At 37.7% G+C, this 288,358-nt stretch overlaps 1 protein-coding gene, 1 long non-coding RNA gene and 1 other non-coding gene across 3 annotated transcripts; 2 read left to right on the forward strand and 1 right to left on the reverse strand.

Annotated features, from left to right (window-relative positions):
• Window positions 1–37,222: 37,222 nt before the first annotated feature.
• Window positions 37,223–220,767, reverse strand: CPS1 (carbamoyl-phosphate synthase 1). Its single transcript, XM_036755918.1, has 39 exons — window positions 220,712–220,767; window positions 194,726–194,871; window positions 174,163–174,272; window positions 169,101–169,245; window positions 168,004–168,093; window positions 166,105–166,161; window positions 163,122–163,214; window positions 148,161–148,250; window positions 146,429–146,557; window positions 145,521–145,627; window positions 143,399–143,540; window positions 142,594–142,671; window positions 140,909–141,007; window positions 140,019–140,114; window positions 136,243–136,432; window positions 134,209–134,366; window positions 132,266–132,394; window positions 125,718–125,862; window positions 124,947–125,157; window positions 123,205–123,403; window positions 114,146–114,322; window positions 109,775–109,893; window positions 84,478–84,619; window positions 83,081–83,146; window positions 82,409–82,472; window positions 78,936–79,117; window positions 74,894–75,088; window positions 72,063–72,130; window positions 69,942–70,017; window positions 67,547–67,624; window positions 64,851–64,958; window positions 63,348–63,437; window positions 62,594–62,764; window positions 58,296–58,370; window positions 53,547–53,645; window positions 43,214–43,273; window positions 41,251–41,363; window positions 39,395–39,524; window positions 37,223–38,421 (listed from the first exon to the last, which is right to left on the reverse strand). The coding sequence occupies exons 2-39, from the start codon at window positions 194,843–194,845 to the stop codon at window positions 38,323–38,325; spliced, it is 4,500 nt and encodes a 1,499-aa protein (XP_036611813.1). The 5' UTR covers window positions 194,846–194,871; window positions 220,712–220,767; the 3' UTR covers window positions 37,223–38,322.
• Window positions 220,768–222,109: 1,342 nt separating this feature from the next.
• Window positions 222,110–228,451, forward strand: LOC118847443. The gene is made up of 5 exons (XR_005010216.1): window positions 222,110–222,138; window positions 222,679–222,904; window positions 222,989–223,165; window positions 227,111–227,272; window positions 228,038–228,451. It is a non-coding gene; the product is annotated as an uncharacterized LOC118847443 (long non-coding RNA).
• Window positions 228,452–269,336: 40,885 nt separating this feature from the next.
• On the forward strand, window positions 269,337–269,443 carry LOC118849246. The gene has a single exon (XR_005010299.1). It is a non-coding gene; the product is annotated as a U6 spliceosomal RNA (small nuclear RNA).
• Window positions 269,444–288,358: the final 18,915 nt, after the last annotated feature.

The following is a 288,358-nucleotide window of genomic DNA, read 5'->3' on the forward strand; positions in this document are numbered from 1 at the left end:
CTCTTTTGGCTTATTGTCTGCAGCTGTGTTATAACAACACCCAAAGCACCCATTAGAGTCAATTTTATTGGTAACTTCTGCTTACTTTAGGAAGGCCACCATCAATCAGCTTCTGCAAATCAAAGCCAACCTCATCCCCTAAGCTGGCATATACTTGTGATGCAAGAAGGCTAGAGCCATGAGGAAAGATTGGTAGAGTGTGTGTGTGTGTGTGTGTGTGTGTGTGTGTGTGTGTGTGTGTGTTAATTAAAAGGGATGAAGGAAGGGACAGCCTCAGGGATAAAATAGTTTTCTTGTATCAAGCTGATAAATCACTGATAGCCCTAAAAATTTTTTGTTGAAGCTACTACAAAGTGCAGAATGGAAGTCATTGTGTTGATCCTGAGTAATGCATTAGTTTGCAACTTTCTTGCCTGTTACTATTTTTTTTAGTGCGTGTTTCAACTTTCACTATTATCTGGGTTTCTAAATTAGTAAAAACCCAACATAATATGAAAGACTGAAAAATACCATCTGCTGCTACATTGGTTTACTGCTAAAATATAAGCAGGAATGTGAATACACCTCACCTTTCTCTTTCCCTCTTTTTAGTCTCAATCTCCCCTTTTTTATTTACACTTCTTTCTCTCCCCTCTATTCATTACCTTTCCTGACATCTTTCCAAGGCCTCCTAGATCCACCCCTGCTCCCTAATTTTTGAAAGTTGATTTGCCAAGTATTGATGGATTCATCCTGAGCTCCTTGGAGAAAAGGCACTACAGAAATGTAGAATGGAAATAGAAGATAAATAATCTATTTGGGAATTTCATCCTGTGATGTCTTCATCAAAGCAAACAAAGGTGGGCAGGGCCATGCCACAAGGGAAGACTGTCAGCATCAGCAAAATACTTGAGGAAGATATTCCACAGGTGGTGGTTTGCTTCACCACGAGTTATTGTTCAGCCAATAATTAAGTGCACTGTAATCCTGAGCTGAAAAAGAAAGGTAAACAAAACACTTGGGTATTATGTTCCATTCTGGATGCATTTTAGGAATGACATGAATAATCTGGGAGTGGACCAAAATTAAAAGTAACATGGTGAAGTGGATAGAATGTCATGCTTAGAGTCAGGAGGACCTAGGTTCAAATCCCACCAAGACACTTACTAGGTGTGGGACCACAGACAAGTCACTGAACTGCTCTGGGGCTCAGTTTCCTTAACATAGGGAGGAGGTTAGACTAAATGATCTCTAATGGTCTCTATTCCAACTCTATGACCCTATAAATGGTAGTTTACACTACATGAGCATTAGTTGAAGGAATGAAGGGTATTTAGTATAAGGAAGAGAAAACCTAATGGGGGCCAAATAGCAATCTTCAAGTATCTGAAGAACTATAATGTAGAAATTGGATTAAACCTTTTCTTCTTGGAAACAGAGAGCAGAATTGCATGGAAACTGCCCAGAGGCAGGTTTAAGTTTATATAAAGAGAAATTTTTTAAGAAACTGCATCGTCCAAAAGTGGAATGAGGTACTTCCCCCACCCACCCACCTTGCTTGAGGTCTTCTCTAGTTGGGTGTGGTCTCCCACCCAGGATCAAAAAGCATGTACCCCAGGGATTTGGGCAGTATCATCCATCAATAATGTCCTTCACTTCCATGTCCTAAACAAACTATAGGTTTCTGAAAAAAATCATGTTCCTAATTCAATAATTGGTTATTTATATGAGAGAAATAATCATTTTTCTCATGACGATGTAAGTCCACCTGTTCAAAAACCCTTAGTGGCTCCCTAATGCTTCCAGGACAGGTATCCTTAAACTTTTTGTGTGTGTCCTGGATGTCTTTGACAGTCTGGCAAAGTCTATGGACCCTATCTCAGAATAATTCTGTTAAATTCATGAAAATAAAATACTTAGCTGGCAAACTAAACTACTTTAATCAAAATATAGTTATTAAAAGATCTGTTAAAAAAAACAACAAGCTTAACAGACCCCACTCTAAGAATCTCAGGTCTAGTACAAAAGACAGACTCTTCAGCCCTTAATTGTATAGTTTAACTACCTTTCCAGTCTTATTTCATACTACTTCCCTTTATTCAACCCCCATTCCAGCCACACTAGAATACCAGCTATTCCGTGCTCTTGACATTTCATTTCCCTCATCTGTAAATTATAAAGGTTGCCCCCATGCCTAAAATGTATCATCTCAGATGCTACCTTTCTATGAAGCCTATTCTGATGACCAAGTATACTTTCTTTTATCTCTTTTTTCCCTTTTTTCCTCTTGTGGGAAACATGGTTTTGGGTGGTCACCAGACTTCCTGGTCAGGGATAAATCGCTGAGGAAGAACCAGGTGATGGTCCCTTAGTCTATGGGGATCATAGGACCTCCCTAGGCAGGGTCAGGAAGAACCACATGATAACCCCTAAGGAAGACTATACAGACCACAGGACTCCCAGAGGAAGACCAACTGGTAGCTTCCTTCTAACTGTGGGGATCACAGGGCTTCCTAGGGTTGGACCCTGAGAAAGACCCAAGTGATAACCCCTAAGGAAGGCTGTGTAAACCATAGAACTCCCAGAGGAAGACCAAGTGGTAGCCTCCTTCTAACTGTGGGGATCACAGGGCTTCCTAGGAATTAGACCCTGAGGAAGACCCAAGTGATAGCCCCTTGAAATGGTTATGGGGATCACAGGACTTCCTAGGGTTGGACCCTGAGAAAGACCCAAGTGATAACCCCTAAGGAAGGCTGTGTAGACCACAGAACTCCCAGAGGAAGACCAAGTGGTAGCCCCTCTTCTAACTATGGGGATCATAGGGCTTCCTAGGAATTAGACCCTGAGGAAGGCCCAAGTGATGGCCTGTTAGAATGGTGGTAAGATCACAAGGCTTCTGAGACAGGGCCAGAAGACCCAAGTGATGGCCCCTTAAGAAGGCTGTGCAGACCACAGGGTTCCCCAGGGAAGTCCCAAGTGGTAGCCCACTTAACACTGCTGTGGTGATCACAGGACTCCCCAAGGCAGGGTCAGGAAGTTAGCCCGAAACGTGTTTCTGCAGCTTATTGCTTTCCTGGTAGCATAACCTTAGGAAAATCCATGTGACTTGACCATTCTCACCCAAAGAACTCAGGACCAGAGTGGGCAGAGGAAGGCATTTATCACACTCCTCAAGAGAACCGGTACAGTGCTCACTAGGAACACTCACACCAACACGGAAGCAGGAGTGAGGGTTACCAGGTCCTCCATCGCTGTTCGAGTTATGGTTAGTTTATATTCTTTACTTTTTTACATATTTTTCTTAAGTTATACAGTTTACATAGGTAGGATAGTAAAGATACAGAAGCAAAAGTGAAGTTAATTAGTTTTATCTTTCTTGTCTAACTTAGGATTAGTCTATATTCTTTACTTCCCTACCTTCTCTCTTTAACATATGCTAATTAGGTAGATTAGTAGACCTGGACACTTGACCAGGACTTAACCCTTGAACTGACATGATAAGCTTCAACTGGGTTCAACCAGTTTAGCCTCTCTAGCTTCCCTGACCCCTGGATGGCCATTGTCTTGGTAAGTAAACTTTAACTCAGCTATATGGATAACTTCTGTGGGAGCAAAACCAGATACCATGCTATCTTTTCTTACACTCCCCTTAGTCTTCTTCTCTCCTCCTTTTTCTATTTCTTTTCCTCTGTTTTCCCTTTTCCCCTCCCCTTAGCTCACTCCTCAATTTATATCTATTTATCTGTGTACATTAGGTATTCATTACTCTTGGGCCAGAAACTGACCTAATGACTTTACCCCTTTCAACTCTGGCATTCCCTTTCTAGGGCTGGTAGGGCTTGTGTGGTCCTGATTGGTAAACCTAACATGGCCCAATATATGGAGCCAGAAAGAGTCATGTTTCACTCAACAACTCAGCCATCCATCTGCCCAACAACCAACCACCCTACCTCCACCCACACAAATACACCCCCTTTCCAATTTTTGGAACAATGATCAAATCAGTATAGCCAATATTGCCATGGAAAGGATGTCGGTATGAATTAAGTAGTTACTATGTGCCAGTCAAAGAAAGGCAAAAAACAGTCACTCACCTCAATAAGAGCTAACATTTATATGATGCTTTAATGTTTGCAAAGGGATGTGGTTCCCAGAGCCTACTTTATAATAGGAAGCATACATCAATCTACTTCCCATTTACTACCCTTTACTACCTCTAGTATTTGCCAAACCAAAACAATCCCCCTGGTTACTACTTCCTTATAAGTATTTCCCCTTATTAAAATGTAAACTCCTTGAAAGTAAAGACTGTATTGCTTTTATATTTGTATCTTCAGCCCTTAGCTCATATAAAATAGTTAATAAATGTCTTTCTTCATTCATTCTCCCCTAGGGAAGATCTTGGTTTTGGTGTGTTTTTTTTTTAATTTCCAGAACTTATCACTTCACCCTACACACTAAAGAAATCTTCTTAGATTTAACTGAACCATAGGTGCTTATTCTAGTGATAGTATGAGTTATACAACTCTAATAGTGGAAACCTAGCTCAGATTTAGCTAGTTTTCTTTTAAATACACAGTCTCAGAAGGATCCTTAAGGTTTATACCAAAGAGTACAATTTTTTTTAATAGAAAATGGCCTTTCTTTGTATGATAGTGACTAGAGCTGTGATTTCATTGGTATGGAAATTCATGACTGAGGAAATTCCCCATACCAATGCAGGTCAATAGTTCTCTGCAATTTGTAGTCTTAGAAGAGAGTTACCTGGGGCCCTAAGGGGTTAAGTGAACAGTTTGTGTCAGTGGTGAGACATGAACCCAAGTTTCCTTGGTTCCAGGGCAAACTCTCTGTCCACTATCGTACACTACCCTACCCTCTTCAGAGAAAGCACAGACGTGCTCTGACTACTTCCTGTCATCCATGAAGATTCAACTAATTGGCTCCTAAACAAATTCCATAGATATACTAAATGGGCAATTCTAGCCTTTCATGATTGCCTAGAAGTATGCGGATGATTTTCTGAGGTCCAGATTGTCCCAGCAAGCAACTAGCTGTGAGCTCTTGGCTTCCTAAGTGTACCTATCAAGAATTGGGCTACCATCTGCTTATGTCTTCTTCCCTTTGGCATAAGGCCTTTTTAGATCTTGAAAGGCAACTGGGGTTGATGCTGATGAATGGATAGTGGTCTTCCATAACCAACATGACCAGGATGAGCATATAATCAGGCCATTTGGTCTGTGCTCTACCACATCTTGAAATATAGTCTAAGGTTTTTCAAATCATAAGGCAAATATGTAATTACTCCACAGTACATCCAGACCAGTATAACCATTTTCAAGCAACACTATCTCTTCTTAATCTAGGAATCTTCTTATTTAATCTAGGAAATCTAGGGAACTTTTTATTTAAGAGCACTACTACTCTTGGTACGTCTGATAAAGCAGCAACGGAAAAACATGGATATGCAGAGAGTAGAAGCTATCCTGCAATGGGGAGCCAGTATCAAGTATCATCAAAAACATAGATGTTTGAGCTTTTCAGGGTCACAATATTAACTGATCTGTGCATCATTCAACATGACAGCATCATGACAATTGCCTAATGGTGGGCTCTGATGCCATTTCTAGCACCCTATTTAAATTTAATCCAGGAAATATTCTCCATAAGGCATGTCCTTAATGGTAGATACCTACTATGTGCAGGGGCACTAATACTGGGTGAGAGGAATCCATAAATGAAAAAAGTCCTCAGCCCTCACCACAACAAATTACAGTCTGATGGATTGTTATGGGAGGGGTTAGATAATATATCAGCACAGATAGGCAAGATAAAAGGTAGAATGTGATAAAGGCAAAGGAAAGATCCAGACAAATGACTATTTAAAAATACTGGAGGATATGGAGAGATCATGCCTAATGTGGGCCTTGAAGTCAGATATAAATTTCAGCAAATATAGACATAGAAGGAAGACATGGGGATGACCTAGAAGAATGTAGAACCAGAAGATGGAACAGATAATAGTTCTTTTTGCCTGGAACAGAGATTTTGTGAAAAAGATTAATGCATAATAAGACTTGAAAGGTATATGGGAGACAGAATGTAGAGGATCTTAATGACCAACTAAGGAATTTTAATTTTGTCCTTTGGCAGTAGGGTGACAATGTAAAATAGCAGAAAGAATGCTGGATTTTAAGTTAGAGGACCTGGACTCAAATTTCATATCCTTTGTTACTCATATGCCCTCAGGGTCATCATTGAATGTCTCTGGGCCTTAATTTCCTCATTTGTATAATGAGGGAATTGGAACAAATGTTTTCTTCCAGCACTCAATCTATGATTCAATGAACCCTCAAAGGTTTTGAGGTAAAGAGTAATATGATCAGATAGAGTTCTGAGCCTGGAGTCAGGAAGACCTGAGTTCAAATCCAGTCTCAGACACTGTGTGACCCTGGGCAAGTCACTTAACCCTGTTTGTCTCCATTTCCTCATTTGCAAAATGAGCTGGGAAAGGAAATGGCAAACTACTCCAATATCTTTGCCAAGAAAACATCAAACAGGGTCATGAAAAGTAGGACATGACTGCAACAACTGGACAAGAAGAAGCGTAATAGAGTGGATAAAGTACTGGATCCGGGTTGAAATCTTACCTCAGACACTTACTAGCTGTGTGGCCATGGTCAGGTCACTTAACTTCAATATGCTCATCTAAGAGATGAGGCAGCTAGGCAGCCCAGTGGACAGACCCCTGGAACTGGTGTCAAAGAGCCCTGTGTTCTAATCAAGTCTAGAGAGATTACTAGCTCTGGACCCTGAGGTGGTCATTAACCTCTGTTTGCTTAGTTTCCTCGACCCTAAAATAGGATAGTAGTTGCACCTTTCTCCCAGGGTTGTGGTGAGGCTCAAATGAGATGATATTTGTAAAGCACAAGGTAGGTGCCTGGCACATAGTAACTGTTTAATTAATGTTTGCTTCCTTCCTATAAAACTGAAAGGTTATAACACTTGTGTGATTAGCCTTCAGATTGTTTTGAGAAAAGTTCTTTGCAAACCTTAAAGTGATAACAAATGTGACTTGTTATTAGTAGGAAGATTATTTTAGCTCTTTCTGAAAGATGGATTAGAGAGCAAAAAACCTGCAGTCCAAGAGACCACTTAGGAGAGGATATCATAAAAGTAGAGAAAAGAGGTAAAGAGGGCCTTAATGAGAATAATGGTCCTTCCGTAGACAATCTGATTACCCTGCATTCTGGGAGGCTTACTGTACTGTCAGTGCTGGACTTAGCATGGATACATGATCAGTTTTAGCCCATGGCAGCTGAGAGCTCCCAAGGTAGGCAATCTGTCAGCCCTAGCCTCCCTAGGCAGCAACAGGTACAGGTCACCATACCTGGTCTCATTAAATTTTTTACAACCTTGGAAAATGCATTTTAAAGCCTATCTCTTGACCTAACTATTCTATAAATTGACTATACATTATAAACAGTGAAAAGGAAAATAGTTATGATTTGGAAAATAGCAAAAACCTGTCAAGTTAAATAATTGCCTGCAAAGTCATGGCCCAATTATTTTTTTCCTCACTCACTTTTTTAAAGAAAAATTTACTGCTGAGCTATTTAATTGATGAGGAGTATCTCATCTGATGATCCTACATGAGCTTCAGTCTCCTGTGATCCTTGGCTCTACAAATTGTAGAAATGAAGGAAAGTGTCATACATGAAAGGAAAGCATTGACCTAGAGCTCTTTTCTCAATTTCATCTATAGTAGATGTCAAACTGTGGTACCTTATTCAACCTCCTTTTCAACTTGATTAAACAGGGAGCAAATATGTTATTACTGTGTAATGGTGACACAGTCATTCATCACAATGCAATTTGCAATCATGAAGTACATTTGTTTATTTTAATAAAATAATAGCTGCCATGTGAGTTACTAACCTGTTAATTAATATTCTATTAAGAACTTTCAGCATTGCATTATTAATGTAATCTGCAAATACCATTTGGAAAGGTGGGAAATAGTGATTCTGTTCTGTAATAGATTACATTCTATCTTTGAGTGTTAAGAGACTGGAGTCAACTAAGAAAGGTCTTAACCTACCTAGGAATGAATGGATAAGAGCAACAGTAATATATAAAAGCATTTAAGAAGCAAATAATTAATAATAGACTAATAATGGATTTGTCAAAAATAACTGAAAGTGGTTTATCTCCAGATGGAGCACATGAAACAGAATTAAAACATGTATTGTGGATGATACCACATGAACTCAACTAACAAAATATTGACAAAGAAGTGTCAAACAAGTAACTGTCATACTGATTTGTTTACATAAATAGGGAGGCTTATGATACTGATTCAGGATCTGGCCTGACACTTGGACCACTGCAAGATCCTTCTGATTGCTCTTCCTACCTAGAGTCCCTTTCCACTCCAATCTGTCTTCCACACAGCTGTCAAAGTAATCTTTTTTTAATATTTAATTTATTTCTTTTCAGTTTTTAACATTCATTTCCATAAGTTTTAAATTTTCTCCCCCTCCTTCCCCAAGACAGCATGCAATCCAATATGGGCTCTACATATACATTCTTATTAAACACATTTTAACATTAGTTATGTTGCATAGAAGAATTATAACAAATGGGAGAAATCATGAGAAAGGAAACAAAAGAAAACAAAAGAGAAAAGAGTCTGCTTCATCTGCATTCTGACTGTAGTTCTCTCTCTGGATGTGAATGGCATTTTCCATCATGAGTCCTTTGGAAAAGTTTTAGGTCCTTGAATTGCTGAGAAAGGCTAAGTCTATCAAAATCAATGTGGCTGTTACTATGTACAATATTCTCCTAGTTCTGCTCACTTCATTCAGCATCAGTTCATATAAGTCTTTCCAGGTTTTCCCAAAGTCCACCTGCTCATCATTTATTATAGCAAAATCGTAGTAATCTTTCTAATATGTAAGTCAGACCAAGCCATAACCCACTCCCTACTCAATAAACTCCAGTTGTTCTCTATTACCTCCGTGATCAAATAGAAAATCCTCTGTTTAGCTTTTAAAGTCCTTCACAAACTAATTCCTTCTTACTTTTCCAGTCTTCTTATACCCTTCCATGTACTCCATGATCCAGTGGCCTCCTGGCTGCATCTCGAACACAATACTCCATCTCCCAACTCTGAACATTTTCACCAGTTGTCTGTCCCCCATGTCTAGAATTCTCTCTTTCCTCATCTCCTTCTCTTAGCTTCCTTCAAGACTAAGTGAAAAATCTCAACTTTTGGAAAAAGCCTTCCCCAGTTCCCCCTTAATCTTGATATCCTCCCTCTGAGGTTATCTCTGAAACTCACACCTCCTCAATAACCCCTAGTTCTGAGACTTCTTCCCTCTCCTAATTGGGAAAGTTGAAAGGTAGGCATTGGGAAGCTCCTCTCAAACCCTCCATTTAAGCAGGAGGCCTAGTGTAGCCACCTCATCTTTTCCAACCAGGCTACAGGTCTTTATCATGCCTCTGTACTAGGTACCTTCCCCCCGCCCCCCAGCTGCAGAAAATGAACTCCTCTTCAATTATTGTCATGAAGTTACAAAGAACAGTCCTTGTATTTACTTTTGTGTAATGATAAATAGTAAAGAAGAGGAGGATAGTGACTTGTCTTCAGTCTTTTCTATCTGGATCTCATAAGAAGTGGAGAAAAAAGAGATAGTAATGATAAGAGTAAGGTCACTAACATAATTCTTTTTAATAATATTTTATTTTTCCTCAATTACGTGTAAAACCAATTTTAACATTTTTTTTAAATTTTGATTTCTAAATTCTATTCTTCCCTCTCTCTTCTCCCCCCTCCCTGAGATGGTAAGCATTCTGATATAAGTCATGCCTGACTAACACGTAATTTTTTTTTAAGTTTTTTTTTGCAATTATATGTAAAGACAATTTTTAGCATTCATTTTTCAAAATTTTGAGTGCCCAATTTTTCTCCTCCTTCCCTTCCCTTCCCTCTTTCTAAAATGGTAAGCAATTTGATAGAGGTTATATATGTGTAATCATGTAAAACCATATTTCAATATTAATCACAATTGTGAAAGAAGAAATGTACCAAAAGGGAAAAAAAAACATAAAAAAGAAAGTGAAAATAGTATGCTTGAATCTGCATTGAGTCCATCAGTTTTTTATCTGTATATGTATAGTATTTCCCACCATGAGTCCTTTGTAATTGTTTTGAATCATCATATTGCTGAGAAGAGCTAAGTCTTTCATAGCTGATCATCACACAATGTTGCTCATACTGTTTACAGTGTTTTCCTGGTTCTGCTTATTTCACTTTACTTCAGTTCATACAAATCTTTTCAGGTTTTTCTGAAATCTGCCTGTTCATCATTTCTTATTACACAATAGTATTCCATTTCATTCATACACCAGAGCTTGTTCAGCCATTCCCCAACTGATGTGCATCCCCTCAATTTCCATTTTTTGCCACCACAAAAAGCTACTATAAACATTTTTGTACATATAGGCCCTTTTCCCTTTTTTATGATCTCTCTGGGGAACAGACCTGGTAGTGGTGTTGCTGGATCAAAGAGTAAATAGAGTTTGGTTGCCCTTTGGGTATAGCTAATACATAATTCTTAAAAGTTTTCAAAGGACCTTATGTATGTCATCCCATTTGAGCATCATAACAGCTCCATGAGGTGTCATAAGTATTAGTGTCCCCTTTTTTACATATGGGGAAACTGAAGGTCAGAAAAGTAAAATGCCTTACTTATGGCCAAATAACTTACAAGTGTCAGAGATAAGATTTGAACCCGGATATTCTTGATGCTAAGTTCAGCACTCTGTCATCCCAAGCCTTACTTTTAATCTTGTTTTTGGTTTTAATATTAAAAGTTATTATACAAAAGAAAAGTAATGACTGGAGAAGTCTATTTAGCAGTTGGGGCTATGAGTGATGTGATACCATCTGGCTGGTGTTACTATTGAATTGGGATTGAATCAGTCCATCAAAAACTCTTATGCCAAAGGCACAAAGGGTCCAGATGTCTCTGCAGGAATGTCAAAGCTCTCTTGGTTCCAGTCTCCGCCCAATGAAAAAAAAATCTATTCACTGAATCAGTGGGGTAGTTGCTATTTCCCCAGATAACAAGTACCTCAGCCATTGTATGTCCAAAGGAAGTTTTACTCAAAGAACATTAAAACCAACAATCATCAATCTATTCTGCAACAGGTTAATCTTAGCAACCTAAAATCTGGCAATATCACAGACATTCATTTTTCCCCAGATATGTTTACAACCCTAAGATAAAAACTTTTTTCATAGAAGAGCCTTCCATGAGTCATTCCCTATTGGACCACCTTTTATAGCCTTGGAAAGATGTCCTAGAAAGGGCATAAGAAGAGGTATGGGCCTTGGCAAGACAAATACCTCCTCTTCAGAGATGGGAACAAAGGAGGAGAGAATAGGGAGGAGTGTGATTTTAAGAAGCTTTGAGATAGAGAAGAGTGGAAAAAAAGGAAATTCATATGAATGGTCTCTTTTTTCTCAGAAGAGTAGGAAGTGAGTTCCTCTGATGAAATGGAGAAGGGAATGGTGAGGGGATGAAGCTTGAAGAGATAAGAGTTGGCAAATTTGGAGTGGCCTCTATGGGTTTTTCAATAAAAGATACATTTTGGTTTGGGTCCATACCTATGCTTCCACTGGTGTAGGGAATTCCCAGCAAGTAAACTCCCTCTGCCAATGAAGACTGGCACTAGGCTACCATCTTAGAGAGCTGCCTGAGACCCTGAGAACTTGGGGGATTTGTCCATGGTAAAACAAACAGAATGTGCCCGATGCAGGATTTAAATCCAATCGGGAAATAGAAATATTGTTATGTAGCTGTGGGGACTGAGTAAAATGACATAATATAAATATGTAGTCAGGTGGCAGAAACTCTCTCAGAATATATGATAGATGCAAAGCAGGTGCTGAATGGTTCCTGAAATCTCATACCTCCTGGGGGGGGGCGGGAATTACAGTTTATCTACTTGTTACATTAATATGACTTCTAGTCATGTTCCGTAGCAGGAGAATAGGAGCAGAGGAAGTGGTTGGTTGGGGTAAGAGAGGGTTGGGGCTTGGAAAGCTATAAGCAGAGACAGGAGAAGGGGGTGAAGGACTTGAGAGCATAGGACAAAGGTAAAGACAAACTGATTAAGTAAAGAGTCAAAATTATGATGGAAGGAAAATGAAACTAGAGCAGGATGATAGACTAGATACCAAAGAAAGCATGGAGTGACTAGATCTCATGAGATGTAGAGCCAGGAAGTTTACAGATATGGCTAAAGGGGTATTGGCATAAGATCTGCCGACAGAGGTACTGCAATGATTTGTCCGAGCAAAATGACCTTTCAGTAACTTCTTACAGGCAGATGAACAGCTTATGAGGGGATTGATCAGTGCCAATTAAAAATCATCACTGGTCACCCATTATGACAGGACTCATACAACTGGAAAGAAGCTTCTGCCATTGTTAATGTTCCAAAGTCACAGAGGAGCTCCATAATCATCCTTTGCGTCCATCACTACCCATTCCCTACATAGGGCTGCAGTCAGCCCAGATTCCTAACCCTCAAACCAGCAAATTGTTCGGAAGAATAAGATGAGAAGGTCTCTAGGGCACGTCGTGCAGTCTAACTGCCTGCAGAGCTTTAATGAGAGGAAAGACAGCTCTCTTTCTCGATGGTTTTAAGTACAGTATGATGAACTGGATGACCTCTGGGGGTCTCTTCCAGCCTTCAAAATCAGTGAAGTTCTGGAAGAATAATGTATGTCTCCATGAGTTTGATGTAGCCCTCCTGAATGACTTTATTATTCTTTCTTTAAATTATGCATGACTCTCTCTTCCAGTTGAATATCAATAGGAAAACAAATCCGAGCCTCCTTTTCCAGCATCTCTAGGACAGGGCCCTGTGCAGTGAATGAGGAGCTTAAAGGTTCTACAGGTTGGGACTGGGATTTCCCCACCCCCTCCTCACCTTCTTTTAATGGATACTCATAAAACCTGATTCCTATATATTGACTTTGACCTCTTCAATAAACTACATTTTTCCAGTCATACTCAACTTAAACTTTCGAATCTTCAAAGAAAACTTGTTTTATAGCTGAGGTTTCTCCACTCTTACTCCTTTCTTTTAAGGAATCCATTTGTTAGCCCTCCTTGAAGATATATTAGCTGTTGAAATGCATGATTAGCACCTTTTCCAAGCTGTGTGTGTGTGTGTGTGTAAAATTTATGGAATAAAACAAGTATTTCTATAACATAGTATAACAAAAATTATTTTTCCCATATTCTACAAGAAGCTTTCCTCAATCCCTCTTAATTCTAGTACCTTCCCTCTTAATTATCTCCTATTTTTCCTGTCTACAACTTATGTGTACATGTTTGTTTGCTTATTGCCCCCTGCCAATTAGACTGTAAGATCCTTGAGAGCAGGGACTGTCTTTTGCCTCTTCTTATATCCCCAGTGCTTAGCACAGTGCCTGGCACATACTAGGCACTTTAAAAAGATGATTGTACATGAAACTGCAAACCTATTATGTACAACTTGCTATTTCTTCTAAATATACAACAAAATTATCATGTAAATTTCCTTTTTTCCCTTCTCCCACTACTATAGAGATGGACACCACTAGACACAATATGCATATATATACACATATAAATACATATATATGTATTTATGTATGTGTATATATGTATGTATATGTGAATATGCATGTATGTATATGTACACATGTGTATATGCACATATATTATACATGCACATGTATAATTATATGTGTGTATGTATAATTACTCTATACATACTTCTATTTATCTTTCTTTTTATCTGTTATATTTATCTGTCCTTTATAGTTAATCTGGGTATTTATAATATATATAACATTCATTCAAAGTCATTCTTAAAATAACATTGCTGTTCCTGTATACAACGTTCTCTTGGCTCTGCTCATTTTACTTTTTATTATTTTGTGCAAGTCTTTCCATGTTTTTCTAATATCATTGAGCTCATCATTTCTTATAGCACAATAGTATTCCATCACAATCATATACTATAACTTGTTTAGCCATTCCCCAGTTGATGGGCATCCTCTCAATTTCCTGTTCTTTGCCACCACAAAGAGAGTTGCTGTAAACATTTTAGAACATATAAGTTGTTTTCCTTTTTCCCTACTCATCTTTGGAAATAGACCTCGTGGTGGCATTGCTGAGTCAAAGGGCATAGGTAGTTTAATAACTCTTTGGGCATAATTCCAGATTACTCTCCAAAAATGTTGGATCAGTTCACAATTCCTCCAAGAATGAATTAGTGTCTCAGTTTTCCCGCATCCCAGATTGAATCAAACTTAACCTTTTTGTCAAACTACTTTTGCCTTCGGTGGAGGCTACTCACATATGGTTGAAAACAATGATTGCACAAAAAGATTGGCAGTTTCCCTCCTTTGTGAGCATTGCTGAGCAGGTTACTGAGTCTGATAACAACAGATTTTATTTATAAACCTGTCTATGGGATTTGGCTACACAATCCTCAAACAGGAGTCAGGGGACCTGGTTCTTACTTGATGGACCTTGGACAAGTTCCTTTACCTTCCTTGGCCTCAACTTCCTCATCTGTGAAACAAGGAAGCTAAGACTGTTGTTATTCAGTCATGTCTGACTCTTGGTGGCCCCTGTTGGGGTTTTCTTAGCAACAATACTAGAATGGTTTGCCATTTCCTTCTCCAGTTCATATTACAGATGAGGAAACTGAGGCAAACAGGGTTAAGTGACTTACCCAGGTTCACACAGCTAGTAAGTGTCTGAGGCCAAATTTGAACTCAGGTCTTCCTGATTCCAGCCTGTGTGCTCTATCCACCGCACCACCTCTCTGCCTCCGATTAGACGATCACTGAGATCATTCCAATGCTAAATCCTCTTTAGATGTATAGGTTCCTGATAGAGAAAGGACAAAAAGACAAGTGGAAAGTTCCACTGATGAAGAGAAAAAAGAGGCTGTAGGGAAAAAGTTACTTGAACCTTTTTCCCATATTGTACAAGAAGCTTTCCTCAATCCCTCTTCATTCTAGTACCTTCCCTCTTAATTAACTCCTATTTTTCCTGTCTACAACTTATGTGTACATATTTGTTTGCTTATTGCCCCCTGCCAATTAGACTGTAAGCTCCTTGAGGGCAGGGACTGTCTTTTGCCTCTTCTTTTATCCCCAGTGCCTGGCACATACTAGGCACTTAACAAATGTTTATTGAATAATTAGCACAGGGCTTGCCACATAGCAGGCTCTTAATAGATGATTATTGACCAACTGATTCTTGTGTGCTGACCCCTTAACCAATGTTTTTCACAAATTTTCATAACCCAGATAGCTTACATTAAGTGTAGGCTTCTTTGATTTTAAAGGAGAAAATGTTGCAGGGATACCAACCAAAGCTAAACACCCACAGACCCAGAAGATACAATTCAATTTAAGTATTTATTAAGTGGCTACCATGTGCAGGTCTCTGCAGTAACATGCTCTGCTCCCATTACAGCAACAGTTTGTGAATCTGCCCCCTACTTCTTCTTTAGGACCGTGCATGCTTTTGACAGTGAAATTTGGATATGGAAAATCATGTTCTCCAGTGATTACATTTGATTGAGAATCTTATAACCTCATGATCTCAGAAGAAGAGATAATTATAATTAAAAGCAAAATTCCTATTAGCAACAGACAAGGGGAAACTACCTAGAGGGTGTCAGCAGACTGGATCATGTGTCAACAATGATCTGTGGCCTGAAGGACATCATTCACAAAAAACTAGTTATGGGGAGAGGATTGGAGGTTGCGACCTGCAGTGGAACTATGAGTGGTAGCACTGAGAACTGCCCGCTGCTGTTCAAAAGTTTGCTACCTCCACAGTCTGTCATTTGACATACCAATCACTGCCCCTACCCCCTATGAGGTCAACAGCATTTAAGAAATGCGTTTTAGTTTCTGTATATCTTTGCCTTTTCTCAGGAGGACCAGACATGGTTAGATTAAATCAATTGAACTATGTCTTTCCTGAAACACTTGGGTTCTTTCTCAGAACTGGCTAGGGGCTCTTTCTCACGCTGGCTGGGGCTTGCTGAGTCTAGGGAAAACTGTAGACATATAAACTGTGCATCAATTACATATTGTTTGCTCTTTTATTAATACTGTTAAAAAAGGTTAAATTGCTATAGAGTATTCAAGCATACTCCTTTGTGTTAAGGATTTACTCAAGTCACATGACAAATTCAGTGAAATACAGATTCAAAGATGAATCAGGGTTTCCAAAAGGTGAAGGTTCAAGAGATATTTCCAGTCATATGAATCTATACTAATAACCCCTCTGAGACTAAAGAGAGATATTACCATCTAAGGAGGGGCAGAGCAGAGGAGGAGAAGGCCACCCACTCTCTGAGAACCATTGAGAAGAAAGGAATCATTTCCTTAGCCTTCCCTTTAGATCCCCATGGAATGTGTAGTTGCCAGCATGAACATGGGACTTCCAGGGGCCTGGCCCTTTTCTGGTGAATAGAATTAGATTTATGCCTCACAATGTCACCAGCTGGTTAAAAAATCAAATATTTATGGAATTAAATGGAAAATATAAAGTGGGTTAAATTGAATGGATCGGCAGAGGATCAACCAAACAAAACACTTGCCAAATGCATTCAGATAGAAATCTTTCTGTCTCTCAGAAACTCAAATAGTAAATTCACTTTTCTAAAAACTTCTGTGGAGGCTTGATTTAAAGGTTCAGTCAGGATAAAGAGGCCATACTGAAAGGCTTTTTTGCAACAGACAACAAGGGACTAAGCTTAGAATCAGAAAACCTGATTTCAAGTACCAGCTCTGCCACTTCCCAGCTCTCTTCCCAGACTTGGGTGAGTCTCTTAACTACTCTGATCTTAAGTTTCCTCATTAGCAAAAAAAGGATGCTAATATACACTATCTACCACACAGTTCATTTGTGAGGACAAAATGTGTGAAAAAATCTAATCAATTATATATGTTATAGGGTTCAGGACTTATAGTCCTTCCTCCTTTTTTCCTGAATCTCTACCTCTACCTTCCCTCTAAATGTGGGTATACCCCAAATTTCCATCCCAGTCCTGTTCTTTTCTCTCTATACTCTCTGTTGGTGATCGGATCTTTTCCTGTGGGTATCATCTGTATTAACCCTATTGCTCTATCCTTAGTCTCTCTCCAGAGCTCCATCCCCACCTGACCAACTGCCTATTGGATATCTCAAACTCAGCAAGGTCCATCTCAATTTTATCTTCATAACCTCAATGCCTAGAACATAGGAGATATTTTAAAAATACTTGATTATTGATTATGGAATAGAAGGAGACAGAAAAATAGAGGAGTTCACAAACCCATAAATATACACTCATTAGCTCTGTGACCTTGAGCGTGTTGCAGGACATCACTGGGCTTGCTTCCTCAGCTGCAAAATGAGGGAACCATTCTAAGATCTCCAAGTTTACTTCTAGCTCTAAAATTTTAGTTCAAAATAACAAACATTTGTAAGCGTCTACTGTGTCAGAGCACTATGCTATATGATATACAAAGTTTAGATAAGACAGTATCCCTACCCGCATGAAGTTTACCATTTGTGATTTTAGAAAAGATTTCAAAACTGAGCTGTATCTTCTTATGGTCAGATACAGGAGTTGGAGGAGGAAAAGCCTTGACATGTAACATTCTCTTTCCCCACATGGATAATAATTTTATTTACACCATCAACTCAAGAAAGGGAGAATCAAGAAAGCTATGCCCAGATGCATCTGATTTTGTTCCTTGTTTTGGGTTAAGTTGTGCAAGATTTTTTTTAACCAGTTCATTACACTTTGTCAGAAGACACTTGGATGCTCTTCTTCACTGAACGATTCTGGCTGGGCTATGTAAATGAGCTTTCTTTTGATAAAATGTCCCTCCTAAAACCATTCCACCTTATTAAAGAAGACAGAGCATCCAAGCATTATAAGATGTGTCTCCAACTTTCTATAATTTCTCTCTTACACTCTTGCTATTGCTGATCATTGGGCCAAACTAATAATTTTTATGCCAGATTGATATTACATACTTCTTCGAATCACCTCAGAGAAACAATAATTATGACTCAAAGTTATATTACCATTTAGAGTCTACAAAAAACTCATACATATATTATTATATTTGATATGCAAAACAACTATTTGGAAAGTAATATTTTCCCCACTTTTTGGATAAGGACATACAACTAATAAATGCTGATCTGAGACCTTGACACAGGACTTCTAAAATACAAAGCTGGAATTATTTTTTAATATATCATACTACTCTCCTGCAACCCTGCAGAAGAGGGGGAAACGTGTCCACAGGCCATTGATTGTGTAGTCTAATTTAAGTTCCTTTTCCTCCATAAGTTTCCCTGAACCTGTCCTAACCACACTGTCCTCACTTTTTTTTATTCCTCTGGATACCTGTAACACAGATATAATGCCCAGTGCATGATTCAGACCCTGATCGTATGTAAAATCACAGAATCTTAAATGAAAAGGATCTCAGTGTCCACCCAATTCAGCTTATACCTGGACAGAAATCCTCACTACCATCCCCCAAAGACAGCATTCACACTTTGCTTGATGACTTCCAGTGTTGTTAAACTCATATGCCAAGTGCTTTGGATGTTGGATATTGTTGGAAAGTTATTCCTTACGTTAAGTCAACACGTTCCACTCTTTAATTTCTTCCCATAGATTTTCTCTCTGGGACCAAAAATAAAACAAAATGCAAAATAACAAAAAACAAGTTTAATCCCACTTCCACACAACTCCCCCAATCCGAAGACATCTATCGTGTCCCTTCCCAAGTCTCTTCCTCCAGTTCTGTAAGAAATCATTATAAGGCATGACTACCAGTTATACCATCACATCTCCAATATACGATGTCCTATCATGTGGAAGAAGAATTGTTCTTATTCATCTTGGCTCCAGAGGGAATGACAAAGAGCAATAGTTGTAGAAAGGATAATTAACCATTAGTATAAGGAAAAACTCCCCTACGGAGCAGAGTAGTCTATAAATGAATAGGATGCCACAGGAGCCATGAGTACCTTATTACTAGATATTTTCAAATGGAAGCTAAAGACCACTTTATTAAGGATATGGTAGAGAAGATTCCTATTTAGTTAAACAATAGGATGAGTCATCTCTGTTCATCCCCATCAGTCTCTTTAGGGAACCACTTCCAATTTCTCTTTCTCACAAATAGTGTCTTTATCATCAGAATTTCTTCTTTGTTAGTATGTCCTCCCATATGGGCCCACTTATCTTGTCTGGGATCCTACCTATTCTTTCACCTGAACCCATTAGCACGTGAGCTCCTTGAAGGCAGAGGCTGTTTTTGCCTTTTTTTGTATCCTTGGTATGTAGCACAGTGCCTGGAACACAGTAAACACTTAATATGCACTTGCTGGTTGATTGATTGATCTGAAATCTGTTCTTCCAAATCTAAGGTCTACATTAGACTAAGCCCAGATTTCCCCTCCTGATCTATGATGAATGTTTTCTTGCATGAGATTTTAAGGTCCTCAAGGGCAGGGACTACATTTCATATTTTTCTTTGTCTTCCTGTGGTATCTGACCCTGGAGTAGGCACGTTGTGAGAAATCAGTAAATGTTCATTTTGTTAATATGTCATTTACTTCTTTAAGGGGAGAAACATAAAGGAGCCTAAAATGCAGTAAGATAAAATCAAGTCCCCTGACACAGTAAACAAGTTGAAGATTAGAGCTCTCCCTGTCCAGTACAATTGCCGCAGGAGCAAGGACACCATTGGTGGGGTTCAGTTTCATAGACATTAAAATATATTCCATTTGGTCCTTCTGAGGGTGCGGCACTTAACAATACATGGATTTGTCAGCTGTAAGATGTTTTTGTATTGATTCCAAAGAGCTTCCTGGATGAACTTGAAAGCCATTTGCTGAATGTGGGATTTTTGTAGGCCTGCAGTTGTCAATAAATGTGTTTTGCTGTAATTAATAACTATATGTGCTTGCACCTGTGGGGAAGAGGAAGCATCTTTCTAATTTCATGTTCAGCAATAAACATGAGCAACTGTCTGCGTGATTCCTCCTTGATTCCAGATGCAAGCAGCATGGGAAGCTGTGATCCGCACTGCTCTGCATTCCCTCGTTGCCCTTGTCCCAATTTATTTCTCTGCCCAGATAGGTAGAGAAGTCATTTTGTTTAGTTAATTCTGAATTGTTGAGAAAGATATGTTGGATCAAGGCCTGTCACTTTTTCACAAATCCTGAGGAGAGCTGGGCTTTGGGGTGGATTTGCCTTGGCAGGAAGCATGATGTTAAGGGATTGTAGTAAATCGCTGAATTCTACGGACTGGGGAGATATCCTTACTTAAAGCGGGTAATGAGCACCAGAGCTATTGTGGAAGCAATTAATCCTAATCACTTATAAGACAATAAAATTTAATTATGGGTTCTTAGAAAACTAAAAACCTACCAATTATTGTTAATAGGCTTCTTTCTCGATCATAGATAGTGAGCCGAATTTGTTGAGGCTATTTTCCCAGCAGTTAATTTAAAAACTCTCACTTCATTTTTAGTTAAGGGTGCCTTGGTTGAACATTGCCTTGTAGTAACACAGGAGATAAGTCTTCTGCCCCAGCTTTAGATCCCTTAGGATAAGAATATAATCAGTTAAGAACAAAATTTGTGGACATACATTAGTATAATTGGTGTCCTTTGCCCATTTGAGGCCCTAGATCTTTATTAATAGTTCACAGAAATCTATCCCTCTCATCTCTTAACTGCAGGGTGCCTATCTCTACATGGATTGTAAGTATGTTGATGCATGTGAGTGCAAATACCACAGAACACCTCAACATGTATTCCGATTTTGTCAGAGATTCTGGAAAGTAAACCATGTGAGCTGGTGCTTACCCCCGAGGCAGTGGATTGGTCTTTCTGGGAACTTACAGATGATAAGTTTCCAGTGATCCCTCCTGTCCTCAGAAAGTTAAATGTTGCTCATTTATAGCTTTTTGGGTTGTTCACCATTGGCATATTAGAGAGATACGGTGGCCCTGATAAGCTTCATATGGCTATTGAATTCATTCTAGGTGTAAGCTAAGTAACATTGGAAGGTATTAGAGCTAATAGCACAATCAAAGCAGATACAGGATCTGAAGACACACTAATTTCCTCCCTTAAAAGGAAAACATCCTCCACCCATATAAGCACACACTTCTGTGCCCACAATCTTTCTCTGATTGTTACACCTCTTGGTTATCATGATGTCAAACTGTATGAATTGACAATTTGGGTATAAAATGCAACAAATAGCATTCAAAGAAACTACTCTGAGGGAGAAGAAGAAGGAGGAGGAGGGAGAAAGGAGGGAAAGAAAGACAAAGGAAGAGAGAGAGAAGAAGAAAGAGAGAGAGAAGGAAGGAAGGAAGGAAGAAAAAGAAAGAAGGAAGGAATTCTATGTGAAGTTAACATTCATTGTTTCATTGTGTAGGTCAGAATTTGGCAGAAAACTGTCCATTCCTATTCTGTAGGAGTGCTCTGCCCTGCCTTCCACAAGAAATTCTTCTGCTCCTTGAGAAAGGTATTAAATTAAGTCCAAATTCCAGAATCTAAGATTAAACGTCCCTTGTCCTGGGTCCAACCTATCTTTTCAGCTCTCTCTGCCTCTGTTGATGTACCTATCATGTCCCAGGATCTAATATTTTTTTAAAATCCTACCAATCCTTCAAGAATCAGTTCAAATATTTTCTCCCTCCTCTGAATTCTCCCTGTGTTTTGTTTGTGTTTCTCTTTGGCATATCACATTCTTACATGTATTATGGTATTCATGTACATCTCCCCAACTAGAAAATAAACTCATTTAGGCAATGGGCTAGATTTTATTCATCTTTGTGTTGCAACTACAATAGTTTATATAGGAAAGACCTAAGAAATTAGTTATTAAATCGTAAACTCCACTACTAGTTTAGAAACTCCTTGATGTAGTAACTATATATAAATATAGACTTTTTCTATATTTCTTCTAGTGCCTATGACAGTATTTTGTACATTGCTGTTGCTAAGTCATTTTTTTCAGTTTTGCTGGACTCCATTTGGACCCCATTTGGGGTTTTCTTGGCAAAGATGCTAGAGTAGTTTGCCGTTTCCTTCTCTAGCTCATTTAAGAGATGAGACAACTTGGGAAAATAGGGTTAAGTGACTTGCCCAGGGTCACACAGCTAATAAGTGTCTGAGGTCAGACTTGAACTCAGGAAGATGAGTCTCCCTGACTCAAGGCGTGGGACTCTATCCACTGGGCCACCTAGGTGCCCTTTGTACACAGTAGGTGTTTATCAAATGTTTTGTTGCAAGTAGATGTTACATTGGATAAAAGCTTCTGGACTTAGAGTCAAGAAGACCAATGTTCAAATTCAGCCTCACATACTTTCTAGCTGTGTGACAGTGGGCAAGTCACTTAACTTTTCCTAACCTCTGTTTCCTTATCTCTAATACATGGATAATAATGGTATCTACTGTGCAGGTTTGTTGTGAGATCAAATGAGATGGCCTATATGTAGTGCTTTGCAAACCTTAAAATGCTTTCTAAATGTTACCTGTTTTATTATTAGTATCATTGCTGCTGTTGTAAGAAGTATTGGATGAAATTATTGAATGAAGAAAAATTCCATATCAACCCAATCATCATCACTTTTAGATCTGTGAGTACAAAGAAGGGGATACACACAGAGACGTTGTAGACATAGAAATGACAAGATCTGGCAACTGATTAAATGAGAAAGAGTGAGGGATGAGAAACAATACCAAGATTGTGAACCGGGATGACTAGAAGGACGATGGGGCCATCAACAGAAATTAGAAGTTTGGAAGAGGTTTGTGGTTGGGGAGGCCGGTATGGATAAAGGTAATGAGCTCTGATTGGATGGGTTCCATTTGAGATGCCTAGGAGCCATCCAGTTTGAAATGTCCAAATCACAGTTGCCAGTGAAGGATTATAAATAAGCTCACTGAGGGCAGAGACTTTCTTTCTTCATATTCATTGTATCCCCAGATCTTAACAGTGCCTGGCATGTTGTAAGAACTTAGTAAATGTTGATTGGATTGGAGCACCCTTGGGAAAATCGTGTCACCTCTCTAGATCTCAGTTTGTTTGTTTTTTAGATGACTGCAGGACCCATAAGGACTCTTGCAGTCTCAATCTTTTCATCCTATAACCTGCATCATGTGTGTATGGTTGGGTTGTTTAGCCATAACTGACTGGCCCATCCTTGAAGAGAACATCCAGGGGTTATAGGTATCCTAGTGATAGAACCTTAACTTACTAGTGATCTCCAAGCACCTCCATCGCCATCCAGCTTTCCATGAAGCTTCTTAGCACCCCTCTCTAAGGGGCTTGAGGTAGTGTAGTGGCTTGAGGATCACACTTGACATCAGGAAGACCTGGGTCTGAATGTTGCCACAGACACTTACCAGCCATGTAATACTAAGTCACTGGTCTCCTAAAGCAGCAAGGTGGTACAGTAGATCCAATGCTAGACCTGAAGTCAAGAAGACTTGAGTTCAAACTCGACCCTAGATACTTACTGGCTGGAGACAACTAGGTGGCTTAGTGGATAGAGTGCCAGGCTTAGATTAATGGAGACTCATCTTCCTGAGTTCAAATCTGACCTCAGATACTTACTACCTCTGTGATAGTGGGCAAGTCATGTAGCCCTGTTTGCCTCAGTTTCCACATATGTAAAATGAGCTACAAAAGGAAATGGCAAACAACTCCAGAATTTTGCCAAGAAAACCCCAAAATGAGGTCAGGAAGAGTCAGACAATCGAAAAAACAACTAAACAACAATAACTTATTAGCTAGCTGTGTGTCCTAGGCAAGTCACTACTACTGTCTGCCTCAGTTTCCTCATCTGTAAAATTAGGATAATAATAGCACCTACCTCCCAGGATTATTGTGAGGATAAAAGAAGCTAACTTTTGTAAAGTGCTTCACAAACTTGAAAACACTATAAAAATGCTAGCTGTTGTTATTAATTATGCCTATAAAATGGAGGGAATTGTAGCCTCACCTGTTGTAAGGATCAAATGAGATAATTCATGTAAAGTTCTTTGCAAACCTTCAAAACTATATGAATGTGGGCTATTATTATCAGTGCCTGCAGTGGTCATCCAGGGGCTCATGGCAGCTTTGGTGGGCCCCAGGAGCCAGATCAGATTATCCTCATTCTGTAATCACAGCAGCAGCAGGAGCCATGACGTGGGTGAATTCACCCAGTGAAAAGTAACTTTTCCAGGGTCTTCCCCACTGTCATGAGGGGCAATTGACTTTTGGTTTGTTCTGGTCTATCAGGCAGAGGAACTTTGACCCTAGTTTGCACTCAAAGTTTTTAGGGGTCTTGGTTTTTAGTAACCTGAACAAACTCCTATGATGTGAAACTACATTATATTTCCCCTTCCAGCTCTCAATATATTTTAATTAGGTGTTGGAATTGGTTTGTTGAACCTAGAGAATGACACATTATATTCTCAGTTTAATTAGAAAACATTAAGAAGGGTTCGTAAGTAAAGCCTCCTGAATGGGAAGATTGAAACAAATCATATGATCTAAATTTTTCCATATAAATTGCATTAGGCAGTGTCCTAGGTCTAAATTGGTTAAGAGCTAAAAAGTATCAGTGGATAGCACCTGGCAGGCTAGTTGATTCACAGTGCAATCTTGGTGTCTACAGATGTTTTCTTCTGTCATATAACATTGCTCTCTCTGGTTTTGTACAGGAAGCCGAAGAGACTACAGAATCTCCACATAGTTGGATAGGATTGAATAACTCTTCTTCCATTTGTTCTTTCAAATGGAGGGATTAAAAGGAGATTTCATTCCAATTCCTGGAGGGTGAAATAAAGGTCCACACCAATCACCGTTAAGCACCTGCAATATACGAGGTCCTATTCTAGGTGCTAAGAAGATAAAGACAAAATAAAAATCAGGTCCCCAGCCTGGAGCGGCTGAGATTCTATTGAAGTAGGGGAATACAAGATGTAAACAGGTAAGTAAACACACAAGCAGAGGCAGCTATGGATAGAGCACTGGTCCTGGAGTCAGGAGGACCTAAGTTCAAATGTGACCTCAGACCAAACACTTGACACTTAACTGGCTGTGTGACCCTGGGCAAGTCACTTAACCCCAATTGCCTCATCCCCCCCAAAAAAAGTATATAATGATTTGAGGAGAAGAGAGAGGACAGTAAGAACTAGGAAGATGAAGAAAAAACATCTTATAGGAAGTGGAACCCGAGTTGAGCTTTAAAGGAAGTGAAGAATTCTAAGACGTGTGAGTGAGAAGGGGTGAGGCAAGAGATATAATTTCACTTTCCATTAACAAATAGCAAATAGATTAGTTTTGGTGGAACAAAAAGTTTCTTTTGCAGAATAATGTGAAATGTTTGAGAAAACCCATTGAAACCAGACTGTGAAGGGTTTGAAATGCACCCAGAGAGGTGGTTAGTGGTATCTTGTACTCTGCATCTGGTAATGCAGTCTTTTTCATAATGTTTCTGCATCTTTTTATCTTCCTTTAAGGCTGGCATATCTGTTATAATCATTCTTTCCTTGACTTTATGAAGTCATATTTCCATCCTAACTGTTTAGCATTTCTAGCTCTTTTACATGAAATGATCTCTTTGGGGGCAGCCCAGGTCTTGGACTTTTTCTCAGGGCTTCTACCTCTGTTTTCTTTGATGAACAAAGACTCTTTATGTGGTCCAGGTGCTTCTTTGGCACAGCACAACTAAAACAAAATAATTAGCGAGTGGACTTCCATCAGCTGCAGTCAATAACCAACAACCTTCTTTATTGAATCAAAGTTTTATGGATTGTCGTGGTTATTGCTGTTCGATGAAAGTTCAGAAATGGGGGAAGGGGGGAAGGGAACTAATCTCAAGGCAAACAGAGGCTCATAGAAAGAATACTAATTGTCACTTACTGAGAATTTCCCCCCACATCTGCATTGATCCCAACAGCTGCAGGTACTTAAACTCTGTTACTCAATTGCTGGAACTCTCCATTATGCACGATGGTGCCTGTAGGGACAATCAGCCTCAATTTTTCATAGTTCCCAGGGAGCCACTCCAGGGCAGGACACAGATTCTTCCCGAGACAATACCTGGGTTGTCCTCAGCAGGACGGGAACTGGCATCTCATAGCACGAGTATAGAATTTATCAAGGGAAATGATACTTTCCCCCCTCCTTTTCTTCTTCCTCTTTTAAAGCAAGAACAAAAAGGGGAAGAAATGGAAAAGGAATGAAAGGAGCGACATCGGGTTGAGCGCATTCTTTAAAGCTGAGGGTCTCTCAAATGACGCATAATGAAAGGTCTTCGAGGGTCTGATTATGTGTGTGTGAGCGTTTGTGGCACCTGTGTCTGTGGGTGTTTGGCACCAGCAACCAAATGGTAACGCTGGTGTATAATTATCAAGCATTTAGCTGCATTCAGCCCCAGTTTGTTGCGCTGATAATTTCTACTTTCATTGTTCGAGAGGCTACAGACATTGTAGAAGCTGAGGTTCAAGTACCTGCAGCTGTGGGGGATAAATGACTGTTGTGGCTTTCTGGGTCTGGGGATTATTTTTTTTTAAGTTTCCAGTAGAAGCATTGTTTAAGGAGAAAGTTGACAAATGTATAGTTAAAATGCCTTACTTACCTTTCTTTCTAAAGCTACAGAACCTCCCATTCCACAACCGGATCACTCCCTGTGTCCTCTTTCATCATATCGGTTAAGCATTTTTATTTGCTCCAGAAACTCTAATCTTTTCCTCCCATCTGCTAGGCTTGCTTGCTTGCTATTAAGTACTCCGCATGAAGAAGTTCCCCAGGCTTCTTTTTCACTTATTGTCTTTATTCCCCCTTCACTGATTCATAATGCACTCAGACACTTCCAAATGCTTTAACTTGTTTGTCTGAAAAAATTTTAATGTTCCAGATAGAGCAGAGCTATAACTAGGGTGGAGCAATGGGCCACTGTTGCAGGATACCGATTTTTTTTTGCAGTGAATCTGGGAATCCATTGGTATTGGGAACTCCTAGCAGGAAAATTTCCTCTATCATTATAGAGTCACATTTTTTCTGCAACTTTTAGTCTTGAGGCAGCATGGAGTAGTAGATAGGGTTCTGCACTCAGGAAAATCTGGGTCAAAATCCAGTTGTAAACACTTACTATCTGTATGAAATCATTCAATTTCTCTGGGCCTTGGTTTCCACATCTGTAAAAAGAGGTGGTTAGACTTGATGGTCTGTAAGGTCTCCTCCAACTCTAAATCTATGAGAATTGCCTAAGAACACTGAGACTTTAAGTGACTTGCTCAGGGTCACAAATAGAATGTATCTGAGGTGAGAGTAGAATCCAGGTCTTCCTGATCCTAGGACCAGTTTTTCAGGCTGCCGCCAAGCAGAAGTTAAACAAAATTACATCACATCAGAACTTTTAGACTACCCTTCCAGGGCCAAAATGCCCTGGAAAGCCTTTCCCTCCCCTACACATTCCTTGTTTTGGAATATCTTTTCCTTCACAATTGATTTGAAAGCACATTTCCTTCTTCTTGGCCCAGGTGTCAAAATTGCTAGTTATAGCTCTGGGACAGAGTTCCGACAAACAACATCCCCTCTCCCCACACCCTTATCATTTTCTTCAGCCTTGCTACTTCTTCATGGTCTCTGAGATTCCTTCTAATTCTACAAATATAATCCAGTGAAAGTTATTGTCTTTCTTCTACCCCAACTCTACTTTGAATGTAGGCCGCTAACCATCCTACATTCATCTGTTCAGTCTTTGACCATCTAACAGAGGGTAAAACCAATGCTTTGGTGTAGGTAAATCCCTTTCAATTACACTTGTTTATTCCAATGATGTGTTAGCTGTTATCAGCTTTTACCATTGCTCAGTGGAGTGATGACTGTACCACAAATATGTCTATATGTTTCTGATGTGTTTGTCATGTGTTCTGAAAATGTCTATCAATCTTCTTCCTCTTTTTTGGTAAGGAAGACTTAAGCTTTCAACAGCTGCCTTAGAATGACGAGATGTATATTTAATTAATGTTATATGAGTTTTGTTAAGATATTTTCCAAATCTATTAGGGTTCATTTTACAGTTCAGAAAGAGTGCTGTTGCATTATGTTAATTACATGATGTTAACTACTTTAAACATGTTCTTCCTATTTAGCTTTGATTTCAGGATGTTAGTATCTCTTAATATATCAGTCACAGCTTTATTTTTCATACATTTATATTCCCTATCTTGCCTGGTGACCACAGTCTTTTTAAGAATTGCCTTCATAGCAAGCAGTAGGAGGAAGAGGAGATGGGAGTGACCCCCAGAGCATCCTCTGCTCCTGCCCCTCCACCATCACCACCATGCCCAAGAGAAAGGCTGAAGGAGATGCTAAGGGAGACAAGACCAAGGTTAAGGATGAACCACAGAGGAGATCAGCACAGTTATCTTCTAAACCTGCTCCTCCGAAGCCAGAATCCAAACCCAAAAAGCCACCTGCAAAGAAGGGAGAGAAGTTACCCAAAGAGAAAAAGGGAAAGGCTGACTCTGTCACAGAAAGCTGAAGGTACAGGAGATGCCAAGTGAATTGTGTGAATTTTTGATAACTGTGTACTTCTGGTGACTGTACAGTTTGAAATACTATTTTTATCCAGTTTTATAAAAATGCAGAATTTTTTTTTTACTTTTTTAAAGCTATGTTGTTAGCACACAAAATGCTTTGCTATTGTTTTCAGGGGGTGGAACAAATGTTACAGATAGGATGTCTCAGAAGCTGGGTTGAAATGGGTAGGGGTTTCTTCCCCTCCTAGTTTTTGAGAGGACTTCTTTGGAATACCAAGAGGAGGTTCCCTGACACATACTCACACAAGATACATAGATATGAACACTGACACCCTCTGCCTGTCTGGTGGGGGTAGGAGTGGATAACTTTAAAAATTTGTACTTTTCCCCCATCCGTATTGGGAATCAAGATGGACTCAGCATTTATTCAACCAAGTGCCCTTGAAGAGTTTGGCCTTTGTTCCCTTGATTAAATTAGGAGTCTTTGATGACCTCCTTGCCTCAAGGGAAAGCCTAGTTTACATGGGTTTGAGTGACATGTTTGAGACATCAGAGGCTTTTAGACCACATGGGTTTAAGTTGCATTTTTGTGATGATTTTAGGTCACGTGGGTGAGTCGCATGCATGACTCACCTTTGTCCCTGAACAAGATATATAAAGCCAGGGGTTGGCTTTCTTTTTTTCAGAGTTCTGAGCTGCAGCAGTAGTGACGCATGACTCTGAGACAACCATTGTCGAGCTCCCGGCTGAACTCAGATGTTGGTAACTATGAATTGTATTTGGTCTGTTTATAAATGTATGTTTGTAATTTGTTTGTATTTGCTCTGAAGTTCAGGATGCTGGCTTTTTTTCCCTGAACTAAGTGAATGAGTTGCTTTCCTTAGTAAAACAGATCAAAAGGACTTGGGCTTGCAGTGTTCTGTGAGCTGGTTGTTGTTGGTTTTACACCCCCACGGCAGCTGCTAGCTGGATTGTTGAAACACTGCCATAAGCATCAACTTGACTCCTCCAAACCCAGGGGCCTATCAGGAGCTACCCCTATTTCCCTCCTTCCCCCATCCCCAAATCAGTTGTGTTGGATACCAGTCTTTCAGGTGATCTGGACTTGAATTATGGCCCTGAGGAGGCCTCCCCAAAAGACCTAAAGTTTCTTTCATATTGGAGATCTTTTCCAATTAAGAATTCTGCAGTTTTCATTTCATTTCCTCAAACTCAGAGTAGGCTCGTGAAAAGTTGTTAAACAACGTAAGCTCAATGTGAAAGAGTCCACCCTCACTCTAAACTTTCCCTGTTTTAAGTATAAAATAAAGACTTTTCATTGGGTTTTATAGTGACTTTATGTTTTTGGTAGTCCATGGAGGAGGGGATCTCGAAAGTTGTTGTTGTTGTCAATCGTAGCCCATGTCTCGCCTGAATTACCATGATTATTTATGAAAAGTATCTTCAATAAAACTAGATACAATTTGAAAAAAAAAAAGAATTGCCTTCATACATTTGTTCAATGTGATCTTCATATTCAAACTCAAAGTCTTCAGTCTCTCTCTTTCCTTGGCATACATTGAGAACTTCACAATCCTAAAAATTCCATTTTGACATCATTGGAAAAGGTTCCATAAGATAAAGAAGCTGTTAAATGTGTTTTTGGTGAAGCCATATAGCTGAATGTCATTCATGTATATCAAGTGATTGATAAGATGTTTTGGTTCCATATTCTCTTTTATTTGGAAGCCATACTTAGTAGGAGATTGCATTCTTCATAATGGTTATACAGCAACAGTAAGAGATTTTTTTAAAAAATATATTCTATTGTGGTATAATTGTTCTGTTAGTTGAATTCATGCCATCGAGCTTGAAAAGGACTTTTCAAAGTCCCAGTGAAAGTAAGTCTTTGTTGTTTTAAAAAGCATTTGAGACACTGGAATCATTTTTTGGTGTTATATCTGGAGTTTGCAATTAAGTGAAAAATGTTTGTGGCTCAGGTTTTTCAACTTTCCCTCTTCAATTTTGTTACAGCCTCAATAACAACACTTACTACTTCTAATATAAGCTTAGAGATGAAATGATTTATTAGATTACACTGCACTGATTGGCAATATATGTCGTAGAGCTTGGAGCTGAGGGTACTTGGCAGAAAACAATATGGAGCCCTTGTCTATCACTGGTAAGATTTTTTTCCTCTCAATTTTATTATGATCTGGTGCTGGCTCATGATGAAAATATTCATGTCATCAGTCCATTTCATACATATTCATGTTTTGTCCTCTTTAGTGGTCAGTGCCATCTGCACTGAAACATTTCCAGGCAGTGCAGTATTGATGTTTCTGATTTGCTCTGGGGCCTCTTGCCTTCTTTAGATCACCCTGACTGGGGTGCTGACTCAATTAGACCTTCCTAGCTGCTGTACATAAGAGAGTCCTTATTATAATCACCCAGACCACCATGACCTATTCCCTTCCCTGCACAGACTTTAAAGAATTTATAATCATCATCTCTATCATCATCATAATAATTATTATTAAATTGTCATTCTTAACATTTTGATTAAAACTCTAAAGTTTGTAATAAACTATAAATTCCATGGTAATAAGAGTAATAATAACTGTTATTATATTATCTCTATATATTATTGACATGAAATTAATGATATATTCTGTCTATACAATAGTAAATCTAAAAATACATATAATATATTATATATATTATATATTATTATAAATTATTATAGTAATATATGTAGCTATGTTATAAATAATATATTTATATGTCTTCATTTTTACTACTTTTTCATTATATATTACTATTAAATCAACAGTCTACCATAAACTTTTGGTGTTTCTATCATAAGATTAAGAATAACCATTTAAAATTTTTAGTAATATAAAAACAACTAAATTTTGAGTAAGAAAAATAAATTCAAGGTAAATCCTGCTTCACCATATACAATATATTTGATCCCATGTAAGTTACATAACTTTTAAAAACTTCAGGTTCTTCATCTATAAAACAAGTGATAACAATACTCATACTATTAACCTTGTGGATTGATAGGAGGATAAAACAGGAAATGTTTGAAAAGTCCTAAGGCAATATAGGAAATTCAACTTCATCTTGACAAAGAGTTATAGTATGGAAGGATGGAAGACTCAATTACTTTCATGGCCAAACAGGAGTTCTGGGAACATCTGTTCCTAACCCTGTGTCCAGGACCCATTGCTCACAGGTGCAGGGCATTATTGGAGGCACAGGCAAGAAGATGCCATCCTTCCATATGTGCATCACCCATAGGCTATGAAACTCTCTTCATGAAAAATTTTGTTATTGGTAAAGCTCTAACTAGGGCGGGGCAATCAGGACTTCATACAAGGATGCAAAAATTTAGAGAGCACTGAGAGTACTTTAATAGTTTAAAGCTATTAAGCTTAACATATCAGCAAGAAGAATTAGTTAAAATTGGAAGTTACCATATGGCCACTTCCTCCCCACAGGGGCCATAATACAAGTGATGAGTGAACTTTACCCCTGCTCCACCTTGGCACTCGCTATGCTAGAAGGAACTTGTATCTTAGTTTCTATCTTTTCCCAACCTCACCACTGAATTTGTCTTAAGCTGATTTCAGGATGGGTTTCCTGCTCCTTGCCTCCAAAAACATCCCAGGGACACACTGTGAAGGTTCCCCCCAGCATGAGAAAGGCTAGCTTCATTTCTACCTGTTATCTAGGCTAGAGAACCCTTATCCTGCTGTTATTCCTCTTTGATACTCTTGACCCCTTCATTCCAATTCCTGGTCTCATTCTCATTCTTGAATTGCCACCCATTGGACGCTGAGACTCCAGTCCCCTGTACCTACTCCCTACTGATCCCCTATTAGGGTACACTATCCAGAACCACAGAAGTCTCTTGATCTACTGATGTCCTCTGAGCTCCCCTTGCAGCGTCGTGGGTAGCCTGGCCACCATTGAACTGTAGCATATTAAATGTCCCTGAAGATTTTAATCCTTGTCATCTCAATTGCAAGAAAACTTTGAATGGAAGGCTTGAAGCTCTCTCCAAGGCAGTACCACTCCAAAGGGCAGAACTCCTAACAGATGCCACTAGCCTGTGTTCTCAACTGGCAGGTACTCAAGGAGAAAGAGACTCGCTCTTATGGCAGTTGGAACACATCCCCCAGCCTCAGGCCCAATAGTTCCAGCTGTCAGAAAGACATTTTGGCCAATTGGAGGTCCTGGACCAGATAAAATGTGGTTCTGACTCCAACAGCATCAATTCCCTAATGAGAGTGCCAAATTTTCTCTGGCCCTTCCTCTCTTAGTCAAGGCAGTACCTATAATGGGTAACACCATTAATAGTGGAAGAAAAAATAGAGAGCTCCCTAATGCGTGATAGTGAAACAGCACTGAGCTTCCAGATAAGGTTTTGTTTTGTTTTTTAATGGATGGACTACTGAAAGGGGAACCAACCCCATTCCTCAACCTTACACTCAATCTTATTGAGTTTAGTCTCCAAAATGAAACTTGCCCTCTGACCCTACCTTGCTAGTTCTTAGGCCAGTTGTTTAGCACCCCTGACCCTGACTAGCCCTCCATGGCTGACTTGGGGAACCCATGTAACTAAGACTAGCCTAGTATGCTCTGACCCCAATGAAACAGGCCAGGAAGTTGGGGAAAGGACAGCATATATACTTTAGGTAAGCAGATCACAACTGGCCCAGTTCCCCTAGCTAAGGGCAGGGAAGGCCTCAAGAATGAGAGTATAGACAGGGGCTGGAGTAATAGAGTCACTTTCCTTTGACTCCTTTCCCTTAAAAGTTTTACTGAATGGCATCTGTAATAACCAAGAAAATGAGCATATCAAAATCAAGGCTATCAAATATAGGCATTGTTGGACTCAAGATGCTAGCAATATATTAGACATAGGGTTGACCCATTTGGCAGGTCTCCCTATGCAATTCTACGTCACTCCTTTAATAATGGAAATAAGTCATGACAACTTTAGTGCAAACACCTACCATTGACCCAAAAACTCAATCAGAGACAGATCCAGACACAGACAGTCTTATTTTTAAAATAATCTTGACTTGTGGATCTGCTACATTCAAGAACACCAGAACTCATGCCTTCTTGTGTCTGGCATGCTTGAAAAAGCTCCATCTTCTTAGAAAATAAGAAGACTGAAGAAACGTGTAGCCAACCTGCCATAGGTAGAAATGATGATGTTCCTCTAGTAATACCAGCAGTAGTACCCCTCTACTCAACTCTGCCTGCCTTTCCAATGAAAAAACCAGATTCTCTCCATAGAAAGGGATCTATTTTGACAGAAATTTTTTATAAAACAGGTTCTAACTTTATGTTCCTCATAGGAAAGGGAGAATAGAAGTTCTGTAACACTATTATGTTTGCTAGAAGTTTTAGATTGGATGATGGCATGACAGCCACACATGTGAGGGAATAAGGATGACTCTCTATCCTATCACGTAGAATTTTTGGTAGCACCAGGCCTATCTAACATTACATATATTATTAAATCTACACTTAAATGGTCTATCTCACTCAAGGATTCTGGGAAAAGTTCTTACAGCTTGGAACTCTGAAGATCTACCACTATCTCCTATTCTGCAATTTGGGGTATACCAAGTTCTCCTTATGTTGTAAGTACTATCTCTAGTAGGCTTCCAACTAAAGTTTCCTGATACCATTTGGATCTGTCTGGTCTCCCGTTGCTCATTTCATCATGCCAAGTCTTCTCTCTGATCTCCAATCTCCCATAGGAAGAAGAGAAATGTCATTATATTACATACTAGTCTCTTGCTTTTGAGGTAAGGAAAGGAAACACCAGTCTATTGCACCAGTTCTCCTGCCTGGTCTCCAGCTTCCCTAGGGAAGAGGAGAAATGCCATTTCATCACAGCAGATCTCTCTGGCTTCAACCCACTTCTCTGTCCTCCATTGCCCAATCCCTTATTCCTATTCTCCTCAACTCAATTCCTCCCAAGTTCCATTCTAAAGCTACTCACTCCTTTTATTGTGCCCTCTGGATACCTGCTCCATAGGCAACAAAATTCTTTTCATCTTAAATCTTTTCCTTTCTCATATATATAGAGATAATTGTTGGAGCCCTTCTGGCTCTCACTGAGACTGGATTCCTTTAGACAACTTAAACTCAACATGTCAAAAACTGAACTCATTATCTTTCCCTCCAAGCCCTCCTCTATTAAAATATCCCATATTACTGTTAAAGTTACCACTATCCAAGTGAAGTTAACAGTGTTGGTGAGATTAGTTCCAATAACTTTAGACCTAGAAGGTTATGGGCTAGATAATTACATGCTCCATACATATCCCAAAACTGGTATGTGATTTCCACGTTCTCTTCTAACATAAGCCTTACATTCAAGACCCAAGGAGTGCTCTCCAGGATTGAGGACACTGCCTGGGCCCTATAGCCTTGTCCCTTGAATGAAAACACACAAGGCATATGTATAGATAGCTAATGGAAAATAAAGTGATTTGTAGAACTATAAATATTTTGTTACGTATGTGAACTGAATTTGGTGGTTAATATATTAATGCAACAATAGGTTTAGGACAAAACATCCGACAGCAAACCTCACTAATTAATTATAATAATGATGACAGCTAGTATTTATTTACTGCTTTAAGGTTGCAAAGTATTTTTAACAAATATTGTCTCATTTTATCCCCATAAAATCCTTGGGATGAAAGTACTTTTATTTTCTCCATTTTATAGCTAAAGCAACTGAGACAAAGGGTAAGTAACTTGTCCAGGGTCACACACAGCTAGCTGAGGCTGAATTTTGTCTTAGATCTTCCTAACTCCAGACCTAGTGTTCTATCTACAGCACCATCTAGCTTTCTCAGCTAAAGCACTGAGTCAAGGTATGGGTCTCTTCTGAGATATGAGGTGGTTGTTCATGGAAGCCTGGTAGAGTCATGGAATTCTAGACATAACCCCAGAAGTCATCTGCTTATAATCCATATAATCCATTTACAATATCCCACTTTCTGCAAGAAGTGTTTTCCTTTCCTTTTTATTCCCAGCACTTAGCACAGTGCCCAGAATTTAATAAATGCTCACTGACTGACTGATAGATGCATCTTTCTTCAGACAGAAAGTGGATGCCCACTTGTTAAATGTGTTAACAGGGATTCCTTTCAGGTTTGGAATGGACTACATGATTGTTCAAAGGTACTTCCAAACTCTAAAATTATATAATAGGGTTAAAATAGTCATTCAACCTCTACTTGAAGGATACCAGGTCTTCTCATCCTCTCTGAAATAGTATTTATTAGTGCAATAAGATTTCAACCCTTCTTCCCCCATTACCTTCCATGTCTGAAAAAGATTGAAAAGCAACACTTTTTAGTGGGTGGGGAGATGACTGAGAATTAGAATTACCAAAGCAATTGGGGACTTTGAAAGGTAGATTAACATAATCAAAGTATCAGGGTGTATTTTCTCTTACTCCTCTTCTAAGCTACCAATCAAGATTTCATGATGTTGGGTTTGGGAAATGTTGATCTGATGGACCAACTGGACTGGTCAAAGACAGTATTATTGCCTCCTGGTTGCTGGTTAGTTTAAGATCTTTATTTTCCCTTTGTTTAGCCTAGTGCCTCCTCCTCCTCCTCCTTCCTCACTCTGCTAAAAATGCTTCTAGTGCCATGGAATTAGAATACTAAGATCATATGGATAAAAGAAAGTGAAATAAAAAATAGAGAATTAAAACAACAACCTCAAAGGCTATCATAATATGAGTGTAATTTTAAAATTGTCCAAAGATCTGCTGTACTACGATGCAGAATGATGCTAAATACAAATTTGTTATAGTGTATTGTTATTGGTATATGTGGAAGGATTCTTTATGGCAATGGCTGGCCTAATGAGCGCTCAATCAGGCGGAAGTTGGGTTCTAATAATCTCTGTACCCTTGGTAAGTTTTTCTTTCTGGTTTCTAGTTTCTCTCTCTACAAAATGGTTATAAACAATACCTCTTCCACCTATTCCACAGGGCTATTAGGAAAAATATAAGTGAAGTTTAAATGATTATATTGTTTGATTTATATGTATGTATGTGTATGTATATATATATATATTATATATATGTATATTTTGGATTAATGTGGTGTAATCTTGTTTAAGTTCTAATGACTATCATATAATGCTAGTTGGTATAAACATTAGCCAGCACAATGCATCCTCTGATAGTGCTTTTTTTTGGTTCCTATTTTCCATATTTCATCTATACCTTTGAATTTACCTTTATAATATACTTGGGTAATTAGAAATAATAGCAGCAGCAAAGAGAACACTAGGGAAAATCAGGGTGCTATACAACCTCTCAGCACAACAATATTTTATCATAAAGATTACTACACACATGGGAAGTAAGTGAAAAATCATTTGGAATAGAGAACACAAATGTTCATGATTGTTATTAGGAACAACCTTTTGCTCCCACCATGTATTGATTAGTATAGAGAGTAAATAAGTGATTTGATCCTGGTTGAAGAAACCGATTTAGTATAAGATGGTAAAAAACGCAAAGACACTCCTCCAAACTTCTCTTCAATACCATTTTATTTCAATGTTAACAATCAAAGCAGTTTTAATAATACAAAACGTTTTAAACCCCAAAAGACTACAATGTGGGAAGGGTTTTTCTCTGCCCTTTCAGGTAAAGTAGGAGGAATGGAGGAAGACCTTAGGATTAAACTGTGTGCAAGTCATAACACAGCATGGGATTCACTAGGTACACAGAAAGTATAATCTCTAGGGACTGAACCGGAACTTCAGAGAGATTGCAAAGAGTCACCAAGGCCAGGGAGGCTGAGAGTAGAGGGAAAACCTATAAATCTGTCAATTGCAAAAGAATACACTAAGCCAAGGTTAAAAACAAATGAACAAAAAAACTCAGCTGCTTTATTTCTGCCATATACTGTCACAAAGGGGCTGAAAATCTGTGTCCTTTAAAGAAATCTATACTTTAAAGACCTCCTGTCACACTCATCAAACTCAATACCTTGAAAAGAGATTGTGATATCACTAGATGCACTAGATAGGTAGAGAATGATTACTGAAAGGAAGAAACATACCAATTTTGATATTCAAGAATGATGGAAGGGGACACAAAATAAAACTATATGACAGGGAAATGAGCTTTGGGTAGCACACTCAATTTAAAAGATAAAAGACACCTGAGTGTAGCAGAGGCTATTTAAAGATGATGATTCTCAGCAAGACTCTTCAAGTAGAAAAAAACAGAGTTAAAAAGATGGAGCTACCCATGAGAAGCATTAGTTTTTTCCAGCCATTATTCTACCAATGATTTGGGTTTGCCACATAGTGAATATCAGCTGCCAAGGAGGGCTATGGACTGGATTATGTGTATGCCCCAAATAAGGCATTACTCTTGGGGTAGGCTCTCATGAAAAGGAAGAAGGAATTGAGAATGGCTTACTGTCCAAGGACTTGACAGAGTGACTGACAATTATCTAACTAAAAAGATAAAGTTTTTTAAGGACACATCCAAGCAAACTGACATAACACAATTGGAACTAAAGAGAGTTCTCTGTCTGGGGATCAAAGTCTGGAATTCTGTGCATCCATCAGTGAATGGACACACAGCGCCGAGATTTCACGAGTGTCAGCTGCTCCTTTATGCAGTTTTGCTAGAACCGTATTGTCTGTAGTGGAAAAGACTCTTAGAGTCCACACTTCGAGATTTCTGCACAGCTTCAGCGAAGAGCTTGGTCACCTGGAAACAGGCACGGGTAGGCACTTTAGTAATCCCAATGACATGAGAATGGATGTTTAATCAAGTAAGACTGAAACTGTCAGTGTTACTGATCCCAGTTTTTAAAGGGCCATAGAATGAATGGCACTCAGATTTTTATTTAATTAAGATTTTCCCCTACAATCTAGAGTTCACCATGAATGTCTACTCCCCCCCCCACCCCCGCTTCTCCTTCACCCACCATAAGGATTCAAACTAAGTCAGAAGAAAAATACAATATTATGGGTACATGGTTTAACAAGTCTTGAAAAAAAAATCCCTTCTCTGTGATAAATTAGGAAGACTGTATCCAAGTGAAAAGGGACATACCTGACAAAATCATTTTCAGTAAATGGAACCTTGTAACTGGACTATGGTTTTGGCTCCAATTATGACTAACATGTAGCTTTTTAAATGGTACTTTGCATCTAAAGTTTGTCTATTTCAACACATGTCATGCTTTTGTATTTTATGAATTATTTAAAGTTTGAGAGGCAGACAGGCATAAGAAAAGGGATTGCTATATGGAACTCCCAGAAGAGGAAATTCCCTTCACTAATATAGATCAGTACCTACTCTGCAACTTATGGTCTTAGAGAGCTTCTTAAGTGTACTACTAAGAGATTAAATTAATTGCCCGGGGCCACAGGATTAGTATGTATTATCAGAGGTGGGGACTAGATCCTGGATTTGAGGCCTGTTCTAACCGGTAATCTACCTATCACCCAGTTTTGGCCAGAGCTCTTCATTGTTGGCATATTCACTTCAAAGTCATATTTTAAAATATCCTCACTGGCCTAAACATTGAGAAGAGAGGAAATATATTTTCATATATTTTGCGGTACATGTGGATAAAGCATTTTAAAATAATCATCATAATAAAATGAGCACTTGGTGAAAAAAAAAACATTGAGTGTTCTATATGCAATATATTTATCCGAACAGGAAAACATACCTGGAAGTTAGTGAGAAGAGCAATTCCACTGTCAACAGCCGTCCTGCGGATTATATAATTATCGTGGACAAACTTGGTGTTGTTGTTGGGGAGGTTAATGACCAGATCAATGCTTCCCTCTTTTATCAACCTAGACAGGAAGGGAGGGGGCAAGAAAAGTGGTAATCATAGAATGTCAGCACAGGAATGTTAGCACCTTAGAGCAAGATTACCTACTCATGGGATCATAGTATTTTAGGGCTGAAAGGGAACTTAGAAAGCATCTAGTCTAACCCCCTTGTTAGACAGGTGAGAAAACAAAGGCTTAGAAAGGTGAGATGATTTTCCCAGGGCCCCACAGCTAATAAGCAGGGCAACATTTCTCGTGTACCAGGCACAGAGAGTACTAAAGCCTAACATTCTAAATTCTAGTTCAATGTCACTTTTTTTTTTTCCCTGTTAGACACCTCGCTGAAGATACATGGGACCGTGTTTACTTTGAATTTAGTAATACATTTCCATGACTAGTTGATTGATCTTTTAAATTAATTTCATGGGGGCCCTACTTTCATCCAATTTCCTATATCCCTAACTAAAGGTTGGAATTATTTCTTTGAGAATGATAGCGAGTGATACTTTTATCCTTATGCTCCCAAAAGGCACTCAAATGCAAGTTTGACAGGAGTTGCTTTCTGTTTAATATGCTAATATTCTACAATCAGGCGATCGATAACTTGATAGACATTTCACTGTTTCCCAAGGATATTATTTCTCTCTGAGAAAAGGCCACTACTCCCCTTTTCGGCATTAGCTTTGCTTCATTGCTTGCTAGTCCAGTGGCTCTTAGCAGATGGCACGAAGAAGCAAGTAACCTGATTTTGAATTAAATTCTCTATTTGTCTGCTCCCTTGATGCCACAGACTGAGACATTTAAATGTCAAATCATATGAAGTTGTGCTAATTATCATTTGATAAAGTCCTAGCCAAGTGGCACATAGTATCCAGGGAAGAAAACTAAGGCGCAAATACAACGCCATCCTTTTCTGCTTTTATTTAACAATCACTTACAGGTTGACTTCTCCAGGGCCCTAACTCAAAGTAGATCACTCTGTATACAATATGACAACTCTTCAGTAGGCAGTAATAAAATTGTCCGACTGGATGTATATTCTTAGCTAAGTGTGCTGTATCTCTGCCACACAATTCCACTAACATGAATGGAAAAGGTACCTCTGAAGGCATGCACACTGAGCTGGAAATAATACATCTTATAAAAATCTTACCCTCCCCTAGGGAATACCAATCCTTGTAATCAAATAGCAAATACAAATCACAAATCCAGTGATATATATATGTGTATATATATATATATATATATATATATATCATTTGAATGTTTACAAGCATTTTATAGATATTAACTCATTTGACTCTTACCAAAACCCTGTGATGAAAATAATAGACATACTGTCATTTATTTATGAGGAAAGTGAGTCCCAAGGGGCTGACATGATTTGATCACAGAGCCCGTGTGTATCAGAAGCAGGATTCCAAACCAGGTCTTCTGACTCCTGCTCTAAGCTGCCACCATATTGTTGGACTCTACATCAGCATGCACACAATAAACCTGATTTGATTCATGGATGATCAAGTCCATAGTTGAGTAGGATGATTTACAATGAAACTTTATTTTACCATGAAATATATGCTATTTTTAAAAATATTTAATTAGTGAGTTTTCTTCATTCAAAAAGGATCAGAGTTAAGCTTCAAATCTTTATAATGAATCCCAAATACTAATTCCCAGGCCTGATCTCTTCTTGTTTAGGTCTCTAAGAAAACTGTCCCCAATAGCTCAAACTTGAGCCAATTCTTACTTTCTGATAGGAGAGAGGCTGGGGTTCTGTCCCTCTTGGGATGGCCATGCTACAGGGGTAGCTGGCACGTTGTTTGCATTGAGCCAGTCTGAAGTTGCTTCTGTGGCGTAGAGCTGCATTTGAAAATAAAGGAAACAGCTTAGAGTGGGCATTACAAGTGATCAATGGACGTATTAAGAGGCCCAGATACCAATGTGTTCTTAGTGATAAAATTCTTGCATTTTAATTATAAAAGGGAAATCCTGTGTAATTATTAAAAACTGGGGACAGAAGTGGTGACATACTAGGTGGACCCCTAATGATTATAGTCTTCTCCTGACAAACTCAGCCCTACTCTGATTTATGTGTGTAGAAATCATAGTTCTCTAAATCAAATCATAGGTTAAGTACATAGAGAGCTGACTCTAACAACAATAAGGAAAAATAGCTGACATCTGTAAAGTTCTTTAAAGTATGCAAAGTGCTTTCTATAAGTTATTTTATTTCACCCTTATAACATTCCTGAGGGTAATACTATTATGCCCACTTTATAGATGCGGAAACAGAGGTCAAGGGCATTGTATGTACAGCAGTTAGTAAGTGCTTGAGGTGGGTAGAAAATCCAGGTATTTTCTGATTTCAATTTCAGGGCTCTTTAAAGGAAAATCACAGTAAGCACTTATGTAAAGTAATTGATCCTTTAATGAAGGGGGGAAAAACCACCCCTTTCTGAGTCTGTTGGGCAAATTTGGACTTTTATAATTTGGGTTTCTTTAATGGAAGCCAGATGTACCGAACTCTCCAAGGGCTGTGAGACTTACATTAAGGAGGATAGAAATACCCTCTAAGTTCCTCATATGAGTTATCTCTTTGGCTGTATAATAATTTCCATAAATTAATTAATCTCTCAGAAACTAGAACTATTCCTCTGTGTCAATATTTTCAAGGAATGAAATAAGTGTCAGGATGTTCTAATACTAAAAAACAGGCTGTTTATAGTGTAGCTCAAGTCAGCTCATTATCCTGAGAGTTTATTGTAATAATCTTCATGGACCTTCCTAATTATTTTGTTGTAGTGAGATTTTGTTATAATGAATACACCATATAAAAAACCCACATTCTCCATCTGTTGAGCAGAAAATGAAAGAAACAGCTTATCTCTCTATGATGAAGTAACAAGTGAAATAAGTGTTCCTAGCAGAGTAAAGGAAGGTGATGGTGTTTTAGACTTTTTAGGGCTTTATAGGCCCAGGTGATTTTAATATTAGAGGAAGGTAAGGATAAATGGAACAGTCACTACTGGTACTGCACAGTCAGAACAATAAATAAAGCAATAAACAACTCAGATTCAGCTCTATTCAGTTCTGCAGTCCCTCTCTTCCCACCTGCTGAGAGCACATAATCAGATCCTTTCATAATAGAGGGTGTTTTGGATAAGGACCAGAGAAAGTGTTTGTTATTTGCTATGGAGAATTCACTATGTAATCCAATCAACAAAGCACAGTAGCTGTGAGCTAGCCTTTGCTCCAAAGAACCTCTTTTTTGTGATAGCATCCACTATAATGGGGCTTTGCTTGGACCTGTGACATCTAGCAACCATTATTCCCTATGTAACCAAGAAAAGAGTAAGTTAAAAAAATATGGAAATTCATTGGAGTTTTATTAGTACACAATGTTCACTTGTTTAAATGTACATTTCTGAAATTTTTCGAAGTTTTTAGTCTCCCAGCTCTCATTTAGTTAACGATAGCTGTTTTTAGAACTTAAAGGCTGCCCCTGCCATTTATTTGAATTTATTCGAGTTTGGAGCATACCAAGATGGTGATACCAAAGCCTTTCTTCTCTCAGCTTGAAAGGGAATGGCTTGGCCCTGTTGCTTTTCCCTGAGGTTCTCATTACAGGCAGAAGTCAATGTTCTGGTTCCTGGCCAGATTTTCAGCGTTGAAAGAAAGCAGCTTGGAAAAAATAAATTAAAATAATATACCTTGAAACCTTCATTATGTAGTTGTTCAGCAACACCAAGAAATTGGGGACGGAAGGAATGCTGAAAAGACATATTTTAAAAAATAAGTGACCTATGGCATATCTGAGCTCTCTAGTTCATCATCTACAATATAAAGTTTCTCCATAATATCACGAAAGGTGGAGTGGCATAGTAGATACAGAGCTAGCTTTGGAGTCAGAAAGACAGGGATTCAAATCATGTCTCTAACACATTACGGCTATGTGATATAAGGGCACTTTGTACCACTCAGTGATCTAGGCAATTCTCTATGATCTTAAGTTGCAGGAAAGGTACCCATCTATATCAGTAGAGGGAGTTAGTTTCTTTACTCAAGAGTTCCTTATATCTGTCATAAAAGTCAGTGGCATACAATCATTCATTATAATTTGTTGTGCTATCTTTTCATTCAATCATTCAACAAACATCTTTGTGCCAGACTGTATGTACTTTGTATACAGGGGCTAAAAAGACCAAAAACAAAATAGCCCCTACCCTACAAGGAATTTACCTTTTAGTTAGGGGAAATGATTTTAATGCATGTGTTTAAATTTTAAGGATATACAATATAAATACCACATCATTTTGGGAGGGGAAAGTGAGCCTTAACTTTAACAACTGGAGGTACAGGGAAAGGCCTCATGTAGGAAGTGGCGCTTGAAGGGAGCCTTCGAAGAATTTAGGAATGTCAAGAGACAGGAATGAGGAGACAGGGAATACCCAATCTTGAGACACAGCCTGTGCAAAGACATGGAAGGAAGAAACGGAATGCCATGGCCAAAAAATTACAGATAGGCCAGTTTAACTGAAATGTAAAGTGTATGAAGGGGAGTAAGGTTTAATAAGCCTAAGAAAGATGAACTGGAGCCAAGAGGTAAAGAGTTTTAAAGGCCAAAAAAAGCAGTTGGTATTTTATCCTAGAGGAAATTGGGAGCTTTCTATAGCTTCTTGAGTAACAGAGTGACAAGCTGAAGTATATGGTTTAGAAATCAAATTGGGCTTATTATCTAGGCTTCTATAACAAAATTCTTATACCTTTATAAATAGTTCACTATCTCTCCAATTAAAAATTGATGTCATTCACTTTTATAAATTAAAAAAATAACAACTCAGAACTAAAATAGAGGGATCATGGATATTCTAATGGTCTGCTTAAATCCTTGTCTTCACAGTACATTTCATATCTTCTCAGTGGAAGCCATTTAACTCCCGTAACTAAGTTCTTCCTTGGCCTACATTACTATCTTGACCCTAGTTAGAGAAGACCTTAAAAGACCTCAATCAACGGCTCTAAGATTCAGTTTCAACTCAGTCTTGCTCTACTCGGCTTATGGCAAGCCAACTCTTGCCTTCTTCTCCCTTGAACGAGCTCAGTTCAGGTAACTTGATGTCTGATGCCTGAGTCCTTACTGACAATTCTAGCTTTTCCCAGACTATGGTTCTACTTCTCACCTGCTTTCCTTACTGCTTCTGCCCTGGTTCTTTTTAACAGGGACTGGAGTCCTCCCCTGGAAGCTCAATTCGCATGGCTAGATTTCTGTTAATATATCCTCAGTTTCCAAGATATTTACTTATATGTATTCCTCCTATATTCTGACCACTCTTATTCTGTACTCCCTCTATCATCTGAGAAATCTACCTGTTGTCTATGACTAGACCCATGACACCTTCTGCCTGCCTGTATAACACCCTCCTACTGCCTACTTTTGGCATGTTTTTGTTACCTCCTCTCACCTTTGGAGTATGTCAGATTTCTGGGTCTTAGCCACCACTGGCCTGGCCCATCCTGCCTCAAATTGTACTCTCATTATGATAGATAAACTATCATGCTAGATTGAAAAGCTGGAAACCACATAACAATGATTCAAGCAAAATATTTCAATATTTTAGTAGTGTTTATTAATTTTACCCTAAAAATACCCCTCCTGATATTTCCTTGTAAAGCCTTTTGAGAACTAGAGAAAGAATCCCTATACCTCCTTCAGATGTACCTTGCTTACAAGCTCTGGGTCTATTTCAATCCTTAATATGCTTGTTTATGTGATGAAAGATTTGACAAATTGGGATTGGGAGGAAAGGTTAAAAGAGGTGGGCTTTCAGAAAATAAATTAATACTACAGAGGACAGTGATGAGATTGCTTTCCGTTTCCATTGAGGATACAGCAGAACAAAGGGGGATTGTACTGGATCAGGAGGGATTTAGGTTAGATGTAAGAAAAATTTCCTAAGAGAAAAAGTTGTCAGAGATACTGGAACAATTTAATGAAGGAGACAATAGACTAATATTCCCTAGAGAGATTTAAAGAATAGGGCAGAAGACTGTTTGGCAGCATGGGATGGGAGAAGTAGCATTAAATTCTGAAGATGTGAGGTCTACTCCTGGCTCTGCTATTATCTAGCTATGTGACCTTAGGGAAGTAACTTGGTCTTGGTTTTCTCACCTAGAAAATGAATGTCATGGCATAAGTGATCTCTGAAGTCTTTCCAGCTCTAAAGCTTTAGGTCAGATAAAAATGGGGTCTACAGACCCCCAAAGGAGTCTGTGAGCTTGGAATTTGTAATATTTTGATAACTATGTCAATATCATTGCTTTCCTTTTTAATCCTTTGTAAGTTTAAAAATATATTATTCTGATCTTACAGAAGTGAATATTGAAAACTAAAAATAAATTTAAAATATATATATATACATATATATATATATATTCATATTCTGAGAAGCAATGCATAGACTTCAACAGGCTGCTATATAGGTCCATGACACAAAAGTAGTTGATTATCCCTGATCTAAGTAGATGACATCTTGAGGATTCCTGAGACAAGGCAAGTATAAAAAAAACACTGCCTGAGGACTTCAGAATGTTGTTGAAGTCCTCCAGGAATTTGAAATCCCTTGGTTTACCTCTAGTAAACAAGCACTATACTGCTCTCTATACCCTCCATATCACCTAGAATACTGCTGAGTATGAAGCAGGTGCTTAGTATTTGTTGATTTGGCGTTTTTAATAGAATGCTAAGTTGATTCTCTTGGGAGTTCCTCTGCTCTAAAGATCCTGGACGCTGATCATCTTTTGTAACGTCTTGGTGACAGCGGTGCTGGCAGAATCTAGTCATCTACCACCTCATTGTTACACATCTCTTCTCTGAGGAAGAAGTTGACTGCCTACAATTCAAGCCAGATTCTAGTCACAGATGATGCTATACCCTTGGCAGAGGTCATCATGAAAACCCTCTAGAAGTAATGTTAGTATGGGGGCTTTCTTTCTCCTTCTCCTTCTCTATTTTGTAGTAACATGAGTGCATCTTCTAAGACCTCCAGCCAACAGCCAGAACCTCATTATGAAGCTGTTTCACTTCTGAACCCCAAGTGGAAAAGATAAATATCCAACATGACAGTATCGGCAGGTTCCCAGCCTGAGAATCACTCTGCCTTCTGGTCAGGGGTGTTGGCTTTCACAACTGTATTACGAACTTCTATCAAACATGTATTGAACACTTGTGTCACATAAAACAGCCTTTCCACAAAAAGAAATTACAGCTGTCAGCTTGCATCTGAGTAGCCTCAGATTTAAAAGCTGATTGAAAGTACCTGTGTAAAGAACCATTAGTTACTAAAGGTGAAAAGTACAAGCTGATTTATTTGCTGTGGGTTTTTCACTTTGGTTTGGTTTGGTTTTTTTTTTACACAAAGGAAAGGGAATAATTTCATTTCTTCAAATGAGATTGTTCACATTAATGTAATTGTTGGTAGCCAACAACTTTAAAAAAGCTAAGCAATCTTGCCCAAATAGTTGTGCAACAGTCATATAAGAGATTTCTAGACTGACAATCTGTGCTTGCCCTAATAATTCTGCATAGTGTACAAAAGGCTATTCACAACACACAATCACTTGGATTTGGGATTTTCAGATAAAATGCTTGCTTTGTGGTTCTGAGAAATGCAGCAGCACAGATGTCAGTATGATGCTATCCACTACACAGACATCACTGAATAGTGCAATGGTGGGGGGTGGGGTGGGTTAATATAGAGACCACTTGATCTACACTGGAGTAAATTATTTATTGTCAAATGGCACTGCAGAAAAGTTGATATTAAGAACAATTTTCCCACTTATAGCAATACAATTAAATTCAGTTGGGATGTAAAATATTCTGCTAAGGGGGCCAATGATATTGAAGGAAATACAGGGATAATTTTGTTGCCACATAAATTTGCAAAATACCCTATATGTTTAAAAAGACCTTTGCCTTAGTAGATAATAATTCATATGTCTCTAAAGGTGCTAGGTGGCAAATAAATAAGATACTTGATATGGAGTCAGGATGACCTACATGCAGGAATATGCTGGTGAATGTTTAACAACCATTATTCCAAAAAGAAAAAAAATGTACACACAACACATTCTTAAGTTTAATCTGCATTATTAAAATTTTTCTCCATCATTTTCTTAAGCTTGGCATCAGGAAGATCTGAGTCCAAATCCGACCTCAGATATACAGATCGTTGTGTGACCCTGGGCAAGTCACTTAACTTTGGTTCACCTGTTTCCTCAACTGTGAAATGGCAGTAATAATAGAACCTACCCACCTTGTGAGGATAAAAAATGAGATAATAATTATGACACAGCACAGTCTCTGGCACATAGTAGGCTTTCTAAATGCTATTATCATTATTATTATTATTATTATTATTGCTATTAAATTTAGACAATCCACAAAATAATATATCAAGACCTGATTTGTAGCAGCTGCTGATTTCCAAGGTATAAATGCTTATCCTGAAAATTTAACACTTAGCTCCTGCAAGGTAGGCTCCAGCACAACACTGTTCAGATACTTAGTAACTGCGTGACCCTGGGAAAGTCACTTAACTTTTGTGTGCCTCAGTTTCCTCATCTCTAAGAAGGAGTTAATAATAGTATCCACTCCACAGCATTGTTAGGGGGATCAAAGATGCACGTATGCATGTGTGCATGTATGTATGCATGTGTAAACATGTATGCATATATGTATCCACACATGTATACACATATATATGTACACGTGCATATAAACATGTAGGTAAAATTTTTATATACAGTGCTTTGTAAACTGTGAAGTGATATAGAAATATAATACATGCTGCTTCCACATTTACAAAGTCCTCGTCTTCCAACAAATTATGTGAGGGAGATAGTCTTAATGTCATTACCTCCATTTTAAACATGAGGAAGCTGGGGCTCAGGCAGCTAAGTGACTTCCCCAAGGTCTCGTGGCTAGAGAGCATTAGAGCTGGAATTCAAAATCTGTTCCTTTGACTTTGGGACTAGTGCTCTTTCCACCCATGCCTATCATTGTAGACATAGAATAGATCTTTCAAACGATTTAAGCTAACTTCCTCATCTTATCAAAGAAGAAACTGACACCTGGAAAGGTGAAGTATTTTGCCCAAGTCACAGGTCTAACAAGTGAAAGACCCAGAGTCACACCTCCTGACTCTCCATTCAGTGCTCTTCATGATACAAAGTCAAAAAATGCCTCCTATTAAATGTAATGAAAGCTGCAGTTCAGTGGGCAAGAACTCAGATTTCTTAAAGCTAAATGCTGCTGAGTGTATTTAGGACTCAGAAGCTTAAAGATTTCTTTCTTCTGCTTAGTTAATGGTAGGATTCTTTTGGTGTCCAGAGAAGGTAACCTATAACATTTCATCTTGTAGTAGAAGTTATAGGAATGAGGACAGCACCATAGCCACTCTTCACTAAAACAAATCCTAAAATAACTAATAAATAGTAAAAGGACAGTTGATAGTTATGTGGCTACATATTTATCGAGATTATAAATAAAAATATTCAGCACAGTCATATAATAATAGCTAACATTGTATAGTACTTTAAGTACCCTATCTCATATTCAACTCTTCCTTCCTCTTCCATTTTCTCTTTTTCCTACCCTCATCTCCAATCAATTAATCAACAAGCATGTAAGTGTTTTTAAGTGCTCTGTGCCAGGTACTCTGCTAGGCACTGGTGATCCAAATATAAAAATAAAAGTCTATGCCTTCAAGGAGGTTACACTATTCCTTATGCTACTGTTGTGATACAAATAAAATAATATAGAGCCAAGACAACCCCACTTATTTTTGGAAGGAAGGGAAGAAGGAAGGAAGGGAGGGAGGGAGCAAGGAAGGAAGGGAGGGAGGGAGGAAAAAGGAGGGAAGAAGAGAGAAAAGGAAGGAGGGAAGAAGGGACGAAGATAAGGAGAAAGAGATGAGGGTATGTTCTTTCTACCTCTTTATTATATGTTTAATCCTTAAATAGTTATCCTTAAAATAGTTACCTCCCCATCCTATGTCCTTTTAAACTCTTCCTTCATATGTTCATATGGCTTCATATGAAGTCAAGTAAGTAATATTAAACTAAGTGATAAAAATTATAAAGCAACCTGAAATATAAAATGCCAATCAATGACTTGACCTATAATTACTAAAAGCTTAGGAAAAATATTAAGATCGGTAGCTAATGATGTTATCACTGAGGCAGAAACCCGGTGATTTTACAGCTTATGCCTTCCAGACTAAGAACTGATCTAGGGAGCAGCTAGGTGGCACAGTGAGTAGAGCACCGGCCCTGGAGTCAGGAGGACCTGAGTTCAAATCCGGCCTCAGACACTTGACACACTTACTAGCTGTGTGACCCTGGGCAAGTCACTTAACCCTGAATTGCCTTGCCAAAAAAAAAAAGTAAATAAATAAATAATTGATCAAAATCACTGGAAATGAAAGATTCCTACATAATGTCAAACAGAGACCATCCCACTGCTATTAGTGATGACAGGATTCCAACATTGTGTATATTAGGTGGGGGAAATGGCTCTTGTACTTCTGTATTAGTTTATAGTTGTGTGGATCAATTCTGACATAAAACACAAGTGTCAACCTTTTGGTATTTCTTTATGTATTTTTTCAAATGCTGTGATTTAAAGATGAAACCCCTGCTAGCAAAGTATAATGAGGCATAAGGGGGCTTCTTTCAATAAATCTTGTTTCTGCTGGCACATTGATTTATTACTGGAAAGTAGGCCTTCCTTGGGAAGCCCCCTTTAAGCTTTAAGTTTAAGGAAACACAATCTTTTTTTTTTTCTTTCTACAAAGAAAAAATCTGCTCAGTCAAATGGGAACTGGTGTTTGAGTCACAAAAATACTTAGTATGGCTCAGTTTAGATATTGCCTCCCATTTCCCAGAAGCACTAGAACCATATGGGGAACAATTTTACACATTACTGCCTTTTTAAACTGTTGCTTTAAAATGCTAGTACTAAGATTATTAGTTGGGAAGAGCTGCTCTGGGGCTTTGTCTCCTTTGAAGGCTTATGGGCCTCACATTAAACTTTAAACCATAACTGGATATTGGGCAAATTTTCTCATACTTGAGACTGAATAATATTTAAAACCTACTTATAATGTGAAGTATCTAGCACAAGGTTTAAATTGTCTCTGAACTGCCATTAAAACTGGCAGTTACAAGTAACTTTTTTTTCCTCTGCTTCGGCAGCTCAGCCCCACCTTTTGGGTACTTTTAAAACTAAAATATGGGACAGCAGTTTAGAAGAAATTAGATTTCAACCAATGCTTCACACAGTATGCAAAGATAAGTAGCAAATGGATATATGACTTAGATATTAAAAATGACATAATAAACAAGTTAGAGAAATATAGAAAAATATTTCTCAGATCTATGGACAAAGGAAAGTTTATGACCAAGCAAGGGAAAGGATTAAAAGAAGATAAAATATTTAATTCTGATTACTTAAAATGAATTTTTTTTGCCCAAATAAATCCAATACTAAGATTAAAAGGGAAATAATTAACTGGGGAAAAATCTTTGCAGCAAACTGATAAAGGTTTCACTTCCAATATATACAAGTAATTAATTCAAGTAAGAGTAAAAGGCATTCCCCAATTAGTAGTCTAAGAATATGAATAGGTGGTTCTAAGGGAAGAGACTAAGGTAAATGAAAATTAGAACAATTCTGAGATGCTACCTTACTCAAAGTTGGCCTAAAATGGCCTAAGTTGACCAAAAAACAAAAGAGAAAATGATAAGTGTTGGAGGAGCTATGGGAAAACAGGCATATTGGTGCACTGTTAGTGGGCTTGTGAATAGATGGGACCATTCTGAAAAGGAATTTGGAATTATTCAAAAAGAGTTACTAGGGGGAAGCTAGGTGGTACAGTGAGTAGAGCACCAGCCCTGGAGTCAGGAGGACCTGAGTTCAAATCTGGCCTCAGACACTTGACACACTTACTAGCCGTGTGACCTTGGGCAAGTCACTTAACCCCAATTGCCCTGCTTTCCCCCCTCCAAGAAAAAAGTTACTAAATAGTGCATGTCCTTTGACCCAGCTATACCATAGTGGCCTATACCCAAAAGATATCAAAGAAATAGTTGGTCCTATAGGTACAAAAACATTAATAACAGTTTTTCTTTCATGGTGTCAAAACAACAATAACTAGAAATTAAAAGGATGCTCATCAAATGAGGCTTGGCTGAATAAATTATGATATGTGAATATGATGAAATACTACTGTGCTAAAAGACATGAAGAAATAAACGGTGTCATAGAGACATGGAAAAACTTATATGAACTGATGCAGAGTGAAGGAAGCAGAACTACAGTGATTTATGCTATAACATCAATATTATAAAAATTATCATAAACTGATGCAAATGAGAACCAGAAGAACAATTTACATGACAACAGCCATTTGTAAAGGCAAACAACTCTGAAAGCTGTAAGCTATGATCAATGAAACAACTCTCCATGAATACAGAGAATTGATGATGAAACATACTACTTACTTCCCAACTGACAGGTGATGGACCTAAGGCGCAGAACAAGACATGTATGTTTTTACATGTAGCCAATAAAGGAATTTGTTTTGCTTGACTAAGCATGTTTGTTACAAGGAATTTGTTTTTTTTTTTTTTTCTCAATGGAGTGGGGCGTGTGTGAGGAAAAAAGAGATTTCTGTTCATTGTTTAAAAATCTTTAAAAATAGAGAGGTAGAGGGATTGATGAACAACAGCTAAGGCTCTTGTTATATTATTAGTTTTGCATTTGTCATTAGTACTCTCATGGGTTGGTATAATCTGATAAGGTTTGCAATGTAAAAAAAAAAGGTCTATAAAACTTTCTTTTTTTTAAAGAAGAGCTCTCCTAAGGCGTTCTCTTCTGAAACTTCTCCCAAAGACTCCATTACTCTAGTCAGCCCCCTAAGTCTAGTTTGCTTATACAAAGACACCCTAATGAGACAATTTCTGTAATAATCACCTACTAGCTGGAGAATATCTGGTACTGTTTTAATTATGTTTTTATTGATTTTTATGTAACAATGCAGGGTATCATCTTATTAAAAGCACAGTGGGGCTATCATGTCAATTGTTTTTACAGGACCCTAGAATTATCCAATCACAAAATAAAGTAATTGACAGTTGGGAAATATATAGCACCCTTCAAAATATTTATAAGCAAAACAGACTAATGTATTGTATCTCTAAACATAAGCAATTATCTTTACATTAGAGGATCTTAACCTTTTGTATTCAGACCTTTTGGTAGTCAAATGATGTCTATTAACACCTTTTTAGAACAATATTTTTAAACATAAACAAAATACAGATAAAGGAAATCAATTATACTGAAATTAAGATGTAATTTTTTCCCATCCAAGTTCACAGACCTCTTGAAACCTACTCACAACTCCCTTGGGGGCAAGTAGACCACAAATTAAGAACCCATATTAGACGTATTGATTACCTTGACCAAAGAAATACATTTGGATTCAAAATTACAAACCAAGAGAAGCCTTTTTCATTTTATAAGGCTCTCCATTTATATTATTTTTCCAGATGTTTAATGCCATTGTTTTAGGAGGAAAAATTAATATTCCTGTCCAGTTAAATTTACCAGCAAGTAGAAATGTGGGATATATAAAGAGACACCTAGCCTCAAGTACCTCTAGTCCTGGGACGCACTACTTTGGGGGTAAATACCCTTTGTTAGATATTTTCTTTCCCAAGATTTTTTCTGTGTTCTCTGATTCTACTGAAGTAAAAAAACAAAACAAACAAACAAAAAAAAAACCTCCATACTTTTACTTAAAAGTAACCAAAATTGGACAGATAATCCACTAAAAGCAAACATTTCCTTTTGTAATTTCTCATTTTCTAAATCAAATTCTAAACCTTTTGGTTTTTCCTTCTCCAATCAATGGAGTTCCTTTGTGCCAGTTGCCACTCCTCTTACATGTATGCAGATGGCCCCAAGGGCACACTTACCTGGATCCCAATCAGAATGCCTTTTTGTGGTATCTTAAATCCCGTGGAAAGCATGGCCTTCAGGAAGGCTGTATGAATACTTTCACCAAAGCAAGCAACCTGTTTGGGGATAAGATGATTAACTTAACAATCTAAGATAATTAGCAACAGCAGCAACAGAAGAGGAAGGATCCCCTGGGGACTTGATCTGGGAATCCCAACTAATCTTCCAGTGGACCTGTGACTTCATCAGTGTAGACAAGTTCTGGTAAACCGGTAAACAAATCCTGGAAAACTATTTTACCAATGCAGATCAACAATTTTTTCTGCAACTTGCAGTATTAGAGAGTTGTATGAGGCATAAGAAGTTAAGCGAAAGGGTCAGCAAAACATGTCCAAAACAGGACATGAACCGGGGTTTTCTTGATTCTAATGTCTTTTTGATATATTCGATGCCATGCTGCCTATGATATGAAGCACTATAATATAAAGTAAAACAATATATGGAAAACCTCCCATCTCCTATGTCTCAAAAGGAATAATCAATGAAAAGGAATAAGATTTGGATTAACCATATGTCTCTTTTATCTATTTAACTTAGGTTGCCTATGACTTCAGAAGCATAAGATTCAAATCCAGACACAATCAGGACAAACATATCTTATATTTTTTTAATTAAGCAATAATAAATGAATAATCATTTATTTCTCTACTCAACAGTACACTAGAAGTAAAAACTACATTGTATATAAAGTAGCAATATAATTTCTGGTAAACAACATTAAATACTCCTTACGGAAAATTCCTCAGATAAAGTCAATTACAGAATATTCCACTGAAGTAGAAAAGGAATTTGAGTTTTGTTTTTATTTTTAGGGGAATACAAGTCAAAATATCCTATTGCCAGTCCTGAATAACACAGAATTTTCTAAAACTAAACCCAAACTAGCATAAAATTATATACTAGCAATGGATACATAAAGCTCTTCTAAGGTAACATTCCATACATGCTGCTTCCAAGGTATACTACATTGTAATTAAAAGCAAAAGGGACATTGTAAAGAACCAACATGATTCTGCACAAATGACAATTGGTCTACTGTGCCCTTTATCATTGTCAGTGGTTCATCAACATTACTAAAGAACCTTGGGACCTCAATTTGTATTTTAAGCAAAAGTTTCCTCAATACCAATGGGGCATTTTCTAAATAACTAAAACACTGTCTGCTACTAGTATATGCCAACTCCCACTCAGCAACAAGCATCTTAACTAAACAAATGCTTAGGGACTGTTAATATTTCTAAAGGGGTGATGCTTAGGTTTTTGTATAGGCCCAATTCCAGTGACTTCAACAAAATCAACAATTGAACAATTATTTGCAAATTGTCTACTATGTGCAAGGCATTTTGCTTGAGACAGGATATAAAGATTGAAAGCAACATAGTTCGTGCATTGGAGGACAGATGCCTGTGCATGTATAAGTATAACACAAAGTAGGATGAGATAACGTCAAAGAAGGAATCTAGAAAAGATGCTCTAAGTATAAGGAGGAAGGGATTGCATTGAAATTGGGAGATCAGTCCTAGGTTCCTAAAGAAGGTAGCACTGAATCCAGAGCTTGAAGGAAGAAGATTGTAATGGGAAGGGTTATAGAGGAAACTGGTTCCAGAATAACAGCCTACAGGAACACAGAGAGGTAAGAAAACCACTCAAAGCTTTTGAACAAGAAAGTGATGTGGTCAGACATACACATTAGGAAAATTATTTGATCAAGTGTGAAGAATGAATTGAAGAGAAGAGATACTGAAGGCAGGAAGATCTGTTAGGAATGTATTTCAATAGCTCAGGTCAGAGGAAGACTGAATGAGGGGGAATGACATTGCACGTAAAGTAGAGGATATGGATTAAAAAAAAAAGATACTGCCACAGTAGATTAGATGGGGGATTTCAGGAAAGTCAAAGATAATTGCAAGGCTTTGAACCTGACTGACTGGGAGAAGGGTGCTAACCCCAATAAAGATAGAGAATTGAGGAAGTCAGGAAAGTTTGCAAGGGACGATGATAAATTTAGTTTTGAACAGGGTGACTTTGATATGCTAGTATGACGTCTAGGTGGAGATATCCAACAGACACTTGAAAATGCAGAGCTAAAGTTCAGAAAAGAAATAAGCGCTAGATATGCAGATTTGGAAATAATATTATAGATGTAACAATCCTTCAATTAGGAGTGAATGGGATTATCAAAAAAGTGTAGCGAGAAAAGAGAAGATAGGACCCAGAGCAGTGAGAAGAAATTGAACTATCAAAGCAATCCGACATAAGGAAAGAGGGATTATCAAGAAGTAAATGGTCAACAGCAGCAAGTTCTGGAGAAAGAACAATTAGAATGGAGGACTGGAAAAGAAAAACCATTTGAATACGGCAGGTAAGAGGTGGTTGGTGACTTGGGAGAGGACAATTTTGGAGGAGTGATGGAGAAGGAATCCAAATCAGAGGTAACAGAGAAGTGAGCAGGTGGGGAGGATGTGGATGTGATACATGTAGACTATTCTTTTTTAAAGTCTAGTAATGCTGGGGAGGGGAGATGTGGAATATAAACTAAGGAAGTAGAAGACACAAGAAAAGGTTTTTATAAGATAGGGAAGGGCATTGAATACTCATAGGAGGGTGAGACACAGGGACATACACAGAGACAGAAATAGAGACGGCAATAGTAAGGAGAGTAAGAGGAGAGAAAGAGTAAGAAGAGAGAGGAAAGGAGAAAATAGGAGAGAGAAAATTTAAGAAAAGAAAGGAGCAAGAGAGGGGAAGGAATGATCAGTAAAACAAAGTCCTAGCAGAGATGAGAGAACACGTGGTCAAGGGCAAAAACGAGGAGTTTAACCTTGGCAAAGAGATCTCGTTTTCAGAGGCCAAAGGAAAGGATGGAAAGATGGTTGCAAATGTAGTAAAGTTTTGAAGTATAAAGAATAGATAAGGGAGCCCACAACATATGGTTTAAATGAGTGAGGTCATCTGTGCATTAGGAACTGAAGGTGGAGGCTTGAAGAGAGAAAAGATTCCAAACTGGAACATGCAAGGAACTTCATCAATAAAGCAGGAAGCCTAGATCAATGGTCAGATTTCCCACAGGGATTAGTACTGACATGCACCTTACCATTAAGGAAAGTAAAATACAGCTTCTTCACTGAGGGCAGAGGTTGATTCAATCCCAAACAAGACATGTGTGCACTGAAAATGTCTCTTTAAAGAATAATTGAGCTTTCACTAAGCAAGACTTATTCTTATTTTAGCTATGAGACAGACCTTCTGACATCTTACTTTATGATACTTGTGAATATAGATCTTTCTAACTCATAAGAATGATCTCTTTTATGAATAAAATATTCTCCACTTCCATCTGCAAAAATTGGCTCCGTTTCTAACCCTTTCATTTTCTCATCAGCTCCAGAAATGTATGTCTGGAGGCAGAAAAGACATGAGGGTATTTTCTTTGACCATTAAACGCTGAAAACAGATAGGCCACTCCACAGAAAACAACACTAATGGAAAACAGATCTTTCAACGCACTGAAAACTGGACTGATTGAACACAGACCTACTACTGTATTACCCCAACTACCAAGCTTAACCTGAAGAGCTCCTTCTTATACATAATGGAAACATGGAATGATATCATTAATTTTAAAGTTCAGTTTTCCCAGCCTATTAGTCTTCAGCAAAAATTAGATTACATTTGGGGAAATGATTATAAGATGCAGCAAGGGGGCTAAAGCAATGACCCTCAGTTCGACCTGACAACTAGACTAAGCCTCTGTCTTTTCCCTGCTGTCTCTAGTTCATTGATTTCCTGATTTATATCTTACTTGTAACTATGCAATCACAAACATATCATATAGCTGACACAATTATTATTTTTTCCCTTAGCAATGCTTCATTCACATAAAGGGTAAACATTCTGATGTTGCCACTTTGATGTGCAGTGATGAGAATTTGAAGTTTGCAGCTAGACTGTCTGTCAAAGGCTATGTGATTCATAAAATGTACTGACACTGACATGTAGAGAACTTTCCAGAATATGACAGGTTTTTCCAAAAAACAGATTTTACATTCACAAAAAACTCCCCCCCCCAAAAAAAAAAGAAAGAAAAAGAAAAACTCTTCAAAAGAGTCCCAATACAAGGGGGACATCCAGTGGCCAGTCCCATTACATTGTTTTTGCAGATAACTCCTCCTGGGACTTGTATGTGCATGGATTCTTCTAATCTGTTTTTAGGTTTTTGCATATATTAGCATACTACACTCAATTTATGTAGTTGAGTATCTCCATTGTCAGATTCCTATTATTCCTGTTAAATTCCTGTTAAGATTAATGTATTAGTACAAAGGTAGCAAAAATCTTCAGGACTTTATAATAAAGGTCCATGAGCTTTCCTGGATTGTTTATAATAAGTACTTAGAAAAATAAAATTTCATTGTGGTATCTAGGAGTGAATTAGAAATATTACATTATCACATTGAAAAATAAGAGGTAAGAGAAATAACTTGGCCAAGCAAGTATGGGTATTATCCTTAAGGGAGTTTAAGAGTTATTCTGACTACAAACAGCTTTTATGTTCTTTTATTTATTAAACACATTACCAGATCATAAGCTCATGTCTTTTAAATCTGGTTTATTGATAATTATGTTAATTATGATGATGATGGTGGTAGTGGTGGGGATGATAATAATAATGATAATCGCAAGTGTAAAGGTCATTGACTAAGTACCTCTCCAGTGGAAGCCATCTCACATCGCAGAATGGGGTCTGCATCTCTCAGTCGGGGCCAGGAGAACATTGGGGCCTAATGAAGAATAAGGAAAGAGAAAGAGAAGAAAGAAAGATAAAAGGAAAACAAGTCATCTCTCACAAAATTCATTTAGGATACAGTAGACATGTCGGCATCTCATTGATGAAGGCTACTGACTTTAAAGATTGCTATAAAATTCAGTTCCAAGAATTTCCCGCATTCTTAGCCAAAAAATTTGGGTTAAATGATCACAAATTCTTTCAGTAATAGGGCCCCTGTGACCAGTCCATGCCAAGGTTTCTAATCTAGCCTACACAGAAATTTCTCCCAAGCAGTGATTTAACACAAAATCTACTGGGCATCAAACTCCCAAGACAAAGAGTTCAAACACATTATTTTTTTTTCTTAGTAGGGCTTTTAAACATTCATCTCCATGTTTTGATGATTTGGACTTAGAACAGGCAACCTTGCCAGAAATGGCTGTCTGTGAGCTGACTTCTAAAACATTAAACAGTTGCTGACACCTCTTTAAAAGCTTTGGAAAACATTCTGTTTACAAATATTTCTGCCAAGAAGTTTCATGTGATATGAAGAGATAAGAGGTTCTTTTTTACTTTATCAGTGGAATTTACTTTGAAACCAAATACTTATTTCTCATTATATGCACATGTATATATTGCCTATTTGTATCCTAAACTTAGCATCTAACTCATCATGAGAAAGCACCAAATCCAAGAACAATTTATTTTATTAATTCCAATCCCAATTATAGATCACTGGATATACCCCAGGGGACTCATTTAATATTTCTTAAGCTCAGTTACCTCAACTTCAGAATGGAAATGCCACTGGCAAGCATCCACCCACCTCACTAGGTTGCTACTATAGTAACTGATAATGAGTAATTAGGAGATATTTTAAGTACATAATTGTAATAACAAAAACTTGCATTTCTAGAGCATTTCAAAGTTTACAAACTGCATTAATGTGTCATTAAAATACTAAATGATGACTATTTAATAAGTAAAAAGGAAAGGGAGGGCTCTTTTCCGAAGTACTGGCCATTTTTGTTAATGGTCAAATAAATGCAGAGATAGATGTTTACCAACATACACATGTATACATATAAGTATGTGTGTATTTGTCCAGATCTCTAATTGAATTAATATAGGAGAACTCCTAATGAGGATGCTCCCTGGACCAATATAGTACTTGTTCTGTAATTTACAATATTGGAGAGTCATGTAGGATAATGAAATATTAAATGGCTTTCCCAGGGTCATATAAACAGTAAGTATTAGAAGCAGGAGCTAAACCCTAGTTGTCCTCTCTCCAAGGCTCTCTACCCCTATATGTGTGTAGATGGAGTGTCCCAAAAGTGTTAATACAGTTTCAAATTTTAATAGCATACATGTTTATGCAAATATATGTATGGGTATATATACTTACAGATGTGTATACATGGATGTATATGGCGTATGCACATATATTGGGCCTAAATGATATTCATTTATTCATACATGCATGTGGGTATGGATATGCATATATATTTTTTTCTGATGGCATTCTTCATCTTGAGTTAAAAGATAAGATGATGCCATGATGATACCATTGTATGCCATTAATAAAGCAGTTTTGATCACATTTCCTTAACTTATTTATCTGTCATGAGCCACAGTCATCCTGTTTTGTCCATAACCCTTACACATCTAAGCACACATATACCCATATATACATGTACATATGAATGCATAGTACATACAGTAAGGATAATATAAATTTATAAATTTCATAAATCACATTCTCAAATAACAAAAGATATTTCAGGATTAAATTCTTGTTCCCTCGCCTAAGAAATTTCACAAATTATTACTCATTAACAGAACACAATAATTGAAGGACTCTATAACATAATTTATTAAGAAGAATATGCATCTTCCCTTAAAATATGAATACTAAAACAGTGATGGTCTTTCTCTACTTATTACTGAAAGATTTCAGTTGTCACTCTCAAATATTTTGTAATTTCTGTAGTTATTGTGAAAGGAATTTCTCCTTCTAGTTCTTCCTGCTAGGTTTTGTTAGTTTTAGTTATATACGCATGCTGATAATTTATATGAATTTATCCCATATCCTGAAAATTTCTTAAAGTTTTTAATGATTTCAATTAATTTTTGAGTTGACTCTGTAGGATTCTCTAAGTGCATCATTACATCATCTGCAACAACCAATGATTCTGTTTCCTCTTTGCTTATGTTTATTTCCTCAGTTTCTATTTCTGGTCTTATTGATATATGTGGCATTTCTAGCACTATGAACAGTAGTAGTGATAATGGACAGCATTACTTTACCCTAGATCTTAATGGAAAGGCCTCAAATTTTTCTTTGTTACATATAATATTTGCTCTTGGATTTAGAAAAATGTTATTTGCCATATTAAGGAATGGTTTCCAGAGTTTTTAATATAAATGAGCATAGGATTTTGTCAAAGGCTTTTTCAGCATGTATATTACGGTTTTTATCATGTATATTATTAACAAGATTTATTATATTAATATTCTTCATACTGAACCATTCCTTTATGCTTGGTACAAACACAATATGGTCATAGTGTATAATCTTCCTGATATGTAAGCATAGCCTACTTGCTAATGTTTTATTTAAAAATTTTACATCAATGTTTATTAGGGATATTTGATATTTTATTAGAAATAGTTTCCATTGTCTGTTTTGTCTCTCCTTGTTTTAGATATTAAGACCAACAATTATATTGTAGAAAGGTGCTTTCTCTTTCTCTCTCTCTCTCTCTCTCTCACACACACACACACACACGCACACACACACACACACATGCACATGCACACACACACACACATATAAAATATGTTAACTGGGTATGTTGCATTTTTGCAGCTATTCATCTATTTCTTCTGAGCTACCAGTTTTGTTAGCCCATAATTAGGTGAAATTGTTTAATAATTCCTTCATTTTCTCCTAAATTGTGGTGTTCTCCTTTTTCATTTTTTATGTGAAAATTTTGGTTCTCTTCTCTTTTTAAATCAATTTAATTAAATGTTTATTTTATTGTTTATTAAAAGCTCCTTGTTTCACTTATCCATTCAATGACATTTTGCTTTTGTTTTTATTAATTTCTTCTTTAATTTTCATAATTTCTACTTTGTTATTTAGCTAGAGATTTGTGGTTTGTTCAAGTTTCAATTGTATGCCTAATTAATTAATGTGTTCTTGCTCTATTTTATTGGTGAAAACATGGAGAGATATGTTTTCCCCTCAGAACTGCTTTAGTTGAATCCTACAATTCATTGTATTGGTATGTTGTCATTTGGTATATTGCCATTATGGTTGGGGGTTTTTTGGTGAAATTTTCCATTTTTTCCTATAATTATTTGATTCACCAGTTTTTAAAATTATGTTATTTAGCCTCCAGTTACATTTTAATTCTCCTTAATGGCCATTAATGATACTACATTAACAATTTCTTGGAGTCCAATTTACATACATACCTTCTACCATGAAAACACAAGTTTAAAAATCTTTGAATCTCTTATGTAAATTTTTGATTATAGGATGAGACATTGGACTAATAATTCCCAGCCTATATTTTAAATGACCAAGATCATCATCTAATTTTTTTTCTTGACAACTGGGTCACTGTGCGAATGTAGCGCTCTACCTATCTTACAGAAGGAGTAAATGGCTCAAATAACCCTATAATGAGAAGGGTCTAACACAGACTCTTAATCTGGAACCTTTATCTATTAGGTCCACATTGAGATCAACCTTATCTTCAGTGACAAATTTATTCCGTTCATTTGCCTGGTGCTACTAGTCAGTTGATTAGCATTTAGTAACTACCTACTACGTGCTAGGCACTATGTTAAATGCTAAGGCTACAAAGAAAGGCAAGAAATTGTCTCTATCCTTAAAGAGTTCGTAGACTAATGAGAGAAGCAATATGCAGACATCTATGTACAAACAAGATACAGACAGGATTAATTGGGGGTAGTTACAGTGGAAAGGCACTGAAATTAAGGAGGAATGGGGCAGACTTCTTGTAGAAGGTGGGACTTTAATAAATATGTGTGTGTACATATATACATACATACATATGCACACATGCACATAGTTATATATATACGGATATATATTTATGTGTGCATACATATATGAATATATTTATTTATATGTGTATATGAGTATATATTTATACGTATATACACAAATACATATGCATTATATATGCATTTTAAATTTACCTTAATAGCAACATAGTCAGCAGGGATTATGGGGTTATTTAACATAGGAAGATGTGTCTCATCAATGTTTTCTCCAATCATCACTTTCGTGGCCACATCAATGAAGTCCACTCCAAGAGTTTTGGACACAAAGGGGAATGATCTGGAAGCTCGCAAGTTACATTCTATCACCTGGAGATAAAGATTAAATTGAATGAGGTGATGAAAAGGGTAAGAACCACTCTCTATAGTAGTACATATCAATCATCACATAAGATATAATCTGAAATGCCTTGGGATCGTGAAGGATTGTAGAATATAATTTCCCCAAACTTTTAATATAGTCTAAATATAATGAAGGCTAACCTAGTTCCTATATCATATTTCTTTAAATGGCATTCAAACTAGTCCCTTTTTTTCCTCGTAATTCAGTAGCATACCAATATGTTTGCTGACAGACAGCAATTTTATAAGCCTGTTATACCCTCAAATTACCAGATTGTATGGACAGAGATCCTACTTTCCTTACAAGAAACTCAGAGTGCTTAACAAAAGCATGAATGACATATCAATGGCACAGAGCATATGGCATCAAACAAGGTGGGTATTATGTGCTCAGCACCATCCCACACACAGAGATAAATAACTGGAGTAGTCTTAGTGACTCTCTGGTTGGTATCCACAAAGAAATAGAATGTCTGCGGTACCTGAGCTGACCTGACCTAACACTGCAGTTATGAGTAGTATCTTCTCAAACAACAATAACAATTCTTACCAGGACATCATTTCCTCTCACAAGAAACTGCACATTGAACGGTCCAGAGATCGCAAAGGCTTTTGCAATTTTTCTGGTGGCATCCTTTACCTACGGTGAAGAGATAAGATAATGCCATAATGATATATTGTAAATAAGATATGACATTAACAAAGCAGGTTAAATAAAGCACATTTCCTTAGCCTTTTAATTTCTGCAACTGTTAAATTTCTGATAAGTCTTATCTATGATCCTTTTTGTTATTCATAAAAATTAGGCACTATGGCCAGTAGAAAGAATATGTAATTTATCCATTATTACCGTTCCTCAGTCACACAAGGAAGCTATTTTTTTTCTAGATTTACTCTTATGGCTAGCTGAGGACTTTTCAGACTAGTGATTCCCGTACCAGAAAATATAGACAAAACTCCTTCTCAAAAGCTAAAATTTCACCTGCTGAGAAGTGTAGGTCCTGAAATTACATAGTACTGAAAAGAGGCAGGACAGCTTTCTTTTATGTTGCATCCCCGAGACAGACAATTGCCCTGTCCCATGTAGGAGTTAAACTAAGATGGGAGGATTAGGGTGGGAGGAAGCTGCATTTCTCTGTAGGAAGGCCTGAAGAGTCACATACATGTTGTGTGAATCTAGCTAAAAATCAGAGGTAATCATGCCAGAAGAACAGACTGACGAAAGAAGTCATGGGCTCTTCCCATGTTACTTTTTTGAGAGCAGTGCACCAATTTAATGAGAAGATGAAAGAAACAGGAACCTGTGGATCACTTCCAGGGACTGAGCTCTGGGACATTTGGAAAATTAGTTAGAGTTCTTGGGATCATTATCCGGAAGCTGGGACATATTTGAAATAGGTGCCTTCTACGTACTGCCATTGTTGTTTTGAGCTATTTCCTCAATGTAATATTTCCAAGAGCCATATGACTTTCATTGCAGCAAAATGCTTTAGAATGGAAGGTAAAGCAGGATTCTCTGAAATATCTGATAAGCAAACTAGATATAACAATTGAAGGCTAATGCTAAATGGACTTCAGCTGTGAGAGATTCCTTATAAATCTAAATTATAGTTTGAAAATATTCATGTTTAATTGTATGTTATATATTAAATCGGAGTATTCATACTTGGGAGAAATTTTAAGACATTTAATAAAACTGAATTTATATTTGAAAGGGAAGGAAAAGAACTAGTTTTTTTTTCATTAAAATTCCTTAAATATCTTGAAAAATAAATTTGCTCCAATGCATTCTACAGTAGTATCCACAAGTTTTTTTTTAAAGAGGGAGTCCACCATTAATTATGTAGAACATCTAGAGTATTTATGAAAAACATGGGCAAGAATTTTCAAAGAATAAGAAGAGTAGAGGTTCTACAATCATCATCAGTAGATGGAATACCTACATTGATTAAAGCATAGTATCAATGTGTTACATCATCACACATTATGTAAAAATATATTGATATCTTTGTATCTAGTTTAAATCCTTGCATCATTATATAATAATTATAACCTTCTCAATGGCTCCTTGACTGATGGTTTGTGTTGGTAGCATCAGAGTGGCATCTCCGGAATGGACCCCAGCATCTTCCACATGTTCAGAGATGGCATGGGAAATAACCTAGAAAAAGAGAGAGGGAGATGGGAGAAAATTGGTTAATCACCAGTTCTAATAAGAATACCTGCCCCAAAGCAAAGAATCTATCCTTTTGGTCATTCCCCACTGAATGGCACAATGGTGGATATATACAGTCATGATTTGAGTAATTTGGAAGTATATTTTCTTACTAGAGTGTGTATGTTATACAGAACCATGAATCTTAATGGGTAGTACTCACTTCTAATTAATATGGAAATAAGTTACACTATGAAAAGAATTCTGAAATTTCTCTCTAGTGACACATTAGTCCCTTCTATCACTCTGCAATCAGGACATACTGGCCTACTTGTTACAGCTTACACACAATACTCCATCTTTGCCCTGGTCACTCCTTCCTCACTTCTACCTTTCAGAATCTCTGACTTCCACCAAGACTCAGTTCATAAGCTACTTCAAGGAAGCTTTTTCCTGTTGCCCTACCTGCTCATAGTGTCTTACCCTATAAAACAACCTTCCACCTACTCCAAATGTATTTGTGTATACCCATGGATGTGCTCTCCTTTATTTGAATGTAAACTCCTTTAGGGCAGAGACTATTTCCCCCTGTAACTGCAGCACATAAACAAGCACTTAATAAATATATGTTAGCTGATTGACTTTAAAGTTCTGGTTAATAAATTGAAAAACTTGAGGGACAGGTACTTTCAATCACTCTTTCAGTAAAGGTACCTCCTTCAAAAGAAAAAAGAGGAAAAGTAAGAAAAAGATGACTAGAAGGAAAGTTCTGAACAATTGGATTGGGTTTCATGGGTAGTGACTTTTTTTAACTGATAGGCAGTATGATGCAGTCACGGACAAAGTTGTCCTAAGAGTCAGGAAGACCTGAGATCAAGTCCTGCCCTTGAAACAATTACTGGCTATGCATTGGCAATATATTGGTAGAATCTGTGGGAATGAAAGTCATGATGAAAACATGAAATGCTATATTTTACACTCAAAAGAAAGAAATGTAAATCACATAGAAGAGTTACACTTTCTATTAGGAAAGCATACATATTGTCATCACAAATGTGAGGACAGAAATAAAGAGCATTTGGATGATAATGAAAGAGAAACAACAATATTGTGGAAACTTGACTAGCCAGATAGAGGACTGGAATGTTTTCCTAATACATAAAACTACTAAGGCACAAAAGCAAAAAAATAAAGTAACGAAGAGGGGATTTTCAATGATTTGGACATCTGATGGAAGTCTCATTCTGCTATCACTTTCAATGCAAGTTACCTCCTTCTCTGCAACTCATAGTCCTGAAAATCTGCCTAGAGTCCTTAGAGAATAAGTGACTTGCCTATAGTCACATAGCCAGTATGTATCAAAGGGTGAGGCTTAGTCGATGGCAGCATCAATGTAAGTCAGCAATAAAATAGGCCTTCCAATAAAGCTAAATTGATTTTGGAGTGCATTAGTGGTATTATAGTGGTATCCGGAGCAAGGGAGGTGACAGTCCTTATATTCCTTATATAGAATTTAGTAGGAGATTCTTTGTGATGAATTCTAAGACAATGATGATAAGCTAGAACAAATAAACAAGAGATTAGCAAAGATGCTGAAGGGCCTAGAAACCATGACATACAGGAAACAGATTAAGCAACTGGCCATGTTCAGCCTTAAAAAAAAAAAAGACAATGAGGATAGGGGGTATTTCATAGTAGTGTTCAAATATTTGAAAGGGTATCACATGGAAGCAATCTTTAATTTGTTCCATGTAGGACCAAAGAGCAGAACTGGAGCTAACGGGTAGAAGTAACAGGGGAAAATACTTCAGTTTAGTGCAGGAATGGCTTTTCAAATAATTATAGCTCTTCAAAATTTGAATGGGTATCCTATGAGACAGCAAATTCTTCATTACTGGAAATGTTTAAGCAAGGGTAGGATGGTTACCTGTTGAGGATACTATAAAAGGGATTCCTATATGGAATAAAATGGCCTTGCCACCAAATGTATTTTTGTTTTCTTTTTTAGAACTATAAAATTAATAAATGCATTCTTCAGAATTCACATTTTCCTCCAAAGGTTGCATATAACTAGCAACAAACTTGGGTAGACAAAGATCTAATACGGTGTGGTAATTTTTATGTCATTATCTTCAACCACCCTACCATACCCATTCTTTGCCTTTGCTAACCCAATCAAAGGAAGGATCAGAGAAAGCTGAAGAGGAAAAAAAAGTGGAGGCTTCAATTGTAAACATCAGAGCTGTTGGGTATATTTACAGCCTCCATTGAAATATGAAAGGAAAACTACAGGAAAGGAAATGAAGGAGAATATATTTTAAAAGAACTCTAACAACAGGATGATAATTAATTCTGAAAATTTTCAAAGGAATTTCTAACAAGTAAAAAATAGGAAATATGGCATCTGTGACATCAGCTGAAATGCCAATTAATTAGTATTTTTAATTGTACTAAACTACTTTCCCATTGAGTTTTAAAAATGTATTTTACTAAATTTATCCATGGATTCTAAACTTTGTTAGGTTTCAAAATTTTGAGATTAAAAAGTAGGAGGGTGAAGGCAGGAATGTAGGAGGGGAGGTTTGGGTTCTTACTCTTCCATCTTTGCCAACAGCATCCATTTCCACCTCTCGAGCTCCTTCAACAAATTTTGTCAACACGACTGGATGTTCCTGCCACAAAAAAAAAACAAAAAAGAAAATGAAATCCTGTAGCTGAAACTACCTAGACTACCAAATGAGTGATGTAGCTTATGTCAATGCCAGTGGTAAGATTCTCAGGTAATCCCTAATCCTAAATATTTCACAATAAATGTCTTCTGTAAGTATATGAACATTTGAGGGTATATAATTAGGCTAGGGACCACTCTCCAATTTCTAGTGATTGGTGAACTAAAGTTAAATTCTAAAATTGCATAAAATCTGAAAAAGGACATTTTTATATGGAAAACTTCCAGCTTCCATGTCCATCAACATCTCACTGCTTAATCTATTGTTCTTGGTTCAGGTTCTGTCTGTCTCCCAAACACAGAATCTTACAATGGGAAAGGACCATTGAAACCATCTAATCCAGCCTGAATAAAAATCTTTTTTTTTAACAATAACCTCAAAGATCTCTAGCAACGAGAAACTTTGCCCATTCTCCTTTCGGATATCTCTAATTCCTGAGCTATTTTTTTATAAAAGTAGCCTAAATCTTCTGTCTTTATAACTTCTACCCATTGGATCTTAGTGCCACCATCTGGGGTCAGAAAGAAGCCAAATCTCTTTTCTATACGACAACCCTTCAAATAATATAAGATAACTATCATGTTTCTCCTAAGTCTTCTCTGTTTTCAGGTTGAACATTTCTAATTTCTTCAACTCTGAATCTTTTTTTCTCAAATGAACTATTTAACTCTGTCTTGCACTTGTGAAATCAGTCTGGAAAAAAATAGGTTTTACTTTTGATGGCGGAGGCATTAAAAACCCACTTACCACTAGAATGAATATTTAAAATAGCCCCTAATGACTGGTATGAGGTCTGTTCTCACAGTAAGGTAAACTGAGGCGAGTATTATAGATCCTTCAATAATCTGAGTATAAGCCTGGAGCAAGGAGGGCTATGGCACATGGATTCTCAGTTATAGCAATGTGACTTACATTAGTCCCACAGAGAGCTCGTGTAGTTTAAGTGTATGGTAGAGAAAAGGTCACGAGTTTGGGTCCTTAGTACAGAGGTCCAGTAAAATATAATATTCTCAGAGACATGAAAGATATCTAAATATGAGGAGAGTTTGGAAATAAAAGGTTTATTTATACCATTCTCTTCTCTTGAAACATGGAACATTATAAAAACTTGGGGTGAAAATAACTTAAGGGGATAGAAAGAATGGGCCTTCTCTTCCTCAAACTTTGGATTTGCTAAAGCTGACCCTTGTAATCAATTCTACCTATCAGCGACCAGACTTCTAATCAGATCTGGACTGAAAACCCAGAGTGTTTATTTTATTTTATATTTCTTCCCTTTCCTCAAACACCTAAAATCTCCACTACCACAAAGTTCAATGAAGAAAATAACCACTGTACAAGAGAGGTGTCTGCCTTCATTTGTATGGAAACCGTTCACACTCTTCATTCGTCTTTGAAATGCCTCTGATTTCACTCTTCAGCTCCCTCCAAATTTCATTCACTTAACATCAAACTCTTCCCTGTGAATGTTTTTTACCCCAACTAGCTTTTGAAAGCATTTAAAAGGAAAACAGTACTTTCATCTTCTACAGTACAAGGTCTACAGATCAATAACCCCACTGGGTAAATCTTAAGCGGATAGCACCAAGGTAATACCAGTGGGAAAAAGAAAAACAAGCAGACTGCAGAGGAAAGCAGTCGAGTTACCAGAAAATGGTACAAAACTTTATTAATTTACAAATGGAGGAGGGCATCAAAAGAGAAAAAAATCGATAAACTGAGTGAGGGCATTTAGTATAAATCCACATTGCTGACAAAAGCAAAAGTGCCCAGCCAGGTTTAAATTAAATTAATAAATTAGTTACATTAAATTAAAAACCATAGAAGCTTTAATTTTTTATTGAGTATCATGATTGAGATAACTCAATGTAAGAAGCCCCAGTGCCAATATTATTTGGCATCTAATCCATAAGCAGGTCAAGAACTCTTAACCAGCCATATGCCTAGAGCTGCAAATTGGTAAATCTCTGTTTTGATTCTTTATGTGCTAAACTCCAGCCATTTACCTGAGAGGACTACAAAAATCTAACCATAATTGCCTGTGGCTGAATCATCCCATTTGTACACAGAGGAGACTAATGGCCAGAATAAACTTCCCTAACAATATTATACTGAGAAAAAGCAAAAACAAAAAAATAAGAAAAGAAAGGGAGAGAGAGAGAGAGAGAGAGAGAGAGAGAGAGAGAGAGAGAGAGAGAGAAAAGAAGAGAAAAATTGGATATAATTAGTGAGAGAGTGGGAAGGAGATAAAAGATGATACCTGTGAGACCCTAGTTGCCTCTGCTAGAAATTTCTTCATCTCATCCTCAGAGAATACTACATTCATGGCAGACCCACTGTGAAATACGGAAAAAAAGCAGGTCAGTTTCTTTTATGGCTTCAGAAGCAAAGCATGCAAGACAGGACCACTTTGATTCTCAGAACATTTCGAAGCAACCTCTGTAGTTCCAGTCTCTTGTTCCAGTCTGGGCTGCAAAAGAGGGTTCTTGTCTCTAAAGTGAGTCATTATTCTACTTACTCACTGAGACAATCAACCTCAGTAAAATACTAAGGGGAAAAAGAGACCCTACTGAAGAATAAAAAGACAAGCACCACAGCTCTATGGTATACCTACCCCAAGGCAATTCTTTCTGATTCAGTTCTTTAAAGGGCAGAGTTTGTCTACTTTATATGGCAGGAGTTTCTCATTTTTTTTTCAGCAGGATTCCAAGCAGGACTTAATTTACCCCTAACCTGGTTTCATCAGGGTTCACCACTGGCCTTGGATTTATTCCAAGGTTGCCTGGGTATGTTTGTCATCAGCACACTATCCAAAGGAGTAACTTTATTAGCTCTTTAGGCCCATCAGTCACTATAATAATGTGCATGGAGTGCTACTTCTAAGAAAAAAGTTGAACCTTTTGACAAAATTTGTAAATATACAGTATTTGACTGGGATTTGTTCAGCTATGTCATTTCTTCTGGGTATCTGAAAGAGTACTGTCTGAAAATGAGGAATTTAAAGTCAGATGGTTTTGTGAGGGTTTCTGCTTGTTTGTAATAAGAAAAAATGAATCTGAAGGAAAAATAAGGGAGAAAAGATGAGGAGAAGAGAGGATAGGAAAAATGGAGTACAAGTAAGAAGTCAGCTTTATCTGCTGCTTCTTTTAAAAAAACAGTAAAAAAGACTTTTGACTTTCAACTTTCTTTTCTTCAGCTACTTTCCCAGCTTATTCCAGATTTCTTCAGAAAGTGCTTCCAATTTCTTCTTATTCTCTGGATAAACCTTCAGGTGGTACGGGGGGCAGGGGTAGGTCAAAAAAGTAACACTATTAGCTCTGTAAGAAAGTGAAGCAAACAAAACTGTGTATGCTGGGAATAAACTGTGAACAGAAAGGCAGATAAGAAACCATCAGTCTTTGCTATGTCTAAGCACCACATTCCTAACAAGGCAGGTATATCAATGGAAATGATATTTATGTGCTATGATTGCAAAATAAAAGGTGAAGGGCACCTGCCCCACCTCTCCCCCAAAATAAGAGCAAAGATTCCTTTCCATTCTGTGTATTCCACTACCATAAGTTTTTTTAAAAGTCCTGAATTTACTTAAAATAATACCTCAAAGGGGTAGTAGTATGAAACTATAGTTTATAGAAAATCTCATTTAAATAAAAATACATTTTCTACCTCATTTGAAATTTTTCATTATTTTTAAAGGACCCTGTCTAAGATTCCATTTACACTTGCAAATTGTGCGCAGCAAATTGTGTTTCTCTTATCCAATGTTCACTGAAGTAGTTCCTTACAAGTGTTAACATCTGAGGAGAGCAAACGATAATTCACAACTTCTACATTAGTGAGCCAACCGACTTTCAAAGTTTAACTCTAAAAGATCTCCCTCCCCTCCTCCTTTACATTGCATCTTTTTTAAAAAAAAATCAGAGCTTTAAAAATTCATCATTTCAAACAAAAGGTACCCTAAGACCAGGGTGACAATAGTCAAAGATTTGTTGTCATGTCAGAAAACGGATGCTGGCAAGAGAAATTTCCTATATTGCTGGGTGTTTTTTTTCCTTTCCCTATTCCCTAGTGTAAAACTTTCCTCCCTTAGCATGGCAAGGAGAAATTCTCAGTAATAACATGAGATCCAGAAACCCTTTTCATGTTATCTTTTCCCAAGGTAAAAGTGTTCCACTGAATGACAGAATGTGGGCCCTCAACCTGCCTGAGATGATTTGAGAGGTGGCCTACAAATATACAATTAATTAAGCTACAGGGCTTTAGCATGGTTCATAGAGCACACAGCTTTCTCACTCTGTTTTCTATTCTCTGTAGCTGCTCTTTGTGACATTTCCTTTTTAAGGTGCACAACAAAACAAAATTCCCACTGATGATACATTACCTCAAGACATAGGAAGGTCTCAGCAAGCAGGGGTAACCCACAGACTTTGCAAATTCAACAGCTTCTTTCTAAAGGACAGAAATGGCAAAGATTTCTATTAATAGCTAAAAGGACATAGTATAGAACAGTGCTGATTGATCAGTCATAAACAAATTTATCTCATTCATTCATGCAAAAAGTACAATTAAAAACTAAAAAGAGCTCAACCCCACAGAACCCCTAGTTTGTACTCCTAAATTCCAAATCTAATTCAGTATGTGTTGGGCTTGGCATTGAGAGAGAACTTAGAATATTCAGTATAACCCTCTCTTTTTACAGATGAGAAAACTAAGGCCCAGAAATTTGCCTAAAGAAACATAGCCAATTTATTTGCACAGTTGGGACTCAGGTCACTCGTGTGAGGAACCATTCTTCACCACCCTTGGCAAAGTCTGCAAGTCAACAATTGACGCCATTTCTTTATAGCTGTTTGGAAAAAAGACAAAAGTAAAGAATATTCCACCTCTCCTCACTCAGCTACAACTGAACAACAGATCTCAGGAAAGAGCATTCCCAAGTGCGTAGGTCATGGATTGAGGAGGTGGGGCAGGATGCCCTCAATTTAAAACAGGCTTCTGTCCAGAATGATCTCTCTTGATCTTCAAAACTGACTGTGTTTAGAATGTAAGAAGCAATGATTTTGCTTCTACCCTTCCAGAGGATAGCGCTGAGCAGGCCTGTATTATAGCAAGAAGGAATATGACCCTAGCTCATTTAAGTAGAACTAGTAGGCCAAGATCAGTGTGTTCTGGGTTCCCTTCTCTTGACCTCATTCTTATTATCTCTGTTGAACAAGACAGCAGAACCTTGGCTCAACCTCAGATCATTCTCTTCTTTTCTTGGCAGGCCAGAAGAACACTTTGCTCTTCTACCCAAGGTTTGAAAAAAGCAAGTTCTGACTGTCTCTGATTCTGTCTTTTTCTTTCTCTGCCTCTCTCTGTCTCTTTATCTCTCCCTGCCTCCGTATGTTTCTCTGTCTCTGTCCCTCTATCTCTCTAAATCTCTGTCACTCTGTGTATGTGTGTGTGTCTGTCTGTCTCTCTGTCTCTCACAATGGTCCTTTCAGAGGCCACCTTATAATAGGCTCTTTTGGGCAAGGGGCAGACTTCAACTGATAAACTACCTTCTTATTCTTTTTTCAGAAATTGCTATTTTTTCTTAGCTTCTTCTATAGTTGTTATTGTTTCTTTTTTCATTAGTCATCACTTTTTATGTATTGGTGTGTTTGTGCTGAAGTAGGAATTTCCCTTGATAGCACATGCGGTTTAATGTCCCCATTAAATAGGTCTCATTCACAAGCAATATTGAGTTTTCTGGAAGTTCTTTTGGCGAGTCCATCAACAAGATCTTAAGAGTATTGTCCCTCAACAGATCGGGGTGTCTGCTTGACACTCATCCCTCCACCATTTTTTTTTGCTATCTATAAGAGTTACCCAGAATAGGAAAGAAGGGTATGTGCCTTTTTAATTTTTTCTTTTCAAGACACCTCTTGATCAGTTACTATAGAAGTATCAGGACAGGTAAACTAAGCTGTGAACAGAGGATTCACTTGAAAGTTGCCATATTTCCATTACTTCTGGAAAATGATGGTTACAAGTTGATATTTCTCCTTTTGGAACATAGACCTCAAACATAATACTTAAGAATTAATAATAATGTTTTCTTTTAATCTTTTAAGGACATGTGATTTCTTCAAAGAAAGCATACCTGACTCACTGTTTTAGAACTCCAATTTTATGTACCTTATTAAACAATTTCATGAGTTGCTATGGCCAAAATATACAAAATGAAACAAAACAAAAAAAAAAACCTGTCACCTGGTAACCAGTATTCATATGATAAGTCTCTTCTCATTCAGGAAGACTTGTCCTCCAGCAACAGACAGTCAGTCTATCACAGGATCAAGACTCAAAAGTTACAGGGTCTTGAAGGCTTTGCCAGAACTTGTGCTCACTGGGCATAGCCTTCAGGACCTCAGTGGTGCCTCCCCACTATGAAGAGGAATTGGAAAATTACTGTAGTTAAAGAGATATACATGTACATATACATGCATATGCATACATGTATGCATGTGTATACATAAATGTATATGTACATATATGTGTGCATATATGTATATACATGTATGTGTATATATGCATGTGTATATATACATATATGTATATGTGTATATATATGTATGTATATATATATATATATACACACACACACACACACACACACACATAGATATTCTTTTACATATTGTATTCCCTTTCCCCCAGAGATTTGTGGACAAATTTCAGGGGGATTGTGAACTTGAATGGAAAAAATAACCAACACATTACATCTTTATTTTCATTCATCTAAAACTGAAAATTATCATTTATTTAAATTATGTTTAAAAAACCACCTTTACATTAAAAAGGTTAATAAATTCTGACCTAGTAGAATGTAAGCTCATCAAGGGTGGAGACTATTTCTTTTACATATAGTTGGGGCTATATAAACATCCCTTGAATTGAATAATAATAACTTACTTTTATATAATGCTTTGTTACAAGCTACCTTGCATGCATCTTTTGATAATTTACAAATACTTTATAAACCAAAAAAATCACCTTACTGTTATTGTTTTGATACTATCATTCTAAAAAGAAAACTTGTCAACATATAATCATCTGACTTAAATGACGGAAATATGGCAACCATGAAATGAATATACTCTACAAAACTAAGCCCATCTGCCCCATGCTACACTCTCTTGAAAAAAGAAAGTTTAAAAGACATTTGCCATTGATTTTTCTTCTTACCAAAGTATTAACAGCTTTCCATGGTGCCTGAGCCACCTTCAGCTCATCCAGAACAGCTGAAAAGATGGAGCGATCCTCAGCCCTATCGATTTGTAGTGGGCTAGTGCCCATAATCTTGACCCCATTCTTGTAAAGTGGCACTGCCAAGTTATTTGGAATCTGCCCTCCAACAGAAATGATGCAGCCACTACATGCCTGAGGAAGAAGTTCACAAAACAAGTCATTAGTAGAACTTCATTATGAATGGGTAACTGTTCTCAATTTGTATTAATGTTGTTTAAATTTTCCTTGCTGGGAATGCCTAAATTAGTGATAATGATATTTATATTTATTCTATCATTGAATAATTGTGAGTACTCACATGTGCAGTGTTCTACAAAGTAAATTAAATATTTAGTGTCTGCTCTTCAAGAAACTATTTCCTAAAATATATACAATACTGACAATGCAATTTAATCATAAATATAATTTGTATCATTCACAGATGTGATAGAGCAATTCTGGGGGCAGAGATCATTGCTGTTGTTGTTGTTCAGTCATTTCAGTCTTATCCAACTCTTTGTGACTCCATTTGGTCAAAGATACTGGACTGGTTTATCATTTCCTTCTCCAGCTCATTTTCTAAATGAGGAAACTGAGGAAAACAGGATTAAGTGACTTGCCCACTGTCACACAACTAGTAAGTGCCTGAGACTGGAACTCAGAAAAATTGGTCTTCTTGACTCCAGGCCCAGCACTCCATCCACTGCACTACCTATCTGTCCCAGATGATCATGCCAATTTATATTTTATTTTACTCAGCCCAGTCTGCACCTCATACTTGGACTACTACTGTATTGCTCCTTGGTACCATGTTTCTTATCTCTCAAATCTCTACATTCTCCAAATCACATCCAAATTAATCTTCTTAAAAGACCAATATTGTTATGACATTCCAGTACTCAAAAGTCATTAATGACTCATTCTTACTTACAGCAGTGTTTTCTAATCTCTCAAAGTATAAAAACTTCTCTTTAACATTGAAAACTGTAGACACATCACATGTTAGTAAATAATACTATTAGTACCTATTTATTGAGAAAATAAATGCTAAGAAGCTGCATTGGGTGTGTTCGACACTTAAATGAATTTGTATTTTACTTAATTCAAAAACATCTAAATATATTTTCAAAAATAGTAATACATATACATATGTACATGATACATTTATTACAATAGTCATCAGAAGGATAGGTGCTTATTTATTATACTGCCATTCTGTATGTTTGGTTGTAGCTAAATAAAGCTAAAAATGACAATTTTTGGTGCAGATAAGGATTTATGAACCCTTTACAATAACCCTACAGAGACACAAAGGTCAATTGACAAGAGACTAGACCCTCAGGCTTATAGGATAAAGTAAAAAATTCTTAACCTGACATTCAAGGTCCACCACAATCTACCCACCAATCTTTTGATTCAGCCTTATCCCCTATTAAATCCTCCACACAAGCTCTCAACTTCAGCAAACTCATTGTTCCTTAATATATGCATTACTGTCTCCATGCTTTTCCTCATGTTCATGCCCCTTATAGGATCAACTTCCATTCCTAACTACTCGTCTATATCAACAGTCATCATCAAGATCAGGTCAAGTCCTAAAGCTACTACTCCTCTCAATTCCACAATGATCCCTCTCTCTTCTCTCTCTCTCTGTCTCTCTCTGTCTCTCTCTCTCTCTCTCTCTCTCTCTCTGTCTCTCTCTCTCCCTGTCTCTCTCTCTCTGTCTCTCTCTGTCTCTCTCTCTCTCTGTCTCTCTCTCTCTGTCTCTCTCTCTCTGTCTCTCTCTCTCTGTCTCTCTCTCTGTCTCTCTCTCTCTCTCTCTCTCTCTCTCTCTCTCTCTCTCTCTCTCTGTCTCTCTCTCTCCCTGTCTCTCTCTCTGTCTCTCTCTCTGTCTCTCTCTCTCTCTGTCTCTTCTCTCTCTCTGTCTCTCTCTGTCTCTCTCTCTCTCTCTCTCTCTCTCTCTCTCTCTCTCTCTCTCTCTTTCTCTCTCTCTCTCTCTCTCCCTCCCTCTCCCTCCCTACCCCTTTTGCTCTCCTTCTCCCTCTCTCTCTCTCTCCCTCCCCTTGCATGGCATTTTTGTTAGCACACATCAGAAATTTGTCAATTCCAATCAACAAATATTAACTAAGCATTTATTTCATGTAGAGCACCTTCCTGGTACTCAGATAATTTTGTACACATCTTAAGGCATAAAAAGAAATAGACCACTAAAAGCATTTGCAGAGTACTTTTTTTCATAGAAGCTGCTCAGATCAACTATACTTTATTCTAGAAAAATCCCTTGGGAAGCTTGGAAGTAAGCAGAACTTACAACAGCTGGAACAGTTCAGAAACCGCTACATTTAAAACCCCAATAAGTCCTTTGGTGGGTAAAGAGAGAGAGGACTGAGAGACTTGTTGAAAATATTTATTTGAAAATCATTTAATCCGTGAATAGAAAATGAAATCTGAAGTTTAGTGATAGTAGACTATATAAAATGTTATACAATTCAGCTCCAGATAATAGTGGTAATAAGAGAAGTGGAATTATTGAATGAATCTCATAAGCACATTATAAGCCTTTTAAAATTTTCACATTAGTGAATGAATTTGAAGGCACATTTTCCTTTAGGGGGCCAGCCCAAGATAAAATTGTGTATTAGAGCAGTATGTCTTTCGGTATATCCAAGCTGGACTTTTCCCAGCACATCTCTCTTATGACATATCTCTTCATCTAACACACATACAAATGCACACTCATGCACCCTTTGGATGCTGTGTACTAACATTCTCTTAATACACCCTCCAAAATCACATCTATTGTCAGGAAGAGATTTTACAATTCATACAGTTCATTCATGCTAAAGTATAAATGATTAGGAATTCAACATCCCTACTGACAATACAGATAACAATGAAGGTCCATTCAACATGTACTGAAAAAAAATGTCAGGCAATGGAAGCAAAAGCTAGAGTGATCTAAATCCTGAATCTGCACTATGGGATTTAAATTGTGGGTGAATGGTCTAGTCTAATGGCAAAAAGAATTAGCTGACCCTTTCTGATCACCATGCCATGTCTCAGCTGTGGGAGCTGTTCAGCACATCTGTTCTACACTAAACAGGAGCCTTCCAAGGGCAAGGTAGCCTGTTCAACAAATATCTAGATGAACAATTAAATCTTCCCAAAACATTTTGCATGATGCCGTCTTTGTACAATGGTTAACATTTATGTGACATATGCTACAAAGTAATTCTCAAAGTGTTGCTGCAATATTTAAAACATGAATATTCATGAATATTCATGAATATTCTTGGCAAGTACTTCTAGAATCGGGGTTCTTAACCTTTTCTTGTGTGTCATGGATCCCTATTCTGTCAATCTAGTGAAGACTATGGATTCATTCCCAGAATAATGGTTTTAAATCATAAAACAAAACAAATAGGATTATAAAAGAAATCAATTATGTTAAAATAAAAATGTAATTCTCTTCCCTTATAAATTTACAGTCTTGAATTACAAACCCTTATTCTTGACGGTCTGATGAGGGATTAATTTTTCATGGTTTTTATGGTATAAGGATTGGAATATTCAAAAGTATTCTTCTTAAGAGGTCATATGTTGTTATATAATGTGCATATGTGTACGTGTGTGGATATATGTTATTGTTCAGTTATTCAGTCATGTTCAACTCTTTGTGACTCTGTGGACCATAGCACATCAGTATTGCCCATGGGATTTTCTTGGCAAAAATACTAGAATTTTACCATTTCCTTCTCCAGTGGATTAAGGTTAAAACAGGTTAAGTGACTTGCCCAGGGTCACACAGCTAGTAAGTGTCTGAGATTGGACTTGAACTCAGGTCTTCCTGACTCCAGGTCCAGCACCACCTAACTGCTATAGATAGATAGATAGATAGATAGATAGATAGATAGATCAATAGATAGATGTAGATATTGATATATGAGAAAGAGTACACACTTCCCTCCTTCGTTTGTTTGTTTGTTTGGTTTTTTTTTACCTCTTGTTGGTAGATGTCTAGGATCCTCTCAAGAGAAAGCTCTTCAAAGTAGAGTCTGTCACATTCATCAAAGTCTGTGCTGACTGTCTCAGGATTGCAATTCACCACCACTGTCTTCTTGCCAAGCTGACGCAGGGTACGGATACTTGAAACAGCACACCAATCAAACTCCACACTGCTCCCTACAAAGACAAAGAGATTAACAAAAATGAGGGGTGGGGCATTGGAGGAAAAGATAATTGAAAAATCACAGTTAACGAAAAATGCATGATTCATCAGTCCAAGCTAAGCAATCTACTTGTCTTTACAAAGAAATTTTGAGACATCCAAAAGAGGGCGGCTCAAGCATATGTTCTATGTGATTTAAGAGTCTACACTGAAGTCCTAATGCACTGTCTCATCATGGCACAGAGGTGAGCAAGGTTTTAAAATGCTATGAGAGCAAGCTTAGCCTAAAGTAGGTAGCTATCAAACTCACAAGAATTGCTGAAACTACATGAAGAATATGATTATATAATTTTAGAGCTAAGATGACTCTTAGAGATAACCTAGATCCACATCCTCACATCGCTGCTGATGAAAGAGACCCAGAATTGTTCTGTGACTTCAAATATGCCCTGGAAAGAGATGTATTATATATTTTATCAATTTAGCATGAAGATACTTTCTGCTAAAAGATAATTATTGGTTTTGAACCTAAAGTCCAAGTTTTAAGAAAAAAAAGAGTTGATGCAATCTTGTGAAAAGTTTTTTCAATATCATCAGCAAATCAAGTTTATGATACACTGAAATGATTATTAAAATGCATGCAGGATTAAGTGAAATGATCATATGATTGTCAGTCCTGATCTATAATGCTTTCACTATCAATTTACAGTTTTCAAGCACAGATATGCTGAACATGAGGAAAATTAAAATGAAACATGGAACATGACAGCAGTCTTGGATATAACTGACAATAAATGTTCATTGAATGAATAATTGATTTAGGGACAGTCTTCTTTTTCTCTCTGAACAATTCCTTGACTTCACAAAATAGTCATTCATATCTCCTGAACCGCTCAGTTGCATTTGTCTCCTTAATGACTGTCTGTAGGAAACATTTGAAGGCTTGACTGAATTGCCACTCACGAGCAAAGAGCAGAGAGTTGTGTACAATTGCTTTCTCAGGGCCGAGTAGAATCTGCTGAGCACATTTAGGATGAATTGGCAGAGATACAGGAGAGTCTCACCACCCTTACTCAATCACCCCATTCCTACTTCCCTTTATATAGCATAACTATATTTTGCCCCAAGTAGGATATACACAGATGTTTATATGTGTAGGTTTTATCTATGAATTTCATAGCAGATATTCAAAATCATAATTTCATCATATTTCCCTTTGTAATTTGAAAATAATTTCTTCAATACTTGAAAAAACTTGTAGGTACTCCTTCTTCCTACTCAGATGGTAAGCAACCTCTGCACACTTAGGAGATGGTTCCATTTTTCTCTGCTATCAAATTAATTAAATTATTAATTAATTACTTAGTGGCCAACCTTCTGGATAAGAGCAGTACATTTAACTTCACCTTTCATTTTGTCTCTTAAACAATTGATAAGTATTTATTAAGTGCTATGATATGTCAGGTACTCTGCTAGGCTCTAGGGAAAACTGCACAATGAATGAAACAATCCTTACACACAGGAGATTACATCCTAGTAATCCTCCCATCCTCCTAGTGCAGGAGGCATGTACATTTACAAGCATATTCAGAGTAAATCAAGCTAATACAACTAAGGAGAAAATATTTAAGTACAAGATAGTTTGGTGCTTGATGTTAACAAGATCAGGAAAGGCTTAATGGTGCCACCATAGCTGTGTCTTAAAGGAAGTAAGGCAGAGGTGGGGATGGAATGTATTCCAGGTGGGAATGATGGACAGTGACATGTGTAAGAAACAGAGAGAAAGCCAGTTTGACTGGATTATTAAGTAAAAGAAAGATAAGTTGGGACAAGGTGATGAAGGGCTTTAAATCATGCTCAATACAATGCAACAAATATTTGTTCAATATCTTCTCAACAAAGAGGTGAAGTTAAAATAATTAATGTAAATATTTTCACAGCTTACCACCTAGTATAGTGTCTTGTGGTGTACGTAATAGATACTTGTTGAATTAATATCATTGTTTCTCATAAAATATCACTCTTGTGAGCAGCTAGGTGGCATAGTGGTGTAACAACAATGTTTCTTGCAGCTACCGTGGCTGTGTAAGACCAATAATACCAGCACGCAGGAGGGCTACTATCATGGGTTCTTTGATCTGCTTTTCTAAAGAAAGCAACTTTAAGGGGTTTATAATCTCACTTTAATTAAACATACATATATCATTCACTTAGTTCAGGGGGAAAAGTCAGCACCCAGAACTTCAGAGCAAATACAAATAGAAATTACCAGCAGAGAGGATAACAGAAACCAACAGACAGGCTTCTATCTGTCTGACCAAATCACAATACATAGTTACCAGAGAGAGAAGCACCAACATCTGGGTTTTCAAAGCTGGGGGGAGGGGAGGGGACTCTTAATGGCTACCCAGAGTCTCATCTGGCCAAACCACGCAACCACTCTTCCAATGAGTGAAACCCCCAAAACAAAATGCTAACCTCAGAGTATATATACACTTTTTCAGGGTCAGAGGGTATCATAACCATGCCACTCAAACCCATGTGACCTAAGCCTTCCTGTGAATTAAGCAGGTCACCAAAGGCTCTTGATTCAATCGAAGACTCTTGATTGAAATAAAGGCAAGACTCAATCAAAGGCACTTGATCGCCTTAGTGCTGAGAGGCACTCAAACAAAAAACAGCAGAAAGTCCCACCCTGCTTGGCATTACAAGTGGCTAGGACATTGGACTTGGAAGTGAGGTCCTGAGTTCAAAATCTGCCTCAGATACTTAATAGCAGTGATCATGTAGGAGAATGTAGTAGCAGCAGACTTCACCACTCTCAGTCCTATTTCCTCATATTCAAAACAGGAATATTAATAGCACCTACCTCACAAGGTTGTTGTGAGAATCAAATGAGATAATATATTTGAAGCATTATGCAAATCTGAAAGTGCTATATAAATGCTAGCTATAGATACAGATTCACTTTGGGGGAAAAAAGTTTATTTTTGTCTTATGGAGAAAAAATATACTTAATACTCAAAAAGTTTATTTTTTTATTAAATCATGTGAAATTTCAACTAAAAACACTAAGTAGGACCCTTTATTTTAAGGATAAAAGGTACTCACCATGCTAGGGTAAAGACTAGTTTGCACTTGTTCTTAGACCGTGCATAAAGCCCATATACTAATAAATATGGATCAAAGGACATTCTTAGGGAGGAAGAAAAAGTCTAATATATTGGCCAACCCCCCTGAATGGGGACTAGTTTCTAAATCAGTTCTATACTTTGTCATCATTATATGGAAAATATAAACTTTACCTATGTGATAGGGTCCACAGCCTAGCACCATCATTCCATGATCATCAAACTTTAAATCGTGTTCCTGAGGATAAAAAATCAAAGTCATAATCAATGTACTCAGCAGCTAACCCACATAATTAATTATGGCTATTTCTATGCACATATTAGTTTGAATTCATTCAATAAGGAAAATAATTTGGATTCTGAAAAACAACCACTCTAGTGGTTTATTTTTTCCCCTTTATTAGACTCCAATTAGCAGACATTTATTAAGCACCTGCTAAATGGTATGCCCTATGCTAGATGCTAGAGAATATAAATATAAAGAATTAAACAGTCCTACTCACATGGTGCTGACTCTGTACGAGGGGAGGCAATAAATATGTGTCTGCATATATATATATGCATATATATGTATATACACATACACACATATACATGTTTCCATTTTTCCTACCAGCATCAGTAGATACCCAAAGAGTGAAGAAACAGAGATCCATCGGTTCACAGGATTTAGAGATGTAAGGAAACACAAAGGTCATTTGGTCCAATTTTCTCATTATGCAGATGAGCAAACTAATGCCCAGAGAGATAAAGTACCTAAGGTTACACAGATGGTTTAAAAAAAAAGCCAGGACTCAAAACTAGAACCTAACATACTAGGTTAGGTATGAGGCTTATAAGGCTTACCTGACCGTTATACGTAACATAGAGGTAGTTTGTCACTGACGGATACTCAGCAGCCAGTGTGTCAATCTGCAAAAAAGAAAAGGAGACAATAAATATATTTGATAAATGTATCCTTACTCTAATAGTATTTATTTTTTAAAAATTATTTCCATTCATATTCCTTTATTTTCCTTTGCTACTAATTCCAAGGCTGGAAATGGCAACTGAAACTCAAATGTCCCCCATTAGAGGGTGGCAGAGAAAATTATTGATAATGCCCCCAAACATAGAGTACTGACTCATCAATAAATGCCCTGAGAATACAACAACCCCCCACATAAGCATGCTTGCATGTGCACACAGGCACATTCACACACACACACACACACACACACGCACACTGCTATTGTGAAATCACTACAATTGTCCATGTGATGTGTAGCAAGTGATGATCGTGTCAGTTGGTTACCAGCTAGACTTGTCCATCTAGCGACACGAACCAGCTAGTTCTACAATCTAAGCAAAAGCCCGCGGAAGATTAGAGCCCTGCTTGGGTATTGGCAGTCATAATAAAGCACCAAAAGCCAAGGGAGGAAAGAGTTTACGTCATGGACCTTGTTTGGTAAGGACAGATAAATTCTCTGCTCAAGAAGCAGGCACACACCCTCATGTAGAAAGGAATAGGAGACAGAACTTAGCAAGTTTGAAAGAGCCACGTAAAGAGGAAGAAAGATAATAAATGCTGAGTGAGAAATATTCAGCAGCTGGACTAGGGCCTAAGGGTGTATATATAGGCCCCCTGAGCCCACAATGGAACAGTCAATGATTTTTAAGGACAAAAACCAGCTGGTAGCACTTTAGTCAAAGTAGCCCTGAAACTAATGGCAAAAATTACAATGACATACCTATGAAAGTTCTTGCATGATCATCATGAATACCAGATGAACTCATTATGCTCAGCCCTATCACAATGAATACTAAATGAACCCATAATGATGGGACACTTAAAATAAAGTATTGCCCTGTAAAAAGTTACTATCAAGTGAGTTAACTATTTTTTTCATGGACTCTACACTACAGGTCAGTACCAACATCAGGGTTTTTCAGGCCCCTCTATTTCATCAAAGGTATAGCATTTAGAGACAGATCAGGAAGAAAAGATGAGAGCATTTTTGCTTTTTTTTCTTATTTTGGCTGAAGGAAATGGCTGCTTTTAACTATACCCTCTTTAAAGGTGGCATGAAATCAAATTTTATAAAACAAGACTAATGATCATGGGAGACTAATATATCAAGTATTTTCAGGCTTCAAGCAGGGTCACATCCTGAGCAGCCATTTCAAATGTTGACAAAGCCTCCTTTAAACAGGAGCCTGCATTCTACCAGAAGAACACTATGAGAGAAAATAGCATCCCTTACCTGTTTAACCCAAGGGTGTATGTTTTTCTTTACCCTCAGCTCCCGGGTCTGAGCCTCAGTCAATCCAAGGCATTTTGAAATTTGCTTATCTGAGAACCCTATCTCCTTTGCCTTTTTCAGAGTTTCTTCTGGAATGGAGTCACTAGGATTCAATGCAAAAGAAAGGTTCAAAATTAGACCAAGAATAACATACAATGTGAGTTTTTCAATTTCCCCCTTTTCAACGACTCTTCTTTTCCACCTTCAAATGTGTTCTAGAATATAATATATTAAATAATCTCTGATAGATTCTGTCTTACCTTGGGGCTACTGTTAAGTCTCTCACCTTTCTTTCATCACCAAGCCAGTAGTCCTCATCTGTCACTTTTACTTCCCTTCTCACCTTCTGAAAACTTACTTCAATTCCTCATTACTCAACTGAATCTATCTGCAAAATATCTCCTTTTTACCAAATCCAATGACATTTTTAAAGTTATCTCCTTCTTCTTGTCAGCATTTAACTCTACTCACCAGGTATTCTTATTTTAATTCAATTCATTTTAACAAGCATTTATTAAGTTTCAACTGCATATTACACACCATGCTTAGTAATGGAGATACGAAGAAGGGAAGAAAAGTAGTCTTTGCCTTTGCCTTCAAGGAACTTACATTCTGTTTTTAAAACTCCCCCTTTGACTTCTGTAATATTGACTGTCTTATTTTCCTACAACTTCTCGAACTGCTACTTTGTTGCATTCTTTGCCAATTCTTCTCCCTTCTTTTGTTGTCTCTTTCCCAAGATGCTTTCCTCAGATCGTTTCTTCCTATACCTATTCCTCCAGAAATCTTATCCACTCACATATTTTCAGCTATCACCATTATATTTGTAAGGCCCAAATGGCCTTGCGTTCTGACCTATTGCTCCAATTTCAAATTTGCAACTATCCAAAATATATCTTTACCTAGAAGTTCCACTATTACCTTGGACTCAGTATATTAAAAACTGAACTCATCCTTTTCCCCCCTCAGGAAACAAACTTCCTTTCTCAATTACCACTTTTCTATCAGCTTCCCAAAGAAGGAATAATAAAACCATTTTTGATTCATCCTTCTTCACCCTATCTATCCAATTATTAATTTTACTTTTATGGGTTATATAACAAAAAATCCAAGTCTTAATTTGTAGACTGCATTTTCAAAATTTTCAAGACAATTAAATTTAGTATAACAAAAAGTAGATACCTCTTTAAAGTCTGCTGTCATGAGATTAATAAAATCTTAAGATTTAGAACTTGAAGGTACCTTAGAGATCATATAATCCAGACCCCTACAGGTGAAAAAACTGAGGCCAAGAGAAGCTTTGTAATTTATCCAGGATCTCAAGGTAGTATGAGAACCAACATTTAAAGCCAGGTCCTTTGCCTTCAAACCCAGTGCTCTTTCGATTTATCATCATAATTCTATGAGCTTGAGTTTGTATGAACCAAGCCTATCTACCCTATTCTCTGATCTTCTTTATTTAATTAATTCATGTCTTGAATTTGGGGCTAAGATGGAAATTATGATTTTATGAGGGATTTATTTCTGCTTTTTTAGTGTGAATACTGGATTTATTTGTATAGTTATAACTCTTCTCTGTCAATACAGTCTCTATTATACTACAACACTCTAAATTTCCTGCTGCTTCTCTGATCAATGCTGTATGTTACCCCAGAGAATTTAATTTCTTCTTTCACTTTGCATGCTTAATATTCTCAAGAATTCTGGGCCTTTTCCCCTTTGTCCTTTTCCTAGTTGAATAAGAAAGTGGCCAATCAATCAACAAGTATATGGGGAAGATTTACTATGTGACTAGCCCTCTTTTATGTGCATTTGAAGATGCTAGAGAGATAAGGAGCATTGGGTCTTACTGGGGATTCGAGACATATCCAGAACACAATCTATGATGAGTCAGAAGGATATTTACTTTTAAATTAGCATAATAAATTAAAAAGGGAGAATTTTCATGGGTACCTCTGCTTCTACCTTCATTGCCAAGGATATATTTGTCTTTTCAATAAATCAATTTTTAATGTACAAGCAAGCATTAATCAAGAGAATGGGAATATTTAACAAACCCGGTATTATTCCAAATTGTAGGTTTTGAAAGTTTTTTTTGTATAAATACATTGAAGTTGGAGTTTTGCTGAGTGTCTCAAAAGTCCTATTAAATTTTAAATGTTTGAAAAAAGATATGTTTGCATTTATTCTTCAATTGCACTTAAACTAAAGCTCTCAGAAACAGACTAGTTGTTGAAATATACTACCACATGCCAGTAAAGCCCTGATATACTTCTGACTTGCTGTAGAATAATACCATCTGCTAGAACATACCCTGTGACTTAAAAGTGAGGGACCATCAGGTCTGAAAGGGTAACAAAAAATGCCTAGGAAAAGGACTACGGCTGGCATTTCTTAAACTCCAAAAGTGGAAGTCCAGTTTTATTTTGTCTGTTTTGGTTCCTTCTTCCATTGGCTCTTTCCTTTTGAAAGCTCCCTTTATTACTTGTTTAGAAGGCTTATTTTGTCCCAGGGTGCTGCGCTTACTCCACCTAACATCATTAATTCATCCTGTTAAAATAATACGTTAAATGCAACAACATTGCTGAAACAGCACTACCAGGTTGCGGGTTCAAGTTCCTGCTTTTCTACTTACTACATGACAGATATTAGACACGTCTGATGAAGAAAAAATTCATGGTGGTCATCATCACTGTCTTCAAGTATCTGATGGGCTACCATAAAGAATGGTAAATGTGCTTGGCACCAAAGAGCAGAAGTAAGAGCAATGAATGGACGTTGAAGATACAGAGATGTGAGGGTGTAAAGGAGTTTCCTAACAATTTTAGTCATACAGAAGTAGATTGAGCAGTACTGAGTTCCCTTTACAGGAAGTCTTCAATGGCAGGCTGAATCATTAGAGACGCTGTAGCAGAAATCCTTGTTCGGTTAACATTGGATTATGTGGTCTTTGAGAGCCCTCCCAAATACAAAGTTCTGTACCTCAGTTTACCCAACTGCAAAATAAAAAATAAATAGTATTCGGTGTTCCTTCCAGATCCTATAAAAATAACAGGATCAAGAGGATTCCAGTCTGCATATTTCCATAGTAGTACTACTATACCCAGAAGCTTCCTTGGAAATCCGAGGCATCAAGAGAGGAGATCAAAAGCGTCACAAGATAGAGGTCATTCAGAGCAGAGGAGGAAGCTGAGATTGCCTAAGCGTTAAGGGTTCTCAGATGTCCTATTCTCTACCAATTCACAGGGTGAGAGGATTTGCATCTTCAGAGGTTAGTCACCTGTGATTACTGAAAGGTTTTATTATTATATAGTGGAACTCATTTGTAATCTATCAACTATTATTGCAAACCAACATTGTTAGGGTTGATCTTAGCATATCAGTTGTGGTTAAAAATACTGAAATTGCAATTGGGCTGATAAATGTGTATTTGTCCTTCTCACATTTACCAATGCTATTTTACTCTCTTTTTGAGCATTCGTCCCTTTTTGTTAAATATCCCCAACCCAATAAACAAAGAAAAAATGTAAATACTATACATACTGTTAGCAAAGATGCTAATTTTCTTTCAAAACTTAACTTTTCACCATGTACAATGAAAAACAAAAATACAGAAAAGGTAGAGAGTCATAAAGAATAAAGGTTCTTGACTTTGGTTTTAAACACACATATTTAATATATGTACATGTATATTAGTATAATATAATTGATTATATATAATCAATATCTAATATGATAAAATAATATATTCAAAAATATGTATATATTGCATATGTATTTAAATATATTTAATTATATTTCAGTAAAATTAGTTTCCTTTGTAATCCTATATGCTTATTTTATGTAGTTAAAAACATAAGTCTGGTAAGGGGTCTATAGGCTTTACTAGACTGCCAAAAGGGTCCAAGCCACACAAAAAAGGTTAAGAAACCCTGCCCTAAATAAATATTGGGTTCAACAGTGCCACCATATATCCAAATCACATCCCCACCTCTACTTTCTCCACATCTGGAGATGTTCACTCCTAAATCCCAAAATACTCCCAGTATTCTTAACCTGTCCCGCCCTCTCCCCCTTTTCTTGTCAGGAAGGGGATCTGAAAAAAGTATTTTTTGTTGTTGTATTAGTGCACTCAGGCATAATACAAATAAAAGAGATGCCTCCAGAAGAAGGCAGTGCTCATAACCAAGAAGTTAATCACAAGTCGTGACGTTTTAAGTACTAATAGAGGATTTTTTGCCTAGAAGATTCCTCAAATCATAATTTGTAGTTGACTGTTCCCATCACCTCACTTTTTGCAGTAGCAAAGAACCAAAAACAAAGTAGATGCCCATAAACTGTGAAATCACTAAGCAAATCATGGCACATAAATGTAATGGAATATTACTGTACCTTAAGAAATTATGAAGAATGTAGGAAAACAGAAGAGAATTTATATGAACTGATATAAAGTAAAGTAAGTACAACCAGGAAAGTAATATACAAAATGACTTTAAGTGCAAATGGAAAGAACAACAAAACCATAAATATTATGTAATTATAATAGCCAAATTTGATCCCAAAGACAAGAATTGCAAATGCAACTCCCTCTCTTCTTTATAGATATGCGAGGTGATGGGTATTGACTGCTTCATATTAGAGGAAGAATTGTAGCCTTCTGATTGGTGTCCTTGCTTTAAAACTCTTGCTACTACCAAAAGTGCCAGAGTAAATTTCTTAAAGTGTAGGTCTGAGTATGCCATGCTCCTACTCAATAAATTCCAATGGTTCCCTATTACCTTTTGAATCAAAAACAAACTCTTCTATTTGGCATTTAAAGCTTTCACAGTCTGGAACTTTTCTATCTTTACAATTTCCTTACACATTACTCTCTTCCATTCACAGTAGACAATATGACCTAGTCATACTGTGCTACTCGCTATTCCTCCCATACAACAATCCATTCTCCCGTCTCTGTCTCTTAGTCCAGGCAAATGTACAGGACATGTTGTCCCCCATGCCTAGAATTTTCTTCCTCTTTACCTCTACCTCTTGGAATTTCTGGCTTCTTTCAAAATTTGGATCAAACACCACCTTTGTATGAAGCCATTCCCAGTCTCCCCACCCAACTGCCCAGCTTCTAGGCTATATGTATCTACTCTGTATGTATCTTGCCTATTTGTGTACTTGTTCTCTTACTAGAATGTAAGCTCCTTGAGGACAGGAACTACTTTTGCTTTTATCTTTTATCGGCTCTAAGCACAATGCCAGACACTTAGTAAGTACTTCAAGTACTTAATAAACTATAAAATCTTTTTTTATTAATTGAATTCTAACCTAAGGCATATTTTAAATGCTGCTATTATAGTTGTTTTCTTAAGTATAGAATGAGTTACCATGACACAAAAAATATGCAACCATGTTACTGGTTACCTTAGATGGCTTTGTAAATATTCCATCAGCAATATGAATATGAACACAAGTTCCAGGTGAAAAATATTTCTCAATATTTCATTTATGTACAATCCGCTGTTCTACGTTTTAACCTCTAAACTTTCATGAAATGAAGTAAAGCAATTGATGCCCATCCACCTGTCTCACAAAATAGATGCTGATGCTGACCCACAACAGCAATTAGTGAAGGCACAGCCAAGACAGATTTCTCCATTCCAATTCAACGCTGTCTAAGTATGAGTGAAGGGACTTAATCCCAAGAAAATGAATGAATTGTTTTTCTATATATTTCACTCTCTTTTATCTGCTACTGAAAAACAGAGGGCTGGCTGTCATTTCATTACTGACAGGGAAAGAAAATTGGCTTCATTTGCAGCTTGTTCTGATATAAAATTTTATTTTGTGTCCCATTATAATAAAATAAAAGAAGAGACAGTCTGAAGACATGATTCATTAGCCTTGGACCAGTGACTTAAAAAAGGTTAAGCCTCTTCATAGTCAGACATGGGATAAATCATCTTACACAGGTGTGAAGCTAATGTACCAATATGGAGAATCAAATGCCTTTTAATATTCTTCACCAGCCTGAATTGGAAAGCCCTCCACTTTGCCTGTTCTAAAAAGGATCTGATCTTTAAAATAGGCAAACAATGAATAGATTGATAGACAGATAGATAAAACAGCCTAGGTAAAAGCTGATTGGGGGACCATGAATTTAAGATGCTGTGATTTTTTTTCCAAGTTTATATGAAATGCTCATTTTAGAACAACACAAAGCATGAAACAACAGGAAAAAAACAAACTGAAATATAAGCCTTCAATTGTAAATGAATATTCTTAAGATGAATTGTGCTTTGAAGGCAAAACATAGTGTTGCATTTTTATCAGAATGCAAATTTTAGGACTATTGTTTCAAAGTGAAATGTGGTAAACCGATTGGAGTATACTCACCCAAGCACATACTGTATTAAGACACATAAAACATACTCACCTTCTTTTTGATACACATTTATCTATATTGCAATGTTTTCCTCTTGACCCTTAAATATAATCACATACACACGATACACATGTACATGTGTTTATTTCCTTCTTCCATAACCACCAATGTTGCTACATATTGATAATATATCTACTTTGATTTCCCCCCAGCAGCTTTCCTTACTTCATAGTTCAAGGGCAAAATCTTCAAAAATCTTCAAAGCTTACACTCTCACCATTCCATAGCTGGATTTAAACAATAAAATGATAGAAGAACAAGTGGCTATGATTCGAACCTCAAAAAATCTTCTTTTTCTCAATACATGCCAACACAAAATGACTGCCTGAATTTTTAGAAGGGAAAAATGTTTTCAAACCAGGCAATCAGACTTTTACACACTCTGCCATAATCATTTAATGGTTAGACAGTGTTGCTCAGCTCCTACAGAGCTCGATCTCTAGTGAGCTCTATGGTTTATAAACAATACAAGTCTCTCCCCTCTTTCTCTCTTCAGTTTCCAATGTCGATTTTGTTGTTGTTGTTTAAAATTCTACCCTGTCATCTTTGAAACTTCATCCACTCACACTTCTTCAATAATAAATGATAAAAGGAAATGGAATAAATTCCCCTTAATGAGGAAATTTTCACCTGGCATAGAGGAGCTGGGGAAATCTATTAACTGACTTGAGAAATGCCTGCAGCATCGCAATTACCAAGGGAGTTGGTGTACTTCACACAGGCCTCTCTTCCACTTGACTGGCTTTTATCTGATCCACCAACTCACAAGTAATACTAAACAAATTTCCCTCCAGATTGCACCAGCTCTAATGTGAAAATGAGCACTCCACTTGGCCTACAATTATTGGATGGGTTTACAATTTGATTGTTATACTATTTTTTTAAATCCCCCCGCAAAGCTAGAAGTTGAGGGAAACCCAGGGCCTGATGTTTAGTAGTGTTGTTAGCTTTAAAAAGGGAACTGAGTAAGATATGTGTGTGTATCCCACATAAGTGTATGTTAGTATAGATGTAGATATTCTACCTCACTACCTCTTCACCAGTTTCTTCCAAGAGATTTGCACTAGAATCACTGATTATTTCTGGCACTATACAAGCTTTAGAGTAAGTGGCAATTACAATGATGAGATCAGTGCAAAAGTTGTTTATCTCCTTGTCTTTTCTTTTAAGGAGGCAGATTGTTACTTGTTTCCCCAGAGAAATGCAAAAGATGACTGTCAAAAGCAGCAGTAACATTTAGAAAGGGAGGAGACAGAAAGCTAGTCGATTGTAGTAAATACCACCCTTTCCACCGTCCCATTTTTGACGATACCATGGTTGTAGCTCTACAGCAGCAAAACAGCCATGGACAGGGGGCAACATTCAGTCAATCATTTTCCTCTATCATGTATATGCCATACCACATCAAGATAGTTATAAAACATGGTAACTGAATTTTTCACTATCCATTTGGGGATATGATATCATATAGTTTATTTCAGTTGATCAATGTAGCTTGCTCATAGATCTAAATGTCTAAATGAACTATGGGAGGTGATTTTTTTTCTGAATCTATACAAATAGAATATCCACATTCCATTAATTCTGGGTTGAGGGAGGAGAAGGAATCAGAAAAGTCTCGAGGTCTAAACTCTAGGACCCATTACCTTTAAAATAGATCAAGTTGATTTCTAAACATTAGTCTTAGATACTTGAGTCATTTAAAAAAACCAGCACCGGTTCTGAAATGAGCAACACTCCTGTAGAGTTAAAAATTTCCTTTTGTACTTATTGTAGCCAGGTGCCTTGGACATAGTAGGCACTCAAGTGATTGTTGAATTAAATTAACCTCAGTTGCACTTTATCTCCTCACAAACGGAAGCTAAGTGCAAACATGAAAATGAAGAAACACAGAGTGACTCAAAAATAACTACATCTGTCCACTCTAAAGTTCTCAAAACATCACTGCCATTGACCAGGCATCTGGCATCCATTCGCCAGACTGAAAACTGAACTAAAGGGTAGACGAACACAAGATAAGTGAGTCACTCCGTGGAACACTGCACCTGTATTCATGGAGACGAAAATATGCTTATAGCTAATTTCTGCATCTTCTCACTCCAGAATGAATGTGCTTTCCACTCTTTTATAGAGTTTATAAGACTGCCCCAAAGGAGTCCATGACCCCAAAAAAGAACCTTTACGTAATAAATGCCATGCTTCCTCTCACTCACTATTTACAGAGGGTGATTGCATATTAGGGCTAATAGTTAAAGAGAGTCTCTTAATTGAAAGCAGCCAACAAACGTAATGGATAAGTCATGAAGGCCCATGTTAAAATTCTGCCTCTAACATATACTGACTCTGTGACCTCGGATAAGCCTCAGTGTCCCAGACCATTCTCTAAGAAAGACACGCCTTGGTGGAAGGGTTCCCCACACTAAAGAATGTAAGCTCATTTGGGAGGAAGGATTGCTTCATCCTTTGTATTTCTATCCCCATGTACATGGAAAGAATTTAATAAATGCCTGTTGATTGATTAAATAATTAATGATGTCACAAGGTCAGAAACAGAAAAATGTTTGGGCTGTTTTGTTTTTATTTTTTAATCTACATGGTTAATAAAATCCTCCAGGTCTTTTCCAATAGTCCAGGTCACCTAATGCATCAAGTCTGGACCCAGGAGACAAAGCAGAATGCTTTATTGCATTGTAATATAAAACTGTGATTAAATGAGGATTCTTTGATATTTTACATTCCATTGTTTCTACTTCAGAATATCAAAAATCAACTTTAATTTCAGCTTTATACTTTTCTGAAGCTTCACTACAGCATGATTTTAAATCAAGTCATGTTCCTACAAAGCTGTTTTCAAAATTTACCTTTTGTAGTCCCAAGGACATTAGCAAGAGAAGGAATTCTCCATAAATAACTTTCTGTTGACTTCTAGAGGCCATTACTCAGAATCTTATTAAATTGCTTAGCTGAGGCCAACCAGCTGCATAACTGGTCCATGGTATTTTTCTGCATCATGTAACCTCGTCAGGAGGTTACATAGACAAGGGGTCCCAATTTTCCTAGCCCTTGAATGAAAAAGGTGAACATAATATGTTGTGGGTCGCAGAGGACACACTTAGCTATTTCTAAGTGAGCCTAGAACATTCACTAGAACTGAATATTTGGCGACATGTCATGTTTGGTGTTTGTTGCTGGAAGGATGATAATCTGTATGGCAATCCAATTTTCTCAGTTGTTTGGAGTCTTCAAAGGAAAGGGGAGATCTAAGTAAGAATCAATAGCAATACTAGTAATTATTTCTGCTCTTTGACATCAATGATACTCAGTTCAAAGGACAATTTGTAAGAACCACTCCTTGGGCTTCCTAGAGTAAAAGGTTCATTTGTTGCTTCAGCAAACAAGTACCTACTAAGTGCCAGGTGTTGTTCTAGACCGGAGGTGGGGAATTTGCAGCCTCGAGCCCACATTTGGTCCTCTAGGTCCTCAAATACATCCTTTTGACTAAATCCAAACTTCAGAGAACAACTCCCCTTCATAAAAGGATTTGTTCTGTAAAACTTGGACTCAGTCAAAAGGACTCACCCAAGACCTAGAAGGCCACATGTGGCCTCAAGCCTTCAGATTGCCCTCCCCTGTTCTAGACTGTTGAAGTAAAGATGGTACAATTCAGTTGTTGCATAGACAAGGGGTACCAAGTACTGTGTCTCATAAATTAGTTAGTGAATTAATTGATTAATGAGTGAAAGGGGAAGTGTAGCATAGTGGCTTGGGTTTAAGTGTTATCTCCGATTCCTGTTGACTGTGTGACTTTGAACAAATGCCTTCACTTCTCAGTGTGCTGGACTAGACTACTCTCTAAGACTATAAGATGCAGAGAATGTATTGGTGTTTTTTATCTGTATTTTTGGCCAGTAATTGGAAACTAAACCACAATAATAAAATGCATGCTTTTCCAGGGAAAGTAATGTGGCACAAGTTTAAATATTCTCCTTCTCAATAAAATTTATATTTTCTCTCAAAAAATGTATTGGCTGAGGGAGTTTGCTTTTCCCCAAGAACCCCCAACCTGGACTGGACTTAGATCTTCAGCAGGCTCTTCACTCCTTCTCTGATCTGCCACTTAATTCCTCCCACCAGGTGGACCCAGGGCTGGAAGCAACTGCAGCTGTAGTTCTGTAGCTGCCCTACCTCCTCTGCCTCCGGGGCAGTGGCTGAACCAGGAACTCCTTTTTAAACTCTATCCCCAGCAGCTTTTCCCACTAACCTTCTCTGTTGTCTTTGGTGTTTGTGGGTTGAGAAGTCTGGTAACTGCTGCAGCTCACTGATTCAGGGTGCTAGGGCCCGCTCCGCCTGGCTCCTGGTCTGGTTGGTCTGCGCTGCCCACACTAGGCTCTGCTCTGCTCCCAGCTCCATGTGGGATAGGCCTCACCCAGAGACCATCCAGGCTGTCCTGGGCTGAAGCCCTGCTTCCCTCTGCTATTTTGTGGGCTCTGCAGTTCTAGAATTGATTCAGAGCCATTTCGTATACATTCATATGGATCATATGGTTTCGTCTATATCATCTTTAGACTCCTAGGCCTCTTTTATAGTGTTCTTGTTCATCATAAGGCCCTTAACATCCTTGTGGTCTTTGTACCTTCACTCTTTCTAGCCCTATTCTCAGGAAGGAAGCCAATATCAGTCATTTACACCATGCCGTGAATTTGTATGTGTTTTTTGCTCACTTATATCTATTTATTTTAAGTCCTTTCTCTAATTATGAAATAAAAGGCATTTTCTATTACTGAAACAACTTCCTGAATCCTTAAAGAAATAGAAAAAGTAATTTAGGGGGCAGAGCCAAGATGGCAGCTGGAAAGCAGGGACTAGCGTGAGCTCCCTGCCGAGCCCCTCCAAAAACCTATAAAAAATGGCGCAGACCAACCAGACCAGGAGCCAGGCGGAGCGGGCCCTAGCACCCTGAATCAGTGAGCTGCAGCAGTTACCAGACTTCTCAACCCACAAACACCAAAGACAACAGAGAAGGTTAGTGGGAAAAGCTGCTGGGGATAGAGTTTAAAAAGGAGTTCCTGGTTCAGCCACTGCCCCGGAGGCAGAGGAGGTAGGGCAGCTACAGAACTACAGCTGCAGTTGCTTCCAGCCCTGGGTCCACCTGGTGGGAGGAATTAAGTGGCAGATCAGAGAAGGAGTGAAGAGCCTGCTGAAGATCTAAGTCCAGTCCAGGTTGGGGGTTCTTGGGGAAGGAGGAGTGCTGGTGTGGCAGAGCTAGCGCATCCCCCCAGGCTTGGAACGTAGTTCTCTTAACTCTACAAGCAGTCATATCCTACTGAAAAACTCAAGGGTCAAGTTAGTTGGCTGGGAATATGGCCAGGCAGCGAAAACACACCCAGATTCAGTCTTAGACTCTGGAATCTTTCTTTGGTGACAAAGAAGACCAAAACATACAGACAGAAGAAGTCAACAAAGGCAAAGAGCCTACAACAAAAGCCTCCAAGAAAAACATGAACTGGTCTCAGGCCATGGAAGAGCTCAAAAAGGATTTGGAAAAGCAAGTTAGAGATGTAGAGGAAAAATTGGGAAGAGAAATGAGAAGGATGCGAGAAAACCATGAAAAACAAGTCAATGACTTTCTAAAGGAGACCCAAAAAAATACTGAAAAATATACTGAAGAAAACAACACCTTAAAACATAGACTAACTCAAATGGCAAAAGAGCTCCAAAAAGCCAATGAGGAGAAGAATGCCTTGAAAGGCAGAATTAGCCGAATAGAAAAGGAGGTCCAAAAGACCACTGAAGAAAATACTACCTTAAAAATTAGATTGGAGCAAGTGGAAGCTAGTGAGAAATCAAGATATTATAAAACAGAACCAAAGAATGAAAAATGGAAGACAATGTCAAATATCTCATTGGAAAAACCACTGACCTGGAAAATAGATCCAGGAGAGATAATTTAAAAATTATTGGACTACCTAAAAGCCACGATCAAAAAAAGAGCCTATATATCATCTTTCAAGAAATTATCAAGGAGAACTGCCCTGATATTCTAGAACCAGTAGATAAAACAGAAATTGAAAGAATCCACTGATTACCTCCTCAAATAGATCCCAAAAAGAAATCTCCTAGGAATATTGTTGCCAAATTCCAGAGCTCCCAGATCAAGGAGAAAATATTGCAAGCAGCCAGAAAGAAACAATTTGAGTATTGTGGAAACACAATCAGAATAACCCCAGATCTAGCAGCTTCTACATTAAGAGATTGAAGGGCTTGGAATACGATATTCCGGAGGTCAATGGAGCTAGGATTAAAACCAAGAATCACCTACCCAGCAAAACTGAGTATCATGCTCCAAGGCAAAATATGGATTTTTAATAAAATAGAGGACTTTCAAGCTTTCTCAGTGAAAAGACCAGAGCTGAATAGAAAATTTGACTTTCAAACACAAGATTTAAGAGAAGCATGAAAAGGTAATCAAGAAAAAGAACAAGAAAAAGAAATTGCAAGGGACTTACTAAAGTTGAACTGTTTTGTTTACATTCCTACATGGAAAGAGGATGTGCATGATTCATGAGACCTCAGTATTAGGGTAGCTGAAGGGAATATGCATATATATATGTTTATGTATATATATGTATAAGTGAATGTGTATGTTGGTGTGTATATATGTGTATATATATATATATATATATATATATACACATAGAGAGAGAGAGAGAGAGAGAGAGAGAGAGAGAGAGAGAGAGAGAGCACAGGGGGAGTTGAAGATGAAGGGAAGATATCTAAAAGAAATAAAATCAAATTAAGGGATGAGAGAGGAATATATTGAGAGAGGGAGATAGGAATAGATAGAATGGGGTAAATTATCTCCCATAAAAATGGCAAGAAAAAGCAGTTCTGTAGGAAGAGAAGAGAAGGCAGGTGAGGGGGAATGAGTGAATCTTGCTTTCATCAGATTTGGCCTGAGGAGGGAATACCATACATACTCAATTGGGTATCTTACCCCACAGGAAAGAAGAAAGAAGATAAAAAAGGGGGGATGATAGAAGGGAGGGCAGATGGGGGAGGAGGTAATCAAAAACAAACACTTTCGAAAGGGGACAGGGCCAAAGGAGAAAATTCAATAAAGGTGGATAGGTTAGGAAGGAGCAAAATATAGTTAGTCTTTCACAACATGAGTATTGTGGAAGGGTTATACATAAGCATACGCATGTGGCCTAGGTTGAATTGCTTGACTTCTTAGGGAGGGTGGGTGGGAAGGGAAGAGGGGAGAGAATTTGGAACTCAAAGTTTTAAAAACAGATGTTCAAAAACAAAAAAAAAAGTTTTTCCATGCAACTAGAAAATAAGATACACAGGCAATGGGGCGTAGAAATTTATCTTGCCCTACAAGAAAGGAAGGGAAAAGGGGATGGGAGGGGAGTGGGGTGACAGAAGGGAGGGCTGACTGGGGAACAGGGAAACCAGAATATACGTCATCTTGGAGTGGGGGGAAGGGTAGAAATGGGTAGAAAATTTGTAATTCAAACTCTTGTGAAAATCAATGCTGAAAACTAAATAAATTTAAAAAAGAAAATAAAAAGTAATTTAGGAGCCAAGTTCCCTTCCCAGGCTGCTGAAATTATATTGCCCACCCAACCTTTAAGTATGACCACTTCTGCTTCAGGAACTAAAATTACTCCTGGTTGTGTTAGCCGCTGTAGATAGAATATCTACTTTACTGAAAATTAGATAAGAGCCTTTTTGTGGCTGCTTGAACAAAGTCATTTTTACAAAGACATTGTTAAGTCGGTATCCATACCTTTAGGGAAGCTAGGTGGCATAGTGGACAGTGCTAGGCCTAGAGTCAAGAAGACTTGAGTTCAAATCCAGCCTCAGGAACTTACTAGCTGTGTGACCCTGAGGAAATCACTTAACCTCTCTCTGCCTTAGTTTCTTCAATTGAAAAATGAGAATAATAATAGAGCCTCTATCAAAGGGATGTCATGAAAATCAAATGAGATATTTGTAAAGTGCGTAGCCCCATGTCTGACACATAGTAGTTATTTAATAGATGCTTGTTCCCTTCCCCCTGAACATGTTAAATACTTATTTTAAAGGTAAATTGAAAGGACTTTCAATCAGCCAAGTCCTTGTGCTTCACCTACAAGAGTACTAGAAAAGAGTATATACAGTATTTTTTGCTGTTGCCGGGGTCAACAACTCATGCAGGAAAATAATGCTTGGGACTTAACAGCTAAGGAGTAACTAGTATTCAGCTTCTTGGTTTAACAATCATTTCTCAAAAAAAAAAGAAGCACTTTATGATGGTTAGAGAATAGAACTGAAGGAGAAAGCCCCAGGCTATACTCCCAGCTCTCCCTTGACTTATGACACATAAAGTGCGTCATTAAACCTCTGCATGACTCAGTTTTACCATTTGTAAAAATAGAATCATGGTATTTTTGCGATGTACATGAAGATCAGTGGGAAAAGAATAGAGCAATGAATCCATAAATATATTTTCTTGTATTACAGCATTATTTTTGTACAAGTTTTGATCTCTATTCTGCCAGCTTGTAAGGTCCTTGAGGTCAAAGACCTTATCTTATTTATCTTTGTAATACCTACAGTGACTGGCATAGTATCGCAAACTAAAATTAAAAATAAATTATTTGTTCAATTAATGAACAACAATTTTTGTATGCTGATAGCCCTCCACAAACAAAAACACCAGTTGAATAAACAAAATAATTAGTTTGGAAACAAAAGTATCAGCACAGGCATCATCTATTTATTACTTGTGAATATTAGGTGAGACATTTATATATATATATATATATATATATATATATATATATATATATATATATATATACAATAATGCATAGGTATAGCTTTGTATCTATTAAAGAGACTTCATACAGTAATATAAGGATGATATAAAGAAGCCCATGTTTTCAGTAGTATAGGAAATTTCAAGGTAAAGAAACTCCATCAACCAATTCAAACTTTCATCTCCTCTGCCACTTAATAGTCTTAGGAAGCCACCCACAACATTTAAAAGTCAGGTGACTGTCCCAAGGTCACCCAGTCAGAATGTGCCAGACTCAAGACAATGTCAGGTAGTCCTGACTCCCAAGCCAGCTCTTTGGTCAAACTGCCTATAATCAGAGATGTTATAATTAATGAATAAAAGCCACCCACTCTGAATTTCTTGTCTACCAAATAGCATGCTACTCATTTTATTTATGTTACAATTCTAAATACTCACCACACTCTTAAGGACATGATATTATGATCAGTATTATCAAAGTCATAAAAGAACCTTGATTTAAAAAATAAAAGGAAATAGTGATGTAGGAATGTTAATACTTTTGATATGCCATTTCTCATTTTTCCTGAGCCAATAAACCACTACTAAACAATTTAAAAATTAGAGCCATATAGGTTTACTTGGAAACATATCACAGCATCCAAAAACAATCTTAGTCATTATTACCTGGATGACAAAGCAAATTAAAAATAGAAATGTATTTTTTTTACATTAATCAGTTCATAGAAGCATGGAAAGCCCAAGAATAACACCCCTTTTTCACAGATTAGTAAAGAATGGATGCCTTGCATAAAATTCCAATCTAGAGCAATCTTTTAAAGTATTTATTGAGGAGGCAATGGGGCAGCACTTTATGGAAAAAGTGTTGAACTAGGTATCATGAAACCTCAGCTCTAGTCCTGGAACTACCACAAATTAGCTCATGTGACCATGGACCCGTTATTTATCTCTTCTAGGGCCCAGTTTCCTTAACTGTCAAGTAAAGGGGTTACACTGGATCAAGGATTCTTAGCCTAGGATCCATGGACCATTAAAAATATTTTGATAACTATATTTGAATACAATCAGTTTCCTTTGTAATTTGTATTTTATTTATTTTATACATTTAAAAACCTTATCCTGAGAAGAGGTCCACAGGCTTCACCAGATTGCCAAAGAGATCACATACACACACATACACACATACATACACACACACACACACACACACACACACAAACACATGTAAGAAAACCTTGAAAGATGATCTCTTAATCTCTTCCTGTTCTATGATTCTATAAAAAGAATGTGGGGATAAGAGAGTGTGAAAAAAGTGAGTTATAATAGACAATGATTTATAGCATTGTTTTCACCAAAGGAAAAAAAAATAATTTATCCATAGCATCTTGTATATTCCTTTTAGTCCCACAATACCCCAGTGAAATAAGAAAGGGACATTTTACAGGTACTGAGCGGGCTTCAGTGGTTAAATGATCTAAGTGCCTATACTATGGTCCTTCCAGAAACCCCTGTTCAAGCCAATGATCAATAATTTCCTACAGTGTGCTCCCCAGAGTGACCATGGTGTGCCCACTGCTTCCTGCTGTTAATCAGCAAACTAATTTGATAAGTCAGAACAAACAGGCTGTAGATGTAAAATTCTCCATACATGTCAATTATTGTAATCACACCAGCTTCTCTCTAAATCACATTCACATCAGATATTGTTGTTGTTTTGGTTTTGGGGTTTTTTCCCCTCAAGTAACAAACCAATTTCCTCAATCATAAGAGGCCGTCTCTCTGGCACTGGAAGGGTTACAAAGTTCCTTCATAGTACTCCTGTGAGTAAATAGTGTAAGCATTCATAGGATCTCAGGATCTAAAACTGAAAATCAATTATGTAATTGAGTGCCTCAGTTAACAGAGAAGGAAATTGAAACCTGGATAGAAAAAGCATTTTGCATAGGGTCACAGAGTCAATACATGCAAGAGTTGAGATTGAAGCCTGGTCCTCTCTGAGTCCAGATCCAATGCTCTTCCTATTTACTATGCCCTTTCTTCCTGTTTTAGAGCTGAACAAACAGTCTTCCAAAGGCTAAGTGACTTACCCAGGGTCATACATATCTGGTAAATATTCCTCTAGAGCAGAAAAAATATGTTTGCCTTTCTTTGTATTCCTAGCACTTAGCACAGTGCCTGAAACAACAACTAGACTTGTTGGAGCCCAAATTCAAACTTCTGCCTCTGGACTCCCAAGTCCAGTTCCCTGTATACTACAGCAATGTTGTCAAACTCAAATAGAAATAGATTCCTGCTGGTGCATACCGACTTAGAAAAACACAAATTAACATTATCTATGTTATGTTGTATCTGTAATTAGTTTGTTAAACGTTTCTCAATCACATTTTAAACTAGTCCAGTCACAACGCAGGAATTTTGGCTTGGAGTGGGCCACCAGCTTGACAACTCTGCACTACATCATATTATCTCCAAAAATAATCATTTTTTATTGTACTATGTTATCGAATTGCTTGCTTTATTCCATAAATTAAAATAAAATTAAAAAGAATAATTCCTTTCCTTTTCTGATATCAATTTTTATATCATCATTTAATCTAACTTTGCTTTTTAAAATTTTGCTTTTGTCAGGTGGGTACCTTTTCCCAGAGAGCTTTAATCAAATACAAGGCCCAGTATTTATAATAAGTAATCTTAAGAAATGAAAAGCCAATGAGAAATAACACACATCAGAAAAGCCAGAAGAAACAGACCTTTAATTCAAATGGGGTGGCCCTGGCTAAGGTGGTATTTACATTCTTTCTTCTGCTAGGGGTTTGAGGCCTTTAGAAAATGCCCTCTGTTTACTGAGCTCAATTTAGCACTTAAACACTCATGTGGAACCTCAAATTCATCTTCAATTTGTTTTTAAAGTGATGGTACTGCTTGTGATTGCTAGTACTCACCTACAGACTTCATCTACCACACTTCAAGCACAGATGCATAAAAAGGAGGGATGCTTGGAAAGGGTGTGCCCTTGCCTTACAGAATGGAACCTGCTTTTCCTATTTGCTAAGCAGGAAGCATTAGAAAGGAAGAAGCAGGCAGCTGTGCAATCTAGGGATTCAATAGCATCCTAGACATAGATATATGTTTGATGATTACTGCCTGTTAACACGTAAAGAAGCTACATACAGCTGCACCTTCGTACACTGTACCTGACCTCCCGTGCCCGGAAGGTTCTCCCTTTTCACTTCCGCCTCCTGAAACCACACCTCCCCACCCCCACCCCATGCCGTTCTTTCCAAGCCTCAGTTTAAATTCCATGTTCTACAAAGGTATTGGTGCCCTCACCTAACCTGAAATTACTTGGTTTCTATCTTGTCTATATTTTATATTTAATGATCAGAGTACATATTGTTTCTTTCCAGTAGAATATAAATTTCTGGATGTTAAGGACTGTTTATTTTTTACCTTTGCATCCAGAATATCCATCCCAAATGCCTGGCACATGGGCAGACTTAATAAAGGTTTGTTGAATTGAATTAAAATTTCTTATATTTGCGGAAACTAAAAGATAAAGTTTCAGACTTCTAATTCTTTTCATTTTTATAAAACATTCTAGCATTAAAAAATAAAAATTGTCTTCTTTTTACACCTGATTTTGAAGACAATTGTTTTCTTTCAAATTAGGTCTTCTACAACTTCATAAACACCAATAGCAACATGGCTCATCAAGAAGAGGTATTAAAGTGAAATATTCAGGACAAATTGCCCAAATTGAGTGAAATGCAATACACTCTTCAAAATACAAGCATTAATAAGTGACTGGACAAATTCTCCATCTGAGTAGTTTTCAGTGTTCTTCTATAGCCTGAGGCTTACGGTCTCCTTTGCAACTTTTCACTTGAATAGAGATTGCTAAACATAGCTAAACTTTGATTCATAATTAAACTTCGACAGGAAAATAACGGCCTGATTTTTGGTCTAAAATAAAAGAGCTGAGGAGCCAATCTTCTGAGTAAGAAAATAAGAACAATTGAAGGTTTTAAATAGCTGCTGCAGAGAGGGTAAACTAATTACCTTTGTATTAAACACCCATGTAGTTTGCTTAGTTGTTTAGACATTTCTTTCCTAGAAACACCAAATTGGCTTTTTAAGCTAGAATTGGCAGTTTTGAATTTGCTTATTATTAATGTTGGAAGTAATCCCCCTCCTCCTTGGGTTGCCTCTAGCACTTTATAACCTTCCATATGCTATGCTATATTATATTTATTTTTGTATATGTTTTAACTTGTGCTGCTCAATAAACGCCAATGATTACTTATTACCTCTAGAATCAAATATGTTGTTTTCAGTTGTGTTCGACTCCTTGTGACCCTGTTTGAGGTTTTTTTTGGCAGAGATCCTGGAGTGGTTTGCCATTTCCTTCTCCGGCTCATTTTACAGATAAGGAAACTGAAGCAAACAAGGTGAAGTGAGTTGCCCAGGGTCACACAACTAGTAAGTGTCTGAGGGCAGATTTGAACTCAAGAAGATGAGTCTTCCTGACTTCAGGCCTAGCACTCACTCTATCCACTACAGCGTCACCTAGCTCCCTGAGAATCAAATATATTGGTATTTAAAACCTTTTTGTTGCATGGCATCTACCTATACCTCTCCAAACTTATTCTATATTCATTACTCCCCTGCTTGTACTATTCAGTCCAGCCAAAATGGCCTTCTTGCTGTGCATGATAGAATAGTTTCCATCTCCCATCTACATCCCTTTGTACGTGTCTGGAATGAACGTATTTCTCACCTCTGCCTTTTAGCATCATTAATTGCCTTCAGTGAACAATTCTGATACTACCTCCAACTACTAGTGCCTCTCCTAAAAATTACTATATGTGTTCTTTGTGTTTTCTACATACTTCTACATCAACATATTATCTCTTCCAGTAGAATTTAAGTTCTTTGAGGACATTGAATATTTCATTTTTGTCTTTATATCTCCAGAGCCCATCAGAGTTGCTGGAATATAGTAGACCACAAATACTTCCTGATTGACTAATCCCCCTTCCTCCTTAAAGAGAATAAAAGTAGCAGCTAATATGTACATAGTGATTTAAAGTTTGCACATCGGTTCACTTATATTATCTCATTTGATGGTCAGAATGACTCCAGAAGATAAGCATTACAATCTTCATTTTACAGAAGAAGAAACCAAGAGGTTAAGTACCTATGGTCACACAGATAACCTATCAAAGGGTGGATTTGAACCAAAGTCTCTTCTAATTCCAATTCTAATTTCTTCTGCACCACATGGCCTCACATAGGACCACGGGATATAGAGCAGGAAGAGATCATAGAGATAACAATGTCCTCATTTTACAGATAAATAAACTGAACCCAGGTTCATGGACTCCAAATACAATGCTCATTTTACTACTGTATGCCATGCTTATTTTTCTTTGTATAATTAACACTAATAATGGCAGCATTTATGTAGCACTTTTCAGTATGTGACATGCTTTACACATCTTGTCTCAGTTGATCCTCACAATGACCCTGCAAGGTAGGTGCTATTATTATCTTGCTAGAGGCAACCCAAGGAAGAGGGGGATTACTTCCAACGTTAATAGCTATTATTTTCTCCTTTTACAGATAGAAGAAAGTGAAGTGAAGTGAAGTGAAGAGTCTTTCCCAGGGTCATGCAGTTAGAAAGTGTCAGAGGGAAAAATCTGAACTCAGGTCTTCCTGACTCCAAGTCTAGCACAGTTGTGCCATCTAGCTGCTTGTTTTCCTTATTTAATGCATACAGTACCCATTAAATAATTGGTTTTTTTAATTTAACTTTATTGAAATCGGTTCTGTATACACTTCATCCAAATTTGCTCTACTCACAAACTTCACTGCATTTCATTTGGTTTCCTGCCTGACTAGAACCCAGATATATGTCCACTGAAGAGTTCACTTACTGGGGTTTGACTTGAATTTCCCAAATATAGTTGAACTCTTTTGTATGTATATCCCAATATGATGGTACTGGGTGAATTACTCAGTTTATGAACTTGCCTCAAGTTCATTGTTGTAAGGGGGATAAGGGAGGGCATGATTAATGTAACCATTTATCCAATTCCATGTTCTACCAAGCTAAGTTATAACAAGGTTCTACTTCCATTTTAGAGGACAATGATTGATGAAAACATTTTGCATATTTTTTTCATTTTACCTACAGTAGAGCATGAAAAACATCACGTGCCCATAACTCGGTGGTCAGATGTTTTGTTTTATTTTTGTTTTTACCAGACCAGATAAGAATTTGTCCATGGGCCAAAAGGAAAAAGACGTAAGTGAGTGATGACGTTTTTTAAATTAAAAAAGAAATTCTAAATAATCTCATGAATACTTTATTTTGTGACCTAAAATTTTAAGAGATATCTATGAGAAAAGAAGCATTGCATGAAAGTGAGAGCCTGTATGACGTGTGAGCAGGTTGTGTGAATGGAATATTGGTGAATGTGGACCAAAGACAGGTAATCAATCAACAAGCATCTCTTAAGGGCTTACTAGGTGCAAGGCACTGTGCTAAGAGCTGGAATGGACCCGGCCTAACTGGAGATGTAGAGCAAAGGCATAGGCAGACCTTATACACATTTTGCAATCCTGCTACAAGTTCTGGCAGACCTATGCTCTCTCGATTTTTTGCATGACTGATATAGGCTAGTATTAATGTATGTTTGGTATCAAGTATATAAATTCCAGTGCATATGCATTCAACTAACAGTCCCTCATATCACTTGGCTGCAAATCAATAGCAACTCTTAAAAAGCTGAAGAGATTCAATCTGAAATAGTGGAAAAAAGCTATGCTCCTAGGAAAATTAGCTAGTGTTACACTGCCTTAAAAACTTGGGGAACTGCCAAGAAAGGTCAACTTCTCTAACATGCCCTTGGGCAACAATAAACAAGTTAAGAGGAAAAGAGGAAAGTCAAGGGTGTGAAGCGGGTAGAGATCTTTCTTCCTGAAGCTGCCTGAAGTTTTGGTAACAGCTAAGGCTACCAGGATAGATATTGTTCAAGAAGTGTGACCGGAAGAAAACGTTACTTCTATGCTCATTTTGTGACATGTATGCAAACAGAGATCTAATGGGAGCAAACACTGTCTAGCCTGAATGCTGATCTAGTCTGCTAACACCTGCCTGCCTTGCCTAGTTATTCTATAGAGAACTGTGATTCCATAGATCATCATGAGCATGATTCATGCATCTGTCCTTCAAGAAAAGGGATTTTTTTTAACCATTATTTCCACTACTTTCCACAGGCATGCAATACTCATCGGTTACTCTGTCACACTCAACATGTCTCAATATTTGTTTATTTCCCCATCCTATATCCAATGTGTGCCTTCTTGCAAATCCCAATGAAGCTTACTTTCTATTGGGGAGTAGAAATCTGGCTTCCTCTTTTGAGTGTCTGTTTATATTCATAAAATAAAAGGTTTTCTGCCATTATCATAGAGTCATATGAACATAGATGTGGAACTAGAATGGTACTGACACATCATAGGATTGTTGTGAGGATCAACTGAAATAATATACGTGGAAGAACTTGGAAATTCTTAAAGCACCGTATAAATGATAACTATTGTTTTATTTTCTCTATCACAAGCACTAAGGTGTACTCAGGACTTTTTGATTTGAAAAAAGATACAACAAGGGGCAGCTAGGTAGCACAGTAGATAGAGCATTGGCCTTGGAGTCAAGAGGACCTGAGTTCAAATTCGGCCTCAGATACCTACTAGCTGTGTGACCCTGGGCAAGTCACTGAAACCCCACTGCCTCAAGGGGAGAAAAGATATACCAGACTAGGAATCACCTTGATCATTAAGCTATTTTATGTCCTGAATCACTCAATGGTATTCAATTCAATTTAGCAAATATTTATTAAGTGCCTACTATGTGCAAAGCACTGAGTTTCACTCCGAAAACATAACCATCAGGGGTTTTATTTTGGGTTTACTTGTAACTTTTCTCCCTGAGCTTTAATAAACTCAGTAGCTAAACTGATTATTGAAGATGCAAATTTCATATTATTATACTCATCATTTTGAAGTACTAAGAAATGAACATATAAAAGATTTTAATGTACTATTTATGTATCCCATTATGAATATAGAAAACCATCTGTTTTTGCAAGAATGATTGTCCCTGAAGATGGAGACTGAAAAATCTAAATAGCCAGTGAACAAATGCAACACAGTATGGAGGTCAGAGGGAATTTATACAAGCTGTATAACAATGAATTTTCCTTTATTCCCCAAGGACCTTGCTCATTATCTTTAGACATTTATTTCTGCTTAGTTAGAATCTCTAGAATCTCAGTCTACCTTTTGACGATAATACAATCTACTCAATTAAAAATATGCAGTTTGCCCAAAAAGCAGAATTTGTATCAAATGAACGTTTATTTCGTAGCATAATCTATTATCTCTCCTTATCTAGTCTCATTCTGAATACTATAAGTTTCTAGCACCCTCATGTGGTTTAATTGCAGTAGTTTCTGAAACAATTCAAAATCTGGTACATGAAACTAAAAAGTGGTAGAATGGACTGACTATAAGTCAACATGGTGTTTCTGCTGGCATCATAAACCAAGAAAGGAAACCTCAAGTCAGCAAAACTCAGAGACGAATTTATAGCCTTGATGCTCAATTTATTGCTATCTATTGTTCATTTTATGTGATCACTAGAAAAAAATAATATATATATATATATATGCTACTAAAATTATAGCTATTCTAAATCTAGGTGAATAAGAAGCACAAATCTGCACAGCAAGACACAGACTTTTTAAATAGCTGCCCAGGTTAAAAAGGGGAGAAAGGAGCCAATGTTTTGTTCAAAAAGGGAATATTTTCATTGCCACACTTGTGCCTATCCTAACTAGGCAGATAAGGGTTCAAAACGCATGCTCTGTTTTCCAAATGGCTCAGTAATTTGTGCTCTGGAATCTTTCCAAGTCCCTTGACAACTTCTTAAGTAGACTTTCTATATTACCTCAAATCAGATAAGATCGACAAGAATAATTTATCCTGAAAGAATTATTTCCCTGTGTAAACATGCCACAAGGCTAGTAAAAGAGCTACTCTGTTGCACCAGATGAAACAGCAATTCAGGACAATGTCTGAGAGGAGAAGGTAAAGACACTAAGAAGAAACTGCACCTGTGACCAAAGGTAGCTATTTAAAACCTGTGTTTGAATTTTTGTCAGAGGTGCCTCCCAAAAATGTGTCTCTATGCAAAAGGGAGATTTAAAACAAACTTCATTATTTAAGTAGCAATTGGCATTGTCTGGGCATTCCAGAAGGGGCACAAGAAGGGTACTAATGGACGTCCCTGAACTGTAAATGGAATTTTAAAAATAATTGGCCTTGAAGTAGAGAAAAATGTTAATGAATTCTAAGAGCAAGTGGTAAAATGTCTGTTAATGGAAGTTGGAATGTGGCCCATTTGCAAGCTGAAGTGAGCGGTCATGACTCTCCAAAATATTAGCAAACACAAAAGGATGTATTTGTTCTATAAGATGTACAAGGCATGAGCTATCATTAAAAGAGTGCTGGGAGAAGGATTAATGTTGGGTAAGTCATTTTCTCCAAAGCAAGAAAATAATATACTCATTTGTAGAAAAGTAGAACCTAAAGATGCATAAACTGTAACAAGACCATTTTAATAGCATGTAAGTAAACAGATTAAAACTAGCTGGATTCTCGTCACCAGGTATACATATCTTATATATCATAAATAATACTTTTCATTAAAGCAAATGATGATGCTATAGAAGAGAGTCATCATCTATGTAGGGGTAAGGCTAAAAATTTACTAATATATGACAAACCATTTCTTCTATGCCGAGAACAATTTAAAGAAGAAAAAAAAACTTTTCAATTATTTTGTGGCCACAGCTGCTGTTCTGAGGACCCAACACCACTCAGCTCAGTGCTGTTGGGTAATGTGCCAAGACAAACTGGGAAGCATCTGTGGTAGCCAAGAACAGCCTTACCTGTTTAGTCCCTTTAGCTTCCTTTCCATGTTTATAATGTCACGCATCTTAAACAAGAACCATTTGTCAATGGATGTAAGTTTGACGATGTCATCCAGGGGCATGTTGTCATCTATGGCCTGCCAGAGAGAAAAGAAGGGTAGGCTTTGACAAACATTTCACAAAAGTCTACCAGTCATCCCTTGCCATGTTACCCTGGGGCTGTAACTTGAGATATGAACCATGAAACCGACATCACTGAAGTTCTCTTCCAATAAGCCCAGAGACTTTGTCAATTGCACCTGCAAGTAGGATACAGTAAGTTGGTTAAGTAACTCCCAGAAATGTATACCCTGGGAAAGTGCCATGAAAATGAGCTCTTTCTCTCTAGCCTTATCCTCCTAAGCCTAGCATAAAGGGTCTGGAGAAGTCACCTTTAAAAAAAGCCAAACGTATGCCATTCTCCTCACTAATTAGAAACTGTGGAATTAAAATAATATTCTTCTAGTTTATTCTTTGATGAGGTTTTCCTAGATTATTCCTTCAGAGAGATGTACCATTAATTGAAAAAAACTCTCATTTTATTTAAATGAATATGACCCCTGCATCAGGAAAGAGTAGTTTGTAAAATCCTGCGCTTAACAAAATAATGAAAATTAATAAGACATTAAAAAGAATGCTTCAAAATTTGATAATACACTTTCTCCTCAATAACCTTGTGAGGTAGGTACTTACAAGTATCACCATCTCCATTTTATCAATTTGGAAACTGAGACTGAGTAACTTGTTCAAGGTGATAAAACTACTAGGCATAATGGAAAGGATTTAAACCTAGATCTCCTAACTTCATAGCTCAGTTCAAATGCCACTTCCAACATGACACCTTTCCTGATTTCTCCCTACCACTATTGCTACTGCTTTCCTAATCACCTTTATTATTTTTCCTACATATAGTATATTTTATGTATTTGTGTATATGTCTCTTCTGCATAATGTAAGGTCTTTGAGGGCAGAGGCTGATTCATTTCTGTCTTTGTACCCTATGAAAGAAACTGGAATATTGTAGGCACTTAATAAATAGGTGTTGATTGATGAATTATGTGATATGAGCAAAATGAAAGAAGAGGGAAGTTGAAATTGAAATCCAAACTCTTCATATTTTTAAGCCTTCTTGATTAGATGCTGTCTTCAAACCTTTATAAAGATGTTTAGTTTCCATTTTTATTATTTTAAAACAAATCTCTCCATATTCAGTAGGGAAAAAACAATCCAATGTTATCCTCGATGCAATATATTGTACTTTGATACAAGGTTTTGCTAATCCCCCAAGGAAAATGAAATACACATACCACTATAAATTATGCAATTTTCTTTTCTATGCATGTATTTTGTTTCTTTAAAGCTGCTTTTCATGATCCAAATTTGTGATATATCCAATCATTCTCTATCTTCCTTCGCTTATTTCAACTATCAGAAATTACTATGGGGCAGCTAGGTGGCACAGTTGATAGAGCTCTGGAGTGAGGAGGCCCTGAGTTCAAATGTGACCTCAGACACTTACTAACTGTGTGACGGGGGGCAGGTCATTTAGTTCTGACTGCCTACACACACACACATACACACGCACACACACAGACTATGAAAGTGAGTATTAGAAGGCAGAATTTGACTAAAAGATCTATTTAATAAGAACATTCTATTCCAGTTCTGATTGTTATATCATTCTGCTAATATTCTATTTTTTGAATTTTGTCAATAATATTAGGTAAGTTCCTCAAAACTAAAACTTTTGAGTATCCTGACAACTAATTTGTCGATCAATAAACATTTAATAAGGAATTATACGAAGTACTGGGAATATAAATAAAAAAGGAAAATACTCTTTGCTCTCAGGGGGCCTATATTCTAAGGGGATATGGTAAAATCCTTTTCTTAAATGTTCAATCAGATACTGATTGTGACAGGGTATGGAAAATAGAACCTTGTGTTAGGGTAGCATTCTTGTAAATCTTATAGCAAACAACTGTGACACGTCAGTGATTTGTGAGTCATTACATCATAAGGAAGAATAGCCATTTGGTAAGTCCCAATCACTTTTATCTGATAGAAAGCCAAACACTAGCTAGGCCTCCCTGCTTTGTCTTCAGGCACCACTCTCTCTTGGCCCTGATGTACCACCGGCATGAAAATGATTATCACCCCCAAACAATTCTGAGACTGCATTACTGTTTTCAAAATCAGAAACAATGCCCTGCATGCCCCTAAATCAGGAGAGATGGTTGATCCAGTCATCTTGCAATATGACTGTAACAGACAACCAGCCTGTAAGCAAATTGCCCTTTCCTGAGACTCATGAAAGCCAGTGAAGATTTACGAACTCCCTTTACTCTTTTTTTTCCCTTTCAGTTTTTCTCTTCCCTTCAGCTTTCCTCAGGCCTTAAATTCTTTGTCAAAATCACCAAGTTCCTGGTAGCAGTAGAAATAAACAGTAATGATGACCTCTAACAAACAGAAATAAGTTCCTTCCTGTGGTGCTGCTGGCAGCCAATAATTTACACCATAGTCATATTCCCTCCTTGAGAGAATGGCAGGTACTTTGTTGGGGAGAAAGCCTCCACCCACCTACACAAATTCAGCTAAGGGAGAATCCTCAAGCTTTAGACAGCTCTAGGAGGAGGATTACGTTTGGCCTCTGACCCCAGCCCATGAGGCACCTTGGTAACTCCCTCTTTTTAGGGATCCTTACCCATTCTAGGATATCATCCTAACCTACTGTATTCCAGCCTAGGAGCAAGGCTGCTGAGAATAAGAAAAAACATCTTTCCTTCCCTTGTATGAAAGAGCGGGCATATAAATATGCCGGGTATTAACTGGGAGATGGTTTTGAGGGGATTGTTTTTAATAACCATTTGTTGTATGTGTTATAGTAGAGACTCCTTTCATATATGGTTTAGACTAGAGAGCTGTTTTGGTCCCTTCTAAATTTCAAATTTTGTAATCATGTGAGAGGAGGGCAGAAGGAAGAAAAAAATAAAGAAAATGAAATGAGAGCTTTGAGGAGTTACTTCTTATCCCAATGCCATTAATTATCTTAATTCTGTAAAACCTTGACACAAGATCAGCATAGTAAGTAACACATGGATCCATTTATTTAGTAAAAGATACCAACCCTTCTCAGTTTCATTTAAAAATCAAATGATTTTGCATTTAAGATACCTCAAGGATAATTGAGGGAGGAATACAACTTATATGTAATTTTAAAAAAAAAACCTTCCTATTTTTCTCCCTTTCTTCCCCTTCCCCGGGGCTTATAACTGACACAAAACTGCCCCTGGGTTCAAAACCACTTACAGTGTCTTTCAATTCTTACAAAGGTAAATTACAAAGGCTGACTCTCCCTTTAAAGAGGAAATTCATATTCTCATCACTTCAGCACTATGCACACATGGGTACATACAATGGTAAAGGGTGGCTTCAGAGCTCGAATATGGCTTGATACTCTTCGAGGATTAATGTTCACTCTCTCTTAAATGTCAAAAAGCCATTCTGGGATTTCTGACCAAACAGATCCCAGCTGCCTGAGTCACCTTTTACAGAATCAGATGAGCCGAATTTCCAAACTACAAGCACAGTAAACATGAAAGAAGATTAATATGGTACTTGATTTGCATGAAAAGGGACTACAGGGTGAAAAGGAGAAAAATTTAACTTTTTGTTTGTTTGCTTCACAGAATCAAAATTTTTAAAAAGAGACAGAATTCGCATTTGGCTAGGCAGACTCTTAAAGAGAATAAAATTCACCAATATGAAACTATCCAAGTAGGAGGAAATATATTCTAAAAAGGTGACAAAAACCGGAACTACACCAGAAACAAGGCAACGAGCAGAGCTTATTGGTACTGGATTTCTTTCTTTGCTTCATCTGCTACCTGTCAATGCTCCAAAGGCATTGGGATATAATATAAAAGGTCAGTTGGAGGGCAGCACCTTTTAAGTCGTGCCTTTAAATTGATCCTATTCTCTAAAATGCAACACTGATTATTTTCAATTTTAAGTAAAAGAATTGTCTGGAAACAAATGAATAGTCAATGAAGACATCTTTGCAAAACCACATACAGGTATCTATATATGCATGTTAACAAATTGGGATCTACTTACTGCAAAGGACATTCCTTCTACGCAACAGTAACATGTCATTAAGGCTAAGCAAAAAAAAGCGAATTTTCCTTTAAGTATAGAATTCTCTGATATTCATTCTCTCTCTCTCTCTCTCTCTCTCTCTCTCTCTCTCTCTCTCTCTCTCTCTCTCTCAGAATCCTTGCTTTAAAGTATCAATTTAAAAGAAAAACAGTGAAATAATTTTCAATTCCCACCCTCCTGTTCCTTCATTACCTTAGCAATGGCATAAATACGTGTGCTAGATGGTTCTGAAAGCTCTGTTCTGAGATCTAGATTAGATGGCCAATCCTTGTTCATTGGCAGACGGGAGGTAAAACCATCAACTGATGGGTGACACATTCTCAGAGCCTTCTGGAAACTCTCCTCAAAGGTACGACCAATAGCCATTACCTGTAACAAACACAAGTTTAAGGATTTCATGTTAATACAAATACCTAACACACTTTTCAGTTTTTGACTTAATCCCACAAGCATTCATTAAATACCCACTGCATTATAGCTGTTGAGCTTGACACTGAGCATAGAAGGATGAGAAAAAAGCCTCTGTCTTCAAGGAGCTTCCATTCTATTGTAATATGCAACATTTATTAGACCTTCTTTGCTAAGAGGGAACAGGGAGTGGTACAGGGGGCTTCAAAAGAAAGAGCTTTGGAACAGCCACTGTGAGAGCAAAAGTCAATCAGGGAGAAATATTTTGAAATTCCTCTACAGTAGTATAAGGACCTAGTTGATATGGGGTAAAAAATTTTGTAGTGAGTTCAACTGACAGGGTTTTATGATTTTTTTTTCAGTAGCATGCACTTTGGGGCAGAAAAGAGGTAAGGATAACCAGGTCTTAGGATTTAGCAAAGCCCGAGTGGCTATAGGAGAGGAAGGTAAGGGGTTTGTTTTGTACCTGATCAAGAAAAGGTGATCTCACTGAATGAATCAACTCTAAACCAATATGATTTTGAACAAAGAACAAAGGGTTCACTTTGGAGGGCTAGAAAAAAAAAATCAGTATGGGTGACTCAGCTCCATTATATGATTATGGCTGGTCAGGGTAGGGTTAGCTCCTAGCTACTATGACTCTATTATGAACTTTACTATGAAAAAGAGTGTATAATTTGTAAAACACAAGGAAGAGCAATCTTGGTTCTATTTTGAATGTATTTTCCTACATTTCTCTTCCCTGGCTATGTTTTTTGTGAGATATATGTGTAGGTGTGTATGTATGTATATATGTATGTATGTATATTCACATTGGAACAAAGCCTTTTATTGTTTAAAAATTTTGCTATGCTTGCTAAGGACTATGGTTTTAAAGTAAGTAGTGCCTGAAGCCTATGAGTCCCTACACAGTAAGATTACCAGTGTCATTCTGATGTCTTTTTCAATAGGAATAACTGAAGAGAAATGAAATATATGAGCAAAGAAGCAAAACTGTGTCTACACGATGATCTGCTAGTATATAAGAAAGACTGACTTTATGGGTTTTAATTCATATTAATGGAACCCTTAGAAACAATAATTATTGAAATATTCAGACACTATGTTCAGAGACTCTATTTCCCATGACAAAGTCAGTCTGGTAGCCTCAGTCCTGTTTACAATTAATTGAGGATTGCTCAGAACAATCGGAGGAGAGGGAGAGGAAGGATTCTGCTCTAGGCCATAGGAAGGCAAGAAATGACAGAGTGACCTTGTGGCAATCTAAATGTTTTGATCATAGACATATGGTCTTTGAATTTTTACATTAAAATAGAAAGCTGTTGATGAATATTTGGTCTACAACTTATAAAGAAATATTGGTTCCATTAAAGTTCCGTGCTTTCTTACACAGAACTAGCTTCCTGGTTTTTTTTTTCTTTGAGCAATGTGTAAATTGTTTAGAAAGGCTGGTGACTATGACAATATATAAGAAGGCTAGGTCTACTAAGAAAAGCAAAACAAAATAGCCTCTCAAAACAGTATGTTTTTCATGGATTCTTTATAGCTGCTAGGAATATTGGGGATTTATCATGGTGGAAAATGTGTTGGTCCAACATTTCTCTTGCTCCCACCTTTCCAAAGATAAACTAGCAGAGTTAGATCCTCTAGTTAGATGTAAAACATGCCAAGTGTTCTCTCTAGTATCTTTCCAGAAGGGAATTACAGTATTTGTTGATATCGGGCAGTTAATATTTAAGTATAGGAGGAGAGAAGTAACTAGAAATATGAGGAGTTATATTTCTGCTTAATCTAAGGAAATACTTCCTAACCACTAGAGTTGCCCTAAAATTGAATAGGCTGTCTCATGATATAGTTAAGCTCCCTTTCCCTGGAGGACATGAGGCGAAAGCCGGGCGGTACATTTTCAGAGATGTTTTAAAAGGGATTCCTGTACAGTTAGAGAGTGCCCTGGGTAGCCTCTGAGCTCTCTTCCAGTTTTAAGACTTGATGCTTCTATGAACCTATGATCTGTTGGGAGGGAAAATAATACAGTTTGAAAGATTGCTGGATGAAGAATCAGGAGCCATAGATTCTAGTTTCCACTCCATTCCTAATTAGCCAATGCCTTTGAGTCTCTGATTCCTCATATTACAACCATGTATATTTATACAGAGCATCTCAAAAATCTTAATGCAATTTGAAGCTACTTAAGCTATTAAAGGTAAAAACATCCATAAGACTTATGGGATACCTTGTAAATTTTGCAAAGCATATTAGAGACATTCTTATCTCCTTAAGAGCAACTAAGAAAAGTTAAGTGCTAAAGTTGTTATTATCCCCATTTTATGGGTGAGGAAAATGAGGCTGAGAAAGTCCAAGTCGAGAGTCAATGTAGCTATTAGGTAATGAAGTGGAATTTGAACCTACATCTTCCTGTCTACAAATACTCTATCTAATTATATTCCTCAATCTGTCAAAAAAAGAAAAAGTGTGGTATGGGGAAAAGAGCACTGAATTTGGAGTTAAGGCCCTTAGTTTGAATTCTGGCTACCTGTGTAGTAACCTTGGGCAAAACATTTACTTCTATGGAACTAAGTTTACTCTTCTGTAAAAGGAGGGGCTTGAACTAAATGATCTCTAAGGTTTCTTCCAGTTCCAACATTTTATATAATTCATTCAGACGCTTTTTAGGAACTCCTTAACTCAATTGTATGGCATCATACCAATTCAAATAACACTGATTTCCCCTGATAATGCTTTCAGACTGTTTGGTTTTAAAATTTAAAATAAGAGTAACACAGTAACAGTATAACTCAGAATGTCCCTTGACTTGTCACAGCGGTCGTGCATAAGATGAGACAATGTGTTCCCAGATTTTCCAGCTAATCAAAGAAAGGGCTTGCAGCAGTCTGCTTGAAATGAAACACTTCATACATTACTTATGTGTTGCTATAAAATAAAGACATTTTTATAACCTTTATTTAAAAATTTTACTAAGTTTTAATCTTCCATTGCTGAGGTGTGATTATAGAGCAAAGTAATGGTACAGGTTCTACAATCCACACACAAAATTGAGTCCAATTACTTTATCCTTGCTCTGTTTATGAGGGCCTAGAGGCCCCTTGTAACAGGGGTTATGTGTGTATAACACAACCACAAGCATACAATCATATGTGAACACACAATTTTGGATATTTTGCCAAGGTCTATGCTACCTAAGTTATTACTATTACAATACAAGTTTCACAAATAATACTCTACTTTCATAGCTGAGCTATTTTAAATGCCTGCATCAAAAATTCCATTGAAATGCATTTAGTTATTTGTCATCTATCATCTATCTATCTATATTACCTATCTAAAATGACATAATAGCATTGTAAATGGGGAAATAAAAAATAAAACCTAGGACTAAACAGAGATTAGAAATACTTTTAATTATAGCAAAAAGGCATTAATCTAAGCCTAGCTTTATTATAATCTTCCCAATCTTACTTCAAATGGCATTTTTGTGTAATGCTAATGTACACACATACAGAATTAGTGTTTAATCAATATTTATACTATCATTTTAATAAAAAGTTAGTCATTGTAGAAAAAGCAATATTGACAAAATCATCAACTTTATAGGCTTACGGAGTCAAAAGGGATCTTAGAGATTATCTAATCCAACATATCATTTAAAGATGAGGAACTTAAGCGCCAGTCAGAGAAGCGTCAAATCCAAAGTCATACCAGTTATGAGTAACAGAGCTTGGATTCCAACCCAAGTCCTCAGACTATAAATCCACTACTCCTGCTATCTCTCAGGCAACACAGGTCTTAGTTACTTAATGCTAGAGAGGAGCATGATTGGCAAATTTCTGAGTCTTAACTGCTGAAAATATGAGAATCATGGTAGCATACTGGAAAAAAAACATTGGACTAGGAGTCAGGAGACTATGGTACTAGGTAGGGCTCTGTCACTAATCTGTTTTCAAACTTTACAGTCATTATGCCCAAAGGGGTATAAAGCCATATATACCCTTTGACCTATAAGGAATACCACCACTAGGTCTGTATCCCAAAAGAGTTTTAAAAAAAAAGGAAAAGGGCCTATATGTACAAAAATATTTATAGCAGCTCTTTTCTAGTGGTAATTAGAAATTGAGGGGATGCCCATCAACTGGGGAATAGCTGAACAAATTGTGGTATGTAATTATGATGGAATACTATTGTACTGTAAGAAATGATGAGCAGGATTCTCTCAGAAAAACCTGGAAAGACTTGCATGGACTGATGCAAAGTGAAATGTACATTATACAAAGTAACAGTCATATTGTAAGATGATCACCTATGAATGATTTAGCTCTTCTCAGCATTACAATGATCCAAGACAACTCTGAAGGACTTATGACGAAAAATGTTATTCATCACCAGAGAAAGAACTTATGGTGTCTGAATACAGATTGAAGCATACTTTTTTTTTACTTCCTTTATTTTTCTTGAGTTTTTTTGTCTGTTTTCTTTCACAACATGCCTATTATGGATATGTTTTACATGACTACACATATATAACTATATCGAATTGCTTCCCTTCTCAATGAAGTGGGGTGGGGAGGGAGGAAGGGAGAGAATTTGGAACCCAAAGTTTTAAAAGCAAATGTTAAAAATTGTTTTTACTTGTAACTAGGGAAAACAAAATACTAAATTAAAAAATAAAAAACCTTAAAAAAGATTTTACAGTCATTTAAACTGTATTTTATTTAAATTTAAACTACTCCATTTTCTCAACTGTCAAAATAGGAGGTTTTAATTAAATTATCTATAAAATTTCTTCCACCTCTAAAACTCTATAGTTTTATAAAACTATTTTCTCTGTAAGATTTAAAATATGTTCTAATCATTTGTAAATAGTTATCACTAGGTTGTTCCTAAATGAATCAAAGCTAAGGACTTTAAATCTGTGGTCTCTGAAATTGTTTTTTTTAATTATATTTTGATGGCTGCATTTTAATATAATTGATTTCCTTTATAATTCTATGTATTTTATTTTATGCATTTAAAAACATTATTCTGAGAAGAGATTCATAAGTTTCACAAAATTGCTGAAGGGGTCTATTGCACAAAAAAAAGAATGGTGAAGAATCCCAGTCACAGACCAAATAGATCTTAGCTAGTCAATTTTTGCCTTGAAATTCCTTAGTAATTACATTAATTTAGTTTATTACAGGGGAGAGAGAGAATATAGTTAACAAAATATTCTCTATAGTTAATTATAATAGAGGAAGCTAGGTACTATGGTAGATAGAACGCTGGATCTGGAGTCAGAAAGGCACTCAGACACTGTCTGCCTCAGTTTCCTTAATTGTAAAGTGGGAATAATAATAGCACCTAGCTCCCAGGTAGTTGTGAGGATTAAATGAGATAATGTTTGTAAAGCACTATGCAAACCTTAAAGCACTATTTAAATGCTAGCTATATCATCAATTTTATATTTTGAAGAGACAAATGGCTAATTGACCAAATAATAAATTATTATTGCTTCATTTTTTCTACTTGAAAGTCAATTAGAGTTGTCAATATTAATTAGAGGTCTACAAATTTCCATTTTTGAGTCACATTTCTTCCCAAGTTCTGAATCCTGGGGAGAGACCCCACTGGGTCTGTGATAACTTTTGACTAAAGAACTCTTGCTTCACAGTAAGAACTAAATGTTCTCTTACTAATAGTGATGGATGCCTAAACCCTGTGGGTCTATGGACCTAGGCTTCTTCCCTTATTTCTTAGCTCTTTTGGCCAACAAAAATAACCCTATTTATCTGATTCTGCAAATGCCTTATGTAAAAACACACAAAATTTGAACTATATCGTTCTCCCCACCTTTAAAGCTTTCAATTGAATACATGTTAACTAAAGAAATTTATGCCTGGACTGAAATGATGATAGATAATGAATGCCAGCAAAAGTGAAAACCTCAGATAATGACCCAGAATTGAACATTGCCTAATTCCCCATGACCCTTCGATTTAAAAACCTTGATTTTGAGCTTTATGAGAAGATGTACTGTTCATCAAATTTATACAATCTCGGTGTTTCATTTCTATTTGAAAACATTTACCAGAAAAAGTCGTTTTTGATGGCATGGCAGTTGTGGTCTTTATTAGAGTCAGAGAATACAATCCCCTCCACATGAAAAAATTCAAGCAACCAAACAAAATGTACAACTCATAAGACATTTTAAATTCAAATTGTTCCTTGTCTGTCATTGCTTCAAAATGCTTCATTAGCATTATAAACACCAGGAAACCCCCAAAATATGTATAGAGTAACCAAGTTGTCTTTGCAAATAAAATTAACACTACTGGCCCAATGTTGGTGCAGTCTACGATTTTTCTCTTGCTCTTCAAGTGATGAAATGGCCTTACACTCATCCATCCACATTCTCTGTCATAATTCTTTCTGGAACCAATGGGATATGTTTGCATGGCATCTAACAGATTTTAAAGATAATTAGGTCTGACCATGGAAGAAATCAAAACCAACAGGTTTTCATGGAGATTCAACTCATGACCTAGATTTTATCTATTGTTTCTAACCAATAAATAATCATAAGAAAGATACTCTTACACCAAACTCCAAGAGCCTGTACTTACCAATATTATAATAAAGCTAAAACCTGTAACTGAATGGGAAAATTCTTTAGGAGCCTCAAAGGCAAGAGTCTGACTGAGTCTTCCCTTCCTCTAACCATAAATAAGAAACAGAAATGGCCAAAAGTCATGTTTGCTAATTTAGAATGTTTGAAAACATACATTCAACTCTCACTTCTGTGCAAATGATTCCCAAATCTCTATCACCAATGGGTTGACAGGATCAAAGCATTTAAATTGAAAAAGACACTAAAAATCATTTTACCTAATACCCTCATTTTAGAGGTAAGGAAACTGAGACCTGAGGAGATGAAACGGCTAAGGCCATCTAACTAATGAGCTGCAGAGATGGGCTTCAAATCCAATTTCTGACCTCTCTTCTTGAGATACGCATTTCTATCTCCAACTACCTGCAGGGCATTTCCTCCTGAACATTGCATGGGCACCTCCAACATAATATGATCAAGCTGAGTTTATTATTTCACCCTCCAAAAAAAATTGCTTCCCTCCAATATCGTTATTTCTTTCTAAGTCACCAATATTTGCCCAGACTCCCCTGTTTGGATCCTTGAGATTCTCTTTGATTCTTCCTTCCTCTCCCTTCCCCTCCCTTCCCAGATACAATCTCTTAAGTCCTGTCAATTCTACCTCCTTTTGCATCTTTCTATCTATATACACATGTGTATATATAGATATGTTGTCCATCTGGACTATTGTAATTACCTCCTAATAAGTTTTCCCACTTCCCTTCTCTCCTATTTCTACTCCATTCTTCATTCATATTTATGTCAAACTTATCTTCCTGTTGCAAAGATATAGTCCTATCACCCCTTTGCATAAAGATTTTCAGTGGTTCTCTATAGCCTACTGAATAAAGTTCATAGGATATTAGATTTAGAACTAAATGGGACCTTTCATTTTAGAGACAACATAGAGGTCATAGAGGCAATCAAGTATTGCTAGGAATAGCTCAGGTCTTCTAACTCCAAATTCAGTGTTCTTTCCATTATATTGTACTTACCCTATCAAACCCCGTTTTCCTAGAATTTAAGATCCTCTACCACTACCCTAATTTTCCAGCTTAATCTTCTCCTCGCACTATGATCTAGACAAACAAATGTGTTCTCTGTTCCCCATAAATACATATTATAATTTCTTACCCCCATGCCTTTGCTCATGCAGTGCCTCTGAAATGTTCTCCTTCTCCAGTTGTACCCATTGGAATGCCAGTGAAGTCAATTTAAATACCCCTTTCCCTAAAAAATCATCTCTCATTTCCTTTTTCCCCTCGAAGTTCACACAGAAATTTGTTTTGGATAACCTCTCCCCTATCTTTACACTATAGTTATGCTTTTCAATGTCTTATCTTTCTATTCCATGAAGGCAGGCACTGAGGATCTATAAGACCATATTAAATCTTTCTACCTTCCGAACACCTAACACAATACTCTTTGAAGCACTTACTTTTCATATTGAATTAAAAGTTATAAAATCTTTAAGTGATTCCAATGATATGGGAACCTGCTGGTAAAACTCTGTATTCTGTATTTCTTTTAGAGTATTTAGATCTAGAAGAAAACTTTAGAAATCTTCGACTCCAAATGCCTCATTTTATATGTGAAGAAACCTGGGCCAGAAAGCTGACTTGTGACAGAGCAGAGAGTTGATCTTTATTCTCCTGATTCCTAGACCATCCCTTGCTGTATCCCAGATTATCCTATTAGTTTTAGGATTATAGATCTCGAGATAGAAGGGACTTTGAAGATCATCTAGTCCAACTCTCTATTTTCACAGATGAGAAAATGAGGTTCAGGCAGGTTGTCACTTTTCCAAAATCATAGAGAGAGTAATCATCAGAGGCAGTATTTGAACCCAGGTTCACTGAGTTCAGGAAAATACTCTTTCCACTGGGCCACTATTATTTTTCACTCATTGAACATTATATATAAAAACAGTTTAAAAGAACTTTGAAATTCCTTGAGGATCAGAATTATTCCTGATATTTTCCTTTATATAGCAATCAGAAAAATGTTCAACACACACAAAATGCCTATGTAAGTTAACTTTTAAAAGGAATATGGTTATTAGAGGAATAACAAAAGAACCATTCTCCTTTATTCTCTCTCCAAAATATTTACTTGTCAAGCCATGTTAAAAGTCTGAATATTCTCCAGAGCTCCCTAAGTAAAACTGAGAACAAAGACTAAATGGAGGAAGCAAGACACTCACCTCTCCTACACTTTTCATAGAACTCCCAATTCTGCTGGAGGTTCCATGAAAGCGGTCAAGATCCCAACGAGGAATTTTGGTAACCATGTAGTCTAGGCTAGGCTCAAAACAGGCTGATGTCTTCCCAGATACAACATTCTTGATTTCTGGTAAGGGAATTCCTAGGGCAATTTTGGCAGCAATGAATGCCAGAGGGTACCTAGAGGAGAGAAGTCAGGCAACATTTTGCTAAACTTTTGTTTAACTACTATGTACTAATAAAGCAATCCAGAGTACAAGCCTGTATTTCATAGAATCATTGTGTTGATTCCATGTCAGAGTTACACATGATTCTGCGGACCGTACAGCATTTCAGTAGACACGTGTCTATAATAAAGTTATCAAGGAAGGGTTCACATAAAATATTTGCCCACTTAAACCAGGGTGCATTTTAACATTCTACATCTTTTCAACTCTATGCAAACAGGTGCTCTATTCCTCTGACAAACAAGGTGCTTCCTTAGGCATGTCTTAGTGACCTATTCTAAAGTTAAAATTTCCAAGGTGTTCTGAAAAATTGTAGAATTGACTACATTTAGAGAGACAGGATGGTAAGAAAGAGCTGTCAGATAAACAACAGGCTGGAAGTGTGAAGTATGTGAGGAGTGAGGCATATTCTGTCTCTAAATCAACATCTAAGATAATTCTGTCTAAGTATCAACCTAAGGCAATTTGCTAAGCCTAAACCAATAGAAATTTTAACCTCTTCGGCTATATCAAAAACTATCTTTCTTATGTGGCTGAGGAGTTGACAACAACCACAGGTAGAATCAAAAAATTTGAGAGTTGGAATGACCATTAGAGATCCTAGACCTTGGAGCCCAATGGGACCATAGAAATTATCTAGTTGGATTCCCTCAATTTCCAGATGAGGAAAATGAAGATCACTAAGGGAAAGCAAGTAGCCCAAAGTCACACATCTAGTAAGTGACAAAGCCAGAATTAGAAGCCAGGTCTCCAGGGCCTTGCACATGGCAAGCTCTTAAGTACATGTTGATTGACTGAGCTGAGCCCTGAATTCTCCCTACTATACTAACAAGCACTTTATAGGCATACATATATAAATGCTAAATGAGATCTACATTAACAACAGCATTGGGTAGAATTAATTTGCTCTCTGACCACACTTGTACAAGTTGTTGACCTAAGATACCCGTCAACCTCATCCAGTTACTACAGCATTTTGGTTGTTTTTTGTTTTGTTTTGGTTTTTGACCTGTGGAAAAATATCCAGGCCATTTGGTTTTGTAGGAGATTCACTACCTCCCTCCCCCCAAAAAAGGCACCGAATGCTGGGTTTCTATGATGTCATTTGTCTACATCTTGCCACAGGGCTTCCCAATCTACAAAAGTTGGTTAAGGACTGAAATTTAGGACTAATTTGCACTTTTCAACAGCATCTGCGAGGCAGAATTAAGAAACAGATTTTGAGCAGACTGCTTTGACCACCCAGATTTTGATTAGTTTATGATTAGCTGACAGACAAAGCGAGCTAGCTATGCCATTTGCTTCAATCTGGCATCAGACTCATTAATAACTGTGTCCTCAGGGTTCCACAGATGATCTGCAGCCAACATACAGATATGTACAATATAGTTTGTAAATACAGCACAGTCTGCCTCTGGCAGTGGGTTTTCCATTTATATTCTTGAAATTGGGTACCTGCCCTGATATAAACCCATTCTCGTTAGTCCTAAACTTACCCTGTGGCCTTTGAGGCTAAGGCAGAGCTTCGAGATAGTCTGGCATTCACTTCAATGATGCAGTATTCCATGGAGGTAGGATGCAGGGCAAATTGGATGTTACATTCACCAACAATGCCCAAGTGACGGACAACATTGATCGAAGTCTGTCTGAGCATCTGAAACTCTGCATTGGAGAGGGTCTGGGCAGGAGCCACAACAACCGAATCACCTGCAGAATCGAGACATGACTTAATTGAGGGCAGCTGCTGACAACCTGTCTAACCTATTGCATAATCTGCCTTCATGATACCAGACAGACGTGGGCCACAAGACCCATTCAGGGAAAGCCTACACAAATATTTCAAGGCACATCCAATTTGACTGCCTGGGGAATGCACAAACAAGTTTGGAAAGATTTTAAAAGATTTCCATGTGGAGATAAACAACAACAAAAAAAGGTCCACTGAAAATAATAGTAATTTAGTATTCTCTCACTATCCATTGTGATACAGTAGAAATTGGGGACCAGAAATCAGGACAGTGGAATTCTAGTCCGGTCTCTGTCATTTATTAGCTCTGTGACCCTGGGTCAATTATTTAGTCTTTCTGATCCTCGGTTTTTTCAACCATAAAATGGGAGGTAATAATACAGGCCTACCTTATATGCCTTACTACACAAATAAAATGTGGTATTACTGTTACCTTGTCTGGCCAATAAGAAGAAAAATGTATTGTAAATAATATGAAAGATCTCATACCTTAAGACAATTTATAGTTACTCCCATTTACCTGTATGGACTCCCATGGCATCAACATTTTCCATGCTACAGACTGTGACACAGTTGTCTGCTGAATCTCGCACAACTTCATATTCTATCTCTTTCCAGCCTGTTACTGATCTCTCCACTAGAATTTGGTTGGTCATTGCAAATGCCTAGAAATGAGAGTTTTTCAAAAGGATCAAAAAGAATAAAGAAAACAAAGTCAAAGTGTTTCTTAAATATGACAAGATATATGTTATGGTTGTGATGGTGGTTGTTTTCTAATCCACTAATTTGAGCTTTTGTAAAGTGTGGCGGATGTCCTGGATCAAATCCTGACCAACATCAGCATCTCCAGCCCAGTTAACTGTCATTCCCAACACTCAGGGAGGCACAGGGTGTCAGAAAAATCAGAGCAATGCTAGAAATAACATCTAGCCATGAATATGCTTGATTTACACTATTGAGAATTGCCATTCAAATTGCTGATATGGCATTAAATCAACCTAATTTTTAAAAAAAGGAGAGAATAATTGAGCAATCAGGCATAGGAAAATGAAATTATTTCAGTGGGTAGGCTTCTATGAAACTGAAGAATATGACAAATATAAATAAATGTGGAAAAAGAAATCTGGAGACTAAATTCTCTAAAGGGCAGTTCCACTGCCTATGGGAGGGTCCAACACTAAGCAAAGGGTTAGATGATGGTGATATGGAAGATGATGAGGAAAGTAGTGGCCACAAATAGAAACATGTTTCAATCAAAAAAAAATCCATAGTTTTAAAATTAGGAATTTCTATGGAAATATATGGCATGGTTGCCATGCTGGTAAGTCAGTACTTTTGCACTACAGTGACATGTGTCTTAGGCTATACAGCCTCAGTAGGCATATAAATTAATGTAATTGCTATAATTATTTAAAGTTTACTAAGTAATCACAGTCAGCAAGAGACTGAACCAAAAATGTGTCAGGACATTTAGCTCGTACAAATACAGGACATACCAAAATGTCTACTTTTCTTTGTCTGCGACAGAAAATGACAGGATATTCAAGTTGGAATGGACCTTGAAGGTCATCTGGTCTAGGTTCCACTTAAAACATGCAGTTAATTAGGAATCAGAAAGGGAAATGAAAGCCTCGATGGCAATAGCATTTATTCCTGCAAGTCCCTGGAATCATTCAACCCAGAGAAGCATTAAGCTGCAATTTTTTCCAGAACCCTCCTCATGCTTTGCCATTTATTTTTCACTTTTGCAAACAGCCTGGCATAAAGTAAGCACTTAATATATGCTTGTTATTGAGTGATACTACCACCAAGATCCATTAGCTAACAGTTATTGGCCACATGATAGGATAAGTCTTTTAAAGGGGAAGCTTGAGTTTCCAGATGTATTTTTCAACATTTATCTGCACTTGTATTTTCCAAGTTAACAGAAGCACAAGAACTAAATGATTTTGCCTGCCCACATTCTACTGCTTATTTGTTTTTCTTCTTCTTGAGTTAAGTTGACTTAAAACCTCTTCATTTAAATGGCAAATACTTGTAATGAAAAGAAAGAAAACTTATCAAAGGATGGTTTGTAATGAAATAGAAACTATGCTAGTGGTCTATAAGATTTCAGTTAGCTCTCAAAGTAGCTTATCTATTTATTAGAAGAAGTAGAGAAGCTTGATTGAGAATCAATTAAATCAAATTATTTCAACAAATATTCATTAAGCACCTAATAGGTGCAGAGTACTATACTAGACTTTTTATGCAAATATGGATAATATGGCCCCCTGGCCTCAAAGAGTTTACAATGAAGGTTTAAATAACAATCAATAGTGAAGCCCCCTCAGCATGGGATAGGACCTGACCTCTCCTGCTATCCACCCCCACCCTGCACCCCTTCTATATTTTTCAGAAACCTCTCCGCTGAGAAAGCACAGATAAAAAAGTACATCAGGAAACAGAGCCAGATGTCCCAACCGCAAGGTCCCACTTATCTATCTTCTATTCCTCCTCCCCCTCTCTTTTTGCTGAACACACACAGTACTTGAACCTGGTTTCATGCCTTTTTGTTCTTTGTTTTTTGTTGATGGGGAGAAGTTTCCACTTTTAGAATGTGAGCTCCAAACCCAGCCAGTGGGAAGAGGAGCCAGTGGGGGTGGGGGGGCCTCTGCATTAGGGTCTATATAACTTGCTTTGAGCTATATGTCACACACACACACACATGCGCTGGCATCATCTTGGGCCATGCTGAGGTGTGTCCTTTCTCATGAGAAAGCAATAAAATTCCTTTCTACTTTCTACCTTGAGAAGCCCCTGAATTTAATTTGGGAAAGGGTTGCTGTCCTACACACCATCTCCCAACTTATACTTTCCCTCTGAAATTACCTTCCATTTATCTTGTATTCACTTAAAGATTTGTATATTGTCTCTCTTATTAGAATGAGACCTCCCTGAGGGCAGAGACCAAGTTTTCCCCTTTATTTGAATCCCCAGTGTTTAGCATAGTGGCTGGCTTAATACATACTTCTTAACTGAATGACTTTAGATTGTAAGTGGTAAGAGAGGACTTTCAAAACACCAGGTAGGAACTTGAACTTCAAGTATGAGTAAAATGGAGATAGGAAGAGCAAAATATGAAATATAGAGAGGAAGAAGGAAACATGATTTTATGTAGCTCTATATAGGTTTTTATCTTGATTAAAGGCAGTCCTATTTTCTACTGGATTGACTTAAATGTACCAAAAATGGATTAAAACCATCTTTTTTATGTTGTCTTTTCAGAAATTAAATGCCCCCCAAACCAGAAGCCATACATTTTCTATTTACATCTCTGCACACTGTGGTTGTTGAATTCATATAAAACCTGATGGTCCAACCCATTTGTAGAGGGAAGCAGTTCATTGGTTTATCTAGAGCAGAAGGATTGCCTTCCTCATGCAATTATGCAAAAAAAAAAATTGAAAAGCCCCCATTTGGGGGCATGGCAAAAGAATGGAGGACAGCCCTGGGTAGAATGGCAATAATCTCCATGGTTATTTCGCAATTCATAATGCTTCATCCTCTCCTACAACTGGCTATTAAATTCATTTCAAAACTGTTCAAAAAATTGTGTTGGCTAATGATTTCCCCTCCAACCCTAGCCTTTACACTTGGGGCCTCAATTTATATGCAATATCTTTTCAAATATTATACATACATTATCAAAAATTATAACAAAAATTATAGCTAATTCTCAGATCCTGTAATTTCTACTTGCACTCCATCCCTATAACACATAGGAATAGTCATATTCTTGGTCTCCTCATTGCATGCAAGGATTCTACGGGCATAATCCTTAACTCTGAAATTCCTCTGACTCTATCTTTGTGTTTATCCTTTCCTAAGATGATTCTCCATCCTATCCACAATCTCCAGCTACTCTATCTCTTCCTTTTTTTTTCAAACCATCACCCCTACTCTGGCCTTTCTACTATACAAAATCTTAACCCTATAGCAATCGCCCAGGTTTGAAATATTGGAGCTGTCCTCAACTCTCCCATCTCCCTCACCTATATCCCATCAGTTGCCAATTCTTATGATTCTACCCCCTCAATATTTTTTTTATATCCATCTCTTTCTCTCCACTCACATGACCACCTCACTAGTTCAAGGCCTAATGATCACTGCTCACCTATACTATTTTAACAGCCTCCTAATCACTTTCCATGCTCAGTCAATCCATTCTTCACATAGCTTCCAAATCAATATTCCACAGCACGGTAGAGTGGAAAGTGACTTTGGGGTTAGAGTCACTGATGGGATTCAAATCCCTTCTCTAACATTTGTCACCTCTGACACTGTTCATCTGAGTGACCTATTTTTCCAAAATTAATGTGTATTACTCCCCCTTTATACACTCTGTCTTCCAGCCAAACAGGCCTACATACTGATCAACATAAACAAAATTCTGTCTTCTGTCTCTGTGCCTTGGCATGAACGGAACCACATGTCTGGAATATGTTCTCTTCTCACTTTGCCTACGGAATCCCTCTCTTCCTTCAAAGCTCAGCTCAAATGCCACAGCCCACAGGAGGCCTTTCCTGATCCCCACAATTGCTCTCCTCTTGCCTCCATTAGAATTTATATTTAACTTACTTTGTACATATTTTCATTTATATTAATGTGAAAAATTTCTTTCCCCCAGTAGACTGCAAACTCCTATCCCTGAGGGCAATGATTTTTTTTCTAGTCTTTCTATCCCCAATGCTTAGTACATAGGATACTTAAAAATTCTTGTTAAATGAATACATTGTAGAGAGAAACATTTTAACTGCTGGCAAATATGCATTATTAGTAATAATCATGTCAATTACTATCACTTGGCATTTCTAAGAATGCAGAAAGCCTTAAACTCCCACAGATCCATAAGAAATTCTTTGGTTGAAACCCACAATCTCAGAATTTCAAAAAGTAAATATGAAACAATTATATTAGAATATTTCCTTTTTCTCACCATTTTAAAAATAAAATCTGAGTTGATGCATAAGTCTCTCACTGTGTTTGATTATTTGAACACATACAAACTTACTTAGCATCTGTTCCCCAGAAATATGATGGATAATGTAGATGCTATCATCTGGCTTATCCCCCACCCCTAAAGGAAATAATGATGAGGCTCTTGGATGACTTGTACTTGAGCTCTTTACTAAGACATCATAGCCCTAAAATAACCATCTGATGCAATTTCATCACAGGAATAGAGTGTAAGGCAGCCATAGTCCTGCTCAATTATGTTAGTTTCCAGGCTGTATGCCTACTCAAATACTGCTATTTTAATCAGGCAATTAACCTCCACCATGCTCGCCACTCATTGGTATACATTTTAATTTTCATAAGGTTCTGCCATGACACACAGTGAAAGGAAAATGCATTCAATAAAGTGTTAGAGGGATGAATTTTGACAGAGAAATGCATTCTTATGTCTTCCTGTTGACTCTCTCACTTTTGTGTATGACAGTGAACAGATAAACTCATTAACTTGTGCTTCTAAAAAGTTCATTCATATTTAGGTTCTGGCTGAACCTCACACCTGAAACACAAATATAACTAGGTTTAACTGTTTGACTTAGTGATCCATAATGACAATTCAATTCAATTCAAAAATTATTATTTAGCCTCAACTAGACAAAGCACTGTGCTAGGCATTGGAATAAAGAAAGATATAAGACAGTCCCTGCCCTAAGGAAATTACAAACTACTATTAGAGATGAAGGAAAGAAACATACATAAATAACCATGATACTCTGGAGGATATAACAGGGGAAAATCCTTACTTCTCTTTAGGTTGCTGCCCCCCACCTTCTTAAAGTCAAGTCACCCAGGTTTTCAATCTTGGAGTCATCCATCCTTGACTTTTTACTCTCATCATCCCTACACTCAAATCCAAGTCTTGTTAATTCTACCTCCTATCAAGATAAAAAAAAAATCTGTTTTATAAAGCCCCATAAAATCATGTTTCTTTTCTCTCAAAATCATTTGTATCTGTCCCCTTCTCTCTATTCATACTACAAACTCCCTAATTCAGACCCCAGTCAGTTCTCACCTGGGCTATCCTAAAAATCTACCTACATAGTCTCCTCCCTCTCCATTCTCCACACTGATGCCAAATGGATGTTCTGAAATAGTAGGTCTGGTTATGTCATTCCCCTATTCAAGAAGCTCCAATGGCTCTCTATTGCCCTGAAGAGACAATATAAGGGGCAAAATATCAACTCCTTTGTTTGGGATTTGAAGCCCTTTACAAGCTTGTTCCAGCCCATCCTTCCAGGATAATCATACATTATTCCCTTTCATATATTCCATCCAAACCGGCCTGTTTGCTCTTTCCTATCTGCAACACTATTTGTCCCACCTCCATGCCTTTTTCTAGTCTCTCCCTCATGTCTGGAATGTTTGTTCTCTGCTTCATCTCATCTCTGCTTCTTGAAGCTCTTAGCTATCCCTTTCAGGATCAATTCAAGCATCACCTCCAACAAGAGGCCTTTCCAGATTTATCCAGTTGTTAATTCCTCTGGCCCCATGCTACAACTCTGAAGTTAGAATTTAGAATTCTTAATAAAGAACAAACCAATACAGGGCAGTCAAGAGCTGCTGACTAATAGCTATCACTATGTTCCTTTTCTGAGGGTAAATAATATAATAACATCTAAATTAAACATCATGCATCTGGGGAATAGGTGTTAATTAACAAGGACTTTACTTAATTTATTAGGTATCATTAAAATGATTGTATTATTTCCAGAAAGAAAAGAAAACTACACCTTAACTTCTATCCAATTTTACCAATGTATGGTAAAGTATATTTATCAATATACTTATTGATTTGGGACAGCATTTAGAAGCAAAAGAAGATAGAAATTAATCATAAGTTCATATTACTAAAGTTAACAGAATATATAATGAACATGGACTTTTAGAAAACAGTAACTAGATAACAAAAAAAGAAATCTATATGCACAGTTATGATGAGTTGGGCTAAATGCAGAATTGTCTCTGAATGAAATATGTATTATTGGTAGCAGGTTCACCTTTATACATACACACCTTAGTACCAAGATCCAATAGGGTTTCCTTGTTTGGACAGATCCCTGACCCTAATCCACCGAGGGCATAGGCAGAACGGATCATGACTGGGTAGCCAATCTTGTCTGCTGCCTTTAAAGCATCATCAATCTGGAAACAAGGAAGAAGAGTTTTTAAAGTTAACCAATTTGGCAGAAAAGACAAGTCTAAGAGTTTGTCTAGTTGATGTGAATAAAATTTGGGGAGTAAAGTTAAAACTGAACATGATTCAATAATATCCCCTTACCTCCTTACAATTTTAAAAGGACTCAATTAAACTTGAAGAACCTTTTTGTTAGCCTTCTAGAGAAAATATTTTTCTTTTTTCTGAAAACAACTGTTTCTAGATAGAACTGATTAAAAGTGCCTTGACAAAGGAGCAGTCATCTGAAAATGTTTGTTCAGTTTTAAATCCTTTGTCATTTTCCTTAAGCAAAGGCCCTTTATGCCACAAGAAGTACTCTCTGGCAGATATTTTATGATTTCTAACAGATAGCAGTCCAAATGTTTCACTGGTACTTTCGAGATATTCAAAGAAACAAAGGAAAGTTTCCTTGAGTAGATTCTCTAGTGAACATTCACAGTCACACAATATAATAAGATATGAAGCCGCTGTGAGCCACTCAATTGGAGGAAGCACCCACACCGATAAGACTTAAGTATCCACTTACATCATGGATAATACTAATAATTAATAATAAATTACCTTAAGTTTTGAAAAGCATCTTACATACACTACCTTATTTGATTCACACAACACCCTATCATCCCTATTTTATATACGAAGAAACTGAGACTGAGAAAGGCGATGTGACTTGCCCAGAATCACAAACATTCAAATTTAGAGCAGGTTTTGAATTTAGGTCTTCCTTCCTCCAAGTCCAGAACTCAATCCAATATCACACACAGACACATACAGACACACTCACACACACACACACACACACACACACACACACACACACACATACACACACAGAGTAACATGCTCATCTTCTGGTGGCCATGCTTTTCAGTCATGGTGCATTATTAGACCACAGATGGGAATGTAATCACATACCCCCTACCTGCCTGCTTTTCAGTTTTATGTGAGACATAGTTAAAACTAGTTTTAAAATAAAGAATGGATGGCAGCAGCTTCCTGAAGTATTTCAGCCCTAAAATGCACACCCATCATTTCGTTTTAGCATTGTACAATTCTACTGGTGCTCATCTTGACCATGGGAGACGTCCTATATCTATGTTAAGGAAGTTGAATAAAAAACTATCTCCTTGATAATTTAGTTGGACTCAGAGATCAAGTGGGATTAAGAAAATAGAAGCTATTAGACAAGTTTACCGCAAACAAAATTTAACACTGACCAAAAATTACATTTAAAGGATATAATGTTCACTTTAAATATCTAATCAATGGATAACTCACAAAATGAAGCTTGTTTAATTGTATATCATGACCTATTTCCAAGATCATTTTCATTCCAATATAATCATTCAAATGTTTCTGACCTTGTGAAATCTGCTGTGCATTCACACATGCAGCACAAGTGAATGATTGCTGCCTGTCAGATGGCAAGCCAGTGCCATACTGATTTTCAGACCAAGGAACTTGAGTTCTAGTGACACTTGTATCATTGACCTACAGGATGACCTGTAGTCTGTCACTTAATCTCTGCACTTATGTTTCTCCATCTGCAAAATTAATACAATACCTGTTCTCAATATTTCCTACATGGATGCTACTGAAAAGACATGAGTTTCTTGAAGATCAAGTATGTATACACGTATACATACATGTATATGTACGTATAAATGTATGGATGTATGCATTGTACATGTACATATACATATGAGTTTAACCATGATTATTATGCACCATGAGTAGTATCCCCATAACCCCAAAACAAATACTGGCACCATTTCCTTACCGTTTCAACTGCAAAGCTGGGAGCAATCTTTTCATTAATCTCATTCAGTTTGTCTGAGAAGAGTTGCCTGTCCTCAGTAGCCATGATAGATTCAACTGAAGTTCCCAGGACTTTTACACCATATTCTTTCAGCACTCCTCTTTTGAACAGCTCCACTCCTGCAGAAGGGCCAAACAGAAAATGCTGTTAGGGGAATTTCAAATTGGCTTCTGACCTCTCTTTTAGCAAACCCAGCTATACAGTATTTTTTATCTAAAATTTAACCTCAAGAAGCCATAATGGCTCTGGTGTGATAGCCTAAAGAAAACAACACCGATTTAAGTATCCTGAGTATATTCTAACAAAAGTTGTGATAACTATCACCATCATCTCTGCAAGTCGATTTATTTAGAAGGGAAAAATAATATTTTTTCTCATAACAGGGATACTTTAAGCATTCAAATGGTAAGAGAATTTTGAGATCTAAAAATAAATTCCTCCTATTATAACTCTTCTTTCCCACTGCCTCTCTGGCTTCACTCATGAACTTATTATCTTATCATGTAGAGGGGCCTACAACAGAAAGAGGTGCCTCTCCATCAGAGAGCTGTTCCTTTTGCAGTTTGCTAATAATAAAAGGGCCTTTTTCTGATTGTTTTTGGCTGGAGGTCCCAGAACACACTTATAGCATTGCTGAGGGTGGGCCTAAAAAAAAAACTACAGAAAAACTATTTGCCTTAAGGTTTGGTTCTTATCCTGTTGATCTCCTAGGAAAATTCTACATAATAAAATTTATGTCCTCAAGCTTTAGTTACAGCTTATAAACTACGTAGCAAAAAGTACATAAGTTCATTTCCCCCCAAAGTCAAATTCTTCTACCTTCCTATAATTGATGCCTATAAAATTTAATTTGCATATACACTTTAATAATCACTATATTTGCTTTTATAAAACCCTGAGATTTCATCTATCCCAGTATTTCAAAACAAATTGCCTCATTTTACTTCCCCATTATCTTTATCACTACCACCTACTCATTCCTTAAGTAATCCTAGATAAGTGTCTATATTACTTAAAGACAGTCAATAAGCTTGGTTTGTAGTTTTCCACTAACTTATCATATAAGCTTTGCTAGGCAATTTAGGCCTGCCTGGAGATTGTAAAACCAATCAATCAAAAAGTATTTATTAAGTGCCTATAATGTGCCAGGCACTGTTCTAGGCTTTGGGGATACAAATATGATGAATCAAACAAACTCAGCTCCTAATGAATTTTTACATTCTAAAATATTTAAGCATTGGTTTTGAGAGTGGTGGACCAGGGTTGTATTTTTCTGTGTCCATTTTATGTCCTTATACTAGAGTATAATCTCCTTGAGTGCAAGGACTCTTTTGTTTTTGTTTTTATATGCCCAGGGCAGATTACCTTGAGCATAATAGCTGCTTAATAACTGGGTACTGAACTGATTTGGTTTGGGTTATTCCCAGTTATTCACTTACTACCTATATGACCTGAGCAAGCCTACTAGGTCTCTCTTCGCTTCAGTTTCTACATCTTTAAAATGAAGGGGCTGAATTGGATGGTTTCAACAATCCTATCATCTATTGCTGAAGCAATAGGGGATACCCAAAGGACAGAAAACCTCGTCCAATTTTCAGATTATTCTTTGTTCCTCTCCTAAAGCTCTCAGTGGTAGCTGTGAAGAACAAAAGGAAGGTGAAGTAAAGTACTTTCCTCCTTTATAGAAAGAAGGGTGCAATGGGGTTTGGAACAAAGAAAAAGGAACAACTAGAAATCCACTTGCCTTCCCTAGAGAAGACTCAAAGCATTCAATGGGAAACATTTAACTTCCCGCATTCTCTCAATTTCTTTATGAAATGGGCCCAGTAACAGTTATGATCTTCATTTTAAAAAAAAATCTTTTCTACTTCTTATAAGAAAGTTATCACAAAAGTATAAAGTACAGTTGTTAATGGTTCACCTCTAAGAAAGCACACATTGATATAGCAGACAAAACCCCACTAGCTCAAACAATAATCGCTTCAAAGAACTCACCACAGTTGAGAGCTGTCTGGCCACCCATGCCCAGAATCAACCCATCTGGTCTTTCAGCTTTTATAACCTCTGTAACAAACTGAGGAGTGATAGGAAGGAAGTAGACAGTATCAGCTTGCTTTAAGCCAACTTCATTGGTCTGGACAGAAGCAATGTTGGGGTTCATCAAGACAGTTTTCACATTTTCCTCCTGAAGAATAAAAAAGCTAAATTACAACTCTGAATATTATTCCTTCCTTTCATATTTCAACTCCAAAATTGCCAGAGTCCAAGAAAAAACAGAATGAGGTAGAAAATGGAACTGTGCCCAACAGCTAGGCTGCTTGCCTTTCCACTGTTTGGTAAACAAAATGACAACATATGTATTTTAAATGAAAGCTGATGTGCTCTCTTTTTGCCTGAGGCACTAGGAATCTATTTCTAGTTGACCATTTTTTTTTCCTAGGCTTTCATCCCTGCTGGTAGTGCTATAAGGAAGAACATTATACAACTGTTTGTACATATTATCCAGAAAGAGAATGACCATATGGTTTAAAAGTACATACATAGATGAAGATTTCCATATTCACAGTCTCATTCCTAACATCTGGAAAGACCCTCAAGACAATCCTACACATAAGCAACGAAGGACAACATCCTTCTATGCTTGGATAGAGCAATGCTTAGCAAAACAAGCACTGTGGTTCTCTTTCTCTCACCCCTGTGTTCAAATTCTGATCTTTTAAAATCAAAATATAAAATGCGTTGAAAGGAAGGACTATAAATAGTCAAAGGATCATAGATGTAGAAATATAATGGAATTTAGAGGTAATCTTGTCCAACTGCTCATTTTACAGGTGAGGAAGCTAAGGCCCAGACAGCCAAACTTGGACTTCCCCACTGTTACAAGGTAGTAAGTAATAAGGCCAAAACTGGAGCCTGATTCCTTTGACACCCATTCCAGGGTTCATTCCACTGCATGCACTGAGTGCCTCCTAGTCCTTCATGTCTTCAGTCAGTGGACAAGTATTAAATACTTACTATATGCTGGGTACCGTGCTAATCTTTAAGGATACAAAGAAAGGCAAAAGATAGTTCCTGCTCCCATAGCCCTCTGCCTATAGAATTTCTACCGATTCTTGGAGGTCCAATTCACACACTACTTCCAAGTCATTTTTCATGATTTCCTCAGTGCACGATGATCCCCCACCCCCGCAAAAAAAAACACATAGTATTTTGCTTGCACCTCTCAGATCTATATATCCTGTCATTCAGTACTACAGTTATTTGTTTATGTGTAAAATCTGCCTTTAGACATGCAATCACCACGAAGGCAGGGATTAGGGTTTAGCTAAACCTTAATACTTAACTGTTGAATTTACTAACTAGAATATCATCTCTCTAACTAATAAGATGAAGGGTTATTACTCCTCAATTCAGATATGAAACTTTACATACAAAAACACTAATGGCCTGGAAGCCACTACAAGAATATTAACTCATTCTGAAGCGACTGAATACTATGATGTTATACTCTGGTTTCCGTTGTAAAAGAGAAGGGAATCTTTCATCATCCTCTTGAGTTTACTAACTTTATCTTTAACTATCCAATTACTGGGAGAGGCACCTATATTTAAACAGACTTAAAACATAACTCAGAAAGTGAATATAAAAATGTGAATAATAATATTAATAATAGCTAACATTTACATAGCACTTAATATGTGCCAGACACTGTGCTAAGTGCTAGGGAAAACATTCAAAATCCTGTTTCAGAATAAGGAGATTAAAGATCATATATAACTCTCCTCAGTAACAGCCTAAGGGAGTAACTGCCTTGTGGAGTTGAGTACCTGCCTCCAAAGCAGGAAGGATCCACTTTGCTTCTGTATTGTCAAATAGCATACTATATTTCCAAAATGGTTAGACAGGAGTCGGTATCTAAAACCAACCTTTTGGAGAGCAAAGAAATAATAACTTCAAAATGGAACCCGAGTTTTAGGATTGTCATCCTGCTGGGTGCTGCAGGGACTGAGAGGAATGGTCAGTGGGAGAAAGAAAAGTCCTTCCCCCTCCTTTCCCCCACCCCCACCAGGTAGTGCTAAAAATACCTGATGCTCATATGTATGTATATATACATATATGTACAAGTATAGAAAATGTAGATATATGTATGTGTGTGGGTATATATGTGTGTATATATATATATATATATACAGTATATGTATGTGTGTATATATACATAAGAACTATCCAACTATCACCAAGGCAAAAAAGAGTGAAATTCATATTTCCTTTCATATGTTTAAATTGTGAGCAGATGACAATATTATGTGATTGACAAGCTACAAAGACTAAATACACATGAATGTATAGATCAGAAATTATTGCTATAATCAAATAAGTTACAAGAAAGATAACCTTACATCCACATGATTTTTTGGGAACAAGGACCAGACAACTGCATCTGCAAGTGAAAGGTTGAGAGATGTTCTCCTAGTTCTTTGAAATTTTCTTTTCCTCTTCTCATTTCTACAGAATTTATGAAAAACATTGGAATTTTGTTGCATAGTAAATGTTTATAAACTGATCAACTAACTTGGCCTTCCTTTGGAAACCTTTACTTCCCTTGCTAGTTCTGATCTTGGTGCTAATCAGTACATCCAGAAGGAGTGTTTTCTCTCTGTGACCTTTTCTCTCTTAATGATATGCATAATTTTTATTGTGCTGCATGGTAATTAGGCATAAATGGCAAGAAGTTCATACGAATGACTATAATTGCTGTTACTATCACATAGCCAACCCAAGCAATTTCTAGGGTCAGCTATGCAAAGGGGAAAGGGAAACTGGACAGAACAGGAAGCTGCTCTAAAGTTCTTCTGAAGACCCTTGAATCTGTAATACAGAGTGGTCCAGATGGCTTGGCGTCTTTATTTCTGTGGCAAGGAGCATGTCCTTCTAAAGAGTTGTTGGGAGGATGTCAGATAATGGTTCAAATATCAACTTAACCCAAAGTGAGGCAGCAACCTGTCCTCTATATGAAAGCGTAACCCTGATTCTTTTGTTTCAGAAACCCAGCAAAGCCACCTTTTTCCTGCCCTCAGATGTCCATCCACATTCTCTACCCTTATCCTATCCAGGAAGTATCAAGAAAAGTAAAGCCTTAATCAAGGGAGTGACAAGCTTTACTGAATGATACGGAAAACTGGAATTTTTCTTAAGGACAGAGCAGATTCATTATGAATAGCAAAAAGAAGATATACCTATGGCTATTTTTGCCTTGATCAGACAGATACAAATTTAGCAGGAACTAAGTTGGGTTTGGGCCAGCGCATCTTCCAGGAGGCCCAAATTCCTTAGAGAAAACCCTGCCTTCAGACCACTTTCTCCCTCAATGCATCTTGAAAGATTTAGAGGTCATGATGGAATTACATAAAATAATGAACTGGGGAAACCATCCCAGTTCTATGAAAAATCCTTCTTCCTGGAGTTCTTCAATTTAAGGAGCTTATGGTATAAGAGAAGTTAAAGAATAATGGAAAATAATTTTAGTTTCCATACAAAAATCAACAACTTTTTTTCTGAACATAAAAGTTCCGAAAGGAGACATATAATTTATTATAGCTTTCGAAATATCTCTAACTCTCTGAAATATAAAACATGTAAGAAACACCTAAGAAAACAATTATAAATTACTTTTTTAACAGTTATGTTGTCATAAATTTTAAATAATGAAGTACTAATCAGACTCATTCAAGGACACAAACTAGTGTTGATGAAGCACAATATTCTCTCACCTTCATGGCTTTTACAGCTTGAGATCCTGAGTAATCAAATTCTCCTGCCTGGCCAATGGACAGACCTCCAGATCCCAGGATAAGGACTTTGGAAACCTTTTTAAAAAAGATAATTATTGTTATCATTTAGATGCATATGAAGGATGGTAAACAAAGGGAAGAGAATCCAGTTATTTTTATTTATTCAGGTTCTTAAACTGAGAAAAAAATTAAATTTAAAATATATATATATATATATATATATATATATATTCATCCATCTTCCAATTCATTGTGAACCCAAGAGTTTGACATTTAACACATTTCCTTAACAAAAGTTTAGTTTAAAGTGACTCTTTCATATCCTACAGTCTTTTATCCATTGTTTCTTGTTATATTAATAAAAGAATCACATAGGAAACTAAGTATTTCAGTACACAGGATATGAATATTGTATTATATTATTACTTATCTATTTGCTTTTTAGATATAAAGATATTAAATTATTAAATATATGACACTGATGAAGGCAAGATTTCATAGCAGAAGTCTTTCACCTACCATTCTTCAGTGTCCCAGTTAAACTCTATCTCAAATATCTGTACTTCTGCTGCTTATCGGGTAGTGTGGGAACGTAAAAAACTCTAAGTGAAACAAAATCCTAATCTCCATTAAAAGCTTTTACTTGCATGCACCCAACCACTTGGGTTGGGATAAAAAAAATTACTTTTAATGTTAACCTAAAATAAGAGAATTCCAATAAACATCATCCGAAACAAATAAAACTCTCCTGTTGAACCTTTTATTGTTTATGATTTTGCCATTACTCTTCATACTCTTCATTTCAAAATCATTATTCTGTAATGAAAATTCATACAATAAAAACTAAAAATAAGTATGTATATACTGACCTCAATTCTAGATGCTACTAGTGCAGGCTTGGGTAGAACTGATGTAACAGTTGTCCCTTTCCCCTTCTTTATCAGTGACAAAAAAGAATCAAATAGGTACTGTGAAATAAAATAAGCAAATAGTTAAGAGATTTCAAAATTGTCTCAGGTGTGATTTTTCAAATATCACAACAACAAAAACACACCTCTATGCTCTACCACCCCATTAATGTCACAGTGAAAATAAGTTTCTTACAATCTATGAACATTCAGAATAAGGCCTTCTGAGTATAGGTAGGAGTTCTTAATTACTTCATTTTCTTCTACTCCTTCAAATCCAATTTTTTGACGTAAATATTTACATTTTTCCCTTATTCATTCTGAAGTTACTGTTGGTGTGGGGGGGGGGGGGAGAAATCTCTCTATATTTTTATTTCTAACAAATCAAAGAACTAGAGCTTTTATTTTTTCAGATTTCACCAGAAACTTTACTTCTTTACTAGAAACTTTACTTTTACTAGATAAGAAATGTTTCAGTCCCAGGGCTTATATTTACTAAACTTTTGGGAGAACTAAAATGTAGATGTATAGGCAAGGTTGGTGTGCAACCTAAATACAATGTTCCCAATTAGTAATTGAGACAAATCTACTAGAAGGACATTTTCAGATTAAAGGTTTCATATAATAGGCCATGGTGAATTAGATATGGAAGAGTAATAGTTACAATTTAAACTCTACTTTCTTTAGGTATAAGTTAGGCAGTCAATAAGATTCAATGCAGTTCAACAAGCATCTACTACCTTCAAGGCATGAGGGTTACAAAGACAAAAGCAACAATCACCCCCACACTTTCTATGTCACCTACTAATGATAACATGCATTTCCAGTAAATATTGAGGCAATGATACAAACGAATTAGTTCATGAAGAGGACAGAGGAGAGTAAGGGGGATACTTTTCAGACCCTTCCTCATTTCACAAAACCTCCCTTCTCAATGCAACATTCCAGTTGACCTTGAAGAAGAATGGTCAGTGCAACAAAAAAGCATACTGTGAAATGGGAGAAAGTCTAATTTCCCAGATATCTCTCAGTAATGCATAGAGAACTTCTTTCAAGCAGAAGATCTTACTTGTGCATTTAACTAACAATGTACAAAAGTAATAACATTTAAATTAAAAACAAATCTCCTCTAAGCATTCCTTATGGTTCTTTTCTTAAAATGACTGAATAATATTTATGTGCACACATGCCCTCTCTCTTTCCCAACACCCTCAATACCCTAACTTTTCCTGTTGATGCTTATTCATCCTTAGTGGCTACACAACCAGTTGCCATAGGGATTTTTGTGAAGTCACAGATGGGGGATTAAAATTTCATTTCAGTTATGAGAACAAGAGAGAGCAAGAGGGAATTCATTTGCATAGCTCAACAATTGTAAACTTGAGAACTGAAATGTATTAGAATGATAATGGATTTATACAAAAATAGCATCTGGTTTCCTAAGGACTTTCCCAATTTTTTTTTCAAAAAAGAAAACTTCCTCTATGACATTCAAAGAGAGATTTTAATACTAAATTTGTTAACCAAACACTTTCCAAATATCTACACAACGACCTAGATGGTTGTTTTGGATTCTTATATATTTCTTATAAACATTTAGTAATAAAAATGTATTTTAGTTAACAGAAATTATCCTTGTGACATACCTCTGTGTCTGTTGGCCCTGGATTGACTTCTGGGTGGAACTGGACAGTGAAGATTGGTTTGCTCTCATGCATAATGCCCTGAAAGAACAAGAAGAAGGAAAAAAGAAGCTTCACTAATGGCTTTTATTGTTATAAAAAAAGTTCATATAGGAAACTTAGAGGAACACTGCTCAAGAGACCATTCTAAACTAATAGGCAGTACTATTTAGCATCTAGAAATCTTAAGAACTGGAATGCAGAAAATATCAGTCCTGATAGATAACAAATGGAGATAGAATTATTATGGTAGTCAACCTTCAGAAGCATTCCGATCTGCTCTAAAGCCCATTGGTCATCCTTAAGAACACATTTTGATCTGTGGTTTTACCAACCCAGGTTTAAGTGGCTTCCTAAAGTTTTTATCAGATGCCCCAGTATAAGGACAAAAACTCAAGGCCTCCTTGAATCCGAAGTGGGTCTTATATATGTGACCAGGTCATTCTAGATCTTCAACCCTTAATGATGGGTCAGAACTAGACTGACCTCCTACTGTATATTGAATACCAATGTTACTCCTTAATCAATGCTGTGAACACAGTGACACCTCAGGTATAGAGATGCCAAAGACATCAACTGATGATGAAAAGTAAAAAGAAAATTCCTTTTAAAGAGCAGCTAGCTGTGACAAACGACCTATAAAATCATTCCCAAAAAGACAGCGTGTTTGCACAAGCAGGGCTGTATTGAAATGGAATAGCAGGGTAATATGAGCCCCCACTCACCCCAGCTTCTTATGACTTCCAGAAAGTTTAGAGAAAGTGCTTACTTCATTTGTTTGATCATTGACATTCATAAACAGTGGTTTCCAGCCAGCAGGGAGGCTGCTGTCATCCAGTGCATATCCATGGTTCTGAGCAGTAATGAAGGCCTGCCTATTTGTGATATTTAACACTGGCTGATTCTGCCCTCTGGAAAGCAAAGGAGAGAAATAAATGAGAAAGATGAAGAAAGCATAAAAACGCTTTAGTCAATAGGGTCATCAACAGGAAGTGACCAAGGAACTTATGGTTTTAGTTGCTCAGTGAAATTCGCACTCAAGAGGAGTCACAAATTGTTAATCACATCCAAGCATTTTACCAACAAAAATCAATACTGGATACCTGGTGTTGTGCTTAACTTCTTCAGTTGGACCTAGAGAGGGGAGAATTGCACTCTAGATGATGGCGTTTAAAGTCATTCTCTGACTTTACAGAAACTGGCACACATGTTAAGCTCAAAAAAATTCACAAAGCAAGTATCAAAAATTTTAAGAGGAAATAAAGAGAAAGCTACCAAGAACATAAAATAGTTTTGAATAATTCGAAGGAAAGAAGAAAGGAACAAAGGAAGGAACGAAGGAACGAACAAGGGAAGGAGGCAGGGAGGGAGGAAGGGATGGGGAGATGAAAGGGAGAGAAGGAGTGAGGGAAGGAGGGAGGAAGGAAACTTAAGATCATAGATTTAGAACTGGCCAGTACCTTCATTTTACATATGAGGGGGCTTGAGGCCCAGGGAGGTTAAATAACTTTCCTGAAATCATGTAAGTAAGAAGTATCAGAGGCTAGGTTTGAACTGAGGTCCTCTAATTACAAACCCCATAATCTGTCCACTGTACCATGCTAGTTGACTAAATTAATATAATTTGGGGGCAAAAAGAGATAAATGCAAGCATATAAGGAACCACCAACTCAAGTTTCTCATCTTATTTTTCTTTTTAAAATGCTGCCAATATCCTGAATTCAAAGCAAATTTTCCAAAAAATAGCATAGGATCAGCATTAATAGTAATGACAATAATCCAGTTGTTGACATCATTATTCATTACTGTTACTATACTTTAAGTACTATTAATTATTGTCATTACTATATATTATGCATATATTATCTCATTGGAGTTAGGTTCTACAGCTATCATCCTCACTTTACATGTGAGGAAACAGACTCACTGAAGAAAAGGCTCAGAAGACCTCATTGGAGAGCCACTGCTATCTTACTTCCCCCATTAATATGTAAGTGCAGGGATCATTTTTGTGTTTTTATCTTTCTTTGCACTACCATCACTCAGCCTAGTACATGGCACATAGGGATAGGGACTAGACCTGTAATTTCATTTGTAAAGGGAATTCCCAGGTGAGGAAACTCTTTTTACTACTGCAAGGTACCACCTTCTCTTCAACTTACAGTCAAGGAGTTGTTTAGAGCACTGACCAGCTAAGTAACTTGCCCAGGGTCACTGTGTGTCTGAGGCAAGACATAAACCCAGAGCTTGCTAGTTGCAAGGCCAGCTCCCCATCTGTTACAACATGCTGCCCCTGTCACAGGTCTGGCACAGAGTAAGCCCTTATTAAATGCTTGTTGATGGATGGACAGACTGACAGAATGATTAAATTGCATGACTTTGAAGAAATCACTTTACCTCTCTTAGATCCAGGACATTTATAGAAAATAGCACTCAAGAAACTAGACTACTGTTTACATTTTACATTGTTGCCTTTCTTCTTTGGAAAGCAGAATTACTATCTATGCAGCTATCTCTAACCATTAGGAACTTGTTTAATTTCAGGGGAAGTAGATACAAATAGCAACTGAGGTGTCTTTGAGGAAAGGCTTTCTTTCAGATGTACAAAAACCGTGGCCTCAGATATTCAGTCAGAGGTTGTGAATACGTAGAATGGCAGCAGATGCTATAGGTGTCGTTAGCTCAGCTGTGCTCACCAGTATGCATTCTTACAGGATGAACCATGGAACATCATAGTCATCTATGCGTAAAATCCAAAGTGTTGTGTAGCAAGCTTTCTGAGGGTATCCTGCCTGGTTCTCCGTAGGACTTGGGTGGCTATCATGCCTAAACCAAAAATTGAAAAAAATTGTCCCGAGTCCCTTCACAGTTTTGAGATAGCCCTTGCCTACCTGTTGGCCATGGGCATTTTGTACGTCTTGCCTCCAGCTGCTAACCCTGTTATTAAATTCCCTGTACTGATTCCAAACACAGGCTCTTTACGGTCACTCTCCAAGATCTGTAAAGGACAGAACAATATTAGTTTCATATATTGATAACTCAGAAAGGACACTAATAGTGCAGTTTTTTTCTCTATCAGTATAGGATATACCCAATTAGGTAGAATGGCATTTCAAGTAATTGGGCAAAACCTCTGGTTAACTGAAGGACAGTGAATGCCCTTGAAAAAAAGACAATTTTCAAAGACTCAGAAGGCAGTAAAATACACTGAACACTAAAACTAAACCAAGCATAGTTTAATCCTTCTTGGACGATGCTTTAAGATCTTATACTACTGTGAGGAAGGGAAAATGCCATCTCCACAGGCATTTTCCAAAGAATCATTTTCCCAAAGACACAAAATAAAGGATGAATATGCTAGAAAGGGGACCTAAAGGCCTGCATTTGCAAACTAACTGCCTATTTTAAGCATTAGATTTCTTGTCCTATACAGTTTTCTAAAAAATAAGGTCATCTTCCTGAATATGAATTATGTTGCTCTAACACTGCAGATATAGAGGGTAGATGCAGACTGAGTGAATGAAGATTGGCCATCATCTGTCCTGATCCTATGGAATGCCCTGAAAGTTTCTTTTTTGGCCTGAGGAACAGCTTCCATTATCTTTGGCACTCTCTCTCCTACTTGGCTCACCAGTAGAATAATTTATCTTTGCTGCCTCCAAGAGACACAAAGAATGTTTACATTGAAACAAATAATTTTTTAAAAACCCTCCGATGTTAAAGTAACTTCTTCACAGCACTCCCATCACATGTGACCTTGTATCTACCAACCTATACACAGATTCCATGCACACTGTACCTTCTTGACATTCTGAATTAGAGGCTGTGCAAGAGCTGGGTTTCCAGGCCCTCCAGCTATTAAAAGTCCATCATATTCCATCTTGGTGAAATCATGATTCCAAGGAACTAAATGTACTTCAGCTCCTCTCTAGAAAAAGAAACATGAATGTTGAAAACTGTCTTTACATGTAATTGGAAAAAAATAAAATACTATTAAGTGGGAAAAAATAAATTAAAAAAGAAACGAGATAAATAATGAGGAAGGATTGTTTGAAATATATAATATATACATACATATACATATACATGTATTCCTTTTAAAAAGTGATATAGCTGTGTAACCCCGGACAAGTCCTTTCTCAGACTCAGTTGTCACTAATATTGTTACCCATCTACTCTCTTGAAAAAAATCAAGTCCACAATTCAAATAATAAGGAGCTTTGCCAAGTAAAAAATTCTTTCAGAAGCTCATTGTATTTTATGTGATTCAAATGGTACAGCTTAGATAACAAAAAACTGAGAATATACTCCATTCAAGTTGGATCTTACAAAGCAAACAATGCATCTTTTACAGACTTAAGGAGTGATATGTGTACAAAGGCTCCATAATTAAGATCATAATACACACAGGATATATTTATTATCCAGAATCAAAAAGGGTTAACAAAAAATGAGAAATTTATTTTCTGTATAGTTCATACTGGCCTGCCTCTGACCTTTCTCAACATTACCCTGTGGGTACCTTTTCTTCATTACCTGTTAATCAGCTTTCTTCCCCAGCGTCTGACCACATTTTCTATGAAATGATGATTAATTTTGTCAGACTGATTTTGGATATGAGAATATAAATTATTTTACATCAAAATAGATACCAAGTACACATTCACTGTTAACCATATCCCAAGGTTAATAATAGGCTGCCAATAACTTGAGATGCTTTGGAATTAGGCTTTGGACAATGCTAATCTTGAGAAAGGAAAGGAGAAGGGGAAATCTTCTCGTCAAAGTAAATTGCTTCCTCAGGGAAAAATAATAACCAGAGAATGCCTCGAAAGAAGAAAAAATACCACCCTCTAAGGAATTTGCAAGGATTGCCTGAATTTGGGAAGTCAAAATTAATATGAAGAACTTTTATCAAGCCTACGCTCTCTCAAGACACAGTAACAGTAGAAGCAAAAGGTCAGGGCATGCAAAGACATATATACACATGCAATGCAATCAAGGACTTTCTCCAGTTCCTTGATGCCCACCTGGCATATTCCAGAACATCATGGAATGGGACAGAAAGCATTCATTCTCTTCTCAGTAAAGAAGAACAGGTATTCAATGCCCTTTTCTGTGCAGAGAGCTAGAGTTCTTAGACATTTAATAAGTAGGATTATAGGTTCACATATAGTCCAATTTCCTCATTTTATATATGAGGAAACTGAAACCCAGGGAAATAAAGAGACTTGTCCAAGTTCATACGGACAATGAGTGAAGGAAGGAGTCAGCATTCAAATTTCCTTCCATCCTTTGACTCCGAATCCAGCAGTCTTTCTATTCTTCCCAGTACAATTAAAATGAAAAGTTTTCCCCTTAGTGAACCAAACGGATGAGGGAAAACTACCACCCCCCAGAAGCATTCCCCAGTGAGCAAGGCAACAATTCTGTGGTCATCTTCAACTAGGCATCAAAACACCAAAAAAAAAAAAAATACAGCGTGAGAAATCCTCTCTCCAAAGAAAAAAGCAGGGATGGGAATGGCTTACCTTTACTAGTAAACGGATTACATTCTGCTTTATTCCACAGTCTACAGCAACCACTCTAATAGGATTCCCTTTGCCATACACCTTAACATCCTGCATTTTGAAATCAAGAGAGTTAGAGGGAAGCTACTATTGTGAGTGACACACCAATATCATAAACACATTTGGGAATGTTTTGCACTTACACTGGTGGCAGATTGATTGCTAACTACTGGAGAGTGACTGGCAGTTAACAATCAATTTGCAAGAAAGGCTCAGCAAGTGGCACAGACTGAATCTTTTTTTATGAAATTTTTTAAAATGTACTTTGCTGTTTTATATATACTGTTGATTACAGTAATAACAATGATCCCTAAGAAATTGGTTGTTTCCATAGTTAACAACCATCTTTCCCATGTTTTGCCTCATTAACAGCTAGCGGCAATGGAATTTTCAAGTATTATTGCCTGATTCAGCACTAGACAGATGCGGTAATAGATACATCATGCCTTAAACACTTGATCCTCAGCTTGCATTAAAGACAGGATATGGTAGAGCTGAGTGCCTGTGTAATAAGTCTATGCAAAGATACCTAAGTATAAAAAAATCAGCATGAGATTATTAGCCTGGTGTAGACCAGTGGTCCCCCTGGGTTATTTTGAAAAACTCTCTGTTCAGAGGTCAGATTTCATAATGGGATCTCAAAGCACATCATAGTCATTAATTCAACTTTAAGTACTACTTTGACTTTAGGGAAAAACAACTTGACCATGACCCAAAGTCACAAAATGGTAGAAATGGAAGAAAGACATATGGGGCTAAACCTTTCAATTTAATTCTTACTTTTAGCACTAAGCTTCTTATACCTTTCCTGAGAGTTTTTTCAGAACTTTTTAGTGATAACCATCTTTTAGTTGTGTGACAGGATGAAAGCCGAAATCTACTTGGCTAAAAATAGCTTTCTACCTTTAGAGGAATTTTTAAAAGTTAAGATGTTTACTTGAAATCATAGACGTTGGATATTGGAACTGGAAAGGAGAAGTAATTATACTTTAATAGATCTATAATTTGGGCAGTTGAATGGCATAGTGCATACAGTGCTGATCCTGAAGTCAGGAAGACTCAACTTCCTGAGTTCAAATCTGGCCTCAGACACTTACTATCTTTGTAACCCTGGGTAAGTCAATTAACCATGTCTGTCTCAGTTTCCTCATCCATAAAAGATGGAGAATAAAATGGCAAACCAATCCAGCATCTTTATTGAGAAAATTCCAAATGGGGTCACAACTGAAACAACCAAACAATGGTACAGTTCAAAACTTCTCCATGCCGGCTCATCTATGTAACTCTTATCCATACCCTCCCATTAAGACTTCAGTGTATGTGGGACGAGGGGGGGAGGGAGAAGGAGTTAAGGAGGAGGAAAGCTCTCAACAAGCTGGAACTTCAGTCTCAATCTCTTGCTATTGCATGTATTGCATGAACACCAACGGGCCATGCTGGCAAGCTATCACCTGGTTATCATTTCTGTGGCTCTCTCCCTTCTTTGTCTGGTCAGACATCTTTCTGATGATATCCTTTACACTTCTTCTGCACAATTTTTAACTGGCAATATGAATCTCTCCTTGTATCCTTGTAGTGCTTTTGTACCCATATACCTCCCTACTGTCTTTTGGATGAGCCATAACTTGAATTCTTCAAAGACTGATGTGTCCCATAGCTCATGGTCACATAGCCCCACCAGTAAAAGTATGGCACAGTGAAAAAAACACTGGATTCACTGGAATTTAGGCCTTCAACCTAAGCTCTGCTACTTACTCCTCATGTGCCCCTGGCCAAGTCAACTCCCTTTTCTGGGCCTCGGTTTCCTCAACTACAAAATAAGAGGTTTGATACCTCCATGGCCCCTTCCAGCTCTAAATCTAACACTCTTAAGAATTATTAGTTAAGAATATCACATTTCACTTGAGCAAAAATCAAGATCTGTGTCTTAAACAGTCTTTCATTCTCTTCACTGTGCTCTTCTCCCAGCACTCCACTGGGAACCAGAGGTCTCCCTGGGGTCTCAAAAGCTATGTCAAGAGAACAGAAGCTGGCAAGGCACTGAAAACAAGTGTAGACTGATGGCAGACTGTATGTCTGTTATCTGAGGAATGTTTATTCTTCAGCCTGGTCACAGAAGTTTCTCATAGATGAAAAGATCTAGCACTACATGGGACATTCAAGGTCATCTAGTCCAGCTCCCTCGTTTTACGCACAAGGACTCTGAAGCCCAGGGAGGCTGGGACGTGATTAGTTCTCACAGCTCGTGATAGACATGGGATTGGAATCGAACACCTTCCCACTTCAGCACGCTGCCTCTTCTCACTCAGCTGGGCATGGAGTAATGATTTTTTTTGGCCACAATACCTCTCAAAGAGTGTGCATGTTATAAGGGAGTTGTGAATCTGTGTCAGTGGGGGAAATCTTCAGACCAAGCAAGCTGCAAATCTTTGAAGTCTGTAAGTATTTTTCCTTCCAACTTTTCTGAAATAAAACCTAACAGAAAAGAGATGCCAGACCTTCTTTCTCAGGGTAAATAAACTCCAGCTTAGCTGTTCACAATGGGTCCTGAGGAATCTCTCAAATTAGAAAACTCCAGGGGCTGAGTGAGGTTGCACAGGTAACATATTTAAAGGAATCACACTGCCTACTAGTGGCACGCCTTAGATTTGTAGTCTCAAGCCCTAGAATCCTTCAGAGAGACAGTCCAAACTCATCTCAAATGAGTCATCTTTGTCTCTTCCCTTCTGTTGTCTCCTCACATATGTGTGTGTGTGTGTGTGTGTATGTGTGTGTATACATCCATGTATGTGTACGTATATACATACATTTAATCAATTGCCACCTGCACCCTATTTCACTAATGCAACATCTCTCAAATTTGTTTTCAATTTTCTACTCACACTGCCACTGTCCTAGCTCAGGACCTCATCATATTTGGTTTGCACTAGAACCAAAGGGTCATTCATTCAATCAACAAGCATTTATTAAGGACCTACTATGTGCCAGTCACTGTGCTGGGGATACAACAAAAGTAAAAACAGTCTTTTTTCTCCAGGATCCCACAGCATAATTGAGGGAGACAATATGCAAACAGCTGTGTACAAACATGAGCTGTACAGGATAAATTGGAAGTAATCTCAAGGGGAAATCTCACTAGGATTAAAGAGGACTAGGAAAGGCTTCTCAAAGAAAGTGGGACTTTAGCTGAGACTCGAAGGCGCTCAGCAAAGCTAGGAGCAGAGATGAAGAGGTAAAGCATTCCAGGCATGGAGAGCAGCCAGGAAAAAGGCTGACATTCAATAGATGCAGTGTGTGTCTTATGAGAGGAATAGCGAAGAAGACAGTGTCAGTGGATCACAGAGTACATAGAGGAGAGTAAGGTACAAGAAAAGGAGAAATGAGCCAAGTTATGAAGGACTTTAAAGACACACAGAGGGTTTTATGTCTGATCCTAGAGAGAATAGGGAGCTGCTGGAGTTTATTAAGTGGGGGAGGGGTGATGCCGTCAAATCTTTCCTCAGGAAAATCACTTTGACAGTTGACTGGAGGATGGACCGGAATATGGAGATGCTTGAGGCAGGCTATTAAAATAGCCCATGTGTGGGCTGATAAGGGTCTGCACCAAGGTGCTGTCAGTGTTAGGGAGAAGGGGGCATATAAGGCAGATGTCATGAGGGTGAAAACAACAGGACCAAACCATTGATGGGATAAGGAGGAGTGAGAAGCTGAGGATGATACCTAGATAGTGAGCCTACATGACTGAGAGGTCAGAGGTAGCCTTAGCAGTAATAGGAAAGTTAGGAGGAGGGAAAGGTTTGGGAGGAAAGTATAAGATGTCTACTAGGCATCTGGAGATCAGGAGAGAGATTAGGGCTGGGCAGGTAAATGTGAGAGTCATCCACAGTGAAATGATAACTAGGATGATAAATGAGAGCTTACAAGATAACCAAATGAAATAATGTAGAGGGAAAAGATTTCAATTTCAAAAAGATTTCAATCTGGGAGAGCCTGAGGAAAGTTAAGTGACTTGCACAAAGTCATTGCAGGAGCAAGCGGTACTGCTCTGGATTCCATTCTTCAGATAGCTGCCAGTCTTCTAAATAATACACAGATCTGATCATTTAATTTTCCAATCCTAAAACCTTCCATACTTTCCTATTGCCTATAAGATGATAAAAGCATAAGATCATAGATTTAAAGGTAGAAGGGAGCTCAGAGGAAATCATAGCCAACTGCCTTATTTAACAAATGGTGAAACTGAGACCCAGAGGGGTTCAGTGACTGCCCAAGGTCACAAAGTGGTGAAGGCAATGTTTGAACTAAGGCTGGCAGACTCCACAGGCAGGCTTCTTTCCATTGCACCATGCTGTCTCACGTATTTCTTAACCTGATGTTTAAACCTCTACTGTCTGACTCTTCTTCTTATCATGCATTTGTTCTAGTCATCCCGAGTTATTATTGTTTCTCAGCTACATAGCGCCCTCTCCTCCTTCCACACATTCACACTGTCTGTCCTTCATCCCATAATTAGAAAGTATGCCCCCTCCACATCTGTTTCTATCAAAAGAATTTTGTGAGGCCTAGCTCAGGCACCACTTCCTCCAAAAAAACTATCCTGATCTCCCAGAATGAAAGTGATCTCCCTACTCAAAATTCATATAGCACCCTGATTCAAGCTATCCATTACTTAGATCTGTTCTCCCTACCACAGTCGCTGTGCTGGGGATACCACAAAAGTAAAAATAGTCTTTTTTCTCCAGGATCCCACACCACAGCCTAATTGGAGGAGACAATATGCAAACAGCTGTGTACAAACATGAGATATACAGGATAAGTTATCTGTATACATGCCTTGTGCCCCTTCCCTCCATTGTAGACTATAAGCTTCCCTTCTTATGCTAAGGAAGGGGCTGAGCCCAGTACCATGCTGTACACAGGCACTTAACAGATATTTGTCAAATGAGATTGGAAATGGTGCCATAGCTTTCCTTAGGATACCATCTGGCATTCAAAATGTGAGGTGCATAATCATAAATGGTCAAAAGGATGCTAACTATATTTACAGCAACCTGTTTACCTCAACAACCTGTCTTCTTAACTCAGCAGAATGCTTCTTAATGTTAATTATATTAAGAGCACTTGTCCTTACCCATCAATAGAGTAAGGAGGCTGAATTGGTTGCATTTCTGATCCCCAAGGGCAAAGCTCTCTGCTCCCTTCTGACAGGACAAGGCTCATAGGAGTTGGAGGCACTGACTGTCTCTCCGCCAACGTGGGTTCCTTCTTCACTGCCATCAAACTGGGCTATTTTTACCTTGATAATAAGCCCCTTGGAAACAGGCCCCCTGGAACACCAGAATATTTCATAGCTGGAACTTTCATGAGGAGACATTGCTCTCCATAGTAATTCTAGTTGGTGCTGAGTGACAAATTAAATCATTTCACAGGTGAATACTTACCAGTGAGGGGAAAAACATCCTTTCTAAAGACCCCAGGGAGGAGGTGCTGTCTAAGCTAGGTAGGGGGTATGAGATTCAATGCAATCAGAATGAATTTTTTAACACACAAAGCCTCTATCTTATTACGTACTTTTAGCTCCTCAATAGAGAATTCTGAAACTTTAAAAAAAATTTAAATATTTAAATGTTAATAAATTTAGATTTTTTTCAATTTGAGACAAATATTCATCTATATTTCTGTGTAGCTATTCTTATCAGAGCATTATTGTTGTTCTTTATCTGTGATAATATCACTTCAAATGACTATTAAGATCACAAGATCACAAAGCCAGAGGTAGAAAGGACCTTGGAGGCCATCTTATCCACTTTCGCAGACAAGAAAACTTTTAAAAAATAGACATAATCAGGCATTGAGATGGGCGAGGAAAAGGAAACAAGAGCTCTTCTCTTTCACCCACTCTGACTACTAAGGATCAGCTGGGAGCTGGATGTTAAAAAGGAATGGCTTATATGTGATAAAGAAAAGAAGGAAAGGAAAAAGAAGAAAAGAGCAAGAGGAGAAAGGAGCGAGTTTGTCCAGGGCTGAGGGCATGTCCTTGGAAGTGAGAAGATGATCAAAGCCAACCAAAGAACTGCAGTCTCCATACTAGTTCCTCCAGAGCACACAGCCCATTGGTGCAAATTTGCCAGGCTCATGCATTGGATCATGGAGTCATTGTTAGAGTAAAGTTGCAAGGCGCCTTTGAGATTTTCCAGTCCAAAACTCTCTAAGAAACCCAGACTCGGAGATTGGATTAACATCATTGAAACTTGATGACCCAGGACAGAAATTAAATCTTTTTATGTTTGACATAGAAATTGTTCAGCACTAAAAGGGAACAAAGAGTGGTATATATTATATATAAAAACAAGTACTGGGTTTTAGGTGACAGGGTCTCTGAAGACTTAATAACAAGAGCCCCAGATAGATTTCAGTGAGTTTCTTTAATTTCACAGAAAAATCCTCAAAATTAATTGTTAAAAATGATCTGGTGAAATAATGATCTGATAGGACTTACAGGCTCACAGGAGTATAGATAAGGACCTCAAAGGCCATCTATCTAATCTAACACTCTCATTTTACAGATGAGGCCCGGAAAAGCTAAATGATTTCCTTAAGGTCACACAGTGACACAGCCAGAATTCAAACTTAGGTCCTCTGTTACCAAATGCAGTGCTTTCCCCATTACACCTTGTTAGCTCTCCAATGTCTTTTTCTTCCTATTTCTAAGGCCACTAGATAGAGTCTGTGCTCTTCAAAGACAGTTGTCCTGATAGTCATCAGGACTGCCTGCCAGTTGTCCTGATAGTCATCAAATGAAACTAAATTTAATGAAGCTAATCTAATATGCCCAACGTTTACTTTCTGAAATGGCACTGACCCACATAAGCACCTCACAATTTTTTTTAAAAAAAGTTAATCTAGAAGATGGCAGCTGGTAAGCAGGGACTAGAGTGAGCTCCGTACCGAGCCCCTCCAAAAAACTATAAAAAATGGCTCTGAACCAATTCTAGAATGGCAGAACCCACAGAACAGCAGAGGGAAGCAGGGCTGCAGCCCAGGACAGCCTGGATGGTCTCTGGGTGAGGTCTATCCCACACAGAGCTGAGAGCTGAGAACGGAGTGGAGCAGAGCCCAGCCTGAGCATTGTGGAACAACCAAACTTGGAGTTGGGCGGATGGGGCCCCTAGTACCCTGAATATGTGAGCTGCAGCAGTTACCAGACCCCTCGACCCACAAACACCAAAGACTGCGGAGAAGGTTAGTGGGAAAAGCTGCGGGAGTGGAAGGAGTTCGCAGTTCGGCTTCCAGCCCTGGGGGCAGCGGAGGTGGGACAGCTACAGTTGCTGCTGCTTCTGGCCCCAGGCCCACCTGGTGGGAGGAATTAAGTGGCGGATCAGAGCAGGAATGCAACAGCCTGCTGAAGATCTAAGCCCAGCCCGGGCTGGGGGTTCTTGGGGAAGGAGTAGTGCGGGTCTGACAGAGCTGGCACCTCCCCCCCAAACATGGAACATAGAACTCATTAGTCTACAAGCAGTCATACCCCACTGAAAAACTCAAGGGTCAAGTTAGTTGGTTGGGAATATGGCCAGGCAGCAAAAACGCACTCAGATTCAGTCTCAAGACTTTGGAATCTTTCTTTGGTGACAAAGAAGACCAAAACATACAGCAAGAAGAAGTCAACAAAGTCAAAGAGCCTACATCAAAAGCCTCCAAGAAAAACATGAACTGGTCTCAGGCCATGGAAGAGCTCAAAAAGGATTTGGAAAAGCAAGTTAGAGAAGTAGAGGAAAAATTGGGAAGAGAAATGAGAATGATGTGAGAAAACCATGAAAAACAAGTCAATGACTTGAGAAAGGAGACTCAAAAAAATACTGAAAAAAATATTGAAGAAAACAACACCTTAAAAAATAGACTAACTCAAACAGCAAAAGAGCTCCAAAAAGCCAATTAGGAGAAGAATGCCTTGGAAGGCAGCATTAGCCAAATGGAAAAGGAGGTCCAAAAGAACACTGAAGAAAATACTACCTTAAAAATTAGATTGGAGCAAGTGGAAGCTAGTGACTTGATGAGAAATCAAGATATTATAAAACACAACCAAAGGAATGAAAAAGTGGAAGACAATGTGAAATATCTCATTGGAAAAACCACCGACCTGGAAAATAGATCCAGGAGAGATCATTTAAAAATTATTGGACTACTTGAAAGCCATGATCAAAAAAAGAGCCTAGATATCATCTTTAAAGAAATTATCAAGGAGAACTGCCCTGATATTCTAGAGCCAGAGGGTAAAATAGAAATTGAAAGAATCCACAGATTGCCTCCTCAAAAAGATCCCAAAAAGAAAACTCCTAGGAATATTGTCACCAAATTCCAGAGCTCCCAGGTCAAGGAGAAAATACTGCAAGCAGCCAGAAAGAAACAATTTGAGTATTGTGGAAACCCAATCAGAATAACCCAAGATCTGGCAGCTTCTACATTAAGAGATCGAAGGGCTTGGAATGTGATATTCCGGAGCTCAATGAAGCTAGGATTAAAACCTAGAATCACCTACCCAGCAAAACTGAGTATCATGTTCAAAGGCAAAACATGGATTTTCAATAAAATAGAAGACTTTCAAGCTTTCTCAGTGAAAAGACCAGAACTGAATAGAAAATTTGACTTTCAAACACAAGAATCAAGAGAAGCATGAAAAGGTAATCAAGAAATGGAAATTGCAAGGGACTTACTAAAGTTGAACTGTTTTGTTTACATTCCTACATGGAAAGATGATGTGTATGATTCATGAGACCTCAGTATTAGGGTAGTTGAAGGGAATATGCATATGTGTGTGTGTGTATATATATATATATATATATATATATATATATATATATATATATATATATATATATATATATATATATATATATATGTTTATGTATATATATAGGTGAATGTGTATGTATGTATATATCTATTTGTATATGTATGTATGTGTATGTATGTGTGTATATATATATGTGTGTTTATATATGTATATATATATATATGTAAAAGAGAGAGAGCAGACACAGGGTGAGTTGAAGATGAAGGGAAGATATCTAAAAGAAATAAAATGAAATTAAGGGATGAGAGAGTAACATACTGAGAGAGGGAGATAGGGAGAGATAGAATGGGGTGGATTATCTCACATAAAGGTGGCAAGAGGAAGCAGTTCTGTGGGAGGAGGGGAGAGGGCAGGTGAAGGGGGAATGAGTGAACCTTGCTCTCATCAGATTTGGCCTGAGGGGGAATAACATACATACTCAGTTGGGTATCTTACCCCACAGGAAAGAAGAGGGAGGAAGATAAAAAAAAAAATAAAAGTGGGGGGGATGATGGAGGGGAGGGCAGATGGGGGTGGAGGTAATCAAAACAAACACTTTGGAAAGGGGACAGGGTCAAGGGAGAAAATTCAATAAAGCAGGATGGATTGGGAAGGAGCAAAATGTAGTTAGCCTTTCACAACATGAGTATTGTGGAAGGGTTATACATAATGATACATGTGTGGCCTAGGTTGAATTGCTCGACTTCTTAGGGAGGGTGGGTGGGAAGGGAAGAGGGGAGAGAATTTGGAACTCAAAGTTTTAAAATCAGATGTTCAAGAAAAAAAAAAGTTTTTGGCATGCAACTAAAAAATAAGATACACAGGCAATGGGGCGTAGAAATTTATCTTGCCCTACAAGAAAGGAAGGGAAAAGGGGATGAGAGGGGAGGGGGGTGATAGAGGGGAGAGCTGACTGGGGAACAGGGCAACCAGAATATATGCCCTCTTGGAGTGGGGGGGAGGGTAGAAATGGGGAGAAAATTTGTAATTCAAACTGTTGTGAAAATCAATGCTAAAAACCAAATATGTTAAATAAATAAACTTAAATTAAAAAACAAAAACAAAAAAAAAAAAGCCTGGGGTGGTCCAGGGACAACAGATAAAGGTCTAGATGGGATTAAGGAGTTTTGAGTAAACAAATTATTTAAGTAATCAAGGTGATCTGAGACAGGTCAGTAGCCTTGGACACAGGCACCAGTGATCTGGGCTACTGAAATGTATAAGAAAATTCTGCGACTAGGTTGCTTTCAAAGACATGGTCCTTTCCTTTTTAGGGTCCAGCACAAATCCCATAACCTCATCTCCTCCACTATACTTTCTACATTGGCTACTACTTGGGTGTTGAAGCCATGGGGGGATAAAAACACTGAAAAGGAATATCTCTGGAAGCCATCTTGACGGAAGAAGAAGCAAAACTGGAAGTCCCTACACAGATCTTTGCTTTGTGTTCTACAAGATAAATAAAGCTTTTCTTTTACAAAAAAAAAAAAGTTAATCTAATTTTAACAGGTAAGTAGAAAGCCCCATTCTAGCTTAAAAAAAGAACAACGAGATATTATGAAATTATTTTTTCAAACGACTAGTTTCCTTCAAATTTTACTTTTTATTTAAAGGATACTATCTGATTCAATTCTAAAAATAATTATTAAGTTCCTAATATGGGCCACTTTCTGGGAATATGAAAACAAAAATAAAAATAAAACTATTCCTGTGCTCAAGAATCTTACCTTCTATTAATGACTAAAGGGATAAAACATGTATGCAGGCAAAAACTCATTTGAGCAGGAAAGCACACTAGGGGATTAGAGACTTCTTGAAGGAATGGGCTCCTGAAAGTTCTGAAGGACGATGAAGATTCTAAGAGTTATAGATGAGGAAAGTGTGTATTCCAGGCATGGGGTGGGGGGGGGGGCGGTGGAAGAAGGGCCTTCTGTGTACGCAGAGTAGAGGGAGATGAAATGTCAAATTGAGGGAACAACTAGAGCGATATTTTGGAAGGAACCTAAAGTGCATGAACAGGAGTAACATGAAATGGAGCTGGAAAGGAAGACTGGAGACAAATTGTAGAAAGTCCTGAGTGCCAGCCTAAGGCAAGAGGGAGCAACTAAAGATTTCTGAGGCAAGGAATGACATGGTCAGACCTATACTTTAGAAAGTTTATTTTGGCAGCTAACCATCTGAAGGACAGACTAGAAATGGTAACTTCAGTTTTTACAGTAGTGTAGTTCTTCAGGGGAGACTGATTAAACATATATCTGTATTCCTGGGCATCTAAATTTGGTCTACCTCCTTTAAGGCCATAGAGATGCCATTCAAAGTGATCTTTTTCTCAAATCCCTTCAGTTTAATTGATACAGAAATAGATACAAAGGAATTTGAACAGTAAAATTCCTTCATCACCAGAGGTCAGATCCTCTTGATTCCGTCCCAGATTCCTCTTGAACTTGCAGTCTCTATTTCACTGGCCAGAGTTCTCTAGCTAACCTCACCAAAAAGTAAGCCCCTTGAGCCAAGCAGACAGCCAAAAAGACTCTATCATTTATAAATATTTAGAGGTAGCAGGCTAAGTGGTAGGCTAAAACAGCTAATCCATCTTCAATCCCTGTTGTGGCTGTTGCACAGTCACTTTCAATCATGAATTACTCTCCGTTACCCCTATTTGGAGTCTTTTTGGTAGAGATAGTGCCATTTCCTTCTCCAGCTCATTTTACAGATGAGAAAACTGAGGCAAACAGGGTTAAGCGAATTGCCCAGGGTCACACAGCTAGTAAGTGTTTGAGTCCAGATTTGAACTCAGGAAGATGAGTCTTCCTGACTCCAGGCCCAGCACCCCATGCGCTATGACACCATTTAGCTGCCCTTTCCATGACCCTCCATCAAAGTAGCCAAATAGGCAAGTCACTTAACCTTAGTTAAAATCTCAGGATCTTCAATATTTAAAGGATTTTGACAAGGAATGCTGATGGAATATTTGATGGATATTTTTCTTCACAAGCCACACAATGAATTCCATAGCACATACATATACATACATGTATATGGACATAGATGCATGTTTACACATACATAAACATAGTATATACCTGTAGACATGTGGCATATATGTATATGTAGATGTATGTGTTGTGGAATATATATACTCTCTCTGTGTATGCATGTATGTATGTGTATGTATGTGTGTATGTGTAGATTTCATTAGTTTGGGGAATACAGATGCACAACACTCTCTAAGGATGCAGATCAGCAGCTATTCTACATTTCAGAGCCTTAGAGAAGGAGTTCTTATCCTTTTTGTATGTCTTGGATCCCTCTGACAGGTTGGCAAAGCCTATAGACCCCCAATTCACAATAATGTTTTTAAATGCATAAAACATAGAGGATTATAAGGAAAACCAATTACATTGACATAGAGCTATCAAAATTTTTTCAACAATTTTAGAGACCCCAGCTTAAGAAACCTGGTTGAAGATTTGCCTAAGGCATGGAAAAATTAACCAGCCTGCCCAGGGTGACAGCCAACCCAGGCCAGATGTCAGATTTGAGCCCAAGTCCTTCTAATTCTAAGGCATTCCTCTGTCCACCAAATCACAGCTGTTTCTTACATCTCTTTATCTAAAAAGGGGGGTGGAGAGGAATAACCTTCCTAATAGCTAAATTCTACAAGAGTATTAAGTCCATTTGCCTGAATTCAACAAACACTGTTTGAACTGACAGTCCCAACCTCAAACCTCCCCAAAAATATACTCTAACTTTGCACTAATAAAGAAACTTCTTGGTCTTGTAGTGGTCTGTTTTCCATGAAATAACTATTTGTCAGTAGATAGATTATCTGGGTTGATAATTATCACCATTGAGGAGCAGAGTGAGTGGTCAGATTTATTTATAAAACTGCTTTTGACACTGATAAAATGAAGCAACAAACTTGAGACCACAAATTCATCTTTAATAGCTTTACAACCAGGGTAGTTGTGTTTTGGGGGGGCCTGGGGTAAGGGGGTACCACCTTTCCAATTATTTCTCCTGGATACTCTCAGGTGAAACTCTGGTCCACCACTATAGAGCTGCTGGTGATTGCAACTGAGAACTTCAACTTCCAATTGCAGGACTGAAGGCAAATCAATTAATTTCTCTGTTTCCTATGCACAATAAAATTTCTTAATCTAGAGTCTATAAACTTGTTTTTAAAATATTTTAATAACTATATTTCACTATAACTGATTTTCTTCATATTTCTATATATTCTGCGCATTTAAAAACACAATCCAGAGATGAGGACTACCAACATGCCAGAGGGGTCCATGGCACACAAAGATGTTAAGAACTCTCTCCCTATATCTCTAAGTTGCAGATTCTACTGTACAGAAGGGTCTGCCTTTATTCCTACACACATTCCTAAGAAAAAAGAACTCACCCTTCTTCTTAGGGGTGTTTTGTGGCATTGCAAAGCTGAGCTCCAACTACAAAATATCTTCCATCCTTTATGGCTTTGGAAGCTCTGGGTTCCACTTAACCTGACACAAAGCACTTTCAAATATTTAGGGTCAAGGATGGCTGTTTCATAAAAAAAGGTAATATTAAAGAGAAGTGACTCAAATTAGTCCTAGCAGTCTGAAAAAGAATACTTTTCTGAGCAATACTTTTTGAAATCTGTATTTGTAACATGTTTCTTCTAGTGAATAACGAGCATGCCTTTATGCTTGTGTGAATCAAATCCTTAACAATTTGGTGTTGGTCTTAGGTGTTTATCTCCTGTTTGTTGTACACTATCAGTTTGCTTTCCCAAATCATGTCTTATATTCAGTCCACTTTAGCCTGTGATAACACAGCTCGTATCTTATTCCATCTCTCTTTAGCAACATATCAGAATGTTCTTGGTCATTTTACTATCAGTAAAAGAGTGGGCTACAACCAGATTGGGAAGGTCAGATAAGCGCAGATAAGTTCAGAAGTTCACTTTCTTTAATTAAAAAATGGAAATGGAAATTTCTATTAGATCTCAAGTTTGTAGTAAGGGCAAGAGCTAGGGCTATTTTTTATCATGTACTGCTGTGCTTAGTCCTAGAGAACAGACCATGGGAATGCTAAGTAATTCTTCCTGAGTCTCTGCCATGAGAGGTTTCAGGGAAGAAATCTGCTCATCTTAAGCTGTTTTGATTCTTTCACTTCCAGAACTGGCAAAAGGTGAGAAGCAAGAAGAGAAAATAGAGGAGTTTGGAAAGGGAAGAAAATAAATAGAACCTAACATTTTAATATCATATCCCCCTTTGCTCTCATTTATTTAATTTATCAAAAAAAAATTTAAAACCTCAAAAACATTTATTAAATAGCAACTGTGTACTAGATCCAGTGTGAGATGCTGAGAATACAAAGATAAAAATGATACAGTCCCTGCCCTCAAGGAACTTATGCTTTTGAAAACACAATTTTTGGTGATTTGGGATTTGTTCCAACCTTCTATTACTGACTCAGGAGATACTACTAACTTCTCTGTAGTCCAGCTTCTCAGTCATTGAAAAACAGATAAAATGTCTGTCTTGTAAGCATCTCAAGAGATTTAATGAGGGCCTTTCTTTAAAATGTTCAGAGTGTGTTGGGGGAAAAAAGGTACAATGCTGCACAATAACAGAAGGATAGGTTATCTTATGGTTCATCACTACTGTAAAATGCTAATCAGCAAAAACGAATCCTTTATTTTCTCACTTCTTACCATTTCTATGTTTATCTTCTCCTTCACTGACAAGTTGGCAATTGCTATTTCTTGCTGATGTCAAAATGCCCAATTCTAACCAGCTTCTAATTTATTGTTTCTGAATTGTTGTGGGTTAGGAGAGCAGACAACCAAGATTATTAGCATTGTGTATAAGGTAAGGGTGAATAGGCTTTAAAGTTGTGAAAACTCTCTTATTAGTTCCTATGAGCTTTAGTGGGTTATTTTGGCCTCTGAAAGCCCATTTTGCTAATTTCCTGATTCTCTGCTGTGTTCTAGAAAGCTGAAGTGACCTGATAAATAAATGAGGTGCTACTATACCAAGCAAGGTAAGACTAATGGGAAAGAGCTAAATTTTCAAAATATCGAGGGGAAAGTCTCTCACCTTGGTTGAAACTTCAGCAATCAAGTTCTGCTTATTTGGATCCACAAACTCCACAGGCTGACCTTCAAATTCAATCTTTCCAAGCATGGTGCCCTGTCAAATTAAAGAATTAGACAGCTAAATGTGAGCAACAAAGAAGGTGCTGACAGGCTAAACTCACAGGGATTTGAACAGCTGCTCCGAGATTTAGACATCTTTATAGCTACTCAATTTGTCTATGGAAATTTCTTCACCTTCACAAACTTGAAGAATAAAAGGTTTACACATCACATTTAAAAAAAAACTATGGAAAATATAGTTGGTTGATTTAGACCTTCCTGGGAGTACCCAAATGATTCCCCACTTAAGGATTCCAAATTTGTCTTAAGATACCAAATTGGCAAAGTCAGGAACGCTAGCCCATGCCTTTGAGGCCCAAGGAAAATGGTTAGTTTTTAGTTCAGCTGCTCCAAATATGCCAATTGAGATGGAAAGGGAGTGATAAAATTGGAAAAAGACGGACAAAATAGTGTTATCACTATAATGTCAGAGTGAATTCAGCTGAAAACAAAGATTAAATGCTATGTAATTCCTAAGTCCCAAGCCAAAGCATTAGAAATGCCCATTATAGTCAATAACTGGGATATCAATTTGACACTACCTTCTTTCAATAAAGTGCCTGTTTGACATTGAAGTTCTTCACACCCTTCTCCTATTTATCCAATAGAGAATTCTTTCTTCCTTTCCAATGATACTATTCTTATTTTCCTTTTGGATTTGTTTACTTGATGTTATTAAAAGTCAATTTGGGTCTGCTTAGGAAATCTTTTCATGAAAATACCATGCTAATCTTAGTTGCAAAGATTTTATTTACAAAGGAAAGTACATTGCATGGTTTTCCTTTCTTCTAGGAAATTATTGCATGGGAAGAAATAGAAACAAGTCTTTATTCCCTCTCTGAGATAGTCACTTAGAGAAAAAGTCCCTTGGGATTAAGTGGCTGGAGCTAGAAAAACCATCATGTTAGTGGTTTTCAAATGAGTATTCTAAAATATTGGGTTACTCCAGTCCTAGGGAGAGCTGCCTCACTGTACTAGCTCCTGGCTATGGCAAAACTGATTACAAACCACCTTTCACCCCCACACTGGATTACTAAATAACATCATGCCCTGTGTTTACCTTCAGAGTCCAATTTACAGAGTAAATGTTTATTTATGCATTCCTAATTTTGAAAAGCAGGTCTCATTCTTTGTTCTTAAAACAAAGTGAACGAAATAATAGCCTACTTTTTCAACCTAAGATGGATGGAAGAAAAGGCTGCAGCATGCATTTTTATATAAACCAGGTTCACTCAAATTCCAATATAATTTGTATTACTGCCATTTTTCCTGTCCTAAATTATTGGCTAAGTACTAAAAACATACTTGTTTCCAATGAAAATCAGGAATTTATCTCAAGAATTTCTCTCAAGAAGCAGCCTTGTGTATTGTTTCCCCAAAATCATTAGACCTTACTAAATCCTACTTAACCTACAAATCCGATAGTTGAACAGACTTTTGCCAATGAATATTCCCACCTCTCCAGCCTTCCTCACTTTCTCTACTGCTACGCCTGTCATTAAACTGAGATTAGAAGCATCTTTATATCACAGTATTCTATTTGAGTTTCTTCCTGAATGTTAATTCTCATTAAAACTAAAGAAAAAGGAATTGGAATGAGGTGCCTAAAGGATAAATTGCTTTTAGATCATATGCATTCATTTTCTTGGCCGATCTCTATATCCACAAAATAATAGTCACAAAATAATAGAATGTTAAAGAAGGAAAGTGGACCTCTGAGGTCATCTGGCCCAACCTCCTGATTTTATAGAGAAGGAAAATGAGACCCAGAAAAGAAAATTGAGATTTTTCTAATATCAGAGTTACTAAGTGTCATAGCTGAGACTGGAACCCAGATCTTTCTACTATATCTCCCAACATCCAATATGTTCTCTTAAGGGATGCAAAAGACTTCTTTGATCAATCAGTTCTATATTTGTATTTTTCAAGATGTGTCATTTATATCAACTCTTTATCATCTTTGCAAGACTTACAGTTTAATTAAAAACTACAAATTCATTTGGTGAATGTATCTGTCACTATCAAGATGGTTGTAGAGGTAGAAGGCATATTAATAAATAGCTCTTATTTTGCTTTTGAGTGGGATGCAAACCAAAAAAAATTGTTTTAAAGAATTAATCTGATTTCACAAGTAGGAACCAGATTATAGAAAGTGAGTATCCTGAAAGCAAGGATATGAGGTTAGACAATGTAAGTTGAGAACAAGGAACTCGGACTGACTTGGGGGTCATTTAGCTTTCAAGACATGCTTTTCTTAAAGGGGAATCCTGAATCATAACAATCCAAGGGCAAAGTGGTTGCCAGGACTTTTATCAATAAACTCATTTTATTTGGAGCTATTTGATCACTGCTCATTTTACGAAAAGAGGAAATCCTTCAATATTTCAACAAATTAACATCAGACTGACCTCTTCCAAGGAAACCTCCTCAACTAACATCATCCACATGCCATCCATTCCCTTCCTTTGCACTCAAACAGAATTTCCATATTCTGGTTTTGCTGCATTATCTCTCCTTCGCTGATATTTCCCACTGGTTTTATGTACGCCCTATCACCTAATAGGATTATGCATGCACTCTTTGGGAGCAAGGATCATGCTTTCAACTGGCTTTGTATGCCCCACAGCAGTGTGCATAGACTGGACACTCAATACAAACTTGTTGAATGAATTAACCTCAAGCACATTCAGTAATGAACATACTCTCCAAGTGCTCAACCTTGTGAACTAAGCTAGAATCAATAACAGAATAAAAATCTGAGTCTAAAAAAAAGTTAAATTGACCAGATTCATGCCTCTACATAATAAAATAGGTGAAGTACGGCAAGATCTACAGATTTGGGGAGAAGGGTATGTGGAGCAGGGGGGAAGGAATGAGGACTATACCTTGTCCCGAATTATTTTAGTCAGCATTCTTGTATCCACTCCATAAAGTGCTGGGACCTGGAAGAAGCAGAAAATTACAGTGAAAATGAAGTGCCATGACTATCATGAGGAACTGGCACAAAGAATGTATCACATTCTTCTGCCAACTTCACTGCATCTATTTTCCTGCCCCATTAAATTGTTTTCCAGTCTTTTATTCTGACCAAGGTTTACTATCATGGTAAGGAGGTTGGTCCTCTAACTTTATACTGCATTCTTTTTACCCAGATCTCTATCTCACTATACAATAAGTTAGAATGGCTTCATTAGTGTCTTTTCTGACTCATAATACAATTTCAATAATTTGTTTAAAACTCAAACTTGAAATACTCAAGAATTTTATGTGTAAGTTTATATAAGTAATACACAAGTTTATACTTTGAACCACGAGCCCTGGAACTTCTATTAAAAGGGACATTTCAAAACCATGCCATATGATTTTAGTCATCAGCCTCATCCTTCTTACTATCCTAATCCTCCTCCCACTGCAACCTTGCACTTTGCCTTCGGGATGCTGGGCTCTGATGAGAGAGCTTTCATTTTATCTTGCCCAGAATTAGGCCTAAACGTCATTTCCTGACCATTTCCCAATCATACCACACATACAACCCCATCCGCTTTCTAGTTCCCCTCTATGTGTTCCCTCATTAGAATGCCAGCTCCTTGAAGGCAGCATTTGTCTTGCTCACTTGTAATTGTATCCCGGGCATTTAGCACAATACCTAGCAGACAATTTTTAATAAATGCTTTATTATTCATTCTATAATTCACTCCATTGTACGAAAATTTCTTTCTCTATCTTGGACAGGATTGGATGATGATAAAAGACCAAAGACAAATGGAGTAATAGCTAATAGTTAACATTTATATAGTGCTCTGAGAATTGCTAAGTGCTTTAGAAATTTTATCTCATCTGATCTTCAAATAATCCTGTGAGTTACATGCCACTGTTATGCCCATTTTATAGATAAAGAAACCAAGGCTGAGAGAGGACAAGGGACTTGCCCAGGGTCACATAGCTAGTAAATGAGGTAAGACTGGAGATCCAAGTAAGTCTTCCTGACACCAAGTCCATTTTAGCAAGTGTGTAACTGCTTCCTAATAAAGTTCACAGCACAATATTCAAAGAGATTTCCATTCACTTATTACTATAACCATGTTGCGAGGAGTGAGGAAAGTATTGTTTTATTTAGTGACTGTCTTGTGACATTTCAGTTTAACATTGTTCTCAACAAGAACAAAAACTATCAGGACTAAGGTACAGATGTAGTTATACAATGCATATTCTATGTGGAATATAGAAAAGGAAATTTGCTAAAAATATGAAGTAGCTGGTTGGTCACTGTGCTAATAGAATTATTAGGTATGTGCATATTAAGTTTTATATATATGCACATATCTAATAATTCCATATATATTTCAGATATATATAAGATATACATATATGTATATTTATATGCATATATATACAAGTAGATATATATATGTATATGGTATATATTACAAAAAAATGAATGCAGGAATATATTAGCCCATGTATGTGTATATACACATGTATATATCATATATGCATTTGTATGTATATATAATCTTCTACTAAAGTCCTATCCCAATGTTTAATTACATGAAAATGACTCTAGATCCTTAAAGATTATGCCAAGGAAACCCAAGTCCCAGCAGATCCCATCCATCTGAGAAGTCTTCAAGTCCCAAGGGGTAAACTGTAACAATTGGAAATGAATAATGTGCCTCAAGGACCTGACTGTTCTGAATCAGTGTATACGTTCTCTGTCTTACACTATGAGCACTGATCATTCATTGACCTTAATCCAACCTAGGGTTCCAAATCAAATTTCTCACCTTTTCTTCTTGTAGCCACTGGCCTAGACTCTTACTAGCCAGCCAATGATTGTATTCATCACTGTAGTTCAATACCAGCAGACCTGCCACCTGCAAAGAGAAAAGTAAGGTTATTTAAATCAATTGATGCAGTTGTGAGTTTCTATCAAATGAGTCAGTTTCCATAGGAATGACTTTATAACTTCAACTGTTATGAGTCCAAACACAAATTAAATAAGAATAACAGGAAATGCTTTGAGCTGTAGGGAAAACATGTATTTGGTAGTATTCTGTTGAAATAACTCCATAGTAATTATTTTGCTTTAATTTTAAGAATTCAATAATCCTATATACCCCTCCAAAAATAAGAATATTTATGTGAATAAACTCTTTAAAATAATATGATACAATTGTGTCTTCCAGTGGCATTACTGTTTATAAAGAATTAGTGGACATAGCAAACTTTAGCCGTAAAGCAAATAACAAGTATGTTTGTTTTCCAGTTCCTATCAGCTCTGGTTTTTCTGCAGTAATTCCAAGGACTGGCTTTCTATTCTGGTGTCCCATAACCTCACCTCTAGTAACTATATTTCTGTCCCAAAATTCTAATCTCCTAGCTAGGTTTCTGGTATTGGCTGGACTCTCTGATTCAAATCTTCCCAGACCTCTGACTTTACTATTATCTGAATGCCTGTCCATCCATTCCCTTTACTTAATCCCACAGATATTCTCCTCTAGCACCTAATACAATTTTCTACACACTGCAGGTATTTAACAAATGTTCACTGAATGTACTGAATTGAATAGGATTGAGTCTAGTACAAGGTATAAATTTTAAGCTACATTACTATAAATCTGTCAGGGATCTTTTCATTGAAGATCATAATCTAAACAAGTTCTATGTAGCCAAAATGAAAAACAGAGTAAGTTCAGGCAAAGTAGACAACTATTCTGAATAATTGAAGTCTAAATTATTCTCTTGTAGGAAAACAATTTTTCTATTCATAAAAAAACAGATTTGGACCATAAAATTACTAAGATTAAGCTGAGTTGAGAAAATTACTCGATTCATGTTTCACTTTGTCTGAGAATCTTTCTACCGAATTCACAACCATTACCTTAATGCCATCAGACTCTAAATATTTGCTTAGCCCCATTTCATCCAGTGCAGCAGTATCTGGAGCACCACCATTTCCCACTATTGGATTGGCCATTGTAAGAATCTGTCCTCGGTAGGCAGGGTCTGTAATAGCTTCAGGGTACCTAGGTGAATATACCAAGATGTTATCAACAGAAAGAAGCTTATTTACAACAGTTTCGAATCACTAAAATTATTGCGAATCGGTGAAATGTATGATGATGGATATTTTAAAGTCCAGGTCCCTGTCCTAAGTAATCTTAAATAGATTTTAGATTGCCATAGAAATTTACTCACAGAATTGCAAATTGAGGGAAAACAGGCCCATCAATATAAGAGTACCTTCTCAGAACCTTTCTGTGGCCTTCTCTTTTTTTGTATCGATATATGAGAATGCATAAAACATTTCTTGAACTAAACATAAAAACACCATGCTAAAAAAGTTAAAACAATGAGTCAAGGACAGAAATGGCAAGTTCTAGTCCTTGCTATTCCACTTTCTTAACTGAAAAATGAGATACAGAATTTGTATCCTGCTTGCCCAACATATTGTTATAAAGATAGACTAAGATTAACAAGATAATATAGGTGAAAGTATTTTGGAAACATTAATTTGTAAATATAAGCCATCATTAAAACAAAAATAAGAAAGCTTTTATCTTTTTGAGCTTTTTGTTTACATTTCCCCATTTTAAAAAAGTCTTTACTTATATGTTTTGCTTAGAAAATGAAAAGGACCTACATTTTGCATAGCCTACCAGATATAAAAAGTTCAAATTGATACTTCTATTGTAATTTGATATTCTTATCAAAATATAAATTGGAAACTTATCTCTAAGTTTTAGAAACCAGCACGTAAGTTATCAAAATATTGTTGATTTATATATCCTTTTTTCTTTTCTTGAGTATGAACTATTCTGTCGAAATAATGCAAACTAATGGAAGTTAATTCTGCAATATCCATTTTGAATTTTCTTGGAATCCCCAAAATAGAGAAGTATATATAAAATTACTAAATATATATGCATGCAATATCAATATTAAATTTTATCTCCCACCTACTCAATCTATTCAGTGTTCCTTAAAGTGCGGGTTGCCACCCCATATGGGGTTGTGAAAAATCTGGCAATAGTAAAAGGTTTCTGAACACACAGTGACCAAAAATTAATTAAAAACTAAACATCTAATGAATCCAAGGTGTTTCTGGCAGCGCTTGCCCGGGTTGTATCATGCAACTTCAATGCAGCCTTGGTTCTGAACACAAAGCATGCACACTTTGCACTGCACATGCCCTCAGGCCATGCAACGCCAACAAACACTGCTGAACCAGAAAGGGGTAGAGAATGGAAAAAGTTTAAGACATCCTGAATTCTATTTCATTCATGTAGCTTTTCCCATAAGTTTTCATTTTCTATACAAAGACAAGTGACCAAAGGAACCATAACTAATTTAATGATCCATTTGTAACTTTACCATACTGGTCATGCATAAATAGGATGTGCATAGCTTAATCTCTGAGACAAGCATATGCTATGGTAGAATCAGGTCTGATACGTGTGCACATTCCTGGGCTACACAAGAGGCAATATGATGTAGTTGTTGACAGAGAATTAGCCTCAGAGCCAGGAAGACCAGGGTTCAAGTGCTGCCTAAGACATACTGGCTATGTAATCTTGGGAAAGTAACAGCCTCTCTCCACTATGCTACTTATTCTCTAAAACTATAAGTTCCCGAAAAGGTACCAGCTTGAATTCATAGAGGGAGTTTCCTTATCTAGGAGTTCCCTGAAATAAAATCTCAGTACTAGCGTTTATATAAAAAGATGAACCAAAAGGTCATTAAGTACCCCTCCTAGAGATTAAGAGACTGAAGTCCAGGCATGTAAAGTGATTTGCCTGATTTCATAGTGGTCTAAGTGGCAGAGCTTGGATTTGAACCTTGGATCTCTGTTTCTTTATTCAACATGCTTTGCACTGAATCCCACTGTCTCTTTAACTTACGTAAAGTGAATCTTGTTCTCAGGATAACAGAGTCAACAACTTAGAAACCACAAAAGAAAGTTCATTCTCAAATCCATTCACAAATTTCTCAAACTCTTTTGGAAGAGATCTCTACTAGAAGTATTTCATTCAATATAATATTTTCTTTTTCAACTCTAATTTGCCCCAGATTTCTAATCTTTTGTAGTTTTTCCCTAAGATCAGTTGCCCTAGATTGATGGCCTTCCAAGTTTCTTGTTAAGGTTCCTTCAACAATTCGTTTTACATGTGCTTCTAAGGCATCCTCCAGTACTAATAATTCTCATATTCAAGAACACAGAATTATAGAATTAAAGAGCCAGAATATTCCTTCAAGGACACCTATTCCAATCACCTCATTTTACAGATGAAGAAACTGAGAACCAGAAATGTTACATGATTTGCCCAGAATCACATAGGTAAAACCCAAATGTTCTAACGTTTGATCTTATGCTCTCTATGTTTAAAATATGACTCTGGTTATGGATTGTCCATGGCTGATATGATGAGAGGATGGTGTTAAGCACCTAACTCTCTCCTTGCTGGATCTTCCTAGTATCATACTCAATTTTTGTTTTATGTACAGTGCTACAGTGGAGGGGAAAAAAGCTGAATTTATTGTTCTCTGATGTGCCCTCTTCTCCTCCATGGCTTCATCCTAAAGACTAAAAGCCAAGAAAAGCATTGAGTAGCACAAGTATCATGGATATCTCAGCTAACTCCTCTGCCTTAGAATATTCTTTTATTAGCAAAAGATGAAAGACTCAATGCCATGAGCCAGTTTCTAGTCTCAGCTCTGCCATTAAATAGTTGTATGATTTTGGGCAAGTCACTTAACCTTTATGGGTTTCAGTAACTTCATCTATAAAATGAGAGAAATGGAAAGGATAATCTCTAAAGTCCCTGTCTGGCTCTAGGTCAATGATTCTAAGAACCTATCTGAATGCCACCCAATGCAGTCCTTCAGCAGAAGATGAAGGCCTTGGACCAATTTTTAAAACCCTTCTAGGCTTCAACATCAAAGGGAGATGTGTCTTTAACAAATAAATCTTACTCCCCACCCCTTTCTCCTCCAGCTCTCCTTAACAGAACTAGCCATTCCTTCTGAACAAACTCTTAACTCTCATCCGTAAATGAATAAATATAGCTTGGGCTAGGGAACTGCTGTGTTGAAGGGAAATTAATCCATCAGGTCCTGTTTGACTTTTGTGATGTGACAAGATTTATTACCTATAATCTATCACGGGGAAGAAAACTCTAGTGCCCTCCATCATTCTGATCTATATTAAACAGTTGTTTGTTGGCAGGTATATTAACACAGCTAGTAATTAGTGCTGTCGAAAAGCTTAAATAATTGCCTTGTGAAGCAAAACTTTGCAAACAGATTTCATACACTGTAATTTAACATTCTCACCAGTGGAACTATTTAAAAACCCATCTAGTGCTCTTTGTTTCACATAGGCAGCTAAGAGTTTGGGGGAGAGTGTACATTAATAAAATAATGGAATCTCAGCCAATACCTTGGACATCAGTTAAATCAGTACCTCTTCTCCTTTTTGGGCTCAACTGGAAGCTCCCTATAAGAACTTATCAAGTATTTTTACAGAAAAGGTGACCCTCCCTTTTCTTATAAAAAAACTTTATAAATAGTTGTTCTAGATATATTTTTACAGAACAATGATGAATTATATGATCATAGGATTTCAGAGTCATCTAGCCTGAAAATTCTTAATCTGGGGTTCATGAACTGTTTTTCTTTTACTATTTTGATAACTATATTTCAATGTAATTGGTTTCCTTTATAATCCTATAAAATTTATTTTATGCATTTAAAAGCATTATTCTGAGAAGTGGTCCATAGGTTTCAGACTGCCAAAGGCTCCATGATATAAAAGGGATATTAACTCTTCAAACTAATCCAACCTTTCCATTTTACAGATGAGGAAAATGAGGACTACAGAATCAAAGAGATTCACTATAAGTCACACAAATAATTTGTGGCAAATCTAGGACTAGGACCCAGAACTCCTGACTCCCAGACACTCCAGGATAGGACTGACTGTGTAGTTTCTCTATCACCTCTGTCTTGGACTATTATGTTTCTAATAACATCTCAAATGTCGAGTAGGTTTTGTAAATATTGAGATCCAAAACTCACTTTAAAAAAAACAACCTTGGTGACAAATATATTATGGTGATTCTTTCATTTAAATCATCATTGTGCCTTTTAAAAGGTATCAACATTAGACATTTCCTATCTCAATGACAACTAATAATAGGAAGAGTATGAATGCTATTCTCTGTAATTTCATCTTTCCTATCTAATTACAAGATTTTAAGAAATAACCAGGAAATAAAATATTTCTTCAGTCTTTGAGATTATGCTAATAGAGTACGGCTTTTAAAAGCCTATTCACAAATAAAGCAGCTACAAAATATAATAGAAAGAACACTGGATTTGGAATCAGAAGCCAAGATTCTAAACCTAGGTTCTGCTACACATTACCTATTTGACCTCGTGAAAAATCTCTTTCCCTCTTTCAGCCTCAGTTTCCTCATCTGCAAAACCAAACACCTGGACAAGATGACTCACAAAGCCTTCCTTCTCTAAAGGCTATGATTCTATGATCCTACTGAATTATTCTAAAACAAAAGTGTTCTCTTGGGAACCAAGAGGGAGATGGGTATTCTGCTGTCATTCCTTACTTTTTTATTCTCTACTCTAATCAGATTCACAAATAATCAGGAGTGGGTGACCTAACAGAGAGACACATGCTCTGTGCTTCCAGTCTAGGTTGTCAAAGTTGTTTACCCTTTGGAGAAACTACCTGGCAGTAGGAAGAGCAGAAAGCAAGTATCATTGCTGTGTCTCAGTGGTCTCTTCCTTAATGATATATGCCCAAGGCTTGGTACTGTGCACCCATATCCTACGTTAGTGGATAATCTTCCCTCCTATTCTACCTAAAATAAACCCAGTGCCCTTAACTATAAGTGGAAAGACAACATGGTTTAAGCATTACTCACCCCGCCAGGCCAGTGTTGAAAACAACTTCACCAGCAACAGATGACGGATGACCAAAGGAGTAACCTTTCATCTTGGTTCCATCTTCTAGGACAATGTGTGCTGTCTGAGCCTAGAAAAACAAGCTACATGAGTCTTGGCAACACAGAAAAAAATTATATAATGGCAGTCAATTAGAAGCCTGAACATACTGAAAGATTAAATAATATGGCACTGCTCAATGTATGACCACCCAACTATTAACATCTGGGGACAAACTCCTGCTTGTTCTTATTCTTCTCAAATGAATGACTTTTTGTCATAGACAGGTGTTCCACTTCCCCCTGGAAAGGAACAGTATAGAATGTTGATGAACCATCTGTATAAGGACTGTTCATAATGGATATCGAGAAGTCTAAAATACTTGGATTAAGTGACATCAGTTATTATTCTCACTATTCCTTACTTTCTTCCAGTAGAGTTTTTTAAGAACTATTCATTCATAGGTTCATATGTGTGTGTGTATGTGTGTGTGTGTGTGTGTATATATATATATATATATACATACATACATATATATTCTAAACCGCCCCATAGAACTTCTCTGCTACTATGGACCCTCACCAAAAAAAGGACCACAAAACCAGAAGACAACACTACTGGGTTTTTAGAAATTTTTCAAGCCAGGTTTTATTGAGTGCCTTCAACATATGAGACACTGTAATAGGCACCATAATGAATTGAAATGTTTAGAAATGAGAGCTAATGGTACATTAAAGGTACAGCCAGTCTAATTCTTTAAAAGTAGTGAAAGATGTAGAATTGTGCTCACATTCCACTTTAGTCTATGTCCCAGAACTCAAAAGGAATCCTCATTGTTAGGGAAAGTGTGGGATCTATTAAATCAATCAATCACCCACCCCACTCACTTACAGTGATTGACAAGATACTCTAGTCATGAGAGAACCTCTCCAAAGAATTAATTAAGCAATCAAATGTATTAAGCTACTGTTTACCAGTAAACTTCTTCTATAAAACAGAATGCCAGTTCTAAATCTAGAATTACTCCAGTAGCAAGCCAGATGCGGAGGTGGTGGTAGGTAAGAGGAATCAGGGAGGAAAGATGCCTCAGACTCCTCTCTCATCCCTTGATTACAGGAGGACCTCATGAACTTCAGAGTGTGGGAAGATTTGGACAGTTATGTCAAAATATCCAGGGTCTGTGCATCCCAGGCAATATCCTGGGACTGTATGTCCTCCTCACAGTGGCCTATTATCTCTATGCTTTTCGGTCCTCTGCCGGTGCCATGACATACAATACAATCAATGTTTTCCCCCTCCTATCCCAAGCTGACACCCCTGAAGTCCTATCCATTCTTCCCCTCTCCTGGGCCCCTTTTCCTCACCACTACTTCCCACTCTCATAACCAACTCCCTCTTCCTGGGAGTTGGAGCTTCATAGGTAAGCATCAGCAAGCCTATAGGGATTCAGACCAGACTCTCCCAGTCTCCAGGAGGAGCAACCCCTTTTCCTGGAACATCTGTACCTGAGTAGGGCCAAGGAACACCTCCCCACCCCAAATGAATTTGTTCCTGGTGCCAGACTTGTGAGTTAGAACTCTTGACTATAAAACTCACATTTTATTCTCTCAAATTTGCATGTGGTACACACACAGCAATCTTATTTTTCTCCTAGAAAACTAATTAGAAAAGTTGAGATCCTTCTGTAAGGGTTCAATAACCTATAAAATGAAAGAAAAAATAGCCACCTGATACAGTCACTTCTTTGTCAAATGGAAGGGATATGAGAGATCATTTGATCCAACCCCCCTCATTTCCCTAATGAGTAAAGTGAAGAGCAGAGAGGCTGAATAATCTGTCAGGTTAATACTGGCAGAGCTAGGAGTCCGATTCAGCCACTGCTCTTCCCACTTATCATAGTGTATGGATGCTCAACACAAGAGCTGAAAGTTCCTGTCTTTTAGTGGAATGCTCTGCATACACTGGCATCAGAGAATTAGCTGTGAGAACTTGACGTTTTGTTTGTTTTAGCATTTTTATCTCTGAGGAGAAATTTCATCTATCTGCAGACTTATGACAAGTATTCAAAAATCTCAAATTTGGTCCTTTATCTCTGCTGTTTAGCTTCTTAAACCTACACCCAAAGTGACTTGAGTTGATTCAAAAGGAAAAAAAAATCAATTGGTTACTTGTATATAAATTGAGACACAGAGGAAAGATTCACTAATTAATAGCCACTTACTTAACCCCATTCAAATCTGGTTACAAGGAGACCATCTTTCCTTGGTTGCTTCTTCCAAAATCATGAAGTACTTGCTCTTTCCCTATTTAAACATAGCCTTTCCCTTTTCCAATTCAAAACACTGACTTCTAGTTTTATGGAGCAATGACAAAGTTAATTTGGATACAAAACTCATCGCATTTTTAGGGTGATCAGTAGCCCCACCCCCCCACACACACACATACATACACGCATGTGCGCATCGGTGCTTGATAAATGCTTGTGGATTTGAAGATTAAGATGCCAAAATATCACTTCCTTGTAAATACGATAATAATTGGCTTTTCTGTACTGTTTTACGAACATTATATGATTTGAGTCAAAAAAACACTGACAAGATACATATTACAGGTGTTTTATCCCCTTTTACAGATAAGAAAACAGCCTCAGAGAAACTAAGCATCAGAAGTGTCGGTGAGGACTAGAATCCAGGTTCCCCCTGCTTCCAAATCCAGCACCCTTCCCTCTATGGTACTCTTCCTCTGTATTGAAAGATTGAGTATTTCTGACTTCAGAGAGCCATGGCATTCAACTCTCTGCCTTTTAGAAAACAGAAGCAGAGAAAATATTTCTTAAACATTAAAGAAAAACTAACTTTAGAACAACCTGGGAAAAAGGCTGTTTAACTGATAAGATCTGGGAAAAGAAAATACAAGAGAGCTGTTGTGGTTGGTTTTCTTATGCCAGTTTGCCCAGCTTATTCTGAGTACCATCTGCCTCATGTACTATTTTAATTTATAATTCGTCTTTTCCCTTTCCCTTCTGCACCCCCAATATAAAAATTCAGAATTGAATATCCTTATTTTAAGCACCATCTAATCTTGTAAAGAAGATGAAAATTATGTGTTGAATGAAGCTGATTTTTGTTAGCCCTTCATATCCTCCTCTCTCCAGCGGACTGGTTTCTTACTTTCATCTACTGAAGATATATTTGAGGAGACATTTACTGTTGCCTGAAATAGTCTTGGAGATTGTGTTCAATATGTCTTTTGGCTCCTCTAATTATATTTTCGCTCGTTTCTGGGGCTTTTTATAGATCTCCCAATCCTCCTCCCTACTACACATTATATTTTTACAAGCCTTCTGTTTATTGCCTATACTATTCTTTACATTCCTCTTAAATGCATTGGCCTCCAATGGCTTTGAAATGATGAGTGTCAATTGGGTTGTCTAAGGATTGATGGAGGAACTCTGTACAATGAACTATTATATGGAATCCCTTCTTCTAGCTAACAGTCGCAAAGTGCCATTTCATTCCAAAGTGATTCCCCACCCCAAATCACCTTGTTATCATCATAAGATACTTCCATAGCCTCAGTAATAATATGTCCTGATACAAAAAAAAGTATTCAACACAGAAACTAGATCATAGCATAAAGTTATTTTTCAAGCGCTCAGTGCTAAGCACTTTGGTGCCTTAAAAGCTAAAAGTATAAAGGAAACCACTATGGACAGAAGGGCACATACTTCATTGGTGCACTGAATAGGTAAGTTAAAGCTTATGAGAAAGAAAACAAAATAAATTTAAGTACTAAGATATTGAATGGAATCCAAAGGTCTTGCAAAGTTAGTACCTGAGTACTAAAAGTGAATAAATCAGAATTTTTGTCACTCATTCTACATATACTGAAATTTGAAGGATCAGAAGCACCTCAAATTTGTAAGACTGGTTCTTGCCCACTGCCTCTTGGAAAATTGTACCATTTCTCGCAGTTAAGTGGGAAACTTTTCTCTATATCTAATTTAAATCCTTCTGCTTAGTTTTAGAGCTATTTATTTTTGTTTTTCCTTTTTTGATAAAGAGAGCTGTTTGTTGCTCATCTTCTACCTAGTAACACCTCCATGTGCAATAATAGCAGGCAGCTAGTGAGCTATTGTTTTCCTCCAGCTCAAGAGGTAATTTTTTAATACTTCTTCCTAGGTCATAATTTTTCTCCTTGTGAGCTTTTCCTAATTCTTAAAAAAAGCTTTTATCAAAACAAGCAAACAAACAAAGCCAAGTAAATTAAAGGTGCTGAATTAGGATACAGAGGACCTTAGTTCAAATCCCAATTCTGCCATCTGCTACTCCCCAGAGTGACTGTAGGCAAGTCCCTTAACTTCTGTATTCTGACCTAAGTCCTGTCATCTGTAAAATGAGGGAGTTGGACTTGATGACCTCTAAAGTTGCTTTCTACTTGGACCTTATGATCCTAAAGTCCATTCATGACAGGAATCACGTGTCAGCATCATGTTAACTGACTGCAAGCATAATCATTATTATTCCCCACCCTTAATTACAGGATCCCAGAGTCTCTGAGTTGGAAAGGGCTTTAAAAGTCCAATCTGCTCATGAACAGGAAGTGTCTCTACAACAACACCTATAAGTAATCATCTAGTCCTTTCTTGAAGTCTCCTATTTAAAAGGAATTCATTCTATTTTTGGGATAGCTCTAATTGTTAGGATTTTTTTCCTTATATGAAACCTAAAGGTCTTTGTTACCTCTACCCATAGCTCTTACTGATGCCCTCTAAGACCAGAAAGAACAAATTGACTCCCTCTTCCATAAAACAGCCCATCAAACAGCTGAAAGCTAAAATCCATTCCACTGGTTGTAGTTCTTTGCAACTTGACTACTGTGAAAATATGTTTAGTGTGAAGGTATATGTAGAACCTACATCGGATTGCATGCCATCTTGGAGGGGGGGGGGGGGAAGGAGAGGGAGGGGAAGAAAATTTGACACTCAAAAACTTAAGGAACTTAATGTTGTAAACTAAAACTATTAATTAATTAATTGATTGATTTAAAAAGAAGGCTAAAATCCTCCCTCTAAGTCTTCTCGTGTTCAGGATAATTATATCCTGTTCCTTCAGACAATCCTCATTTGGCTGTATCTTAAAGTCCCTCACATCTCGGTTATCTTCATTATTAATGTCTTTCTGGAAATACAGTATCCAAAACTGAACACAATACTCTACATCTCCAAATGCAGTCTGACCAGGGCAGAATAAAGCAGAATTATGACCTCTTTAGTGATAAAATGAGGAACAACAAAGCCCACATCATGTTTAACGCAGCTTAAGCTCACATTACCTTTTATTAGTTGCAATGTTACATTGTTGATTAGTACTGACTTTTCAGGTCACTAAAACCTTCCCATCTTTTTTTTTGGTTTTAATATGAGCTGTTACCCAAATCTCTCTAGTATTACACTTGTGAAGTTGGCTAACTAAATCCAACTATAAGATGTAGTTTAGTTTGGTTTCTTTTTGTTTTTTGGTCTGGAACTATTATTTCAACAGAACATGGCACTCTCGGTATGGAAATGCCTTTCATGCATTCAGATGAGCTATTGTCATGCAATATATAATCTTAGAGAGTTGCCTAGGGACAAAAAAAAAGTTAAGTGATTTACCCATGATCACACAGCTAATATGCGTAAGAAGAAATTTATCTCTAATAAGTTTCCATTTCTTAGATTAAGTCAATCATTCTTTGATTCAGTCACAAAACGTTTAGCTATCTGTCCTACCAGTATCCAATATATGCCTTTATCTAAGTCACCAATAAAAATGTTACACATCATAGATGCTTGGTCACTCCACTAGAAACCTTCACTCAAATAGACATTAATGACTACTCTTTGGGTTCAGTCATTCAACCCTTTCCAAATATACCTAAATATATTTCTTTTGTTTAATTCGGATTTACCCGTTTCTCCATAAGAATAATATAAGATCTTTTGTTAACTGCTTACTAAGACCTAGTTAAACTATATCAAAAACATTTTTGCAATCAATCAGTGTAAAAATCATATCCAAAAAAATAAGGTTAATCTGGTATGACCTGTTTTTGATGAAATAATACTAAAGTTTTGTGATTACTTCTTCATTTTTTAGAACTTTAATAAACACTCCTTTAATAATATGTATTCGGCTTTTTGTCAGGAATGGATGTTAGGTTCTTAACCCATAGTTTGATGGCTCTTTTCTCTTCTCTCATGAAAACTGGAAGAACAATTGCCCTTCTTCAATACTTCAAGTAGTGCTGAACCTCCCTATTCTCCACAATCTTTCAAAGATTACTGACAATAGCTCAGAAATCAAATCTACCAGTACACTAAGATGTAGTTCATCTGAGTCTGCTGACTTGAGTCAACTCTCTATTATTCTTATTTCTTTGCCTTTTTCAATCCAAAGATATTTTTTCTTGGCAGTGAAAACAGAAGCTAAATGAGAGTTGATCATACATCAGTCATCTGTTACCATCATTCCATCTATCCAATCAAGAATCTTTATCCTTATTTTCATCCTCCATAAAGTCTGTTCTTTTCCCCCTAGCAAGCTGGCATCTTTTCTTTCTTTGAACTCATCATAGCACTTTCTTGGTCACCTCCACTTTCATGCCCAACTTTGTATTACAGTAATTTGGTGTGTTTGTTTGTTTGTTTTAGCTCATCCACTCTTCTACTAGACTATAAGTTTTTTGAGGCAAAGAATCACATCCCAATCTTTGTATCTCCCTCAGTGCATGGCACAGTGCCTGACACATAGCAGTCATTTAATGTTTTCAGGCTAACCTGGACCTATGAAAGTAGTATACTACCCTGAAAAATCTTTTTTTAATATTATTTTGTTTTAAGAAATGTTTCATATCTTAGAGTATGGAATCATTATGAACAGTCAAGAAACTCAAGTTCTTCAACATACAAATTCTGACCACTAACATTTAGTGATCTCCTTTCTCTTATTTCCCTGATAGTCTGAAGTTGATGCTTTATGCCATTTATAATTTTTCATCCAAAATTTCATTCAAAATAGTGTGATTTGGGTCACTGGGTCAAAATCCTCTATTATCTCCTTATTATTAAGCAATATCTCTTTGCTTATTAGCTTTCTCTCCCTCCCCACATCTAGTCTGTATAGCTGTTCCATGGCACATAAAAAGAAATATGGACTTGAGAAGGGGCTACTTGGCAAATATCTCGCAGGTATCCCAAGAATTACCATTCAAAACAAAAATGAAAGTATTCTTTACCTAAAGTTTCAATAAAGTGATTCTAGTAGATTTATATAATTTCTTTCTCTTTTTCATTCTTTCATATTATTTGCAGCTCCCAGGCTATTACTAATAACTAAGTTCTATTATTAATACTACTAACCTGTGCATTTTACTTCTCTCTCTTTGGAGGAAAAGGAAGATAATTGGGTTCAGATTCTACATAACACACTCCCATTTTTTTTCCTTTACCCTTCATCTAAAATACATGCCAAGCAGTACTCTGTCAACAGTCAATTTGTTTCTTCCCTTTCATTAATGTGGTCTATCAATTCCCCTATTATGTTGATATATCAACTCCACATTTTTCATATTGTAAAATAATAACAGCCAGAAGACATTTGCTTTAGTTTTTACTCAGTTTCAAGACAAGGCATTAGAACCTCCTCCTGATCATTTTGTAATATGAAGATGTTTACAATCAACAAAAGGAAAGAAAAATAATAATTTAAAAACATCAGTTGTGAGAAATCAGTCCTTTTCTACTCTCCTGCATAAACAACAGGGCATTATATTAATGGATACCTTTCAAAGATATAGACTGATGCTGCATATGTGGTTAATCATCAATTAAACTTAACAATGAATGGGCCCAGTAGCAATAAAACGTTAAAAATTGCATTTGTTTATACAATGTGTTTTTATTTAGGTTTTAAAATGATATTCCGGCCATTGTGGATATAAACAGTGGATCAGCTGAAAGAGTTGTCAATGCTATCTCACGCCACAAATTGTCCAGGGCAGAGACCATTTCAATTTTGCAGCTAGGCGGCCCAGTGGAAATAGCACTGGCCCTGGAGTCAGGAAGACCCAAGTTCAAATACAGCTTCCTTTATTTACAAGCTCTGTAACCCTGGGCAAATTATTTAAACTCTCTAAGCTTCAATTTCTTCATCTGTAAAATGGGGATAATAACACCTAACTCTGAGGGTTGTTCCAAGGACAAAATGAGGTAATATTTGCAAAGTGCTTTGCAAACCTTAAAGAGCTATATAAATGCTAGATGCTATTATGGCCAGGATTTGTGTCCCCAGTGCTTAGCACAGGGCCTGGCACATAGTAGGCACTTAATAAAAGGAAATTGATTGATTGTGATGATAATGATTTGTATCCCTAGCACCAAACACAGTGCCTGGAACATAGCATACACCTAATAACTGCTTGTTGGTTGATTTAATTTGGTTGAAGAGAAGCTTTAGATCTGCACAGTTTTAGCATCCTGCTCTTCTATCCAGACTTTCTGCCTAGACTCTACTCAATGGCAGAGAAAGACAATATCCCATCATTAACAGATGCAAAACACTAATCTAAGCTGAACCAGGCTCTTTTTCTGTCTAACTTAGTTTCTTTAAATATTTTGGGTCCTTATATTTCCTCTTTTGGGGGAAGTAAGTAAAGATTTTAGTTTAAAAGAGTCCTAGATGGGTTTCAGTCAGTATGAATAAGTAAAATTAATTAAATCATAGTGGATTATATCGACAAATAACTTTATTGTGAATTCTACTTAATTATGTCTGTAAGAATTTGAACTTAAGTTTTATTATAGATTAGAGGTTCTTCACTTTTTTGTACCATGGACTCCTTTGACAGAAGTCTGGTGAGTTCTATAGATCTCTTCTTAGGACGATGTTTTAATGCACAAGATAAAATACATAGGATTACAAAGGAAGCCAATTATATTGAAGTACGGCTTTCAAAAAAAATTTTTAACAAGTTCATGGAGCCCAGGCAAGAATCCCTGCCATAAATATAACTTCAATTCAGATAACCTGCCCACAGGGTGGTAAGAATTGATTATAGATTCTGAACTCCCCTAGCCACTGTACGTAAGAATCAGGTTATTAGAAGCTCCCCATGATTTGGTCTACCTGGCCCTCCTGCTTTGGGAGTCGCACAAACTAAACACAATCCTGAAGCAGTTCTGCAACTTTCAAGACTCTTGGGGTAAATGTGAGATTTGTTCAGGTTTGGCCCAGATAAATGAGATTCCAGAGGGTACTCAGGGCTTGGGTGGATCAATCCATGATGAATTTGGATACCACTTCTGCTATTCAAGGCACCAGTTCCATATGGAATTCTTAGATATGAGTAAAATCTCTGGGGAGTATTAGGATGGTCTTCCTTCTCTAAATACCCCTTAGAATTTCAGACTGGTCCAGGTCAAATTTTCCAAGGGGTAATAAGACCCAGAAAAACTTCCACAGGCCCACTCCCAGAATACAAACTGGAGGTATCCAGCCCCTTCACAGGGGCAATGAGGTAATAGAAGAACGTAGCAATCATGATAACTCACATTGATATTGCTAGGGTGTTGGTTTTTTTTTTACAGTTTACAAAGTAGTTGCCTTATAACAACCTTTCGGGATAAGTAGCATAAATATAACAAATACAAATAGAACAAATATATGGTAGGTGTCATTAACTAGAGAACATGGTGCTCATTTAGCTAATACACTGCCTCTGTCTTCAAAGAGTTTAGGAGAGGGATGAGACACTAACGCAGACACCTATAATGCAGAGCCAGGTGGTGCACTGACTAAGTATCAAACTTGGTGCCAGAAATACCCGAGTCCAAAACCTGCCTCAGACATTTAGTAGATATGTGACCCTGGGCAAGTCAGTTAACCTCTCAACTTTAGTTTCCTCATCTGTAAGATGGGGATAAAAGTAGTACCTACCTCATAGGGTTATTGCGAGGACGAAATGAGACAATATATGTAAAGCACTTTGCAAACCTTCCAGTCTTTTATAAATGCTAGCTGTTATTATTACAATACGTGATATTATATGGCATGCTCTGCAGAGCAGCAGCAATGACGGGAGGTGTGACATGTGAGGATTGCTCTCAGATGGGAATAACAGAGAAGAGTTCTTGTGAGGGATGGCATTTGGGGAGAGGAAAAAAGGAGAAGGAAAGGCATTTTAGAGTTGATAAACAAGATAGATTGGGTAATTAGTAGTCATGATATTAGCTAATTATACACAAGTATTTAACTGATTCTAAGTATTAGAGAAAGAAATGAGTTGCCTCCAGGGGCTGTTCATACTAAATGGTGCTCACTTTCATCTGGGGATTTAGGGGAGAGTCATTCATCAGGATGAAGATTTTATACAAAGTACTTAAACCTTCTGCTCTTCTGTGCATATCTGATTACTTCTTTTGCTTTTTTTTTTTTACTTTGTACTTCCAATTGAAGAGTAAATAGAAAGAACTGAACTTAGAGTCAGGAAGACCTGAGTTCAAATCCTGCCTCAGCTTCTCACTAGTCTATGACCCTGGGAAACCCATCTTAGCCTCAATTTCTTCACTTGTAAAAATGAAGACAAGGGTTCCTACTTCACAAGGTTGTTGTGAGGATCAAGTGCAATAACACATACGTAAAGCTCTTTGAAAAACTTAAAATGTTATATAATTGATATTGTCACGATTATCACTTCTATCTCAGAAATGCCCCATCTTTATGGCCCTAGGTAGAAGAGAGTAGAGGAAATTTCTTTTCACTTATTCTCTAGTGAAAAATTTACTGACTGGCACGCCCTTGCATTCTGTGCTTGTAAATATCTGTAAAATTGGAGGCTTTTATGCATTTAAAGTAATTTGTTGTTGCAAGAATAACATTATGAATTTTTTATCTCAAATAATTTCAGAATAGTCTAAACAGCTGTTGGTTTGTTCTAGATTGATTTGGAATGTTTCAAATGTCAGGTATTGAGAATATATCTTCTTTTTCCTCTAAGACAGGGCTGTCCAACCTTAGGTTTTTATTGAAACAATAGACAATATATTTTGATTTGCCATTTTAGCGAGAACTCTGTGACAGCTCGGCTTCGTTTACTAAAGCATTTATGTAAATTTCTATGCTTGTAGACAGGCCGCATAAATCACACCACGGGCCGCATTTTGGACAGCCCTGTTCTAAGATATTAGAAAAAGATAGTACTATATTTACATGGAGCATTTCTTCCACCCAAGGGAAAACTTTGGTGTACTTTTATTTTTCCAAAAAAGAACTGAAATGTCAAGCAAAACATCACTTATCGATTAATTTTTATCCCCACTGAAAAATTGCTTACAGCTATGAAACCAGAATAAATGGGTCAGAATTGTCCGCAGCAGCATGCTCAGTTTGAGACCAGGTTGAAGCTGTGTCTTTTTGAAACATTTTGTGTCATAGCAGCAATGCAACAACTCTGACTGGGATCCGTGGCTAGGTTGCTTTTCACGAGCCTTGAAAATGCATTCCTAGTTGCTAGACTCACCTCATTCAGAGAGTGCAGGCTCTAGAAGCCAAGCAATTAGGAAGCATTTTGAACCTGTCTAGATCGTATTCCTACTACCAGGTTGGCTTTTCCTAGCGTGTTTGCTACATGCTTAATAATCATTAGCTAGATGCTCATTTATCTTTACTCATCTAATCATCGGCCTGCTCTTAAGTTGAGGGTATCAGGAATTCTCTTTGAACTCTCTCTGTCCTTTGAACCCTTTGCTTCAAAAGTCTGGGAGGAGGTAAAGGCAGAATGAAAACTGTTAGTGAAAGCTAAAACTGATTACAGAGAATCTGCTAAGTAAGACTCCTGAATACCTGTGGCTGCTTAGAATTACATGACAATTGAAGCAATGTGTCACCCTGTTACCAGTAGATGCCACACGACTGCTTGAATTCAAAGAACTATGGCGACCTCAAATACTTCTATAAGATCATATTTGTAAAACTCATGATAACTAAATGGGTTGGTCTCTGGCCTATGAGTACGTTCTTAAGATGCAAAAAAAAAAAAAAACCCTAATCCATAAAAGGTCTAACCAAGTGCATCAGTGACTAGTCCTCCAGTAAGGTTCAAGAAATACTAATAGGCACAGAATTCTGATCATTCCAAGCCTAGCTATGGCTATATGAATAGAACACACACACACACACACACACACACACACACACACACACACTCCCTCTCTCTCTGTCTCTGTCTTTCTCTGTCTCTCTGTCTCTCTCTCTCCCTCCCTCCCTCCCCCTTTCCTTCTCCCTCTCCTTCTCCCCTCTACTATAGTGAAAAATTGTCAATTTACTTTCTTTGACAATTTTAACATCCTGATCAGGTTGACTATATAACCAATCCAATGTGTTCAGAAATAAGTACAGTCTCCTCAGAAAATTAATAGAACCTTCTCTGAAAAAAAAGAGCTGGGGGGAAGGGGTGTCTACTCAAGGCTGATACACAGACAGCTCCATATCTCCTTGAGCAAGTTGATGTATCCATTTTATACATCTGTAAAATGGGAATAATGGCACTGTCACCACTTAAAGGGTGTGAAAATTAGCCAACAAAATCATGGTGATTCCCTTTATAATATAAAGCCGCTAGGCAGTTATAGCAATAAATTCTACATAAGAGCGGAAGATAAAAAAAAACTGCTTTTACTATAAGCCCCTTAAGCCAGTTGTGGAAATGAAAATGATTTACTCTGGGAACTTTGACTGTGTTACTGTTGAATCATTTATCTATGCGAAAGATTTGCATACTAGAAAAACTAGAGGTCCCCAGTGTTCCCTTCCATTTCTACCAGTGCCTAAAGCTATATATACGTTTGATTCAGGCTTGCCTGATGTTCCTGAGCTATAAGTTTACTTCAATAGTCATCCTCTATGAAATCAAGTAAGTCTGAACCAGGCTTTAAATGTAGGAGGCTTAAAGATAGAATGCATTTCAAATAATGATTCTATAGCTAGTATGGCAATAAATTCAAATCATGACATGTTTTTATTGGTAAGTAAAATCTTATTGTCACTCTCCAAGTTAAGCTATAAAAATATGGACAGTTTAGATTCTCTAGAACCTAAGCCCATTTTTTATAGCTTACGAATATTTAATGATGCTTCACTTTAGTTACAATGCTTTTCATTGAAGGATTTCAAAATACCTAATAGCAGTAATCAATTAAACCTTACAACATCCTAAGTTAATATTAACTCATTATTAGTTAAATTTAAACCAGAATACAAATACGTAATAAATTTTGAAGTCTATGTCTGTGTTCTGAATACTCAGGTATAAGGCTGAGTAGAATAGGCGCTTTTCATTTCCATTTCATAAATTACAGCATTTATGAGAATACTACAAATGGTGTACTTTATATAGATTATCAATTACAGGATTAAAGATCATCATACATTTTCATTTGGTTAGATTAGATTTCACATTTATGGAGCTATTCGCTTTTAAAGTCTGAGAGAGAGAAACAAAAGATTTTTTTAATTGGCCTTGTCCATGAAGAACACAATTGACACAAAGAGCTAGCCAGTTCGTAAGTGAAAGGATTTGAAAAGATTTTTACAGGCTAGGAAACTCGAAAAATATCATATGATCTTATTACTGAATTTAGGGAGCTGAGGGTTTGAGGAAACAGCAAGCTCAATATGGGACACGAGTGGGATATTGCAGCCAAAGAGTATCCAAGCATTCTGGTCACCCTAATTAGACTGCTTTAACAGAAGTTGAAATATAAATGCTACTTATGCTAAGAAGTGGACACAGACTTGTTTTCAGTTTTGTAAACTAATCAAAAGAGGCGCAATAAAATTCATCAAGAAGACAGAACTATTACACTCACTCATTTGAAAGATTTTTAGACCTTTGCCAACATATTGATTACAGGGATAAAAGGCTAAGATTTGGTGGTTATGGTCAAAGGAATAGGGAAGGAGAGATAAAAACAGCAGAAAGAAGCTGGAGAACTCAGGCACCCAATCTCATGAACGCCAGGCTTGTTTTTGCTTCCTCCCTTTGCCAGCCTCTTCAATACACTCATGCCGTGGCCTCTGGAAACTTTTAAGGCCTTTTGCATATGATACAAAGCTAGGGGTCGCAATGGCCCAGGGCCTTCCTAAAACACTTTTTCTTGTGAGAAAGTCTGGCAGATGATCACATGAAGAGGGAAATTGTGTTCATTTCATGGTAGGGGCCAAAGGATAGGACTTTTAGAATCATCAACAGGTCCCAGTTTTCACAGACATGCTTCTGGAGAAGCTGAACATGGGTGAACATGGCTGTGCTCTAGAGTTCTTAGCAGAAGGAAGTAGTAGAGAGGATTTCCAAACTACTCCCCTCTAGTTTGTTCAAACTTCTGTGTGGCCATCAACCTATAAGACCATTATAGTTTATCAGTCTTTGAAATATTATGGTGGACAGAGATTTGACCCTGCTTGAAAGGTGGTCTACAGGATGAAAGGAAGCTTCCTTCACGCTCTACCCCAAAAAAATGAAGGAAAATTTTGAAGAACAATACAAACTTCCTCAAAACAGAACATGCACGTGTCCATCTAATTTATCTATTTTACAACAGTTGACTGCCTCACAGATCATATTGTCTCATGGATCAAAACACATAATACAGGCAAACCATTTTTTGTTTCTGTCCATTTGTTGTGCCAGTCTTGCCTGGTTTTCTTGGCAAAGATACTGGAGTGGTCCATCATTTCCTTGTCCAACGTGAAAAGTATTTAGTAGACCTTAAAATGCTATTTTACTAGGGATGAGGACAAGATCTATGATTTCATTAGTATAGGAAACTTCAGATGAGATTGCAATCCATGTGGATTTGCACTTTATCTGCAATTTATATAATCTTTGAGAGTTGACCAGAAAACTGAAAGCCTAAGAAACTTGTCCAAGGTCACAAAGCTTGTCCATATCTGAAGCAGAGCTTCAGCCCATGTCTTCCTGGCACAAGCCCAGCTCTACTTACTACCCCATGCTGTCTCTAACCCTACAAAGATCAGCTGTTTTAATTATTATTGCTTGGCAGGGCTATTAAGCTTTGTAAACCAGGAAAAACTATGTATGTATATATATATATATATATATATATATATATATATATAATATGTCATTACCATTTCACTTTTATTATCATCAGTAGTTACCTTATTCGATATTGTAATGTACTTTCTTTTTACATGGCTTTGGATACACTGTAGGTGTCGTCACCTCCTGTAAAACACAACTATATAAAATCCTAATACAACACTGTGAACCTTGAAAATATATGGAAGTATATGCCTTAGCACCAATGTTATGAAAAGGTTTCATTATATCACATTTTTTAATTTGTATATTTTAGAATATAGCAAGAATAAGAAATAATAGGCGGCCCAAATACTGCGTTAGAATCCCTGAGATGTTCCTTCCAGATTCTAAATCTGTTGATCCAGGGATATTAAAAATAAACAAAGGAAAGACCTTCAGGACATAAATTAGATCCTGCAGTTACAAGTTATGGGAAAATATGCCCAAGAATACCATACTATGAGGTACAAAGGGGTTGGGCTCTGTATCAATGGAGGGACCACCCACACACGGGTAGAACAGGAAGATCCATCAAAGGACTGGTTACGAAGTTGCCATAGTCTAATGGAATGATAGTAACTGGTAGTACTTAATTGAAGTTGTCCGCTCCATAGCTAAAAGTACCTATGAAAAGGTGAACAGATGTCATGACAACTACATACCTCAACTATATCGATAGTACTCATAATCTGACTTGCGTTCAAATGCTGCCTCAGACACTTACTGTGTAATCTGGGTAAATCATTTAGTATAGTTGTGAGAATCAAATGAGAATTTATATATACATAAAATATGACGGCACATATGTGGTATATAAAGGGCTTTGCGATTTTTAAAGTGCTATATAAATGTTAGTTCTTGTTTATTATTGGCATCATTGCCTCAGTATGAACAAAAGGTGCATTTACTTGGGGATCTCTGAGAATAAAAACATCTACAACATGAAAAATTTATCTAAGAAGAATAAAGACTCAGCAGCGTATGGAGATGTTAGGGGGATACCAAATCTTTTTACCTGGAAAGTTCTCTAGTTCAATGATGATGCTGGTCAACAATTACAAAAATGTGAGGGAAATGGACTTGCAAGCTGTCGAGGATGTTTTTAGGGGGGTAAGACGGCTAGGGGTAATGACCTACTATTTTCCCAAAGGAATTAGTTACTTTTTTACTTTCAAAATAACATGGAATTTCAAATATTAACCTTCTGGGATATTCCAAAGGCTTGTCACCTCATGATCAGTAAGGCAAAAGTTGGTATTTGGAGGGAGCAATCTTACCTTTAGAGGTTAATGTCAAAGAAAATAATCAGACCTTTCCACCATGACATGGTCCCCTGACATGGCTATGAAAGATGATTTGGCTAAAATATGGATCTGAACCAGTATGGCATTATGTTCTCAGAGTGAAAACATTAATACAAGCAAGGAGTAGCATGACATTGTAAATAATTTGAGAATTCAGAAGACCACTTGACAATTCCTGGAAATTATACCATTATTTAGAAAAATAATTACTACCAAACGTATAAATATTACATTACTAAAGGAATATATAATAAAAAGAACAAAGTAGGATGCTGATCAGTTCCTTCCAAAAATCAAAAAATATACTATTCTTTAGTTTTAATTTTAATTATTGATGGCATTAATGAGTTCCCATGGCTTAGTAATGAGTAAAGACTAGCACATTGGGTGGAACTCAGTGGCAAACTTATGGAAGACCATGCACAGGATGGGCAGGCTTGGATAGGTTATGATCTGCATTATTGGAGGCAATACCCAGGTGGATGACACGCCAGATTGATACATTTGAGTAGGTGTACACAATACTTTGAGATTGCTTCAAAGTGCTTTCACATGCATTATCTCACTTGACCTTCTCCTTAGCCCTGTTAAGCAAAGCGGACAAGGCCAGGTCTCTTTATTTTCATTTCAAAAGGGAAAAAAGAAAACTAAGTCTCAAAGAGATTAAGTGATTTGTTCAAGATCACATGGCTAAGAAATCAGCCAATCCAGGATTAAAATCAAGGTCTTCTGCCTCTAACACTCCTAGATCTTTCTACTCTTCCCCATGATAATTCACCTCACGCAATACTGGATGTGAAATATTTTCAGCACTAAAAGAAAAGCTCACGTATCTGGCATCGTTCTCTATTTTATGGTTGTTGGTCAATCTTGTCCTTATAGTCACCTTCATTTTAGGTATACAGCCCCTTTGGCATTCTTTCCTCTAGCCTCACTACAAGTGAAATATGGCAGGCTCCGTTGGCAGGACCCCAATCTATAAACATTAGCCAAGAATACACAAGAAAAACAGTCTGAAAAAACAAGGGCGTAATTTGCTGACGTCAAAACCCACCCTTGGCCCCTTTGCCAAAGGGAGAGGATAACTGACCTCAGAAGATTCAGAGAAAATACCCAATGGTAGCGGACTGGCAAGAGAAGCCTCACACACCTAACTCTCATTGTACATTTCACACCCCATCCTAGCTGGAGATCAAACACCTCTTTGTCTACAGTTCTCACGGCCCGTTATTAGTCAACATAAATCATCACTTTGCACCACTAGCATCTCCTAGGTATAGGGTTTTTGTCCCTATCAAAAATACTAGAAGGACTTAAAAAACAGAAAAGGGGCAGGGCTATGACTTCTAAGGATGAGAGGTTAGAAATGGAGGTGGGGCAAGCAGGGGGGTAGAATTCTGCAGCAAAATGAATCGATAATAGCAGGACTCCCCTTGGGCACTAGTCAAAAATTTTAATAAACTATTTCTGAAGTTCAAGAACTCCTATTTTTCATGCCTGGCTTTCCTCCAGAAATTCAGGCCAGACTTGATTGAATGTGAGTAATGACTTTTACAGCCAGCAATGATGCCTTATTTCTCCTACAAATTTGTCATTCTTAGCCATGAACAGTGGCACACACTTAACACATCTGACAATGGGAGGAATAAGAACTGCTTTCTCTCAAAGCTCATCTGCGGAACTGTTATAAACATCTTCTAAAGCTTATTTTTTATTGGGCTGGATATATATATATATGTATATATATATACATATACATATATATAGCATTGATTAGGACCCAGGATATGTGGATTCTGGTCTCAATTCCATCTCTATGGCCCTCTGTATTCAATCAACCAAAAGCATTGATTAAGCACCAGCTGTGTGCCAGGTACTACACTGGGAATACAAAGACAAAAATGAAATACTCTCCAACCTCAAGGAAGTTATGGCTCTATCCCAGTAAGCCATATTTTATTTTCTTGCCATGCAAAATGGATATAATCCACATTATAGTAATATTGTGAAGACAGTCAGTTATTGCATCTAAATTGCATTCTTAGATTTATAGATTCTTCCCAAAGAGTATAAATCCAGTATATTATTACTTTCATTATGCTCTTTTCTCTGAGATGGGCATATCATTCTGTCAATAAGCACTGATTAAGTGCTAGGTATTACACTAAGGGCTGGAGATATGGAGAAAGGTAAAAACAAAGTCCCTGCCTTCTGGGAGCTCATATTCTCCCAAGAAGTGTATTTATAATTTATACATAAAGTACCTTATTCTTTATTTCCATACTCATATCTATCCTATGGTTGGGGAAATATCTTCCTGATAGCCTCTCCTATTTCACTGAAATAGAATGCAAAGAAATTAATTACTCTAGTGTTTCTAAATCCACTGTTACAATTTCTCTTGGGACTTATATTTACAAAAGCCTCTTCTAGTGAAGTCTTCCAAGCTTTTGTAGCTGGGACTATTAGGCCCTAAGTAGAACTCCCAAACATTAGGTATTACAGAATGACTTAGCTAATGGAAGGTACAAGTGGAATTTCTCTCCTCTCTCTTTTTCCTCTCCTTTCTTCTTATCCCACTCTTCATTTTTTCCTCTCCATCCTTTCTCCCTCACTAATGAGTCTATTGGTGGTATCTAGCAGCATCTACATTCATTGCTTACTTAGCTAGCCCTGTAGTATTCATGGTATTCACAGTGAGAAGGGTCACTAACCCCAACCCACCCCCTAGGCCTGACCAACCTGAAACTCTGGAGGTTGTAGAATTAGCTGCTATTTTTAAAGAAATATGATTATGTCTATTACATATAAAACAATATAAAACAAATTAGAATCTATTGCTTTTAAGTTGATAAACAGCTCAGGCATTTTTGTGATAGGGCTTCTTTACCACTGAGAATTGGTACTACTTAGGTAGGATTCATTTTTTTAAATGTTACTTTTTTGCACTCACTGTTAATAACCTTCATTTGTAGTTGCCACCCTGTTTAAGACCAATTTAGTGATAAGCTTCTTCATGCATTAATACAAAGCTAAAAAAGAAAATCAAGTGCTGCTATTGACATTTCGTGACTCATAGGATCACAGGATTAGAGCTGGAAAAGACCCTACCAGCCACTGAGCTCAATCCTCTCATTTTATAAAAAGGAAACTGAGGCACAGAGAGGTTAAATGCATTGTCTAGGGTTATATGTCTGAGGCAAGACTAGAAGCCGGGGTTCCTGTCAAGTCCAGCATCCTGAAGGTTTAACATTACAATGCTTTATTCTGTCTCACAGTTATAATATACTATTGGAACAATCTGAACTGCTCTTTGTCTCAATTTCTTAGTCTATAAAATAGAAATGATATATGTGATATACTTGAAGAGGTACTAGTAGGAGAAAAGTAAAGATAATTACTTCAAGTTGGATTGCTAATATCAAATGAGCCTTAGGGGAGAAAAATTTCAGTGAGCTTATTCAGATTTGGGGCATGAAAATCAGTTAACAGGCAATCTTCCCATGCAGCAACCTAAACTTTTTTTTACTAGACACGTGATTTCATTGGTATAGGAAACATCCAATGAGGAAAATCTCTCCACGAGTGCAGATAAACACCTACACTGCCACTCATAGCCTTAAAGAGTCACCTAGGACAGACCCTAAGAGATTAAATTGGTTGCCCAGTCATCCACCAGCGTGTCAGGGAAAGGACTTGTTCCTATAACATCCAACCCTGAGGTTGGCTCTCCATCTACCATATCATAATGCTTTTTCTACTCCCCTAAATTATTAGCAGTACTTTATAGGTTCAAAGATAAGTTTGGTCAGCTACCAAACCCTTGAGAAATGGTCACTGTAAAAAATTATGCCTATGTCTTATGTATTCACCAAGAATTATAAACTTTTACCTTGTGTGAAATTCACCGTGCAATTTTCAAACTCATTGCAAATTAAAATGTGGATTTGTTGCATTATGAAGTCCTATAGTCAGGTAAACAATAAATTAGTACTTAGATACTCAATTCCGATCCATTGCCTCTTGTTAGTGAGTCTACGTTCCCTGCTACAAGCATTAAACTGTATTGTATCCAAAAGAACAAATAAGGGAACGTTACCTTAACACTCAGCAGCCTGATGCCAGTTCTTGACACTTTCCATTGTCGTTGAGCAGCTCCATTGCAAAACCCAGTTTTCAGCGCCTTTACCACTTTGTAAGCCGTCAAAATCCTTGTCATTTTGAAGGTGAAGATTGCAACTAAAACTGAACAGAATTAGATGGATTTTAAGGGACTTAATTATGAAACTTTTCAATTAAGGTGAAACAAAATATAGGGGTAAGGAGGTACAGTCTTATGGTTAAGCCTGACTGCACATTCAGTCCCCATTGAATTCCCATTCATTCTACCCCTAAATATCTTTAGCCATAGCTCCTCCTCCTCTCTAACCCCTCCTCCTGGTATAACTTCCTGAGATGTTCCATGGCCATGGAACACAAATTGCATCACTTCAAATACCAACTTCTCCTACTGAAAATATGCAAGCACTGTAGAAAACAAGTCACTTTCAGAATGACCTAAACACAGAGGAAATCTTTAAGAACATATAACTCTGATGTCAGTAACACCTAAATGATGTTCAAAGGTGAAAGACCTTTCTATAGAGAGAAGTATTGCCTAGTTTCCTATTGATTAAATTTTGAGTGTTCAAAGAAACCTGAAGTCTTATGATGATATGAGGAGTATAAGAAATTGGTAGCCAAAGATAGTATCATTTGATAAATTCATGTTAAAGAAAAAGCAACCCTTTATTTTCAAAGAAAATAAAACTCTTTTGCATCTAGTACTTTACATATGTACATTGTTGTTGTTGTGTTTGTCCTTTGTTTTCAAAGAGGACAATGACATCAGGGAAATGATGACATGATTTGCAGTTGATTTTGATTTGAGTGAGGGAGGGCTGTGCAAGGCCACCAGACTCACTTTCTCCTCCAGAGGCATCTGAGTCCAGTGATCTGATATTCATCAGGATGACTGGAGATGACCCAGGATGTGATAGGAGACCCTGGCCCTTTTAGGTTCAGGCCTTTTCATGGACTCACTTAGAGGGGAGTAATGCCCATTCAGTGAATAGGCCTCTTTAAGTAAAGGTGAGTCAAGGGATAGCCCCTTTAAATAGAAAAAAAATGCCAAAATAATCAAGACAGGAGGGGAAGACCCTCAGGGTTGCTGTTCCAAAGAGAAACAGTTACCATTGACATTCACCCTAAGCCAAGAGGGCCCAAAATGCAGGCATTAAGTGAAGCTTGGGCAGGCACCTATTGTGGCCCAATCTATGAGCTTTAGAGTGAATTGGGAGGAAGGAAGGAAGGAAGGAAGGAAGGAAGGAAGGAAGGAAGGAAGGAAGGAAGGAAGGAAACCCCAACTTAAGTGGGCAGCTTCTGGCCAGCAAAATTTACCTTCCTTTAGAGAAGAGAAGGAGAAGGACAGACAGAAGGAGAGGATCCGCTGACGTACCCAACTAGCTGGGCCCCCTTTCAGGCAGCTTGGTCTACTCACAGGTTATGTTTGTCCTTCATTTTCCTGATGTCATGGTCCTCTTAGAAAACATGTATGAATGGGGGCAGCTAGGTGGTGCAGTGAGTAGAGCACCAGGCCTGGAGTCAGGAGGACCTGAGTTCAAATATGACCTCAGACACTTGAAACATTTTCTAGCTGTGTGACCTTGGGCAAGTCACTTAACCCCAAATTGCTCTGCCTTCCCCCCTCCAAAAATAAAAAAAAAAACATGTACATAGGCATATATGTGTATATATGTATATATATACACATATGTGTAATACATCAATGTATGATATATGATGTTTACATATATGAGAGATTGAGAAAAAGTGACAGATCTTATTTATTAAAATATTACCATCTGTTTTTGCTGCACCTTGCATAATCCTATATTCTAAAATGGAGTCAATTGATATTTACTTAAAGGATAGAAATAATAAACAATCACCAAACATGAGCCAACACAAATGGAAGAGTTATCTTGTCCTGTCTTTCCTGTGAGCCCCTTGTGCTTTCAAAGATCGGTGATTTCATCCTAGCTCACAACTTCTCTAACCATCAGTAGATAGTCCTCAAGGAAAGTTCTGACCACAAAAGTCATTGCCTGATATCTAGTCTTCTGGTGATGAGCTATTGCAATCTTAACTAGGATGGACCCCTACTTGAAATAGACTTTGGGCTATACTGGGATAGCCTTTGACAGGTTATGGTCACCTCCATACTTTAATGAGTCATCCTGGTTGGACAGTACTGTAAATCTCTTAGTTATGTCAAAAGTATAAGAAGCAAAGGATGACTGACCGCTATTCCTTAATCAGGGCTCTGTTGGCTATTAATTTATAATTATCTAGAAAACTTTCCACTTTTGACGATTTGTGTTTTCACCCAAATTGGACTTCATCTACTTCTTATTAGAAGCATAAGAGAGTGTTGGTCTTGGACTCAAGAAGCCTGAGTTTAAATCACTCCACAGATGATATTTACATAACCCTGGGCAAAACGCTTTGTTTCTCTTGGCCTCAATTTCTTTAAAGTAAGGGCAATATTTTCTGCAGTCATTGTCTCATAGAATTGTTGTGAGGCTTAAATGAGATAATGTATGTAAAAGCACTTTGCAAACATTAAAGCATTGTACCACGTAGAATGGAAGTATGGAAAAAATATATGAGGTGTAATGTTTGTCATTAGTATTATTATTATTACAAGCCTTAAATACATTTATTGGGTTGTCTACTATTTTCAATAATTTTGGGGGGTGGAGTCTTAATAAAGGGGATGTCTGGTATCATTTGCTTACAAGACTACAAAATTCTAAATTCAAAAGCATTCATTTCATCATTATTAAATACCTACGTGCAAAGGACTGTGCTGGGCACTGGACAAAAGTTACTGCTCTCAAGGAACTTGCAATCTATTAGTGTGAAGGTACCAGGTAAACAAACAATTATGGCATAAAACAGAACTTGATAATTAATCAAAGAGCATTGAGGAAGGCCCTTCTCTGTGCTAGTTGCTGGAGAAACAGAGACAAAGGGGAAACAGATGTTGCCCTTAAGAGACCTACGTTCTATCAAAAATAGCCTAAGAGGGGTAGGCACAAGGGCAAGAAAGATCTTAGGATAAAAAATTAGATTCTGCCAGAGGAATCAGTGAAGGTTTGATAGAGGAGTTAGCATTTAAGCTAAGCCAGAAAGGATGTTTATGATATAGCTGCCTAAGATGAAGAATTAGCAATAGCAAAGGAAGTATATTTCAGGCATACAGGATGATGAGAACAAAGACACAGAGACTAGAAAATGTGAGGATGTCTCAAATAGGCTAGTTCCTTTGGTCTTCTATCAGAGCTTTGTAGAGGAAGACATAAGAAGAATGTTAATATAGAGAATGAGACTATATTGCATAGATGGTGACCAAAACACAATAAGAAAATTTCCGCCTAACAACAGGTATATTTCACTTTCTATGAGATGTGTTCTTTATGATAAGGTTTTGAAACAAACCCTTATAAATAAAATTAGAAATTTAAATTACTAGAATTGCTGCTTTGTTTTTTAAGACATGGAGTTGGAGGAAGGTAAGGGAAAGGATCCAGGGGTGGGGAACCTGTGGCCTTCTAAGTCCTTGGGTGGGGACTTTTGACTGAGTCTAACTTTTACAGGACAAATCCTTTTATTAAGGGAATTTGTCCTATGAAGTTTGGATTCACTCTATTAGATTTATGTCTAATCATCTATTAGACTTAAGATTTTGTTAGTGTAGATTTCTAGTGTGGAAACTCCCACCATCAATACAGATTGAAATTCATCTGTAATTTAAAGTCTTTTGCCTCTAGCACTGACATTTTAATTGACTTGGTGCCACAATTATTATGTATAAGCCATAGATCTTGAACTTAGAACTTTGTAACTCCAAGGCCAGCTCTCAAACCACCATACATAGCATGTTATTTATATAAAGAAATCTTTAATATAAAAGGAAATTTGTAGGATTGAATTTAAAATTCTACTGTGGCATAAATAATCAACCTATAATCAATTTAGTTTGTAAACTGATTTTTTAAATAATAAGGTGGCCCCATATTTGTAATTTTAAGCAAGCATTACTGCTATCTTGTCCTGTTAACTTTCTGACAATTTTCCTCCCACTGTTACTCAGCAAACATTTAATCTTATTTATAAAATGTCTTGGGAATTTGGAAGTTCTGGTATTTTCCTCTAATGTCACCAATTTCAAACTGAGTTAGAATAACAGATTTGGTAATACATAGGGGAACAACAAAGACAAGAATCTTTTAAAAATGTACAAGGAGTGAGTACATGTCTATCCCTAGTTCTTTGGAGAACAGAAATGTGGAAAGAATAGAAGGAAGATGCCTAAGGGAAGATTTCTGATTTGGCTTGGTGCCAAAAATGATTACTTTATCAAGAAACCAGGTGAGTTCTAGATTCAGGAATTTTATTAGGAAATAACCAAATTCCTAAGATGTGATACCTGGGAAGTCTTCAAATTAGTCTGAAACAGTAAACTGAGATAGGCATACTTCAATAAAAGAGGCAGAGCATTAAAACAACTAACTTCGATTATTCACCTAATGACAGAATTTTGGTACAGGTTAAGTGCCACATTCTGGTGCAAACTTAGAACTTAAAATGTAACTGAAATATCCAAGCAAACTTTTTGTGTTGGGTGGGTCAAGCCTGGGATTTGGGGCTACTGCTCCATCATGAGTATCTTCCTAATCCTGGCTGCCTATGACATGTAAGCTTCCACGTCCTACAAAGCAAAAAGCCAGAATCAATACAGACCAGCCAAAGGAGCAGAGTTGAGCTCCACCACAGGCCTTGGCTTCATTCTTTGTCTTTGTCTTTTCCTTAAACACGATTTAAACAATGTTCTTACATTACACAAGTGTGTGTCTAACCCTGCTCCTAGAAGGTGATCAAATAGGCTGATGGTCCAAACTTGGTTCAAGGACAGAGATATCAGGCCTATCTACTATGTAGCTTGGGACTTATCTAATTCCCTGGCTTTAAACTGCAAACAGAAATTTAGACATGAGTCCATGGTGAACCTTAAAATACTATATGCCCTAAGACTGAGTAGATAGAGTACTAGACTAGGCTGAGTAGATAGAGTACTAGACTAGGAGCCAAGAAGAATACAGCTCAAATCTTACCTCACATACTTATTAGCTGTATGACCATCAGTAAGTCATTTAACCTCTCTGTGCCTCAGTTCCCTCATCTGTAAAATGGGGATAATACCAGTACCTATTGATTGAGTTGTAGTGAAGATCAAATCTGATGATACATATAAATGAACTTTTTTAATGGCCTAAAATCTATATCTAAGCCCAGTAAATTTGACATAATAACGAGGTTCCAATTTAGTGAGTTACCTATAGGCTTTGGGTCCCCACAACAGAATATAACAGTAGGCAAAAGTTTAAAAAATATAATATCTTCAGGAGACCTGTGCAAATGTTGGGATTTGAGACTTATCCAGGGACAGTTTAGAGAAAGGTTAAAAAACTTGGTCAGACCTATGATGTCAGTGGTATAGAGATCTCTCAGTAATGAAATTCTGATTCTCAATACAGATCTGTACCTGTTATAGCCTTAGTGAGTCACCTAGATCACTGAGAGGTTACGTGATTCATCTAGGGTCACTTAAACCATAACTGTCAGGATAGGGTTTGAACCCAGTTGTTCCTGGCCAGCAATGCCTCTCAACATAAAAATATAAAAACAATATGATGGATAGCTTCAGATATGAATAATATTAGATGAGAATTATGACCAAAAATTAAAAATTAAAAAAATCTTTAGGGAGGAAGTATATACAAAATGGTAGATGAAGGCATGTGGCAACAAAAGATGACTAGTGAATCAATGTCGACCTGGAGGAAAATATCTAGTGACATGTTAAACAAATTTGTCCTCAGCCCTCTTCTCTCCAACATTTTTGTCAATGATTTGAAAATATGAGTAGCGGGCTTATCAACTATTAAAAATTTATAGCAATAAATATAAGCTACTGCACAGGGATTAACAAAATAAATCATGTAAATTCAAGGATGGGCGAGGTATGAAGAGACAATAGTTCCATTAAAAAAAGGTCTTGGGGTTTAATTGGCCTGCAAACTTCATGTGAGTCAATGATGTACCAGGGTAGGCCAAAAAGCTAATTTGATCCTAGCAGTTTATTAATAATGAAGGAGGTAACATAGTCCTGCTATATTTTGTCCTAGTCAAATTAGTTATGAAGTGTTGTATTAAAAACTATAATTTAGGCATGGCAATGGCACAGTCAGCTGCATAAAAAAGAAAGAAATCCTGATGGTTAGAGGACTTAAAACTATGCTATACCATTGGATAAAGGAACTGAAGGTGTTTAGAATGGAGAAAGAACATTTAAAGGGGACATTACAGATAAAATACAAGAAGGGTTGTCATGCATAAGAAGGATTTTGTTTGTTTTGTTTGACTTTTGAGGGTAGAACCAGGAGTAATGGATGAAAGTTACTGCAAAACAGATATCAATTTAATAAAGAAAAAATAAACTTCCTAATAATTGAAGGATTCCAAAAGCAGAAGATACTAACTCAAGAGGTAGTAAGTTTCTCATCACAAGAAGTTGTAAGTTGAATCCTGGCTGACTACCTCTCAAGACTATTGTAGAAAAGATTTCTGCTCAGATTGAACAAGATTGCTTCTAAGGCTCAGATTCGATGGATGTTAATACTAGGCCAGCTGAGTGTTTAGTAGAAATGTTACAAAATCTTTCAGAGGTATTTGGCTCCACCATGGCAATAGGAATGACTAATACCTAACAATGATCTGCATTAACATAGCTCAATTCCCACTCTGCTTCTTCCCAACAACATGGATGGTGGCAACATAAGCACAAATAGGAACCCAAAATAAAAAAGATATTTAGGAAATCGATGAATTTGAAAAGCATGCTCTCTATTAAATAGGTCATTAGAGGTCTCTACTCCCACAAGCAACTCACCAAAAAATTACTTGCAAATGATTTTTTATGGATCTAGCCATTCTTTTCCATTAAGGCACATTTATCTTAGTTATTACTGTTTACTGCACTGGGCTGTTTTCCTCTATGGAATACTAGAAATTGAATTAAGAGCTAAAGACTGCTCAGTCTTTCTGGAGTTAGAAATATCCTAATGCCCTGCTCTTTAATGCTGGGAACATAGAAGTCAATATGAAATCCTTTTGATTATATATTATGAAATAAGAAAAATATGAAAAATACCACAGTAAGGTGATACTTGCATGACAGAAATATTATCATCTAGTTTCTAAATGTATAGGATAACAATTTAATAAATTTTCATCTAAATTATATATTTACCACTGTACAGGTTTAATTTTTCTAAGAACTGCAGCCTGTGGGCATATCTCTGCATTGAGAATCAATCATCAGCCTGTGGTTTATAGGTTCATACTATGTGACCTTGGGCAAGTCACTTAATTCTTCTATATTTAACCTTTCTCTGCTTAATTTCTTTATCTATCAAATAGGAATAATCATTCATTTACCTCATAGGGATATTACAAGAGTTAATAATGGATGACTCTAAGTCACAAAGAGTATAAAAATGCTATTAATATTGAATAAGGAACAAACCTCTTCAATGGAAAATAGTTAAGAATCACTGCTGACTGACAGTGTAAGGACTTGTTTCAAAGAATTATGACCATCCCGTATTTCATCTGGAATATATAGAAATGGAAGCAAGAACAGACCTGCTGGCAATTGGGAAGAAGGGGAACCAACTTAACACAGATAATGGGCAGTCAGTAGCTATCGATTCTAGGATCAAAATTAAACGGAGTAAATGCTTGCCTCTTTAAGGAGACTGAAATTGCTACCTGCCCTCCAGAAATAAAGTCCTAGCAGATGTCTGGCTTGTCAGATTCTGAATTTAAAACAAAACAAAGAAATATCTAAAAGTCATTGGGCACCATAACTTCTGCCCACGTAACTCCTAAGATGACACAAATTATATTGTTGGGTCAACACAGGAAAGATATTATGCCAGAAGAAAATTTAAAAGGGCATTTTCAAAAGGCCCAAGTTCAAGGTGTAATTTAAGAAGGCATACTAAACACAAACATACTTCAGAAGGGATCAACCACAACAAAAAAAACCCTCTACTCAAAATGCCCCATGGCTAGGTGTTGTAATAGAGTGCTGAACTTGGAGTCATGAAGACCCAGGTTCCAAATTCTGCTCAGACACTAACTGTGAGACTTGGGTAAGTGATGTAATTTCCTAGCTTAAACTTCCTGAAGTTGATGCCTTCTAAGGTATACAAAGGTCTAGCTATAAGCCTATGATCAATCCTGTGGATGGATGCATTCATTACAGTTGGCCTGGGGTCGCCTGAGTACAGATCCAGCTTCAGACACTTACTACCTGTGTGACCTACACTTAGCCTCTGTCTGCCTCAATTTCCCCAACTATAAAATAGGGATAATAATAGCACCTACTTCATAGGATTGTTGTGAACATCAAATAAGATTATTATGAAAAGCGCTTAGCACAGTACCTGGCACATAACAGGCACTATATAAATGCTTATTCCCTTGTTCTTCCATTCATTTAGCAAATGTTTTTATCTGTCTACTATGGAACAAAAGGAGATATAAAAATAAATGAGATACAATCACGGACCCTAATTATTCTTACAGTCTAGTCAAGAAGTAGGAATATTGTGAATGTTTCTGACTTCATTAGGTATATACAACATCAAAAAGTTATCACAATGTTGATTCAGAAGGATGCTAATTGTCTGGAAATGACAAGCAGAAGAAAAGGGAGGTAGGATAGCCTTAGACATCTGTCAAGGATACCATTTTATTTCACAGACCTGAAAACTATGAGGATGGTAGAATGACTTGTCATCAGCATTATAAACAAGAGAAGACCGTCATGGCCTTTGACCACATTAACAATATTACAAAAGAAATAAAAGCTATACTTTTGCAATAGAGACAAATTAGATTATTCAGTGAATTGGGACTTTAACTACCCAGCATCTCTGGGAAATCAATAAAATCAAGTAGTGGATCTCAAAGTATCAGTGGCAATTCTGAAATGTAGAAAGCCAAGGAACCAATTAAGATTTTTCTCATTAACAGGAAGGCAGTGCTGGAGAAGTCAGAAAAGTAAACTGGAAAAGAGGTCTGCTGAAAAGGGAGCTCTATAATGCAGTGGTTTTGCAGTCATGAAGTAGAAGTTAAAATCCTGTATCTGACACTTGTTATATCGCATAAAATTCACTTCATCACTCTGGATCCCAGTTTTTTCATCTACAAAATGAGGAGGTTGGACACTAATGTCTGGACATATTAGACAAGAGTCCATAGAATTTCTACATTGGAAAAGGAGAAAGGAGAAAACCTCAAAAGACAAACATACCTAGGAAAGTAATTGGGTGGGAAGGAAATTATCATAATATTAACTTGAAAACACAAAAGAAAGCAATAGGCTACTGGATGAAGTTAGAATATATTTCTAAATAAAACATTGGGGTGGAGTAGAAAGAGCTATGAAACAGAAAAGTCAGAAGACCTGGATTAAAGTCCTGTCCCCACCACTTATTCTACCGGGATGATCTCTGTTTTAACACCAAAATTCATTTTGATTATCTGCAAATTGCAGGGATCAGACTAGATTTAGAACTGGAAGAGCCTCTGAGGTTGTTCAGTTCAACCCCACGTTTTACAAATGAGGGAAGTGAGACACAGAGAGGTTAAATAACTTGCCCGGGGTTACGTAGGGTGGAAAGAAGGTGACTTCCGTGGTGCCCTTCAGCTCTGATGTTCTGTAACTTGCTGATTTTTCCAAGTAGTCTACATTTGTAATATCAAATGACAAAACCTAGTAGGTTAAAAGGAAGTGACAAATATCATCCACCTTAATCCGATAGGGTTAGGTAATATGTTCTAGATCCAATAAAAGCAGTATACACAATTGCCAGGTGGCAGAGCCAACCAAATATCAGACTGAGATATTCTCCCAGCCCACAGGAGATTGGAAAGAGAGATCTGTGGCACCAGGGAGGAAGCTGTCCTGGAGCCCATACAGATGAATCTCCAGTGGCAAGACTGAGCTGTATAGAGAACAGCACCTGCTTCAGAAGCTCTCAGGCCAGAGATGGTAACACCGCCTTAGAAGCACCAAAAAAACTCCAAACCCTCAGAACTACCTCTGAAAATAGCAGTGTGAAAAAACCTGAAGCTGGAGACAGAGTTCCCACTCCCACCCCTGCCATGATGGGATCAGAGTTAAACATTAATATATAGTTCCAAATTAAAAAAATGTGGAAAAAATGAGCAAACAACAAAGAGAAGCTGACTTTTAAAAGTTACTATGGTGACAGAGAAGAACAAGACACAAACTCAGAAGACAATGAAGTCAAAACAGCCAGAAGCAAAGCCTCAAAGAAAAATGTGAATTGGACACAAGCACAAGAAAAATTCCTAGAAAAGCTAAAAAATTATTTTCAAAATCCAATCAGAGTAGTAGAGGGAAAAGTACATAAAGAAATGAAAGCAAAGGAAGAAAATTGTGAAAAAGACAACTAGCAGTTGTTAAAAGAGGCACCTACAAAAAATTATTGAAAAAATAACACTTTAAAAATAGAATTGGTCAAACGGAAAAAGATGCAAAAATTTTCTGATGAAAACAACTCTTTAAAAAGCAGAATTGGCCAAATGGGAAAAGAGGCATAAAAGCTCAGTGAAAAAATAGAAATGAGCAAGTGGAAGCATCAAGAAACAATAAAACAAGGTCAAAAGGAAGAAAAATAGACTAAAATGTTAAATATTTCATTGGTACAAAAAATTATTGAGGAAAACTGCCAAGATATTCTAGAACCAGAGGGTAAAATAGAAGTTGAAAGAATCTACTCATCACCTTCTGAAAAAGATCCCAAAATGCAAGCTCCCAGAATGTTACAGCCAAATTCCAGGTCAAATTCCTGGGTCAAAAACAAAACTTTAAGCAGCAAGAAAGAAACCATTCAAATACCATAGAGCCACAGTCAGGATCACACAAGATTTAGCACCTACCACATTAAAGGAGCAGAGGGCTTGGAATATGATATTCTAGAAGACAAAGGGCTAGGATTACAATTAAGAACAATCTAACTAGCAAAACTGAGTATAATCCTTCAAGGGAAAAATTGATATTTAATAAAATAGCATTCCTGATGAAAAGATCAGAGCTGAAAAAAATTTTACTTTCAAACACAACTGCCAGGGATTCTTTATCAATGTATTGATGTCAACCTAGAAGATAACAATAAAGGATGATCCTCAGTACTAAGTCTTGGATCAAGTTTCATAAATGACCTAAACGATAAATTCAAGCTCATATTCATTAAGTTTGCAAAAGACACTAAGTATGGGATATGCTTATGGCATGAAGAGAGAAGGAGTGGCAATACCTTAGGAAGCTAGATCAGAATTTTAAAATGATCTCAGGAAACAGAAGGGGGAAAAATCCCAAAACCATAACAAAACTCGATAAAGATAAATGAGTGAGAATTAAGGTTTGTATACATGGGAAAGAAAAACATTATATAAATACTTGGTGAAAAAAGATGAGTTACATGCAAATTTTGGCATAAAATAATCTCTAGGGATTAAACTGACCATAGTCAGTATTTTAAAGCTGCAGTTAATAAAAGTGAATGCATCACTGGGATGCATAACAGTCATATAGTGTGTAACATTAGAAGGTATTAAAGGATAGCAACTTAAAGATGATTAAAGTGTTACAAAAACATGAGGCATGATGAAGGGGAACGGAACTACTCATTGTGAAGAACACTGAAGGACGATTTAATTTTAAAAAATTTTCACATATATGAAGGGCTCTTAATCAAAGGATAGTGTCCAGATGTTTCTAATCTATGCTGGAACGTGAGAAAAAACTTGTATTAGAAAGTAAGAACATTATACAGTTAAAAGTTAGATCTTTGGAATAGGTCAGTAAGACAGACTAAAATCTACAGTTTTCTTGAAAAAATAAGAGAAATCTTTCTTTTAGGCTATCAGATGTTATTATGCAGGTTTCTTGTCACTCTAATTCTCTTTCTAGCATAGTTTATACAGTGCCTATCATGCAAAGGGTTGTTGAAGCACTACTTTTAGATCAAATGGATCATGCTACATGATAAAATTGAACTCTGGTCATGACTACAAGTAGGGGAGGATAAGGTAGAATATCCTTTAACCTCCCATCTGACCTTTGGGGTCAATGGTTCTTTAGAGACAGTGAATGTAGAGTTCTGCAGCCTAAAGGCATACTTGGGGTTAACAGAGAATGACTCAAAGCTAGAGTCAATGAAACTGACAAAATCGGGGAGGGGTGGGGCAGTGTTTGGTGGTGTATTGGACTTCAATATTGACTCTGTGTTCAAAAGGGAAAAAATGTAAGAAAATATTAAGTATTAAGTAAGAAAATATTAAGTATTGGACTTACAATGTTGACTCTGTCTTCAAAAGGGAAAAAAATGTAAGAAAATATTAAGTAGGGCTTGTTGTCTTTCAGCAACTTTGTTGATAGAACTAAAGGCTAAAGCGTCTGTCCTAGTTATATTGTCCTTTTGACCAATAGACTGGTTCTGATCAACCAAATCAGTGGTCATTGGTCCATTTTACTAATTAAATCTACTTCTACCTCAGATGGTGATAATTAAAACAACAGGAAAACAAGTACAAATGAGAAAAATAATTTTTCCAACGTTTTCCAAATTTCCAGTTTTTCCAAATTTTCAGTTTGAAGTGCCTATTATATTGATAGGAAAACAACAAAAGAATTTTATTTTTATTTTCTAAATTCTCACCACATAAGCAAAAAAAATTGAAGATACAGGTTCAACATTAGTTTAAAAAGAGATAAATAATCTTGTGAATTAGGGCTTTTTAGAAAGAAATGACAGAAATAAAACAGTGACTTCATTCCAAAGAGAATTTTGAGAAATATGAAGTGATTAGAGAGTATAAGGAATCAACAACTACAGAAGTCAAACTAGTCAGTTTAATATTAACTAAACTTTGTTAACTTAGCTTGTCAAATACAGTGACCAAATGGTTAGGAAACTGCTCACTCCCAAGAGAAAAAAACAGTTTCTAAGTAGGATTTTAAAATTAAACATCAGCTTTTTTGTTCAGTGACCATCAATTGCATCTTCCAGTCCAACGCAATGAACAGAACAAATAGCCCTGGTAGACTTGTTTCTTCATTTTTACAAAGTGCAAACACAAATAATTAGGCAAGGTTTTGTATGTGGCCATTGACCAAGAGGAGGGGTTATCTGATAGTAATCCTCAGGTCATGTGCCATAAGGGAAAAATATTGGAATCTCTCTAAATTAAATACAGCATGTTCACAGGTTGCGTCAGAAATATTCTTTGAAGATGCCGACTTGAGGAGGATAAAGGGCAACAGGTTACATGAGAATGACATTGTTGGAAAAATGTTTAACATAAACCAGGACTCCTCCACTCAGTTTTATGACAATTCTTGCCACAACATATCTGATTTCTGCCATGGTCATCTATTGCTCAGTAGACCTGGCACAAGAAGTGGGTCAACCCATCTCCTATTCTAATGGTCCATCCAGCCTCTATTTTAAAAATTTTTTTAAAGTTTAGTTAGTATTGTTTTTAAAGTCATTTAAATTATAAATTCCTATGAATGGACCACATAGCTCACCACTCATCCAGGTTTATAGACTTCTGTCCTGAGGCAGGGTTAGCAAAAGCAGAACCCCAGGAACCCAGGAAACTTAGAGTTTAGATCCATTTAAAATTTTCCATTTCAGAGGCTAATGAGCTCAAAAGAAATCTGATATAGTAGGAGGAAAGAAGAAGGAAATGAAACCAACTTATATTAAGTGCTGTTGAAGGCTCACAGCCGGTCCTATGGGAAAAGAGAGCTGCCTCCATTTCCAAGCAAGGCCAAACAGGTTGGGTCGGGTCTCCACACTCTCAGCAACACCTGAGCATGAGACCGAGCTCAGGGGATCCACGAGGGCATACACACCGCTAAACCTTTTACTCAAATTGGCAATAAACCTCCTTGCAGGTACCGAGCTAGCATTGGCTAAAACTCCTATAAAAGCCTTGCTGCCTCCCTGAATAAATGAGACTTTTCCACCTCAGTCTCTCCGTCTTCTCGCCGTTCCTGATCAGGATCCCTGCTGGCCGGAGACCCCTCCCCAAGGAGCCAAGCAGATTGGCGCCCGATGCTGGGCGAATGAGGAGACAATCAGGAACAACTCCACTTTGGTGGGGACAGAATCCCGGGACAGCCCGCAGCGCGGGAGTGGATGACAGCGAGTTACTTCAAAGTGCGTGGTTTCCCTTTCCCTCAGGGCTCTGGGTAGAAGAGTCTAAGAACTCACCGTGGGACAGACACTTGCCTTGCAAACAATAAATAGCTGGGAAAGAACAATTATGAATTTAGCAGAGCAGCAAGGGTGCAAGGTTGAGGACTCACAGATAAAGAAATTTGTACAAGTAGCAATAAAGGCGTCACCTTGGATTGCTCATGATCCCCCATATACTTTACAGAGGCTGCTCATAGTCAGGGAGCAACTAACAGTATGATAACCAAAACCCAGGAGAGGTAGACATTGAGGTGTTTGTCATCTACAACATGCTAAAGTTGGCCATTGCCACTGAGAAAGAGCATTTACAACAGGTCAGGAGTTTCCCCGCTCAGACACAGACTTCGGGCTTGATCACCCTGAGTGAAACAGGAGAGCAGGGAGAAACCCTGACGGTGGAAGAAAAAGAATACAGAAAACTTTATACCCTGACTAAAAAAAAAGGGCATTTAGAGGCAAAGATTATGGAGTTACAAAGTGAAATTAGAACTTTAAAGCTCGCTGCTGAAAAAGGCAGAAGTATGGTACAGCAAAAATTCGACAGTGGAAAAAATAGGAAGTTACTGCCCTCAAAATTTAACACAGTCTTTGCTTCCTAGTGTTCAGGACAGTAAAGTACAGGTAAAAAACCCAAGGACCAAGATAAAGAGCAGCAAGAGTTGAGCCTGTTGTAAAGGACTTTCCTTAATGCCTCTCCCCAAGATAAAATGGAACTATCTCTGTTGGGAATTACTATGCCAGTGTTAGAAGATGAGGAGGAGGATCCCAATCAGCCCAATCCTAACAATCCAGGGTGCGACCTCCAACGCAAAGTCAGGAGAAATGGGAACCTAGAACCTCACTATATAAAAGATTTAAAGAAGGCCATAGATGCTTATGGCCCAAAATCCAGTTATGTTCTGATGATATTGAAATCAGTGGCTCAATATGTTATGACACCAAGCAATTGGAGGGAGATAGTATGAGCTTGTCTCTCTCCTGGCCAATCCATACAGTGGCTCACAGAGTTTAATGAGCAAGCTCGCATAATATCTATCAGAGCCAACATACAAAATCCTGGCAATGCTAACACCATGTTTGAGCAAATCACAGGCTCAGGTTGGTGGATGGGGCAGAATGAACAAATCAATCTTCCCCTGGAAACATTACAGCACACTGGGAATGTGGCTTTGGACGCATGGGATAGGATAGTGGTTAAAGGGGACCAAGAGGCACCATTCACCCAAATAAGGCAAAAGCCCAATGAGCTATTCACAGATTTCGTGGCGAGGTTACAAGATGCTGTAGCAAAAAGCCTAGGAGATGTTGGAGGACAGGAGTTAATCATTGCACAATTAGCAAGAGTAAATGCCAATGCAGAGTGCCGGAAAGCCTTGATAGGATTAGGAAAAGATGCCAGACTGCAGGAGATGATTAAGAAATGTGAGATGGTAGGGACACAAATGTATGGTGCACAAATGATGGCCCAGGCCATGGCTCAGGCCTTGGCTGTTCAAGGACCAAAAGGAAATTGTTATAGATGTGGGAGACCAGGACATTTCAAAAAAGATTGCAGCAACAAGCCTGTACAAAATCAGGGAGCTAAGTCAAGGTCACAACCCAATACACCATGTCCAAAATGTCACCTACCCAGACACTGGGCTGAGTGCCATTTAAACTCCTCGGTGGGCTCTTGTCCCCAAGCCCAGGCAAAACCATGGGGACTGATGGCAGGGAGTCAAGTCAACCCGGCTACACAGGAGCTCAGAAAGGAATTCACCAAACTCATGGGACAAAACACATAGAGAGGTTATATAGTGCAGGTGACTATAGGATAGATCCACACGCAGTGGTGGAGATCCCTATAGTCAGACAGAATCCTCAGACACAATGCTCAGGCCTTATTACAGGCACCCCTCACAATCAATATACCGGACTGACCCCTTATGTGATAATGTCTGATTTAAAAGATAATAAAGTCCCAGTAATGAATCCAGTGGTCTATGTGGACACAGGACAGTGTGTGACACAGAGACTTTTGTTTGAAGGAGATGGGCAGGAGGAAAGCGGGGTGTGTTTTCAGGAACACATTACCAGTTCTCCTCCCATGTGCTATTCAAGTGGGACAATACTTTTTTCAAGGGCAGATTTTACAGTCTTCCCTAAGAATCAATGGCTACCACACTGGCCATTGGACACCATAGATATGAGACTTAGAGGAATTGGAGGTACCCAGAATTCACAAAGATCAAGGCACCCCTTACACTTCAAGTGTGAGGAAAAGGAAGGAACAATTCAACCCTTAGTGGTTGAAGGTTTACCAACCATCTTATGGGGCAGAGACATATTGACACAGCTCAGATTCACATTATCTAATGAGCTTTTTTAGGCCGGGCCATTGAAGAAAAAAAAGGCCTTGCCCACACCAGCTTTAACATGGAAAACCACTACTCCAGCATGGGTGGATCAATGGCCCCTCTCTAAAGAAAAGATTGAGGCCTTACAGGATATAGTTAGGGAACAACTTCATAAGAACCACATAGAACCCTCTACCAGCTCATGGAATTCACTAGTATTTTGTATAAAAAAGAAATCAGGAAAATGGAGAAGTCTCACAGATTTAAGACAGGTCAATGCATGCATGGAAATGATGGGAGCCTTGCAACCAGGTCTTCCATCCCCAAACATGATTCCTCAGAACCAACCATTATGGACAATTGATATAAAAGACTGCTTTTATAGCATACCTATTGCCACACAGGATAGAGAAAAGTTTGTTTTTAGTGTACCCAGTGTTAATTTGGTTTCACCCTACCAGAGGTATCAGTGGAAGGTCTTACCACAGGGCATGAAAAACAGCCCAACATTATGTCAATGGTACATAGATATTATTTTAAAGTCTATCAGAAAAAAGCATAAAGAGTACCATAATACATTATATGGATGATATTTTGGCATCACGTAACAATATCAATACATTGGAAGCTATGCTTCAGGAAATCATTCAGGCAATGGCATGTTATGGCCTGGAAGTGGTACCAGAGAAAATACAGAGAGAAACCCCATTTAATTACTTGGGGCATGTGATCAATTCTTCTAGTGTGGAAGTAAGGGCACCAACAATTGACATTACCAAACTCCAAACGCTAAATGATATGCAAAAGTTGATAGGAGATATACAATGGATTCGGCCTAAAACAGGAATCCCTAATTCAATCATGTACCCACTTTATGATGTTCTTAGAGGGGACTCTGCTCTTAATTCTCGTAGGGAGTTAACAGCAGAGGCAATAGAGGCCTTCCATCTCATAGAAGAAAAATATAACAAGGGACTCACTGTTACAATGGATCCACATCAAAAAATGGAAATTTCTATCTTCGGCTCACCTTCGGCAGCCCTGCATCAGGGTGAAGGAGTGATAGAATGGTTGTACTTAACATACTTGCAAAAACAAAAAGGGGGAGTTGCTTCTCCTCGATTCCAAAAATCTTTCTCCCACTATGAAGGCCATGGTACTACAACACGGACCATTGGGCCATAGGGAGATGATCAAACACAGGGACAATCATCCCCCAATGAAGGTTCCCGCTGTGGTTATGTGGAAAGATGACCAGGGGGAATGGCGGGGGCCTTCCAGGGTAATATCGTGGGGAAGGGGATGTGCTTCTGTTGTTACAGATACAGGACCATGTAACATCCCCACCAGAAACATCCATGAGATACACACCTCGCTGACGACCAGCGAGAAGGAGGAGAAAGAGGAGGAGAACCATGGGGGTTCAGACATTCCTCTCGATGCAGCTTTCCTTGGGCACGGCAGAACAGTATTTGGCTTACATGCATCAACCTCCATGGGTCAATCCTGTACTCACGGGAGATCCCTTACCACCACCCATCGCCTTTGGAAATCTTAGTCCGCTTTTTGGACATCACAACACAGTGCAGCCGAACAATAGGAGCTTCAGGGTTTTAACATCATTGAAGACATTTGGACAACCTATATGTTTTGCCCTGAACAATGACTCAAGCTGTAATTGAAATTGATGGTGGATGAATCATTGGCGTTCAAATGCCACCTTTCTTAGATTGTGACACCCCTCATGTGAGATGAACTTAAGTGGGGAGACTTATCATTCATGGCATGGGGCCATGGACAGATCAGACAGAGTGCATAAGTCCAGAAGGGCACTCCTTGGCTTTGTAAAATACATGTGAGCTTAACAAGAGCAAAAGCTGCAAAGGCTCAGGATTTGCCTGATAAGGAGGCTGATGAAATTTTCAATTGGATTACAATGCTAGAGGTGGGTTTGGATGGCTTTGGTCAACAGTTGCTGGGTTCCTTCCCGCATTGTTGACCATCCTCCTACTGATTTGTTGTGCCTCACTGTTGTTGAGATTTTTCTCCAACACCGTGTATGACGTTGTGGACTCCCTCCAAAAGCCACGGTTCTAAAGCAAAAAGGGGGAGCTGTTAAGTGCTGTTGAAGGCTCATAGCTGGTCCTATGGGAAAAGAGAGCTGCCTCCATTCCCAATCAAGGCCAAACAGGCTGGGTCGGGTCTCCACACTCTCAGCAACACCTGAGCATGAGACCGAGCTCAGGGGATCCACGAGGGCATACACACCGCTAAACCTTTTACTCAAATTGGCAATAAGCCTCCTTGCAGGTGCCGAGCTAGCGTTGGCTAAAACTCCTATAAAAGCCTTGCTTCCTCCCTGAATAAATGAGACTTCTCCACCTCAGTCTCCCTGTCTCCTCATTGTTCCTGATTGGGGTCCCTGCTGGCCAGAGACCCCTCCCCAAGGAGCTGAGCATTATATTATGTTAGTCCTGGACTGTGAAATTAAGAATAATGAGTAGTACGGAACAATGTGGTTTTCAACTGCTAGCACACTTATGTGTGTTGAAGAATTAAGTTTCTTCTCATGGTATTGTCTATTATATTTTGTTTCACACACTTACTGTATTTGACCCAACAAAGATCATCCTGAGATGACATGGATGTGGTGGAGGGGAAGAAATGATGTTTATTGACTGAACTTGTAATTGGGAAACTATTTCAATTAAGATTCAGAAAATATTTTCTTGAACCTCTTTAAAACTTATATGAAAGTTAGTAACTGAACAAACAACTGAAGGCTGAAAAGTCCTATTGTGATTTGAAAACTTAAATTTTAAAAGTTAGCAAACTGGGAATAAAAATTCAATATGAGCAGACATTGCAAGTGTCTTAAAATGAAAAGCTATAGCACAAATGTAAGGCAGTTAGGGAAATAAAATTCTCCAAGGTCCTAGAGGAGATATTATGTCACTATAGGCACTGTGATGATATATAATTTATAGAAAACATAGGACTTCCAGGTCTGAAAGATCCCTCTCTCTATTCCAGGTGATAACTATATTCCTAGGATTATTAAAGGCTTTTTCAGAGAAAGTTTCATGTCTAAAGTGTTCAGTTTTCCAGTGCTATTTAATAACCTCTTTATTCATCACCTTACAGTTTTTTCATATTCAACATGAGTTCACTAAATCAGAGCTTCCATTTATTAAAAATAAAGCTCCATGGTTTTCAATAATCTACATTGTGACTATTGTGAACTCTAGTTTAAAATAACCCTGCTGCCCTAGCAGAACTGATTTCCAAATATGCAGAAATGCCACAATCAGTGAAGAGTGAACTTTGATTTTTAAATAAATCTTAAGCGAAAAAAAAAAGGCTTGCCTTCAGAGACTTTGTTCTTTTCTGTTTTCACATCATTACATGCAGGAAAATGCTTTTAAGAGGCATACCAAATTTAATGAGTACTCTGCTCACCACAGAGATTCTTACCTTCAAAAGGCAGCATGGAGTAATGGACAAAAGGCCAACCTTGAAGCCATTAAGACCTAGGTCAAAATCCTGTCTCCAACACATACTAACTAGGTAACTATGGGCCAGATATTTAATGCCACAATGCTTCAGATAATTCTTTACAATAAAGACAAATTGTTTATTTGCATTGTTAAAAAAAAAAGAATTTCTATACTCAGAGTCCCTTACACCAAAGAAATCAAAAGTCTGGACCCCCAAAATATATTGCACATGCACAAAAATTTTGTATATGTCTAATATAAATTATCTATCTATACCTACATGTATATGTATACATATGTTACATATATGTATGCATGTATATAAATTTTCACCTAAGAATTCACCTGAAGGTAACATCCTTCTGTTTAAAACATAAGTAATGTCAGGGGAGAAAATGAAAACAGAATTATTTCTCTCAAATGTAAATCAAATAAGAGCCTCAACAGTCTCCCAGTATTGTATTCATTTGGATTACATTGCAAGGAAAGAAACTGCTTTTCACGGTACTGTATAACAATGTCCTTTTAAATTCCAAGATTGGATAAATGAAAATGTCGACTGTTGTATACAGGCTTTCCGATACTAACCCTGATCATATTAAAAAGCAAATTGAAATATTGCAGTGAAGCTCATAAACACCGATCTAAAACATAGGGAAGCCATTTCTAATGAGGTAAAATAAAGGTCCTAAATAGTTCATTTTTTAAAAATTGCCTTTCCAACTAACACTCTCCTCAGAGGCCAGAACCAATTTCAATGAAGATCAGTTGCCTTTCCTAAAAAAAAAAAGGTTTTTGTTTTCCTTAACAGTATTTATATTAAAATATTTAAAGAAACATTAAATTTCTGGTATAAATTGTCAAAAGCCAACACACTGGCGAGGCAAGCTGAACTCCAGAGTGGCAGCCCAAGAGTTCAGGGTTTACAAAAGGCCGTTCTTGCTTTCCTGTTTCACCATCTAATGCTGTGGGAAGTAACAGCACAGAAGGAGAACCCTGCCAGATGGGAGAGGCCCCTGCCATAGAAAGGGAGGGGACAGGTTTTTGGTGACTCCCTTTCACCATCACTGCTTTCAGAGCCTCAGCATTTGCCTGGGACACCCAACTACCTTACTATTCTTCCCCTACCTACTTCCTTCCAGTTGCTTTCTTCTCCTCTGTGTCTCAGTGATTTGCCCACAGGTCCTACATAGGGCATAAAAGAAGGAGTACACAGAGTAAGAGGACCGTATAAAATGGAGACAGAAGAATGGGAGAGGGCTAATAAAGAGAGATGTTCCTCATGTGTCCTAAAGTCTGGTTATGCTTTAATGTGGCCCTAATTGGCTCTACTTTTACAAATCCCTCAACCTTTGTGCACTTAAGTTTTTGCACGACAAAATGGAGAGGATAGTGGACAGTTGTGAGGAATGCCAAAAAACAATGAAACATTTAGCTAACATATATCCAAATACAAATTTAATGAGAAATTTAACATAGCTTATATGAATACTTTCTCCTTATCTACATTCTAGCATTCCCTCCTTCTTTGATAGCGGTAGCCCGATGATCTTTCCACTGACTCCTTCATGTTAGCATGTTAATGTGGATCAGTATTCTAAGGTTTCACCTATTCTTTTCTGAACAAAGCAGTACTTTATTATGAAAGTACATAATGTTATTTATAATATGTCCTTTTCCCCTATGTTTTTCAAGCCTTTCCCTGTCTAGAGAGTAAGCTTTATATGGGCAGGCCCTATGTCTGAGATTTATTTTGTACATTGTAGCTCCTAGCACAGTGCAAACCACGTGGCAGGTACTCCATTTTTCAGTTGACTAATTAAACAAATAAAACTTTTAAACATATATACATATGCCACACTAGCCTTCTCTTCCTCATCCCTAGTTAAAGTTCTAAGTTACATAGGCAGCTTAGTGGTGCAAGGAATAGTACACTAGACTCAGAGTCCAGAAAAATGTGAGTTTGAATAATTCCTGTGACACTAACTAAAGGCGTGACTCATGGCTAGTCACTTAACTAATCAGTAAAATGAGGGGGTTGGACTTAATGACCTCTAAGTTCCTAACTCTAAATCTATGACCTGTGATATAATTAAGCTTCAAAATATGAATCGAAATTTTGGAAAAACTTATCTTATGCTTCAGGTGAGTATATTTAGAGGGAAAACCCCTGCATTCCTATTCTTGGCCTAAAAACTGCCTCACTTAGTGACTTTAATCAAGCCATATAATACTGCCTTCAACCTCTCCACCCATAAAATGAGAATAGTACTATATTGGTCATATATAGGGGCTTCACTTTTCCCCAAATGTGACTTAAATAATATCTGAGTGTACCTTCCAATCAGTGGTTTTTTTTTCTTTTTCTTCACCTTTTCCTCCCCACCCACCACCCACCACCCAGATCGATCACATTTTAAGGGCTTGGAAGTATATATAATATTCAGAGGCAGCTTTCTTTTGGACCAATATGGTAACAATTCAGTCTTTCCCATTTGATAGATTTTTAAGGATGCTTGACAGAATGTAATTATTTTGAAAAAAATTAATCTCTGGAAAAATTAGTTTTGAAATAAAGTAGAAATTAACTTTTCCAAAATTAGAACACAGGGGAAATTTTTAATTTAAAAAATGAGAAGTTTAGGACCTTGGTTTAGCTCAATAAGAATGTTGTGATGCCATTACATCTGACTTCCCTATAAACAAATTCTGGTGCTGAACTCATTTTTTCCTTAACATGAGAGAGAATCAAAGAATAATATAACAGCATGAATAACACCAGCTTTATCCTACCCTGATGGTTTTCCAAATCCAATGAATACCCAGAATTGAAATAATTTGCCAAGTGTAAGCTTTCTAGTTTAAAAAAAAAATCCTCAGTCAATTTACTGTAATTATTACTTACATAGGACTGCTGATGTTCAAAGTATTTCACATGATTTTACTCATATTTGCAACATATGGCAGATCTTTTATAATTTTGAATTACTACATATTAGAAATACATGTGCAAGTTAGGGAATAATCCTTGAATAATATAGCAATCAATTTATTAATGTTCATAGGATTTCTGCCATTTTTCTAAAATTCTAGAAATACTTTTTTAAGAAAAAAGAAAAATACTTAGACAACCTTCTTTCGACCTTGTGGTGACATGGATTGGGGGGATGAGATGTGGGAAGATGATTGTTCCATTTATCAGTTACTCTCTTAACTTTCTTGACTTAGGTAAACGGCCCAGCAAATAAACTACGAAGCTGGGCAAGTCAATAACTACAGAAACATTAAAGAAAGGACATATTGTACGAAAAAAATAAGACAATGATCATGTAAAAAGGGGAGTTGACTGAATAAGCAATTATTTCAATTGGACAAAGATGCCAACCTTAAAAAAATTGCCCCAGGATGGTCGCATAGTATTTAGCCAACTAGGTACTTTTATAGATTCCATTGCTTGTCATAGTTATGCTTTTTTTTAGAGGGGGGAAGGCAGGGCAATTGGGGTTAAGTGACTTGCCCAAGGTCACACAGCTAGTATGTCAAGTGTCTAAGGCCGGATTTGAACTCAGGTCCTCCTGACTCCAGGCCCAGGGCTCTACTCACTGAGCCATCTAGCTGCCTTTAGTTATGCTGTTTTTTATATGAATCTTATTTGGGAACTTTTCTTGCCCCTATTGCAAGCTTACCATGTTACTTAACAAGTTATTTAATCTGACATATTTCCTTAACCTATCAAAAATAGTAATAATAATGTCTGTGGAGCACGAGAAAGGAGGAATGAGAAAATCCATAAAGAGATTCTCTAAGGATTTTGCTGTACTTACGTCATAGACCCACAAAGATCCTGAAGTACAGCAGAAACAAGGCTTTAAGAAATAGGAGAAAAGGAAGTGGCATGGTTTATAATTATTGATTCAATCAGTGAAATAAGCAAGTAGGATGGCTTAGGTAACAAGGTCATTTCAGGCCTTCCTGGAAGAAAAGAAGTAAGATGCCATCCAGTTTTGCCCTGACCCACTTCAAGCACTAGGTTTTTCAAGCTGGGCAAGAGCAAAACTGGCCCTGGACACAAGCGGATACTGTCCACATGGGAACTTTTCTGCCGCTCGTAGGCTATAACAAGGGCACTTTTAAAGCATTATGAGAGAGGACACCAGCACTCAGAGCCTGAAAGCCTATTTTTAAGGAACCTTTAACGTGCCTTCCAACTCCAATATTCTATGACCCTATGTTAATTGCAGAAAGAAAGATTACGGGAGAATTGTTTCACCTCTCTTCCTTAGAGCATGGTATATGCAAAAAGGCACTGATAGAAAATGTAAAGACCCAAACTAGCTCCAGCTCTGCTCCTAACTAGCAGTGTCTTCTCTGGGCCTCAGTTTCCACATTTTAAAAAGGAGGGAATTGGATTAAATGATCTAAATCTCTTCCAACTTGTAATACTATGCCTTTGTGACACCTTTCCTACAGGAAGAAAAAGGAATCTGACTCCATCTTTGCCATTTACAATCTACAGGGATTTGGGATTATAAAATCACAGAGCTGAAGGGGTCGCCTAGTTCTACTCTCCTCTTTCTATATGTCTAAGGAAACCGAGAGCAAGTAAACTTAAGTAATATGCCCAGGAGTATTTTGAATAATTTTAGAATATGTTCATTACATACACATACATCATAGTATAAGATTAGTGATAAACTTATAAATTATCAAATTAATTAATTAAAAAGCTCATTTGAATAAATATTTGAATCATTACCTCCTTTTCACTTAGATGATCGCAGGATGACAAATCTAGAGCTCAAAGTGGTTCCTCCTTTGGGAGGTAGTATATAACACAACCAGCCATTTTAGAATGTATCGTTTGGATTGAATTTACTCTAATTGAGTTATATTCTGCTAGAGAAAGCACCAGGCTAGGATGCAGGAAAGCTGAAACCCTAGCCCCACTATTGACCTGCTGTGTGATCTTGAGTTATTTTTATTCCCAATACCAGATTGTCCTCATCAGAGAGATGAGGACAATCATAGGAGCTTCCTTCTCACTTTGGAAAGCTGCTATGGGGTACGGGAAAAAGACAAAAGATTTCATTTTGAATATCAGCTCCGCCACTTTTCAACTATCACCTTGGGCAAATCATTTAAATCCTCCTGCTCTCCATGGTCCTCACCTGTAAAATGGGGATAATCAATATCTGTCTACCTACCTCACAGAGTTGTTATAAGCCTTCAATGAGACAACATACAAAAAGCATTTTAATGACAATAATAACTAACATTTCTATAATATTTGTAACATTCCAGGCACTGTGCGAAGCACTTTACAGCTATTCCATCTGATTCTCACAACAACCCTGGGAGGTTGGTGATATTATTAACCTCATTTTACAGATGAGAAAATGGAAGCAAACAGAAGTTAAATGACTCAGTCAGGGTCACACAGCTAGTAAGCTTCTAAGGCTGGATTTGAACTCAGGTCTTCCTGACTCCAGGCTGGGGCACTCTGTCTACTGTACCACCAACATCCATATGTCATTTATTTTAGGCCCAATGGAAAATTAATTCTTCATTTTTTGCAAATGATGTTGAAATTAATTTCAAAGACATTACATTAAATATTCTAATTTCAAGATGGAAATGAAGTATATGAAACCTAAGACCCTTGCAATATCATCTTCTACACCAAAGCAGCCTTCTTTAGAACATCTACCAAGATTAAACGAGATAATCTATAGGAAAGTGCTTTACGAATGCATATTTGTAATGTTATTTTCTTCCATACCCCCAAAGGAATTGACTCAAATACTCCAGGCCATCTCCTATCACAGACAACTTCCTTTTAGCTAGAAGAGAATCAGAAAGAAAGGCAGAGATTAGAGCCAGATAATTCAGGCTAAAAAGTTGATTTTAGTATCTGAATTAACCCTGTCAGTTGTTTACACTGATCGGGTCAGCCAAGTAAATGATGAATATACATTTCATATAATCCGTAGAGCCTATATATAAACCATACCAATGTTATCCTTTATTTCTCCTCTTCTATTTGTCTACAGATCAAAATTCTAAAGAAAAAACACAGAGAGGGACTAATTCATGATAACAGCACAATTTGAAAGTGAAGATAAATACAAAATACTCTTTATAAAGGTTATATATAACAAGATATAAATTTCATAAATAAAATCTGATAAGTAAATTTACAAATAGATACAAATTATGTAATACATAACTTTTGCTAGACAATATTTAACTTCTATTTCTTCCCATCAACACTACCAAAAATCTCGACTAAAGCACTGAAAGAAAAGTAAAGGCTCATACCCAAATGATATTAAAGTTATAAGGCACTATCAATCAGGAATAATAAAATTTCTCAAGAACTCATCATCAGAAGCCAAAGAATTACTCTGCTCACCACCGTTCCTTCTTTTCCAAATCTTGCACAGGAGCAGCTAAGAAAACATGGGCCACATCAAAATCAAAGCAAATAGACTTTTGGCTGTTAAAGCTTATACACAGTTTGGCTGGAAACAGGATTGCCATGTCCAGTCCCAAGTTATCAAAGTCGTTTTTTAAGGAGATTACTCTTTTCTTCAGGCTGGAATACCCTGAACTACGTCTGGAAAAATAACAACTCTACTACCTTGAAACTGGATGCCGTGTTTCTTCCAGACTTAACGTAACACACTTTTCCTTATCTCGAGCAGAAGAAAAGAAAAGGCTTCAAAGTCCAAGCAACAGGTCATATTCTAATACCAATAAGATTAGAGGCCTTCCTGTATCGGCTGACTTTGAAAGATTATTGGGGGGGGTGGAGAGGAAGAATTATTACATCTGCCAGTTATTTAGCTAAATCACAATAGTTTCCAAAATAAAAACCTTCTTTCCTGAACCAAAAAAAAGTTCAATAAATTCCAAAATCAGAGATGAATTTAAAAATGTGTAAGTTGGATGGGACCTGAGAGATGATGTAGGCCTACAGCATCATTTTCCAGGTGAGGAAACCAAGGTTCAGAGAGGTGAGGTGTTTTGGCCAAGGTCACACAGCTAATGTGCAGCTATGGGGACAAAGCCAGGGTTTCCCAATTCCCAGTCCCACACTTTCCACCTCACTACAGTGTTTCACAAGACCAATTCAATCTGATAAAAATGTAAAATGTACCTTACTTTCATCGAAGCACACAATAGTGCAGAACTAAACCAGATTTGGTGAGTAAATTTTATCTGCAGTTGTTTAGGAATTAGCTTCCAAGCTTTCAGTTCCTGAATGTTTTTGATTTCAGTCTCTACACTCATAAATTATTTTCATTTATTATGGGAGAAAAACTTCAAATAATTATTTTTAAATGGGGTTGGGAAATATACTTGTGATTTCATTAGTATAAGAAAATACTGGTGAAGAGGCTTCTTCTACCAATGCAGGTTGGCACCTGCCTCGGTGACATATATTCTTAGAGAGTTTTCTGGGGACACTGAGAATCAACTCATCCATAGCAACACAACCAATGTGTGTCAGAAACAAGACTTGGGCCCAGGTCTTCCTGACTCCAAGGCCATCTCTCTATCCATTATAGCATGCTGCTTATTTTAATAGCCTATTATTATCCAGCAAAACTAAAACTAACAATATTTATTTACATGAAAGTACATTTGAATTATGTAATATTTTTCTTCTGAAGAGTTCCAGGCAGTATTGTATCTTCTCCATGCAAACATACATCTTCACTGTTAACTTTTTTTTCTTGCCAGGCAATTTTTTTTTTAAATTGATGATGGAGAGAGTAGCTGTGTGCTCCCAGAAGTCTACTACAAATCAAAATATGGAGTCCTAGCCTCAGCTTTGACATGAATTCTTTGTGTCACTCTGTATAAGTCACCTAACTTTTCTAGGTGTCTTTTTTCCTGAGGAAATTGTGAAAAATCAATGTTAACAAAAAGACAGATTCTTGGTGTGAGACCTACTGCATCAGACATGGTAAGGACTTGGCCAGAACCTTTCAAAAGCACTTCAAAAACAATTTTTCCACTATCACTCTTCTAATGACTTCATTTTATTCAGTTTGGAACTCCCTTTGGCTGTGGACAAGTGAACAGGACTTGAGAGTGGAGTCAGGAGATGCGGGCTGGATCCCTGGCTCTGTCCCAGTCTCTTGCTGTCCTTGGCCAAGTCAATTAACCTCCTCGTGCCCCAGATTCCTGACAACTGGGCAAACCCTTACTACTACCTACTTCACAGGTATGTGTAAGGATTAATGAGATAGATAACAGTAATCTGCCAAGGATTTTGAACCTCTTAGAGTGCCATTGAAACCCTAAAAAAATTAGACATTGCACAAATTAATACTCTGCATTGACAGCCTCATCAAAACCACCAAAAAATGAAGAAGAAACCTTAAGGTCAAGTAGTCATGTATCATTTGACCCATGGGATAGATATATACTTCTTTCAAGTTTTAGTATGGTAGTGGGGTAGCTTCCCAAACTTACTCTGTCCCGAGAAACAGAACTAACTTAGGGCGAATAGATCTTTGCCCTGGGGTACCAACATCTGGTAGGTCCAATCCTCCATGGTGAGTAAGAATTCTTCCTCTGGCAACCTTCCCTGGAAGTCCTCCACTGGCTTGTATGCCACATTATGCAGGCAGGGCTGCACCCTCACCCCCTCCTGACGACACCCCGGCTTACCCCATACTTTGCACAAGGACTGCTTTCCCACCTCCCTCGTGGGACGGTTCTCAGCTGCATTCCTCTATCCTGTGCAGCACTGCTGGGCCCTGCCTCTAATTGTTTTTGCCCCACGAACTGGTGGAGTAGAAAGAATACTGGCTCTTGAGGCAGAGGATCTGGGTTAAAATTCTGCCTGTGATTCTTATTCACTTCATGAGGGTGGGCAAATTGCTTTGACCTCCCTAGGCCTCAGCTCCCTGAACTATAAAAAGATTGGATTAGATGATCCCTGTGGTCCCTTCTCCTCTGGAGCTACAATTCTATGATTTTATATAATTCATAATTATAGTTCTCTCTGCACCATACATTTTATATTAGATCAATGTGGTGAACCAGTATTTGCCAAATACAAGAAGTTCTCTTTTCATTTAAGTACTTAAAAAAAAACTAAAAATACCATTACATGTAAAGCAATTTGAATGCAAACAGTGATAAATGCAAGCAAACATCCCCATGTTTTCTAGCCTACCGGAAGGTCATCTCTCTAAAATGGTATACCCTAATGAAGATACTTGCACATTTTCACACCACAGAAATATTGACCTGAGGGACAATCCTAAGAACTTGCTGTTTTTCAAGGGTTAACAGTGCTTCTGTGGCCTTGGACTCCTCTAAGTCAACACGGCCAATCAATCAGCATTTCAATGATTTCTAAATTTCCTCTGACACTCCACACAGGGGCGGGAGAAAACCCTTGCAAAATGTGTTTTCTTTGTTTGTTTTTCTGGACAAAGCTGATAACGAGTTGCAGCTGCTGTACAGGGTGTACAGCTTGTGGAGGCAGGCCATTGGTTGAACTTAGTGAGAGATGCACAGCAGCCAGGGATCTGCCTGGGGCTGAAGACAACTCTGCTCTGTAAATTGGACAGCAAATTCTGCTCCAGCGCATGCATATCATTAGACAACATTGTGTGCTAAGAGAACAGTTTGATTGGCCAACAAAAAGTCTCAAGGCAAAAGAGATTAAAATCTCACAGCTCAGCTGAAACAGTTACACAGCCTTCTAACCTGAGGGATTCACCTCTGTCCATCTCAGTAAAGATTTTTCTAATCTAGCAGAAGGAGCCCCCGAAGGCACCAGCATCTCCTGAGACCACTATAGCCCCAGGGGGTTCAAGGCCTACAGCTATGCTGGAGGCCTCACAATTCCTACTGGTTAAGCTGCTTCCTACAACCCTAACCCTTCATCAGGCCCTATACTTGTATTTAATTGCTCTTTTGCCATATAATGAATTTGTGAAATGGGAGGGGGTGGGCAGTACTTGATTCTGTGTCAAATGGATATAAAGCAAATTTTTTTGTCTTTCTCCAAAGCTGAGATAATCAGAAGTGTGGGATCATCCCCATAAGACTATATATTTTACCCAGAATGACTGAAATAAGCCTTGAAAGAAAGACAGGAAATACCACCTTATGTTAAAATATTCCATTTAAAACAGCTGAATTTTCACAATGGAAAAGTAAAATGGCATTCATTCTAGGAAACTAAAGATGTATACACATATACACATACACATACACATATACATATACATACGCATATACACATACACATACTTCTTTTTTTATCTGAACCGTAATTTCGTCTGAATAGGGAGATGCAGGAAAGGAAAGTTCCTCTACTGAGGCAGAGTAACAACTGTTCTACGACTTGAGTCTTAAAGAGTTTACCTGGGACGCTGACAAGTTAAGTAACTCGCTCAGGGTCACACAGCCAATATGTGTGAGAGATGTGAAGGACAGGACTTGAACCCAGGTCTCTCCAGCTCCTATACAATGTGTGTGTGTGTGTGTATATGCACATGTGTATGCATACAAAATAAATATAGATTAAACTGCCCCCAAGCCTTACAATCTTCATGGGAAATCATACTACAGGACATTTTATAGTGGCAATTACCTATGCCAGTACATTACTGACACACATAAAAAAAAAACCTGTTGTACTCTTACTTTTACAGAGATTCCAATTTTCAAAATTAAAAAAAAATACCACCCTGCAGTGTTTTCTGTACTCACACTATGCCCTGTAGTATGCTAAAGATTTTCTGGTGCTCAGGGCCACAGAATATCTCTTTTTTTAAATAACTATCTTATTCCCATGTCCCAAATCCCCACAGAATGTCCCACAACTTGCCTTCCTAAAACAAAGATCTAACGATGTCACCCCAACTCTGGCTTTCTCTTGCCTCCAGGATAAAATACAAAATCCTCAGACTGACAACCAAGGCCCTTCACAATCTAATTCCCACCTATCTCTCTCCCTCGTTCCTTACCCTTCCCGGTCCCACTTTCCTTGGCAGACTCAAACTGTCATCTAGCTATATTCCACCTTGTTGGAGAATGGACCTGATTCAGGCCAGTAGTTTAGGTCCAACGGCAGAATGAAATGAGACATTTGTATGTCATTCAGCAGTTAACAAAAGGAGTCTTACTTAGCCACAGCATAATATGGCATTTAGCTTTGGTACTTGTGACCCATACAGAAATGTGCCTGATCCTCAGGGCAGAGAGTGGTAACTCGGTGGGTCTTGAGACATCCACCAAGTCAGAAGAGGTCTGGCTCCAGCTGGGTGTATTTTCTTACACACATTACTAAGAAGCCCTGAGAAAACTATATTCCGGGGGCAATGGACATTGAACCAGAGACTTCTAGACCAATCACGCTTTAGAGACAGCTCCCTTGCATTTTAGAGGAAGAATTAGCCTAAGCTAGATTGTAGGCAGATCAATACCAACTCTTTCAGCTATTTATCCCATCATACCTTCACATGACAATCCATCTCCCACCCATATGCCTTTGCACAGGTGGTACCCCACATCTGGAATGTACTCGAGGTTCCCTCAAGACACAGCTCGATGACCATTTTCTACATAAGTACCTTCCTTCTCTTCCCAGCTATTAATAATGTTCTCGCTACTCTTTCCCCTAATGTTACTTTATGGTATTTTGTACATGCTCGGCAGCTGTGTACATGTGTTCCCCACTCCCCACCCCCAGGATGAAGTAAGCTCCTTGAGGGCATGAATTGCTGTGTTTTTGTTTCTGTATTCCCGGTGCCTAACACTGAGCTGGCTCCTAGCAGCACTTAATCAATGTTTACTGAATTAATTGGGTGTCTGCCGTCGAACTACCCAACAGGCCTGACTATATGTGACAAATTATTTAATAACATCATGTAATTAAAAGCACATTAAAGGTCCTTCATGCTATAACCTACTTATACCTGCCACCTGTCTTCTCATAATCCTTAACTACTTGAAATTCTGATTCCTCAGCATTTGTAGGGGTCCATGATTCAAAGCTGTATTCCATCACTGAGAGGATATTGGTGCTGAAAGAAAATGTGAGGTTTTCTTCAGAGTACAGCGTGGGATCACTGAAAGCACCATATAATTTGCCAAATGTAACCCAGTCTGTTTCCCCTTTTATTGTCCAACATTCTCCTCTCAGCCCTGCTCCTGACTTCCAGACTTCAAAAACAAGGTTCTGCTGCCATATTATCCTAGAACTTCCCTCAGTACCTGAGACCTCCTTGCTGGGCAATATCTCATCATCCCTACAGACTTCTCAACCTGGAATTTACCCTTTCAAGGCCTACCCTCCTCTCCCTTGGTGAGTTCCTCCTAGGGTTTCCATTTTGTTCAGAACCCCTAGCTAGCCTTCATTCTCTTCCCAGCCCTGTTCCTCACTTCTGTACTTCAAAAACATGCCCCTGTCCATATAATTTCATTTCCCACCTACCCCCTATCCCCACTTTTCATTTTCCTTTTGTATGTTGTCCCCCACCAACCTCACCCCTGACCGCATTAAAATGTAAGCTCCTTAAGGGCAGGGACTTTCTTTTTTCTTATATTTATAGCCCCAGTGCCTAGAATGGCACCTGGCACATAGTAAATGCTTAATAAATGCTTTCTTTCCTTCCTCTAGGTCTAGTTCATTGTCCGTTGGTGGTACCTATCTAAGATAGATGTGCTGATGAACTAACTCAGTGGGCTGCAGATATACCTCTTTTTCCCCTCTGATACTACCACCACACTGGTACAGGCCCTCATTAACTCATCCTCGAATCACTGCAATAGCCTACTGGTTGGTCTGCCTAGCTCAAGTGTCCAGTCCAATCATACTCCAATCCATCCATTAATGTTCAATTTACCAAAATCAATTCAGTCCAAATTACTCCTACTCTGGACCTAGATTTTTGACCATTATATGTTGCCTGTTCACAGCATTCTTAAATTGGCTAAGTCAGTAGGTAGACCCACCCAATTGTATTTCATAATCTGGGTACTGCGCCATTTCTCATCTACTTTGTTTTATGTTTAAATGACATCTTTCAAATAAGCATAGCTTTCATTAATGTGGTTTATTGTGTTCCAGGGTTTGATACATATGGCACAATGCCATGTATGAAAGGGAGCATTTAAAAAGAACCTTGGAATCAACAGGAAAGACTTTTTGTGGTTTGGACTTCCCATGAGACATCCTCCACAGTGCTGGTGAATACTAATACACCATCCTATTTTTTGTGTCACCTGAAATTTATAATCAGCAACTTGCAGAACTAAGTTAACTTCCCACTCACATTTGCCATACAATCTTCTATTTTTAAAAAAAAAAACAAAGTATATGTGAGAAACACTCTTTGTGGAAGGCCTTTATAGATATATTCCTCTGCTGAGAGAAACTGATGATTTTAAATCAGCAAACAATAAACACTTGTAAAGATGTAATCTGGTACAGAAAAATAAGCGTACGAAAGTCTACCAGTTCTTTCCTTCCCTCCATTTCAATCAAGGGTACGTATAATGAAAGCAGAGGTAAATGTAAATGAAATAAATCAAGTCTTTGACAAAAAAAATCATTTGAATGTGTATGACATACACATGATTAAACAGTTTCTGTTTAATTGTCTCCAGAAAATAATCATGGAATTGTTGGAGGGGATTTCAGAGACCATCTGGTCCAACTAGTATGGACCTAAGTAAGAATCTCTTCTTTGATGTAGCAAAGAAAGAGTCATCTCACCTTTTACAGAGCTCTCCAGTGATGGACAGGTGTACTTCCACATGGCATAGCGGATAGAGAACTATACGTGGAATCAAGAAGGCCTGGGTTCAAATCCCACTGTTAATGATAGCTGTATGACCACGGATGAGTTCCTTGACCCCTGTGAAAATCACGTTCCTCATCTGTATGAAGAGAATAATGGTATCCATAGTAGCTACTTCACATGGCTGCTGGAAGACTAAAATGAGACAAGGTATGCAACACACTTTTCAAACTTTAAAGTGCTATGTATTCAAATGTCTGTGTCTGAGATCCACTGATTTGGACATTCCCTCTGATGATGCACATCACAATCCATCTGTATCTGCCTATCCCAGGCAATTCTTGTCTACGTCCTTCCATGAGTTTGCAATAGGATGGTCCAGCAAGTCATCTTCACTTTCACCAAACATTTACCTCTCTTCCTTGCTATGTGACCAACTTGTTCATCTTTGTTTTCAATCATGTATTTATCTAATATCAAAAATACTTTATAAATGTAAGTTATTATTGATATTATTTGGATAGCTCTATTAGGAATGTTTTTCTAACAGCAAGCCTAAATTTGACTCTTTCCTATTTCTGCCTATTGCTTCTAATTCAACCCTTTGGTTTCAAGCAGATCAAATATAATCCCACTTCTACATGACAGAGCTTCAAATACATGAAGAAAACGATCATATCCTTCCTAAAGCTGCTCTTTTCCAGGCTAAATGTTGACAATTCCTTCAATTGATCCTTACATGGCAAGAATTTGAGGCCCTTAATGATCCTGGATACTCCCTTTTAAATGTTTTCCAGTTTACCCATGTCCTTCCTAAAATATGGCATCTTTAACTAAAGAGAGTAGATTTTGCTGTATTTGGCAGGTTCCATTGCTCTTTCCTCTTTCATCTTAAGTACCAGTGCCACTTCCTTGAATAGCCCCCCTCCCCCAATATTACTATGCAATTTTTGTGCACAGTGATAGCGAATGTAAATACTTGTTTTTTGAATGAATGGAGCACCAAGTATGGAGGTCATAGAGACCACACGTAGTAGGTCCTCAATCATCACTAATAAAAATAGGTCATTATAGAAAAAAATGATGGTTCTATTCAATTTTAATATCAATCCCACTACCACTGCAGGTTTTATAGGCTATTCTTCAACTAAGAAGGGCAACTCATTGAAGAAATTTGGGAAGGACATGTCTGATTGAGTTTTTTTACAGTAATGATTATAGGCTTGCCATGATCCATCCATATATTCTCATCAACTTTGCCCTGTGAATAACAGTCCAAGGTAAGAGGTCCAATGTGCAAAGGGGTCACCATCAACTCTGCATTCTTACTCACCTCTCAAATTTAATTCATTGTTGCGACTCATTTCCAGCTTTACCTATCCCTCGTGTCTCCTTCTTTCCACATACACACCCTGTTCACATGGTCCTCATTTCCACTCACACAAACTATTATAATGGTCTTCTGATTGGTCTCGCTTCCTCAAGTATCTTCCTGCTGTAATTCATCCTCCACTCAGTGCCAAAGAGATTCTCCTAAAACACAGGTGTGACCATGTCATCCTCTATTTAGTAAACTCCAGTGGCTCCCTATGACCTCAAAGATCAACCTTCAAATCCTCTGATTGAAGTTCAAAGTCCTTCACAACCTGGCCCCTTCCTTCCTTTTCAGTCTTCTTATACTTTACTCCCCTCCATATACTCTATGATCCGGATATACTGACATCTACACTATGAACACCATGAATTTGTAATATGTACCCCCATATCTAGAATTTTCTTTCTCTTTACTTTCACCTCTTGGCTTTCCTGACTTCATTCAAGACTCAGTTCTAATCCTACTTTCTATAGATGGCCTTTCCCAGTTCCTACCAACATGGCTCTTTTCTCTGAGATTATCTCCCATTTACTCTCTATATGTCATGTATGTGCATAGTTATTTACTTTTTTTCTCCCCTATTAGAATGTAAGTTCCTTGAGAGCAGGTACAGTAGTTTTGCCTTTCTTTGTATTTCCGATGTTTAACATAGTGCCTAGCACATGGTAAGTACTCAGTAAATGCTTTTTGACTGACAGACCATGGAATGAAGTAACACTAACTTGGCCAACAAGAGGACTGCCATAACTTCAAGCTGACTAGTACCAGGCCATGATCAAATATATATTAGGAAAGAAGGGATTATGGGGCAGCTAAGCTGAGTGCAAATCTCTCTCTCATGCTAAACTTTGGGGCATAAAGAGAGAGAAAGCGAGAGAGAGAGAGAGATACCCAGCTTCTACTTCTGAGGGTTGGAAACCTGCCCTCATCACAATGTGTGGACACAATCCACTAGTGAAGAAAAAGCCAGAAGGCAAGGGGAACCTCAGTAAGGTATGGCAACAGGGCTATGGAGAATGTAATGTTTTCTTGTTGGCCTTTTTGTGTCTAGTGGTAAGTTTTCTTATTGTGTGAGCGTTCTCCTCAAGGATCTTATGTGTCTGGCTGAACTACTGAGCTTTCTGACTTTTTATTTTTCTTTTCTTAATGGAAAATGTTAGAGAGGTTAGTGTGCATCACAAGATAAGTGGAAAATGCTTTCTTTTCTTTTTTTAATTTATGAAATAAAACAAGCATTTTAACACAGGATGTAATCAAAAACAATCACTGCACATGAAACTGAAAATCTGTTATGTACAACTTGCTATTCCTTATAAATATATAACAAAGTTATCATGTAAATTTCTTTTTTCCTCCCTATCCCCACCCTTGCCCTAGAGATGGCTACCATTAAATGCAAACATATATATATGTATATATATGCATATATATGTATATATACATATATGTATATGTACACATATGTATATATACATATATGTATATATACACATATGTATATATACATATATATGCATATATATACATATATACACATAATGAAGAGAGAGAGTAAAATTATGCAATACATGCTTCTATTTATCAGCTCTTTCTCTGGATACAGATAGTGTCTTCATATGTCCTTTATAGTTCATTTGGGTATTTATAATAGTCAAAATGACTTATTCAGTCAAAATCGTTCTTAAAACAATACCATGGTTACTGCATACAATGTTCTCTTGGTTCTGCTGACTTCACTCCTCATTATTTCGTGCAAGTCCTTCCATGTTTTTCTAAGATAAAAAAGAAAGAAGATAAATGGAAAATACTTTCTTTTCAATACATTCTAAGACATTCCCTTTCCTTTTAGGGTATGTCTGCATCAGAGGTGGGAAGATACTAGCAGTCAGAGGCCACAGGACTCTAACAAAAAACACTGGCATTTTGAAAATCATGTTCCACTTCCCATCCATAACCTGATAAGGTCTGATTCAGGTTTTAAATAGAAATTGGGAAAGAGGGGTGGGGGTGAAGGATGCTTCTTGGCTCCAGACGCAGCAGTAATACCCAATGCATGTTTCTGAGACAACTGTAATAGCAAAGGTTTGCTTCTACTTGAACTTACCAACATAATAACCACTAATTTACATTCCAGTGACAATAGGAACAGGCACAGGTCACTGTGAGCAAACATTCAAAACCTAATCATATAAAATAGCAGTCCAGGTGAAGTTACTTTTATAATGTAGACAAATTTATGGAGAGAGACCCTGGACTGGGAAGATCTGCTGAAAGAGGAGAATAACCCTCTATCTCAGAAGCCTATCGACAAGTCTGAAGATAATTTTTAGCTATTTTAGATACCCCAAGCACAGATATAACGCTCCTTCTCCTCTGATGAATAGGCAGCAATGGGGGCAAACTAGTGCAATGCAGTGAGGAGTTAGGTGAATTCAATACCAACTTAGTCTTGGAGGAACCAGTCTCCCTGAAATTATTTTTAGAAGAGGTAATGAGTATAAGAGGCTGAAGAGGAGAAATTCCTGATAAAATTGAGTTCACAGGTCTTTGTCTGAGATTTTGGATATTGTGGATTGAATGGGGATAAATTTTTTGGCTCTCACTGCCAAACAATTACACATCAGAGCCACTCTGTGTTGGTCTATGAAAACAGAGATCAGGTGCAGAAGCGCCCTTTTAGGTTTCTTTCACTTTTCAGAGAACAAAACATTCAGCAACAATGCTCAGGATAAACTTGTTCCAGGAGAGAACTGTGCAGGTAGGCGTCCTATTTGCCAATTTCCCCAACACCAATGGCACTTGTGTGTGCTTTTATCCACATTGCCTTAAAGGAGGGCTCCTGATCTTTAAGCGATGAAATCTAGGCTTCTAAAGAGGGAAGGGAGAGGCCTGAGAAACATCAACTTTAGGTTTGCCTAAAAACTAGAAAGAAAGGTCTTGAGGATCCAGACAAAGTGAGAAGGGGGAGTTCCTAGGAAGCATTCATTAGTCTCTTGGGTTGAAGAGGAGAATGCCTACATTTCCAGCCATTAATGAATTACCAAAGGATGAAGCCGGGTTAGAAAGAGACAAAATGCCTGGAAGTTGTTCTCCGCTATTACCATGAGTTATTTCAAAGCCAGTCGGATACTTAAGGGATTCCCTTCTAGACACTTGGAGTTGATTTCCCCATTGGGCATGTCCAAACCCAATATCATAAGGCACCTAGCTTTATGTGTTTCTAGGGTGAAAATGGAACTCAACAAAATGTTAGATTATATCTGTATTTTCCTACTAAGGGATCCCAAGCCCTTAGGGTAGTGCTGTAAAGCAGCGGGTCTTTATAGGTTCCTGTGGTGAATGTAAAATGTCAAAAGACTGCCACTCTTAACAAGCCTGAATTCATTTCCCTTCCCACGGAAATCTAAACCACAGTGTTTCACTATGAGTTGGGAGGGGGGGGAGAGTTTGAGAAAAGACCATTTAAAGCCCTAAGGAAAGGTGGAACTCTCAAGAGAAAATAGAGAGTACTCTCACTTGTTTGGGGCATGTTGTGATTCCATTAAATCGAGGTCTGTGAATTTCAAAAAATATATGTGTGTGTATGTATGTATGTGTATGTATGAATGTATGTATATTCTGATAATTGTATTTCAAAATAACTGGTTACCATTGTAATCTCATGCATTTTCTTTTATTCATTTAAAAACATGATTATGAGAAGGGATCCATAGTCTTCACCAAACTGCTAAATAGGTCTATGACAAAAAATGGTTAAGAACCCCAGCTTTCAGCCATGCTCCTTTTTGATCATTACGATTCAAGATGATTTGATTACATTAAATTACAAAGGTTTTGCACAAACAAAACTAGTGCAATCAAGATTAGAAGGAAAGCAGAAAGCTGGGAATTTTTACAGCCAGTGTTTCTGATAAAGACCTCATTTCTCAAATATATAAAGAACAGAAGCAAATTTATAAGAATTCAAGTCATCACCCAGTTGATAAACGGTCAAGGGATATAAACAGGCAGTTTTCAGATGAAAAAATTAAAGTTACCTATAGTCATATAAAAATGCTCTAAATCACTACTGATTAGAGAACAGCAAATTAAAACAACTCCGAGGTAACACCTCACACCTATCAGATTGGCTAATATGACAGAAAAGGAAAATGATAAATGTTGGAGAACATGTGGAAAAATCGAAATATTAATGCATTGTTGGTGAAGTTGTGAACTGGTTCAACCATTCTGGAGAGCAATTTGGAATTATGCCCAAAGGGCTATAAAACTGTGCATACTCTTTTGATCCAGTAATATCACTACTTGGTCAATATCCCAAAGAGATCATAAAAAGGAGAAAGGACCCACATGCACAAAAACATAGCAGCCTTTTTATGGTGGCAAAGAATTGGATATTGAGGGGATGCCCATCAATTGGGGATTGGCTGAACAAGTTGTGGTATATGAATGTAATGGAATACTAAAGGATGAGCAGATGAATTTCAAAAAAAGATCTGGAAAGACTTACTTGAACTGATGCTGAGTGACGTGAGCAGAACCAGGAGAACACTACACACAGTAACAGCAACACTGTGTGATGATCAACTATGACAGACTTAGCTCTTCTCAGCAGTATAATGATCCAAGACAATTCCAAAAGACTAGTGATGGAAAATGCTATCCACATCCAAAGAAAGAACTATTGAGTCTTGAATGCAGATCAAAGCATACTATTTTCATTTTTTTGTTTTTTGTTTTTTTCTTTTTCGTGATTTTTCCTTTTTGTTCTGATTCTTCTTTCACAAGCTGATGAATACGGAAATACATTTAATGTGACTATACATGTATAACCTATATCAGATTGCTTGCTGTCTTGGGGAGAAGGCAGGGAAGGAAGGAAGGGAGAAAAATGTGGAGCTCAAAATCTTGTAAAAATGAATGTTGAAAACTATCTTTACATGTAATTGGGGGGAAAAATAAAATATTATTAATTGGCAGGGGGGGGGGAACAGAATGCTTTGAGCTATATAAGACTTCATTATAGAGTACAGGTGACCTAGAAGAAAACAGCTAACCAAAGCAGTCTGGGTCATGTGGAATAAACCCTTACAGGAAGGGGCTCAAGCAATGTCATCCATCACGCCAGCTACACTTAGAGACATGGATGAAGGACATTCTAGAAGGAATTATTCATTTCCACGGGGGTAAGCAGAAAGGCTGTTCACCCTCTTACCACCATTGCCCAGGGAAGGAGAAAGAAAGATGGATCTTAAAAGGAGGATGCTGTTGGCACAACAGGGAAGCTGGGCTGCCGGCGAGGCAGAGGAAAGCAGGCAGTAAGGCAGCAGCTGTGGTCAATAGCCTTGAAAAAAAAAAAAACACTAGATTTTCACAGGGGTGACCAGGTTTTCTCTTGCTAGTATCTGGAAACTACTCTACCTCTGATCACACTGTGTATACAAAAACCTCTCATTAAAGAGAAGGAACTCAAGCACAGTGAGGCAGTACAGCTAAAAGGGGCAGATGTTCCTGGGCAATTTACCGTTTACATATGTTGATGAGTTTCCCTTGAGGGACTTCCTATGCCTGGCCATACTGCTGAGTTGAAGCCGTAGAAATCCGACGAAATTTTGACTATAGTGGAAACTTTATCCTTGAATACCTGTGGGGTATCTATAACAAAGGTCAGGCTACCATGCTATGTAGGGAATTGGTCAACAAACTGGCTCATTTTGGTTTTGTCTATCCCCAACACCTAGCACAGTGTCTTATGCATAGCAGGTCCTTGATAAATGCTTGTTAAGTTGAAATATAGCATATAAAATTCGGTGTATTGAATGACAGAAAGGAACAGGGTTCTTTCCCTAACCTCACCCCTTACATTAGATAAATTTTCTTATTATTGGTGAACTAGGGGTTAGGAGGGGCAGGAAAAGGAGGAGGAGAAAGAGGAAGAAGAGGAAGAGACGGAAAACAAGGTAGTTCACATTTTAATCTTTGAGATACTTTTCAGATTGATTTTATAGCATTTTTCCATTTTCTATTTTGTGTAGAAATTTGTATAATTATCTTACTAAGCTGTAAGTTCCTTACTAAACCGTACTTTATCTTACTGTCCTATAAGTTACTGTCCCATAGCCACTATGCCTGCCTTTCTTGTTGTCTCTTTATTAAAACCCTGTCCAATGAATGCCTGATACTCAAGAAGAAAAAAAAGCTGTTGAACAGGTGAACAAGTTCTAGAATGTACTATTTATGATACAGTGTAAAAAGTAAATTGGCATAAGACTTCAGTTACTCAAAAACCTAAAGATATTTTTCCTGACATCTTTTACTTTAATGCAATAGTTAGCAACTATTGTATCCCTTTTATTCTGATTGGTTTTCAAGTCGAGGTGAATAAGATTGAGTTAATATGGTTCACTTTACAATGTAGCCACATAGTATACCATCAGATGAAATGCAGTGAAATAGTCAATTGGCTTGGGTGTTCAGGCCCACCAACTAAATGAAATCAGTCTACAGGCAAACACTGTAAGAAATGTATAAACATTAGAAATACAAGATCAGTATAAAGTCTTTTTCCCCCATTTTATGCCACAATTCCATTGTAGCCATGATAGAAATAATCTTTAGAGATTTTTCTAAATTCAATTTTGTTAAATTGCATTTCATTATTAAACAGAACCACATTATTTCAGATCCTGTGACAATCAAAAATGGTGACTGTAAATAAGAAAGTTAACTAGGCCTCATGACTAGCAAAAATGAAAATACATATTAGCTGTGAGGAGAAAATAATCTGCTTGTTTCTGGAGATTGTTTTGATTATGCCTAAAACCTAGCTGTGAAATGATAAAAGAAGTCACATTTTACATTTTTAAAACTACCTAAAGACTTATGAAGATCTTGTGCAAGTCATGATCTATTACCATAGTTCTTCAAATTATCATCAGAGTCCCTTGATTGTCAGTCAGATTCGCCTTACACAGGGATACCAGAAAGAATAAGGAAAGCTGAGAAAGTGTTGCTAAGGATACAGCTGTCTATGATCTTCCACACAGTCATCACCCACAGCTGCCACTGAACACATGAGTCATCCTAGTCTTAGCCTTTGGTATATTGTGGGCCCTGAGACTTCAGGCAGCTTTCAATGCAACTGAATCCACAAGATTTTCCAGGGAACATACAAAATAGATAGGAACACCAATACAGAAATACACAACCTTCCAGTGAAATCAAAGTCCCAGAGCTGCATTGCTGTTATGAAGAGTCTCACCTGTTTTCTCCTTCCAAAATAATCACACAAATAACTCTAAAGCCAAGGTATAAATGCAAGGTATAGCCTAAAAGACAATTTTTAGAGAGGGGAATTCCTTCTTTAAAACTACTGATGAAAGTTGCCACCTTCCTATTTTTTTAGCTTAACCTCCCTCCTTCCAGATAATGGCAAGAAATACCGGAGTTGGTGGCCATCACACATACATACCACTATTAAGAGGAAAACTTTATAAAAAAACTGGTTCTCTGATTTCATTGATAAAAGGAACTTCTAGTAAAGAAATTTTTATCAATGTAGATCAGCAACTGTTCTATAACCTATGGTATGAAAGAGTTTCCCGTGGTACTGAGAAGTTCAGTGACTTGCAACAGCTCACGCAGCCAGTATGTCAGAGGTAGGTCATGAATCCATATTTCCTGACTGAGGCTCTCTTTATGCACTAAGCCACATTGCCATCTTTACGTGCTTTAATGTCTCTGCAAGACTAACTTTCACACAATGGCATTGTATGGAATCATTTCAGGTCATTTACATTACTGTCCACTTTAGGATACAGCCTCTGGTTTATGGTTTTCCCATCAGTAAATATGGAGGGAAACAATGGATGGAATCTATTATATGATTTCTAACTTGGAAACAGTGTCCTGAATATTATTAATACTACAGTTGAATAGAGGTTGAGAAGCACTCCCCAAATAACTAGAGAAGATTCAGAATGTCAGTAAGCTAGCACATCCAGTATTTCAAAAAGAATTTTTGGCAGATACCATTTAGAGGTGGCAGATCTATGATTAGAAAGATCAAAAAGATGACAGGTCAGTTCTAGATCAAGCTAATAACGCTGTATACAGAAAAGCTGCAAAGCCTCTATAATTCAGGGCTCAAGATTGAGACAGGCAAGAATCAAGCCCTCAATTACATACAAAAGCTCAAAATAAATTTTAAAAAACATAGTCAAAGCATCCCTCCAATTAATGTACTTGCTTCCTTTATTCCTTGCACTTTTAAAAACTGTTTGACTATTAATAGTCACAAATTCCAGTCCGACAACTTATCTTTAAATATTAAAACACTGATGTGCCGCCATAGCTTATCAATATTTCAATGTACACAAGTTTAAGAAATTCCTATTTAAATAAGTATCACCTCCTTTAGGAAATGAATACTGCACTTTATATTCCTCAGGGTTGTTGGTGTGTGTATTTAAATTTTATGACATTTTCTCATACTATTTTCTCCCTTACCTAAAACAAACAGTGAAGTTCCTGTTTTTCTTGAAAATTTACAAAAATTTCTTTTTCTTGAAATTACAAACTTTATTATACTGTCTTCTGATTAGAAGTGAATCAGGTAAAATGAAGAGTTTTTTTAAGATTTCCAGACAACATACTATCCTCTTCTTTCTTAGAGAATTTCAGAACTATCAGAGAAAACAAATCTTTTCTTTTTCAAAAATGTTATGACAGTAGCTACCTGTAGCAGGCATTCAAGGTTGCAAAGTATGAGTATTTATCAGGCACCAGGGAAAATAGAAACACTCTACTGTAAAGCTGTCAGCAATAAAAAGAACATATCAAGGTTTCTTCAAAGATGACATGGCTCAGTTGAAATTGTCAATCCACAGGGATTATGTCCCTGAGAAATTCTGCCCAATTTTGATGTCCAAATATTGACATAATTTTTTTAAAGACAACTTCATGATGTTTGTACAAATCTGTAACTTGCAATAACTAGAGGTAGTTGAGTATTCTAATTGTGTGGGGTCAAATTCATATTTATAAAGATGTGCATATTATGTAGACATATTATGTAGACATGTAGAGATCTTATCACCATATTTGCTGAGGGTGATAAATTTTTCAGAAGCCCTCGAAGACCATCTAATAAGATACAGAGTAGCCATAATCTACATCATGGTGGGGGGGGGGGGTACTCAAACTAAAGAAATCACAAATCTCTTGAGTATTGATGCATTTATAATTTTGTGTATATGTAACATATATTATTGTCATCAATAAACATTATACTTGCTTCAATAAGCATTTATTAAATGCCTACTGTGTGGCAAGCACTATACCATGTTCTGGAAACACAAAAGCAAAAGTGAAACATTCCCTGACCTCATAAAGCTTAAGTTCAATCAAGGAAAACAACAAATACTTGTATAAGTATGTATAAAATACAACCACATACTTAGACATATAGAAACATGTACTACTTGATAGGGCCCCACCCTAAGTCATTTCACTATGTCATTAGTACATTATAGCCAATTTATACTCATATCATTAAAATGAGCACCTAGGTATTATACAGCATAGTTCCTGTAGAACTAATAGCCCTGACAAAATGCCTAGCATTCTGTTTTTGTAGATCTAGTTTAAAACATTAGGCAGGGTAGGCCTAATACATATATACATTAGGAATATGAAAGAAACAATACCAATTTTATTTTGTGACTTGTGGACTATAGGATAGATTTAAAAAGGACCTTTGTTTAATTAGTTGTTTAAGGTATATCTCATGCTTTACTTGCTTTCCCATGAAACAACATGCCATGGAATCATTGTCCAAAACAGAATACCGGATTGGAAAGACAATTGGTTTGACCAAGTATGGACTTTCTTATACGTCACCAGAACACCAGCTAATGACTACTGGGGAAAACATTTGGCAAATTCCCAACCTGGAGTCTTCTTTATAATTCCATTATCATGGTTAATCAGTATTTGAGTAAGATGTTTTACCTTGATTAAAATGCAACTGATTGTCCTTGAGTATTAAATAGGTCTGAATTCCACAAATTTTACATTTCAAAGCAGGGATAAGTGCCTTTCCCAATATTAACACACAATCCATGAATAAAGTCTTGTCTACACTAACAAATTATTATTTTTCACAATTCAATTGTAAACTGAGCTCTGAATTATTAATATTGTACTGCCACTAGCAGTTGTAGATACCTTAAAACATGTCAAACGAAACCTCTTGAAGGGGGTAGAGGGGTGGAGGGAACAAGTATTTATTAAGCAGGTAGTGTGCTAATCACTTTACAAATATTATTTCATTTGATGATTTGATTTTGATAACTGCCAGCCCGTTCCAAGATCGTTAGCAATTTTAGAGCAAACCAAAAAACCCCAGTCAGAGCTATCTGGGGAAGTTAGTAAGTTCCACTAATAGACGATCTTCCAGTTTCAGAAATCTGCTTCAGAGTAACAATGTACAAATGTATTTTAAGGATGATTTTGAGAGTTGTTACAGAAGAGGCAGTCATTTGTCTTTCTAAAGTAAGTTTGCTTTAAGCAGAAGAAGGACGATATAATTATACACAGCTCCACCTCTTTCAAAGGTGCCCTTCCTCCCTTTCCCAGCATGGCTGGAAATATGGCTGAAAAGGAAGTCTGTTTTAATCAATCACTCCAGGGCTGGCAATGTGCCCAAACAACATGTGTGTGCACATGGGGAGGTTCCTTACATGCTTGCTTTTTGCCATTAAAACATTACTTTTTTCCACCTCACAGAAAATTCATACACGCCTTCAGAGAAGCTGTATGACCTCAGTGGCAGAACACAGGGGCGCCCAGGCCATCTATCTATCATGAATGTATCATTTAAATGATGCTGGGATTGAACAAGATGCAGCCCTCACAGGACAACTCAGGTCACTAGCTCAATTCAGCATTCTACCATCTGGTTAAATGGGTGCTATTAAAGTCACCTTTTTTCTCCTCCCCCCAAAAGTTTTCCTTTTAGAGGAAAAAAAGATAAACATTTTAATAGTATCAATTGGTCTATATAGTAATAAGTTAATAAGAATAATAATAGCTACTACTATTTATATAACATTTTCAGGTTTGCAAAGCACTTACCGTATATTCTGTGATCTTCACCAAAACCTTGTTAGGCAGGTGCTATTATTATTTCCATTTTATGAATGAGGAAACTGAGGTTGAGACAAGGTTAAGTGACTTGCCCAGGGACCACAGCTAGTAAATGTCTAAGGCAGCTTTTAAATTCAGATCTTCCTGTCTTTACATCCATTCCATCACCTAACTGCCTTTCAGTTGACCAAGGATAATAATACAGCCTTTAAAAAAAAAAAGAGTAAATTAGACAACATGGTATATGGATATTGAGCTGGCCTTGACAGCAGAAAGACCCTGGAAAAGTCAAGTTACAACCTTTCAGTGCCCCAGGCAACTCTTCAAGACTTTAAACTGCAGAGCAGTCGGAGACTGAGTTTGATGATGTAAATGCTCTCTAAACCAATGAAATCATGAGCGCAGCCCAAATACACACACACACACACACACACACACGTGTGTGTGTATATATATATATATATGTATATATGTATATGAGATTCCAGAGCTATTCATAATGACCTAGGTTCAATTAGGTAATCTCTTAGGGCTGGAGAACACATTAAAAGGGAGAGGGAGTCTCTCCATTTGTACCTTATTGCCTATTTTTTGAAAAGCAGAGGGTAAGGGGTCTTCTTTTTAAAAAGAGCTCTGAGAGTGAGTGGATTCTATCATTTAGACTGACATTGCTTCCAGCTGTAATTATGTATGCCAACATTCCAAAGGATCTGTGGTGCCAATAATGTGAGTTTTCTGGCTAAAGATCACAGTAAGCCCATGACTGCCCATCCTAGGCAACTTGTCCATGTCCTTCTATAAATCACATCAATTCTAAATGTATATAATTGTAAATTACTGTAAAGGGGGCCCACACATAAACCTCAAATGCAGTTCAGCTAAATACCAATCCCCAATTCGAGATCAGCTTTTTAAACTTCTGACCTAGATTTAAAACCTAGAAATACCAAGCACCCCTTTCATACATTAGAGTCTTCTCTGAACTCTCGGGATTCCTTCTATGTAAATTATTTCCCTTCCTAGAAGACCTATCATTCTTCTGTCCTTATGTGCCTCTCCCCTCTACTCATTATATGGTTGAAACTTCAGAAACAAGAATAGGTATTTTTCTTGCCCTCTGGTCATTTTCCTTGCGCATTTGTCTTACTAACTTAATTAGATCCTTCCCCTCCCACTGAGGTGACCAATTTAACTCAATGCTAACTGAGAGACTACTCCCAGCTGTGCCTTCGAATCATAGGCAGACACTTGGCAACACACCAGTGAGCCATCACAGTTATCAGAGTGTAGAATGAGTGACTGCAGCTTGAATAACTGCATTTATAGACAAAGAAATTCCCAGACTTGTCCCTAGGGTTCGGAATTCTGGGTCAGGCATAGAGTAGCTTGATGGAATATATAGTTGAACAGAGGCATCCCACTCGAGGTATTATTGAAGTGCTCTGAATGCAGAGCAGGAGCAAGTGGTTCTTAAGTAATGCTTTACGCACCTACACCTACCCGTTCTCACCCTACCTCCCCCCAAAAAGGCATTTTAAATGAACATCATAGAAAAATTTCTCGTTAAATGGTGGAGTTGTTTTGGACTCTAAGCAGAAGAGTCAGCAATGTATCTACCAATGACCTGAAAACCAAAGGGATTTTTGTTCCCTTTCCTGGCAAGCCTAAAGATCTTTGATTTAAAAAAAGCAATGAATGTCGATTAGTTCACATTTTACAAAGTTTCCCCCACAAGTTATCAATAACCAGCCCCCTCGATATGATGAACCACTACATTCCTATCAGCCTGGCTAGGAACAGTGAGAGCAAGCAACAAACTGATTTCAGTTTTAGCTTTGTTTCAAAGCAAGAATACTAGTGCATTGTCCTACAGTTAATTAAAGTAGAATTTCTAAATATGAAACCATTCATTTTATATAGCCTAAGGTTCTCTTTTCTTCAGCATAATTTTAAAACCAATTCTTTCTTTTGATGACCACTGTCTCATTCTCTCTCAACTAATGCCAAGGTTATGGAAAAATTAACTTTTTCTCTTTAAATCTGGCAATAGGACAGACTATGCCCCTCACAATTATAAAACACTGAAACCACATTATAATCCAAGGGAAAGATTTAATTAAACACTCCATGGTTCATTTTGATCTAGTGGTAACCAGTGGAGTACTGACACTTTTAAAGCCAGGAAACCTAAAATGATGACGATGACATAGTTTTAATCAGTAACCTAACCAGACAAGAATAACGTCAAAACTGGGTGATACACAGGATTGCAAATGACTTCTCAGTTTCTGGGCTCCTTTAAAAAGGTCCCAATGGAAATCACTCAGAGGTCTCCTTACTCTTCTGCTGACCTGAGTAACTTTAGACTGATTGTTTAACTATGTGATGTGATTTTTTCCTCACCTTTCAAGTGGGAAAAATCATGCTGCCCCCTGCGAATGCTAGCAAATACCATATTCTGTAGAGTAGTACAGTGCTTAGGGGAAAGACAACGTGACTACCACAGTTTAGTATGCATATGTGCTTATAGCTTAACATTCAGATCATCCACAATACTTGAGAAGTTCCAACTAATGTAATGGCTGAATTATCATTTTGTTCCCAAATCCTTTTTGGTCAGGGATTGAAAACAAGTTATGCAAGCCATCTGTTCAAAGTACATTCTAGAATAAACCCTCCCCATAAGTGACCCTTTTCTATAGCTGAAAAGTTACCAGAAAATCTGTATTTTTTTCCTTTCCTCAATCATTAGCCCCCAGCACCACCCCACTCTCTCTAACAAACACCCATGCATAGCCTCCCTGAATTTGAACAAATACTTGGATGCAAGTCACCAACAGCTACTGACTGGTTTGTCTCATTAAAATGTTCTCAATTGATTACTCTTTTTGTTTGTTTTTCAGCAGGCATAGAATGATAAGCACTGGCAAAATAGAAATTCTAAAATAACCACTTAAATCACTTGACAATTGGGGAACCATTACGCAATGCTAACTAGCAACTACAGGAGCTAACTTCGAGCAAAAAAAATTTCTGTTCAAAATTATATCCTGAATTATCTGTTTTACAGACATTCCACCTCTTCCCCATAACTCAATAATTTATGGCTCAAGTGTTCTGGTTATAATCCTAGTTATAACTTTCTTACACTTGTTCCTCTATCAACATTTTTCCTAGATCCCAAACCAGGTAATTCATGTTATCATTTCCACCTGTGCTCCTAATCGACTACATTATGGGCTCTTCATATCCACCACTGGCTACCTGTTAGGTCTGATCTTTAAGGGGGAACTCTGTTCTATTAGGCATAATGAAAAGTTTTCAGGAAAGAATTTTTGATTATTTACTGAGTGTATTTAAAGGATAAAAGGAAAAGTAATGAACTGTCTTCCTACTGGAGCTTAAGAAGGGTAAATTCCTCCTGAACCAATTGGGCATGGACAGGAGTCAAGGTAAAGTACAAACAATTCATTCACCTCTTACACTTGACTAGGATCGATAGCCCTTTTCTACTTGGGAAAATGGCATGTATACGTATAAGTACAAGAGGGTAAGGCATGTGATTTCATTGGTGTATAGGAAATTCCCTTATGAAGAAGCACCTTATAGCAACACAGGTCATCACTTCTTCTGTAATTTATAGAACTAGGTTTCAATTAGTGCAAAAAAATCAATCCTATGAAGCGGTCACATCATATGCCAATTGGTTCTAGCCCAAAGGAAATACACAATGAAAATCCAAATAATGCCACCACTTTATGGCATTCATTACTTCACTAATTGGTACCTAGCTGTAGTTTTAGAAAGCTCCCTAGAGTATTGAAAGGATAAGTCATAGAATCAAATATTTATAGTTGAAAGAGACCTTAGAGGATATCAGATCCAACCTCCTCATTTTACAGTTGAGAAAACTGAGGTTCAGAGAGTTTACATGACCAACATCATATAACTAGTAAGTATCAAATTTGGATCTTCCTGCTTCTAAGTTCAGCACATTATCTAATGTGCCACCCAGCTTGCCCAGGCTCACATACCAAATATATGCCTTAGGTAGGACTTGAACTAAGGTCTTCCTGGCCTCAGCCTGTATTCTAAACATGCTGGCTCTCACAGAACAATGAACATCAGTAACTACAAAGTACAAAATAAATACAAGGTAATTTCTGTACAGAAGGTAGGAAGGGCAGGTATGTAGATCAAGGACAGGCATCATGCTAGATGTGGCATTTGAGCTGAGTTCTGAAGGAAGCTAGGAGATGAAGTCAAGGAGGAAGTGTATTCCAGGCATGGGGATGGAATAGAGATAATATTATATAGCACTTCAAAGATTACAAAGTGATTCACCTGGAATACTGCATGAGCAACAGCAAGAAGGCCAATTTGGCTAGACTGCAGAATGTAGGCAGAGGAATAATTCATAATAAGACTGAAAGGTTAAGTTGGATTAAGGTTGTGAAGGGCCTTAAGTGCCAAAAAGAGGAGTTTGTATCTGATCCTAGAAGGAGCCACTGTAGTTTATCAAGCAGAGAAGTAACACACTCAGACACGCGCTTTTTAAGAAAATCATTTTGGCAACTGTGTGGCCAATGGGAGAAGGGAGAGACTTGCAGCAAAATAGAATGCTATCGTAATAATCAAGGAAGGAAGTGATGAAGACATGAACTGGAAGGAGGTGGGGTGAGGAGAGAGAAAGTAATGTTTGTAATAGAAGAAATATTAGGAAAACAAGTTACCAGGACAAAATAATACATATACTGTCAGACATGGTCACCATAATGCCTAGTTTTTTACCTGTTTTGCTTTATTACATGTTTCGAGAATGGAGTACAAAGGGAATGTATAGAAAGAAATTACATATATAATTAAAAGGCATCAATGAACTTGTTTTTAAAGAAAACAATTTGTTAAGCAATTGTCACAGGCGTGATTCCAGACCAGAGAAGTCAGCATGACGAATCCATTAACAAAGCAGCAAGAAGCAACAGAAGGAAGAGCAAGTTTGCAGAAAGCTTGGCATGAACCATGATTAAGCCACATCATCCCAAGAACATTTAAAGATGAAAATGGAGGGAGGATGAACCTCCAAGGTTACATACACCCAGAATCAATACACCAGTTCCTTTCATTATGAATAAATATATCCAGAAGGCTGGCTGATAGCAACCCATGAAAAAGACAGAAATGCAAAATGACTATGAGGTCTTCCCTTCTCTTTCCTTGGCTGGTGGTGGCAGAGTGGTAGAGAAGGACACAGCAAGGGCACAGTTAAAAATTGCTAAAAGTGTCTGGATTCTTAGGCCATCTACAAATAGTAATTTAACTGTTGGTGGTCAAAGTATAATCTTCTTCTAAGGGCAAACTGTTCTACTACTCAACCCCCTGGGAATTTAACTATATCCACATTATCATTCTTGATATCAGTGAAAAGAAATGGAAAGGACAGGTCACAGGTTTTTTCATTGGAAGGATAAGCAAAGGAGGTGTAGTGTTGTCTTACTATACAAGCAAAGGAAACAAAAAGTGTAACTTCATGGGATGTTTGGTTTTCTTGCTTGGCAATGCTCACAATAAGTATAAGCAACAGAGTAGTCAGATGATGAGGTGGACAGGGAAGGGAGGAAGATCGAAGTTCAAATCCTGCAAAGCTGTGTGGCCCTAAGCAAGTCACTTAACCTCTCTCAGCCTTAACTTCCAGTTGGGAATTATAATAGCACCTGACTCACAAGGTTGTTGAGGATGAAATGAAATAACATATATAAAGGGCTGTTTAAACTTTAAAGGTCTATATAAATGCTAGCTATTTATTTGTCAGATATATGGTTGCAGAGTAAGAACTAAAGTTCTATGAAGATGTTAACAACATGAGAAAGAGACAAAATAAAGACTTAATGATTGTCATTACTGGCTCTGTCATGTGGACTAGGCAATCAATCAATAAGCTTAATTTATCATGCACCTGTTACATGCCAGACATTGGGGTATACAAGCTCTTTGTATATAAATATGCAGAATAAAACAGCACCTACTATCAAGGAAATTAGAATATTCGAACAGGAGAGATAACACATATAAATGTATGCAGAATAAATATAAAGAAAATAAATAAAAAGTAGGTTTGCAGAAGGGCACTTATCATGGAGGATCAAGAGAGGTTTCCTTTACACAGAAAGTAGAGCTCCAGATCAGTGCTGAAAAGAAAAGAGGGAGAGCACAATAGCACAGTTAGGTGGATTCAGATGTAATTGAAAGACTGGAATCAAAGGGTAATCACTAATGGCTGATAGGAACTTTAAAAAAAATGACTCTAGTAGATTTTCCTTTGGGACCTATTCTTCTACTCGTGTATTAGCTGTGCGATACTGGGCAAGTTGCTTAAACCCTGTTTTCCTCAGTTTCTTCAACTGTAACATGGAGATAATAATGGCAACTACCTTGCAGGATTATTGTGAAGATCAAATGAGGTAATATTTGTAAAAATCACTTAGCACAATGCCCAGAACATGGTACTAGCTATATAAACGCTTATTCCCTTTCCCTTGCCTTCCCCATTTAATATTTTTGCCAACAACACAGAGGAGGTCATAGATAACACATATGAAATTTATGGATGATAAATCAGGAAGAGGTTGCCAATACATTGTTTGAGATTTGGGAGATAAAAAGATCTCAACAAGGTAGACTATTGGGCCAGTAGCACTAGATATGAATGTAAAATATTACACAGGTTCAAAAAATTTGACTTCAAAAGTATACAATGGGATATGGGAGACTAGGTGGTTTATCTGAAAAGTATCTAGGATCACAAGGTCAATATGAGTGATCAGTGTGAGATGGCAGACCAAAAAAGTAATATAATCTATATCAACAGCAGAGTTTCTAGAATGACAGAGGTGATTATTCTTTGATACTCTCCCTAGTCGGTCCATATACAGAATACCACGTTCAGTTCCGGGTGCCATGTTTTAGGAAGAAAAGGTGATAGTTTAGCTGGAGAACATCCAAAAGAGAGTTAGCAGGATGGTAAAATTCAATTCAGTAAGTACTTATTAAACGTCAGTTATGTTCAGGGTACTGGACTAGGTTCAGGGAACAGAGAGGCAAATCAAACAGTTTCTGCATCGATGGAGTTTGCATTCTACAAATACACCTGTAAGCAAATGTAAAAATAAAGACAATGTCACTTGGGTGTGGGGGGTGGGGAGAGTTAGAGCAACTGGGGGAAATTGGGAAAGGGCTTAGGTAGAAGGCAAAGGTCAGTAGACAGTGCATTCTAGACATGGAAAACAGCACGTACAAAGGCACTCTGCTGAGAGATATCATTCCCAGGGAACAGGTAGGCCAGTGTGACTAAAATACAGAGTTCATGAGAGGAAGGAATATGAAATGTCTGAAAAGGTAGACTACAGTCAGACTGCGAACGGCTTTAACCTACCAATAGGCTAGCTTTTATATAATCCTAGAGGAAACAGGAGTAGTGAAGCTTTTTTATGAGGGGAGTAGCATGATCATACCTGTGCTTTAGGAATATCAATTTGGCAGTGGTGTAGAAGACGAGAAACATGAGAAATTGAAATCAGGAAGCCTAATTAAGAAGTTATTATAATATTCTAGGCAAGAAGTGATAAGAGCCTAAACTGGTCAAGTGGACAAGAGAATTAGGGGGTATTGAAGATGTTGAAGAGGAAGAATAGACAAGATCTGGCAATTGTTTGGATATTGGCCCCGGGAGCTGAGGTTAAGGAAGAGTTAATAGCTGTGGCTCATACCCAGGTTGCAAGCCTGAGTATGGAAGAATGATGGAAACCTCAAAATAAAGACGGAGGATCAAAGGAAGGAGAAATTTAAGGGGAAAGGCCAAACAGAGGTCTCAAGACCCAGGAAGGCTTCTAGTGAACTGAGATCCTCTATGATGGATTTACAAATATACATGTGTAATAATAACACCAGACAAGAAGTCACTGAAGAATTTTAACCTGCACTGGTGGTAGAAGAATTCATACAAGTGAGATCAGAGATACAATAAGACACTTAAGAATGGTGAGAAAATACCCCATCCAAAATCACAGCAGGTAGTGGAACCTGGACCTGGCACAAAGCATCAATTCAGGAACCAAGACTAGTGATAGGAGTAAACATAAGAGAAGACACCAGTCACTATAAACAATTATTATAGATTCAGCGATACTATGAAAAAAAGGCTCTGAGAAACAAAAGATTGAAAGAATAAATAAATTAAAAAAGAAAATTATAAGCCTTGCCTAATAGGCTTCCTAAAAATTAGAATTAATCAAACAGAAATCAATGACTCCATGACACTACAAGAAACATCAATTTTTTTAAATGGAAGAAAACATTAGATATCTATCAAAAACAAGCAACTGAACTAGAAACTAAGTCAAGGAGAATTAATTTAACAACTACTAGCCTCCCTAAAATGATTTTTAAAAAAACTCATGTATGCTCTATTTCAAAATGTCATGTATGAAAACTGTAAACATCATTAGAACCAGAGGGCAAAGTAGAGACTAGAAAGAATAAAAACATAATAGAAAGAATCTACTGATCACAGCTTGAAAGAAACCTCCAAAGGAAAAGTACTAAGAGTGTCACAGCTACAATTCAGAGCTTCCACAACAAAACAAAAAATACTGCAATCAATCATTCATTAAACATTTATAAAGTGCCTACTATGTGCCAGGCACTGTGCTAAGCACTAGGAATACCAAAAGAGTCAAAAGACAGTCCCTGCCCAAAAAGAAGTTCAAACACAAAGAAACCACAGTCAGGATCACGCGAAACATGGTTGCTTTTACTACATATGAGTATATCTTGAAATTCAGTATTCCAAAATTCAAAGTTCTAGGCTTACAATGAATAATAACTTATTCTTTAAAGCTAAGTAAATAATATTGGAGGGGTGGAAGAGGGAAATGCACTTTTAATAGAACAAAAGGGAATGCTTTAGCACTCCTGATGACAACACCAGAACTGAACTGAAACTTTGAAATGAAAACCCAAGAGTCAAGAGACACCTCAAAAGCTAATTTTATTTGAGCAATTGAAGGGGACTATATTATGATTTAGTATTGACATTCTAATAGGAGGAAGGGAAGTTCACAAACCTCAGGAAGAACCTCTGGTCTATTTTTATTCTTCTTGCTCTGCTCACTTTACTCTGTATGTAAGATTTTCTGGTTTTTTATAAAAATCATCCCTTCTATATTTCTTACAGGGCAATAATCAATTGTATTCATATGCTGCAATTTGTTTAGCCATTAACCAATAGATGGGCATGCCCTTAGCTTCAAGGGGTTTTTTCCTTTTTTCTTTTTTTTTAATCCCTACCTTTCAGGATCTTTAATGTCTTCAAAGGGTATTAAAGGAATTGAAAAAACACAGAGGACCTGGAGATGGATTTCTCCTTTTCTGAAGGTTTTAAGGAAGGAAAAAAAAGAAGAGCAGAAGAAAGATACTAATATAAAGAATAGGAAGAAGTATAATTTGCTATTTCTCATAATTGCAATGTGTCAGAAGAAAAGTATATACCCATGGAAGAAAGGTTGGGGAGAAGCAGGCATCAGGTGAACCTCATTCTTGAATGAAAATGAAAAAGAGAGAGAGAGAGAGAGAGAGATCATTATAAAAATACATCAAACTCAAACTCAACAGGGAAAGACACCAGGAAGGAATAAGGAAGGTTAAGAAAGAGAATAATGCCAAGGACAGTAAAGTCAAAACCAAAACACACTACAATTTCAGGGGGTTAATTTTGAAGGTAGGGATTTTTAAAAAAGGAAAAAAAACTGGAAACTAGGGGCATGCCCATCTATTGAGTAATGGCTGAATAAATTATGGTATATGATTATTTCACTATGAGAAATATAAAAAGGGTGGGTTTAGAAAAACCAGAAAGTTGTACAGCAATTGATACAGATCAAAGTGAGCAGAACTAGAAGAAAAAAATAGACCAGAGGTTCATATCCTGTATTCTGTGAACTTTTTTATTTTGATTCAATGAATGTATTGCAAAACAGTTGGTTTTCTCTATAATCCTATGTATTTTACTTTATGCTTGTAAAAACATTATTCTGGGAAAGCAACCAAAGATTTCATAATAATTGATTCAAAAAAGTATTATCCCTGATTTAGATGATTACATTATAAATAAATAGTATTTTGAAAGACTTAAGAACTCTGAACATACAGCAATGATCAACAACAACTCTAGAGGAAGTATGATGAAGCCTGTTATGCATTTCATGATAAAAAAATTACATACTCAAGATGCAGAAAGAGATACGCTTTTCAGAATATGGACACTGTGTAGTTTTTTTTTCTTCTTTACTAGGCTTATTAGCTAGAAAGGAATTTTTTTCCTTTTATTTTTAATTTGGGTAAGAGGATTTGGGGGTGAGGAGAAAGGTAGGGTAGCAATGGTGCTGCCAAAAGAAAAAAAAAAGATGGTCATTGACACATTTTTATAATGTACAGAAGAAAACAGAAGCAAACTCAAAAGGAAGTACAGACAATGTGGACAGCTTTGAAAGTTATGTGTAAAATTTATTATTATATACCCATAAAAAACAAGTTACATGAAAAAGAAATTCAATTTCACAAACAATCCTCTATTTATGTTTTACTCCATATGATCTCTTGGGGGATTTGTCCAGTTTGGAACAAAGTAAATTAGTATTTTAAGAGTATATGCAGGGGCAGCACCAAGATGGAGGCTGGAAAGCAGGGACTTGTGTGAGCTCCCACCCAGGTCCCTCCAAACACCTATAAAAAATGGCTCTGAACAAATTCTAGAACTGCAGAACCCACAAAATAGCAGAGGGAAGCAGGGCTCCAGCCCATGACAGCCTGGATGGTCATGGAGTAAGGTCTATCGCACGGAACTGGGAGCGGAGCAGAGCCCAGCATGAGCCGCGCCAGACCAACCAGACCAGGAGCCGGGAGGAACAGGCCCTAGTGCCCTGAATCAGTGAGCTGTGGCAGTTACCAGCCTTCTCAACCCACAAACACCAAAGACAACAGAGAAGGTTAGTGGGAAAAGCTTCTGGGACAGAGTGAAAGGAGTTCATAATTCAGCCACTGCCCAGGGGGCAGCAGAAGTGGTGCAGCTCTGAGGCTGCTTACAGAGCTACAGCTGCAGTTGCTTCCGGCCCCAGGCCCACCTGGTGGGAGGAATTAAGTGGCAGATCTGAGCGGGAGTGCAGAGCCAGCTTAGATCTGAGTCCAGTCTGAGTTGGCAGTTCTTGGGGTAGGAGTAGCACTGGTGTGGCAGAGCTTGCTGTGTAGAAATAACTCTGAAAACAACAGCACAGCCCCTCAAGCTTGGGACAAAGTACTCTATACCATACAAGCAGTCATACCCCGATGAAAAACTCAAGGGTCAAGTAAGTTGGCTGGGAACGTGGCCAGGCAGCGGAAACGGACTCAGATTCAGACTTTGGAATCTTTCTTTGGTGACAAAGAAGACCAAAACATACAGACAGAAGAAGTCAACAAAGTCAAAGAACCTACAACAGAAACCTCCAAGAAAAGCATGAACTGGTCTCAGGCCATGGAAGAGCTCAAAAAGGATTTGGAAAAGCAAGTTAGAGAAGTAGAGGAAAAATTGGGAAGAGAAATGAGAGTGATGCAAGAAAACCATGAAAAACAAGTCAATTACTGGCTAAAGGAGACCCAAAAAATACTGAAGAAAATAACACCTTAAAAAATAGACTAACTCAAATGGCAAAAGAGCTCCAAAAAGCCAATGAGGACAAGGATGCCTTGAAAGGCTGAATTAGCCAAATGGAAAAGGAGGTCCAAAAGACCACTGAAGAAAACACTACCTTAAAAATGAGATTGGAGCAAGTGGAAGCTAGTGACTTTATGAGAAATCAAGATATTATAAAACAGAACCAAAGGAATGAAAAAGTGGAGGACAATGTGAAATATCTCATTGGAAAAACCACTGACCTAGAAAATAGATCCGGGAGAGATAATTTAAAAATTATTGGACTACCTGAAAGCCATGATCAAAAAAAGAGCCTAGATACCATCTTTCAAGAAATTATCAAGGAGAATTGCCCTGATATTCTAGAGCCGGAGGGTAAAATAGAAATTGAAAGAATCCACAAATCGCCTCCTGAAAAAGATCCCAAAAAGAAAACTCCTAGGAATACTGTCACCAAATTCCAGAGCTCCCAGATCAAGGAGAAAATAATTCAAGCAGCCAGAAAGAAACAATTTGAGTATTGTGGAAACACAATCAGGATAACACAAGATCTAGCAGCTTCTACATTTAGGGATCAAAGGGCTTGGAATATGATATTCCGGAGGTCAATGGAGCTAGGATTAAAACCAAGAATAATCTACCCAGCAAAACTGAGTATCATGCTCCAAGGCAAAATATGGATTTTCAATAAAACAGAGGACTTTCAAGCCTTCTCAGTGAAAAGACCACAGCTGAATAGAAAATTTGACTTTGAAACACAAGAATCAAGAGAAGCATGAAAAGGTAAACAAGAAAGAGAAATCATAAGGGACTTACTAAAGTTGAACTGTTTTGTTTACATTCCTACATGGAAAGATGACGTGTATAATACATGAGACTTCAGTATTAGGGTAGCTGGAGGGAATATACATACATACATACATACATACATACATACATATATATAATATATATATGTACATATATATGTTATATATATGTACATATATATATAGACAGAGAGCACAGGGTGAGTTGAATATGAAGGGATGATATCTAAAAAAATAAAATAAAATTAAGGAATGAGAGAGGAATACATTGAGAGAGGGAGAAAGGGAGAGATAGAATGGGGTAAATTATCTCACATAAAAGTGGCAAGAAAAAGCAGTTCTATAGGAAGGGAAGAGGGGGCAGGTGAGGGGGAATGAGTGAATCTTGCTCTCATCGGATTTGACCTGAGGAGAAAATAACATACACACTCAATTGCGTATCTTACCCCACAGGAAGGAAGAAGGAAGGAGATAAAAAAAGGGAGGACTATAGAAGGGAGGGCAAATAGGGGGAGGAGGTAATCAAAAACAAACACTTTCAAAAAGGGACAGCGTCGAGGGAGAAAACTGAATAAAGGGGGATAGGATAGGAAGGAGCAAAATATAGTCTTTCACAACATGAGTACTGTGAAAGGGTTTTACATAATGATACACATGTGGCCTATGTTGAATTGCTTGCCTTCTTAGGGAGGGTGGGTGGGGAGGGAAGAGGGGAGAGAATTTGGAACTCAAAGTTTTAAAAACGGATGTTCGAAAAAAAAGTTTTTGCATGCAACTAGGAAATAAGATATACAGGCAATAGGGCATAGAAATCTATCTTGCCCTACAAGAAAGTGAGGGAAAAGGAGATGGTGGGGAGTGGGATGACAGAAGGGAGGGCTGACTGGGGAATGGGGCAACCAGATTATATGCCATCTTGGAGTGGGGGGTAGGGTAGGAATGGGGAGAAAATTTGTAATTCAAACTCTTGTGAAAATCAATGCTGAAAACGAAAAATATTAAATAAATTAAATAAATAACTTTTTAAAAGAGTATACGCATACACACATGCACACACAGAGATAGATAGATAACATTTATTAGATCATATGAATTTTTATTTTTTATCTAAAATATTTTCAAATCCATGCCTTATAGGAAGGTATGTATTTGTAATCACTAGAATTTAGTACTGGAATCTTGAAGATCCCAGCAACAGAAGATTTAGGCAATGACAAGGTCTTTAAAATGCTTTTGACTGAAAATACCTGGAATTATATGGTAATATCTCAAAGCTGAAATACAAGAGAACTGAACTGACAGAAAGCAATAAATATTCAGTAAAATGGGAGTAGAAAGAATGAGTTAAAATGAAGCCAAATAAATTTATATTTTACCTATCCCTTTCCATAATTTTAATTTAGTTTCTTTACCAGTATAAAGGAAAATGCATCTCTTTGCTCATTACAGATATGAAGTGAGTAGTGAAGAATATGAAAAGTGTTCAATGAAATTATCCATTCAGGTCTCCTTTGCTGTGACTTGAGCCAAAATTGGTTTCTACTTTTTTTAACTAATTCCAATGCTAAGTTTGAAGCATCTGACAACCAAAAGAGTGTGACCAAACTGCATCTGTCTAACTGAAGATAAAGATCCCTTTGGCTGTTAATGGCATGGAAAATGAAAGGTAGATTTCATTTACCTGAATTATATAGGTTATTCTCTGGACATAGTCTTGAGGAACATTTTTTATATCTTGTCCTTTACATCTCGTAGGCTCTAGCCAGATTCTATTACCAGATGTTCCTCAAACCTTGCTCACCATCTTCCACTTCCATGCACTGGATAAGCCATTGCCATGCCTAAAATCCTATTTCTTCCTCATCCCAACCTTTCAAAAGGATTATTTTCTTTCAGTTGCTACCTTTTTCATATATCCTTGTAACAACAATGTTACTTGCAGTTACTGCGGAGGTGTAAGGCCAATAACACCAGCATACAGGAGGGCTGATAGCACAGGTTTTTTGATCTGCTTTTCTAAAGGAAAGCAACTCTAAAGGGTTAACAATCTTACTTTAATTAAACATACATATGTCATTCGCTTAGTTCAGGGGAAAAAGTCAGCACCCTGAACTTCAGACCAAGTACAAACAGAAATTACAAACACAGAAAATAACACAAATCAACAGTCAGGCTTCTAACTGTCCAACCATAGCAATACATACATAGTTACCAGAGAGAGAAGCACCAACATCTGGGTTTTCAAAGCTGGGGGCTCCTTAATGACTACCCGGAGTCTCATCTGGCCAAATCACATGAATACTCTTCCAATGAGTGAGCCCCAAAGCAAAAAGCTAACCTCAGATATACTGTTTCCAATCAAGGACTCTTGATTCAAACAAAGGTAAGACTCAATCAAAGGCACTTGATTGCCTTAGTGCTGAGAAGCACTCCAAAAGAAAAAATCAGCAAAAAGTCCCACTTTGCTTGTCATAACAATCCTCCCCTAATCTCCAGCTAAAAGTGTTCTTTCCCTCCAGATTTTCATAGAACATAATGGATCTCTCCTTTACTTTCATCCCACTCTACCTCATCGTTGCACTTCTACGTACACATTGTATTACATTATTTTATAGTCACAGTTCCTAGCATAGTACTTTACAAATAAAAGATGCTTAATGAAAGTTTGCTGAATTAAATTGGTCTAGATCCAAAGAAGAATGAAAATCAGTCCTTGGCTCCCTACAATTATGTATACTCATTGTTTCAATGACCATCCCTGCAGTAATGAGTTCTATATCTATATCTCTAGTTCTGTCCTCCTAAATAAACCTGACTCTCATATCACTGTTTCAGGATTTCTTCACTTAGATGCCTCACTATCATCTCAAAATCAAATACATTCAAAGTCAAATTTATGTTCTTCATCCCAAAATCAGCTCCTTTTCCCAAATTTTCTGTCAATAGTGCCACCATTTTTCCCATCAACTAGACTAGAAAATTTAGTCATCTCTGACTGATCCCTCTCCCTTTCCCATATCCAGTCGACCACCAACTCCTATCAGTTTTTCCTATAAAATGTCTTACATAAACTGTCTATTCTTTCCTCTCCACTATCACTGCTACTATCCTATCTATGAGACCATGAACAAGTCAAGTAAGCTCTCTGGGTCTCAGTTTTCTCATCTGTAAAATGAGGGACCTCTGGAGTCCTTTTCAACTCAAGATCTGTGGTTTATGAAGTAGGATCCTGATCTAGACCCTCATTACCTCAGGCCACTATTGGTACAAATTCTTAACTAATCTCTCTGACTCTAATATTCCCCTGCCAATAATATCCTGTACTCTGCTACCTTAAATATTCATCTAATTATTCAACAAATATTTCTGAGCATCTATTATGTGCAAAGCACACTGCTAGATAGTATAGGAAATATAATGATGGTATACAATAAAGTAATGGTGCTATATGATATATAATGCTCATATATGGTCTTTGTTTTTAAGAAACATATAGTCTAAACAGGGATATTAAAAAGATACACAGATAACTAACCTCTCAGTGTTTCATGGAATATCAAATCTGAAAGGATAATTTCAACCAACCTATACCTGAACAGCTAACTGGTGTGCCTATTACATTCTTCCTAGTTTGATACCAACCTGTTACAGATATGATCATCATGCCATCTATGCCTTCATCCAATATTAAGGGCTTTCAATGATCTCAAACTGCTTGCTGCTACAAAAGTCCATTTAATGGTGATCTCTCAGTGATATACCATCACATTAATCATGGAACACCATGTTATTGTTGTCTCCTGAGCATGTCTATATTGATTTTTAATGATCTTCCCCAAATTCTAACTGGAAATATTTAAAGACCAATAAAAAAGTATATTAGAAGTTTGGGGCCCTAAAATTTAGTCATTACTCAGAAATTTCAGGATTATGTAAATAGGATCGAGTATTGACAATCACTAAACTTATACACCTGGATGCCCCACAGATATCTCAAACTCAAGAGGATCAAAATAGGACTCATATGCTTCTCAAAACCAACCCCTTTTCCTAACTTCACTATTTTTGCCTAGGGCATCACCATCCTTCCAGTCACCTAGGTACACTACTTTGGAGTCCTCCTCAACTCCACTTTCCCTCACAAACTCCTACTCCTTCCCCTCCCCCCATATATAGGTCAGTCAATCTTATCTATTCTACATCTGAAATATTTTTCACATCTATCTCCTCTTCACTTAGACAGCCACCAACTTAGTACAGGTGCTCTTTACTTCTCACTGGTCTATTACAATAGCCTCCTAATTGATATCCTTACCCAAAACCCCCAAACCCTCACCAACTTATCCTCTACACAACTGTCAAACTGATAAGCCTAAACAAAGATCTTACAGTCACTCTCCACATACTGAAAAATTTTCAATGGCTCCTTATAATCTGTAGGATTATCTGACCCCTATCTGCCTTTCCAGTCATTTCATATTACCCCCTTTCATATGCTTACTATCTGGTCAAAATAGCCTATTATCTGTTCCTCATGCACAATATTTCATTTCTCATTTCTGTGTCTTTTCACAAATGGTAATCTACCATGCAGCACAAGTGGTATTTCATCACTATCATTTGAAGATAGGAATTTCAGAAAAGGAAGGGAGATACTTGGTCATATTTGTATGCAGATAGAAAGATGTATACCAGATGTATATAAAGAGCCTATGTCTTAGGTTACCTTGTGCTATCAGAATCTTGTTCTCTCTCTCTCTCTCTCTCTCTCTCTCTCTCTCTCTCTCTCTCTCTCTCTCTCTCTCTCTCTCTCCCTCTCCCTCTCCCCTTTTCTCGACACAAACACCATGAATCATGAACTCTGAAGAACCAAATACAAATGCCCTCTCAGCCATTCAAACTCTTCAACCATGCTCTACCATGCTGCCAACTTCCCAGCTGTGATTCCTTCTTTCACTATAGGACACCAGCCCTGAGGCTACTTTCTAACCTTGTAAAATAGGCCTGGGGAATAGCTGGAAGCTCTGTGCCCTCACAGCCTTGGATACACAGCTATTCCTTCCTTCCCAGCATCTTCAGCCTCTGACAGAGAGAATGATTGATGACCAAGGTGTAAGAAGAAGTGGGACACACAACAACCACTCAATAAACACCTGCTGATTGATTGGATGTGAAACAGTGATCTGAGATTAGTGATATATAACCTGTTCTGCAAATGGTATCCTCTAATACCTTCAGTTTTCTTGTCACTTGTACATTGGACTTAAGTACAGAAAACTACAGATGTTCTGAGTACAATGGTGAATCAACAGATCATGGTAGCTATTCCACTACTTAGAAGTCATTAGAGTTTCACAGGAAAAGTAACTATCAAAGAATTTATGTGACAAACCATTTGGCTATGGAGAGCAAAGGTACAATGAAATCATGTCATATGCAATTTTCCGCACAGAACCTTTACTATAAAATATTGCAACATGAGACTATTTTTTTAATTGTACACCATCTAGACCAATCTAACCTGTATTGTAAACTGGCACAATACTGTGAGATATAGATTGGATGTCCCCAAGCTATCACCAGTAATTCCAATGCATTAATTAAATTCTACAAAACACACCTGGGGCATAAAAATCATTCTTTCGTCTATGAATGAGGTTGGGGATGGTGGAACAGTGATATAAGGTCCCATTCAGGGAAAGACCTCCAAAACACCACTCTGGAGGAGAGTATAAAGACTTCTAGGAAACTACAAGCTCACTTCTGGGCAGGCGCCTGCTGGAACAGGTAACAGAATGGTGATGGTCAATGGAATTCACCCAAAGTATCCCAGGAAAGGAAGCATACTCTTGCTATAGAAAACTGGGCTCAGTGTCAGGAAAACTTGGGTCCAATCAAATAAATAAATAGATAGATAGATAGATAGATAGATAGATAGATAGATAAGTAGATAGATAGATGAATAATACATAGGTGCTAAACTCATCTGCTTCTGTCTGTTAAAGGAATGGAAGTACCATCAGGACCCTCTCAAGTTCAAGCTCTATCCCATCCTTTATAGTTTAAGTAGAGTGGCTCTCTTTAGAAACCAGGAAGGATGGAACTAGAGGTAGGAGAAAAGGAGGCAGGGAGATGGAGAAGGAGTTGGGGGTAGGTTTGTTTTTTATTTATTTTAGTTTGGGGCTTTAAAAAGTGAAGTTTTTAGTAGCTAAATATGTGTGGACCAGTAATGCAGTGGATAGAGCACTGGGCTTAGAATCAGGAAGACTCATCTTCATGAGTTCAAACCTGGCCTCAGATGCTTACTAGCTGTGTGACCCTGGGCAAGTCATTTCACCCTGTTTGCCTCAGTTTTCTCATCTGTAAAATGAGCTGAAGAAGGAAACAACAAACCACATCTTTGCCAAGAAAGCTCCGAATGGAATCACAAAGAATCAGACATGACTGACTCAACACCAAGAAACTGGCCACAAATGTTCTTCAAAATCTATTTGCCCAAGTTGTTTTTTTTAATCTATTAACAGGAATGAGAACACCCAAAAACCTCAGTAGAATTGTATGGGGATTTGTGCAAATTTCTGAGTTCCCCAGAGAAGCCATAATTAGAAGTTAGAGTCTTAGTTCCTCTGTGTTTGCAAATAGATATTCCCAGGCATACCTCCCCCAACTCCTGCAAAACCCAGGCAAAAGGAAGGGCTAAGATAGTTTCTTCCAAGGAGTCCATTTCACAAAGTGGCTCAACAGTAGTAGGATTGGTCTCATGCATAGATGATAGCCAGTCCCACAATGGTGAGAAATAAGTAAAAAGCCCCCTTGCCCAAAAATCTTCCTTCCACTACTGTTATTTTAGTCCCTCACATAAAAGTCCTTTTCTTCCCCTTTCTGAAAATAAAATGCCTAGATGTGAAAGAGGCAATACCTTGTATGGATAACAATTTTTGTTGTTTCTGCATGAATGACTCATTGGTTCCAGTCAAATTCCACTTCAATATTGACCATGCCTGGTCAAAGGAGTGAATTGGATGGAACAAGTTCCTTCTTCAACTTCCTAAAAAGTCCATAAGAGAACAGGCCACAGCACTGCAATGGTAATGTAAATTTGAAGATCTTCCCATCCGTTAATAGGCCCTTGTAACCTGCTAAAGTCACATGGAAGCCTAAGTTACATGAAGCCTTGGTGGGGAGGGGAGCTTGCTGAACAGGTGGAACAGAAAAGAGTGAAGCAGGAAGGGTGGAATAGGAAAGGGTGGAGCAGGAAGGGTGGAATAGGAAAGGGTGGAGCAGGAAGGGTGGAATAGGAAAAGATGGCGCAGGAAGTGCGGAGCAGAATGGAGAAAGTTGGTCAGAGCAGTTGGTGCTGAGGGAGAGAGAGAGAGAGGAAGCAGGCAAGCAGGCAGCTCACTGTGAATATTGTGTTGGCAATACTAATTCAAGGAAGTTTTAACGAAAAAAGATGCTAAAGGAAAATGAAGGCCAACCAATGACTTCTACAGCATATCAACAACGACTTGGAGCTGGTAATAATACATGCATCTGAAATAGAAGTTAAAATTTTGGGGACTCAGAATGATTCAAATGGTTGACTCACTAACACTTAAGTGTGGCTTCTTTATCTAATATGGACTCCAGGGACCTGAAAGAATCACTTTCTGGCTGCCAGTTCCCTCCCATGTATTAATCTCTTGGTTATTAGTGCTCCACAGATACCAACATACCAATGTGGGCTGGTTTTTCTGTTTTACTTGTACCCAGCTTCCTCCGCTGCAATTGGTGATGGCACTTTCAGCTGAACAGGGACCAACTTCATCACTCTCCTCAGGTGGGACACTGACTAGGAAAAAAATTCAAAAAGCATCCAGAGGATAGAAGCTGCCCAGAAAGGCAGCATAAAGGTCTTAGGCTCTAAAGAAGGGTGAGACAAAGGGTACCAAAAGGAAGAAAAGCGTGCAAAAAGTGAAATGGCAACTTGCAGAAAGCAAGCGTCTTCTAATTCCTAATTCTGCCTATCACAAGGTAGTCTCCACTACAGACAAGGTATGTTTGCACAGTGTGGTCCCCAGTGGGAGGAAAGGACAAACTCCACTGGACATAAGGCCAGTAAAGCTCTATGGTCTGTTCTCTGTCCCACATCCACTTTGGAATGTGTGCACTGAGGGCACAGTCCTTGTGCTCTGGCCATGTCCAGTGCCTCTGTTCACCCTCTCCACCACCACCCTCTTCAGAAATGCACTGGATCCTGTGCAAGAACACATTTTCAGAGGCCCTCTCTCTTTTCTGTCCCCCAACACAAAGAGAAGGATAAAAGGTCCTAAATAAAAGCTATTAACTTGAAGGGGGGAGGGCTAAAGCTCTGCATTCCAAGACACCAGTGTTCTGGAATATAGGATCTGTCCAACTACAGATCTAAGTTATGTATCACATAGATAGAAAGAGCTAACTGCCTTTATCACAGAAGAAATGCCCTGCATTTCCACTTTTTTTATTATTTCTCTTTACTAATGCTGCCTTGCTCTTTTCCACGATGAGTGATATAGCTCCCCCTCTATCTAACCTTTCCAGGGGATCCTAGAATCCATGCTACACTTATCGGCTTACGCCCAGGAAATGTAGAATTTGGTGTTCTCTTCTAATTCATTGCCCTGACTAACAGAATAACATGTCATCTCCTTCTGGTGTTTGCACTGGCAACAAAGGAAATCAGGATTCAGTCTGATCGACTCAAGAAGGAACAGCTGATATCCACTAGAATCTGTTAGGTTTATCTGAGCAAAATAACTTCAACCATCCAGCCAAGGAAACTGTCATAGCTGAGTGAATAGCACCCCCTGGTTGGCAGTGACAAAGGCAGCCAGCAAGGACTGAGGAATAATCATGGCTAAATAGAAAACAGAAGAAATGTGTTATTTCCATTTCACAGATTTGAATTGTAACTAAACTGGATGTTGGGATTTCAGGAGGATACAATAAAGTTACAAAGATGGGTTCATATTTTCTTCAGTTATCTTTATTAAAAATGGGAATTTTAGAAAATAATCTTTAGGAGATATTTTCTTTTACTTCAAACTTGCCATAAATAACCTCTGTTCTGAATTTTCATCCAATAAATGAGCATAAGTTGAATGAAACAGCTCTGTGTGGACATTTCTCAAGATGTCAAGATGAAATAAACAAAAAAATAAGTAAAATAACATTTTGATTACACCTGGTTAATCAGAATGCTAAGAACTTCAACAAACTGGACCACAGTGGTGAATATGGAAAACTGAGCAGTCTTTAAGCAGGGAGGGAAAGAGTTGTCACAAAGCCCAAGAATCGTGTTCCTTAAGAGAAGATTGCAATCATACTCATGTAGATCTTGAATATTTATTATGATTAAAAACATTTTCTCCCTTTGTTTTCATGGCAGGGATTATACAGCTTTCCTCTGACTCCCTACTACTGTCCTCCCAGAAATGTGGCTATTAGGAGTCTGGGCAATTTAAATAACCCCACCATATTGTTCCCAGGGAGAAAGGAAGCATACCACATGATAGCTTGCTATTTTAAGTAATTACTGTTGCTATAGAAAACTGGGCTCAGTGTCAGGAAAATTTGGGTCCAATAAAATAAATAATAATAATATATAGGTGCTAAACTCACTGTTAAGCTGCTACAGTACTAGAGTGCATTCACAAAGGTAGAAGAAGGTAGGTGGTACAGTGTGTAGAGTCCTAGTTTCTCTTATCTGTGAAATGAGAATAATAGTAATAGCACCAACATTACAGTGATGTTCTGAGGACCAAATGAAATCGTACATATATATATATATATATATATATATATATATATATGTATATACACACACACAGCACTTTGAAACATAAATGCTATTTTAATGATAATTATTGTTTCCAATATAATGAATAGTTTAAGATGATGATAACAAGAAGGAGAAGGCTAAGGTGCCTCTGTAAGAGAAGAGTTATCCAGCTGGGCCTGGTGTGAGGGGCAAAGACCTACTTAAAAAAAGAAAGCAGTCATGTATTCCTGTTCCTTGGTATCTGTCTGTCTGTCTGTGTCTGCCTCTCTCTCTCTCTCTCTCTCTCTCTCTCGCTCTCTCTCTCTCTCGCTCTCGCTCTCGCTCTCTTTCTCCAGTAGCAATATGGTGACCATTGCAGAGCCATGTTTTGTTTTGTTTTGTTTTGTTTTTTGTACTGTCAAAAGACTAGTGCCACCTGGAGAGTAGCCACTTTGCAGAATGGCTAGAGTAAGTGATATCAATGCCACTTGCTAGAAACTGCATTGGACTGCAGAAAGAGCTACCTCAAGAAGCAACGCCAACGTCACCTGCTGAAAGGTATCCAGAATTGTAGGAGTCTCCCACTGAGGAACTACTAAAGAGCAACACCTTTATCAACACCTGGGCATATGGCCTAGCACATAACTATGTGACTAGACTCTACTTTACTCTGTCAAGGAAGTTACTAATTGGCAAGTATATTCATTTTCTAAAAGTTCTATAGTGAGTTCTATTTTTAAAATTTCATATTTTTTATTCTGAATTTAATGAACACCAAAAAGAACATTTCTGTATATGAAGTATGGTGAGTTCTATTTTGCCTCCTTCAATCTTTCAAAAAACCTTTTCTTATTTGAGTTTTAAGAAATGTGGCATTATAACAGCAAATGGTAATGACCCATTGGGAAGTGTCATATAGGAGTTTCCCAAATCCCCTATATCCTGCAGGGTCTCTTCAAGTCATATAAGAGTTTCTCATACAAAGTATAAAATCAAGGTTACTGATTCAATAAGCTTAGTTATCTGATTTTTCTAGGGTTTTAGCTGACAACAAATTAGAAGCAGTGAAGTTAGGACATGGGGGAATGTTGCTAAAAACAGTCACAGGGACGACTGACAATGGGAAAGAAGACAGAGCAAACACCAATTAGAAAAGCACAAGAGAGTGTGAGCACTTAAGAGTGGGAGCAAACCCCTACAATCTTAATAACCCCTAAAGGTACTATTTATTATTCCTCCTAATAACCCTGAGTCATCAAGTTTCAATTATGTTTTAGGTGATCTGTTTACTGAGGTAGGTAGGAAGTATGTGATGCATTTTAGAAAGATTTCCATCGAAAAAGTTAAAATTTAAAGCAAGCTTTGGCTCTTAAGAGAGATGAGCTTCAGTTATTTGGAAAGTTCCCTAACAGACAACACCTTATTCCTTAATAATGCTGAGCAGGTGAAATAATACTTTATTCTTGTATAGTATTAGGGCTATTCCCCAAACAGTAAAAAGCATAATATTACTCAACCTTGTGGAAGCATAGAACACTAACATCCCACTAGTGTTATAAAAAGTACAAATTTGTCCTGTAAGATACATGTTGTGGTTTACTTCAGAGTCCTCTTTCTCTCTTGAACTGAGTAGCTAATCATTCTCCCTTGAATAAAAGGCTTAATCAATTTCAAGGAGGGTTAGAATACTAGCTAGATCAATAGAAGGCATTTGATATCTCAATGAAAGAAATGTCTTATTTGTAGTAACCAAGCTAAGAGTGGGAAAGTCTTTTCACTAACCAAATCAAGAGAGACATTGGTTTACTGCTGAGCAGTGAAGAGAAGGCTTCTATAGAGAAAACAGCTGTGAGGGCAAATCTTCTTTAAGGTCACATGCTAATATTAACATTAATGTCTTTGCTTAGTGATTCTAAAAATACAAATGGAGACTACATGTATTTTTACTTTATCTTTCCTGTGGAATTCCTCCACCTTGTGTCTCATGATAACTATAAGATGTAAACAGGAAACTTTTTCTGAGTAAGCAGGAGAAACTATTGATCAGGACAAATTTGACTAAAATTTAAAAATAATCACTTTCTTCCACAACATCCTAATGAAAGTCTTGCTCACATATTTTTTTGTCCTGACTTGTGACTTCATTAGAGCATTGAACTAGTAAGGAAATTCCCTCTACCAACACGTTTCACACCAACAACGGTTCTGCAAGTTAGCCTTAAGGGAGTTGTCCTAGGCCACTGAGAGGTGCCAATCAGTCACACAATCAACATATGTCAGAGACTGGACTTGATCCCAATGGTTTTTGACCCTATCCACTATATCAAGGTGACTCACTGCTCACAATAAAGGATTTAATTGTTATTGTTGGTTGTTGGTTTGTTTTAATAAGAATTATGATGTCTGGTGTTAGAAGCTTCCAGTAAAGAGCTTTCTAAATTGAATCATACTGGTATCTTCTGTGAAATTTTATAGTTTTAGAATCACTTTAGAATTGATTTGAAGACTTTGCCATTTTGCCTCTTAGAATTTAAACTGAGTCTAAAAATTAATTTTAGATTACAGGAGCAAATGAGATAATCAAAGAACCTCAAGGCCTTGTGAAACCTAAAAAAAAATTAATTAGTAGAACTCTACCACTGCTCAACCTGGATTGTTTTCTATTTCTTGTTTCTCTCTCCCTAGTTTTGTTTCATTTTTTTCTCTTTTCTCTCTCTCCTGACTACATTTCTTTCTTCCAAATGCCTAACAGTGGATAACAATGATAGCTGCAACCCAAGCTAAACCCAAGTTTAGGATTTGAGGGTTAACTATAGCAGCAGTATTCAGGTGGCCAGACCGAGTCTACTGTCCAATGACTAGACTAGCTAAGTATGGAAAACTTTATTACCACCAAGAGGTTAAATAGGCGAGAAAAAAATTGGCATTAAGGACTAAATGGAAGGTTGTAGCAGCTGGGACCTAGGCAAGAGCAGCAGAGAGCAACAAGCATAGTCTCATTTATTGCTTAAGTCCTTAGTAAGGCAGGGACCTGAATTCAAGAACTTTATGACCTGGGTTTTCCTCACCTTAACAAGAGAAGCTTGTACAATATGATATCCAAGGTCTCTTCTAGCTCTGATGTTCTACTGACTATGATTCTATGGTGCTGACACACAGGGTAAGTAATAATTCAGAAATCAAAGCTGCTCTTGTGAATTAGAAATATTCTAATAGGAATGAAAAAGGTGTTCAGTTTCTCAAAGCGAAGAGACCATTTCAAGAAGTAATTCAACAGGTCAAAAGCTATCATAGAGCAGGTCAAAGCAATGGGCTCTGAAATGTAAAACAGTTAGATACAACTGAAGGGAAAAAGAAGGAAAGGGGAAGAAAATAAATATTTATATAAAGTCTACTACATATGAGGCACTGTGCTAAGCACTTTTTGCAAATATTATATCATTTGATAATCATTTTGATGATCTCATCTGATCCCTACATCAACTCTGCAAGATAGGTGTTGTTACTACCCTCATTTTACACTTCAGGAAACTGAAGCAGAGGTTAAGGTGACTTGCCCAGGGTCACAGTTAGTAAGTGTCTGAAGCAGGATCTGAACTCTATCCACTGTGCTACCTAGCTGCCTTTCCAAGTAAAGGTGCAATCTGAAGGTGCTAGACTATCTAAAGCCCTTTCTAGTCTTTTATGAGACTTAATTACTGGGCTGTGGCAGTGATATACCTCCAGGGTTATCAAAACAGTAATCTATTTTCTTTATGTTTGCACAGGTGTGCGATGAATTATCTTTGGAATCCTTCCATGGTGGAATTATTCCATAATCTCTCTTTGAGTAGCTTGCCACCTCGTTTGTGGATTTCTGTACCAATGGCCTTAGTTCCAACTAGTCTATCTGAAGACAACTGTTCAGTGGCAAAAGTTCTTTGGACAGTCAGTGGTGACATAAGTCCTATGTTAACATTTCACCACAGGATTGAATGTCAGGATAAAAAGGTCAACCTCGAGAATTGGTTTAAAAATGCATTTAAGTATTCTGCCCATCATACTGACTTCTGAACATTCCATAATCAGAGTCTTGACAAAATAATTGTGAGATTTCCATACTACAGTACTCATGGACCACTCTCTGACTTCAAAGAACTCTCCTCTTGGGATACTCTACAACTTCTTATTGATTTATTGATTAATTTCCTAATCTACCCATTTTCTATCCTTCATACAGCAAAATTTCACTTAAACCCACTGTCAGACTGGTTATTTGCCAACTTCCCATTGCTATAGTTGATCATTGACTAGGCTAATGGCTAAAATGGCAGAAGGTGAAGAAGATTCCAGCTGAAGTATCGACTATAACAAGTAAAGCTGAAAGTAAATATTCATGAAAATGCAACCAGTACTCTTGATTTAGAAGTGTAGAGACTTAGAATGATTAGTATTCATAGTTAATTCTTAGTGATGCATTCAAGAATCATTTAGCCCAACACTGATGTTAATGTAGCTCTCTGATATAGCATACTATCTTTCAGGTTGATTTCATATCATACATTATACAGGTTCATATATCAATTTCTATAAGTATCTCAAAATCATATGTTCCTATTGGTCACGTACAAATAACAAGAAATTTGGAAATATGAAAACAAAAGAAAAAGTTCATATTAATGGAAAAATAGCTGTGTTTCTCTCTGACAAAAAAAAAGTTTTGCATGGAAGCCCTTGGTTAATAGTCACTGCCAAATAAAGCAACACTGATTTCCCAGGATCCAAGGTGGAGAAGTTCAAGGCTAATGACTGTAACTCAGGTATCTATTGGTAGAATAATTACGAATTGAGCCCAACCCAGGCAAAAATTATGAATGGTGCTACTATTGGCCTACCTGTCTTATCACCAATAAGTATAAACCTTCACCTTAGAGTAATCCCCACTCATGAGTCTTTGTGAGAAGCAAGTGGACTTCTGACCTACATGTCCTTGTGTTAACTCTGCATTTTGGAGACATTAAGCCTCTGTTTGCAGATTATGAACCAATAAAACACATTAATCTTCAAGATTATCAAACGTTTACCCTTTACGTTTAGTATTATTGCAGTGAAAAGACTCAGTTATGGGGCTAAGTGGAAAAGTTCAGTTTGTTCCAACATTTTCCTTCAGTCAATGTTCTTAACTAAGTTGGATAAGAAGCTTGCCTAGGACATGACATTCAATCTTTCATAAGAAGTTCTGAGAAATCCTTGAAAAGACCCATAGAAAAAACAGAGGGTATATAGAGAAGGACAGATAAAAAACAATGCTGAAACATACACATTTTTTCTTGTCCAGACCTGTGATTTCATTGATGTGGAAATTTTCTGGCGTTAAAAATCCATCTACTGTTGGAACTCAAAACTTATCTGTAATTTACAGTCTTAGAGGGTTGCCTAGGACACCAAAAAGTTGTAGCTATATCTATGCCACAAGAAGCAGCACAGAGTAGTGAGTAGACAGCTGATGTTGGAGTCTGATCTAAGTTCAAGTCCTGACTTTGATGTATGCTGCCTGTGTGACCACAGATGAATTTCTTAACCATTCAATGGCCCTGGCAACTCTGAATTAAGTTGCAGAAAAGATATTGATCTATATTGGTAGAAGTTCCCTCACCAAGGATTCTATATACTAATAAAATCATAGATCTGCACCCCCCCCAACAATACATATATAGCTATATATTTCATATGACTATATGTATGCAATGATAGATTATGTTTTAAGATACATAGATAGAGACATAGATATATCTTTAAAAGTATTCAAACAGGGCTCGCTTTGGCAGCACATATACTAAAATTGGAAAGATACAGAGAAGATTAGCATGGCCCCTGTGCAAGGATGACACGCAAATTCGTGAAGCATTCCATATTTTTGCATGCAACTAGAAAATAAGATACACAGGCAATGGGGTGTAGAAATTTATCTTGCCCTACAAGAAAGGAAGGGAAAAGGGGATGGGAGGGGAGTGGGGTGACAGAAGGGAGGGCTGACTGGGGAACAGGGCAACCAGAATATATGCCATCTTGGAGTGAGGGGGAGGGTAGAAATGGGGAGAAAATTTGTAATTCAAACTCTTGTGAAAATCAATGCTAAAAACTAAATATATTAAATAAATAAAAAATTTTTAAAAAAGTATTCAAATAACTGACAAAGAGGAAAAAAACACTTGGCATCAAAGAGAGAAGGAAGGAAGAAATGAATGAATGAATGAACAAATGAACTTGAATTTAGGGAGGTTGGGAAAGATTTTTCAAAAAATGGAATTTCAGTTGGGACTTAAAGGATACCAGAGGAGTCAATAGGTAGAATTGAGGAGGGCAAGCATTCCAGGCATGGGGGACATCCAGAGAAAATGTTACCATTATACCAATCCTCATTACCACTTCTATTGAACTATTGTAATTAATCTCCTTATAGTCACTTTCTCCCTCTTCTAATCTACCTATGACATCATTGTCAAATTAATCTCTTTCATATACAAATCTAAGCAGGTAATTCCCCTCCTTAAAGTCCTTTAGTTGCTCCCAATCACTTACTAAATAGTACACAAACTCCTTAGCCTAACATACAAATCCTTCCACAGTCTATCACCTTACCATCTTTACAATCTTACATCAGATGACACTCCTCCACATGTGTAGCCAGAATGGCCTTTGTTTTCTTTGAATGACTCAGCTTACCTCATTGAGCCTCTGGACACTGTGGCTTGCTCTTCCGGGGCAGGAAGCCCAAAGAGCATTCCAGGAAGCAGACAACTTCCTGTGTGATGAGTCATGGGGCTGGCTGAGGGGAGGTGTTAACGGCTACGCTAGGGGGAGGGGCCAAGTCAAGAACCAATCGGCCCTGGTCGTTCAGGCAGTGCTTGATGATGTCAAAAAACTCTATAAGAGGGGAGAGGACAGCTTGAAGATCCTCTTTTCCTTTTCCGGTTGGAGCCAGCGACAGTTACAGCGACAGTTACAGCGACAGTTACAGTTGCAGTCACAGCCACAGCCACAGACACAGCAGAAGCAGGAGCTGCCAGTAGCAGAGCTGACCTACGGGAGGAAGCTGAACAAAGACTTCAGTCCAGTGGGTAATCTTATTACCATAGAGGGGGAAACATGATTTTGCTTTACGCAATCATGCTTCTCTGTAGCCTCCTGGTTACTCTTTCAAGGCGTACTTATTGGGCCTGGAAGCTTTTGATCAATATATCAAAATGGGGTTGCTGGTTCATGGGTTGGTTACTGTGGAGCCTAAATAAATGTTTTGATTCTTCTGCCTTCTACTTTGAGAGTTTCTTATATCCGGCGATTCCGAACGTTTCAGACATGTTTATGATCCTCTTTGAGATTATAAACTCTGCCCTCCTAATACAACATGTGATATGCTCCAACGATAATGGATTGTTTACCATCCCTTACATAAGTCCAGGACTTCTATGTGTTTGCTCAAACTATTCCCTTCTCATGACATGGCTTCTTACGTCCCACTCAATCTTTTAAAATCTTACCCATCTTTCAAAGTTAAGAGCACATACTATCTTATTCATAAAACCCCAGTCAGAAACGATCCTTTCTTCTTCTAGCCTCATACAGTACTTAATATATCTATATTAGTCATATTCTATTCTATTTTGTACCATCACGGTATGTGTTAGCTATACCTTTCAGCATTGTGTCATATGCAAATATTATGATCATGTCATCTATGCCTTTATCCAAGTAAATGAATTATAGAATGGCAAACAGCATGGGGCTGAACATAACCTTAAGATCTATTACAGATGTCCTTCTAAGTTGTCATCAAATCATTAATGATTGCTTTAATGTCAAGCCATTCAATCTGTAATATCTAACCTACATCTTTCCAACTTTTTCACAGTAGCATGAGATATTTTGTCAAATGCTTTGCTAAAATGTTAGAAAACTATCTACTCACATTCCTCTGATCCACTAATCTAGTAATCCTACCAAAAAAGGTGAAATTAGTATGACATGTCATATTCTTTGTGATGAAGATAGCTTTTTGTGATCTCTGCCCCATTTTCCAAATGTTCACTAACATGTTCTGGAATTTCAGGAATAAGTCAAACTAACTAGTCTATAGTTAGATGACTCCATCTCCTTTCCTCCTTTGAAAATCAGGATAACATTTGCTGGTTTTGAATGCTACAGTACCTTTCCTATTTTCCATAATTTTTGAGAGATCATTCATAGTGGCACAGTAATCATATTTACCCTACTTCTTCCACCCTGATAATCTTCCTGCCATGTTGCTCCACTCCATTCTCCTCTTCCAAACTGAGCAGCTCCCCTCCTGGGGCCATGCTCTACTGATAGATGAATATAACTATATCTAGCCTGCCTGCCCACATCCTCTAGCTTCCACTTTGCCACTATGCTCGCTTAATTGGTGAGAGTTCCCAATATCTAGCTTGGCCCAACCTACCATCCTGCAGTCTGGCCATCTTCCTGCCATGCTACCTAACCCTGACCCTACCCCCTACTCCACTCTCCACAACCACAACACACTTTCTACCTCTGTCTGTGATGACAAGGATCAAATTAACACTACCATTTCTGGAAAAAAAAAACATGTCAATCAATGAACTGTCCTTTGGTTCCACTCACCATCCCTGTAACTTTCCAGACCAGAGCACCCCTCCCTGGCCATCGTGTCCTTTAATGTATTGTACTAGAAAGTAATCTGGCGATCTGGGACTATCTAGCATTTTGAATTGTGTATCCCTAGTGGTTAGCGCAATGCATAGCACAAAATAAGTGCTTAAAAATCCTTTCTTATTCATTCATTAATCTATATTCTGGCATGTGATTCATTCTGGTCTTGTTGACATGAACTTATCAAGAGCAACTGTGTGCCTTCTTACTTTATCCCAATTCATCTTATGCTTTGACCCCCTATCAGTCATTAGTTCTAGAGAAAGCAGATGAAAAGAATTGAGGACCTCCATCCTCCATTACGATCAGTCCATTCATCCTAAGCAATAATCCCTTACTTTACCCTCTTCTTTCTAACACTACAGATTTTTAAAATAAGCCCTTTTGGTTTTCCTTTGCATTCTGTACCATCCTCTGTGGCTTTGCATTCTGAACTTTTGTACCCCTGACACCACTCTCACAGGATTGTGCTATACTTTATATCCATCTGCCCTTACTTGCCTTTGTTTCCATTTTCCATATGTGCCATTTTTAAATCTAAGTTGATTGATGAGTTCATTATACATTCTCATTGGTATTTTCAGATATGTCCTATTTTCTTCATCATCATTGTTTTTTTTGTGTCTTTAGAATTTCTTCCTTGAGAGCTCTCAACCCCACTGTGGAATTTTAGAACATGCAATAGTCCTAACTATTCTTTCCCAGAAGGTTTTGAAACCTACTTTCCCAAAAGCTAGGTTGAACTTTAGACTATGCCTGACTATTCTCTTCTCTATCATAAATTCCAAGATGGAGCCATCACTTTCCCCCAAGGTTCTTATCATTTTCACCCCAGCAACCAGTTCCTCCTAACTGGTGAAAATCAGATTAAAGATTAAAGCAAGAAATTATTAACTACTCTTCTTTGGTCAGATGGAGAGATTCAGTAGCTAACTGAGTAACTGAAATTTCCCATGCTTCAGTGTCAAGCTTTCATAAGCTCTTTACCAAATTCCTTCTTTATATCCTCTTTGTATAAGGTTGTCTGTAGGAGAGGTGCCACCCCTGGGCCACAATATTCCCAAGTATGGTCTGAACTAGATTAAAATATAATTGGGAAATATCTGACAAAATAAAAATATAAAAGAACATAGATAATGTTCATATGTGGTGTTCTAAGTTAATATGTGGCTTGAGGGAATCTTTATGTATGATTTGGCCCTGTTTCTATTTGAGTCTGATAACACTTGTCTATAGTATAATCCACCTTGTAATATGGCTGTGTTCCTATCTCCTCTGATCTTTGCCAAAATAGTTTCTACCATGTTTTCTCCCTCTAGTGCCTGCATTTCATCACGTGGATGTTTCTTCTTTTTATACAGTGCTCCATAACCCACTCTCCTTTATCTATCCTGGTCCTTCAGAATGAGCTGCACTCAAACACCACAGTCATATTCTAGCCCTGCTTCTCATTTCATCAATTCTCAATTATATCAAGTCAAATTTTCCTCTTTGCTTTAGGATCTCTGATTTATCTTGCTTGTTACTTAACTCTTATGCATTTGTATATTTAGATATGGGCTTTATTAGTGGAGTTTTTCTTGTATTTTGCTCCCAGTCAATTTCTGGGTGCCTCTACTTCTTCCCATACTGTAGCAACTCTCTGCAGTATCTACCTTGGTGGGTATATGTAAATTGTTTCTCTCCCCCTTCCTTTTCATTTTCATATAACCCTTTGGATTAGTCTTGCGAGATGCCAGGAGCATTCTCACTTTTATACAAGGCTTTGTAATGTGTAATCTTTGTGTGACCAGAAGCCTAACATTCCTATATCTTATGTCATGGTCCAATAATTTAAATCCCATTCTCAGACATCATCTTATTAACTAGGTTCTCTAACTACAAGCCCAGGGATCTTTCCACTGAACCACGTTGGCTCTAAGCCTCTTTCTTTTAGGTCTGTGTGATCCTAGGGACACAGAGATTCTGTTGCACTATGCTGCTAGTGAATAGGTAGAGAGTGTTTTCCCCCCTGATTCTCAAGAAAATACAAAATCTTAACGTTCATTTATGATGTCCAGAATGGAGTAAAGCCAGACTTGGTATATCAGCATGTGGTAGAAAATCAGATGCCAAGTAAAATACAACTGAATTCATAGGATGGGATCCTCTCAAAGGTCATTAAGTTCAGGAACCTACCCTTTTAGTCAACACATGCTTCAATGACTAATCCTTCAAAAATCATGATAAAGATGTCTCCCCCTCCCCCAAAAAAAAGTGAAGATTAGAACCTGCTGCTGCCAGATGGCTCCCAGAGAATGGTAAACAAGCTGTCTTCACGCGTGGACACACACCAAGCTCTGCTCTACTGTGCCAGGCAGTGACCCGTCAATGTGTCACTCAGCACAGAAGAAAGCATGGTGGTATATTCAGGCACCAAGAACACAGCTTCTCCCTGAACGACAGGCAGCTGGACTGGAACACGGCCAGAGACGGACACAACCGATGGTGAAAAAAATCTCCATAATGCATCTTTTCCTTTTGACAGCCAAGGAGAAGGAAATAGCTTATACACCGAAGAAAGAACTATGCTTTGAGAACATCCAATGAAAGTGAGTGAATGAACACACATTATTACTGTTCAAAATCTCTATTTATAATATTCATCAAGTGCTTGGCCCTCACCCAAATTATGCCCTGAATAGACAAGGATTTTTATTCCATTTCCTCCCACAAAAAAGTATAGAAAGTCAGCTGGTAAATGCCAATATAACATGACACAAGATGATATAACATGTAAGAATTATAATTCTTTACATGAGAATTAGCCCACTCATTTATATTTGCTCATGTTTGCCTTTTAAATATTAGAGGGGGAGGGGAGACAATAAGCATCTTTTTGTATTCCTGAAATCTTCATCAGCCACAAGAGTTTAGGGGAAAAAAAAATGACCCACTGGGTTATTATTACATCCAGGTTATAATTAGAGGAGGGAGAAGGAAAAGAAGGGAGGAAATTGTGTGTGTGTGTGTGTGTGTGTGAGAGAGAGAGAGAGAGAGAGAGAATATGTAACAATATTCCACGGTTCATCTTTTCTCTTTGTTCAGGCAAGAGTGTTATTTAATGATTCTGTCTCCATCACCTTGTCAAACAAATGGCCTCAAGCTCACAAATACACTGAAGTGTCATGTCCCCACAAAGCTTCCTAAGCTGTATGTCCGCATTATATCACACAAAGAAAACAAAAATCCCAGATAACCAGAATTTTCTTTCCCAAGAATTATCTGCGCCATCTAGTGGCAAGTTCTAATAAAACTGTCAAAAAGTTTTGAGTTAATGCTAAAATGTGTTGCCTCTTATCCCCTCCAAATAAAATTTCCAACAAAATCTTGTATGCCCCTAAAAAAGAGGATAACTTTAATAGATCTACTTTCCCCAAAAAGGGAAATTGAAGTTGAAATTGTGTAAGTCATGGTTCGTTTTTAACGTTGACCAAAAGAATAGAGAATATCAAAATTATGTGCTCACTGCAGTAAGAATTCAATCTCATCTTTGCCACACTGTTCAAAAGGATAAAAATTCAAGTTAAGGAAAGGAAATGCTATTTAAGTGTCTTTTAAAAAATAGTATAGTGGCATCTTTCTTATTAATGCATATTACAAACTGTACAGTGTATGTGCTGAATTTAAGGAAGTCATTTGTCTCATGTAACTCAGTTTCTCCATTTTTTATGTAAAAGAATTATACCAGCTCTCATTTATACTTAACTAGAAGCCCAAACCAAAGTTCCAAGCTTTGGGGGGCCACTGTCAGCTACCGCTGACATTATGTGCAGGAGGTACTATAACCAGAATGGCCTTTGTTTTCTTTGAGTGACTCAATTTATCTCAGTGAGCTTTACTAGGTGCTAAGCCCCAGGCCCAAACCCCATTAGGTGTTAACGTAATCCATGTGGATGTGAACCTCCCAGGGTCCTAAGGGGAGGGGCTAACTCAGGAACCAATCACCAGAGCCTGAGCTCTGGTGATTCAGATGATGTTTGATGTCTGAAGCCCTATAAGAAGGGAGGACAGAGCCATTTGTGCGGGACTCTGGAGATGGTGTTGATGAGGAGACTCTGGGCAGCTGTAGCTAAGGAGCCCTCCAGCTTGTAAGCCCAGATGTTGAGATTTTGTTGAACTCTGGTAACTATGTTTTGGGATTCGAATCAGACAATATCTGTTGATGTTTGTAATTTGTTTCCATTTTGTTTTGAAGTTCAGGGTGTTGGCTTTTTCCCCTGAACTAACTGAATGATATTTGAATGCTGAATTAAAAGTAAGCTTGTCAACCCCTTCACTCTGCTTTCCTTAATTAAGCAGATCAGAAGAACCTGTGCTGTTGGCAGCTTTCCGGGTGCTGACTGTGGGTGAATCTTATACCCCCACAGAAGCTAGCCAGATTGTTGAAACAGGCACCCTGCCACTCATAAGAGTAGAGGACCCTGCCCCCTGAGTAGGATCAGACAATCAGACACAGGTTAAGAACTCCTGAATCAGAGGTGCGCTTCCAATATGGCTCTCCTGGTTACATCTGCAGCAGCAGCTAATGTGTTGGTAAGCAAAATGGGCTCTTAGCACTTAGTTCAACAAGTACCCTTGAAGAGTTTGGCTTGAGTCTTATTAAGTGCTAAGCCCCAGGCTCTAACCCCTATTAGGTGTTAACCTAACCTATGTGGAGTGAACCTCCCAGGGTCCTAAGGGGAGGGGCTAACTCAAGAGCCAATCATAGCAGCCTAAGTTCTGGTCATTCAGATGACATTTGATGATATCAGAAGCCCTGTAAGAAGAGAGGACAGGACCATTTGTGCAGGGTTCTCACTCGTGATGGTGCTGAGGCAGAAACTCCAGGCAGCTGTAGCTAAGGGCCTTCCAGCTTGTAACCCGGATGCTGAGACTTTGTTAAACTCTGGTAACTATGTATTGGGATTTGAATCAGACAAGGTCTGTCTGTCCACGTTTGTACTTTGTTTGTATTTTGCTCTGAAGTTCAGGGTGGTGGTTTTTGCCCCTGAACTAAGTGAATGATATTTGTATGCTGAATTAAAGTAAGCTTGTCAACCCCTTAACCTAGCTTTCCTTAGTTAAGCAGATCAAAAGAACCTGTGCTTTTGCAGCATGCTGGTAGCATTCTTGTTGTTGGACTTTCACCCCCACAACAGCTGCTAGCCGGATTGTTGAAACAAGCTACCAAATCATTCTCACTTATCATCTAGAAATCACCACCTGCTCAGCCTTCCTTCACCAAAGAGGGCCCAAATAGGTAAGAGCCACCACTACTAAAGAATGAGGACATGACATTGCCAACACTGCAGCCTTCGCCTTGGTCAGAGCCCTGGGCCTTGACCCTATCTCTGTTATCTGCCTCTGGCTTCTATCTTTATCCTAGTGCCTGATCAGCATCCTGCTTCCACTCTGAATGTAGACCACCCACTTCCTGGTCTCTATCTTTGCTTTGTCAGTCAATGTGGAATACAACCACTGACTTTTGTCTTTGACTTAGAACCATCTCCAGTGCTCCAGATATCATCCCTCTTTCTCCTTGCCCTCCTCCACCAATTCCACTTCCTATTGTTACCTCCAGCCTCCTGACCTGCCATACCTTCACCTGTTCCCGCCTGATGTGAGTCAAACCTCCTGAGTCTCAGAGAACACAACATCACCAGCTGCCAGAAGATTGGACCTCGAGGAAAGATCTTAAAAACTCTAATAAGCTGATTCCCTCAGCTGACCTGTCTCCAACCACTGTTACTCAACCTGGACCAATTCCTCAATGGTTATTATACTCCCACTCCTATGTACTCTTCTCATTCCAGTTATTCCGAACACCATGTTGTCAATGTACAAACCCCATTGCACATCTCTCACTGCCTGCTCCCTTATTTATATCGCCTTCAAAACTATTAACTTGATGTCCAATTCCAAATCTTCCACTGCATTTCCTAGAATGCCTGTTATATAAACAGCAACCTTACTTTGCTTTCATCTTAAACCTTTTCTTTTCTCACTCCTTCCATCTTCTACCATTCACTAAGATCTAACTGCCTCCTGATGACACTGCATCTCTGACCCCCTTTTCCAGTACTAGTTGCAAGTGTGCTCATGTTTCAGATTTACAGAATCACTGTGGGATGCGTGGAGAGATAGAATACCCTTTGCTCCCCATTGCAACTTCCAGGCTCTTTCTCTATGACTATAACTCAAAACCTCTTCTCATAGTTTAAGGCACTATTCAAATGTGTCAACCAGTCAAGATTCTTGTAACTGCTATCTATGGACTCCCAAGATGTTATCCTTTCTTTTTCAATGCCTAGTTCCATCTTTCTCTCCATCCCAAGCCCTACCTTCATGCTAGGAGACACAGATAGATAGATAGATAGATAGATAGATAGATAGATAGATAGATAGACAGAGATAGGCAGGCAGACAGATACTCACTTAAATACTTCCCAGTACCTAAAGTTAATCAATTCCCATGACCTACTCCTCTATTCCACCTAAGATATACATAGAGATGGTCATAATCTTGATCTTGCCATTACCCATAGGTGTTGTATACACTTCCATGTTAATAAACATTGAACTTTCTTTATCTGATCAAAATCTTTTATCATTCCACCTTTCCCTCTTCTTCATGACCCCTAGTACCATTCTTCATCCTCCCCATGGCCTCCAATTCCTCCATGTATTAGTTCTTTTACATGTCATCATCCTACTCTCCTCCCTTCTCATTCTCAGCCCTTTGGAGAATCAATTCAAATCTACACTGACCTCTCCCCTTGACCTATCATAGATCATGGCTTGCAAAACTAAAATTGGAATACTCTTATTATGTGCCTCCTTCACTCCTACTCATTTGCTCCTGAACTCAACTAATGAAAATCACAAAATTTGATTGACTGGGTTCACTACAAAATTGTTGTATTATCTCAACTGGGCCCTCACTGAAGCAAGGCAATATTTTTATTCCTCTCTGATCAGTTCACTATACCCTTCCTCTACTATACCACTATAGTGCTATACCACTCAACACAGCAGTCATGCTTTTTTATCCATCCTCAAGCCTCTCATGGCACCTCCTCTCCTCAGCCTCTCAGCTGAGGACATCATCTCATATTTAGTAGAAAAATTAAAAACATTCACCAAGAGCTCCTTTTTCTCTCCTCATTCTCCTCCTCCTTTCTTTTCACTCAAACATATTCCTATGGCATCTCCTTTTCACTCCTATTTCATAAAAGGTTACCCTTCTCCTCAAGGCAAATTGCTTGACTTGCACCTTTTGGGCTCATCCCCTCCCCATCTTCTCCAGTAGATTACTCCCTCTAATATCCTCTCTTTGTGTCTGTCTGTCTGTTTCTCTCATATTCAGACTTTCCCTATTTACCAATCCCTTCTCTACCACCTACAAATACCCCTATCTTTGTCCCATCCTTAAAAAGTCCTTGCCTGATCTGATCATCCCTGACAGCTTTCTCACTATATGTCTCCTCTCTTCATCAGCTACACTTTTTGAGAACGCCATCTATGCCATGTCCTTCCACTTCCTTTCTTCTCACTCTCTTCTAAACCCTCTGTAACTTAGTTTCTGACTACATTCAACTGAAATCACCTTCACAAAAGTTACCAATGACCTTTGAGTTGCCAGATCTAATGGCCCTTTTCCATTCCTCACCCTTCTTGACCTCTGTCATGTCTTGACCTCTGAATATCCTCTTTTCCTTGATAATGACTTTTCTCTAAATTTTTGGGGGGAAGGGGGAGAATATAACTTTATTTTTTTCCACTTAATAGAATTTTATTTTTTCCAATTACATGCAAAGATAGTTTTCAATATTTACTTTTATAAGATTTTGAGTTCCAAATTTTTCTTCCCTACCCATGATGGCATGCAATCTGATATAGGCCATACATGTACAATCCTATTAGAAATATTTCCACATTAGTCATGTTGTGAAAGAAGAGTATGAACAAAAGGGAAAAACCACAAGAACTGTATTTCCCTCCATCCTATTCCACGACATACCCCCTCCACCCCATTTATTCTATTCTCTCTCTTTTCATCTTGTGTTTTGCTTCTGACTACCCCCCTCCCTCGATCTGCCCTCCCTTCTGTCACTCCCACCCCCTTCTCTTATCCCTTTCCCCTCCTGCTTTCCTGTAGGGTAAGACAGATTTCTATACCCAACTGTGTGTGTATGTTATTCCCTCTTTGAGCCAATTCTGATAAGCTTCACGCACTCTCCCTCACCTTGCCCCTATTACCCTCCACTGTAAAAACTTTTTCTTGATGCTTTTATGTGAGATAATTTACCCCATTATACCTCTCCCTTTCTCTTTCCCTCAGTACATTCCTCTCTCAAACCTTAATTTTATTTTTTAGATATTACTCCTTCACATTCAACTCATACCTGTGCCCTCTGTCTATATCAGGCCTGCACAACATGCGATCCATGGCCCACTTGTGGCCCACCAAAGGATTCTGGGCAGCTGTCATGTGGCCTGTGGAAACATCAATCTTAACAGACTGGTTGATTGCCACAGGTCACGTAACAGCTGCTCAAAACCTTTTGGTGGGCCACAAGCAGCCGTCGGGCCATGTGTTGTGCAGGCCTTGTCTGTGTAGACTCCTTCTAACTACCCTAATCCTCTAGTCTTTTCCTTAAGAATGCTTTAAAATCCTCCATCTCATTGAATATCCATTTTTTTCCCCTAGAGGATTATACTCAGTTTTCCTGGATAGGTGAGTCTTGGTTTTAATTTTAGCTCCTTTGACCTCTGGATGATCATATTCCAAGCCCTCTGATCCTTTAATGTAGAAGCTGCTAAATCTTGGATTATCCTGATTGTGGCTCCACAATACTTGAATTGTTTCTTTCTGGCTGCTTGCAATATTTTCTCCTTGACCTGGGAACTCTGGAATTTGGCTATAACATTCCTGGCAGTTTTCATTTTGAGATAGATCTCTTTCAGGAGGTAATCAGTGGATTCTTTCAATTTCTATTTTACCCTCTGGCTATAGAATATCTGGGCCGTTTTCCTTGATAATTTCTTGTAAAAAGATGTCTAGGCTTTGTTTTTTATGATGACTTTCAGTTAGTCCAATAAGTTTTAAATCATTTTAAATTATCTCTTCTGGATATATTTTCCAGGTCAGTTGTATTCCCAATGAGATATTTCACATTGCCTTTCATTTTTTCATTCTTTTGGTTTTGTTTTATTTTTCTTTATTTCTCATGAAGTCATTAGCTTCTATTTGCTCCATTCTAGTTTTTAAGGAATTATTTTCTTCAGTGAGCTTTTGGACATCCTTTTCCATTTGGCCAGTTCTGCTTTTTAAGGCATTCTTCTCTTCATTGGCTTTTTGGACCTCTTTTAACCATATGGCCTAGTCTATTTTTTAAGGTGTTATTTTCTTCAATATTTTTTTGTGTCTCCTTTACCAAGCTGTTGACTCATTTTTCATAATTTTCTTACATCACTCTCATTTCTCTTCCAAATTTTTCCTCTACCTCTCTTACTTAATTTTCAAAATCCTTTCTGATCTCTCCCATGGCCCAAGACCAATTCATATTTTTCTTGGAGGCTTTGGATGTAGGAGCTTTGACTATGTTGTCTTCTTCTAAGTGTGTGTTTTGATCTTCCTTGTCACCATAATAACTTCCTATAGTCAGAGGTGTTTTTTCCCATTGTTTGTTCATTTTTCCAGCTTATTACTTGACTTTTTATGGTTTGTTAAAGTATGGCTCTTCTTCCAGGGTGGAGGGCGCACCACCCCAAGCTTCAGGGGTTTTATGCAGCTGTTTTCAGAGATACTTCTAGAGACCTGTAAGTTTTCAGTTCTTCCAAGTGGTATGATCTAAGGAAAGGTGTTTACTACTCTCCTGGCCTATGTTCTGGTCTGTGAGAGACCATAAGCACTCTTTTCTGTCATGGAAGTGTGAGAAGGGTCCCTCTTCCACTGTGGCCACAAGCTCTGCTATGCTAGTGCTCCTCCTCACCCTGGAACTGCCACTCAGGACTGCAACCTGGATCCAATTATAGGCAGAGCAACAGAGAGCTGCCTCAGTGCTAGCAAAAAGACTCTGTAATCTCCTTCTGATCAACTGTCTGATCCCCTTACCACCTGTGGACTGAATGCTCCAGAAGTAGCCGTTGCTGCTGTCACTGCCACTGCTGCTGCTGATTCAGTCATTCCCAAAGCCTACTCCTGGTTTGCTGGGGCCGGGGCTGTGCTGGAGCAGCCTGTGCTAGACTGCATTCCACTCTCATGTAGGTGCAACAGACCTTTGCTACTGACTTTCTAAATTGTCTTTGATGTCTGTGGGCTGAGAGGTCTGGAAACCATCACTGCTGCCAGTGATTCAGTCACCCTGAGGCCTTCTCCAGGTTTGCTGGGGCGGGGTCTGCATTGGCGCAGCCTGCGCTGGACTATGCTGGTGCAACAGACCTTTCCTGCTAACCTTCCAAGTTGTCTTGGGCTGGAAATTTGTTTCATTTCATCTTTTTGTGAGTTCTCCTGCTCTAGAATTTTAGAGTCATTTTTAAAAGGCATTTGGAGGGATCTACCATCTTGGCTCCACCTCCTTCTCTCTAGGTTTTTGTGACACTGCTATCTCCTGGTTCTCCTCCCACATATCTGACTGCTCCTCTGTCTCTGGATTGTCTTGCTGGATTGTCATTCAGGTCATGATCACTAAATGTAGGTCTATCCCAAAGCTCTGTTCTGGATTCTTTTCCCTTCCCTATCTTGCTCTGTGATCCCATTAGCTCCCAAAGGTTTAATTATTATCTCTGTGAAAATGATTCCCAGACCTATACACTCAGTCCTAATCTTTCTACTGAACTCCTGCCTGATATCACTAAAACTGAGGGAGTCTCACATCTCAAACTGAATGTCTCAGGTATCTCAAATTCAAGACGTCCAAAACATAACTCATTATCTCTGTCCCAATCTTCACTCCTCCTCAACTTTCTTGCTATTTTGGGGAGTATCACCATCCTCCCAATCACCCAGGTTCACAATCTTGATATCATCCTTGACTCTTCATTTTCCCTCAATCCCTTATATCATTGTCCATTTTACCTTTAAAATCTTTTCCATGTGTTCCCTCCTTGATACTCACAAAGCCACCTCTCCAATGAAAGCCCTCATCATCTTACACCTGTAGAATTATAATAACCGACCAGGTTTGGTCTCCTTGCCTCGAGTCTCCCCCCACATCAATCCATCTTCCATTCAATGATCAAAACATTTTTTTTTTCCAAAGCACAGGCCTAACTGTGTCACTCCCTGTTCAAGAAACTCCTGTGGCTCCCTATTTCCTCTAGGATCAAATGTAAAATTCTCTGTTTGGCATCCAAATCCTTTCACAAACTTTCCCTTATCTATATTTCTAGCCTTTGACACTTTATGCTCATCCAGTTCTACTCGCCTCCTTGCTATTCCTCAAACACATCACTCTATCTCCTGACTACATGTATTTTTATCAGCTCCCATAACTAAAATGCTCTCCTTCTCACTCCACCTTCTGCCTGTCTTCCTTCAAAATTCAGCTCCAATACCATCTTTTGCAGGTCTTTCCTAGTCTATCCCCTCTGTGAATACCTTCCATTTGTGCCATAAATGTGTCATGCATACATAATTATTTGTATGCTGTTTCCCCCATTAGAATGTGAGGTCCTCGAGGGCAGGGACAGTGTTTTAGCCTTTTCCACATTTTAAGTACTTTGTATAGTTTCTGGAATGTCATAAATACTTAATAAATGAATATTGGCTGACTTGGGGAAGATGGTATAGCAAAGTGGCCATATGCTCCGCAGGACTAGAACTAGAGGTCTCCTCAATGACATGACCGTCCTGGCTATCATTACCATTGACCTCAATCATATATCTGTGTAACAGGCTTTTCCAATGCCTCCCAGAAGTGACTGGCGGTAATGGATCAATAAAGCCTTGGGGAAGGTAGGAAATGTATGCCCACACTCATTTCGACCTTCTGTTACAAGCAATAGAAGAGCTTGTTACATCTCCATTATTATAAAACTAGCACTGGTAGTCTCAAGGACTGAGAAATAGAGAAAGGAGAGTGAAATGGCTATTCCAGCTGAATCCTGCCCCAGATTAGGGCCTTCTCCTACTATGACCTTCCTGACCATCATTAGTCTCAACTCTCAAGTCTTTTCCTCTCTCTCTAATCAGTTAGTGTTCCTGCTTTCTGGCTATCAAGCTCCCGCCTCTCACTCTCCTAATCTTTGTGATTCAGTCATTTATCTACAGAGCCAAAACCTCCTTTCCCCTGCTAACTCTCCCCACACTCTCATCTCTACGCTTTTCAGTCCCATCCCTACTCAGTCCAAAACCTCCTCTGCTCCTTTTCCACTGTGTTCTCTGCAATCCCTACTGCATCATTAACAAACCCTTCATCATTCCAGATTTCTTTCTCTCATATTCTTTCCATGTTCTTGTGCTCACAGGGAGTTTTTTAGACTTTTCCTGGGAGACGCTTTAGCCTTGGCTACCCTCTGTAGTGCTGGTCACCCCTTCTGACACAGTATTATATTTGTAGAGAATATTAGGACAGGAGGATGAGTTAACATATTCCTTGCTCCCCTCATCATCCCTGCTTCTAGTCATGAATGCCTGAGGGGCTAATACTGCGTGGAGATGAAACGTCTTATATGTGGCCTGCTTCCTAGCAGGCCCACTAGGTATGTGCAAGCTGTGGGGATTTCAAATGGGATTCTTTCTGTTTAGAAAGGGAAAGGGCAAAGAGCACAGACCCTCTCATACTCCACTGACACCTATTATTACACATGAATAGAATGAAATATTGTGCTGTAACAAACAATTACTGTGATGAATATCAAAAAGCTTGAGAAGACTTCTATGAACTAATACAAAATAAAGTAAATAGAATCAGGAAGGCAATATTCATAATGGCTACAACAATGTAGTTGGGAAGACAAACTACAAAACGAGGTGAACCGAATACCATGAAGTTATAATAATCAAGTTTGGCCCTAAAAAAGAGATACAAGATTGAACCTCTTCATTCCTTTGCAGAATTATGGGACTATAGCTATGGAACTACACAAAAATTAATCTTTTTGACATGTTTGTTAGTTTTGCTGAACTTTTTCCCCTTTTTCCTTGTTTCCATTCTACATTACGAAGGATGTTTCCAAAGGTAAAAAGGTAAATGTAGGGAGAAATACATTGGAAAATGCAGATGATGTAAAGGTGATAGGGGAAGGGAACAATCAATTATTAAGCACCTACTATGTGTCAAACACTGTGCTAAGTTCTTTACAAATGTTGTCTCATTTGATCCTCACAATCACCTTGTAATATGGGTGCTATCTTCCATTTCACAGTAGAGGAAACTGAGGCAGACAGAAGTTAAATCACCTGCCCAGATCACACAGCTAGGAAGTGTCTGAAGGTGGATTTGAATTCAGGTTTTCCTGACTTGAGGAGCAGCACTCTATTCACTGCCCCATCTACTTACCTCTACAACAAGATTTCAACAAACAAAATGTGTGTTGAACTGAACTGACTTGACCTGAATTGAATTTTCCTGAAATATGTTCCACAGAACTCTAGGATTCCACATAATGTGAGCAGGGTTCCATGAGAAAATTGTTCTACTCATTGATTTGTTACTGAAAAAACAGCCAAGGAGCAATAGCCTTGGGGAACACAGAGGTCATGAGATTAAAAAGACTCTCTGCTCTTCCACTATTTGAAGATCCCTCCCATTCTATCCCCCTCACCATACCACCATACCACTGCCTTTATAAAAAACAGTACTCCTCATTGTCCCCTGAGGTCCCACACTTTTCTTTCTTCCCAAAGTGCTTTCCTTCTGCCTCAGTGACTAGGATTTATTCTCTACGAATCAATTTAACAATCATTTATTAAGGACTTACTATGTGACTTAGTAAGTGTTGGGACAAAAACAAAATAGTAGCTGACCTTATATTCTTTGGGGGGAAACACAATGAACTAGAAAATAAGAACAAAGTAATTTGGGAAGCCAGAGGAGCCCTAAGACTGTGGGGAGTCAGAAAGGCCTCTAGTGAAAGGTGGCCCTTGAGATCAACCCTGAGTAGAGAGAGGAGTTCCAAGAAGCAGAGATGAAGGAAGAGAGTTTCCAGGCATGGGAAACAGACTGTGCTAAAAGGCACAGAGGGCACAAGTAGGCCTGTTTGGCTAGACAAAAAGGTACATGAAAGGGAACCATACACAAAGAGCCCCAAAAGATGGGTTAGAGCCAGAGAGTGAAGAACTTTAAATGTCTAATAAAGGAGGTTCTATGTTATCCTATAGGCAATGGGAAGGTGCTGAAAGCTTCTTGAGAAGGGAAATGACCTAGTCTAGAACCTGTACTTTAGGTACAACAATTTGTCAGTTATCGATCATTCAATAAACACTTATTAAATGTGTACTATGTCCCAGGCACTGTGCTAAGTTGCTGGGGATACAAAGAAAGGCAAAAAGACAGTCCTTTCTCTCAAAGAGCTCACAGCCTAATGGAGGAGACAACATGCAAACAATTACATACAAACAAGCCATATAACAAATAAATTGGAAATAATCAACAGACAGAAGGCATTGGAATTAAGGGAGATCAAGAAAGGGCTTCCTCTAAATGGTGAGACTTTAGCTGGGATTTGAAGAAAGCCAAGGAAGCCAGGACTTGGGGATGAAAAGAGAGACCATTCCAGGCATCAGGGACAGCCAGTGAAAATAACTGGGGTCAGGAAATGGAATGTCTTCTTCGAGTGACAGAAAAGAGGTTAGTGTCAACTGCTTCACAATATTTTTGGAGGGGTAGAGGAGTGCACAGAGTGTATAAGATTTAAGACCAGAAAGGTAGGGGAGACTAAAACTGTCCCGTCACCAAATTAGTTTGGGGAATACAATCTAGTCCAAATCTTCGTTTTTCAGATGAAATATCTGAGGTCCAGGAAGGGTGACATTGCTAAGGTTACAGTGGTTTTGTGGTAGTCGTCTGGGAAGTATTATGTCTACTATATCTAAGGTTTTCCTTAGTATGTCCCAGATTCAAAATACATCTCTGCCAAAGCAATCAAAAACAAAAGCGTCTGACTCTCGATGATTCTGTCAGCAGCCATCTAAACTTCATATGGGGCCCTAGGACAGCAATGGAAAGAAACGGAAATAACCGCCTATCTTGCTCCCTGTAAAGTAGAGGAGAGACACAGCGGTGAGCTAAACTGCAGTGAGGCCATGTGTTTCCATTTTCTATATTAGAAAGAAAAGAAATTGCCCAGTGACTATAAAAAATTGCAATGTTTACTCACCATAGCTTTTCTCAATGACAAATTAACATCCTAGTCTAGGCACTGAAAATAACAGTTTAGAAACATGATGGGAAGTGATCAGAAGAGAGAAAATAGCAAGATGTCAACAATATTTTAATACTTCATTGGAACTGTTAGCTCCCAGCTGGGAGTATTCTCTCCATTGGTACAGAGCATAGCCCATCCATTCCTTCTGCTGTGTGACTGTTGTCTAGGTTGCACCACTGAATCATCTCTTTTTCTCCATTTGTTTATTGTCTGAATTATATCCCTTATGCCCTGGAAGGGAAAGGGAACTGTTTCCATCAGCAGCCTAGTGAGTGGCTGGGCAATGCAACAAACTACTCACCATGAACTGAGGCCCCAAGTCAGTCACGGCTCAAACTTCTATGAGAAGTTGAGAAAACTGCTTCATATCAGTTCAGCTTAGCAGGAAATGATAAAATAAGGTCACTTTTTTTTTTAATTTCCAATTTCTGGCACAGATAGCTTACCTGAATATTTCAAGTTTAAGTTGTAAACATACAGTGTCTTCTCACAGCCCTTTCTTCTATTTTGATGTTGATTTGACTTTCACACTTACGGGTAGATAGTCTATGCATATAGAGAGGTAATTCTGAAAAGACTCCCATGTCAGTAACTGTAAGAAATGGGAGGAGGAGTTTTGTTTCCACAGAACTAAAGGTGTGCTTCCCCGCCCTCCCCCACCCCAGCTTTAGCAGAGACCAGGCCTCAAGGTCGGTCAGGTGAGAGGTCAGAGGCTTGTCCGCATGCGCATGC

Source organism: Trichosurus vulpecula, chromosome 4, assembly GCF_011100635.1.
Source record: "Trichosurus vulpecula isolate mTriVul1 chromosome 4, mTriVul1.pri, whole genome shotgun sequence".
NCBI classification, from domain to species: Eukaryota; Metazoa; Chordata; class Mammalia; order Diprotodontia; family Phalangeridae; genus Trichosurus; species Trichosurus vulpecula.

Excerpts from the sequence above, each read along its gene's own strand:
- CPS1 (XM_036755918.1), bottom strand. The coding sequence starts at position 194,845 with ATGACAAGGATTTTGACGGCTTACAAAGTGGTAAAGGCGCTGAAAACT. Across the intron at positions 169,246-174,162 it reads TTCAACACTGGCCTGGCGGG|GTACCCTGAAGCTATTACAG; the intron begins GTGAGTAATGCT and ends ATATTCACCTAG. Across the intron at positions 132,395-134,208 it reads CCAGCTTTGCAGTTGAAACG|ATTGATGATGCTTTAAAGGC; the intron begins GTAAGGAAATGG and ends CCTTGTTTCCAG.